At 42.4% G+C, this 288,358-nt stretch overlaps 1 protein-coding gene across 2 annotated transcripts; it reads right to left on the reverse strand.

The window, feature by feature from the left end:
* Positions 1 to 2,731: 2,731 nt before the first annotated feature.
* On the reverse strand, positions 2,732 to 130,080 carry LOC148096852 (retinoic acid receptor beta-like). Of its 2 annotated transcripts, none has more exons than XM_087834673.1 (8): positions 129,836 to 130,080; positions 86,866 to 87,014; positions 48,775 to 48,916; positions 31,338 to 31,498; positions 19,796 to 19,972; positions 13,575 to 13,779; positions 10,965 to 11,123; positions 2,732 to 4,024 (listed from the first exon to the last, which is right to left on the reverse strand). In XM_087834673.1, the coding sequence occupies exons 1-8, from the start codon at positions 130,023 to 130,025 to the stop codon at positions 3,786 to 3,788; spliced, it is 1,422 nt and encodes a 473-aa protein (XP_087690799.1). In that variant the 5' UTR covers positions 130,026 to 130,080; the 3' UTR covers positions 2,732 to 3,785. The 2 variants fall into 2 exon arrangements, with proteins under 2 accessions (XP_087690799.1, XP_087690800.1); XM_087834674.1 differs by lacking the exon at positions 129,836 to 130,080 and adding an exon at positions 102,456 to 102,759.
* Between the last annotated feature and the right edge of the window lie 158,278 nt (positions 130,081 to 288,358).

Here is a 288,358-nt window from a genome sequence, read left to right on the forward strand (position 1 = left end):
TGCATGGCAATCTGTCATTACACACACACACACACACACACACACACACACACACACACCATTTTAAGCATGTTTCCTGTGTTATGCATTTGAAATGTAATTTCACAGGATGGAGTGACATGAAAAAGGATTCATGCTTCAAACTGCATCTGGAATGAGTTGGCGTGCTGACAGCAGGGACACGAACTACCAACGTTTGCTCCTCCAAACACGAGAATGTTACAATCTAACAGTATTGATTATGAATACAAGATAAATGTTGCTCTGTGGACCAGCATAGCTATCACACACTTTCATACCTTTAACTCACTTTACCAAAGGAATCAAGAATTCAGTTGGTAATACAGAAAATGAAGAACTATTATTTTCATTTTTGTCTCAATGTGATAGAAAACAGATGACAGAGAGCTGTCCACGTATCGTCTGACTGCAGGTCTTCTTCACCGGACTGCAGAATCGTACGAGACTTGAACAGACTGAGTAACCTGTACTGAACACATTTACCATCATTTTCACAGTGTAATCATTTTAATGTCTTATTTGTTATGACTGTTATACTTTTTATAGAATTCTTACACTTGTTGCTCGAATAATGTTTCCAACTGAAACAGGCGGCACTCAGCTGTGTGAAAGGAGCCTGGCTATACTGAACTAACTGGTGTCTCTCAAGATTCAGTCTGTCTAAAGAAGGCAAATTTAATGTTACAATGAATGAGGTTTGTTGTAAGACACACTTCTGTCTTCATGGTAAACTCAGTTACTGTACTTAAGGCTCTAGTTTCATTAACGAAAAGACACAAGGATGGTATTGCTGCTCTCACTTTGCTATCAACAAGAAAGCAGAAACTGCTATTCCCCCAAACTGAAAAGTTAGCCCCAAAGGTTCCACGTTACCGAACCCATGTTAGATAAGATGCAGTGTGTGCAGCATGTGTGCAGCGTCTGTGCAGCGTCTGTGCAGCATCTGTGCAGCGTCTGTGCAGCGTCTGTGCAGCATCTGTGCAGCATCTGTGCAGCATGTGTGCAGCGTCTGTGCAGCGTCTGTGCAGCATCTGTGCAGCATGTGTGCGCTGATCAGGAAAAACTTCATGTCACGTGTCAAAGCAAGAACTGTGAAGCTCTGCATGCTTTTATTCAGAATGTGACAAATTAACTGCTCAGCTCAATGCAAACTTAAAGCTTTATTTAAACCTGTTTGACTTGAAATAATTTATTATTATTAATAATAATAATAATAATAATATTTAATTACAGTCTAGATGTAAAATCTCGTTTCAGAATGATCAATGCAGAGTGTTTAAATCAAACCTGAAACTTGATTTTCTGCATGAATTTTGCCTGCTAGCACAAATCTCTGCCTGTAAACTGTATTTACTGCTGAAACTAAAACAAAAATGTCTTTCCATCTTTACTGCATCCTCTTTGAAATGAAGAAATACATCTTTTTCTTTAAAAAATTGTTATATAATGTTTGTACTTAATTGTTTTAAAGTTGAACATTGTGCCATGTTTGTGTTTGTGGGGCGATCGTAGCTCAAGAGTTGGGAGTTCGCCTTGTAAGCGGAAGGTTGCTGGTTCGAGCCCCGGCTTGGACAGTCTTGGTCGTTGTGTCCTTGGGCGAGACACTTCACCTACCGCCTATTGGTGGTGGTCAGAGGGCCCGGTGGCGCCAGTGTCCGGCAGCCTCGCCTCTGTCAGTGTGGCTACAATGTAGCTGCCATCACCAGTGTGTGGATGACTAGATGTATAAAGGGCTTTGGGGTCCTTAGGGACTAGAAAAGCGCTATACAAATACAGACCATTTACATTTAATCGTCATTTTGTTTAGTTTTATAGTTACAGCTACTCATCAAAGCTTCACCATGTTTATGTTCACAGTCAGTGAGATTAATATTGGATCAATTGTCTTTACTCTGCTGACTTAAGAGGGATGAAAGTCTATCAATGTAAAGAGCTCGGTCAGTGTTTGGGGTCTTTCCACAATCACCCCACTGTGTACTTCTTACATTAGTGTACAGTTGTTGTGTGTGGAGCATTACCCCCGTGTGTCACTGACTCAAGCAAGGGACAGAAAAAGAGGTTATGGAGCTCTTCTCATAAGGCCATAATAGATGCACGTGCATGTACATGTTGCTAGCACTGGAGTCACTGGCTGACATTCAATCATTCATCGCTGCTAAGCTAACGTAGGCTGGAACCAAACAGGAGGGTTAAGCACAAATGTTAGCACAGCTGACGGGGAAAACAGGGACTGGCAAGAGACATTAGAAGTCTTATTAGCTTGTTTTGCACTGTGGTTCTTATTAGCTTATTTTATGACAATAAAGTAGGTATTCTATCCTATTTCAATCACCAAGTTACCTGCTAACACCTGACTTAGAATAAGTGGTCAGACGCAGGAATTACACACATTAAAATTAGAAGTAACATTATCATCCACAACTAAAGTCCAGTTAAGTAGTTTGTGGAGCTTTCCTATGCAATGAAAGGTCACTGCCAACATTTCGACTGTGCTAACTTTCAGCTTTAGCTCTAAATAAAGTAGCAACAAAGCTAGTTATTTAAAGCATAACTTAATGACAGTAATTCTTTGTATTCTCAGATTTCATCAGTGAGCACAAGTTAACACCAAAATAAAATAATCTGGGACAGATTCTGCCCGGACTGACTTTCTTCAAATGTTCCCGGTATCTTGTTGAAGTATCTGAGGTGGAACTGCAGCCATAGGAACTCCCTCTCTGTTCTACACAGAAGGCTAATCTGACACTGTGGGAGAACACGTGGAATCTTTTTCCACGTTTTCCAGTTATTCTCTCCCAGTTCCAAAGTGCAAACAATAAAAGAGACTTGGTAAACCTGAAGTATACTGTAACAGGGAAAAGGATCTTATGTGATCAGAAAAACCTCTGGTATCTGTCAACAGCTTAATTTCCCCAATCAGTTCTGACAAGAGCCACAAAATGAGTTGATTTCATAGACTGGTGCATTCTCAATCGAACCTTCTACATTAGGTCTCAGCAGTTTGCCTGGAAGGTTGAAGCAGAACAGACATGACCAATCTGATCAGCGTGGATCTCCAGGCTTCTGCTCTTGTGCTTTCCTCCTTCGAGGAAACAAAACTCGACGTCTGGATGTACACTTATTCACGGAGAAATGTGAACCCAACACGGTTATAAAAGATAAAACGTTTTAAATATAATAAGAAATATAAAATATTAGACTTCCATGATGTCTATATGCAGTAACCTTCTAGATAACCTTTTGAAGGACTTAAAATGAGCCCCGCTTTAATCCTCGACGCGTCACCTCAGAGACAATGAATAAAGCACCACAAAATTCATCTTAGAAACAGAGACCTAACCATTCAATGATATGTACAATGTGACAACGATACAAGAGAAGAAAACAGATGACAGAGAAAGACTGAGCGAGCCAGAGAAAACACTTATCAAACTCCCGTCATGCAGATACGAGTTTACACAGGAGACCTGAGGAGTATTATCTCTGCTGGTTTGTGAGAGCGATGCCCTTCCTGTCACAGTCCCAGAGGCATGTCAAATAAGAGCTCGATTCAGAAATGTACACAAAGCAGGGATCCTTTGAGACCTCTGTGTTATATTCTTTTCAATGAAAGAATTTTGGGGAAATTGGAGAGAAAAATAGGGACAAAATGGACGAAAAATGGAATATCAAGCTTAGGAGTCAGGTTAGGTAGATTTTAAGGGATGTACATCTTGCCCATGTTTTTGAGCAAAGTAATGCCAGAGAGTTTCCCGGGGTGCCTCCTAGGGCTCGATTCTGGGTGGTGTGGCAGCACCCTCCTCGTTGTCTGAGGAATTAGGGGATTCCACAGTAGCAGCATCCTTGCTGCGACTTCCCTTGCTGTTGAGTCTGGGCCCCACCTCAGCTGAAGTGCTGCTGCTGCTCTGGCTATCTTGGCCCTCTGAGTTCTCCAGCATCTCCTGGATTAGCGGTGGCATGGAACCTGGGATCTCCATTTTTAGAGAGATGACTCGCTCTGCTCCTGCAAGACCACGGTAGGAGAAAAACAGTTTTGAAACTGGAATATAAATCCTTAACATCTACAGTCCTTTTCTCAATATCAACCATATAATACCTAAAATACTAGCAGTAGGGATGTGCACAAGTAGTCGACTGATTGTTGCTGTTATGTACGAGTCGTTTAATCTGATGGTTTTACATTGTAACTGATGCCGATGCTGGTAGATTGTTGTTTCATAAGTGTTATGCAGCCATTTGCTACCAGATAGAGCATCTATGTTAGGAAACACCATAAATCTGTTAATCCAGGCCTGAACATCGTGTTAACACTGCTATCGTTCTCTAAAGGTGAAAGAATGAGATCGCTGACATAAGCAGCTGAAATTAGCTTTCTCCAATGGGTGGATGGGCTCTCCCTTATTAAGTGTGAGGAGTTCAGTCATGTGGGGGGGGGGGGGGGGGGGGGGGGGGGGTTCAGAGTATAGCTGCTGAGCCTCCACATAGAAAGGAGCCAGCTGAGGTGGTTGCCTCCTGGCCTCTACTAGCCAGGCATGTCCTACAGGAAGTAACCACCAGGCGAGACCCGCAGATCCCATCCGGGTCACGCTGCATAAAAGTTATAAATTGACTTGCATGTAATTGACTGATAAATAAGTAATCCCATTGAAACCAAGACTGATTGATGCCCCAATCAATCAATCAATCAATCAATCAATCAATCAATCAATCAATCAATCAATCAATCAATCAATCAACCATCCAACCAATCAATCAACCAACCAATCAACCATCCAATCAACCATCCAACCAATCAATCAATCAATCAATCAATCAATCAATCAATCAATCAATCAATCAATCAATCATTTAATCAATCAACCAATCAATCAATCAACCATCCAACCAATCAATCAACCAACCAACCATCCAACCAATCAATCAACCAACCAATCAACCAATCAACCATCCAACCAACCAATCAATCAATCAATCAATCAATCAACCAACCAACCAATCAATCAATCAATCAATTAACCAATCAACCAATCAATCAAGGACAAGGAAACCTGCACAAAGTTGGAATGGGCTACTAAACACTCACTAAGCTCAGTGAAAAGTGTTAACTGTAAATGCTTGTGCACTGAACCTTACTTAGCCATGGTCATGTGACACAGTGTTTCGAAATATCAGCACTTCAGAAGCTCAACACATTAAAAATGTCAGTATTAAGTGTCCCATTCCCACAATTCCTGATTAAAATAGAAATAGCAGAAATACAAAATGTTGTTGGTTTGGAGCTCCATGCAGGATTCCACTTCACGGGGCGAGATGATCATGAGGTGGTGGACTAGCCCAAAACTACACAGTTGGAGCTTGTTAATGATCTGAAGGCAGTTGGAAGCACAGTCACCAACAACACCTGGTGTATTTTGTAACGTATTCTGAATACTTTGGATTACTTAATATATTATCATGCTTTTTACAACTACATGAATGTCCTATTGCTGTGATTTATTACTGTTACTGAAGGTTACTCTCCACACCAACACCAACTAGATGTTTAAATCTTAATATAAATGAGTAACAGTAGGTGGACATTAGGTAAGGCTGCACTTTTTGCAGCGATCTCGTGTAGAAAACTATTCCACGTGTATATAAAACAGGTCCGCGGCTCCAAACCGTAGTAAAGGGACCTCTGGCTAATACGTCGGGTTCGTGTCGGCTCGTAGCTGAAAACTAGCTTTACTTTGTTGTCTGGGTCAACTTTGCTAGCGAGAGACAGAGAGAGGCGTTGAAAGGCTGCTCATACGGTAACATGACATACAGTAACTGTAACGGAATACAGTTACTCATATTTTGTATTTTAAATACGTAACGCCGGTACATGTACTCTGTTACTCCCCAACACTGGACACAGTGAACATCTAAATGATTCAGAGAAGGCTTCCGGTCAGATAAAACCAAAGTCAAGCTCTCTGCCATCAACTTGACCCGCTGTACAAATACACCAAGAACACCATCCCCACAGTCAAGCACAGCGGTGGAAACGTGCTGTAGGACTACTTCACCTCATTGAGGGGTCAATACTGGCCTTTTGTATTTTCCTTTTAAAGACCTAAACATATCTATTAAAAAGCTTGAAGATGCACTGGATGAATGGATAATTTGGTTGTTTGTGAACATTTTTCTTTTTTAGCACGAGTCAAAAATCCCCTGTGATGGGCAAAGAGAGGCTGAAACATTTAAATTATTTGTGCTGGAATTCATCGAAACCCATCTTAACAGTGACTGCTGACCAGTTTGGCTATCCCTGTCTTGACAATGCTGTTCTGTGAAAGAAAAACACTGACAAGCCTGCACAACTGCAAACAAAGCTGCTTATTATTTATGATTCATGAACACAGGTTTTCAGCTGTGGGCTCAGTCAATTATGTTTTTCCGTCAGCCGTGCACCCTGCCTCAAAGTTTGAATGTGTTTGGTGGACTGACAGGGGATTTCTAAGAATTGCCCCACAGTCCTTCAGCTGAGACACCTGAGAAAACACAAACACTGGGCAGTCCCAGAGCGCTCGTTCTCGCTGGAGGCACTCACGGACTCGCGCTCTGTCACTATCTGCGTTCTTTATTTATACAAGCTTGTGTGTGTACAAAGATAACAAAGTTATTCCAAGAACTCAGAGCTGAGGTTTCCCTTTTCTACATCTGTTCTCAGAAAAGAGGAAGCTGTTAGTTGCTAAATAAGTTTATCACACAAGAGTTTATGTGAAAAGTCACATAGACATGTGGATTGCTTAGTGATCACATTTCATGTAGCTGATCACACTATGTACAATTTTCTTTTGACATGAACTTTTCAGCTTTCTGGGAATCAAGTCAAGTCAAGTGGCTTTATTGTCATTTCAGGGATGTGCAGTAGTACAGCACAGAGTGAAAAGAGACAACGTTCCTCCGAGACCCTGGTGCTACATGACATATAACGGACAAACACAGGACTACGTGGAGTGTGAAGTGCAAAAAGTGCAAGAAAACAAGACAAGACAGTGCAACACTAAACAGAACAGAATGATACAGACACAAGCAATGGAAATGTGCAAAATACTGAGTATTGTGCATAAAGTAACTTGGTGTCTGAAGGTGTGTATGTGTGTATGAGATACTGCAGATAAGTGCTTGGTAGTGACGTGTATGAAGGTATGAGTGTGTCAGTCCAGTCACTGAGTGTTCAGGAGTCTGATGGCCTGGGGGAAGAAACTCTTCCACAGTCTGGCAGTGAGGGCCCGGATGCTCCGGTAGTTCTTTCCAGAAGGCAGCAGGTGTGTGTGAAGAGTGTGTGTGAGGGGTGTGTGCACAATGGTGGTGGCTTGTAGGGTATTGCAATCCAATACGGTGCAGTTACCATACCAGACAGTGATGCAGCTGCTCGGGATGCTCTCAATAGTCCCTCTGTAGAAGGTGGTAAGAATGGATGGTGGGAGATGGGCTTTTCTCAGCTTCCTCAGGAAGTAGAGATGCTGTTGGGCCTTCTTAGTTATGGGGCTGGTTTTGAGGGACCAGGAGAGGCTCTCTGCCAGGTGGACACCAAGGAATTTGGTACTCTTGACGACCTCCACAGAGGATCCATTGATGTTAAGTGGACAGCAATCTCTCTGTGCTCTCATGAAGTCAACAATCCCGTCTTTTGTTTTGTCCACGTTCAGAGACAGGTTGTTGACTCTACACCAGTCTGTTGTGTGTCCTCTCCGTATGCTGACTCGTCGTTCTTGCTGATGAGACACAACACATTTGTGTCATCGGCGAACTTGATGATGTGGATCCAGTTGCAGAGGGAGGTGTTCAGGCACAGCAGGCTCAGTTTTCCAATCAGGTGCTGAGGAATGATTGTGGTGAATGCTGAACTGAAGTCTATGAACGGCATTCATACATACGTGTCCTTATTGTCCAGGTGGGTGAGGGCAAGATGTAAGTTGTTGGCTATGGTGTCGTCAGTTGATCGGTTGGGGTGATAGGCGAACTGCAGTGGGTCCAGTGTGGATGGCAGCAGGGTCTTAATGTGCCTCATGATGAGCCTCTCGACTTCATTATGATGGGCGTGAGTGTAACGGGACGGTAGTCATTGAAGCAGGACACTGGGGACTTTGGCACGGGAACGATGGTGGTGGCCTTGAGGCACGTTGGGAGCGTCAAAGCATGCATAGAAGTTGTTCAACGCATCTGGTAGGGAGGCGTCACCATCACAGGCAGGTGTTGTCTTCCTGTAGTTGGTGATGGCCTGGATGCCCTGCCATATGCGCCACATGTTGCCGCTGTCCTGGAAGTGGCTGTGGATTCTTCTGCCATGCACGCACTCTGATAGCTCAAGACAGTTTGGCCCTTGCTGTTACAACTAAAATCCTCCAGGAGGCACAGCACCAGCTGCTCAATGAATGAGTGAAACAAACAAATTTTACCATCGATGTGCTAAAATCTAAAGAGGAGCAGATCCAACAGAGACTTGCTTCGCAGTGATTCTGTACGTCCGATCACTGTGTGTCCGTCGTGGTGAAGAGAGAGCTGAGTGTAAAAGCGAAGCTCTCAACGTTCCTACCCTCACCTATGGTCACGAGCTGTGGGTAGTGAGCGAAAGAACGAGATCGCAAATACAAGCGGTGGAAATGAGCTTCCTCCGAAGGGTGAGAAGTTCGGCCAATCGGGAGGGGCTCAGAGTAGAGCCGCTGCTGCTCCACATCGAAAGGAGCCAGCTGAGGTGGTTCGGGCATCTGACAAGGATGCCCCCTGGGCGCCTCCTGGGTGAGGTGTTCCAGGCATGTCCCACCGGGAGGAGGCCTCGGGGCAGACCCAGGACACGCTGGAGAGATTATAACTCTCGGCTGGCCTGGGAACGCCTTGGTGTTCCCCCGGATAAGCTGGAGGAGGTGGCTGGGGAGAGGGAGGTCTGGGCTTCTCGGTTTAGGCTGCTGCCCCCGCGACCCAGCCTCGGATAAAGTGGAAGAAGATGGGTGGATGGATGGATGGATGGATGGATGGATGGATGGATGGATGGGTGAATTTTTCAGCCTGTTTCAGTAATGCAAAGCCCCCAGCATCCAACAGGTGCGGGGGGCATCTGTTGGATGAACGAAGACACGGACATCACTTGGTAATAAGAACATCATCGTCCTTCTGGCAGACAAGGGTAGGTGCACAGTTCTGTGAAGCATGTGGAGGGTGGGAGTGCACAAGTGTTACTTCTTCCCACTGCTTTTTGAGCACCTGTTGTAGTAGAAGATCGTATTTCCTTCCTGTGTGTATGCTCTGTTTTGTATATATGCTTGAAAAAGCTTGAAGATAAAAAAATTGGACGGTTAGCTGTTTCAATTTAGTCCTGTTCAATTTTATTTTATTTATTCAGCGCCAAATGACCACAGCAGTTGCCTCAAGGCACTTTATATTGTACAATAAAGACACAACAACAGTAGAGAGAAACCCCCAATAAATGATTCCTTTGAGCAAACACTTGGCAACAGTGGGAAGGAAAAACTCCCCTTTGACCAAAATAAAACCTGAGCAGAACCAGAGCAGCTATCTGTCGTAACTATTTGGGAGTGAGGGGAGGGAGAAATAACAAAAAACACACAGTGAGTAAAAAGGGTGAGTGAAGAAGTACTCAGTGCATCATGGCAGGCCATAGCAGCATAAGCATACTGCAGCATAACTAAGGGAGGACTCGTGGTCACCTGATCAGCCCTAACTACATGCTTTAGCAAAAAAGAAAGTTTTAAATCTTATAGAGAGGGTGCCTGTCTCCTGAATCCAAACTGGGAGCTGTTCCACAGAAGAGGGCCTGACAGCTGAAGGATCAACTTCTCCTTTAAAGACCCTATAGTCTACAAGTAAGCCAGCAGAAGAGAATGAAGTGCTCTAATGGGACGCTATGGTACTACGAGCATTATAAGACGGGGCCAGATTGTTGAGGAGGATTTTAAATGAGATCCTGGATTTAACAGGAAGAAAAGCCAACATAGAAGAAATCTGTTATTTTTGTCGTGTATATGCAGAATAGAAAGATGTTCACAAACATCTTTCTATGTCAGCATGTTTACAATTTCCTAAAATATAATTATTTGCAGCATTTCATCATTATGTTTAATTCAGTTCAGATCTCAGTGCAGTTCATACTGAAAGATCAAGACGTCACAATATTAGACAATCCTCTGCTTCCTCTTCGATGTCCAACGAGATCCTGGAGACGATGCTCCACATGTGTGCACGTTCCTCCGCTCTTGCACAGTGGGAGAAATAATTATTTGGAGGTGTGGAGAGGCCTACCCCGTGTCCAGACCTCAGTCTTTTAGAAAAATCAGCATGGCATCAAATAATTATTTCCCCTACTGTAAGCTGTATATATCTTTATATCTTTCCACCAAGAGCTACTATCGAAGCTGTGTCGTGTAACAGCACCTCAACCCAGCTTTAATCATCATCGTCTTCAAAACAACAACAAAGTGAACAATCAGTTAATAACCTTCCTCTGGACCGTTAACCATGTCGGCTCAAGCCTTTTAATTAGCTGAATTTGTTTTATTATTATTATATTTTAATATACAAAGATGTAGGCTGGACATGAAACAGCATATGCATTATTCAGCAAATACTTCATATTCAGATAAATTTATATGAAAGCAGCTCAACCTTAAACATGTGCAGCAGTAATATGGGCAACACTTCTGCAGAATAATTGTTTTTACTTTTCAGAGTTTTGTGTGTCCTGAAGTGTTTTCATGATGTTTTAATGATGTTTAAAACCACTTTTATTTTCAGCTATTTTTCAGCTAATAATAAATGATCTTTGGGGATATAGCAGATATTTATTTAACTACAGTGGGACTAATAATGCCTTCGTGTAGCTGTCACCACACAGCACTTTAAAAACATCACTTTGCTGATTGTAAGCTCAATCATCACCACGTTAATGTCCACCCTACCTTTAGCACTGATACTGCGCAGGTCTGTGATCTTCATCAGGGTTTTGGGGAACATGTGTGGTTTACTTGGCCGACGCTTTCTCACATAGATCTTGAGAGCTTCAAGCAGCGGCTCCTGCAGCTGGTCCACTTTAGAGGGCTCCTCGAGATCCTGACGATCTGATACACAGACGCACAAAACACGTCAGACTTCAGGCTCAATTAGGACAAATTCATATACTGGTTTATATGATATAGACAAAACTGAGGCGATTATATGTGATGACGCTTGGTTTGATTTAGAAGAAAAACATTTAGACATTTACAGGATTTAGAGTTCACCGACTCCTGAGATGAGTGCAAACCTGGTGAACAACTACAAGAAACGCCTCACCAAGTACTAAATCATATTTCGTTTAGGGTTCAAATAGTTGTTTGACTCAACAATAATAATATTTTGTTGTTGTTGTTGTTTGTTTGGTTGATACAGTGTATCTGGAAAGTATTCAGAGAGCTTCACCTGTTCCACCTCTTGTCATGTTACAGCCTTATTTCAAAATAGGTTAAATTCATTTCCACCTCAAAATCCCATAATAACAGTGAAACTGTTTGTTTGTTCACTGTGTTGAAGCCTTCAGCTAATCCAAAATGCTGCAGCAAGAGTCCTGACAGGGACTAGAAAGAGAGAGCAGATTTCTCCTGTTTTGGCTTCCCTTCATTGGCTTCCTGTTAAATCCAGAATTCAAAATCCTGCTCCTCACATACAAGGTCTTAAATAATCAGGCGCCATCTTATCTTAATGACCTTGTAGCACCATATCACCCTATCAGAGCACTTCGCTCCCGCTCTGCAGGCCTACTTGTTGTTCCTAGAGTATTTAAAAGTAGAATGGGAGGGAGAGCCTTCAGTTTTCAGGCCCCTCTTCTGTGGAACCAGCTTCCAGTTTGGATTCGGGAGACAGTCACTATCTCTACTTTTAAGATTAGGCTTAAAACTTTCCTTTTTGCTAAAGCATATAGTTAGGGCTGGACCAGGTGACCCTGAATCCTCCCTTAGTTATGCTGCAATAGATGTAGGCTGCCGGGGGATTCCCATGATGCATTGAGTTTTTCCTTTCCAGTCACCTTTCTCACTCACTATGTATTAACAGACCTCTCTGCATTGAATCATATCTGTTATTAATCTCTGTCTCTCTTCCACAGCATGTCTTTTATCCTGTCTTCCTTCTCTCACCCCAACCAATCACAGCAGATGGCCCCGCCCCTCCCTGAGCCTGGTTCTGCTGGAGGTTTCTTCCTGTTAAAAGGGAGTTTTTCCTTCCCACTGTCGCCAAAGTGCTGCTCATAGGGGGTCATATGATTGTTGGGTTTTTCTCTGTATCTATGAAGCGCCTTGAGGCGACTTTTGTTGTGATTTGGCGCTATATAAATAAAATTGAATTGAATTGAAATTCTTGCAAATTCATTAAAGAGAAAAAACTAAAATATAACATGTGCAGTATTCTACTGACACTGTAAGTTAACGATACCGCTGTACCTCCAGTTAACCTTTAACCTTCTATAATAGGTTTGTTAGTTTGAACAAAAGTGATTTTAGTTGATATTTTGTTGCTGTTTGGTTCTGTGGGTTTGAGTAATGTGATGGAACTGAAACATTAGCAAACAAGATGAGATTACGTGGTCTGTAAATAAAAATGTTGATGACCTGATGGTGTAATGTGTACTTCACAAACCAGTCATAAGGTGGCAGTGTTTACACTCAGATCTAGACCTGGGGAAACTGTAGTCAAGATATGTGATTACAAATGCGATCAGAGGTGTCTTGTGCCTTTCATGGGTTATGCAAGAGCCTGTAATATGCAGCGAGACCTTGTGGGTTGAGTATATACATATAGAGCTCTGAATGAAAACCCAGCAGTGATGAAACCTGAGTGCTGATGGCGGGTGGGAGCGATGAAGACAACTGAAGCAGGGTTTTTGGTGGACATACAGTAAATGAAACATTATTACTCTCTCATTTCCTTCATCAGTCTGACAGTCTGATCGTTGCTGCTTTACTCAAAGTAACCTGTGGCTGACTTTCAGACTACATTCAGCTGGAGTCAAAATGGGCTAACTGTGCTGAACGAATAAGAGTCCAGCAGAGTTTAAATGTGGACTGAATCATTTTCTTTATGTACAACATTTCACCATAAACTGTTTAGTGTATGTCTTTAGACTATGATGCAATCAGGCTGCAAACAGCATGTTATGTGTGGTCCTCTGGCAGCCTGTAATGTTTCACTTAGCTTCATGTGCTCAGTTGTATTTAGCAAATAAAAATTTGAGTCCTGCATCACTCTCTGATCACCACGCGGTGATGATCTAAGTATAGGTGTGACTACAGCCAAGATCTGATTGCTTAGATAACATTTGTGGGTGATTCCTTCTTTTGAGCAAGCACAAGCAGGTGTAACCACACAATCCCTCTGAGGACAGAAATGTGATGAGGTCTGCTCAGAATTTGTGTCCTCGTGTCCTTATTTTTTTGAGGTACACGTTGTCAGTTTCTCGTCATTCTTTGGTACCAACACTAATCAACACCAACGGTTCCCATTCTCACTAAAGGCCTCATGCTCTGTCCTTCATTCACCTCCAGAGATGAGACAGATAGCGCTGAGGAGGCCTGTTTCTGTGTCATCCATCTCAATGGGCAGGAGCTGGTTGGCAAAAGTGAACACCAAGTCAGTGAGCGGGCCGAAGCCAGCATTGTGCATCTGCGTCCGGTTGAGGGTCAGCCCATCTGAAAAGGTCATGGTGTCCTGGTCAGGAGTGTATCTTGTACAGATGCGCAGGATCTGACAGAGAAGCAAACAAGGCAGAAACTGTGATTCACAGCTGGCAGTTTTTTTTAATGAAATACAAGTTTAAAGGAGAGCTATTCTGCTCACTTTCAGACTGTATCTTTATTCTGAGACGTGATTAGCTTTATATCACAGTTTGTGCAATAATATCAACTGTAGTGGAGTTTACTACCAGAGAGAAAGATGTTTCTCCTTGCAGTTAGTATTTATTTATTTATTTATTTATTGTTTCACACATGGTACAGCAGTAATTCATTTCCCAAACACAACCTTCCTTTCAATTAAAGCAACACTGTTTCCATGCATGAAAAGGAAGAAGAATAAATTCTTATTGCCTGTGATATCTGTGATAATACAAGTAGGCAACCAAAACTACACTCTGACAATATTCTGCACTTAAAACAAAGCAAACAGAACAATATACTCAACAATGAGCAACACCACTAAATATCAAACTAAAAGGATCATTTTTCTACAATTAAATGCTATTCTTTTTAACTTCTTCATATTGGTTTATCATTTTATTCTTATAGCAGATTTTAAATGGAGAAACATTTGTACAACACTTAAGATGATCACTGAGAGAATTCCAGTTTCTTATGCCTGTGACTGTTGGACACTTTTGCCTTTGTGTGGTTCGAGCAAACCGGTGCTTAAAATAAAACTTCCTTCTGAACACAATACAAATAAACTTTGTAACTTCAGAGGTAGTGTTTTATTTTTTGCCCTAAACATAATAGTTAAAGTCTGTAATTTCACTATGTCTTCTAGTTTTAATAATTTAGGTTTTATAAACAAACTATTAGTGTGTTCTCTATATTTAACATTATGCATCACTCAAAGCGCTCTCTTCTGTAATAAATATAATGGTTTCATATTAGTCACATATGTATTCCCCCATACTTCAACACAATAACTCAGAAAAATATAATATTCTCATTGTCTTGCAATCTAATATATATCTAACATTACCCAGGATATAAATACTTTTAGCCAACTTTTTTTAACATGCTCAATATGAGGTTTCCATGGTAACTTGTCCACTATTACAGCGGTCCCCACCCCCGGGCCTCGGACCGGTACCGGTCCGTGAGTCGTTTGGTACCGGGCCGCGAGAGTTGAGGCTCAGGTGTGAAATGTATAGTTTTCAGGGTTTTTATCGGTTTTCAGCGTTATTTTGTTATCGTTTTTATCGTTAACTCGGTTTTCCTGGGTCTTTTCACGTGTGTTATGAATAATTTTTCTTTTTTTTTTGGTACCAGTACTAGTTTTATTTTGTTGTATTTATCCGCGACACCTTAAAGGCCGGTCCATGAAAATATTGTCGGGCATAAACCGGTCTGTGGCGCAAAAAAGGTTGGAGACCGCTGCACTGTTACACCCAGAAAACTGAAGTCTGTCACTCTTTCAATTATCACTCCCTCTACAGATAATACTATCTCTTCCTCCTTTACATGGTTTCCAAATATCATAAACTTTGTTTTTTCCAAATTCAGCGATAACGCATTTACATCAAACCATTTTTTTTATTATTTTCATTTCAACAATCATAATTTTAACCAATTCTTTCAGGTTTTCTCCAGAACAATAAAAATTTGTATCATCTGCAAACAAAACAAAATGTAACATTTTTGACACATCACAGAGAGAACCTAAAGACACGTAAAATGTTATAGTTGTTCTGTGTGTTGTTGCTGCTGAACCCGTGATTTGCTGACATGTTCAACCTAAAAAAGGAGTTAAATGCACATTCATCTACCTAACACCTGGCTGCTGTTCTTATTTACAGACCATTATTTACCTTGACATGTATAATAGAAGTCAGCTGACTCTATGAGCTCTAACACATTTTACATACACCAGCAGACACAATACACCAGAAAAACTGTGACCTTCCAAAGACCCAAAGAGAGTAACCTTTGGATCCCCCTGTTGCACTGCATGTTTGTGTGTGTGTGTGTGTTCACCTAATGAAGCAACTGATGGTGGATGTGAAGCTTACAGTAGCCTTTGAAGCTACTTGAGTGGGTTGACTCTGACAGTGAGTGGCAGGCATGTCTGCAACATGAAAAAGAATAAAACATGGCTACTGGCGGTGACTCGCACCGGCTGGCCAGGCCTGCGCTTAGATACACACATACACACATCTACCCACAAAGTGTTTGATCTTTCTCCTGACACTCCCTCACCCAGCCCTTGTGCATAATATCTACGCCCTTCACCATAAAAACGTGCGGGTGAGCGGATGTTGATGGTTGAGTCAGAGCCAGAAACTCATCGTGGTCGGCCTTCAACTTCTCACCTCGCGTGTGTCCCTGTGAGTTCATTACACTGCTTTGTCACACCTGACAAGTACGACAGGCCAGCACAAAGTCTCAAACTCAGCTACAGCAAAGCCCCAAAACTAACCTGTTAACAAACACACATAAAGAATAATAAATAATGTGGGAGCGACCAAAAGCCCTGAAATCCTGTGTGATTTAGCTGCAACTACATCAATAGCCATCAATGTCCACTGGCCACCTGAGGCTAAAAGCAAATCCGTCACTGCAGACTCATGATGAAATTGCTAACTTTACATAATAAACAAGCATATTTATTTTACAAATAGAAATAAAAAAGACACATTGATTGTTTCTCCCTTCGTAAGTCTCAGCTGGGCGAATTTTCTGATAACTCATCCAAGTAGATCCTGGTGGAAGATGTCTGACCTCTTTGATTGACAGCTTCCAGCTGGAATTGATCATTGCTCCAAAAACACCTCCTATCTTTCCTAACCTCTTACCCAAATTCTGATGGGTAGGAAAATCGATAAGGGCTTAGGAAAGAGAGCGGAGCACTGAGAATTGGAACAACCTCACACTAGTCTCCTTAACAATGTGATGCTGGATATCTGCCTTGTTGAAATTACAATGTGCAGAAGATGGACCACAAAACTCACATCTGCCACATGTTTGAACCTTGTTGTTCTACAGAGGTCATATAAACACAGGCTGGCCTGTGAAAAAATAAGGTTGGAATTTTAAAGGAACATTTAGGTCAAGATTTACTTAATTGATTTAAGACTTAAGACTTACTTACTTAATTAATTAATTATTTAATTTATTAAATTTATTATTTATTATTTATTTATTTATAATTTATTATTATTTAATTTATTATTTAATTTAATTTATTACTTAAGACTAAGACTTAAGATTTATTTTACTGAGGCACCCAAAAACCTTTAAGCAGTAAAAAGGTACCTCGCTTTAAAGAGGCTCAGTGTCATAACTAGTATTTTTGGAGTATTTTTGCTGCTGGCCTCATGGTGTATTTGTAAGAGTTTCACTTTCAGGAGGAGAATATATAAATGAGTCAATGAGAAATGCAATGTCTGTGGCACACGATTTACTGTGCTGTTTACTTTTACATACATGCCGTATGCCTACTGTGGTTGTGAAAGTTGCTACTAGAAGAGTTTATGAATGCATAATCAGCACTGGATGGTTCAAACTGTTATCACAGAGCCAAAACTGTATGACTTAGAACCTGTGCCTAGATGTGAGCCACAACTATCATTTTTCAGTAACGCCGGTATTTTCATCAAACAGTAGCAACGAACTGAAACAAGCTGCCTTTTCCTCAGCAGTGCACACACCGTGAGTGACGTCCCTCTGCTGAATCTGTAACAAATAAAAGTGTTAAATGTTGCAATGTGCTATTTAAAAAGAGTGAAACGTGGATCTGCTCAGTAACACAGGAACAGGAACAGCTTGGGGTCTCTTATAGGAAATAAATAATGCATTTGTCCAGATCAGCTGTCCTACACAGATTTCAGGTTTATAGTCTCTGGTTAAATCCTGAATCCTAATCCTTCGAACCCTTCACATAAAGAAATTACAGCACATTGTTATTGTATTATTCTGCGATTGTGACATCACAATAATTTGTATTCAATTCAATTCAATTTTATTTATACTGTCGACCATAATATCCTATTAGAGCGATTAGAACATGCTGTAGGTATTACAGGTACTGTGCTGCAGTGGTTTGTATCATATCTATCTAATAGACTCCAATTTGTGCATGTAAATGGAGAGTCCTCTTCACACACTGAGGTTAATTATGGAGTTCCACAGGGTTCAGTGCTAGGACCAATTCTGTTTACATTATACATGCTTCCCTTAGGCAGCATCATTAGAAGACATAGCATACATTTACACTGCTATGCAGATGACACCCAGCTCTATCTGTCCATGAAGCCAGATAACACACACCAATTAGTTAAACTGCAGGAATGTCTTAAAGACATAAAGACCTGGATGGCCACTAACTTTCTGCTTCTATATTCAGATCAAACTGAGGTCATTGTACTCGGCGCTGAAAATCTTAGAAATATGGTATCTAACCAGATTCTTACTCTGGATGGCATTACCTTGGCCTCCAGTAACACTGTGAGGAACCTTGGAGTCATTTTTGACCAGGATATGTCCTTCAACGCACATATTAAACAAATATGTAAGACTGCGTTCTTCCATTTGTGCAACATCTCTAAAGTTAGAAATATCCTGTCTCAGAGTGACGCTGAAAAACTAGTTCATGCATTTATTACTTCCAGGCTGGACTACTGCAATTCATTATTATCAGGATGTCCAAAAAACTCACTGAAAAGCCTTCAGTTAATCCAAAATGCTGCAGCAAGAGTACTGACAGGGACTAGAAAGAGAGAGCAGATTTCTCCTGTTTTGGCTTCCTGTTAAATCCAGAATTCAAAATCCTGCTCCTCACATACAAGGTCTTAAATAATCAGGCCCCATCTTATCTTAATGACCTTGTAGTACCATATCACCCTATTAGAGCACTTCGCTCTCGCTCTGCAGGCCTACTTGTTGTTCCTAGAGTATTTAAAAGTAGAATGGGAGGCAGAGCCTTCAGTTTTCAGGCCCCTCTTCTGTGGAACCAGCTTCCAGTTTGGATTCAGGAGACAGACACTATCTCTACTTTCAAGATTAGGCTTCAAACTTTCCTTTTTGCTAAAGCATATAGTTAGGGCTGGACCAGGTGACCCTGAATCCTCCCTTAGTTATGCTGCAATAGGTGTAGGCTGCCGGGGGATTCCCATGTAAGAAAGAGTATTTCTTCTTCAGTCACCTTTTTCACATTGTGTTTATACAGCTCTCTGCATGTAATCATTACATATTATTAATGTCTGTCTCTCCTATATAGTTTTTTTCTTTTTCCTCCCTCTCCTTATTCCCAACCAGTCACAGCAGATGACTCCCCCATACCTAGGTCTGGTTCTGCCAAGGTTCCATTGAAAGGGAATTTTTCCTTCCCATTGTTGCCACGCGCTTGCTCAAAGGGGATGTTTGTTGGAGTTTCTTGTCTTTTATTGTAGGTTCTTTATCTTACAATATAAAGCACCTCGCTATGATTCAGGTTCACAAACCAGAACACAATTTGTCCTACATTAAAGGAAATGCCAGTGCTCTATGTTTACTGCTTGCTTCAGCTGCCTCAGCAAAAGTATTCAGAAGAATTTTCCACATTAGGAAATGAGAAGTATGTCCTGGACAGGGACACAGTGCCTAAATTCTGCATATGATTTAACACAGAAACTGCAGTATTGTGTATAGGGTATACTCATCCTAGCATGCATCATATTTTTATATATAGACTGCAATAATAATAGGGTTTAATAAAATCTTATATTTCTTTATCAATATTCACATTTTTGAATTTGTGTCCCATATTTTTATTCTCTTTTTTCCCCATTTATAATTCACGTATTTGTTTTGCACATTGTGAGACAGGAGATGATATGGTCGTGTTGACAATAAAGCTGATGTTGACTATACATTGTTGGCCTCGTATATTAAAAAATTGTGATTCAAGAAAATTATGATTGGCTGAGATGTATCCAAGTGTTTTCCACCTTGACAAAAGACGCATCACTGTTAGGCATCGTAAGAAAACATCGTCCAATCACCAAATAATAACGTTGCTTCTTCAAAATAAAAGCACCCACCAGAATGTCGAGACAGGCAGCTTTCAGTAGTGTGATCTGGTCTGCAATGGTCAGCCCCGTGAAGCCAGGCACTCGTTTGGCAAACTCCACAATCTTGATAATGCACTTAGTGGCCAGCTCGCTGAACTTGTCCCACAGTCCTAGGTCCAGCCTCACACGGTGGTCTGCACTCGAGTTCTGCATCACACATATATACGCATACACAGAGAGCAGTGTCAGGCCAAGAGACAGCTACTGTCGTCATTGCTGCTAATGATCTCTTCACTCTGCTCCACATGTCTCAGACGTGCATATAGAAAATATTCACCATAGCTCTCAAAAACACAAAGATTGTTGTTGTGAATATGCTGTACTGAGCCTGGTGGCTAGGCCCTGCGATAATGAGCCTAACAGTGTCAGAGGGATGCTTTGGCAATGACGGGATGCAGCAATGGAGCAGTGACAGATAGTGCAGAGCAGTTTGAAGCCAGGGTATCATTAATACAGCTATATGGTGCAGAATCTATCCACAGATGACAGGGAGGCAAGGATGGTTGGAATCCATAGAGCAATAAAAACAGGAAAGAGTAAAAGTGATTCAGGGGAGGAAAGTAATGGCAAATGAAGGGCCGGAGTCGGGAACTGTAAGAAAGGCAATCCTGAGATAATGTCTCATGGGACCAGTGTGTTAAAGTGAGAATCATTACAACAGATTGTTAACTTCAAATCATAACATAGTCTGTGACTTTCACCTCTGCTGTGAGTTGTTCTGATTATTTCTTGAGTTATTGGCCAAGATGAATCCTAGACTCATTGTGTTTCTATTTTGCTTTAATTATTTTATGATTTTATTTTTTCTTGTTCAGTAGCAGAACTCTGTTTAGGGCTTAAATGCAGTCAAGTCAGGTTTAATATTTGAGATGAAAATGTGAACAAGTGATTGTCTCTCAGAGATCATGTGTGTTTGTTAAATATCATGACAGAGAATGTTTATTCACATAACTATCAGATTTTGATCCACTGTGTAATATACAAACCCACGTAGAAAACAGGTCTGGCCTGGATCCGGCATCAAGCTGGCACTTCTGGCTGACTGGTGTCATGGCAGGGTGTCTGTCAACCAGATGTGGGCCAGGTCTGGCAATGATGCACTATTTATGTTCCTATTTTCCTATTTTAGTTAGAAGACCCAAATGCCATGTTGCAATACTATACTGCTATGGTAGCCAACGTTTCAAATGCAGGTTTGACAGGTTTGTGAGTGTACACTTTATCCAAAACCTAGTGACAGTTTACTCATATTTACCACTGGGTGGCTGAAGCTCAGGAGGTAGAGCAGATCACCTACTGATCAGTAGGTTAGTGGTTCGATCCCTGGCTCCTCCAGTCTGCATGTCGAGAGTGTGAATGTAGTTAGGAAGCACTCAGTTTAGAGAAAGTGTGTGAATGTGGTGTGCTGTATAGAGCACTTTTAGTAATCCGGGAGAGCAGAAAAACACTATATAAGAATCAGTCCATTCACTGTCCGAACAGAGTTTCGTCATGTTACTTTTGCACTATTATGTTGTTATTTCATGGCTTGATTAAGGTACACATTAGGCTGACACCTGGGGCCAGAGCTGCAACTATTCTGGGCCAGCACAGGGCCAGCAGTGTGTCTGCAACTGGCTTGTGCCGGCCCATGTGTGGGCCACCTCTGGCAAACCAGGTCTGGGCCACCAAAGGGCCATCGTTCTTTGCGGTATGTGGGGCATGTGTAAGCACATAGTGTGGGCCAGATCCGGACCATACCAATTTGCTATGTTGGAAAATGTTATTCGCCAGTATGACAATCAACCCAAATACACTGCCAGTGCAGTAAAAGCACACCTGGATAGAAAACACACACAATGAAACACTATGAGGAGTTTTGCTCCAGACCTTAACTTTACTGAAGCAGTGTGAGATTACTGTGACAGAGAAAGGAACAAAAGGCAGTGAGCATCGAGAGAAGAGCTCTGGAATGTCCTTTAAGAACGGTCCTTGAAGAACTATGCCTGAATAATAATAACTAAAGAAAGAGAGTTCAGTCTGTGTTAAAGAATGAGGGTGTTTTACAGACTGGTTACATAATTCCCATTTCAGCAAAATGGAAAAAGAAATGAAAGGCAACTAAAGACCTTTGCACAGATTGTACCTGAGCAGGTGGCATTGAATGGAAGATGTTTGAATGTAAATCATGAATGGCTGTTGATTGGTTTCAGAATTTTTTGATCACAACTTTTACATGGATAGGCAAACTGTGTGGCAAACCAATCAGGCGAGGAGCAGGCCAGAAAACAGAAGACATACAAATGGAAACGGCAGGATACCAGCAAAGTGTGAACTGGTTGGCAGACGGAAAGCAAAGTGATGCAACCTGGAGCAGTAATCGCAAATGATGGGCGCTGAAACAAAGAGCGAAAGCAAAAATAACAAGAAAAAACAACGTGCATGATTATAAAACAATCATGATGCCAGGCACTCGTTCGTCAAACTCCACAATCTTGATAATGCGCTTCGTGGCCACCTCGCTGAACTTGTCCCACAGACAGGTCCAGCCTCACAACAACATGCATATTAATAAAACAATCATACTATGAGGACTGGTGTAAATGGTACGGGATCGTGGCAATGTCACTGTTTGCCCGTGAAGGAACTAACATGGTGATCATAAATGGGCCACAAGCCAGGATTATACTTTCCACGTCCAGCAGCGTACCCACCATCAGACAGGCATGCAGGCATCCACATAGAGCCTCGTCTGTTGTCTTTGCATTCTGTTTGCTTGTTTTGTGTTGTAAATTCATCCATGGAGAATTTATGGGAGTTTGACAGTCAAGAAAGAATGAGTGGCTATCCATCTATCTGGATTTTTGCTTCACACAACAGCTCGCACAACTGTGTTAAAAACGACACATTAAAAATGTTTGTGTAGTTGCCCTGGCCTACAGAAACACTGTGATGTGGCAGGAGTGCACACAGTGTGACTCACAGACCTCAGGAGATATGGACACAAAGGCTTTGTGTTACTGTAATTGACTGTTGCTGTTCCAATCACAAATGCAACTGCTCAGAGATGCTGAGTGCTTTGTCTCACCAAGCAAACTCCTTGGACAATTAGCTTGTTTATTCTCCATAAATAACTATTATAAAGTCAAGAGCAGAAAGCATCTGAGTTCACATTAGATTTACAGACTGACCAGAGAGACTCATTATTGTGTATTTTTAAAATGTTTGTTTGAAAAATAAAACCTACTTTCAGGTTTTGTTGTGCTCGAAGAAGGAAAAATGAACATTATATTACGTCTGATAATATAGTTAACCCTTTAAAGCTGCATAACTATTTTTAAATCCTGGTAGCACTGCAACCACGTAAGCTAGCGCAATAATTTTTTTTGCATATGAAACCAGCTTGTCCTCGGTCACAGTTTCCTTCCACATATAACTTTGCAAAAACTGCATAAAAAGCACTTGCAGCAACAAAAACATAATATTCCAGAAACACGCTTTGCCGATCCGATCAGCTGTTTGTAACACTTCCTACATCCATCAGCACTGTCACTACCCGATCCGTACCGGAAACCCGATCGGTACCCCGCATGCGCAAATCTTACGTCACTTCCTCTCTTTGCCAACATTGCGACATTCAATATATTTGAATGATACGGTTAGCGCCCAGTTAGCTCCTAGCATTTCTCAACAGCTCTGCCTCCTTTTCGACTGCCCGGGACATTTAAACAATGGATAATCCGTTTACAAACAAATTCATGCTTTTCTCCTCAACAGAGAGTGTTCCCCGATTGAACAACAGCGCCGTAAAATAAGAAGAATGGCGCCTAATGACAGACTTAATAATATTGATTTAGCAATGTGTCACGTGAAGATTCATCAGCCAGATTAAGTGTTTACTGACAACTGACAGTGATAGCGGACATCATCATCACTATTCCAATCAATCCTCTCCACACAGACAAGCATAAACACACTGGACTATCACTAAATCAAATTTAACACACGTTTGTAATGACGCCAATTCATTTTACAATGGGGTTCATTCGCTCGGTCAGCAGGTGGCAGTATCCTCGTACACTGGGGAGTAAACTGCCATTAAACGAACAGAAGAAGAAGAAAACATCTGCACATGCGCAGTACGGATCGGGTAGACCCGATTTGTACGGTCCGACTTTGCACATGCGCAGTAAGGATCGGGGAGTCCTGATCCGTAACTATCTTTTTATTTTTCGTTTTTGTCTACATTGTACTGAAATGCTTCATTATTGCAAACATTTTAAGAGATACTCATTATTCTTAACATCTTAACCGATACTCTGACCCATAACTATCGTAAAACGCTACGACCGGAAGTAGACACCTTTCGCGCATGCGGGGTACCGATCGGGTTTCCGGTACGGATTGGGTAGTGACAAGCACGAACTTTTGCATGTCCTCCATGTCCTGCCCGAAACCGGAAGTGACGTCATTTTTCGCGGAAATGTAGTTTCTTACCTTCAGGGCCTCATGAGCCTATACTGGTGTTTTTAAAAGTTATGTTTGACTTCATGACTTTCTGTGTCGTTTCTGGGATGCTTAGGACTCATATTGCACTGCTGGAAATAGTTTATTTTGATGCACATGCTGCTTTTTTGCAAATTTGCACAGTAATATTTATTTTCATTTTTCCTGCAGTGTATAAAAATTGGTGTATTTCAAAAATAAAACTATGAAGACACTTAAAATAAATTTCCTGTGGTGGGAAACTATTTTGTGCAACTTTTTTGTATTTACAGTTTTGAGGGATAAGCCTCTTAAATTTCTCTAACTAGAAATATATGTTAAAAAAACAAAAACGATTTTCAATTTTTTTGTAGTTTATTGCACTTTTTTGCAATTTATGTAATTACTATGCACTTAATGCATGCATATTATTAAAATTTGGGCTATAATGGTTGTATTGATGTATAGCAACTTGAAATGCTCCCAAAAATGGCTCCACAGCATGTAAAAATATAATATAAGCTCTGGTGGACTTGGTTCTATGGTCGGTCTTAAAGGGTTAACAACAGCAACCTACAGACTAATAGACTACTATTGAACTAGACAGTCACCAGGTTAAACCATGCGATGAGCTGCTCGGGGTGCACACCATAACTTCATGAATTCTAGGTACCTTCTTTATTACCAGTCCAATGCACACATGCGCTATATACACGAAGCAACATTCAAATCAGGTCAGAGCTTTTATGTAATGTGCTGTTTCTGGGTTTTTGGTTGATACTGTCTCTCGCTGTTAAAATTAAACTACTGTAGAGACTGCTCATTTCTTTGTAAGTGAGCAAACAAATTTATCAGGGATGGAATAATTATTTCTCCTGCTGTATCTACCAAGAATAGCAGGAAATGAGCTAAACAGAGAAATGTGCAGTCACTTGCTTAACTTCCTCTTTTGGGGATGTCTATAAAGAGCCCATAGACATAGACGAGCTGGAGTGTTACTCGACTGGTCTTTCACCTAATGAAGACCCACTTCAGTGACAAAAGGTGAACAGTTGCTGCTTCGTGCGGTGACTACGGCAGATGTAGTGCTTCCCACGGTTACGTGCTCCCTGCTACATCTGTTCCAGCTGAAAGATTTTACTTCTGCTGCTGACTAAGGTGACTTATTTGAAATAAACTGAGATCTCGTCATTCATGTCAACATTTTGAGCTGAACAAAAATGTTACTTCAGCTGAGTGAGTACACTGATGTCGTTAGCTGATTGCTGATTTTTGTAAAAAACAAACAAACATAAATAACCCTCTTAATCTAAGCCTGATTGTTTTTAATAGGTTTTCTGTTGTTACTCATTTTGAGGGATGATGATTCATGGTTTTGTTGCTATGTTAGATTTAGTGCACGGTGACACTATTAGTCGCAGTTGATTTGTTTTTCAAGTTTTACGTGAACATCGTTTGTAGTACTGCATTTTCACAACTCACATGAAAGTCAGCTTATTTTATTTTTCTGCCTTGTGTTCGTTGTCTTTTTGTGTAATGTTCATAATGTGCGAATTGATGTGGCCCACAGTTAAGCAGCTTTTAAAGTGTGACATTTTATTAATGGTTTGAAATGCTGTTCAGGCTTTTTGGAGATGACAGTAATAAGTCTACCTACCTGTTTGCCAACACCCCACCTTCATCTTTATTGACAGTTAACTATGTCACACACTGTTCAGTCTTTTAATTCAGCTGATTTTTAAACTAATATTTTTATATAAATGAATAAAAAAATCTAGATGTAGGCCTGTGTTGTTACTTGGTCCTCGCTGTCACCGCACACACTCATGTAAGGAATATTTTGCTGAACATTAAACAGAAATGAAGAAAGTATTTAAAGTGAGCTCCTGCAGTAATATTAATTCATTTAACGCTGTTGGAGGACACTTTTGTACAGAATAATAATTTTTAGTTTTGATGTTCTATGCACATTTCAAATAGTAGACTTTTATGTGTACTGTGGTCTTTTCATGATGTTTTATTGCTTCTTTTCTTAAGGAAATATTTAAAAAAAATGACACCACCATGGGTCATACTCATCTAATAATAACAGATATGTATTTAACTACAGTGGCATTTATATTTTACAATCTTAAGCCAGCAAGCAATGCAGAAACATGTCTGCATGCTACATGTCCATGTATTGTGCAGACAAAGATCAGAATGTATAAATTAATCTGATGTTGTTTATCTTGTTAAATAGTGATAGTTTTTGTTTGTCTGTTTATGGCGGCCCACAGATTAACTGAAGAACAGTGGGTGGAAGAGTAAGGGTGGTTACAACCAAGCTCGATGCCATTTTTGGACAGGTCACAATAATTTACGCTGGCCTTGTAGTTGCAGAAGTTAATGGTTTTGATATTACCGCTTCTCTTATTCAAATGATTACTGTCATGATGAGAGAAAAACCGCCAAGAAGGTGTATCCTCTGGACAAGCAGAATTCATGGTTCCATCGACCACAGCAAGTCTTTCAGGTCCTGAAGCAGCAAAACAGCCCCAGACCACCAACATACTGTTGGTATGATGTTCCCTTTGCTGTGTTAGCTTAATGCTTAATTTAACTAACTCAAACCTTCCAAAGAGTTCAGCTTTTGTCTCTTCAGAATATTTTCCCAAATGTCTTCAGCATTGTCTCGATGTTTTGGGCAAATGTGAGACGAGCCTTTGTGTTCTTCACTTTTCCAGCAAGTGTTTTCTCGTTGAACAAAGATGCCATTTTTGCCCAGCCTCTTTCTTGTGGTTGAATTGTGAACTCCGACCTTAACTGAGACGTGAAGCCTGTGGTTCCTTAATGTTGTTCTCAGTTCTTTTTTGACCTCCTGGATGAGTCTCAGTCACTCTTGGAGTCATTTTGGTAGGCCAGCTTCTCCTGGAAAATATTCACCACTGTTCCAAGGTTTCCCCATTTGTGCATAATGGCTCTCACCATGATTCACTGGACTCCCAAAACCTTAGAAATGGCTTTGTAACCCTCTTCAGACTGATGATTGCCAGTGACTCAGGTGTTTCCTTCAATCGTAGCAATATTTGTTGCTTTTGAGATCTTTTAGCTTGCATCAGGGAGGTTCTATTTAGGTGATTTCTTGACTCAACAGGTCTGCCAGTAATCAGGCCTGAGTGTGTTTAGTGAAACTGGCAGGGTTGGATAACCTTTCTCCCTTTAATAATGAAATCATCATTTGAAAAATGCATCTATTTACTCTGGTTATCTTTGCCTAATATTACAGTTTGTTTGATGATCTGAAGCATGTAAGTTTGGGTGGGTTTTGATTATCGATTAAAATCAATTCTAGCTTGGATAATGTAAAATTGATTCATTAAAATCCTGAATCGATTTTTAAATCACCAGAGCCTCAGGTGAAACCTCACAACATTTCAACAACCACCAAACAGCTAAAACAGTAAATGAGAGCAGGAACACGGATTCTGCACAAAGACGTAAACACAAAGCGCGGAGCCGCTGACGCATCAGAATCAGTGAGCTGTGACTTTCTCACCCGACGGCACGGACACGAGCTGAAAGCCGACAGCTCGCTGATTCCGATGTTTCGGCGGGTCCGCGCTTTGTGTTCACGCCCTTTTTGCGCTGATTCTGACGCTGTTAGTTTTATTTCTCTTCAAACAATATTGACCGAACCAGCAGAACAAATTTAAACTTTTTAAAATGATGCAAAATTGCAAAAAGCTCAGCCGTGTCTCTAATAAAACCTCTGTAACGTTGCTCTGCATTACTCCAGCAGCATCAGGTCATGTTCATATGTTCATTAATGGTTTTCTTTCGTTTTTGATCTACTGCAGAATATTTTTATAAATCCCAGGCCAGGAAAGTCACCTTCATGTTTTTCTGTGTTTTATCCTCAGTTACTTTGACACAAAGGCTGTGATGCTCACACCTTTGATAAAAGCTCACAAGTGTCAGCTTTCTTTTTATAGATATAAAAATATGGAAATGTACTGATGCATGATCTGAATTATAATATTTCTGACTGAGGCAAAATTTCCCCCATTCAAATCGAATCAAATCGTGGATTGAATCGATTCGGGACCTTGTGAATTGGAATCAAATCGATTCTAGAAATCAGTGACGACACCCAGCCCTACTTGTGATATATAATTTATATATGTATAGTGAGTTGTATGTAAGGCAAGACATCAAGGAAGGAGCAAAGGACATGTAGGCAGAGAGATCAGGCTGGAAAGGATGTGCAGCAGGTTAGAGTGACTGAGGACAAATGAAAATGTGCTACCAATTAGAGAGAATCTACTGAGAAGATGATTCAATTCAATTTTATTCATTTATATTTATACAAATCACAACAACAGTCGCCTCAAGGCGCTTTATATTGTAAGGTAGACCCTACAATAATACATACAGAGAAAACCTGATGAAAGGCTGAAGATCTGATGAATGAGAGCAAGAGGAGGACAAATAGAAAACAGTTAGTGAATCAGGAACTGCAGAGGATTAGTGAGGAGGAAGTGAGAGCAGCTCTCATAAGGAAGAGTGGAGTTTGGTTTAAGACGGCAGAGACAACCAGAGGAATCTGGCTTCACAGCACATTCATTCGTCTGAGGTTGTATGAGAGGCAGTTAGCACAGATGCTGGACACCATCACAAGCAAGAAATCTATTCACAAGCCAATAAAGAGAGAGAGTCAGATAAATGAGAGAGAGAGACCATTAAATATGATCTGGGGTTAAGTGAGCAGCACATTAGGGCTGTGCTTAAATCACAGACAATGAGCTCTAGTGCACAGAACAGCATTACGGACACATAAAACTGACTGACATCCAGATTCATAGGGACGGAGGATGTGAAGGTGCAACACACACGTGTGTGCGTTTGCTCAGTGCACGCTGGGCTGATGGCCGATATTAAAACAACTTATCTTGCTCTTCCTTCTGGGTGTAAGAAAGGCTAGAATAAGGGGAACTTGAGAGGACGGGAGAATAACACACACACACACACAGTTAATTACACCAGTCCCATACTTCAATAGGACCAAACAAGACAGTTTCTGGGGAATTCTGATTTCATTTACCAACATTTATCCAAAGAAATCAGGCAAGTTGCAACATTACAAAATACATAGTAGTGTGAAAAACTGTACGTCAGAAAAAGTCATGTGCAGATGCAGAGATGGAAACGGCAGTAAAAGCAGCCACCACATGTGAAGGATTGTGATAGCACGCAAAACTCTAAGGTGGCAAATATCATCAAGCTGAGCACTGTATTGCAGTGGCATATACCACCATCATCAGTGCCTGCAGCCAGTGTGGCTTTATTTTGTCTTTGAAACGGCCAGGCTCATTTTTCATTACCATCACTGTCAATGAAGCATTATTCATTGTTGAGCTAAGCCCTCTCAATTGCACAGCTATCTCAGCTAACCCAGCAATGAACTCCTAAATAACTGCAGACCAGGATTTGAATATTTCACCACATAATTGGTGCTTTAACATAATCTAGGGGAGCGGGAGCTGGTCTACTTTTCCGACAAGCATGAATCAAAAGGCGCATCAGGATCCAATCGATTGTAATAATGAGGGATTTCTCGCAATCTATAAACAAGTATAATTAGCACGAACCGCACGAACCACATGAACCACTCCAACAAACAGCAAGCGCTGCGTACACTGAGACAACAGAATCAGTATACAACTGCATACATTGGAGCAAAATTGCTGTTCTATAAGCCGGTTCGTTCCCCTTTAAGATCTCATATCCAACTCTACTCAGAGGTTTATTATCACTTCCCCAAAAAGAGAGGCATTACTTCATATTATAACTGCCAGTGGATTTAAAACAATACTCACTTATGAAATCTGATGAGATGACTAAAACTACCACTAGATCATTAAACATACACCCCAATCTCCTGCCACCAAACGCTCTCCGTTAGGTTAAAAACAAACACAATCAGGTCAATATTGTCTCAACATACGATGAATGTATCAGCTGTAATGCAGCTCCTACTGTTTGCCTGTGAAAGCATCACAGAATTTAGATGGTACTTTGGAGAGTTTCTAAACATTTCTATCACCTCTTACTTTTTTGCCATGTCACACTGAGTGCAGAACCTTCCCTCAGTGGGAAAGCTCATCTGCTTTCAGACTGGACAAACCAGGTCCTGATGTTTCTGATTGACAAGGCCCTTTGTGGATTAGCAGTCTCCAACTATCTGGCATTTCATTGCTTTTTAGTTTAGCATTTAAATAACTTTAAATAACTCTTGGCCTTGATGTCTACTGGCAGATGACAGAAGGGGGAGAAAGGCCTTGCGAGCACCCAGCTTAACTAAATCTGTGGTTTAATTTACCCGAGGATAAAAGGACACAAGTTGGGTTTACGACATTTATTCCACTTTTCAGACATGTCAAAAGCTGGAGGTTGGAGTGAGCCCCAGGCAGACGGATGGGCAGCTGCTGGTCTGCAAGAATCTCCCTGATGAGGATTTGCTTTTGACAATGGCTAAGTCTTCTAGTATTTACAGCTTTTGTTTAGTTTCTCCAATCTGTTGCATTCTATAAAAACTGTCGTAAACAAACACTATTACCATCGAACTCTGAGGCTAAAATCATGATGTGGTTGCTGCACTTTTATTCTACTCGTCACAATTTATATCCAATATATGGCTGCTGAGAGAGGAACAACAATTGTCACTGAGGTTCTGTGAGGACTATCAGAGGCATACATCTGAGGTCTCAAGTTGCATTACAGGGAGATTTAGACTTCTCTTACCTCTTTTCAATCACCATGTATTATTGTAGGATATTTACAAAGTGCCCCGAGGCAACTGTTTTTTGTGATTTGGTGCTTTATATATAAAATGCACTTAAATTTGAATTGTACTGGTGCAGTAGCTGGATCAAACCACAGAAACACATGGCCATACAGGGGCATAAAGTCAAAGTAACAATGTAACATTTACTGCATAAAAAAATAATGCAACTAAATGCTCGTTGCAGAATGACGTTGTGCAGGCACCTTGTTAAATCATACTTACCGTCGTGTACTTGCCAAGCTGGCAGAGGGAGGGGAACGTTTCTTGATGAGCCCTACGGATCTTTTCAATGATTGTCTCCAGCTCAGTTGTCAGCTCGTAGCGCTCTGACAGATCGGGCTTTGGGCTCTCCTTCTTCTTCTTGTTCCGGTCATTTCTAACAGCTGGAGGAACACAAAAATTTGGATTATCCTCTAAACAAATGTAGCTCTTAGTGAAGCAAACAACATATAAGGCACCCCAACCAATCACAGCAGATGGCCCCGCCCCTCCCTGAGCCTGGTTCTGCCGGAGGTTTCTTCCTGTTAAAAGGAAGTTTTTCTTTCCCACTGTCGCCAAAGTGCTTGTTCATAGGGGGTCATATGATTGTTGGGTTTTTCTCTGTTGTATTATTGTACGATCTACTGTACAATATAAAGCGTCTTGAGGTGACTGCTGTTGTGATTTGGCGCTGTATAAATAAAATTGAATTGAACTTAATTGAAGGTAGAAATGTGTTGCTAGTAAGCATTTCTTTGATTACAGTTTAGAAATGTAGCCAGTCGTCAAATCAAACAAATCAGACCTTATATAAGGACAAAACCTTTCAGACTGTAGGTGACAGACCAGAAATGAGGTGAAAAATAAAGTAATTGTGGAAGTAACAGAAACTCCAAGGCCTCTAAGGCCACTTTAGGTTGGTTCCAAAAATGAGTCGGTCACCGCAAACCATGGTAAAATACACAACTCTAGCACATTAAAAACCACATTAACAGCCTCATACAAAAACAAGGTTTTAGATTCATAGTGTCCCGCTTTATGAAAACTCTCAGGAGGAATAAATGGGGAAATAACTATTTGATCACTTTGTGAATTTGTAAGTCAGAAATGAACAGTCTCTAATTTAATGATTGCTTAATTTTAAGGGTGAGAGACAAAAAAAAAAAAAAAAAAAAAAAAAAAAAGGGTGAGAGACAGAACAACAGAGCAATAAAAGAAAAACTAAAATCCAGAAAACCCACATTAAAAAAAGGTTATAAAAGATAAAACATCTTCAAAAAGGAGAGAGTTGGCAAAAACTATAGGAACAGGTTTGTCATGAGTTATATGTCAGGACAGAATCGAATAGTTAGAGAGATCAGGTTGGAAACAATGTGCAGCAAACAATGTTGGTCAAGTTACTTGAAAAAAGTAACTAATTACTGATTACTTCCCCCAAAAAGTAATCCCGTTACTTTACTGATTACTTATTTTCAAAAGTAATTAATTACTTAGTTACTTAGTTACTTTTTAAAAACACGATTTACAACCTGAATAGGTGATAAAGTGATAGATCTTTCAGCCCAATTCTACTTTTTCTGCATAATCATCATACAAAATGTAATCAAATGGAAAAGTCTCTTTTTAAAACTTGTTTTATTAGTTTTAATCTTTTAACTTTATGCATCAAGCAAAAATTTAATTATCTGCAACATTCTCTGACTGGAAGAAATTAGTTTAACATTTAAACCTATTTTCTGCACATTCCAGCACATAAAATAAAATATATTTTTTTTGTGTTTACACTCAGTCTTTCAAATAGATGCAAGTAAAACACAGCAGAAAATAAATAAAGTCAAAGACTAGCGGTCCTGTTGCTCTATTTTCACCTGTAAAGCAGGAGTGGGGTAGGCGGAGGTTTACCCTGGTGCAGGTGTGCAGCGGTCAGTGGAAGAATCCGCGAGTTTCTCTGTGAGTTTCCCATTACGTCGTAGCTACTCGGTGCTTGCTCGGAAGTTCAGGGGGTTTTTTTCGCTGTAAAAAGAAGTTTTCTTCCCACGCACAACGGACACTAATGTTTTTGTCACTTTTTATGGAATCATACTCAAAGTAAGGTCAGTACTTCCACGCTTTAAATGCTGCACGCTCATACTCTCTCTGCACTCGATATATGATCCATTGTTGATCTGCACACAGCTGTTGTCACGAACGTCGCACTCGCTTACGTCACTGTCATGAGACACTCACAAAAAAATCACGGTTTTAGTAACGCAGTAACGCAGCGTTCTTACGGGAAAGTAACGGTAATATAATTACCGTTTTTGCAATAGTAATACCTTACTTTACTCGTTACTTGAAAAAAGTAATCAGATTACAATAACGCGTTACTGCCCATCTCTGGCAGCAAGTTGATGAGATGGAAATGTGCTTACAAGTGAAGAAAGTGTGTTGAGAAGAGTCCTTTGAGGAAATGGTGAATGTAGAGAATGATGGATGGAGGACAGCTAGCGAAATCAGGAAGACGATGAGTAATGAGGAAGTGAAGGCAACTATGAAAATGATGAAGAGTCAAAGGCACTGATTTTTCAAGAAAAGAGGCAGAAGATACCTGAGGAATGGAAAAGTATACTGGTACTGATATTCAACAGGTATAATAACTATAAAACTGATGGCCCCGCCCCTCCCTGAGCCTGGTTCTGCCGGAGGTTTCTTCCTGTTTAACGGAAGTTTTTCCTTCCCACTGTCGCCAAATATGACAAACTGCTCAGAGGGGGTTGAGTTTTGATTGTTGGGTTTTTCTCTGTATCTATTATTGTACGATCTACTGTACAATATAAAGCACCTTGAGGTGACTGCTGTTGTAATTTGGCGCTGTATAAATAAAATTGAGTTGAATTGAATTGAGCCATACCATGAAGCTTTGGAGAAGAGTTGTTAAGAAAAGAGGTGACGATCAGTGAGTAGCAGATACAATGTTTGTTTTTAGAAGTACAGAGACGGAGCTGCTCTGTGTCTTTGTGGATCCAAACAAAGCATATGACAGAGTCCCAAAAGAGAAACTGTGCTACTGTATGAGGAAGGCAGGAGTGGCAGAGTAGTGAGGTTATATGAGTATGTGAGGCTGGTGCAGGACACGTGTGAGGAGAGTGAAACAGTGGTGAGGAGTGACCGATGGGTTCGGATTACATCAGGGACTGGCTCTGAGCCCCGTGTCATGTGCAGTGGTGATGAACAGGTTGACAGATAATGTCAGGAACAAATCTCCATGGACTGTTATGTTTGCAGACAACACTGTGATTTGTTTTGAGAGCCTGCAGAGGTGGAGGAACTCTATGGAGAGAAGAGGAATGAAAGTCAGTTGAAGCAAAATAGAATATATGTGTGTAAATGAGAGTGAGGAAGGTGAAAAGCTGAACATGCAAGAGTAGAGAGAGTGAATTCAAATACCTGGCACCAACCATGGCTTGGTGGAGTAGATGGAGTCCAGGCTGATTTGTATAAGAAGGATAGCAGCATGAGTTAATGTGAATGTTTACGAGATAGTAGTGAGACCTGAAATAATCAGTAGTGCAGAGACAGTGGAACTAGTTGAAAAGACACAAGGCTCAGTTAAGGTTGCTAATTTGGGGATGACAGGAAAATGAGCACATCAAGTCAAGTGGTTTGGAGACAAAGTTAGAGAAGTGAGGCTGAGATGGTTCGGGCATGTGCAGAGGCGGGATAGTGAACGTATTGGCCAAAGAGTTTGGAAGATGCCAAGGGGGACAGTTCATAGACGAAACACAAAAAGTGCAAAGCTTTCATCAAGGCATAAAAGTATAAAAATATTTTGCTCTGTAAATCATCATCATCAGTATTTATGTCCCAAGTCAGGATTGCTGTCCGATCTTTGGAAGTACTGTACATCCCTACAATATAGTAGCAGTGTGAGTAGGCGTTGATCTGGCTACCTTTAGAATAAGAAACGTCACATCTATACAGGCTTTCTGTTGATGCACGTCTTCCAATGTTTTCATATTCTGTCACACTGAACAAACAACTGGAACGACGAATGAGGACTGCTATCTCAGACCCACAGAGGCTCATATATATTCACTTTTACTTAAAATATTAATACAAAGAAGACCACCTCAAATATGAGCTGCAAATTTCAGTCAAGCTTGGACATGTTGATTTTGGAGCAGGAGCTTCTTTCTTGGTCACCAATGTACAATTGGTAAAGTCCAAAAACTACATTTGTCCGTAATAATGCGTGTGTTGCTTTCACACACCTGTCTGCAGATGATATTCAGCAGAAGGACCAGTTTCTTGAAAATACACCAAAATGACTCAGCATTTGGTTATTTACTATTGTTTTCTAATGAGGGCTCACACATGTTAGACAGCAGACTTCCACAATTCTACTTCTTGGTCTAGTTCAGTACATTCAACCACAATCCTGAGGAAGATGGCTGACTTGACAGTTGTCCTGATGACAATTATCAACATTGTCAACAAACGGGGTAAAAAACAAAAGGTCATTTGTGAGAATGTTGACTGTATATTAGTTAAAAGTGTAAGTGAAAGGTGCACAACTAACAGGGACGAGCACAGCCTCGAGTTATACCGCAGTAGGTTTGGGCTGTTGGGCGATTCCCATAATGCACTGTGTTTCTTCTTGACTCATCTTTTTCTCTTACTACATATTTAATATTTAAACACCACTCTGCATTTTATCATTGATTATTTTAGTAATCAAGTGATCTATCGATTAATCAATCGATTAACCAGATAAGAAATGCTTCTGTCTCTTGAGCAATAATAACTATTCAAAAGAAAAAAAACGCAGGTCTTAAAAAATGAACTGCTCACTGGTTTCCATTTTAGGAATTGCAATGTTTTTTTGCAAGCGTGCCACCGGGCCGCACGGTGGTTAGCACTGTTGCCGCACAGCAAGAAGGTCCTGAGTTCAATTCCAACATCAGGGTTGGAATGAGGGTGGAGTGGAGGGTGGAGTTTGCATGTTCTCCCTGTGTTTGCGTGGGTTCTCTCCGGGTACTCCGGCTTCCTCCCACCATCCAAAGACATGCAGCTTGTGGGGATAGGTTAATTGGAAAATTCAAATTGCCAATAGGTGTAAATGTGCGAATGAATGTGAGTGTGAATGGTTGTCTGTCCCTGTGTGTTGGCCCTGCGACAGACTGGCGACCTGTCCAGGGTGTACCCTGCCTCTCGCCCTATGACAACTGGGATAGGCTCCAGTGCGACCCTGAAAAGGATAAGCGAAAGCGAATGGATGGATGGATGCAATGTTTTTTTTGTTTCATCTATCATCTGTTTCATTTGTAAAACAACAACAACAAACAAACCCTGTGTATTTATGTGCCATATTAAATTTTATTATTTAAAGAAAATGTTCTCTTTAGTACAAAAATATCCAAACATTCTTAAGTAGAGTCAGAGTAAAAACAAAAATAAATATGCAATCTAAACTAAGGCATAAAAATGAATCTTTACTCTGTCTTGAAGGCTTTATGAGTTCTTGTACATGTTTCTGTGTTAAAGTGCGAGTTTGTGTCTGTAAGCCTCTAGAGGAGAATGTGGAGGCTGCAATGAAGAGAAGCGAGCCTATCAGCATTCTGAAGTTTGTCTCAGGACAAACTGTTATGATGGTGTAGATGGTAATTAATACTAACAATAATTCAGTGTCCAACCTAATAACCCTCAGAGTTTTACTGTGGCATGTATATTTTTATAGGCTTGTGAAAAAAGCTTTAATGTTATATTTTTAGGTATGAATGTAATTTAATCGAGACAGTATTTTATATTGTTTCACTTTCAAATCTGAAAAACTTGTGAAGACCTTGAAATAAATATGGTCTAGTCCACCCCATGCCCCCCTTTAGACTCACCCCTGTTGGCTCCATGTAAAATACGATGGCTGCTGTCAGCCTTCAGCTATCTGTATAATTTAAACATAGCATCAGACTAAGATAAGAGTTCATCTGCATATGTTATTATGACTTATGGAGATTTTCCTGCAGATTTTTCTCTGTAAAACAAATGTCAGTGGATGGAGCAGCTATCAGGTTTGCTTTTCTTCACGTTGAAGTTTATTGATCAGGCTTTTTCTGGCTTTTTAAAGTTTTAATGTTGATCACAGGAACAGCACTGCTGCTTTGGATGCTAGAAATATGTTTTCTTTCTCTTAACCTGAGCTGCACATCTCAATAACGACTCCGCCTCTTTGCTCTTCCCGGTGTGTAAACAGACTCCACTTCCACGCTAAACTGTGCCAGTGTCATTAAGGCAGCTGTGTGCCCGCACATCGGCTCATCTGACCATGCCACTGTGATGCTGCTGCCCACGTACACATCACTGCTGAAACGCACAAGACCAGCCAGAAAAACCAACAGAGTCTGGCCAAGTGGCGCTGTCTCAGGACCTAACCTCAGTGTCTTTGGGCTGTTCTGAGATGTAGTTGAGCTGACTTAGTCCTTTCCAACTAGATGCAATCAAAATAAGTTTCTCATAATATTTTTCTAGAGCATGCAATTATTAACAAACACAAAGAATCTATTATTATCTTGTTGTTTTAAAAGTTACCTTTAAAGCCTTCAGTTAATTACACTTCTGTTAGCAACAAGGTTATGGCATAAATAGTTTATATAATCTGCAGTTGTTTAGAAATGGTTCCAAGAGACCTCCGTAATGAGTATACTGGGATGTCGTACTTGGAGAAGACTCTCCTGAGTTTCTCTGATAAACCTGCTACATAAGGGATGATGATGCCCTCTGATCCTCCCTAGCTGGTGTTTGACCTTCTTTGCTGATTTGATGAAAGCCTAATTAGGATAACCACATGTTTTAAGGGCTTCCTTTACATGTGTGTGTTCCTTCTTTTTCCCTTCAGGCTTAGAGGGAACATGTCGCGGTTGGTTCCAGGTCGCTGCTCATGTGGTCGACCGGCCTGTCAGCTGAACAGTTTGGCGTTCTTTTTCTAACTTTAATGCTCTTTCGTTGTTGTATTTCGCCGTCTACTCGATATATTTGTATTCTTTTCCTTTTCCTTGTTTTTGTGATTTTTTGGACTTGTTTCCAACACTTCGACCAACCTTACCTCCCCACAGCTTTTCATCATCCTGGGAAAGCCACAGAGTACTTCAACAACACTCTGTACAAACTGGAACAATTATCACCGGACTCATCCTGGGTGATTTCAACCACTGTTCCCCTGACAAGTAGCTTAAAGGATCTGTTGGTATCCTTTAGGCGACTTGTTACATGCAGCACACGTCAGGGGAAGACTATGGCTCTGTACAGATAAAAAGTTGCTATGGCTCTAAGTTGCTATGGCTCTAAGTTGCTATGGCTCTAAGTTGTGAGGCACTGTTCAGGGCACCTAGGAAGTGTGTTCTGGACTCTATTTCAACACTCAATCGACAGTCACACCAGCCCCCAGCTGTGGAAACACTCCACAGTCATCCCCATCCCCAAAAGAAACAACCCAAAGTCTCTGAATGATCTTCGTCCTGTGGCCCTCACCTCCCTGGTGATGAAGGCCATGGAGAAGATCATAAAACAGCACATGGTAAGAACAACTGACCCCCTGATGGACCCACTTCAGTTTGCTTACCATGCACGCAGAGGCATCGATGATGCAAAAATCTTCATCTTGGACTCCATCCACAAACATCTGGAGCTCCCTGACTGCTCTGCCAGACTTCTGTTTGCTGATTTCTCATCAGCGTTCAACACTCTGCAGCCTCACATCCTGGCCACTAAACTTTCCTCCCGATTTCACCTGATGATCAGCTAATCCTGTGGATATTGGACTTTTTGACCAACACGACTCAGAACGTCCGGGTGAACAACTCTCTTTCTTCTCTCCATAGTGTCTGCGCCTTCCTCTGCTCGTTGTCGCGATCTCTCTCATCCATGGCTGTGTGTTTCCCTGTGTACCTCATTGCGTCTTAGCTATAATTTCCCAGTCTAGTTTTGTATTGTTTTGCCATTCATCAAATGAAGCTGTGTTTCTTTGAGTTTGAGTCTGCGTTTGGGTCCTTTCCTGCCTACACACAGTCGAAATCATGACAGAAGATCGCGACCAGACAGTGGACCCAGCAGCTTATAATCCCTCCTCTGAGCTCTGCGAGGAATTGTTTTCACAATGCAGTTTCTGTGTCAGGAGTGGTTAGTGCTGCCCATTAAGGAATACCAAGAGGAGTTAGCTCTCTGGTTACAGAGGATGATTTCTGGAGTCCCTTGGCTATTCAGATCGCTGCACCCTCTTATCTAGGACTTCCTTATCTCCATCGTGCATGTCCACCCAGAGCAGCAGCTTCAGCCCAGCCCGCCGGAGGTTATTCAACACGGCTCACTGGAGGTTATTCAGGCCGGCCCTCTGGAGGATTCGCTGGAGGATTCGTGGCCCAGCTTGGTTTCAGAGCTACCTAAAAAAGAGCTTTCAGGGTTAGCTGCCTGTTCCCGCTGGACGCCCAGGAGAACCAGTCCAGCAACCTTCCTTGTCAGCTGGGGGTTTGGAAGAGCCCGGCCAGCACTTCCTCGTCTCCTCTGGGGATTCAGGAAAGCCTGTCCAGCACTCCGTGGCTCCGACACTGCCACCTGCTCCCGCTGGCGGCTCTGGTGAGCTTGTCGAGCACCTTCTCGTGTCTGCTGGCGGCTCTGGTGAGTCCGTTCAGCCACCTCCTGCTCCACGGTCTGCTTCTGGTCCTATCCTCGTCTGGTCCAGCCTTGTCTGGTCCTGCACCCATCAAGCTGCGTCCAGCACTCCAGGCGCCCCAAGGTCGTCGCCTACGACCACATCTGCTTTGCCTGTGCTTTCCATGCAGTCAGCCTCTAGACCTGCTCTGTCGCAGCAGTCTTCCACGCGGTTGGCCCCCTGAAATGGCCTGTTATGGACTGTTGTGCCGTCGGCATCTGGGTCGGCCCCTTGTTCAGTGTCAGACTGTTTTTTCTGGGCACATGGCCAGTCCCTGGACTGTTTTTGGTTTGTCCTACGACTCCTGCTCCTAAGATTTTGGGTTTTGAACTGTGTTCCTGGACTCCAGCAACTTTTGTTTTGAACTCTGTTTTGTTTCTGGACTCCTTATTAAAAAAGAAGATTAATGCAGTATATTACTTAATTACTTGCTTGAGAAAGTAATTGGGTATATTATTTATTACATTACTTTTTTATTAAAAAAGTATTATTCTGTCCCTCAGATTATTTCTGAAATATATTTTGTGATAAGTTTGTTATATGACACTTCATAGTCATGTTACTGAATCTATGTGTCAACAAATATGTTTACTCTTGGTCTGCTCATGTCTGCTCACATCCACGACTGACTGGTTGAATAACCAGCCAGGCATTTGCCAATCAAGGTCTGAATCTGTCGCTCTTTTTACAACAATGAAAGTATTACAAATGTTGCACCAATAAAAGAAAAAAATACAACACAAATAACTGTTTGCTGAAGTCATTTATGTTTACCTCTCTGCATGGGCTGAACAGTAGCATTCAGCTCAGGGCAGAAGAGTAAAAAGATTGGTTACACATCAAGCATTGCCTGAGACACTCCACTCTATCGACAGCAGTCCAGTCGCAGAGACACCTCAGTTTTTCCAACTGGAAGTCAGGTCAGAGTGCAGATCATCCGCATTGCGTTAGTCAAACAGCTCAGCAGTGAGCTTAGCTGCAGCACAAGCAAAGTAAACAGAGAAGCTGAGCAGAAAATGCAGAGCAGAAATCCACAAAAAGGCATCCGCACATAGCTCCCATGCTCCTCCAGGTGTGTTATGGCAGCATGGAGTGCTGTGGCTACGGCATCTTCCGTGGATCTGTTTGCTCTGTAGGCAAACTGGTGTGGATCCAGGCTGCAAGGCAGGGCTGCTGTTCTGCACAACCCCTCACAATACACGATCTGGCACGCCATCAGGACCAGCCACCTTCCTTGGGTTAACAGCCTGCAGAGTGTGCCTCACCTTGTGTTCCTCCAGGGTGGGGGTAGTGCTGCTGTGGGCCACGTGTTGTTGCTCTGGCTCCAATGCTTCTAGCAACACGGCCTCAAAGCGCGATGAAAATATTCAGCTCCAGCAGCTCCGAGGTTGATCTTATAGTCAGTTAGATGCTGGATGCCCTGCCACACTTGCCGGCTGTTGTTACTCTCCAAATAGTCCTCAATCTTCCTCCTATAGTCCCCCTTCGCCTCTCTGATGCATCTCTTCAGGTTGGATCGGGCTGCGGTGTAGTGGTCCCTTTTGCAGGACCTGAACGCGATGTTTCTCTCCTTCAGCAGCTGCCTGACCTCCCGGGTCATCCAGAGCTTTTGGTTGGGATAAGCCCGGATACATTTGTCTGCTGTAATGGTGTCTATGCAGTGTTTTATGTAGCAGAGAACACTGTCTGTGAACAGTTCCAGGTCCTGATATTCAAAGATATCCCAAGTTGGTCCTGTCAAAACAGTCCTGCAGCTGCTGAGAGGCGCCCTCTGGCCATATGGTAATAGTCTTTGTGATGGTGGGAGCAGTTTTCTTGGGGGAGCATATGCACGAATTAGAAATAGGGACAAATGGTCAGACTTGCCCAGATGTGGTGGCGGTCTGGCCATGTAGCCCATTTTGATGTTGGAATAAACTTTGTCCAGTATATTGTCACTCCTAATGGCTCACTTGACGTGCTGGTGGGATTTAGGGACTGCTGTTTTTAAGTCTGCATGATTAAAGCCCCCTGCTATCATACCTACAGTGACAGGGTATATGCTCTGTTTATTATTGATGTCTGTGTGCAGAAGTTCAATCACAGAGTTAGCGTTTGCATCTGGTGGTATGTAAACGGCTGTTATTATGACAAGAAGGTAGATGGGCCTCCATTTGACAGTCAGATATTCTATGTCCAATGAACAGTGACAGTCTGTGATCCCTGTGTTGGTACACCAGCTGTTGTTCACATACATACAGAGCCCACCTCCTTTGCTCTTACTGGAGTCCACTGTTCGGTCATGGGCCTGTGTGGTGTAGCCTGCTAGCTCAATAGCAGAGTCCAGAATGGATTGATGAAGCCAGGACTCGGTGATAAGAAGGATGCATGAATCTCTGATGGAGTTATTGGCTGCCTCAATTCATCCAACTTGTTTGCGACATAACACAGTAGAGAACAAAATCGTGACCTGAACAACACCCACAATGATGGGTGGAACATGTCAACAGGAGCTGCATATTCACACGAGCAACCTCTGTGTAGCAGCCCAAACGTCCTCATCAGTACAACCACACTAGAGCACACTACTACAACAAGCTGATGTATCAGACCTTGCTGCCCGCCTGTCATGCTGTGACCTACTGACTGCAGGGCTGACAGTGTTTGACAATAGGCTGGAGACTTGTATAGCATGGAGATCTGTTTTTCACAATGACAATGAAGACTTAAACCTAAAAAGCAGTGAACAGTTTGACTTACTCACTAACTGGCTTACAGAGTCTCTTCAACATGCTCTGAGAATCACAACTGTTCAAGTTAATAATCCAGAAGCAAATCTTTAGCTTTCAGACAGCCACCACCTCTGGGAGCTCGCTGATTGCTCCCCTAGAACCCAAAGCAGCAAAAATAGAATTTTATTAGCCAAACGGAATTTTTCTCAACACTCCAACAGGAATAAACCCGATTGTTGAAAAACATGAATTGCAGAAGTCATGGATCAAACAGGGCAAGTACAACGAAGAACACGCTAAAGCACCATCCACCTGTCTCCTACTTTATCCAATTTGTGAAACGCAGAAATGAAAACTGATCCCAGCTTCATTCTGCAAAACTGCAGCACTGGGAACAGGGCCACTCGGCAGACAATCACATTTGAGAGCCCCTGTAGTAGCAAACAAACTTAGTTTTGGGTGCACTGACCTGTGTTTTCACACTCGCTCTCTTTATCAGTGCATATGAAGCCGCATTCACTTGGAAAATTTTGAGGTTTTGGAATGAAGACACTGGATTAGAAAAAACGTCTGCCCAAAGGGCTCTTGATCTGTTACAAGTGTCTCAATATGCCCTCCCTCAGTCACAAGTTCTCAATAGCCTACAAAAGTCCTATAAAACCACTTAGCAGAGTGGTTTTATAAGAGACTTACAGGATAACAAATTATTAATATTAAAATATCACCTTGGAGCAAATTTTCAATTCAATTTAATTTGATTCATTTCAGTTTTATTTATATTGCACCAAATCACAACATGAGTTGCTTCAAGGCACTTTATATTGTCATGTAATAATCCTACAATAATACAGAGAAACCAAATCACCTCAGCAGTCAGATACAACAACTTAAAAAATAAAAGATTGCTCTATGATGATCTCACTATTGGTTAACAGGCTTTGCTACTGATAAGACCAAGATCCATTTGACTCCAGCTGGTGAACCCAACCCCTGCCTGCCCATCAGATAACTTCTGCTGCCCATCTCCCACATTAATGTCATAATTAATTATACCTTAATTATAATTACAACTTAACACACTGCTAATGTGGTTGTCAGATAAAAGTACCTCTCTGTGACCTTATTTCAGTTCAATTCAAAGCCGGCTAACATCCTCAAAAAAGTGTTTTTTAGGGCTTTACATGTCAACTACTTCAGCTGCTGAAGGGAAGATCTGTGTGCTTATGAATAAAATGTTCTAGTGGCTTCTAAGGGCTGGCTGTAGCTCAGGAGGTAGAGCAGGTCACCTACTGATCGGAAGGTTGGTGGTTCGATCCCTGGCTCCTCCAGTTTGCGTGTCAAGTATCCTTGGGCAAGATACTAACCCCAAGTTGCTCTCTGATGCATCCATCGGAGTATGAATGTGTGTGAATGTAGTTAGATAGCACTAAGTATAGATAAAGTGCTTGTGAGAATGGGTGTGATTGGGTGAATGTGGCGTGTTGTATAGAGCGCTTTGAGTACTCCAGGAGAGTAGAAAAGCGCTGTATAAGAATCAGTCCATTTACCATTTAAGAAGCCAAAATGCTTCAATTGCCCCCTGGTGCCTAGCTGCATCCCATCCAGTGGGGGTCAAACTATCCATCCTATTCTGCTTATTAATTCAGGGTCGCTGAAGGGCTCGAGCCTATTGCAGCTGCCATAGGGCGAGAGGCAAGTGCACTCTGGGGAGGTCGCTAGTCTGTCGCAGGACTAACACTGTCTGTGCATGTCTTTGGACTGTGGGAGGAAGCTGGAGTACCCAAAAAAGAACCTATGCAAAGTTTAAGTAGTTCTTCACATACTGTTCTGGGTCCACTATGGGATGTGGTTCCCTGCATATTCCTCATAATCATGTATCTCATTCTGCCAGTTCTGATTGGCTGGTGATTGCAATGAACAGGGGGGCCAAGCCACCCACTCTTAAATATAAATATTGCATAGTCTTTATTCAAGATAAGCCCCTCTTCTTGCTTCATCAATGCAAGAAGGGCCGTCTGGTGAGACGTCTCACTCATGCTACTCTGAGAACCGGGGTTACAAAGTAACCTAAAGTTCTCATTCCTAGCATTTCTCACTATGGAAAAATGGAGGCTCCCGTATTGTTAGACAAGCTTATCTTAAGCAGTCATAGAAATAGCCAGTATCTCACCTATCCAAGTGAGGACCCAGAGCCCAGCACTGCTTGGGCAATGCTTGAAGCTGAGACATCCAGCCTGTAAAACCGGACAAAGGTGAGAGGTGAAGACCAGCTTGCTGCTGTACAGATACCTGGATTCACATTCCTCTGAAAACGGCCCAGGACACTGCCAGACCATGAGTGGAGTAAGCCTGCAGGCATTCTGGTCCCTGCTGCTGCAAGCTAGTATATCAAAGAGCAATCACCTCCACAATCAGAAGTGAGAGCCATTGCTTATGGCTCTTACGAGGACCGGCCTTGTAAGGCCTAAAAAGCTGGTAATTACTCTGAAAGTCCTTAGCGCTGTCCAAATAAAGTCTTGCAGATAAGATCGCCTTACTGGAGGGTAACTGGTATGACAGCTGATCTATGGTTAAAATTTGGGTTCAGGAGAGATGAGCAAACCAAAGCTAGTGCCTAGTGACGGGAATTAGCTAACACTCCTGTCTGTGGACAATTAAGCTAGCTAGCACATCCAGCAGATGCCAGTCGTAACTTTTTGTAAGAATTCCCTGTAACAAGATCAACACCGGGAGTAATTGTATATATATTACTGTGATGATTCACACATACATAAGTAGTTGAAACCATCAACCAAGAAAGAACTCTCTTCCAGAGAGTGCAAACTTCTGTAAAGGCAGCTCTCACTCTGGGCAGTATTTAACTAAGAAAATCGTGTTGTGTACGTAGTCATTTTTTTCCCTTTCTTAAAAAAAAACATACTTTAAGAAGTTTGTAAAGCAGTAAAACTGAGACAAAACTCAGACAGAAGGTTACTTTGATTACACAAACATTATGCAGCAGTAGGTAATGCATAATAGGTACTGACTTGTAAATAATGACATTAGAACCTTATTATAAAATATTATACTAACTAGGCAGCTCATTATCCTTGATAATACCTTCTTTGAAGATATTATGCATTTTGGGGTCACCTTGAAGGAAAGGCAGATGCAACATCAGAGCTCAAATGTGACATGATATTTGGATGCATCTGTTATTTAGAATCCCCATATACCAGTATCATTTCCTAGCAGTTGGCAATACAAACCAAAGAACGTAGTTTTTGGTTTGTATTGGCAAACCAAGCTGAAAAAGACAGCTTTATTTGACAAACAGACAGTTAGGGTTAGGGTAGTTAGGGTAGTTAGGGTAAGAGGCTGAGGATCACAACAGGAATACAGGAAATAGAGTAAGTTCTTTTTAATCAGGGGCCCTGTGGGGGCGCTTAGCCTAAGGAAATCACAATATCATATTTTCCACTTTTCTTCTACTAGAGTGCATAACAGAAGGGAAGGGACCCCCTCCCCACTGAGACTAATGGAACATAAAGTGGACCTAAACCATAAATTCTGATTCAGTCAAGGGACACCAGTAACCTATGAAATGCAAACTGTTCCTATGAATGTCTGTGATGCAGAGGATCTTGAGGGTCTTAACAACAGCAAGTGATAAAGCACAGATAGTTTGATTAAAGAAATTTCTTGCATTTGCACAACGTCTCTAAAATTAGAAACAAGTGATGCTGAAAAACTAGTTCATGCATTTATTACTTCCAGGCTGGACGACTGTGATTCATTATTATCAGGATGCCCTAAAAACTCCCTGAAAAGCCTTCAGCTAATCCAAAATGCTGCAGCAAGAGTCCCGACAGGGACTAGAAAGAGAGAGCAGATCTCTCCTGTTTTGGCTTCCCTTCATTGGCTTCCTGTTAAATCCAGAATTGAAAATCCTGCTCCGAGGCTGCTGGGGACTTCCCATAATGTGTTTCTTCTTCACTCACCTTTTCTTTCACTCATTATGTGTTTATACACCTCTCCGTATTTAATCATTATTCATCATTAACTTCTGGCTCTCCTCCACAGTGTGCCTATTTGTCGTGTAGCAGATGTAGCAGATGGCCCCGCCCCTCCCTGAGCCTGGTTCTGGCCGAGGTTTCTTCCTGGTAAAAGGGAGTTTTTCCTTCCCACTGTCACCAAGTGTGGTCTCTTGATTGTTGGGGTGTTCTCTGTATTATTGTAGGGTCTTTATCTTACAATAAAAAGTGCCTGCTGTTCTGATGCTATATAAATAAAATTGAAATGAATTAATTTTAATTGAACTGAATTGAATTGGCTAGAATACAGGTCACTATGGAATTACTCTGTAAAGCCAGAGTAGCAATACTTGCCCTGCAGCAGCATCCCTGCACTGTCTGTGGTGGTGAATCTTTTTTATAACAATACTTCTTATACATTACAATACAACCTTATGCCATTGGAAAGCCTGTTAATATCCCTTTAAATGAAGCTGCATTTGTAAGGACAAAGCATTTGTGTGTTAATGAGCAGTATTGAGTATGTGGGCCGTGCCCATAAAAAGCTTTCCAACTCTTCTCTGTCAACACCAATCAGCTCATTCTGCTGTTGACCCTTGTTTGGTCTTGTTCAGTCGATTGGAGGATTGAAGAAAGAAGATTATAAATCGCATTTCATTCAAAAAACTGACAAAATATCACATTTGACCTCTGACCTCTCCTTCAATATCAGTAGACTGCTCTGATGAAAATGATAAAAATGCTATTTAAAACAATATTTCTTACTGCATTGTTTGTACTAACACTGATTTTATATAAACTTAGAGAAAATAAGTTCCAGACAGTAACATGACAAAACCTCTTCTTTTGTGGAAACGGTCACACGTTCTGATGATAAATTAGCAGGACTTAGTTCTTACTTCTCGAAGCAGTAAGTATGTACTGGTTTTCACAGACATGTGAAAAACACAATTTTCACATGTCTGTAATTAAATCGTATTAGTTTATCTTAGAAATCAAATAATAAATTATAGCTTTGTAGAATAAGTCTAATCGGGAGGTTGGTGGTTTGAGCCCCAGATGCTCTGATCTGTATGCCTAAGTATCCTTGGGCAATAATGTGTTCACTGGAGTTTGAATGTGTGTGAATGTTAGATAGAGAGTGCTTAGGTGTTGAAAAAAGTGCTAGTGTGAATGGTTATGTTATATAAAAGAGTCTGAGTGCTCAGGGAGAGTAAAAAAGCACTAAGAACCAAGATGTGACATACGATAATTTTTAATCCTAAAACTGTTTATAACTTGCATAGTTCACATTTCTGTATAACTGTATATCTCAGATTTCTGTATAGTTTTTTATTTCATATTTATATCCTGTTCATAGCCCGTACATACTTATAGTTATAGAATATTCATAACATACTTCATACCGTGTACATTATAACATACCATAATAGACCCATTTCTGTAATATACTTACATATCTATATTAATGCTAATATATATTCTAATATATCTATATCATGGCTAAAGCACTTCTGGATGGATGCAAACTGCATTTCGTTGCCCTGTACCTGTGCATGTGCAATGACAATAAAGTTGAATTCTATTCTATTCTATTCTATTCTATTCTATTCTATTCTATTCTATATTTGGTAACCAGAGTGAAACATAAGAGTGAACCTTCTGGTTGAGGGCTAATATCAAATTAATGAACAATTTATTTTCACGAGGACCACCATCACACTCAGCAGAAGGAGTCAGATTAGCTCATTTCAACATAATATTTTGAGGTTTGTGAAAGAAATCGGAATGGGTGACTATTGGATCAAGATGTTTTATGAAGGTATGAAAAACTACTATATAGCCGGCTCCCAGTGATATTGCACTTCAGTGCTGGCTTCAGTTCTCAGATCCAGTGCTTACAGCCATCTTTTACAAACAATGCTTGATTACTCAGCACTAAATCTGTTAAGTTCAACCAACAAAACTACAACGACACTAAATGTCCTTTTGTTGTGTCTGATAGAATGTTTCCAATTCCATCTTTTCACTGTATTAAAAAAATCACATTTTCTCTTGTTTTGGACATTTTATATATTAATACGAATGCAGATAGTTACTCCTCTACATAAGTTAATCAAATTAAATTCTTATTTTTTGAAAAAATAAATACTTAATATCCCTGATTTTACTATTGCTTGGAATACATAGACCACAACAAATCCTTTATTTCAAACCAACAGCTGTGTTTCATTTGCTTACATCAGTACTTTGTGTAAATTGTGTCAGAAACTCACACTCTTTGGACATCCCAACTGCAAAGCACTTCTGTAGGCGGCAATACTGACAACGGTTCCGCGTCACCTTGTTGATGATGCAGTTCTTGTCCCGGTGACACGTGTACACCATGTTTTTCTGGATGCTTCGGCGGAAAAAACCCTGCAGAGACAGACACATATAGGAAGGCAGGGGAGGGTGGGGATGCATTATAAAAGCAGCGTCTTACATAGTTATCCTCACTTCACTTCTAATCTTCTGCAACTGCATTTTTGCTTAAACATCCACACAGCTCCACTGAAATCCTCTTGTCACTGGATATCATAACGTCACAACAGTGTGTATAACAATGTGCTGGATGTTTTGTTTTGTTATTGCCATTAATACTGAGCGAAAAGAGCGTGTGTCCCAGCTGGGAGCTTCAAATGCTGCTTTGAGCTGGGAAATTGAGCACAAGCAGGAACAGACACTAAAGAATTTAATGGTATCAAAAAGTGAGGCTGCTCGTACAGTATGAAAGACTTAACCAACAATTTGCCATATCTGAACTTAAAGTAACATTAAATTTCTGCAGAAGACCAAATGAGTGTTCTAATAATTAATTACTAGAAGATTTCAAATGAACTCAATCTGTGAGTCTGTCCAAAAAGTTTTAGGCAACAAAGTGCCTAAAAACCTTGGGTTAGTGGAAAGATGTGTGTTGATGGAGAAGATCATTTCTATTTCAGAGACTCTGCTTTGGGATCTACAGGAGCTGGATTAAAAGGAAGATGATTTACTTTGCATAAATGGCACTAACAATTCCAAGTGAGTTCCTTCATAAAAGCTGCTCTTAGAGCATCTTAAGTGAATAACAAAGAGAATGGACACTACTGCTCAAATGCTCAGTGAAATTACTGGAGTTGTGCTGTGTTTGAAATATAAGTTAACGAGCTAAAAGCCAAATTTGTTAATTTTTGGATTAAATTAAAAATCACTTCCCACAGAGTGGCTAACCACCATCTTCAGTGCTTTTGGACTGTTCTGACTTGCAGCTGAACAGACAGAGTCCTTCCCAGCTGGGTGCCATCAAAATAAGTTTGTGATAATATTATTCTACAGCATGCAGTTATTAACAAACATAAAACAATGAAACATTATGATCTTGCTGTTCTAAAAGTTCGTTGTAAAGCCTTTAGTTATTTACACTTCTGATAGCCATCAATAAGCTTTGGGCATAATTTTGGTTGATATTTGAAAACAGTGCTTGGTATTGGTGTTGTTCCTAGAGTATTTAAAAGTAGAATGGGAGGGAGAGCCTTCAGTTTTCAGGCCCCTCTTCTGTGGAACCAGCTTCCAGTTTGGATTCAGGAGACAGACACTATCTCTACTTTTAAGATTAGGCTTCAAACTTTCCTTTTTGCTAAAGCATATAGTTAGGGCTGGACCAGGTGACCCTGAATCCTCCCTTAGTTATGCTGCAATAGACGTAGGCTGCCGGGGATTCCCATGATGCATTGAGTTTTTCCTTTCCAGTCACCTTTCTCACTCACTATGTGTTAACAGACCTCTCTGTATTGAATCATATCTGTTATTAACCTCTGTCTCTCTTCCACAGCATGTCTTTATCCTGTCTTCCTTCTCTCACCCCAACCGGTCGCAGCAGATGGCCCCGCCCCTCCCTGAGCCTGGTTCTGCTGGAGGTTTCTTCCTGTTAAAAGGGAGTTTTTCCTTCCCACTGTCGCCAAAGTGCTGCTCATAGGGGGTCATATGATTGTTGGGTTTTTCTCTGTATCTATGAAGCGCCTTGAGGCGACTTTTGTTGTGATTTGGTGCTATATAAATAAAATTGAATTGAATTGAATTGGTAGAGTTTATATAAATTGGTTGGTTTCTTGGCACCGACCTGGCTGTTAAGCATAGTTCACAAATATTCAATAGGATTGAGGTCATGGCTTTTAGAAGGCAGTTCCAGAAGCTTCATGTTGAGCCTGCTTTCTTCATCCCAAACCAGTTTGATATGCGTTTGACATCACTGTCCTGTTGGCACACCCAGTTGTGTCCCAATCGTATAGATATTGATATGAGGTGAATTTAAAGAATCTGGAAGTACTCGTCCTTCTTCACTATTCCCTCAACTTTTTCCATTGTGCTTATACCACGAGCAGCAAAACAACCCCAAAGCACGATGCTTGACAGTGTTCATGGATTTCAAAGCCTCACCTTTGAAATCCATGAACACTTGCTGTAGCTCAGGTGGTAGAGCGGGTCATCTGCTGATCGGAAGGTTGGTGGTTCGATTCCTGACTTCCCCTAGTCTGCATGCCAAATATCCTTGGGCAAGATACTAACCAAGTTGCTCTCAGATGCATCCATTGGAGTATGAATGTGTGTGTGAATGTTACTTAGAAAGCACTTAGAAAAATGTGCTTGTGTGATTGGGTGAATGTACAAGTTGTGTAAAGCGTTTTGAGTGCTCAGAAGAATAGAAAATCGCTTTATAAGAACCAGTCCATTTACCTTTATACCTCCAAATATATCTCTTGTTAATATAATCAAATAGCTCAAGTCTTTGTCTTGGTTGACCATAAAACTCCATTCATTTGGCTTGTCCATGTGGTAGGGCTGTGCAATATGACCAAAATCTCATATCCTGATATATGACATCTACCGTCCTGATATAAATCACAAAAAACAATACAATTTTAGACATAAGTTGTAATGGCCGCCGTTTTCTTTGTGAGTATTTATTACACGGCGTGCTGCGGGGAAAAGCCTGTTCTAACGTTTGAGTCTAAGGTTTATTTATTTATTTTTTTTTAGGTTTTTTAGCACCTGGCGGCTCTTTTTTTTACTTCTCATCCGTAAATAATCTGCTCTTTCACGTGATTCCGTTTATTTTGAAAAGTCTCAACAGGATCTTGAGCTTTATTGTGAAAGGTTTATGTGGAAAATAAACAAGCGGACATGCGATGGTTTTACCGTCATTGTTGCTAACGACAACGTCCATAGTATGGTTATATTAAATATAAGAGAAAGAGAGAACTTTAATAAATTTATATATATAGCCACTACAGTGACCATCAAAACGATGAAAAATATTGCCGTAAAGTTTATTTTGCGACACCACGAAACAAACGATAGCGTAAAATGAAACGATAGACGTTTTTATATCGTCATCCGATATATATCGTTACATCGAACAGCCCTACTAAAAACGATTGGCTTTGGTCAAAGAAACCAGTCTGCTTATTCCAATGAATTGAGCGTTAAATACTAGGGGTGCAACGATACTCGTATCAATATTGAACCGTTCGATACAGTGCTTTCGGTTCGGTATGCATATGTATTTTATATCGTCATCCGATATATATCGTTATATCGAACAGCCCTACCATGTGGGCAGCTGTAAATCTCAGTAAAACTTGAAGCTTCTTTCTTGGTCAGCACCCTCTCAGTCTATGTCAAGGTAAATTGCACTTCACTGTGGAAAGTGACCCTGGTGTTTCAGCAGCTCTCAGTTCATTGCAGGCTTGAGCCTTGGTGATTCCTGGATTATTCCTGAACATCCTAACCAATTTCTACTCATCTGATAGTGGAAACTGAGTCTTCTGACAGGTTATGGCAAAGTGTTGACATATATGAATAGTACTTACGTACAACTGTTTGAACTGATGAAATGAATTATGAAATGGCTCCAAGAGGCCCCAGAGAGTAGATTCTGTTCATGTGGACATTTTCAGTGGGAGAAACTTCTCATCACTCATCCAAGTCTCTTTCTCAGTCTCCCTAACCTTATAAACAGTAGGTTTACATGACTGCAACTGGTACAACTGGCTAACAATGGGTCGTGAGGTCAATTTCACCATCATTAATATGCAAACTCTTGTGACCATTGACCAGAGTACCATGGTGGTACATTATAAATTGATTTCCCCAATATATAAATTATGGTAATCCACCTGGCACTGAACCGGATACACTACATGACCCTTTTGTGCAAGGGGACCTAGTCCTTCCTGTGGACCAGAGAGGGGGGGCGGGGCGTTGAAAGCCACTGAAATGTTACGGCTTGAGAAAATGCGCCTCAGCTGTTCCTGGGATAACCACATTTACTCTGGGCCGTCTTGAAATGATGCTCTTCTGCTTTCCTGGCCACTGTGTCTGTGGGGATGTTTGTACTGTGTTGCAGCGTCCTGATGAAACCCAGTTTCTGCTCCAGTGGGTAATAAGACTCAGACCTTAAATACTGCTCTGTATTGATTTACAGTGCACACTGACTTTTAAATTTCCCCAATAATGATGGAAATCTTGTCTGCAATGGTGGAGAGGTTGACAGATGAGATGAGGTCAGGCAGGAGTCTCCGTGGCCTATAATGTTTGCAGATGACATTGTGATCTGTGGTGAGATTGGGGAGCAGGTGGAAGACCTGGAGAGGTGGAGGCATGCCCTAGAGAGAAGAGGAATGAAAGTCAGAAGAAGCAAGACTGAATATGTGTGTGAATGACAAGGAGGCAGGTGGAAAAGTGAACAACTAATAAACAGAGATGAGTTTAAACAGACGACAGAGGAGAGAAAATGCAGGGGAGAGAAGAGTGCCAAGGGTGATTTGAGACAGGACAGCTGTAAGAGCGAGGGTTTACAAGATGGTAGTGAGACCTGCTCTGATGTATGGTTTGGAGATGTTGAGAGTGAAAAACGTCAGATGTTAATATTTTTTTTCATTGAGAATGACCGAGATAGACAAGACAAATAAAACAATTTGTCCTGTTTGTCTTATAATGTTATTATAATGTTATAATGTTATAAATATTATTATGGGTCGACTTTGCTAGCGAGAGACAGAGAGAGGCGTTGAAAGCGTTGTAAGCTTACTTACAACTGGGCTCGTCAGGCTCTCTTCTTGGCTGCAGTGGTTATTATTATATTTACATGCTTCCAGCTCCCGTTTCTGGTTGGTGAATACTCGTACTTTTCTACTCTCCTTTTTCTCCCTCCCTCGCTCACAGACACATAACGGGTATGGCGGTCCATTCTCCCTGCAGCACGGACTACAATGCCCATGATGCTACATGCTTTAGGGTGAAGCCTGTAACACTCTGCTATTGCCTTCATATTAAATCATTTTTGTGAATAATAATTTTTAAAAATATTTCTTCACGTCATTATGTGGGCCGCAAGTAGAGGTGAGACACAGGCATTAGAACCTCTTAATGTGTGTTTGTTTGGGTTTCCACCAGCGTGGAATTACCAAAAATAGAGAGGGCCTAGCTGAACATATGAAACAGGAAAAGACTGCTGTGTAATCCATTTATTTCAACAAAGTAACTGTATTCTGAATACCACCTTTTCAAACGGTAACTGTAACTGAATGCAGTCACTCATATTTTGTTTTTTAAATACATTATGCCGGTACATGTACTCTGTTACTCCCCAACACTGACTACAAATTAGTGACCTGTCAAAATCTAAACTGTTTTACAGTCTACATGATCCATTGCAAGGAACTCAAATTTTAAAAACATGTAGGATTTAGAAATTTTGAAAAACTTTGGTTTCTGAAGTTGGGTGTTTGAGAGCGTCTTCTACCTTGCATGGAGAAAAATAAATAAATACAATCTGTGGGTAGTTTGAAAGTGGACCAACATCTGTGTCTTCATCAGTCAGAACACTTCAGTGCCAAATTTAACCAAGTGACCCATCCAAGCACAAAGAGAACATGCAACCTCCATACAGAAAAGTTTAAAAGTGAGCGTTTGAACCCAATTGGAAGGCAACCAATTGGGTGTGAGGGGAAAAGAAAAGAAAAGGCAGGAAGATGAGAGCAAAGGGAGATGGGACAAAACACAAACTAAAGGAGAGAGCACGATTTTTAATCATGTTGAATGATGCTGCATGCACACTGGACTGCCCCCTTAAAGGAAAGCAATAAGGAAGATGATTCCTATCCTCAGAAAGATCTGGGACACAACAGTAGGTTTAGGAACATGTTTGTTTTGATGCAGAGTGGCAAAAAGCAGGGATGCAACTAAAGAAAGTAAGAGTCTTCAATATCCTAGTCTGCAGGTATTAATTTAACTCTTAAAATGATTTTTATACATCATCCAAATCCTTTTGCACATGGTTGAAGGCATTTCTGCCTCAGGAACTTCCTTCACTATGGAGAGGTTCCATTTGCAATATCTCCCTGTGACAGATGGGACCTTGCATTTCCTTTCATTAGGGAAGTGGGATGATGATGGGTTAGAAATTAGATCACAGGATTGAAACTGCGGCCTCTGCTGCCCATCTTGCTTCAGACTCAAGCATCTGTCAAGTACCAAGCAGCACACTTGGTAGCACGGATACAAGCTGAGCTCAGCCAATTGTGTCTGAGCCATGATAGCACGTGAGCAGACCGAGGTCACCTTTGCTCGTTTGATATTATTCATTTCTTTAATAGAAGCCTTTATATTGGATGATGTAAGCTGAGTGAGCTGGTAAAAATTACTTGTGAGGTCTGATGGATAACAATGGGAGCAACACGCATACAGCTGATGCATAAGTTGTTCAGGTTGGATTCTGAATCCAAGGCTACCCAGGTACTTAAGTCATTCAAAGTTAAGCGCATCCAGATCACTTAGCCTTGGAAGTCTATGCGTATGTGAGATAGTATGTGATAGTATATTGGAAGTTGGACCTGCAGAAGGTGATGTGTTGTGTACTGTCTATAAAATGTTTCTCAAGATTTTGGGGATCCTCTACTTGGAAGAGGCTTGTTGACAGTTCAAGGCCTGACTGCAATGTTCCTCACTTAACTTTTGTCATTTACATTATGGTTTTGAGCCACAACTCATTTTTTAATATTCTGCTTCCAAGGAACCAATTTATTAAAGTGGTAATAGTTATCAGGACTTTCTAAAAGTATTTCAATCATTTTCTTTGGACTTTTTCACTCATTTACAGTCCAGTTCTTCAGTCCTTGGACTTCTCAGAGTCCTTTTTGTTTTTCTTTCTTCTTTTTTTTCTGTTAAGCAGCTTGAATCTTTGCTAGGAATGAATCTGACAACCTAGCAAAGAACTATATCTTCAGTTACTTTGTTACTAGCAGGATGTATCAAAAACACATAATTTGTTCTAATTTCTTTAGCTGAATCTGCAAAAAATGCCAAAGATAAATATGTCATTATAACAGGCATAAAATTGTCTTTGCAACAAGGAGTACTCGCAAAGAGCCATTGGAGCTGGCATATGTCAGCATGGTATGTAGTGTATCCTTAAGAAGCATGGGGGGAAAAAATGCAGCAAAGAACTGAGAAATGCATCTAGCCCTTCAGTTGATCCATACAGTATTTACCAGAACCTCATTAGAAGTACATTTACTGGAATGGTGAGTATCAAGAAGCCATTCTTAAAGAAAAAAACTAGGAGAAAAGGCTGCCGAGGTACATAAGAACTGAAAATCAGGGGTAGCACAGCTGATGGAGTGATGACTCACATTTGACCTTTTTGGCTCATTGTGTACAGAGGAGGTGAGGAGACAGGTTCCGTCCTGAGTGTTTAAAACAGGATGAAGGCTCTGTGATAGTTTGGGGATATGGGGAAACTTTATAAATAAAGTTTATAAGTTTATTATGTTTCCACCAGCGGTATTGGACATCAGGTCAAAGCTGATGGAATTATGAACAAAGAAAAGTCCTGTCAGTTTTTGATACACAATGCAATAATATCTGGAAATGCGTCTGATTGGAAAAATCTTAATTTGTCAGCATGGCAATAATCCCAAACATGCTATCATATGCCTCCCCAGAGCCCAGACCTCAGTTTTACTGAAACAGCGTGGTATCATCAACAGAGAACAAACAACATCCAAAGAAGAGCTTTGAGCCCTGAAGGCTATTTAAATAAATGACCAAAAAGATTTTAGATTAGATTAGATGAAACTTTATTAATCCCTCGGGTGGGTTGCTCCAGGAAATTTAGTTTCCAGTAGCACAGCACTGACAGAAGTTGCATGTTAAAGATAAAATAAGGGGAATGAGAGCAAGGATATGAGCATAAATATACGATATATACACATATATAAATACAAAATATATAATAGGGATAAATGGGAATACCAGTGGATTGCACATTTGAGTGAGTCTATTGCACAGTGATTATTGCACAGTCAAATATAAGAAAAAATATTGCAAATATTGCACAGTGAAAAAAATCACTACAGCTCAGTTGTTGCTGCCCTCCCTTGTCCTCCTGTTTCCCCTCCCTCTCTCCTGCAACGAGGAGATAAACAGTCTGATGGCGTGTGGGACAAAGGAGTTTTTAAGTCTGTTGGTTCTGGACTTTGGGAGAAGCAACCTGTCGCTGAATAGGCTCCTCAAATTGTTTACGACCGTGTGCAGAGGATGCCCAGCATTGTCCATAAAGTCCAGCAGTTTCTTTAGTGTCCTTTTCTCTGCCACTGTCACCAGAGTGTCCAGCTTCATGCCGACCACAGAGCCAGCCTTCCTGATTAGTTTTTCCAGCCTGAGTCCTTCTGAGTACTCCTGGAACCACCAACTGGTAAAACATCCTCAGGAGCTTCCTGCAGATGTTAAAAGACCTCAGCCTCCTGAGGAAGTACAGTCGGCTTTGGGCTTTTTTGTACAGGTGCTGCGTGTTGCATGACCAGTCCAGTTTGTTGTCCACCCACAGCCAGAGGTACTTGTACATGTTGACCACCTCCACCTCCTCTCCCACTATCTGAACTGACAGTGGCCCTGCTCTAAACTTCCCGAAGTCCACAACCAGTTCCTTGGTCTTTGACGTGTTGAGTTGCAGGTGGTTTGTGTGACTCCTTGTGACAAAGTTCCTCACCAGACTCCTGTACTCTTCCTGATCATCCCAGATACACCCGATGATGGCCGTGTCGTCTGCAAACTACCACAGTGTCAAACGTGATGTCCTTCAGCCTGACGTACTGTGGTCCGTCAGTGAGGTAGTCGGAGATCCAAGCGACGAGCCAGGAGTCCACCTGCATCCTGTTTAGTTTTTCCTGAAGCAGACGGGGCCGGATTGTATTGAAGGCACTGGGTAAGTCAAGAAACAGGATCCTGACCGTGCCTTTTCCTTTGTCCAGGTGTGAGTGGGCTCTATGTAGGGGGTACAGGATGGCATCTTCCACTCCAACATCTGCCTTGTAGGCGAACTGTAGTGGGTCCTGGGCATGTTGTACCTGTGGTCAGAGGAGGTTGAGGAAGAGCCGCTCTAGAGTCTTCATAAGATGTGACGTCAGTCCCACCAGTTGGAAGTGTTTCAGCTCATTGGTCCGGTTATTTTTGGGGACCGGGACGATGCAGGATGCCTTCCAGATGGTGGGCACTCTCCCCAGTCGCAGCCTGATGTTGAAGTCTCATTGTAGACTCTCCCCAAGTTCAGCAGCACACGCCTTTAGCCTCCTAGGACAGAGCCTGCTGCCTTCCTGGGGCGAAGCTTCCTCAGTTGTCTCCTGACCTGGTCCACTGTGACACGGGGGGGGGGGGGCGGTCATGCTGTTGAGAGAGCGGTTGGAGGAAGGGGTGGCTTTTGGTCATTTATTGATTGGAAGGTTGGTGGTTCGATCCCTGGCTCATCCAGTCTGCATGTCAAGTATACTTGGGCAAGATACTAACCACAAGTTGCAGTCTTGCTGTAAGTGTGTGTATTTCCTCACAGGCAGCTGTTGCGTCAGCCCTTGGAGGGATGTAAACACACACACAGATCACATGATTGAACTCCCGAGATAGATAATATAGCCGCAAGCTAACAGCTAGCAGCTCCAGGTCCAGACGGCATACCGATACTTTAACGGAGACGTGTCCAGGGTTACAATATCTGTTGTTAATGTAGACCATGAGTCCCCCACCTCTGATTTTTCCTGCTGTGCGTCCCTATCGGCTCTCACGGATGTAAATCCACATAGGTCTACGTTAGTCTGGGGTGTTAGCTCGGTTAGCCACGTCTCCGTGAAGATAAACAAACTGCACTCACGGCAGAGTCGGTGGTTGTTCAAAGGAGACAGTTCATCAATCTTATTCTGTAGCAAGTTCACGTTGCCCATTGTCACTATCGCTTTCCTTGCACCAGCCTTGCAGCCTCTGTAGCTCCTTTTTAGCTCGGCCGGGATGTTGTGTCTCATGCCGGTCTGTGTCTTTGTGTTTAGTGCCAGCAGCTTCGCTCTCGAATAGAGGAAGGAGCTGGTTCCAGAAGTTTTAAAAAGTGCGTTATCCATGCTATATCTAAGAGGTAGAAAGTAAAGTAACTAGAGGAAGATGAAAAAAAGTTTGGAAGTAGTATAAAAATAGTTAAAAGTTAAGAAACAAGTACAGTGTTGCAGAGCTACTTGGAAAGGCTGCCGTCACTCCAGCGCAAACGTGGATTTTCTGAGGAAGCTTCAGGCTGTGCCAAAGAATAAACGTGGACCTACTGTAAATGTTGACTTTCAAGCTTGTTAGAATTATACAAACTCTCAAAATATACAAATTATACGTATTTACCATTTTCCTAGTAAAATGTTTAGAAAAGGATGGCTTAAGACTTTTGCACAATACTGTAGTTTCATACGTAAGTTAGGACAGATTGGGTATTAGGGTGAAGACACTAGCAACAGCAATGCAGTTTGTTCCTAATATTGTACAACCCCAATTATATAAAAACTGAGAAAGTGTAAAAAATGTAAAAAAAAACCAAAAATGTTTCAAAAAGTCATAAACTCACATTCACAATAGAATACAGAAAACTGCAGCAGCACATGTCCAGAAACACGTCTTATAATGATAGTCCATACATTCAATGTTTAACTGAGGAGATCAGTTGCTGAACGTTTGGGAGAAGATTGCTGTCCCACTCTGGTCTGATACACGACTCTAGCTGCTCAACAATCAGTTGTTTAATTTTTCATTTCATGATGTGCCAAATCTTTTCTGTTAGTGAGAGGCCTGGACTGCACAGAGGTCATTTCAGCCCCCACACTCTTCTGCTACAAAGCCATGCTGCTGTAATACATGCAGTATGAGGCTGAACATCGCCTTGCTGAAATATACGACGCCTGAAAAGACATAATCTGGATGGGAGCATACGTTGCTCTAAAATGTGGTATAGCAGTCAGTGTTGATGGCACCTTTCCAGATGTGCAAGCTGCCAATTCAAGCTGTGTTTTTTGAAATGTGTGCTAATAACAACCTGGATAGTCTGCTCTCTTTAGATGTGGCGTCCATATTGTCAATATTCGAAACAGAATTTTAGAATTGTCTCTTGAAATTTTCAGATTTGCCTATTGATATTATAGATGCTAAAGTCTTCATGACTATCATGAAAGAATGTTATTCTGAAATACATCTGAATAAAATATTAGTTTATAAGTTTGCAAATCATTGTATTATGTTTTGATTTACATTTTACAGTGCCCCAATTTCTTGGAATTAGGGTTTCAAGTATTTCTTATTTTTATTACTTCCATAAAATAAAGATCCCTGCAAATACATTTTGATTACCAGTTCCTAATATAATGTTTAAATGGTGACACTGTGCTTTTAAAAATGGAGGGAGGAGTTTTTACATCAGATAAACTCCAAGAAGTCACAGATGATGTTGTTATTGAGTTCTGTAAGAGTTTGTCTGTTGTACAAAGGAGGAAAATGTTGTTCTGCATTTGCATTGGTACCCCTTCTCAGTGAATCTGTTTTTCAGTTCTGCGCTATGTTGACACTTCATGTCTCGTTGCTTGTGTGGTTTTCCACCCACACACAGAACATGTTGGCAGAGGTACAAAAGCAGTAGAATTTGTGTTGAAGTTGTTTAGCATCTTTGATGGCTGGTAATAAGTAAAAAATAGATATTCTATGTTCATACACATTCTGAATAACAAATAAAATACAGTGAAATTAAACAATGTGGTGTCACATTCAGTCCTAACAAAGTCAGACTACTTTCAAGCTTGACTGTTTTTATCAAAGATTTGGTATTTGATTAACAAGATATTATAAATAAGAAATACAGTAAGTTTATACACTCCGCATTTCAGTGAAATGTTTAAATACAAGACCAGAAAACACAGATGAATGTGGCGTTCTTTGTCTACAGGTAGCCACCAAGGTTGTGCCAAGAAATAAAAGTCCTAAGAATGCCAATTTGAATTACAATCCCATATCTAAGCAGCATGAAACAAAAATAAGAAATTACTGCTGCATTTATAAATGCAGAGGATTTTTTAAACTCACTGAGTATAAATATATAGTATATAATAGCTTGCTGTCTGTTACTAATATCCAGTTTTAATTCCTCTGTTATCTTCTGTCACTCTCCTTGTTCAACTCCTTTTTTTCTCTGAGAAAGCAGTTCATTTCCTTTTAAATGGCTGAGTTTCCACATATTCACGCATCTTTCCCATGTCCCTGAACCCTCTGAATCCCAAGGTTGAATGTGAAGGTTGATTACATTACAGTGAGGTGATGAAGGCTGTCTAAATTTAAAGGCACCTTCAGTTGCGGCCCACAAATGCCTGTGCATTCAGATTCATTTTTCTGGAAATCTATTTTAGCTGAGCAGCTGAAAAAGAAAGCAAATTTTATTTTGGAAAATGAATCCTTTTATTTTTCTAACAGAGCAGTGACTTCCTGGTGCTACTATACATACAAAGCCCTCCTGTCCATGTCTCTGTGCCTGCTGAGAAGCTCCAAGAGACTGTCAAGACCTCTCTGCTCAACCTGAATCACTAAGGTTTATCCTGCAGGACAGGATGTTTAGAGAAAGATGGAATAATAAAGGGAACTGTGGACAGCTTCAATGAGGGTTTAATTTCTATTATAGTAATAGTAATTTTAGTTCATATTACAATATTTTATTATCAAAGTGGGACTGTAGTGGTTTCAGTAGAATAGGTACTGAGGTCTTTCAAGGACAGCAAAACGTTGGAAATTCAAAAACTTAAACTGTGTGGGTATTAGCACCAAAATGTACTTAAAATATAAATGTCAGGGAAAATAGTGTTGTCTTTCTCCAGTTAAGTGAAACATGGTGATTTTTGGATGTGGGTGTTGCATATTACTGCTGTAGATTGGTATATGCTTGATATATTTCTGGGTTAATATACAACATTACATCATATTTTGTAAGAATGTCATGTGTCATGTATAACCTCTCTCCTGTTAGACCCGCCACATCGGTTTACCCTTCATTTTATCTGAAACATGATCCAATATTTGAGACAGCCGAGTTAAATTCAACCACTGACCTTTCTTATAAATAAATATAAAATATAGATATCATATTATCATATATATTATAATTTAAAATTAACCTTTGTAGCTGCTGCTGTCACAGTTGCTAGGCTAGACCATCGAATTTAACAGCCTCTCAATGCAGCCGCTGAATTTAGACACAGCTTCTGTGAGAAAAATAACAAACGTTCTCTGTTTCCACGTTGGCATACCTCCTCTTTGTTCCAAATAAATTCTGATTAAACCAAAGACAGTATAAAAGATGGACATGAATTTCTGAAGTCAGCTTTTCATGCCTTCCTTGATGAGTGTGTGGTTTTTATACCACAATATCTCTATTTTGAAAGTTGCTATAACAAAATTACAAAAGTAATTTGAGGCATAATGCTTAAATATACTCTTTGTTACCCAAAATTACAAAATTTTGGGCAACCAAAAATACTTTTTCGTAGTTTTATGTGATGTATGTTGTCTTTGTTGTTAAATATAATTGAAAAATAGTTAAAATAGATAAATGTGGACTGATTTCAATAAAGATTTTATCATTTTTAAGTTAGCAACTATGTACTTGGCCTTCATAAAGTAGCAACAGAATCAGACACTTTCTGTGGAGAAAACTAATTTAGAACTAAAAAGAAAAAGAATAATTTTAACAAATAATACGTTGAATATGTTTGACTTAAGAAGCTTAAGTAAATCAAAAAGGATAAACGTTTTTAAAAAGAGATGTATTTATTTTATTATTTTCTTTGAATTGGACAAATTATCCTAAAATGTCCAACTATAAGTTTCATTTACGTTTAAATAGACTTTACAGCATTGCTGTTGGGCAACAGAAAGTTTATTTAAATGTAGAGGGCGATCGTGGCTCAAGAGTTGGGAGTTCGCCTTGTAATCGGAAGGTTCAAGCCCCGGCTTGGACAGTCTTGGTCGTTGTGCAAGACACTTCACCGTTGCTTACTGGTGGTGGTCAGAGGGCCCGATGGCGCCAGTGTCCGGCAGCCTCGCCTCTGTCAGTGCGCCCCAGGGTGGCTGTGGCTACAGTGTAGCTGCCATCACCAGTGTGTGAATGTGTGGATGACTGGATATGTAAAGCGCTTTGGAGTCCTTAGTGACTAGTAAAGCGTTATATAAATGCAGGCCATTTACCAGGCCATTTATTTAAGCCTCATGCCTGTTACATGTCTATATTACATGTGAATGTATGATGCCAACCAATCAGTGTTTGAAAAAGTCCAATAGAAAAAATGTGGGAGTCACTATCAAGCATGATTTGAAGATGGGACACCTTTTTCTGACACATGGTTGGAGGAACACATGGTGTGAGACTGAAGTAAGAATATTTGCCCTAGTAATGATATTTAAAATGACATAACCTGTAAATAAAAAACAAGTGTGAGCATATGAAGCTGTAGAGATGTTGTCATCATTTTTTTTTTTTTCGCAGTTTCTCTCTTCATTGCCTCAGGGCCCTGCTGTGCAATATTGAAGGAGACGTTGATTTGTGCACATTTCGCATGCTGATACTGATGTGATACTTCTTGCACAGTGAGAGGGCATTAAAAATTTCTCCATTTCAGCAACAACAGTTGCCTAATCTCAATATGGGTGACTATGATGAGACTATTTCTCCTTCTATGCAAGAGAAATTGTGGATGAGCAAATTGTGCCATTTATGGACAAGAATACCTACCCAGTACACCAAGAAAATGGGGTTTCAAGATATTAGTCCTTGCTGGACCAATTCAGCTTTATTTATTTTGTGCCAAATCACAACAGGATCAAATTTTGAAGTTTACATTGGGAAAGCTGTCCAACCACCTGAGCTTCTAGGTGTAGGGGCAATTGGAAATGTGGGCCCAAATCCCAAATGGCCAACAATATGTGACAACCCCATCACCCCCATCAGATGTGGCTCTCTGAGTCTGGTTCTGGCAGAGGTTTCTTCGTGCTAAAAGGGAGTTTTTCCATTCTTACTGTTGGCATGTGCTTGCTCATAGGCCATTGTCTGATTTTGATGTTTTCTCTGTATTACTGTAGAAACAATATGAGATGACACTGGAAAATAAGATCCTAAGCCTGTTTTAAGTGATATACGTAAATATGTTTCAAGTGTTTTTCTACTCTTTATTTAATTTTTGAAATTTCTTGAGAGATTTTCTGATGTGTTATTGAATGGTAAATGGTAAATGGCCTGTATTTGTATAGCGCTTTACTAGTCCCTAAGGACCCCAAAGCGCTTTACACATCCAGTCACCCACACATTCACACACTGGTGATGGCAAGCTACATGTAGCCACAGCCACCCTGGGGCGCACTGACAGAGGCAAGTCTGCTGGACACTGGCGCCACCGGGCCCTCTGACCACCACCAGTAGGCAACGGGTGAAGTGTCTTGCCCAAGGACACAACGAACGAGACTGTCCAAGCCGGGGCTCGAACCGGCAACCTTCCGATTACAAGGCGAACTCCCAACTCTTGAGCCATGATCGCCCACACACGATGTGTTATTGCTCTCTATCTTTTGATAAATGAGATAATAATTTTTTCTGTTGTTTTTTACCATTAAATATCCTCGCCCCTGTGGGCGGTCGATCCTTCAAGCTCGGGTCCTCTACCAGAGACCTGGGAGCTTGAGGGTCCTGCACAGTATCTTAGCTGTTCCTAGAAATGTGCCAAGCACTTCGATTACCACTGGGACCCCTGTTACCTTCACACTCCACATTTTCTTGAGCTCTTCTCTGAGCCCTTGGTACTTCTCTGGCATTTTGACCTCGGGACTTCCAGGTCATATTCGGCACAGATGTTCCTGTATACTATGTTGGCCACTCGGTTATGGTGGTCCATGCCTGCCTGCCTGCTAGCGTCTTGCACCCTGCTGTTATGTGCTGGATTGTCTCAGGGGCTTCTTTACACAGCCTGCACCTGGGGTCTTGCCTGGTGTGATAGACCCCAGCCTCTATGGATCTTGTCCTCAGAGCTCATTCCTGTGATGCCATGATTAGTGCCTCTGTGTTGTCTTTCCATCCAGCTTTGTCCAGCCACTGCTAGGACTTCTGGATGTCAGCCACCTCCGCTATCTGCCGGTGGTACATACTGTGCAGAGGCCTGTCCTTCCATGATGGTTCCCCCTCTTGCTCCTCTTTCTTGGGTTTCTGCTGCCTGAGGTATTCACTGAGCGCGCGGTCAGTTGTGGCCATCTTCCTGATGTATTTGTGGATGTTCGTTGTCTAATCCTAGACCGTGGTACTGACACTCACTAGTCCCCCGGCCTCCTTCTTTCCACTTAGTGTACAGCCTCAGGGTGCTGGACTAAAGGTGAAACCCCCAATGCATGCTCACCTTTCTCATTCTTTGGCCAGCTTTTTATCCCAGCAGGGTACCTGATCACGGGCAGGAGTAGATGTTGATAGCCAGATCTTGTTCTTACCATTCAGCTGACTCTTCAGCACTTTCCTGACCCTCTGCAGGTACTTGGTGGTTGCAGCTTTGCTAGCAGCCTCTTCATGGTTTCCGTTTGCCTGCAGGATCCCCAGGTACTTGTAACTGTCCTCAATGTCTGCAATGTTGCCTTCTAGTAGTTAGATTCCCTCTGTCCTTCCCTCTCCCTCTCCAATCCAAACAACATTCCGATGTTGTTGCTGTATATACTGGTGGTGTGGATCAGTGAATCAATCTTTCATGCACCCTTGGCATACATCTTGATGTCGTCCATGTACAGGAGGTGGCTGACAAATGCTCCATTCCGTAGGCAGTCTTCTCAATGATCTCACCGAGGGGGTTCAGGCTTATGCAGAACAGCAGTGGGGAAAGAGCATCTCCTTGGTAGATCCCACACTTGATGGTGACGTGTGCTATGGGCTTGAAGTTGGCCTCTAGTGTTGACTGCCACATCCAACATCCCCGTTGAGTTCCTGATGAAGGCTCTCAGGGTCCCGTTGATCTTGTACAGTTCTAGGCATTCCAGGATCCTGGTGTGGGGCATTGAGTCATAAGCCTTCTTGTAGTACAATACAATACAATACAATTTATATAGCACATTTAAAAACCAGAGGTATGCCAAAGTGTTTCAAGGAACCAATTAAGAGCAATAGCAGATACAAATACTGATATGCTGACAGGTGTGAGACATAACTAACCAATAATACACCAGGCATAGTAGGCACAATCCAAAAGGCTGAAGGTTAAATCATTCTAAATATTAATCAGAGCAAAAAGATAAATTATAGTACACTTACTTTAGGAAGTCGGGAAGGCTAGGCTAAATAAATAAACTATTGATCAAATACTGAAAAATACTGTTGTTTAGACTAGAATAGGGTGCCCGGTAATAAAACTGTCAGGTGCCCGTCACCATTTTGAGATCCGTGGCAGTGTGTCTTACAGGATACATCTCCCTTCTAGAAGTATTGTGAAAGTGAAATAAAGTGTTAAATGATCTACTGAGCAGTGTTTTGTCTTTCATTGGATGCCTCTGAGGAATCAAAAGAACTCGGTGAAGTGTTGACATTAATAATTGGGGGCTCGTCCGGGATTCCAATAGGAGGCTAAGGAAGATGGATTGGGCGGTCTGGGGATTCGACCAGCAAAGTGAACAGCGACCCGGGCCATCTTAAATAAAGGTAGTCACCACCTGTAATTGTGCATATTGCAGTTTATTTAAATTGTCTGTTCGCTAAGTTGATCAAATTCTCAGTGTCAATTTGCTGCAGTAGACAAAGAGGGGGTGTGTGAGCATCATCCGTCTCAGTGCGTTTACAGCAACTAAATTGGGGTGTAATAAGCTGAGTAAATGAACTGGTTGTTGTGGATGATGGCTGAAAGTGATAGAGTAAGAGTAATTGCTCTGGGCTTGACTGCCCCACTCGCTCGTGGATGCGAGGGCGAGACCCGTGGGACGGGAGGACTAGGGTGGTAACCTGGACTTGAGGGCATGTATGAGAATAGCCCCCCCACACGTACTCTGCTATGGACGTATGGGCCACGGAGGGGAGTGAGGCAAATTCTGTGTAGCAGCGCTTCTAAGCTGTGTGTGTGTGTGGGAAGCGCAAGAGGTTGCGTCTCGTGTCTCGATTGAAATCGAGTGGGTAAATTCAGTTTACAGCCTGTATGAATGTGGGCGCAAGTTCTTTAGCCGGTTAGATTCTGAGTCAGAGATTGTGGAATCCTGCTACAGTGTCTTTAGATTGTGAGTGTGTATAAAAAGTTAAAACAATTCGTTGCAGTTGACAGTCTGCCTGACAGTGGGGCTGAGTTCTTTCGCTGGTTAGATTCCGCAGCTGGGTTCGTTGGCCGCTGTAGCGCCTATAGACTGTTTGGGTTAAAGTTGGGGTTATAAATTAGGCTTAAAGTGAATTTGCATCTAAAACTTTGTGTTTGGGTTTTGCACAGCGCGACACACGCTCTGTATGGTGTGTGAGAAGGAAGTGTCTCCCAGAGCGGGGTGAAGCAGACTGACAGAAGAAGGAGGAGGAGCGAGCAGCCCAACTCAGACGGGTGGAGTTGAGCGTGAGGGCGTAACAGAGGAGGAGCATTGAGGAGGACAGATGAGAACAAGGGTGACATCTGGTGGACGGGGGTATGTATTACATTTGTGAAATAAAAATGGCAGAATTAAAAGAAATGATTAGAGGAGAGCCTAGGGTTAAAACAGGAGATGGAAATGTAACCCAACCAGTGCAGGGGCCTCCCTACACCCCGGACTCTGTGTTGTGTAAGTTTGTGTTGGATTGGGGTGCACAGTAGAGAGACCAGTCGGACACAGGCGTTCAATTTGTGGCTCGGACCGCGCTGTTTATTCAGATGCTGGGGGAAACACCACTCTAACTCTGCTGCTGGCCCTTTGCAAATCACAGTAAAAACTGCGTGATTATCAACACATATTGAAAGCCAACAACACATATATAAAAAAAAACATTAAACAAAAATAATCATGTCGAAATTCCTCGGTCTCAGGAATGTGCATGACACAAAACTAACATAGCAGGACTACCAGCAAACTGTAGGTGAAAAGCTAATGCTTCATCTTGCATTACTTTGCCCGAATGAGTGCTCTGCTAACAAGCGGGAATGTAGCCCGAAATTGCGGCAGATATTACAAAATGGAACATGCACACAAACTGCTCATACTTTCATCAGACAGTACATGAACCGCTCAATAAACAAAATATATGCCTGGCTTAAATGACAAACCGCTATTTTACACAGTGGAACACTTCATTTTCAACAAAACCAATGCAGTACTCCACTGACAGTGCTTACCTTCGCAAATCACAGTAAACACTGAACCAAGATGGCGCCCGCGCGAACGAGAAATCTGAACTACGGTGTCCTGCAGAGGACAAATGGTAAAAATTGCTTAGATCTACCATACATATGCAGCTCAACAGCGACACCTTGTGACTTATTCCAGTCACTGCCTTACAGAAACATATGGAAAACCATTGGAAAACAGAGAGAAGAATTGGGAAAAATTCTGAGGAACATGATTTCTGGAAATAATACAGGTAAGGATGGGGAAATGTTGGAAATACGAAGAGAAATTAAAGAAATATGTGATGATACGCGCCGCCCACTGGGCAAGGTTCCAGCCCACTCCGCTCCCTGTGGAGTGTGCTCTGCCACAGTGTCCAGGAAATTTCCCAACTTTTGTGGTTATTGACAGAAGTATGGAGAAAGAGGATGGCATAGTGGTGAGGCTCAACTCGGGGACCATCAACTGTGATTATGAGCCGACTAAGCGACCTAGGCCTTTGAACCAAACTTTATTTAAAATTTCACCCACGACTTTTCGCCCAGACAACACCACAGTGGGAATGGCCACAGGCGGGGGCCCGGAGGAGGCCTCACAGGGAGAGGTAAGTGAAGAGGGAGAAGAGCCAGTTCCGTTTCGAGAACTACCCACTCCAGCTCAGACACAGAAGGAAGACAAAGGGCGCAGTGCAGCACAGGAGGAAGAAGAGAGCTTGGACATATTTAAGAGCCGGCTGCAGAATTTGAAAGGGAAAGGGAGTACCCCAGCTGCGCTCCTGGCCCCTAAGAAACTGGTAAAGAACTTAGAGGGAGGTCCGGAGCAGGGGAGTCGGGAGAAATGTCAGAAGTTTACTTCAGTGATGGAGTGAGAAATGAGAGTTGGATGACGATTCGTGGGGTGGTTGGGTAAAAGCTGCAATGAAAGAGAATGAGAATCATGAGAATCCTACAAAACGACTGAATTTCAGTGAGACTGAAGAACCTGAAGAGTATGAAGGATTTTATAGGCGAGGACAGAGAGAACAACATGAGGAGGAAGAGCAAGGTTGCTATATTTGTCTGTGCAGCCAATCCAAAGGGGGAAAGGTCCATTGGGTTAGAGTAAGATTCCTGGACAGTACCCCATTGTGGCTACGGGTGGCGTGGATAGAAGCTACAAGCCTTTTAATGTGGGGAATGTCACTGAAGGAGGAGCAGCGTGGCTGAGACAACTGGATAAAGTGACTTCAGGCACCTAACTGGGAGACTGGGAGACTTCAGGGCCATAGCTGGAAGATGCATCACTATAACATCGTTGGAAGAGGTGCAGGTGATAGCAAGGGTGGTGGATCTTCCTGATGCCACACCTTACTGCTGTGTGCAGGAGAGAGTCGGGAATGCCGTTAGACAGATGTACCCAAACCCAAATGCTACTGCAATTATTAAATTGGAGTGGAAACCTGATCAGAACTCCAGAGACTATATAGAGAAGAGCAAGGAGAAGTGGCTGCAGCAAACTGGCCACAACCCAACTACAAGGGGTCTCCATCAAGATTGATTCAGGAAAGCAGTGTTGGGAAGAGTTCCAGAGGAGGTGAGAGAGAAAATTTTAGATGACCTACAAAGGTCCACATATGGACGCCAGGTCCTAGGAGGTTAAAGAGCGGGAGAAGGCCCTGCTGGAAGAGAAATCAGTGTGGAGAGAAAGGGGGGCCAGAAAAGTGGAGGAAATATGGAGAGGACCCAACGGGAGACCGGTCCTAACTGTGGGTCTGGCAGAGAGGAAGATCAGAGAGGCTCATGGCCCAGGACATGTGGAGGTGACCCAGATGGAGAGGAATCTCTGTCATTGGTGGCACCCATATTTGAAGGAAATGGTGCGGGGGCATGTGAGGACTTGCCTGATCTGTGGACAGTACAACTCCAAAGTAACAGTGAAGCCAGAGATGGGTAAGTTTCCTCTGCTCCAAAGACCCAGGCAGGAGATTGTAATCGATTACACGGACATGGCTATGTCCGCAAAGGGGTTCAGATCACTGTGTAGATAGTCTGACGGGGTGGCCAGAAGCATGGCTGGCAAGGAGAGAAGACAGTAAGACGGTGATTAAGTGTTTGGTGAACCATTATATTCCTTGGAATGGTTTCCTCAAAAGAATCAGATCACATACTGGGACTCATTTTAAAAATAAACACCTTCAGGAGGTGGAATCTATGTTGGGACCCCAATATAAATTTGGGACGGTTTATCATCCACAATCTCAGGGCAGGGTGGAAAGAATGAACCTAAATTTGAAGAGCAAATTGGCAAAAATCTGTGCACAGACAAAAATGGATTGGGTTGATGCACTATCCATAGCCCTGATGAGCATTAGATGCTCTGTCAATCAATCTACCAGGTTCATTCCTTATGAGTTGTTCAGAGGAAGACAATTTCCAGGGCCCACCGCAGGGGGTCCCAGCTTTGAGGGAGGAGGGACCTGGGTTAGAATATGTTAAGCAATTTAAAGCACACAAGGCTCTTGTCTCAAGTTTTGCATCACAGGTGACCGCAGATCAAGGACAGGAGCAGACAGTGGCCGAGGCGAAGTGGGCGTGGCTGAAGGTGCACAAGCAGAAGTGGAATGAGCCGAGGTGGACAGGTCCGTTCAAAGTGGTGACTCGGACCTCACATGCAGTTCAACTGAGAGGGAAAGGTGAAACCTGGTATCACTGGAGTCCATGCGCTGTGGCAGAGGAGCCTAGGAGGTCCGAAAGGCTCTGTAAGAAGGGGGACTCGGCTTAGACCCCCAAAACATAGATCTTTTGACATAGGGGCAGAATAATCCCCTGATCTATGCAACGGACTGAAGGGTAGTCTAACCCCTGATGTTGAAGAAAGAAGAGGAGCAGAGAATCACCCAACCAGGAAGATAAAGGTCACTTCTAAAATATAATATAGGTTGAAAACTCCTTAGACAGAAGTTCTAGCCTAAGCATACTGTAAGGGGTCGGAGAAGTGACCAGAAATGAGGTTGTGGGAAAATTGGAGAGTAATGGGAGTTTTAGGGGTTGTTATTATTGTTACTGTAACTGTAATTTTTCTTGCATGTGAGTTGCCCGGAGACAGACCTCAGACCACGCCAGTGACTCCAGCATTCCAGGCCATGGTGAGACGAACCAAACGCAGCGCATCAGGTATAATCAACACTTGTTGAAATTATTACGGTGGCGTAGAGTTGGACTACGTTACAGGGTCCACGACTTCGTTCACATTCGATCTCTGTGCAGTCATAAATTGTGGGGGCCAAAATTATAGGATTTATGATATTTGGGTGTGTTATCAACTCTCATTCAACCGTTATTGTCAGCAGGGGTGGACACGGTTAAGCGGGAGATGTGCCTGGTCAGAGGTTGTGGGGTATACTGAAAACTGGAAACCACAGAGCCAGAATCAAGAGGGTTGGGGAGACAGGTTTTATTCACAGCGAGATTTTAGGATCCCACAGAATCTAGTGACTCTGTCATTGGGGAAATGGATGGCTCCACCCACGGGGATTGCAAATAGGGTGGTTTATTTTACCTTAGGAGTGGATGTGGTCGGCGAGGACCCGTATGGAGTGGTCGGTCAAGGTGAACTTTAGAAATTCATTACAAGGTTTGTTCCCAACACCGGCACCACTTTTTGAAATTTTTACAGGGATTATGAAAGTGGATTACACTAAATTGAAGCCCAGACAGTTGATCTCTATGGCAACTGGCTATAGGGATAGTCATGTGTGGTTAGATTGGTTAATTCAAAACTCCTGAGAGCAAAATGTGTCTGATTGTGTGGCCTGTGCGGCGGCCAGACCACATTTGTTCACTGAACCGGCACCCCTGTATCCAGAGGACCACTGGGGTTTAAGTGCATGCTTAGACTCACTAGGGAGGCGGTTTCGGAGGGCAACTGCACGTTGTTAGCCAGTCTGTTTCCCCCAATTGATAATAAAACTGTAGTGGGACTGTTCACACCGAGTAAAGCATATTACACCTGTATTAACTTCCAGCCACAAGCATGACACCGGCGAGATTCCAGCTGACTGGTGTGTAGAAATCTTTCCAGCCAGCCAGGGGGAACGCCTCAAGGGAGAAGGACACATGGGAATTATCCCAATTACTCCAAATAAGAATGTGGATTGTATTAACTACGTCCATTATAATATCCTTAGATTGGCTAATTTAACCCATGATGCTGTAGGAGGGTTTGCATTTTTCTCATGTTTGTCTAGAGAGTGCATTGCCACCTTTTTGTAGCTGTTTTCTTTTAGAGCAGGGGTGTCAAACTCAAATACACAGTGGGCCAAAATTCAAAACTGGAACAAAGTCGTGGGCTAACGTTAATATTTATTGAAATATATTTATTCCTCCAGATATAAGAATGAATCTTTTCTTATGGACTCAAACAAGTTTTGCTGAAAAACTGAATATGGAACAAGCAAAGCTTAATACTAAACAATATATATATTAGCTGTATAATACCAGTAGGCCAGCTCTAATAGTAATTTGGTATGGCCTCGCGGGCCAAATGTAATTAGGCTGCGGGCCAAATTTGGCCGCGGGCCAGAGTTTGACACCTATGTTTTAGACACTTTTAGTTCTTTCTGTGGTTGTTTTTAACCTGGGGTCAATGTTTGGTCAAAAATGAAGAGCTTCAACTAAAATTGAGTCTGCAATTTGTTTTTATTCATGTCTTTAAAGCTATTATGCAAAACGTTGTTGCCTATCTAAGGCTTACGATCGCATAAGGTCCATATTGAGACTCTACTGAACACACACCATCTGGGTTCACCAACCACTGGGTCCTTGAACTGTTGCAGCTTTGAGAATGTGTAGTTTAATTAATTCCCTTCCACACTAATTGCCTAAAGTTATGGGCATATTATAATCATATTATAATCATATAATCATAACTCTGTAGAGCCGGTCCCAGCTACCACTGGGCAAAAGTCAAGGTAAACCTTGACTGGATTTCAAATCAGTTACATACAACCATTCACGATCACATCAACACCTACCGCCACTGTAAAATTAACCTGACATTACAAGTACAGTGCATCAAAGTCATTGTCTTTGTGCACTTTGGGGTTTGTAGAAGCTAAAAGCTTTTTTGTAAACACAAAAAGGGGCTGAAATGTTGATGGTTCGTCAGCCATATCAACTGAAAATACAAAACAAGAGTACAGAAAAGGTGCACAAGCACAAAGACCTGCATTGTTAGTGTGGAAAACACGAAACTTAAAGAGATAAGGCACAGACAAATCACCAGTCACCAGCTAACACAGAAAAAGGGCACAGCCTCTGCTCTTCTATTTATCTCCACACCACACCTGCCAACCCAATCAGAGCATATTTATCCACCTGAGCATCCAAGAACTGTAATTAGACCAGGAGACACAGTAGAGACAGGAAACCGAATAAGGGTCAAATCAAAGAAAGAGCAAGAAATACAACGGGAACAGGAGCAGGAAGGAAAAAGGAGAGAAAGTTAATTGGAGTCCTCGGCAGAGGACCCGTGTGACTCACCCAGCCTGCTTTGAATAGCTGCAACAGAGAACCAGAGACTAAGCGTGAGCCATCAAAAGACAACAGAGAGAATAAAGAGGTTTCAGATCACCCGGTCCCACAGACATCCCACTGTGGCCCTACTGTTCTGGCCATTCTGGGCTTGTCTTTCGGCCTGGACCTGCCGAGGGCCCTAATAGTGATCAGAAGCCATCTTTAGGCTAACTCACTCTCAGCTGTGCTCAGTTACACATAAACACACTCTGCATAGACTCAAACTAGATTAGATTATTTGTGTTCAAAGCTATTGCCGACCTGTCTTCTTTACAATAGCAGGCCGAATCTTTTTGGTACTTTTGTTGTGGTGACAGATTTAAATTTTTCTTACTAGGTAATTCTAACTGATAATAATTTAGATTATGCCTTTACACACCTACCACTTTGATAAAACATATTATAGACTTCCAGATTCATCTACCCAACTAATCTATGTATTTCCAAAAAATATGTTTTTTTATTTTATTTCTTAGCTTTGTCTGCCATTCGCTTCTACTTAGGTAAAGAACAGGATAGTTTTTAATTTATTTTGTTCTTTTAGTTATTAATTTATATTAAAAAAAATCTCTCTCCTAATGAGAATCTACCCACAAAGTGTACACTAACCAAAGCAACCAGAGCTCAATAGACTTATTTGAGACATTTTAGTATTTTAGTATGAAAATGACTGACAATTGTAGCTTTAACATTCTGCCACATTAGTATTTATATGAACGCAAAATAATGACCAAACTCAATTATGTGACACCAGGACATATGCAACTTTAGCAAATATAGACATTATGGTAACACTTTCTGTTACTGCTCAGTAATAAAGGGGTAATAGTACAGTAACAGGGGGAAAACAGGAGTGTAATAATGTGGTAAAGTTATCACTATGCAATTACCAAAGTAATAACCACTTAATATCCAAGTAATATCAAAGATGCTGTGAAAGAGGATCCTCTACACTCCTATACATGTGAATCTAATATATTCATATGTATTACTGTAGGTCTGTGGGTTTAATCACCGTTAAAACCTTTACTTGGACAAAGTTAGCAGGAATCATCCAGCCAACGGCCTCATCAACAAACTCTGATGTGAAGCATCATGAGGAACTTTGTAGCAGCTCCAGTATTGTTTGTTTTACACAGAGAAACACAAAGAAACGAGGTGTACTAGCAGTGTTGGGGAGTAAGGGAATACATGTACCGCCGTTACATATTTAAAATACAAAATATGAGTAACTGTATTCCGTTACAGTTACCGTTTAAAAAGGTGGTATTTAGAATACAGTTACTTTGTTGAAATAAATGGATTACACGGCGGTACTTCCCTGTTTCATATTGTGGCGGGTCAGGACTGTTTGGGTTTTGTTTGACAGCTACGATCTGTTGTTCCAGGCGGCAGCGATACGGTTGCCGTGGTTACAGGACGACGCATGCTCTCTCTGCGATGTTTCCTGGGTGAGAGAGGCCTTTTTGTTGTTGTTGTGCTAAGCTAATAGGCAGAATGCTACAGGTATAGCTCTAAAGAATGTAGCATCATGGGCAGTGTAGTCCGTGCTGCAGGGAGAATGGACTGCCATACCCGTTATGTGTCTGTGAGCGAGGGAGGGAGAAAAAGGAAAAGTACGAGCTGTCATCGAGCAGAAACGGGAGCTGGAAGCATGTAAATATAATAATAACCACTGCAGCCAAGAAGAGAGCCTGACGAGCCCAGCTGTAAGTAAGCTATTAAGACTCGACTGTACACCGTGTTCGTGTTTTCCTCCAAAAACAATAAGTTCCGTTGGAGCAGCCTTTCAACGCCTCTCTCTGTCTCAAACTTGACCCAGACAACAAAGTAAAGCTATTTTTCGGCTACGAGCCCGACAAGGAACCCGACGTGTTAGCCAGAGGTCCCTTTACTACGGTTCCAGAGATCGAGCAGACAAGAAGTGAGCTGCACTAAGGAGAGGAGAGATAAATCACGCGGTCTTGTAAAAATGTGCCCTCTTCCTCATGTCCTATTTTTTTGCATGTTTATTACACTTAAATGTTTGAGGTCAGGTTTGGGTTTTTCCCCCCTTAACAATAAACACCTTCTTTTATAAACTGCATTTTGTGTTTACTTGTCTAATATTTACATTTGTTTGATGATCTAAAATATTTAAGTGTGACGAAAAAAGGGACAAACATTTTTTCACACCACTGTATCTATTTCCTGTCACAGCTCTGACATTTTGACCTTCTCCATTTTATTTCTTCCTCTTTATTACTGCCTGGGCTTATTGTATGTTATACAACGTTGACAAATCACATTATGGAGTGTGTGTTAGCGCAGAGTGAGAGAGATTATGGTGACAGGCAGAGAAAGGCCCGAGCAGATTCATGTCCTCTTTTGGCTCTGCAGTAAACTATTGACACACCTGACCTCTTCATGTCCATTCTGCGACAGAAGCTGACTGCAGGGAGTAAATAATGATATAAAGAGGAAACTGGAAGAAGAGGCTGCACTGCAGAGCAGTCATAATAAGAAAGGAGCACTTCAGTGTCTGATGAATTCAAAGACACCTCACCAATCAAAGTGAAAAAGTGATGCAGCAGGCTAGTCTGTTTTGCAATATCAGGACGTGATCCTGATGAGATGACAGATGTTGTCGTGGGACTCACACACATCTGGCCCAGGATATCACTGAGCTCCTGGCAGCGTCAGTTGGACTAAAACATGATGTCCCAGAGATGTTCTATTGGATTTAGGTCAGGCAAGTGTGGGTCAAATATCCTTCATCCTCCGGGAAGTGCCTGCATACTCTAGCCACATAAGGAACCCGCTGGTGTAAGGTCTGACAGTGGGTCAAAGATTATAATAATAATGTATATTTTATTGATCCCTGTGGGGAAATTACTCTCTCTGCATTTGACCCATTCACTCAGTGAAGCAGTGGGCAGTCAGGGTCCTGTTGCCTAGCCTGTAGAGGTCTTTGTTTCCATCCATGGATGTGCCTCCCCAGACCATCACTAACCCGCCACCAAACCAATCACTGCGAACGATGTTACAGGTAACATAACCCTTTCACGTCTGCCATGTGTACTCAGCCAGTGTTGGACCTGGTGCTTTATTGGGCGCTACGGTGCCAGATAATAAGCACAGGACCCACTAGAGGATGTCAGGCCCTCAGCCACGCTCATGGAGTATATTTCTGATTGCCTGGTCAGAGACATTTACACAAGTGGCTTACTGGTGGTTATTTTTATCACCTCAAGCTACTAGTAGTGACCCTGACCTTGACCAAATGCAAAGCTAGTGAAAAAAACAGACAGAAAAGGAAAGTGTGTCAGTGGCCATTCCTGTTTGTCTCATTGTTGTTCCCCTAGTGCACCTGTTATTTTCATTAACCCCAAAGCAAACACAACTGATTAGCAGTGTACAGTTAACTAATAAGCAGATTTAAGAGTGTTGATTTGAAATACACGGATGCAGTATTGTTACCACATTTATATACATGTATCCATCCATCACTCCTGTTTATGTGTTTGTTAGTCAGCAGCACATCTAAAACCACAAATATGGATTCTAAAGCATTTTTCTCCTCAGAGCACTTACACAACATGCTTCATTCGCCCATTGACACAAACACTTTTTTGCACCTAGGTGTTGCCTATCTGACATTTAAACTCCAATGAACAAATCGGAGAGCAGCTTGGGATTCAGTATCTTGGCCAAGGACACTCTGGGCACGGAGCAGCCAGGGTTCACAGCACCAGTCTTAGATAAACTGCTGCACTTCCTGAGCTACAGCCACCCCAATATGCAAAACACCCTCTGAAAAGAGTAGGGTTTGTGTCACTCACAGTACCTCAGATATACATTTACAACACAAATAAATGTTTCATAGTACTGTGCAACAGTGGCAATAATTCTACATTTTTCTTTGAACTTGGACTTCTTTTTCATTTATTTTCAGTCCAGTGTTTACCTGACCATTCGTTGAACCACTGAACACTGACATGAATTATTTAAGAATAACAGAACACACCTGACTTCATGGCAGAAAAAAACAATTTGTTGTTGCAAAAACATTTTGTTCCCATATCTTTAGTTGAATGTATGAAAATCCCAAAGATAAGACAGTTTAATGGGAATACAATTGTATTTTTGCAATAACAAGATATGCCCCAAAGAGATAATAGCCAAAACCTTGCCATATATTAGCATGGCATGAAGTGTGTCTTAAAGAAAATTGAGGAAACTGGAAAAGGGGAAGACAACAGAATGCCTAGAAAGAACTCTAACGCAGATAAGTAGCATTTGAAAATCATGTCTTCAAGAAGTAGGAAAAAATGCAGCATCAACCCATCACAAGACCTGGGAAATGCATCTCCCATTGTTCGCCATGGCATCAGCAGCAGTGTTTTCAGTGGAAAGCTGGCTGTCAAGAAGCCATTTGAAGGAAAATAGGAGAAAAAGGCCAAAATAGATCCAAACTGTAGCATCCAAAGACGACCTCTGGAGTGTCCTCCATAAAGACTGAAGAAATATTCTTGAAGACCACGTAAAGAAATTAAAAGACAGATTGGTTTTGATCATCCCAGCTCATACCTGACGCCCTGATAAGGATAAGTGGAAGAGTACGGATGGATGGATGAATGTGAACACCTGTTATACTTACGAAAGGATACGATTTTAGGTGCCAGCCTGGAGGATTTCCTGGTTTTTGCCACGCTGGCATGTCAGTCAGCATACATCCAGTAAAACTATAGTAAGCTGATTCCTAACTTTGAACCTAAAAATCTAAAACATCTGTGGGTGAGGTTCTTCCCTTCTGTGGATTTGAAGGTGAAACAGAGCAGAGAGAGTTCACAAAGAGACGAGGTTAAGGTCTCTCGCTTGTCAAACCAGTTCCATCAAACATCCTATTGTGTCGACGCTCCAGAACCCAACAAACAGACGGGAGGGGGTGAGCAGTGCAACCACTCAAAGTTCTGTCTTCATCCCCAAACACCTGTCAGCGCTCATGACGCATTAAGTTCAACCCATCTTTCTTTACGGCGAACTGAGAATACATCCGGTCTGATTTAACTGTTGTGTTCGCTGGTCATATTTGTGTCTTAGGATTTATTTATCTTTGATTCTTACAATTAATACAATGAAAGTCAAGATAACATTTCATGAAAAATACATATTTGACATTTTAACTCATATTAATAACTATATATTATTAATATTAATACAATTTGAACTAATATCCACAATGAAGACTGTGTTAAATCATGAGACTCTCCATAAATTCATGTGCCACCAGGACACCCAGGTCCACAACTGTGTAATTGTTTCATCTGATCTGCAGCCGTATGTTCTGGACACTCAGGTGAAGAGACGAGCTGAGCTATCACCTGATCACCACCTGGTGATAAGTTGGATCAGGTGGCAGCGGAGGATGCCGGACAGGCCTGGCAAACCTTCAGTAAATGTATTGTGAAGGTGTGCTGAGAGCGCCTGACAGAGGCCCCGGTCCGTGAGATCTTTAACTCCCACCTCAGGTGGAACTTCAAAAGCATTCCAAGGAACGTTAGGGAAAACTGAGGAGGAAAAGGGTGGAAGAACTGCTTCACTACACTGAGTGTACAAAGAACAACATTTTTCTAACTCAACACTATAAAAATATAAAAAAGTTAAACATATTAAATAGAGACAGAATAAAAGCACCCACCACTAAGGGATGGTTCAGGGTCACCTGAAGGTTTAATGCCTTGAAAGTAGAGAGGGTGTCTTTCTCCCAAATCTAAACTAGGAGAGGGGCCTGATAGCTTAAAGCTCTGCCTCTCATTCTACTTTTGAAAACTCTAAATATTCTCTTTATATATAAATAGTTCTTTAACTACTTCAACAGAATCTGTTGTTTTCCTATGTGACACGGTAATACAACATGTGTTGCACCTATTTCCTTTTTTGTGACCATCCCTTAAAGATTCTTGTTCCATGAAAAGGATGTGGTACTCGATTACAAATAAAAGGGCTCACATTTCTAAACATAAGGGTTTGCATGTGAAGAAAAACTGACAGTTGGCAGTTTAACACTCTTGGAAAGTTGGAGACGTTTCACCTTCAGTTTCAGAAGGACATGTCCCTTCTCAGCGGGGAGTGTAAGGAGTGACTGAATGTGACTTTGGGTCAATACAGAAGACATTGTCATCTGTTGCATATGCATGTGCTTCTGGAAGCCCATATGCCTGCACCCGATTTTAACAATTCAAATCAGCTCTGCTAACACAGTAGCCCTGCCAAGACAGAGCAACACACTGACTCAGTTATAACACAATCACACACTGCAAGAAGGACAACCACCATCTATTAATGTTGTTTTCCCACACATGTTCATTGGTCTGGTGTTAAAATGTGGTGTAAAAGTTTTAACAATGAATTAAATATCCTCAAACTATAACTTGCAGTTACATAACCTACGAAATAATCAGTATGATTAAAAATCTAGACATCAGAAGTTCTAACATATAACATGAAGATCGTTCCTGCCCTGTTCTTCCTGTTCTCCTTGTGTAGTTGCCTCCTACTGTTTCTACCACACTGTGCTTAGAGACGCAGCAAACCTTGCAACTGTAGCTGGACTTCCTGATTGAACTGGACTACATGCATGACTTTAATGGACTGCTTGTACCATCTCATGCTACCAATATCACCAAGGACATTTGCAACCATTTGTTTTAATAAACAGTGCATTCCCCTCTGACCTCTGGCATGCACAAGTCATTTCCGCCCAGAAAACTGCTACTCACTGCATATTTTTCTTTTTTCTGACCAATCTCTATGAACCTTAGAGATGAGTGTGCAGCCTATCCTGCACCAACAACCTTTTCTCTCCATTCTACAAAAATATGACATCATACAGAGTTTCTATCAAAAAAAACAAATACATATCATGTAAAAGAATACATCAATACACAACTTTGTGCTGAAGAAGCGTGATCCTGATGAAAGCAGTGAAAGCTGATAACCATAATGCTACCTATTACAATATATTGGGCTTTTAGTCTTTGTTGAACCAGCTAATGGAAGCTTGGGTGACAAACGTCTTTTGTAGTGCACCCCTCAGCCGTGTGTTTCTCTGAACATTAGTCTGAGAGTAACACTGAAACATGTGCACATACATGACATCAACAGTGAACAGGTGTGAAATGAAGATATTGTCTTACCCGAGGACCTAAGCTCAGGTTTTAATACTGGATTTTTTCCTGCATGGCTGAGATGGTTTGGACATGTGTGGAGAAGGGACGGTGGATGTGTTAGAAAATGATGTTGAATATGGAGCTGCCAGGTAAGAGGAAAAGAGGAAGATCACAGACAACATTACGAAATGTGGTGTCTGATCTGGTGGGACAAGCACCCCAATGCAGCAAGTCTGGATCGGCTTTGAACTAACCCTAATCTGACCCTATGAGTATTACCCAGCAGGTAATGCAGAGTTAATAGAGCCAATGGATGGGTGAGGGGACTCGCCCAGTTCTAATTATCTCTCTCTCCCAGGTGTCTACCCAGCCTGCTCTAATAAAAGCCGGGAACCTGAGTAGCCTTGCAAGCCCAGTATCCATCACCCACACCTGTTTCCGTAGCTCCCCCCTAGATCAGGGCACCTGGTAATAACTGGGTTAAAGTTAGGGGCCTGGCCAATAGGCCCCAGGGCTCTGTTCATTTTAATGGGCTAGAGTAACCTGGACCAGCTATTCACAGTAAAATGGATTAATACTCTGTTGTTACCTTTAGTGTTTCACAAAGGGTTAAAAAGGAAATGTCCACAATTTAGACTTTAACTGTGAGAAATTTAGTAGGAGCAAAGCAAAAACAGAATGTAATAACAATACTACTACTACTAATAATAATAATTCTAACAAAAATCAATTCACCTAAAATACACTTTGTAATCTTTGGAAGGAGAAAGGAGAAGGAGAGCATGCACAGGGCTGTTGTGACAATTTCAACACAATTCAACTTTACATAGCACCAAAACAAAAGGAAAGTTGCCTCAACGGGTTTTATATTGTAAAGTAAAGACCCTACAGCAATAGAGAGAAACCCCAAGAGTCAAAAGACTTCCGTTGTGTAAGCACCTGGTGACAATGGGAAGGAAAAACTCTCTTTTCACAGGAAAATATTTCCAGGAGAACCAGCCTCAGGGATGGGTGGCCATCTGGCCCAACCAATTTTCGAGTGAGGGTAGGAAGACAAGGCCAAACACACACTGTGTAAGAGGGTCAGCGATTAATAAGATCAAGTAAATAAATTCAGAATGGCGTATACTTGTGGTGCAACGGATCAAAAATCTCACGGTTTGGATCGGATCAATTTTCAGATCATTAAAAATAGAAAAAAAAAGACAAAAATTCGACTCGCCGTTTATTTATTTAAGTATTTTTTGCCTATTAAAAAACATTCAACTGAAGACTCATTCCACACACTTATATAAAAAAAATTAAGGTGCAATATGGACACTATGGACCATGCTGGGCATCTGCATCCTCTGCACACGGCCATAAACAACCAGAGGAGTCTGTTCAGTGACAGGTTGCTTCTCCCAAAGTCAAGGACCAGCAGACTTAAAAAGTCCCAAACGCCATCAAACTGTTTAACTGGAGGGGAGAAGGAGGGGAAACAGGGACAGAGGAGGGGGGAACAAGTAAGCTGAGGTGCCTTTTCACTGTGCAATAGTTTTTGTTAATATCCAACGGTGTAAGAGACTCACAATACTTGAAATGTGCCGTTCCCTTGTATTCCTATTCCTGTTTATTCTATTTATCCCTTTTGTATTCTCTGTATTTATAAATGTGTATGTTTGGTATATTTCTGCTCACATTCTGCAACTTCTGTCGGTGCTGTGCTACTGGAAACTGAATTTCCCGGAGGAATCCACCCGAGGGATGAATAAAGTTTCATCTAATCTAATGTAATCTATAGGGCAGTGCAGGGCTTTGTATCAACCGCTCCGCTGTGATATAACGAGCGGTCACGGTCACGTGGCTTTCCGTTGCCCTGGAGGTCGTAGTTAGGGCAACAGAAGATGCGTGGAACAGTTCAGCCATAACTTTAAACTTCTCCTGCTCATACAAGCTTGGAACGATCTTGTCACTGAAGTGGACGCGCAACAGGATATCATAGCGTGGCTCAAGCACGTCCATCACAGTTTAAACCCCTTGTTTTGCACACAGAATACGTCTGCAGCTAACACCCCAGCAGCTTCTGTAACAGCTTTAGCCCGGTCGGGCTGGGCAGCAAAGGGCTGCTTAAACTCCTCTGCTCCTCCACTTGGACCTCTAGCGCTGACCATAGCTACCGCTTCACAGACCCACCACGCGCACCATACACATACTTTTTTTTTCTTTTTCGAATCTTCGGATCACGTGCGTGCTGAACCGTGGAGTGGGATCGGTTCGGATATCGGATCAACTGTGATCCGTTGCACCACTAGTGTATACACAATACATGGTGAATGAAAAAGGTGTGCGAAGAAATACTCAGTGGATTATGGGAAGTGCCCAGCAGCCTAAGTCTATTGCAGCATAGCTAAGGGAAGATTCAGGGTCACCTGGTTAAGCACTAACTATGTGCTTTATCAAAAAGGAAAGTTTGAAGCCCAATCTTAAAAGTAGAGATAGCATCTGTTTCCCAGATTTCATGGAAGACTTTTAAAAGTTTACTCAAACATTTCTCCACCGGGCCGACACACAGAATCTCCCACTGTCTGCTTTTGACTGTATCTGTGGCTCTAACTGGCTCATTCACTGAGCAGTTAAACGTCTTCTTTGTTGGCCTGAAGCCTGCAGCTGTACTGCATGCTTGGTTGCACCAGCCTATAAGAGGGGGCTTGCCCCATGCACTGCAGGGAAAAAAGCTTTTGTCAATGAGACAGAAAGATTTATTGTAACCAATAGAATACAAAAAACCACCAAAACATGCGGCCATGAGTTTAACTACTTTAACATCAGAGTTAGTAACACTGTGAACACTGCTCCATTCCTGATTTCATTTTCTTTTGTTTCTTCTTGTTTTCCATACTTCTTGTGTGATGCCGCACTTAATGTGAGCTTTCCTTAAATCAAGGTCACAGCAAGAAGGTCAGAGGTCATGACAGATCTTTATGATGAGACATAGATGTAATAGGAGCCTACACAGCACTTAGTTTGACCCAGAGCATTATCATTCCCAGCGCGTAACCGACAATTTCTCACAGTCGTCGGTATGTTACACATTGGGGTGAGGACATGTTGGATCACCGCCTCTCTAACTCCAAAAATCCTTCTCATACCACTGCTTCAGTTACAAAGAGAGGAGGGGGAGAGGTCATCACGTAGTTGGACTGCATGGAAAGGAAAACTGCAGAACTTGACAAGAAATAGTACAGCCCACCTTCAACAAATACATGTGGATTCCTCAGAAAATATTATATGATATTACTGTTACTGCACCTACTAACAGTACTGTACATCAATCATTAGAAACATTAAAGAAGCACACCACACTCCACACAGGCCTGCTGAATATTGTTTGTACATGTGTCTATCTGCATGCAGGTGTGAGCAGTTGCCTAGCAACAGATATGAAAGTGTCAGAAGACAGACAACTGCTGCCAGAGCCGATGTTGGGAGGAGTTTCTAAAAGTAGAACACCTCAACAGTGGCAGACAGAGACGGGGCACGAATACACTTGTGTGACGAAGGAGTGGTAGACTCAAATTAGGAAAACAATCAGATTTTCTCACTTAACATTTTTTTATTCCTGCAGATATATAAAAAAATTACTTCATGGCGTTTAAGGTTTTGAAAACCAACATAAACAAAACTAAAAATCTATACACTACAGAAATTATTATTTTCATACATTTGTTAAATCACAAATTAACTTTGATTAACCACATTGGTCGTGTCCAAATTCATGGGCTGCATCCTCCTGAGGACCCGGCCTTCGCGGTCTACGTGGGCCGGGTCCTCAGAAGGTTGGGTAGGAAGTAAACAGCCGTGGAATTGGACGGTCCAGCCTTCAGATCTGCGTCACCGCTGTCTCGGTGGAGTTTAATAAACTCCATGCTATCTAAAATATAACAGGACACCGGAGTAAATTCTCGACCATCTCATACTTCTGATTAATCAGTTTTCTGTTTGACGTTTATTCAGCTGTGTGAAAACCACCCAGGGGATTAATAAAGTTTTATTTCGTCGTATAACGTCGAAGCACTTTTGCAAATATGCGATATCTTGATAAACCGAGCAGATATTTGATGTTTACACAGCTACTTTCTCGCCTGAAAATATGTTAAAAGTTTATTTTGTGACCCAGAAAGATCAGTAAGAGTAATTTTAAAACTTAGTAGCGGCCGCCATTGTTGGAAACTGGAGTTTGGCTGGGCCGCGCTATGAATTCTGGGATATGGTGGGCCACGAAGGACACACCGACCCATCCTTCAAATTCGGGGAAAAGGAGGACGCATTTGTCGGCTGCATTCGGAGGAGTCTACGAATTTGGACAGCCTTCGGTGCGTCGCTGTGACGTAATCGGTCTACAAATGCGTCCTCAGGAGGATGCAGCCCATGAATTTGGACACGACCATAATTTGGAAACACCCAGGCCTGACCTGTTGAATCAGGGAATACATTCTGACAAAGTCAGGTGGTTCTCTCAAAAAGCACAAAAAGCAAAACACATCCCGCTATGATCTAAAGCAGGGGTGTCAAACTCAAATACACAGTGGGCCAAAATTCAAAACTGGAACAAAGTTGCGGGCTAACATTAATATTTATTGAAAAAAAAAACTTCCTCCAGATATAAGAATGAATCTTTTCTTATGGACTCAAATAAGTTTTGCTGGAAAACTGAATATGGAACAATATATATATTAGCTGTATAATACCAGTAGGCCAGCTCTAATAGTAATTTGGTATGGCTTCGCGGGCCAAATGTAATTAGGCTGCGGGCCAAATTTGGCCTGCGGGCCAGAGTTTGACACCTATGATCTAAAGAAACGAAAGAACAGAGGAGAAACCAAGTCACTGACATCTGGAATGCCATTTAGAAGGTTTGGGGATTCGAGCGAACCATCGCGATAGTTATTATCTGACAATGGAGAAAATGTGGAATAGTGTTGAATCTTCCCCGGAGTCGTTGTCCTAAGAACAAAGAGCTCAAATAGCAAATCAACAGCTCCTCCAGGAGCTCACAAAAGAACCAACACAACATCCAAGGGCCTCAGGCTCAGTTAAGCAGTCAGAAAAAAAAATCTTGATAATCTCTAAGACGTTTGGGAAAATTGTCTGTGGACTGAAAAGACAACAGTAACTTTTTGGAAGTTTGAATCCCATTCTATCAGGAATAAAATGACCATAGCACATCATAAAAGAGCATTACACTAAGAGTCAAACATGGTGGTGGTAGCATGATGATTTAAACAACTAGCCATAAGTGATGGAACCATGAATTCTGCTCTCTACCAGAAACTCCTCAAAGACTTACGCGTGCTTGGGTTATACAGCAGGAGCATGAACACATCACACCAGTGAATCCACCTCTTAAAGGCTTTGGAGTTGCCTAGACATGACCTTAAACAACCCTCAAATGTGGCAGAATTAAAACAATGTCCAGTTACTGCAAATGCTTGATTGCAGTTCGTGCTGCCAAGAGTGGCACAACCACTTAAGGGACCATTGCTTTTTCACATAGGGCCAGGTAGTCCTGGGTAGATTTTTTCTCTTAACAAACAAATCATTGCATTTTTTATTTACTCAGGTTATCTTTGTCTATCATGAAACTTTGTTTGATGATCTGAAACATGTGACAAATGTGCAAAAAGAAAAGAGAAAATAAATATTTGAATTAAAAAAATAGGAAGGGGGCAAATACTTTTTTTCATAGCACTGTATCTTTGTCTCTCAGTCTTGCTGTTACTTACGAGGCAACATGGCACCCACAATGGAAAAAATAGGTTTAAAAATTAACAATTAAGAAACAAAAAATCCATCACAAGGTTCTCAAAAGGCAAAAACAAAGGCAATTGTGTGTAACCCTCTTCAGCAAACATATCCCTGGTATCAGCATCGCAGAGAAACAAAGCTCATTACTTTGTGTGACAACGTACAAGAGTCCTACCTTGCAGCCCTCACAGGCACTGACACCATAGTGGTATCCAGAGGATTTGTCCTGGCAGACGAAGCAGGGCTTGTACACCCTGGGAGGGGGTGGTGGGGATGGTGGGCTGGGGACAAGTTCCTCAGAACTGGTGCTCTGTGTTTCAATGGCTGCAGGGATTGCAAACAAAAGAAGGAGATGAAGAAGGTTGTTCTACTAAAATAACTAAAATAACTAAAATAATTGAACAATTTGGAACTAGAAAATAACTTTAAATTTTAACGTACAGGAAACTAAACTGTCTCACTACAATTAGGCTCTTTGCCTACAGAGAGAAAACATTAGCCACAAATTCCACATATAAACCTTTATACATCATATTCTGCTTTCGAGTATTTCTCATGATTAGTTTGTGTGTGTTGCTTGGTCAAAATGCTTAATGCATTTCCAGGGATGGTTCATTTTCATTTAAATTACCTTGTCAGCCAAGTGATCTAGAAAATATAACCATTTATCAAATTGCTTGTTGAAGTATAACCAAACGAAGATATTTGAAATGATTTTGGTGATACAACTGAGTAAAAGTCACTATTGTTTTAGAATAAAAAACTAATTGTCTACTACAATAAGAAATAGGCACTGCTCGTATTTGTACTTAATTTCTTATAAGTTACTGAAGCTCATATTCATGAATATCTTTCCAACCAACGTGCGTATGTGAACAGAAACTTACTGATACGTGATGTTCACTGTGTACTGAAAACCAGGACTAAAACAGGTTACACGGATTTACAACCAGAATAGTGAAAAAATAGTTATTTTGGTTCAATCCAAGTTAAACTTCCCATTTTATTTTAGTCAAACTTGAATCCACCAAACAGACACTTGTTAACAAATTCCTCTTATTACAAATAACAAACAGCACAGGCCTTTCTTGGAAGCATCCATCTAATTTACTCCAAAATATTATTTCATTTTCAGATAATTATGAAGGAGGGTCCAGTAAATTAGCTGAGCACACACAGAAAAGAGATGGCTATAAAAGAAATGTTACGCATTAATCATTAAACAGCAGTGTTTTTGGGGGATGTGCATGTAACATGCAGATAAAATACCACTAACAATGCTACAAGAGAGAATTTAGCACCATCAATAAAAATGCACCAAAACCATGATAATTGTAGAGACCAAGCAGCTGTCCACACACATACACAATCAGAAAATGGGAAGCATTCCATCCAGCAGATTGGATTACATTCTTCCGTAGTTCATCAGGGTAAACCCAATTACCAATCTTGAGAGACAAGCTCTTATAATTACTGGACCCTTGTCCCTGTATGGAATTCCCTGGTGATTTAATCTGATCTTCCATCACACTCACCGTTACAAATTACAAGGTTATTCCAAATTATACAATTTGGGGTATTTATATTTAGCTGTACTCTTGACTATTTATATTTGGGCATTCTACTATTACTTTGTTCAATTCAATTGCATTTTTATAGTGCCAATGTACAATGCACTTCCAACTTGGTAAGGACAGAGAGACAAGCATTGATTTTCATTTCATTGCTTCTAATGCTCCAGATGGTTTCCCTGTGAAGCTGGCAGAGAGCAGGTTAAAACATTTGCACATAAAGCAGATGTTCGTTGAGACAATCTGCTGGAGATGAGCCAGTGGTCTGACACACAAAGCCACTTGATAAAGGAGGATCAAGAAAACAGGCACTTGTGCATGCTCTTATATATTTACAGTATGAGTTAAAGACCAGCCTGGGTTGGAAATTATTTAAGGAAGAATTTTGAACTTTCTTTCTCCATTTTTTGCAAAATTCGCTCATAATGTTGTAAATTCATAAATTGTAATAATGTTGTCTGTTCAGCACAATGTGTGTGTGTGTGTTGTGTAACAAATCACCAGCCCATAACAGGTGCTATTGACATTATTACCAGATTTCGGTAACAAAAAGTCCAGATCACACATGCACAGAAATCTAACCATAGATGTCCATAAGTTTTGTGTATTAATAAGAAATAAAACAGGGGAAAACTATTGAACACATGAAGAAGGCGAGGTGCAAAAATGCATGGACAGTCATGACACCAGAAGAAATCTATCAGTAATTAGAAAGCTGTCATGCAAATTAATATCAGCTGGTTCAGCCCCAACTGATGGCCAATAAAAACGTGTCATTACCAACATGTCACACAAGAAATATCTCATGATGGGTAAAAACAATGAGCTCTCTCAAGACCTTCATAACCTTATTGTTGCAAAAACTACTGATGCCACTGGCTCCTGCGAGCACTGTTGGGGCCATAATCTGGAAGTGGAAAGATCATAAACCACAATTAGATGCCCCCCGCAAGATTTTAGACAGAGGAGTAAAAAGAATTATCAGAACAGTTGAAAATTGGGCCACAACCACACCTTATGCATGCAACATTTCTTCACGTATCTTGAAGCTGTCCCCACCAACACAAAGTATTACATATATTTCAGTAAGCATGTTAAAGACTATTTCCCCATGTCATTTCTCATAACTTAACCCATGGACATCCATGTTTTGATTTCTTTGCATCTGTGGATTGGATGGATTGTTACCAACAGCTGAGACTTTCATTTCAACTGTAACTTATAAGACTAATATGTTCAATTCAATTGCATTTTTATAGTGCAATTGAATTGAGTTGCACCCGTGGGGTTGCAGAGGGTGTCTGCCGTTTGAGACCTTGGATGAGTAGCGATAGCTGAGGCGATGAAATGGTCAAGCAAGGCAAACCTGTGAGTGTTTGGGCAAAAAAATTGATGCCGCCCAGAAATCGGAATGCAAAAGATACAAACCTAGACATGGTTGCAATGTCAAATGACGGGAAGGGAAGATTGAAGTGATTGTGGAAGAAACAGAACATGTTCCAAGTTGCTTGCGGCAAGACTATTGATTATAGCTTCTTGGGAGAGGCTGATGAGCTCTGCGATGCTAGGGTTTAGATCGCGCATTTTGTGGCTGAAAATGGAGAACTGGTGTCAGAGCTGCCTCTGCATAAGAGCCCAAGGCTGGTGGGTGACTGACAGCCATGCATGAGCCGATGCATGAGGGGCATGATGGAAGGGGAATTGCTTTGGCCTTTGTTGATTATGTGAGCTACAGTGAGGTTGTCTGAGTGAATGAGGATGGATCTTTTTGACCATTTGTGGCACCACAGTAAGGCCGAGATCACCACTGGGTAGATTTTGAAAACAGCTGAGGAAGGCAGGAACCATTCCTGGATATAGTGGCAGAACTCAGGAGGCCATGCTGAAGTGAACCATCTTCTGTCATAATAACCCCCAAAGCTGGCAGAAGGGGCAGCATCTGTGTAAAGCTGAATGTCATAAAAGAAAGAAATGCCATTCCAGTTAGCAAGGAGAAGTTGCCAGAGTCGCAGTTTGGCTTTGGAAGAGTTTTCTAGCGTGATAGTGCTGAGGAGTGATGGTTTAGATGCTGCAAGTGAAAGCACGTGAGAGATAAAGGAGCGGTCTTGAGGAATTATCCATAGTGCAAAGTTTAAGTAAGGGAGGCTAGCTGTCGTTTGGAACATGTGGCAACGAGGATAAAGTTTTGAAGGACAAACGTGATGTGATTGAGTTTTTCAATAGGCCCTCTTTTTTTCTGAAATTGGAACGGCAAGTTCAGAGAAGACTGACCTCAGGGTGGATAACTCATGAGCTGGCGGTGACGTGGAAGGGGATATGACCAGGAAATTGTCAAGAAGATGAACTAAAAATGGCAGCTTATGGTTGTAGGAAAGGATCTAACATAAAGCTTCAGAGAGTGAGTCAAACAGCTTGGGGCTGCTTTTGCAACCAAAGGTTAGCCTGACGGCGAAATAATATCCCTCCACTTGACTCCGAACAAGCACCTGAAGTCAGGGTGAATTGGCAGGCATTTGTGATGTTGGCTTTTAAAAGCCATGCACCTCCGCCAGCGATCTTAACAAGGGAAATGACATGGTTCACTGTAGAGTATTTAGGAGAATAATCATCGCTGGGAACAAGGCTATTTATGCACGCAATATGACTACCGTGAGGCACAGACAACTCTATGATGAAGCGCTTTTTGCCTGAATAATTTCTGTTGAGATGTCAAGTGGGCTGATGCAAAAGAGGGGAAAAGGCGGTTTAGAAAAGGGTCCAATCATGAAACCTTCCCTAACTTCTTTGGCTGTCAACTGGAGGTTTTTACAGGTACAAGAAACTGACGGCTGGGTGACAATGCCTGGGTGGAAACCTTCTGAAAAACCTTTGAGTAAAAAGTTGACGAAGTCTGGGTTAGGGTGATTTTTTTAGGCTTCTTTTGATCTTGGATTCTGAATGCGTGTCGAAACGGGTAAAGCTAGTCATTGCTTGGGGGGCATGCTGGGCGGGAATTGCCGCCGTCGTAAAAGGAGCAGGAGTGGAGATACATGATGGGTCTGCCCTTCCTATCTGTACCTTGTGGCAAAGGCATGCTGGCAATGGATTCTGGTGTACATGTTGGGGCCAAGCGGTTAAGAGCGGATGTGCGGCTTATGGGCTGTGAATTATTTTGGGCTCGAACGATACAGGATGATACAGGAGCACCGCATATCTTGCAGGAAAGAGAAAAACAGGCAGCAAAGATGCCACCAGAGTTCCTGGTTGAGACTGCCCCTGAATGTGTCCTGATCAAACTGTTGTAAGCAAGCTGCTGCATGAGAAGCGAACTGGATGTGGTACTAGTAAAAGCCGGTGCTGCCGAATCATAGGCTGAGATCAAGTATTATAGTCAAGTACGTATCGAGCTCTTGTCTTTGGGAGGGGAAAGCGGTGCAGAGAACACCTCTGTATAGTGAAAAGGCGAAAGCAAACTCAAGCGCAGTGAGCTCCTTTGCCCGAGATGGGGCCGCACATGATGATGGGACCGTCGTGGCTGTCGATCAACCTGGGTGGAGTGGGCTGGTGGAGTGGTAGAAGAATGAGCTCAGCTAGATCTATATATTTACCAGCAACGATTTGTTGGCGAAGGTGAGCAGATACTGGGGAAGGTTTTGGAGCCGGTGGGCTGGGAAGAGGAATTGCAGAGGGAGGTGAAGAGGCCAGCGAAAACTGAGTAATATTAGTTTGAAAAGAGGGGCCCTGGGCTGAAAAACTTGGCTATGTGCTGCTTGGAGCTGCTCCGACGGAAGGAGGGAAAAGAACTGGGTTAGAAGGAGATATAGTTGGATACCTGGTAGTAATGTAGGCTGAAATATTGTAAAGAGAAGCCGAGGTGAGAGGAACTTGCAACCCAGTGCCAGGAGGGTTTGCTGCAGTGATTAATAATAATGATAATGATAATGATAATAACAACAATAACAATAACAATAATAATAATAATACATTTTATTTAAGAAAGCGCCTTTCAAAACACTCAAGGACACTGTACAGAATGGGGGGGGGGGGGGGGGGGGAGAGGAGGAGGATCTGAGACACAGAGAAGGAATGGTGATCAGAATCAGGTCAGAGAGGTATGAAGGAGAGAGATGATGGATAGCCTTGAATGTGTACAAAAGTATCTTGAAATTGATGCAGTATTTAACCGGAAGCCAGTGAAGCTGCTGCAAAGCAGGGGTGATGTGGTGCATAGAAGGGGTCCTGGTGATGATACGAGCAGCAGAGTTCTGGACACGTGGAAGCTGATGGATAGATTTTTCACTAAGACCAAATGCAAATTAGGCGTCATTTAGCGACTTCTAGCAACTTTTAAGACAGCCAATAGCGATTTTTCTTACTGAGGAGTTGGCAACACTGACTCCGTCCACCTCAGGTCCCAAAGCCAAACGAACACTGCGGCATCACTGAGAGTGAAAAACCATCTAAATTATTTCATCTTCAATAAAATTATCAGCGTTGCTGCTTTACCAGGTGTAACAATTAAGTTTAACATCCAGGCATCCATCCATCCATCCATCCATTCGCTTCCGCTTATCCTTTTCAGGGTCGCGGGGGGCGCTGGAGCCTATCCCAGCTGTCATAGGGCGAGAGGCGGGGTACACCCTGGACAGGTCGCCAGTCTGTCGCAGGGCTAACACACAGGGACAGACAACCATTCGCACTCACATTCATTTACACATTCCCACCTAGTGACAATTTGGATTAATCAATTAACCTATCCCCACAAGCTGCATGTCTTTGGATGGTGGGAGGAAGCCGGAGTACCCGGAGGGAACCCACGCAAACACGGGGAGAACATGCAAACTCCACACAGAAAGACCCCGGCCTGATGTTGGAATTGAACTCAGGACCTTCTTGCTGTGCGGCAACAGTGCTAACCACCGTGCCACCGTGCTGTCCAGGCATCCATGAAAACAGAATTTATTAAATTTAACAGAGTTAGAAGTTAGCAGGAAGTTAGCTCGCTAGTTTCCACCTAAACATGATACAGCATGTTCTGACTGAGAGATTTTTGAAACATTCAAACGTACAGCTCTGCTATCACTTCCAACATAAATGAAGACAGAAAACTAAACAGCAGTGACGTTTGTAGGGTTACTGAAGTTGGGCTAGCTGCTATATAATGACGTGCCACGTGATTGCTAGCGACACAGCTAAGTTAGCATAACATAAGGCGGTCGTGGCTCAAAGAGTTGGCAGTTCGTCTTGTAACCCAGAAGGTTGCCGGTTCGGACAGTCTTGGTCGTTGTGTCCTTGGGCAAGACACTTCACCTACCACCTACTGGTGTTGGCCAGAGGGGCCGATGGCGTGATATGGCAGCCTCGCTTCTGTCAGTCTGCCCCAGGGCAGCTGTGGCTACAACTGTAGCTGCCTCCACCAGTGTGTGAATGTGAGAGTGAATGAATAGTGGCATTGTAAAGCGCTTTGAGGGCCCCAAAAAGCACTATATAAATGCAATCCATTATTATTATTATAAACACAGTGAAGCTGGAGGATGAACGCTAACTTTTTTCCACTCGATAAAAGTTAACATGAGGGTTCCTGATGGTTAGAGACAAATGCAATCACATGGCAGGATGTTGTAAACGGACCAAACTTCAGCAGGAGAACAACTGAGATAATCCATCCACAATAGAAGGTTAGTCATTCATATACTGCAACAAGATGGGAATAGAGCAGCTGCAAGAGAATTCATCTTTACTGAATCAATGGTAGGAAAGTGGAGGAAGCGCAGTTTTTGGCTTTCCTCATATTCCAAAACGTGCTTCGTCTCTTCGCTGTCACTGTCGCCCGGCATAATTTGCAGATGATATTGCTTGCAGCCACTACGATGCTTTCAACCAAAACAGGCACAGCTTGATGGCACCATCAACATGCGCTATCGTGGTAGAGCGGTATAGCCAAAATCTCGACCGTTGGCCAAATTCATTTCGTTTCTACCATATACCGTTTATACCGCCCACCCCTAATAGATAGATAGATAGATAGATAGATAGATAGATAGATAGATATCTACACAAGAACAGTTGCCTATATAATAACCACAGTGTAATATTCTGTATCAAACACTTAATAACTGAAACAAGGTGTTCGCATCAGGTGAGGACTACTGAAGCACAGAATTAATGTGCCTTAGCCTCCACCAGGCGGTACAGCACACTTCAACATACATCTAGAGGAAAAATACTTTGGTGCATTTGTGATGGCTGGCCGATTACACACTGAGGAGAGGCAGCCACAACAATTTAGCCCTGCTACCTATTTGAAACTCATGGCTGCTTCTAAGAGGCAGTGTGACCACCTGCAGACAGATGGGACGTATAAACATAGATGCATTACACCCCTCATTACAGTATGTGTGGAGGTGTGGTCATCAGTTAGCTACATAGGCATCAGTTGCGGGGGAGCCTTTTTCCATTTTCTGCATGATTAAACTTTGAGTCGGCTTCTCTGCATGTTAACATACACAGAAAGCTCAGAGAAATAAAGGCCATTGACAGACAAGTGGGCACAGCTAGTGTGGCTTACGAACAGGGAGAGAAAAATGAGCGACTCCTCAACCCTTACCCTCTGGCTGAACCTGCCGGTTGGGTAAAAAAAGCACAGGCTCCCTGCTGGAGTCTGCGAGATGAACCAGGGGAGGGACTGTGATTGGCTATCTATGAGAACTGTGGTTAGTGACACCAGAGAAGGCTGATATGAACACACACTGCCTTTTACAACCAGCCAGTAAGAGAACATGCTGACTGAGAAGTTCTTCTCCCTTAAAGAAATTCAAATAATTCAGAATAGGGCTGCAACCATTCACCAAGTAATTTGAAAATTATAAAAAATCTTCAAATTTTTTTGCTTCAATGCTTATTTTATCGCACAGTGCCATAGTGCACCGTGTAAGCAGGAGCGTTTAACCCACATTCGTGACTAAAAATAGACCTACACCACAATAGCGTGTGAATAATAAGTTTGACAACATTAAACCCAGCAACCCCCAGTTTTTCAACAAAAAGACTGATAACACAATAGCTCCACTGGAGCTGACGCTGCCACAGTTTAAGGCAGGGTTGTCAAACTCATTTTACACGGCGGGCCACATGCAGCCCACTTTGATATTAGCGGGCCGGAGCAGTGACACTCCCCTTTGTGTCACGGTAAAGGATATTTACATACATTTATACATAATATATAATTATATAATATTAATATATTAAACTATTTTTCTACATGATGAAGAAAAAGCTGCTGTGACAAAGAAAGAAAAACTGAAAAGAAAAAACTAAAATGTCTATAGCAGAAGGTGAAAAAAGAAACTTTTCTGTCACATATTTATTGTTTACACTGATCACCACGTGCACTCATGTATATATCTATCTACTTAGCACTTTTAATTCTTATTCTTATTCTTATTTTTATTTTCATGTCTATATAAGCGTTATATGACAGTATGTTTGCACTAAGTACCGCAGCAATTTCCTAATGTTGTAAACCTGCTCAACATTTGGCAATAAAACCCTTTCTGATTCTGATTTAATGAACGGCCATAAGGGAGGTTTTTATCAGTAGGAAAAGCTGTAAAGTTTATGAAAATACAGTTAAAAGTCTACAAATTCTGCTTGTGTTTGTTTGTTGTGAGCAACAGATCAAACAAGTTAAGTATTATAATTAAATATAATAAAATATATTTGTTGTGAGCAGCAGAATTATAAATGGCTTCACTGTGAAATGTTGAGCCATGGCTCTGTGCTACATCTCTGACATTCAAAGAATCTTTGCACATCCTTTATTTTATGAAAGATTTCACCCTTAATGCTACATTTTCTTTTCTTAGGAAACCATTTGTTTCTTCAGTGTTTTCATTTTCACAGCACACTACAGCCAGTTTAGAATGACCACACCTAACCATGATTATCTTTGGACTGTGGACGGAAACCTATTTACAGGGAGAGCATGTCATTTCCATACACAAAGGTTTTTAGGTTTTAATCTGCAGATTTGTTCTGTGCCCTCTGCATCCTTATATCCAATCCTCTAGGATGGAAAACAAGTAGCCTGTGAAACTCTGTCCACACGGTCCACAAAACGGACACATGGCAAAGAATATGGAGCAAAGCCTGTCGCTGCAAACAGCAATGAAGCTTTGGAGGACAAAGCTGCTTTTATGCTGCAGAAGGGAAGCTGCGCTAGAAATGTAAGTAAAAATCAATTGAGTGGTTCTATCATAAATCACAGGATTTAATTAAACCTGACAAATTACAAGAGATGTTTCTGTATTTGGTTTGTGTTAAGCTGTGGTGATTTTGATGTGGAGACATAGACATAACCTGAGTGGCTGTGGAAAGGAAGCTCACTCTTAATACTGACACTCCTCTATATGGGAGTGTTTTTTTGTTCAGGCTTTCACAAAGTGTGCACCACATTGGAAGCAGCTTTGCATGGCCGTCCAATGTGTGCCAGAGGGAGCTTAAAATACTCAAAGCATTTAAGCTAATTTAAGGGGCCAGTGTCACTACTGGTTGACCTGTCCAGGGTGGACCCTGCCTCTCGCCCTATGATAGCTGGGATAGGCTCCAGCCCTCTTTCAACCCTGACAACGTTAAGTGGAAGAGGATGGATGTCAGTACTGGTCAGTACTGGTAGCATGAGGCAATATATTACATATTTTACAAACACATATATGTGTGTGTGTGTGTGTGTGTGTGTGTGTGTGTGTGTGTGTGGGGGGGGGGGTGGGGGGGGGGGTGGGGGTTAAAACATCATGCTGGATGTCTGTACTAATATGAGCATGGTATTGATACCATTACATAGTAATGTGTTAGGAACAAACGAATGACACATCTTTTGATGGAAGTAAAAATCAACCTCGAGAGCTGAATTAAAAAAAGGCAAAAGCTGATGTGAGAGACGAGTCCATTCTTACTCTTCTGTTCTCTTACTTAGTAGTTTGTATGGCCTCCACATGTTTGTATGTCTGCCCAACAACATCAGGGCATGCTCCTAATGAGATGACGGATGATGGGGATCTCTTCCCAGATCTGGACCAGGGCATTACTGAGCTCCTGGACAATCCGAGGTGTAACCTGGCAGCATCAAATGGACGGAAAAATAATGTTCCGATCTGTTCTATCGGATTTAGGTCAGGTGAGTGTGGGGGCAGGTCAGTGGTATCAGTTCCTTCATCCTCCAGGAACTGCCTGCATACTCTCCCCACATGAGGCATCGTCTTGAATCAGGAAGACTCCAGGACCCATTTTGGAAGCGTAGGGATTTCACCCCAATACCTAAAGGCCATTGTCTAGCCCAGGGGTGCCCAATCCCAGTCCTCAAGAGTCCTGCAGCTTTTAGATGCATCCCTACTCCAACACAGCTGAATCAAATGATTGGATTACCTCTTCAGCATGCCATCAAGTTTGGCAAAGGCCTGATAACAAACATTCATTTGATTCAGGTGACGGAACAAGGATGCATCTAAAAGCTGCAGGATGGTAGCTCTCGAGGACTGGGATTGGGCATCCCTGGGCTAGCCTGTACAGGTCTGTGTCTCCTACCTCCCAATTTTGGTATCCTATGGCAAATTCCAATTGGGCTATGGTGCCAGGCAGTGAGCACAAAGCCCACCACAGGAGTTAGGGCCACCAGACCACCCTCATAGAGTCACAGGTGGGCTTAATGTGCCATCCTGGACACGTTGCACTACCTGTGGAACCTCTGCAGGGTTCATTTAATGCCTCGTGCTGCTCGTAGGGTCACTGACCCCAGCCAAATGCAAAATAATGAAAAAACAGAAAAGATGCAGAGTGAAAATGTTTCTTCTGTTAATTTCATTCAAGCTACAACTGATTTATATCCCCTACTGTATCTCAGAAGTGTGTGTGTGTGTGTGTGTGAATAATTGTTTTACTTTACAACCAAACATTTCACTTTTTGACGTCAGCTTCAGAAAACTGTCTGATTATATCAGAAAATCAATGTTTATTTTTCTGGAAATCAAAAATCATGAAAGATCACATAAACACACAACCTTGAAAAATTATGAAACTATCACTGGGACCCTAATAAGAAGGTCTGTGACGGTGTGTTAAGACGGAAAAATGTTCAGTATATTTTCAATAATGTATTTTAATGTATTTTAATGTATTTTTCAGGTTTATACATTCAAATTCAAATTCTGTCGTACACAGTACAATATGTAGTGAAATGTTATTGCTGCACAATATCCGACCATTAAACTACAGTAAAGAAATTTACAAAATTTACATTTTAAACAGTAAAAAAAAAGATCTAACAGATTTAAAGAATAAATTAGGAATTGAACCTAAGAATTAAGCTAAATTATAAGATAAAAAGTAGAATATGCAAATAAAATATTTAAGAAAGAAATTATAAGTAGTGTGCAAATAAACAGTGTGTGTGCAGTGACATGATGCATGACGGTTCAGAGTATCCCTGCGTCAAGACCCGAATAGCCTGAGGGAAGAAGCTCCTCCTCATTCTCTCTGTTTTGGCCTTAAGAGAGTGGAAGCATTTCCCAGACCTCAACAGTGAGAAGAGGCCATTGTTGGGATGGGAGAGGTCCATGTACAGTGTGTTTTGTAGTAGCCTAAAACATGTATATTTTCCACTCCGCAAATATACTTTCTGAAGGAGAAATTCTAATGTATAGTCAAGTAATTAATGACAAATCAGGGAAAACTCCTCTAAAACTCTAATAAGGCTGCAAAAGACACAACATAAAATTCCTCATATTTTTTAACATAGTCGATAAAATTATTATCTATTGGTTTGTATTGAGGTTTTCCGTTGTTCACTCTGTTGTTTTATCCTATTTCTTTATTTTTTATTGCAGTTTTAAACAAAACTGTCCATTTTATACATTTAAAGATGACATGACGCTCAGGGCAGGCTATTTAAAAAAACTTTCTGTGAAAGAAATCTAATTTTCAGCATCACAAACATTTTTTAAAAAGTAATAACATCTAGTATTTTTAATTACCACTACAACATCAGCTATAGAAAGTGTTAAAATGAGTCATTCTTTATAATATGAAATATGAAAGTTGCATGTATCAGCAGCTATGATGATTTATGAGCTCGCTAATATATGATATTTATTTAAAGGCAGGTATCTTCATCAGTGTCAGCAGAGCCCAGGGCAGCCTTAATGCCACCCTAATCATTTCACTGTTGTACACAGCGTTTTATTCCCCCGTTCACCTGTCATCTCACACAGTCATTAAATTAGTTTGGTGGCAAGTCGTGGCCTTTCTTGTCCGTATCAGAGATGCTAAGGCTTAAAGACAAAAGACTCATTATTCTATAGCATGTGTCAGATCTACAATCCACACCAGGCTGTCTCTTTGTCTTTTCATGCTAACATTTCAGCTGCTTGTTTCCAGATTATTGACATCATGTGTAGCCATTCGATAGCCCATTTCATCAGTGTAAGAGGTTCTTTCACTCTTAATTAACATCTGAACTGAACGAGGAAATGCATTAATGGTTGCTTTGTTGTCATTGCAGCTAATTAATACTCAGGAGGTTTGCATATTCCTGGAAAAACAAATTATAAAACCGATGTTTCAGTGAACACAAGACAGGCTTCTTCAAATCAAGGTCTTATTTAAACAGTAGCTTACTGGGACGTGTTAGTTAGAAGGCCTCCTGTCACCTGCACACTGGGCTTCACAGGCCAAAGTGTTACTCATGAGTTCCTCATTTTTAGCATTGCGGCTATTTCAAGTTCACTGAGATCTGACATTGAGAGAAAAATAATGCACAAAAATAATGGCATATTTAAAAAATGGGGGCAGGGGAGGCTTTCCCAGTCATTTCCTTATTTCTACCTTACTTTAAAAATGAATCTGCAAACTTTTATCAAGAATAGAATTATTGATAAAAGAAACATCGGCCCAGTCACCAACAGCAGCTTTACATGTTCTACAAATATTAAAATATTCACAAGCTACACTGTTTTCATCAATCGATTCTTAATTTAATTTACTTAATTAACTTATTAATTAAAGTACTGAGTTCATTTTGAGGGTTCATATAACAGATTAAGGACATTTTGCATCGTCAGTGAGGAACAGAAGAGTGAATTCACTCAATCGCAGAACCATGAAAAATTATGAAATGCAAAATATAACAAACAAAAAACATTCACCTTTCTATTTGAAGTAAATCAAGTGCAAAAACAGTTGTTTCAAACAAAAAGGGAACAACTGAATAGGAGATAGTAGATACATGAAATAAAGAAATAAATATGCACTGGAACAGGCCTCTGCTCTGACCACAGAGAAAATCCTCCCTGCAAGCCGGTGAGACAAAGTACATTTACGCAATCTGTTGATTAGTAGGCTCACTGCGAATTAAGAGATCATGTAAAACTGCAACAACTGCATCAATATAGACCAATGCTTAAAAAGTCATTTGGACTTAGTGGAAGAAAAACACTTGAACACGACAGAAGTCTGAATAAAATCCAGTCCATGTTGGCCTTTTGTTCAAAGCTGACAGGACGAGTTTACATGGACATATCCATATAATGCTCCTTGCTACACACACTAAGATTTACCTTTTAAAAAATATATTATTCTAAGTAATGAAATGTCTTTACATTTACATTCTTAATGCGGACACTTTACCCGCTGGAGTAAACCTTTCACAGCACCATGCTGGTTTTGCTTGTGTCTTAAATAAATAAATGGATAAAAATAAAAAAGCATATAATTGAAAACCTATACAGAATACCTGTAAATAAAAAACAATAATTCATTTAATCTTAAATACATATTTAAAATGTTTACATAGTTCTGACTGAGCACATAATGTAATAGAAAACATTTTTAAATGGGAAAATATTTAACAGGTTTAACGGCCTGATCGCTGTTTTTTTTATTATTGTTATTTTATTTAGAGCAATAATTTGTAGATAACCACAAATTTATGTCAACTGGATATAAATTTGAGGAGAAAAAGCATAGCTCGAGTTTTCTTTGGCATGCTGATCATTTAAAGAGCCCTGACCACCAGGAACAGGTTTCTGACAGGTTAGCAGAAAATACAGTCATCACGAAAATAAGAACTAGATGTAAATTTGAGGTAAAAGACACGCAGCTCAGCGCTGTGGGAGTCGGCTGCAGGTTACAGGCTTCAGCCGAAACTTTGCTGCTCACTGGGTTTTGCCTTTGAGCGGTGACACACGAGGAGGTCGTTAACAAATTAAGATAAATCAGAGAGCAGCAACAAACACTGACAACTGCCTCATGACAACAGGCTCAGTTGTGAGTGTGATATTATATCGGCTGTTTCGAATATCGTGCGGTAACATGCAGGCTAGTTTTGTAACAAACTCTAAACAGATCCACAAATAAAAAATTTCCCACGTGTGGGACCAATAAAGGTTATCTTATCTTAAATAACGAGTCATAATTCATAAAACGGGATATAATAATAATAATTAGGACACAGTGGACTGTTAAATCTTACATTTATTCTTTATGTCAACAGTACACGCAGCACTCTTAAAGCGTCCACTTGGTCTCCTGGATAAAAACTATCACACAATCCTTCATCAGCTTTGGTCAGCTCGTGTTCCAGCAGCGAGCTGCCGCTGAAGTCAATGAAGTCGCTCGTTTATCTACATTAGTGTCAGAGGACGTAAGTCGCGGTTTGCCAGGCCGCCCCCTCCTGTCATGTGCAGCCCGGGGAGGGAGGTGTGGAAACACCGCCCGTGTTTACGGTCTACATTCCTCCAGCTAGGGCGCTGCTCTCTGAACTGAACTGCTGGAAGCCATCAGCATTCATTCAGTAGATCGGCTCTGCTGGGAAGCACGTGAGGCGCTCGGAGACTTTTTCTTTGTTTTTAATCATCTAAACATTTGATTTTGCTCCAAAGATGCTCCACAAATGGTCTCCCTTTGAATCTTTAATACTTTTTTATTTTTCGGAAGATTTAATTATGCGGCAGCGTAAAACTCTCAAATAATTACCCAGCAGTTTCCATCGTGTTTACCACTGTCACTCTTGCCACCTGCAGGCCCTTTCATTAGAACTTGTTGTGAACAGATGCCGGACTCTGCCTGTATGATTATTCCGAGCTCACCTCTGCGACTCAAAGCGAAACAATAAGCACAAGAACGACAGCATGAATACGACAGAATGTGGAGAAGTTGGACCTACAGTGTGCGCTCCGGCGGTGCTGCCACTCTCTATGCGCCAGTCCGCTGATGCATGCTTTCAGAGCCTTCTCTTGCAACATGCAGGAGGACGGGCTGGAGGTGTAGAAATCCAGCATCTGTCCGGGACTTACGGTGAGCATGTCCATGCAGTCAAACATGATAAGAGGCTCTTCGTTCAACTACTCTTGTGTGTGATGGATAAAAATCGCCGACATAAGCGCAAGCAACTCCGTCGAACTCCTCTCCCCCTCCCTCCCCCTCTCCTTGGCACGGCGGATTTCGTTCCTCTTCTCCTTCGTCCCGCACTGGAATCACTAATTATTTCAGTCCGAAACGCTCCGCCGCTTTTTCTAAATCCTCATTTCTTGCACCGAGTCTACTCTCCGCCCTGCCGCGAACCTCTGAAGACTCCATAATAATAACAATAATCCGACCTGTTTTTTGGAAATCGCCCCGTCTCGCATTGGGAGCGGTGGTAAAACACGCGCGAACAGGAGAATTTGTCTCTTGTAATAATAATAATAATAAAAAAGAACCACGGACGGCGTTTAAAAGCTCACGTTTCCTCTGCGATGACGAATGGGTTATCCACCCCCCCGCGCAACTCATTTCCAACTAGTTTTGCCACAGAGAGTGAAAGATTGAAATGCTTAATATATGCCGGTGAACTCTGTATGAACCCTTCCGAGGCGGCTGACCTTCAAATCACCCAGGCAGGCTGACATCACTGCAGCTCCGCAGCGCGGAACAAGGCGAAGTGAAGAAACGCAGGGAAAATAATACTTTCTTCAGTTGGGAAAGAAGACCCACGCAGCTGTCCCTAACATTTGAAACGAGGTTTTTTATTGTCGTTATTATTATCAATTGTATTATTATTATTATTGTTATTATTGTTATTAGTCATTATACAGTATCAGCACTCACATCTCTCTGGCTGTGATGGGCATATTGCTTTTTACGCACGACGCTCACTGTTGATGAAGGTTGGACCATGGGATCAGTCGTGAGGTCATGTTATTTATTTGATTAGTGATAAGAACTTTATCGTCATTTTATTTATCTTTTATTTTTGAATTAAAAAAACAATACTTGTTCTTGTTTTACATGAAAACCATGTGTTTCACTGACAACAATAAGCATATTCACAGTTGTGCGCATTAGTAAAAAAATATAAAGGGCTTATAAACTAAACTGTGACCTGTGATTTGCAACATTTTAGAAAACTGCTGACTTTGTTGTTATATCGATATACTAAACATATTGACAATGTTGGTAGCATTTAATATCTGAATAATTAAAACATGAGTTTCAGTGAGACCCAGAATACAGATTTAAGTTGCTTTGACTTAATTTTAAAATAGCAGATTAAAGCAAAAAATAAAATAAAAAATTAAACTTTAGAATAATATTTTGAACCACTTTACTGAGGGTTCTTCTAAATACTCTTATTTATTTTGGCTACAGCGCAGCTGCCGTTCCAAGAAATGAATCATTCCCAACAAAACACGTTTAAGCCGACAGGCTTACATGCTGAGGGAACAAATGTATTATTTCGAGAATCTTCCTTATTTAAAGGGTTCTTAGTATAGCATCTTCACACAGCATCAGTTTCTTATGATCTGTTATTGACAACATGATTCATCTGACTGTTGATCTTCCAGGCTGATGAATCTTTATCTGTTTTCAAACATGAAATCATACGAATGGGAGAATCAATCAACATAAATTATTTGCCCTCTCGCACATTTAGGAATATGCATGAGGGGGAATCTTATACACAAATCCTCAAAACAACATTAAGGGAACAGCTGCTGATCACAAACACAAAGAGAGATAAACTTCAGTTAGGAAACAAAAACCATCGTGACCACTGGAGAGGTAACAGTGAATCGTTTTTCACATGATTGGCACACACCTTTGCTCTAATTCTTCCTTTTTCTCCATTTGTGCATTTTGTTATTGTCTGCTGTTCCTGCTGGTAGCTGAGATGGTACCTGAAGGTCGTTCAGGTTTGCAGGTAAGTCTTCTAAAAAGGAACAGAAGTACTTCTGTGGGCTTCATGAGGGGAATTTCAAAGGGTTTTTTTGAGTTGGCTGCCTTTTGTTCCAATCTTTGTTAAGATGATCCTGCACTACGTCAATAATGTTTAGGTACAGGCTTTCACGAGGCCAATCCATGACTGATCGTGTTCCCATGTGTATGTTTTCTATGCAGGTATGCTTTTACTGCACTTGCAGTGTTTGGGATCACTGTAATTTGGAAAAATGAAGCTGTTCCAATACCTTTAACTTTATAAGGTCCCCAAAAAACCATGACGACACCTAAGGTGTGTTTTACAGATGGATAAAACCGCTCACTGATGTACTTCTTCCCTAACCTAGACCGTACATATAAACAATAATTTGAACCCAAAATGTCCACTTTGGATTAATGAATGATTAAAACAAGTTGCAGTCCAGTACGTGTGTGAAATAGCTCATTTCAATTCTCTCTTCCATTGAGACTCTTTGCTGGGATTTTACCCCCATTTCCTAAGGACGTGACTTTTAGATACTGTTTATAGACATATATATGCTACAGACACATCCACAGTTTTCTTACATTTCTTTAAGGACAAATCCCACACCACATCGAGGTTTGACAAATGTTTCGGCTGATAGCTCTGTGGGAATCACCTCGTTGGTTCAGAGATACAATTGCATGTCTCTCAAACCTTGATATTTTTGGAAATTTGGAAATTCAACTAAAGAAATGAGAACAAATTTTGTGATTTTGCGACCAGACTGAAGGTAGACTTGGTTTTGTGTAGGTGTGTAGGTGTAGGTACAACACTAGTTTATTCACCTAGTTCGGTGCCTTTTGATGTTTTAATGATTTATAGATCAAAGTTAAGTGGCTCAAGACTGTAAATATTTTATTTTAAATAGCATCAAGTGCTAATTAGACAAGAAGTGCTGCTTTCTAAACTGAGCTCAATATATTCTGTCTAATAATTACTCTCCCTGTGCCTGTGTTTGGTTCCAAATGAAGACTAAATTACTGTGATATTCTTTGCTGGCCACCAGGCTCTACCTGACAGACAAACACCGAAACAAACACCTAAAACCAGAATTGTATTTTCTTGTAAACGTCTCTGATTCTCATCATCTCTGTTTTGTGGTTTGATCTCCTGGTTTACATTAGTGAATGTCAGTTTCCTCCTGTTTCTACAGTTGCTCTAGTAAAAAAAAAGTTCTTTGATTTTTTTGTGTATAAGTTTGGTCGATATCATTCTTGTTATTGATTCCTGTGATTGTATTATTCCTGCCTGTTCCACACCAGCACATTGTGATATATTTGCTTGGGTTGTGTCAGAGGAGATCTTTCATGCTGCTGCTGTGGTTGGTTCTACTGCATCATGGTAATGTCTCATGTTTAAATCTCCTGCTTTGGTTAGTTCTGGTTCTGTGTGAAAGTTTGAATGTTCTCTCAATGCCTGCTTGGGTTTCATCCAAGTTCTCTGGCTTCCTCCAAAGACACATGTAAGGTGATTGGTGATTTGAAATTTTCATGGATGTAAAGTAGATAAAAGTGCTGTGTTTGAAAATGTGCCTTGTAGTCTGAAGCACTTTGGGTGTCAGGGCCCCCAGTGCTAAATATTCCTGTCTTCTGAGGCCTCTTTGCTCCCTGTTTCAGATTCTCTCCCAGTGGGCCTGAGCAATCTCTGTCTTTGTATTCCCTCATCTGTTTTGTTGAGCTGGTTCTCCATTAGAAATCGCCCCTGGAAAACCCTGCGCTCCACCACCTGCTTGCCCTCCTGCCTACGATCTCCTGTGAGTGAACCAGTCCACCCCTCCTGGACCACTATTCACAAGTACACCTGAACATTAATCTTAACAACACTTGGAACTGTTATTTTACCCATGTACATTTTCGGGATTTAACACCCATCACCTCTCTCCCAGTGGACCGCCATCCCAGGCTCAGGTTCTGCCTTCTGAAGCTCATGCCCGTGTTCTCTGGCACATAGTTTCCCAGTGCAAACCATTAAGTGTTGCAAGTTCTCTACTTCTTGTGCAAAGTAAATACATTTGCACTACTATCTAGTCTCAACTTGGTCATGCTTTAGAGTCCACTTACCTTTGGTGCTTGCACCTTAACATAAAGGTCCAAACAGCAAGAAATTCTTTTTTGGGTTGCTGGTTTCCACTGGTTTAAATAAACCAGCCAAACTGGTTTATTCCAGAATTGTCCCATTTCTAAATCTTTGTCTAGCAGAAATATTACATACATATTTGGATGCTTAAGCCTTATTAAAATCAAGTGTCAAAAGAAGATACTCATTCATCTAAACTAACACCATTAATTTGCTACCCGACACCATGAGAAAACCACGAAGAGCAGAAAACGAGTCTCAAGTTTTCAACTAGATCTGACACAAGGACACTCTATCTATTCATATCACATATCTTCATCATTACAGTCGTTATGAAAGGCACCGTGCAGCCTGTGAAGCCTGTATAAACAAGCAAAGTTATCTGTGGCTCTGCAGGGCATGGCCATATCTGTAACAAACAGTCACCAGTGGGGCTTATAAAGAAATACTTTAGAGTCATATTATGGGAAATGTTCTAGTGTTTTTGGAACCACATTGGTTTTATCTACAGCAAATCTCCAAACTTTATAAGTTTATAAGTCAAGATTGTTGAAAAAAAGATTAAGGCGTTTGTTCTAAATGCTGATAAAATTGATTTTTCCACTTCTCTGGTATAGTTTTACTTGATTTACAAGGAAAACAGAGATAGATAGATAGATAGACAGATAGATAGATAGATCACAGAGTAAGTGAGGCAGTTTCAGAGGCAGAACCAGTTTGAGTGGTACGCAGCACACAGCACACTGATCCCCACATAACTCATGAATATTGCACAGAGCCTACAGCAAAGCTGAAACAAAACCCCCTGGAACCCAGTCCCACCCCAAGCCCCTCCCCAACACACACGAGTTGACCCCTTGGAGTTCAGCAGGTGTAACACTAACTCCTGGACACACATTCACACAACCCCGGTCAGCACAAGTAATGAATACATTTGACAATCCACCTGTAATTAGAAGGTGATAATGAACCCATCCATCAAGATAAGCCACTTTTTGGCATCACTGCTCCGCAGTTCATGGCTGTTGCCAAAACTCACTCTACTGTGACTATAAGCAGTGTAGCTGATCATTTAATAAGGAAGAATAAAGTCTGACAGCCTCAAGGGAACATGCATACAGCAGCTGATGTTTTCAGCTTCTGCACAACCAACAAGGAGGAAACTGGAGAACTTACCTGCTTCAGTGTCAGAATGACGTATAGGCGCTACTTTCTCCACAAGAAATCCTTATTTTATAAACTACTTATGAGAACTAGTCAGTTTGGTAGTCACAATTCATCCATGGGTCAAAACCCGTTCACACAGCTATATTTAGTTACATTTGCACTTAATCTATTGTTAATTTAATTGAACCTGCATGAAGCAGGAAAGTAATTTTCCACTCATGAATCGTGCCTAAGCACGATTTCAGTACATGAAATTATACCGTTGAGCTTCAAACTGATACGGAGTGAAACTAAACCAATTTGGGATTCAGCATCTTGCCCCAGGATACTTTTGCCTGTGGACTGGAGACTCGGGTCTCAATGTAATGACCTTCCAATCGATAGACAATGCACTTTATCACCTGAGCCACAGCAGCTGTTGGTATGCCTGTCTGTGTGCAGATTCTGTCAAGCCTGCAGTGTGGTGACGAAGTAAGACAGAGTCAGGATGGTCTTTGCAGGTCTGCAGTTGGGATCAAAATAAACATTTGAAGATGGTTGTGGTTGGATCCACAGATGGGGAAAGGGCTGGAAATTCAATTTTTAGAATTGTTTTGATGAAATCTCACACAGTATAGTGTTATCTGGTGCATATAGATTTTATATAATTTGTCCACGCTGGAGAAGTTATATCTCTCGGCTGGCCTGGGAACCCCTTGGTGTTCAAGCTGGAAGAGGTGGCCGGGGAGGGGGAGGTCAGGGCTTCTCTGTTCAGGCTGCTGCCCCCGTGTCCTGGGCCCAGTCCCAGATAAGTGGAATAAGACGGATGGATGGATGATTTGTGCGGTCCAAGAAGAGCGGTGTTGTGGCAAATGTGCCAACAAAATGACTTCTAGTTACATGACTACTAGAAGTAATGAAGAGTTGGAATACTTTATATTTCCTTTTACATGGTTTGTGTTTACTTCACGTTTCATGTGCTATGAAGTTCAGGACGTCTGTGCTCTGATGACTCATTGTGTTTATTTTGTTCATCTGATAAAAACAGAGAAGCTCGGCTCCAGACCCGAAACATTTCTTGACGCACACATCAGAAACTTTTTTATGAAAGAGAGCAAAAATGAACTAATGTCAAACTGCCACAGATCAATGCAGCCTCACAGAGGTTACAACAGAAACTTGGCCAATAACAGGAACTATACGCTGCTCCAAAAATTTAAGCAACACCTCGAAAACACAGCAGATGCCAAAGCTGTGTGGCTGACAGAGTGGGAACCAAATGCAAGACTTGGAAACAGAAGAGATAAACTAGAAGATGGCTTTATTAAACTAAAGTACAAAATTATGAGTCAAAAACAAGGAAACCAAATTTTTCCTCCTCCTCTGGCAGCACTGTCCTACGTATGCAATAATTCTAACATGACTGTTTATTATGGGTTTAAAAATCTTATTCGGTTTTCATATGAACCTATTTTCAGTGATATCAACTTTAATAGCAGGAAATTAACTAGACAATTTTTTTCCTTCTCTCTTTTTTGCCACATTTTTCAAGTAACCCTTTATTTGACAACAGCATAATAAAACTGGAGATTCTTTTTTGTGCCACCCAAAATTTTAGTGGCCACTGTATGAAAACGTTCTGGACGGGCCACTGAAGACCCCCGAAAAAAGTGATGCAGCATTTTGCTGAAATATGTTTCGAGCACAATGGTAGTTTGTGTGGCTCCCACATGCTTGTATGCATGCCTGACGATGTCGGGGCATGCTCATAATGAGACAATCGAGTCTCAGTTTCTTCCATGTGTCACGGTGGGGTGCGCCGGTGTGTTTTTTGAAACAGGACCCAAAAGCAGATGTGGACGAGTAGTTGCAGGTTTAAACAGAAAGGTTTATTTGGATGATAGCAGGAGTTAAACATGGAACCCTAAGCAAACTAAAAAACACTGAGAAACAAACACTATGAAGTTCTATGACTAAGACTATAACAATGACAATGGTGGGATAACAGACGATCTGACAATGACATTCAGAAAACAGAGGACTTAAACACACACGAGGCGATCAGGGGAAGTGGAGACACATGAGGAAACAGTTGACTTGGATATACATAATGATGCACAGAAAAGAGTAAAGTAAATGCAGTGAACAAAGAACAGACTCTTTCAAAATAAAACAGGAAACACGGAGACGAACTAGACAACAAGAGCCACACAGACATGACACATAACGGATGCACGAACCAGGGAGCCCGAGTACAGGGGAAGATGACAGAAACGACAACATGAACTTGACAACATAAGACACACAGACATAAACACATGAAGGCCAAGGGAGACTCAACACAAGGGTAATATAATAACAAATGAGCTAGAATAACTTAATGTCCATGACACCATGTTCATTTTTACAGGTTCTTGTGTCTAGTCCTAGTTCACCCAGTTTAGGTTGTAGTTTAGTTTTCACCTTTCCCATTTCCTTTTGTATTTTTGCTCGATCCAGGTTTTTCTTTCCCTCCCTCTACTTCTTTCTCCCTTTCCTTTCCCCCAGTCATGTCTGTCCCGTATGTAAGAACTGAAAATGAAATAAATAAACAATAAAAACAAAGGTCAATCAAATGGACCAATACGGCCGGGATGGTGCACTCGGTAAAGTAAATCGGTTGGGCATCTTTCTCGGCCTTCAGACAATAATTCTGACGGCAAAAGAACCAAACGGGACAAGCGGCAAAAAAAAAAGGGATCTAAGAAACTCCCCCCCAACTCTGTTATCCAACATAAGTGTACATAATGTTTTTCATGTCTCCCGCTTTGAGGTGTTTCTAATTTTGTAATTTTAAGACTTTTAGGAATGTTTTTCTTCACAATTGCACAGTATTTATTGATTATGTGCACTGTCCTTGTCAAGAATGGCTCCAAGATTACATTTTTACTGTAATGCCTTCCAGAGTAGTTATCTGGTTAAACACTACGTTTCTAAGACTTTTAGGCCAGGAGATTAGAGCCTATCCAGGTCCTAATGTCTTTCAGAGATTCCTGCAGTTTAACTAAGTAGTATGTGTCACCTGGCTTCATAGACAGTGTCACGGCCTTTTATGTTCCAAACACCAAAAAAGTCCAAGAAAAGGCCGTGGGTGGCAACGGGAGGTTTGTTTTAGAACGCACTTCTGACTCCATTGTTTAAAAATCATATGGTGTTTATTTCGTGGAAAATTAAAAAGAAAAATCAACCAAATAACTTCTTAAAACTTAAAATTAAACGAAAGTTAACTCAATTTGCTTTAACAACTTCAAAAGTGGTCAGAAAATCATTTTCTAACCCTCCCGTCTTCCCATCAGACATTTGGAAAACAAAAAACCATCTTTACCACACCCCTCCATGGTGCTCTTAATCCCCTGATAAATGGGAGGGTCCATAAGCCAATAAATCAATCACTTTCCAAAAACTTTTCCAATAAAATGAATTACAAATTTACATAACAAAACTAGGTCAGCATATTCTTACAACTTTAAAGAAAAAACAAAAATGAATACAAATTGCGTTTTATAAACATTCAACAAAAATGGCCACAACAGACAGATACAGCCTGGAATCACTGACATAGCAAGGAAAACGTATACTATCCCATCTAATAATACTGTCTTGGAGAAGGCTGTATAATATCAATAGAAATGATCCCAGCATGGAACTCTGTGATTAACCTTAGTGTGTGAAGACGATTCCCCCAAAACATGAACCAACCGGAGTCTATTAGACAAATATAATTCAAACCACTGTAGCACAGTACCTATAATTAAAAAACCTTCACTAATGTTGCTTCAGTACTAAATTCTGAATCCCGACTGAAACTCCTCTGCAGATGATCAGTTGGATGTTTTAAAATTTCACCTTAAAGGCCCACGGTATTCAGCCCACTAATAGAAACAGATGGATCACATTTAATATTGAAACATTAATTAATGGCAGGACTTTTTTTGAGTAGTCTTCCAGGGATGGGGTTTAATAGAGATGGTGATGATTTAGAGGAAGTTATTGAACTTAACTCAAAAAGATCGACTGGAGACTGAAAGATTGAGTACTTTGTAGATGGTACGTCATTACTTTGATGATCAAATGTCGTCTAAAAAATGCTTCAATGTTTTCCTGAACAATTTCTTAACCTGTTGGCAGCACTAAGAGACTCAGGAAATAGCACTACCATGGGCTCTATCCTCTGGGAAAAATTACTTCTTGCAATATTTTATGGCATTCTCCACCATATTTGTCAACCAAACACAGTTCAACCTCCACACTGGACTTAAAGTAAGCACAAAGCTCCCCTGCCAGCGTATTTCAAGTTAAATGCACATTACTGTTTGCTCTGTACAAGACAATAGGTTATAAACAATGACTGTGAGGGCTGATTGTGAGTGGTTAAAGATGTGTACCGCTGGCCAGAGGTGCAGAAGAGAGACCCATTAGAAACGAGAATGCAATAAAGAGAGCTCATTTACTCCTAACAACCTAAGTACATTCAGCAATGGGTCCCCTGCTGGAAATCTGGGTCGATGGAGGAGCAGTAATTACACTTCTAAGTGTCTTAATGTGACTGCCTAAATTGTTTACTTTTCTGTCTCCCAAACACTGGCTGATGGATCATTTTCATTTCCAATTTGTGAGGGCGTGTGTGTATCTGCTTGTCACCATATGCATGTGTATGAGCGTATTTTCTGTGTCACAATGCAATCGAATCCATCTAAGACAATTTTCTCATTTAGCCCTACAGCAAAGGCTTTCTTACAAAATTGTTAATGTTTTAATCTGTTTTTAGTTTACTTTTGTGTATTTTAATGGTGAGCAAAACACTATTAATTTTTCATTTGCTACATCCACTGTCCTATAAGAGAAGGTTTTAGGTGTTGTTTTGACAGGTCCATATTTACTTGGCTCATGTCTCATGATAGCTGTGGTTTTAGCTATCATGACAGCAACATTTCAAACTGTGATAGAACCAAACCTTTTTGTGGAAATTGATCTATTATGGTCAACAATTGGTTCTTTAACAGTTTTATAAAGTTATTTTTATAAAATAAAGGGATATAGTGCTATAGTATGGAAATAAACTCTATTTATTCTCTTGGCATTGATCACCTTTGCATGTGATTTAAAAACATTTAAAAGATGTTCAAAAAGAAGAAGCTATCATTTCAGAAAAAAATCAATAAATGTACTAATTTGTCCATAAAACCCTGATGTTGTGTTTTCAGCTCTGCCAAGGGGATTCCAAGATATTCACAGAAAAAAGTTCTGTGTCCAGTATATGTATTATATATTATGTTACTGCACTTTACTTAAAGTTGTAAAAAAAATTATTTGCTGTGTGCATACACATGGAAATGTCGATAGAGCACTCGGTGCAGTGACTCCCAAACTAGGCGAGTGGCTCCAGCAGATCCCGGGAACAACATCGGAGATCTCTGTCCAGAAGAGTGCAGTCCTGGGAACAGCTAAGATACTGCAGGACCCTCGAGCTCCCAGGCCTCTGGTAGAGGACCCGAGCTTGGACAATGTAGCTTGTGAATAGCTAATCGAATAACAATAAATAAAGTGAACATGTGGCATTGCTAACACAATATTCCTGTTTGTACTTTTAAAAATACAGCTTTGCAGAATTGTTTGTGTTGCATCTTAATGTTAAGTTATAAATTATCTGAGGTCACGGCCTGGCTGTATGCTAACCCAAGTTAAATTAAGCTAACCAAATCTAGCTTAAATACTTGTAGCTAAAAAATAAAAAGGTAATAACATGCCAAGGTTGTCATTTTATTATAGTATGTTTAAAAAATTATTATTATTCTTTTTTGACATTTTGTTCTTACAAAATAGAACATGAAAATACTTTTAGTGGCTAAAGTTGTCAAACAACAAGTTGAATTTCAAATTGCAGCTTGCTACCTTTCATGAATACCCTGGCATTGGAGAATTTAACAAATGACCAGTTTTTGATGTGAATGAAATTTATTCCAACAGTTACCTCAACATCCAAGACCAGGCTTCCTGTTTCAGGCCTTCTCTGACTGCTGTTGGCAGGTCCTCACCACTGCTGACCAGGAAGACTCCAGCTCACCCGGAGATTTTCTAACCAAGAAGTCTAATAATGATTTCATCAACACTGGTTTTAAATTCGCCCTTTTAGACCCACAGACATGCAGACTACAATCAACATTATTTGCCTCATGTATGCATGGTCACAATATCTCCAAACCGTTGTACGAAACCATGAAAACCATATTTTTGATATCCCTGGTTATTTCACAGCCAAATCAAATTTCTCCTTAATGCGTCACCTCAGCCCTCACCTCCCTAACTCCGCTGTAGTCTTCACAGTCCCGGCTGTAATGAACAGTTTTACAGGCAGAAGTCTGGTTTTGCAGACAGGGAAGCTGCCTATCATTCAAGCAGTCTTCTCTGTGGCTTGGGGAGAGATTACTGAGGATACAGACAGCTTCACACAGTGAGCCACAGCCTCTCTGATCAGTGGAGCACTCTCCTATCTCCCCACCTTATACCCCTGGGGCAATGATTTCACAGGGATTAGCACACAAAGTCGCCTAATCTCTCCCTCCTTTTTCTCTTTCTACTGATAGCTGTCTCAGATATGAATGCATACATATACTGGCAATCACATTCCTTTATGTACAAACACATTAAATGGGACAAAAACGAGAACGTAGTAACCAACAAATTGCAAAAACTCCAGAAAACAACTTACCAGCAAATATCTTTAAATAAAACAGATCTCAAGTCTTAAAGGAATAGTATACACAAATCTGGAAAGTACTATTCATAAAAAATCAGATTCATAAAAATCTGTTGTACATTTGTTTTTGACGGACATTTGGTGTAAATGATATGATGAAAGTTTTCCATGCACCTTCCTTTGTTTGGCGGTCTAGTTATTGTGCATACAAATTACCATAACTTAACATAAAGACATCTCAATGGAAAAGAACCATCATCAATGCTACCGTGGGTTTTTTCTGCAGGGATATGCTGTGGATAACCATGTCATTTGATTGGTTAGCTTTGGCTCAGTTGACTTTTAAACTGTATCCAACTACTGGGCAGTGAAAACACTGGTTACTGCATCTCAATGAGTACTATAAATTAGTACATTTTGGTTCAAGGGGTGCCTCTCCCATCTCAGTGTTGGGGATTCTTCAGACTAGTACCAAATGGCAGAACACAGACAGCTAATTCAATCAGAAACCCTGAGGGCCACCCAGCATTGCTAACTACATCATGGTTAAGCATCTTGAGCTTGTCAGAATTATCGAAAATGACAAGTGAACTTGACATGAACCAGAGAGTCAGAGTGGAATACTTGTATTGGCATTTCTTAATCTACGTACGGCACAGGGCAGTGCTGGAAAAATCAATACTTTTCAGTCACTGTTGGGTTTTTTCTATGTGCCTGAATAAAAGAACTCACAAGCATCAGGTACAGTAAGAAAATAGCACAGGCTCATTCAAGTCATGAGACACAAAGGAAAGATATTCAATGTTGTACAAATAATTTATTATATTTTAAACCTGAATCCTATTATTTATCCCACATTTTAGGAGCCCATGAAGTTGTTCAGACAAAGAAAGGAAGTTGTGTTTATAAAACTCTTCAGAATCATATGAGTTTGGGTTTTTTTTCCACATATATTTCACGCGTTGTGATTTGGGACCCCCAAAACAAAAGTCAAAACTAAATCCACTAAACACAGGGGCAGGAATAGACAGGGGATGATAAGAGATACTCAGACAAAGAACAAAGACAAAGGCAAGGTAGAGGTGAATCCAATCAATGACACGGAAGGAGGAAGTAAAACTAAACACAACAGACAAGAGAGAAACGACTAAGTAAAAGCAAACTTCAACAAAATAACTGAAACAAGAAGACAATAGAAGACAGGATAGAATGCTGACAGGTCCTAAACAAGAAAGAAGTAAACTAATTGATAAAGAAACAAATGGTAATTTCTATGACTAATAAAGCAAGAACTTAATAATACGACGCAGGGGAGGAATAATAACAAATGGAGCTAAATAATAAAAGACTTAAAAATAACAAGAACCAAACTTAAACAAGAACAATACAAAAGAAAAGGCAGTAGAAACTCTACAAAACTCAAAAACCACAGCAGAGAAGAGGGGCCTGAAAACTGAAGGCTCCGCCTCCCATTCTACTTTTAAATACTCTAGGAACAACAAGTAGGCCTGCAGAGCGAGAGCGAAGTGCTCTAATAGGGTGATATGGTACTACAAGGTCATTAAGATAAGATGGGGCCTGATTATTTAAGACCTTGTATGTGAGGAGCAGGATTTTGAATTCTGGATTTAACAGGAAGCCAAAACAGGAGAAATCTGCTCTCTCTTTCTAGTCCCTGTCAGGACTCTTGCTGCAGCATTTTGGATTAGCTGAAGGCTTTTCAGGGAGTTTTTAGGACTTCCTGATAATAATGAATTACAGTCGTCCGGCCTGGAAGTAATAAATGCATGAACTAGTTTTTCAGCGTCATTTTGAGACAGGATATTTCTAACTTTAGAGATGTTGCACAAATGGAAGAACGCAGTCTTACAGATTTGTTTAATATGTGCTTTGAAGGACATGTCCTGGTCAAAAATGACTCCAAGGTTCCTCACAGCGTTACTGGAGGCCAAGGTAATGCCATCCAGAGTAAGAATCTGCTTAGATACCATATTTATTATATATATGTATATGTGTGTGTATATATATGTGAGCGTGTATGTGGAAATATGTGTGTGTACATATGTATGCATGCATATATGTATATATACATATATGCATGCATGGGTGTATGTACTTGTACATATCTTTCTTGTGTAAATGTAACTTTGTCTGTATTATTGTGTAAATACTTATGCTATTGTGTACTTCACAAACATGGAGAGATGCCAAACTGAATTTCATTGTTTTTGTAACAATGAAAATAAAGAGCTATTCTATTCTATTTCTAAGATTTTCAGGGCCGAGTACAATGACCTCAGTTTGATCTGAATTAGGAAGCAGAAAGTTAGTGGCCATCCAAGTCTTTATGTCTTGAAGACATTCCTGCAGTTTAACTCATTGGTGTGTGTTATCTGGCTTCATGGACAGATAGAGCTGGGTGTCATCTGCATAGCAGTGTAAATGTATGCTATGTCTTCTAATGATGCTGCCTAAGGGAAGGATGTATAATGTAAACAGAATTGGTCCTAGCACTGAACCCTGTGGAACTCCATAATTAACCTCAGTGTGTGAAGAGGACTCTCCATTTACATGCACAAACTGGAGTCTATTAGATAGACTATAGAGATGCCAAAATCAAAAATGATCTCACCTTCTTGAAATGGCATCAGCTACATGTGTTACATCTTCCAAACACACACTCTTCGTATACACCCTTTTACACAGTTTTATACATCTAAAAACTGTTACTCAGATGGACTCCTTTAAATACAAGCAAACTTCCATCTCATCAGCTGCTATCACACATCTCATTCGCATTTATTGGAGTCCATACATCATAATGAAGGTGCTGTGAGGGGCAGATTACGCCAATAAGTCTTGCACAGCAGGGATCGCCCCAAGGACAATAATTAAAAAGGGCCTTCCTGGTCAATGGACTAGAAGCCTGCCGAAATGGTGCCTGACATCCAGTCACCGCCGCTTTAACATTGAAACTTTCCTCTGCTGTGCTCATTTTTTTCTCACTAGTTTGCTGCTTTGTAAAAATTCTTCTTCCTTACAGTTTTTTCACCTGTCTTTAATTTGGCTCACCATGACATTGTGATTTTAATTGTTTAAAAGTTTATATGCATTTAAATGCACAGTACAGATAAAAATGTAAAGATTTTTAATAAGAACAGGAAATTAAAATGGCTTAAAACAATAAAATATCTGAATATCAGAGTGAAGTTTTGATCTTGTAAAAAAAAAAAAAGGAGATATGAAAAGGAAAGTCCACGACCTGATTTTAAAAGTTCTACATGTGAACTCTTAAAAAAGATGAGAAGAAAGAAAAGGAAAAACGCTACCACAGTAAGCTTATTTTTAAGAGTCAGTAAGTGTAACAGTTTGGAAACAGCTGTTATGTTATGTTACTATTTAACACACAGCACAGAGCAGCGCTCTTTCAACCTATGCATTTGGACACTGCGTTGATTGTATCATATGTATCAAATGACAGGATCTTTGCAACACAGCAGGTGGCTTAACTTGTGCCAAAAAGCAGTGTACATTCTCTGCTAGGGATTTCACAGTCATGAGTATACAAAGAGCACTGGGTAAGAGCTGTCATCTAACTTAATTGATGGGAAAAATACATAACCAAAGGGACTTAATACCTCTGCTATAGAAAATTGCTTGATGACAAAAACTATTTCTGCACAATTGTCTGACATTCTTTATAAAAGTTGTATTAGTAAAAATCAATCAATATTCTTTCTTTGCATTCATTTCCTTAACTTCATTTGGTATAATCTCATCATTATAATCAGTCTATAACTTTGTCTTGTTACCTCAACGCCAAATATCCAGCGTTTGCTAATCGATTGTTAGAGCTCTGCAGTTTTGCCACTGTTCTGCAGAAGCCAGGGGGGTGTGGCTTAGCGGCTTTCAAAGCCTGCACAACAAACAGAAACAGAGAAGCCATCTTACTCTATTAATGAACCACCCCCACCCTGTCTGTCTATGGGTTGCATTTGCTGGTGGAGGCCAGGACCAGCAGCCAAGTAGAAAATGAAAAGAATAAAGTAGCTTATATGTCACGGTTCTGGGTAATTTTGACCCAGCATTTTGAGTGTCTTATGTTTTGGTTTATTTTTGTATTATGGATTATTTTCTGATTATTATTTTGTCGATTATTATTATAAATCTATGTTTCAGTTATTCTTGGTGAGAGCTTAGTTCTTAGGTTTTGCGTCTCATGTTTAATGTACGCTTAGTTCAGTGTCTAGTCTGTCTCTTGTTTCCTGTTTTACTTTGAAGGGTCACGTCTGATGTCAGTGGTCGTGTCCAAATTCATGGGCTGCATCCTCCTGAGGACCCGGCCTTTGCGGTCTACGTGGGTCGGGTCCTCAGAAGGTCGGGTAGGCCGGAAGTAAACGGCTGTGAAATTGGACGGTCTCGCCTTCTGATCTGCGTCACCGCTGTCTCGGTGGAGTTTAATAAACTCGGCCGTCTGCTCCTTGCTATCTAAAATATAACAGGACACCGGAGTAAATTCTCGACCGTCTCACACTTCTGTTTAATCAGTTTTCTGTTTGACGTTTATTCAGCTGTGTGAAAATCCCGGAGGAACCCACCCGGGGGATTAATAAAGTTTTATTTTATCTAATATAATAACTTTAATCTCAGCCAAACCGATTTACTCACGAACAAACAAAACACTGAAAAAAGCCCAACAATAACATTTTAGGTTGTCTAAGTGACTTATATATTACGTTTAACCCGAGCAGCGAAACTCCGCGGTGATCTGAAAATGATGTGCCGGGAGTTGTGCCGTTCTCGGCCGCATCAGTGACCCTCGAGCTCCCGGCGAGCTATCGAGCTGGTGGGTAGCAGACGTCTCCAAAAACGTCAAAGCACTTTTGCAAATATGCGATATCTTGATAAACGAGCAGATATTTGATGTTTACACAGCTACTTTCTCGCCTGAAAATATGTTAAAAGTTTATTTTGTGACTCAGAAAGATTAGTAAGAGTAATTTTAAAACTTAGTAGCGGCCGCCATTGTTGGAAACTGGAGTTTGGCTGGGCCGCGCTATGAATTCTGGGATATGGTGGGCCACGAAGGACACACCCGACCCATCCTTCAAATTCGGGGAAAAGGAGGACGCATTTGTCGGCTGCATTCGAAGGAGTCTACGAATTTGTACAGCCTTCGGCGCATCGCTGTGACGTAATCGGTCTACAAATGCGTCCTCAGGAGGAAGCAGCCCATGAATTTGGACACGACCAGTGTATTCTGTTTTGCTTCCCCTGTCTCGTCTTGTCTATTACTCCCAGCTGTGTTCCCCACCTGTTTGTAATCTCCCTGTGTTCTCCTGTGTCTATTTAAGTCGTGTCTAACTGTGCACTAGTTGCTGGTCTGTCTGTAAATCTACTGTGTTTCATTCCATGTGTTCTCCCTGCTGTGTACCGTCATATGCCTCAGCTCACCCTCCTTCGTGTTCATGTTCTTGTTCATGTTTAGTAGTTTAGTTGTTCCCAGTTTAGATTATCTTCAGTTCCGTTTGCCGTTTTTACAGTAAACCTTCGCACCTCCACGAGTGCCTGCAGTTGGATCCTCCTTTATTTTCTCCACATGGCTCATCCCACTCGCCGTGACAATATGTGATATTATATTATTTATTTATTTATTATTTATTTATATTATATTATTTACCAAATTTCTGATAATGCTGTGTGTTAAGCCAAACCACTGCACTAACAACAACAACTGATCCAGTAGTTGCATGTTTCAAGAATTCACACTCTAATGCAGGGGTCATTTTACAACTCATCACTTTGATCTTAAAGGGGCCGGACCAGTGCAACTCTTTTCTGTCAGTGTGAAGAAGTCACATTTAACTGTTTTTGAACACGGTGAAGAAAAAGCTGCTGTGACAAATAAAGAAATGTGTCAGCACGACTCTTTGGACTTAAATTTGAAGAAATAAATGTGTAAAATTACAGAAAACGTTCTGGCAGCTCATTGCCCAGACTGTCCTTTTCTTTTAAACTGTAGAAAAAACTGACATTTCTAAAGTAGAAAGTGAAAAACAGAAACTTTTCTGTCATTTTTTTGTTTTGTTTAATGACTTTGTGCAGTATGAATGGCCATAAGGGAGGTTTTTTATCAGCAGGGAAAGCTGTAAAACTTATGAAAATACAGTTAAAAGTCCACAATTTCTGCTCGTGCTTGTTTGTTTTGAGCAGCAGATCAAACGAGTCAAGAATTTTAAATGACTTCAATATTTTATAATTTATATTTATATAATTTATGTTTATAATATATTCATATTCAGGCCTGTGAGACTCATTTAGACACTCAGACGCTGAGCCATGGCTCTGTGCTACATCTCTGCCTTTGTATATACTTTACTTTATGAAATATTTCATACTTAATGGTACATTTTCTTTTTCAAGGAAGCAGTTTTTTATTCAGCGTTTTCATAAAAGCCTTATTTTTATGCATTTACTACTACATGGGGAGAACACACATGAGGTTTCACGCCTGGACAAGTTTGAAACCTTTTGTCCTCAACAATGGAAAATGACTGAAAATAAAAATGGTATCACTTTAGTCAGCTCCTAATTTTGTTCTGCACTCAGCTTTTCGGTCTTCAGTATCGTTGAAATGCAGTCAGATGCTGCTCATGTTACGTTTTCACTCATTTCTTCACTTTTCCCCAACGCACTAGCATTTAAATCCAGCTCCCCCTCTTCCTTTGTCACTGGCCTGTATCACTATGCTTGCTGTCTACAGAACATCTGAGCCAGAGTATGATCCCAGTCTGTCTTTGCATGTGATTGGCCGCTCGGTTTGTCCATCAAAATAAAGTTCCCACCCTGCATGGATTCTCAGCAGGGCTGAAGATTCAGTTCCTACATACCGACACAAGAAATTGTCTCACGGATAAATTTGACACCCCTGTTCTGATGTAACTGAGGAGTTTGGCTCTCGGTTGTGACCAGAGGCTACAGAAAGGGTCCAACAGAGGCGGGTACACTGTAAAGACAGCGACTGAGTGTTTAGGCCACAGCATGTCAGATAACTGTAGAGACAGCAGGGTTCAGAACATTTGAGTGAATTTGTCATTGAGGAGCTTTGTATGGTAACATTCACAAAGTTTATATTCTCAAACAGATTCTCAAACTCTGATGATCTCATGGGAATAGTGAACAAAACTCTCACAATTATACACATGTTGTTAGTTTTCTTAATTGCTTTTCCAGCTTGGGCTTGCAGTGTGGCTGGAGCCCGTCCTACGTAAAATAGAGGGCTGAGATAGGCAACATATCTATTACTGTGAAAACTCAGAGATACATTCCACCACCAGTAAACCATAATATCTGGAATTAGTATGTATCTCTGTGGATAACCTACGCCTGCCATCCAAACTCTGCACAAAAAGGCCTCAGCTGATCAGAAAACTCTAGCCCAGAACTCTCTTGCTATGTGTGGCAACTGTACACAAATGTGACACTCTACGCGTGTTACACAGCAACGCTATCCAGATCTTACCTGCAAATTAAAAATAGTTTTCCATCATCTCTGTGTGTATTTCAGAGTCAAGCCTCATCTTGTGGCGTATCCCTAGCCCATTTAGCAGAGTAAAGCACATTGGCTCTCTGTGAATGACAGTGTACATTCGTCCAACTTATCTCTGAGTGCAGACCTGGGCTCTGTGCCTCATGTTTTTGTAGGTTCATACAGACAACTCATGGATGCATGCTAAATGGCTTCACACATTAATTTCCCAAACCCCTTTTACCCCTTCTAGATGAACTGAAATGAAACAAAGTGCTTGCTTTTCTGGAGGGATTACGGTAAAACTAAGTGTAGTAAAGCTCCGTAAAGAAGTGAGTAAAATTTAGCACATGAAAGTTCACAGTGGCCAGTATTTGACTCCAGGCAGGATGGCTGCTGTGTTTGCTTCGGATTACTCCTCACCCCCTACCCGACCCTGTGGCTTGTCACGTGCTCCATAATGTTGTGCTGTGGAGTTTTTGTGCAGAGGAGTTTTTTTGTTTCCTGTTCTCATGCTGTCCTCCCAGGAGCCCAGCATGAGTAGAGGTCTCTTTTTTTCCTCTTATACTTTCCCATTGTAGTGTATATTTCAGTGTTTTTCTATAACGCTACCGATCTCCGACCATGTGATGTCTGTGTTGTGTGTGTAAGGTCGGGGGAGGGGGGGGGGGTCCTATTTCACTGCAGGGCAATCTGCACGTCGCAAATAAAGCCTTGATTGATTGATTGAGAATCTCCAGCCCCACCTCACAATTCCTGCAGCCTCCCTTTCTTTGTTCTGATGAAATCTGCTCCTAGTGATAGATTCAGAGCCCCTCCTCCACTCCCTTAACACCCACCACCCAAAAAGAAGCAAGCCTGATTTCTGCTGGCCTTGTCAAACAATGAGATGCTCTCTAGCTGCTTTGTGCTGCAGTTCTCTACATTCAAATAGATCTCTGAGAACTGCGTTTTCATTGTTTCATCTTCAATGGGTAGAAAATAAGCGCTCAGACAGCTAGACAAGCTGCTACAGGCCGAGAATAACAATGCCATTGTTAAATAAGGCCAGCTTTCAGTCAAAGTCCATTCAAAGAATAGTTGAGGATCTGTAAGAGTGCATGTTGTGCCTGTTAATGAACATGCAAAAAGGAGCCATTTGCTTGATTTATCAACATGAAGACTATGCAGGCAGACAACGCTTATAATGTGCATTTGGATATTTATGTCTGACACCAGAGTCACTGAGAAAGCAGAATTGGGCTAGAAGTTTTTGTTTGTGTTTTGGTGTAATTTTCAAAACTAAATTTGGGTTCAGTCTCACGTCTTTCGAGTTATGAAGCAGATTCGCTCGGCCCTGAGATGCAAACAGGAAATATGAAAAACCTTTGGTCCGCCAACAGGAAGTACAAAGCACACAGGCGATGTTCAGTACAACAAAGCTCACTGGTTGCTTTTTACTGTTATTAACTTACTTACTGTTTTTATTTATTTGTTTGTTTGTTTGCTCATTTTTGGTGGTGGTGGTGGTGGTGGTGGTGTGTGTGTGTGTGTGTGTGTGTGTGTGTGTGTGTGTGTGTGTGTGTGTGTGTGTGTGTGCTACCTATTAGAGAAGTTGCTTGTAGATGTGAGCAAAGTTCTACTCAACATCTCCACTTACTGTTTCTCTGAAATCAATGAGCTCAGATGTGCCACAAACAGCACTCCTGGAAACATTTGGGGAGAAAGATCAAGAATGATTACAGACTTAACTGAGGCTGTAGAAATTGCAAAAGAAGGCCTCTCAGCTCTGATTACTAAGCTGAAGAGATACACCAGTGAAGCTGAGCCCAAGAGAATAAACGGCCTGTTCTCCAAAGATCCCTCCAGGGTGTTCCCCTAAGCTACAAGGGGACAATAATACGAGGGCAGACCCACTCAGAGCTAAGACTCAACAATACTGGAAGAACACCTGGAAGAAGAAGTGTCCTATGACCACATGCACAGTCAACATCACGAGCTGGAGAGAAACGTGAAACCATGATTCATCCTGAAGAAGTTAACAACACTCCATAGATAGTTGACAGCACAAAAAACTGGGCTGGAAATAGGTACTCATCTCGACTGGCTAAAACAGGACAGAACAAGGCTGACCACCGGCCAATGACCTGCCCCTAAACAAATTTAAAGCTCCTCTCAGGGATCATGGCAACAAAGATGAGTAGGGACATTAATTTTGCCAGAGGTAATCCACACATGGGCCAGCACAGGACCACCAGTGTGTCTGCAACTGGCCTTGTGCTGGCCCATGTCTGGGCCACCTTTGGCAAACCAGATCTGGGCCACCAAATGGCCGTCATTCTTTGCGGTATGTGGGCCATGTGTAAGCACATTGTGTGGGCCAGGTCCGGGCCATACCAATTTTGCTATGTGGGATATTGATAATATCTGATAATATAAAGATACCTTCGGATCTTTAATGATGTAATGTTTTTTTTCCCTTTATTATATTGGTTACCATACATATTAACTATTTCTAACATCTGGAATATTCTAATGCTTCACAAAAACCAACATTCACTACATAGTCATCTGCCATAGTCATCTGCCAAAATGACACTATCAAGTCTGAAAATGAGGCAGTACTTCTTTTTCTATGTACCACAGTCTATGGTACCAAAACTACATTGGACAAACCAGATAACAAAAGACAGAATGCAGGTGTTTTCTCAAGGTGCATTAAATCTTATGGAACACAACAACTGACTAAAAACGTAGCCTATGAATTGGCAATTTAGGGGGCATCCCTTCAAAAGAACCACAGAAAACCAGGTTAAAATGTTACTGTGTATTTCTGTAATAAGATATTAACACAGGTGTCAGCGCTGGCCTTCAGACAATCCAATCTGTATAACTCTTTTGATTTAGCTAAATATCTGTGTGACTATAAACTTCAGTTAATTGCATTATTTTTCTTTTGTTGTTATTTCTTCTTTTTGTCTCTCTAATGGATAAACATGGACACACACACACACACATACATACAACTCAGGTGTTTACTTGGCCACTGGAATTCCCAGAAGGTGTATGATTTATGCAGTAGCACTAAATTTCCTTTGTGAATCCTATGGTGGAAGTGCAAGCAGACAGGGCCAACCAGATGGCTGACTCACAACAGTTTGTGTTTGAGTGTGCCCTCTGGGGATGCTGTGACAGCAATCAATTGTGTGGATCTACAAATGACACTCAACAGCAGTGGCCATTATCTTAATCTGAATTCCTTCTGTTTTGATTTTTTAAAACAGAAGGAATTCAGATGTGTTCAGACACAAAGTATCAGTATAAGATAGGCTTACATGTAGTCTTTTTTTCTTTGTCGTGAGTCTTCAGTCTCACATTCACACACACTGGTGGAGGCAAACCACAGTTGTAGCCACAGCTGCCCTGGGGCACACTGACAGAAGCAAGGCTGCCATATTACGTCATCGCCCCCTCTGACCAACACCAGTAGGTGGTAGGGTAAAGTGTCTTGCCCAAGGACACAATGACTAGGACAGAGAGAGCTGGGGGATCAAACTGGCAACCTTCCGGTTACAGATGAGCTTCCCAACCCCCTGAACCACGGTCGCCCAAGTGTGTGAATGTGAGAGTGAATGAATAGCGGAATTGTAAAGCGCTTTGGGTGCCTAGAAAAGTGCTATATAAATGCAATCCATTATTATTATTATTGGTCTGTTTCACAAACTAAAGGCAGATCAATGAAGAGACACAATTTGTTCTCTTTTTAATAACATTTTTTTTTTAAAAAAATGGACACTTACATATTTCACGAGAAAGCCTTTTTTCAATGCTTTTAATTGTTTTAATATTGTCTGTAGTTAGGTAGGTATGACTGTGCAAATTGCTGTGAGTTTTTGAAATACTCTGATATAGTCATAATGGCTGATTTTTCTAACTATACCTTTATGCTATATTTTGGACAAAGGGAAAACAAATCTACAATTCTTTGGATGGGGAAAATGTAAATAGAATTTAATGTATGTCAGTTAGAGTGATTATTTTCGTTATTATATATAATATTTATTTTATATATAATTGTTTATTAAATGTAATTATTTAAAAACGGCATTCTCTGATAGCCTAGAATTCGAATTAGGGCTAAGTTTAGACTGGATAACAATTTAAACCTCAGAGGATAGGTAATACATTGTAGTTTACATTCAATGAATTAAAAAGAAAGGAACATAAAGGTATCCTGCTAACCCCTGGTATCCCCTCAGCTTGCTGCCTGTATGTTGGGGTTTCTCCCAGTGGACAAGAGGGTTTATACCCTCTTGGGTTGGGGAACGGTTTCTGACCGTGGTCTGCGCTTATGCGCCGAGTGGAGGTTTAGAGTACCCAGCCTTCTTGGAGTCATTGGGTGAGGCACTGGATGGTGCACTACCTGGGGACTCTGTTGTCCTACTGGGAGACGACATCGAGACCTGGAGGGGTGTGATTGGGAGGAACGGCCTCCTGGAGTTCTGTGCAAACCACAGTTTGGCCATAGCGAACGCCATGTTCGAACATAAGACTGTCCATAAGTGCATGTGGCACCAGGACACTCTAGGCCGCAGGTCAATGATCCATTTTGTATCACCAGACATAAGGCCATATGTTCTGGACACTCGGGTAAAGAGAGGGGCTGAGCTGGTGGTGAGTTGGATCAGGTGGCGGAAGAGGATGCTGGACAGACCTGGCGCACCTAAACGTACGGTGAGGGTGTGCTGGGAACGCCTAGCAGAGGCCCCAGTCCGCCGAGATCTTCAATGCACACCCCCGGCAGAGCTTCAACAGCAGGGACACTGAGGGCATTGAATCCAAATGGACCATGTTCAGCACCTCCATTGCCATTGCTTTACTGAGCTGCGGCCACAAGGTGGTTGGTGACTGTCGTGGTGGTAACCACCAAACTGATTGGTACCGACAGGACAAGTGGAACGCGGCACGGGCAGTGACTGAAGAAACTCGGGTGTGGGAGGAGTTCAGAGAGGCCATGAAAAAACTTTCGGACTGCAACGAAGATATTCTGGCAAACCGTCAGGAGACTTAGGTGGGGCATAGCGGTGTTCTACCTGCACTGTGTATAGCGAGGGTGGAGCACTGCTGACTGAGAAAATTGTCAGGTGGAAGAAATCCTTAATCCCACTGGTGGATGAAGCAGAGTCTGGGGACGGGGATGACCTGCCAATCTCTGGGGGCGAGGACACTGAGGCACTGGTTGTAGAGTCCCTCTGGTGAATGAGGTCCGCCTTGAGTTCCTGAAGGCTCTGGATGTTGTAGGGCTGTCTTGGTTGACACACCTCTTCAATGTTGCGTGGAGATCAGGGGCAGTACCCCTGGATTGGCAGACCGGGATGGTCATTCCCATCTTTAAGAAAGGGGACCGGAGGGTGTGTTCCAACTACAGGGGAATCACACTCCTCAGCCTCCCTGGGAAGGTCTATGCTAGGGGGCTGGCGAGGAGAGTCCATCCGTTAGTTGAACCTTGGATACAGGATGAACAATGTGGTTTTTGTCCTGGTCATGGAACACTGGATCAACTCTTCATCCTCTCAAGGATATTTGAGGGTGCATGGGAGTTTGCCCAACCAGTCTACATGTGTTTTGTGGGCTTGGAGAAGGCATTCGACCGTGTCTCTCGGGGTGTCCTGTGGAGGGTGCTCCAGGAGTATGGGGTGTCTGACCCATTGCTACAGGCCATTCATTCCTTATACAACCGTTGCAAGAGCTTGGACCACATAGCTGGCAATAAGTTGGACTCGTTCCTGGTGGGTGATGGGCTTTCACCTGAGTGAAAGCCTTCCACCTCATGATGGGGGTCTGTTGGCTTCACTGGGTGATGACCTCCAGTTTGCCCTGAAACGGTTCGCATCTCCAAATCTGAGGCCATGGTCCTCAGCCGGAAAAGGGTGGAGTGCCCACTTCAGGTCAGGGATGGGTTCTTGCCCCAAGTGGAAGAGTTTAAGTATCTCCTCGTCTTGTTCACGAGTGACGGGAGAAGGGAGCGGGAGATCGCCAGACGGATTGGTGCTGCGGTTGCAGTGATGCCAATGCTGTACCTGTCCATTGTGGTGAAGAGAGAGCTGAGCGTAAAAGCGAAGCTATCAATTTACCGGACGATCTACGTCCCTACCCTCACCTAACAAGCTGTGGGTAGGGACCAAAAGATACAAGCTTGTGGATACTTGCAGATAAAGGAAGGGGAAATGGGCTACCTCCAAAGGGTGGCTGGCCTCTCCCTTAGAGATAGGGTGAGAAGTTCAGCCATCTCAGAGGGGCCCAGAGTAGAGCTACTGCTCCTTCACATCGAAAGGAGCCAGTTGAGGTGGTAGAGGCATCTGACAAGGATGCCTCCTGGGCGCATCCTGGGTGAGGTATTCCGGGCATGTCCCACCGGGAGGAGGCCTTGGTGTTCCCTTGGACAAGCTGGAGGAGATGGCTGGGTAGAGGGAGGTCTGGGCTTCTCTGTTTGGGCTGCTGCCCCCACTACATGGATGGATCAATGGATGGAGACAAATATATCAGAGAATACGTCAAAACACAAAACAAAAAAAAAAGAACTGACTGCAGAACTTGCAGTCAGCCTTTTACCAATGGGCCAGAGAGGTTGACCTATGACAATCTGGGAAATGGCAGCATTGAGCCTGGGGAACTGATTGGCAACTGCATCGAGGATAAGAGGCTGGACAGCAAGGTATACTTCTGTGTCCAAGATCTAATAGGGTGGATGAACGCTAAGGTGATGCATGTCTCAGGCATATTATTCTAGCGTCCACCACTGAGGCCCACACCTACTCAAACAGAAAGCAGGTTGCTGTGATGGCAAAGAGACAGGGAGTCACTGGCAAACAGGGCTTGAGTGCAGGGGAACAGAGGTTGAATATTGACTGGAGAGGGGCTTCCGGATGAACGGCAGGAGACAACAGGCAAAGTGAGATGCAAAATCCAAGGCAGTATCTGTCAGAGGACTGAGGGTGGAAATGACTTTTAGGCAGATTGGAAAAAAGCCTACAAGCCTGGGGTTTTCAAAGACTACCCATCTGATCCTCCATCTGCTGTTCGATGCGCTCCAACTGCTCCTCCAAGAAGTCTGGGAAGTCTGTGTGTGGTCGTGTCATTCTGTCATATTTCAGGAAGAGCTAGGACCCCAATGCAGGCTCATAGGCAGACTTCAAACCTAAAACAGCCTTTTATTGAATAATAATCCAAGAAAGAAAGCAATAATTCTAGGAAAGACGTGTAACTAAGCAATACTAAACAAGGACCACCAAACAGAAACTATAATAACAGCGACCATAGAAACAGGATGACGTGACAAAGGCTATGGGAGACACAGCAGGTAATTAGGGAGAATAGACACTTCTGGAACACAGCTGTATGAGACCGGGGAGAGTAAAACTAAACACACACGGGGCAAGCATTACCAATAAATCCACTGCTTTATCATTCAGCAACAGTGTGGATTTCACAACTCTTTTGCACCTAGACCTCTCAATCTAAATGTGTCTTAAGTGTATCAATCCACAGCCAAAAGCTGTTTTAAAAATTGAAGCATATTTTATTAAGTAACAAAATTCTCCATATTAGGTCACCATGATCCATCAATCATAGAATTTTATATACTAATGATTCTACCAGCCAAGTGACACAAGTTAAGGTAGGTACTTGTAGCTTATCTATGTAGTTTGAAAATTGTGCTATATGGTTCAAGGCAGGAATGACAGGAAGAACCAAACAAGCTGTGTAATCTTATTTCATACTAGCTGGTTACTCGTTTCACATAGAAAACGTTTAAATCCTTATAACATGTATAAGTGGCGAATCAGGAGAACTCACCAACAGGCGATGGTGTGCTGCCACTGCTGGATAGGTGCTGAATCTGAAGTCTCTGAGTTAATTGCGGTGGCACCTGAGGCAGGGGGCTGATGACTGATGGGATAAGAAAAGAGTAGATCCCAGGTGTGTAGTGCTTCATCTGGGCCAGTGGGGAACTGCTGCGAGCCGGGGCGCGGCTGGCCGTCTTCATCACAGTGATGGTCAAATGACGTGCTGAGCACTGAATGGTCAGAGGTTTGGAGAAAATGGGAGACCATCGTACGAGCCCCTGGTTGCAGTTAATGTAACTGGAGCAGGTGTGGTACCACCTCTGCACTCCGGAGATGCATGGTGGTGGAGTTTAGTGTCATCCAGGTTGACTCAGAGACTAACCCTGTAACACAGACACATATGAACAAGGTGTGGAGCTGTCCAGTCTGCATTTCTCTGTTAATCATTTCCTGTGTCCTTGTTTCCTACAGGTATAAATGAATCAAGATCTTACTGCTTACATAGTTATCTTGAGGGGTTTCAGTCTTTAATTCTGGTTAGTTTTCTATTCTTTGTTTTTGTTATCTTGAGAATTGCTTTTGGTTTGAGTTTACTTCTCTGTGTTTCAGTTTAGCATAGCTTTCCCAGTGTTTCTTGTTAAGTCTTCGTCTCTGTCCCATGTTTGTTACTTCCTGTTTTATTTTGATACCCCATTTGTCACTTGTACTTCGTTTTAAATTCTATTGTCTTCTTGTCTTGTTTCCTAAATTCTACTCACCTGAGTCTCATTTACCCCAGCTGTGTTTACATCCCCTAATTGCCTTCTTGTGTGTGTTTAGTGGTGTCTTTCCCTCAGTCCTTGTCACAATATTTGTTTTCACTTCTTGTGCCTTCCCTGCCTGAATTTCTGCATTTTTATGGGCTATGTTATATGGATTATTAATTTTTCCTCAGTTTAAAAAAAGTGAGTTTTCAGTAGTGAGGGGCAAAGCGAGGTTTTGTGAAACACTGAAATATTCAAAGCACCTGTAACTGCAGCCGAGATTAGCTTAATGCTCGAGAAGCATAGAGCTGCATTGCTAGCGGACTTTAAGTCATCCTTTGAGGACTTGTCCTCTAAGTTAGACAATGTGCAGTCTGCAGTGCAGGACCACGGTCAACGCATTAACTCTTTGGAGTCAACATCGAATTGGTCCAACGTCTGGATCAATTAGAGTCTGAATGCTTTACGCTTCGCAAAGACAACAACTGGCTAAAATCCAAGGTGGCAGACTTGGAAGATCGCAGCAGAAGGCAGAATATACGACTTGTGGGATTACCTGAGGACATTGAAGGTCCACGCCGCTTCTAATAAAAGACCAAATAAAAGACCTGGTAATCCGTGAAGCTCGTAGCTGAGCTTGCAGGTCCCCACATGCAGGTCCCCACATGCTTCAAAAGATCCACCATCATCCCTGTGTCCAGGAACAGCAAACCCTCATCCCTGAATGATTACCGGCCAGTTGCACTGACCTCGGTAGTAATGAAGGTGTTTGAGAGGCTGCTGAAGAACATCATCTCCTCCTCCATCCCAGACACCACAGATCCACTCCAGTTCGCCTACCGACCCAACAGATCCACTGAGGACGCCATCGCCCACGTCCTGCATACCACCCTCAGCCACGTGGACAAGAAACAGGGTAACTATGTGAGAATGCTGTTCGTTGATTACAGTTCAGCGTTTAACACAATAGTGCCCTGCAGACTGTTCACTTAGCTCAGGGATCTCTGACTCAACAGCCGTCTGTGTGCATGGGTGTTGGACTTCCTCACTGGCAGAACTCAGGTGGTGAGGGTGGGAAGATGCGTCTCTAACAGCATCACCATCAACACAGGAGCACAACAGGGATGTGTCTTCTCGCCACTGCTCTACTCCCTCTACACTTCAGACTGTGTGGCCACCCACGGCTCCAACACCATTGTGAAGTTTGCTGATGACACAGTGGTGTTGGGTGCCATCTCCAAAAGCGATGAGGCGGCCTACATGGACGAAGTGAAGAATCTGGCATCATGGTGCCAGGACAACCACCTCCAGCTGAACGTCGGCAAGACCAAAGAGCTGGTGGTGGACTTCAGAAGGAGTCAGCACAGACTATTTATCATCAATGGAGCTCCAGTGGAGAGGGTGCAGTCCTTCAAGTATCTTGGTGTCCACATCTCCTCAGACCTGACATGGTCTGCCCACATTCAGGTCCAGACCAAATAGGCTAGGCAGCGCCTGTATCACCTACGACAACTGAGGAAGTTCAGGGTCTCTCCAAAGATCCTCAGGATTTTCTATACAGGCGCTGTGGAGAGCATCCTCACACAGAACATGACATCGTGGTTTGGGAACAGCTGTGTGAAGGACCAAAAAGCTCTCCAGAGAGTGATGCGTACAGCAGAACGCTGCTGCAGGATTGCTCTCCTCCCGCTTCAGGACACCTACACCAGGAGATGCCGGACTAGAGCAGATACTGAAGGACCCGTCCCATCCTGGCAACAAACTGTTCAAACTTCTGCAATCTGGTAGAAGGTTCCGCATCATCCGGGCAAGGACAGAGAGACTCGAGAGGAGCTTCTATCCCCAAGCCATCCGGGCCCTAAACACACACACCCGCCCTCTCACATCATCTATAATTGACTGAGACAGGACTCTCTTCCAAACACTCTAAACCCAGGCACAATGTACATTTCAAATTCCTTTAATTTTAAATATGTTTATATTGTCTATTCTGTAAAATAGTCAGATTGTCTATTCTTATTAATGTACAGAATTCACCTGCTTGCTGCTACTACTGCACATTCACCCAGTGTATATACTATATATATAATGTTCTTCCTCTACCCCCACATTTTTGCACAAGTCGAGGAGCGTGTCAGGTTACATTTCACTGTGTGTTATACTTGTATAACTATGCATGTGACAAATAAAGAACCTTAAATATATACTTTAATTATGGCATCGGGCAATTACTCAACCAAAAAAAATTGCTTCGAGTTGGGAACAGAAACTTAATAGTCTTAAGTTTGGGGAAGGTTACTGGGACAAAGTAATTGAAAAAATTCATACCTCAGCCTCATGCCTCATGTGTAAGACTCTCCCTTATTCAGTTTAAGACAGTATACGGATTACACTTCTCTTATCTAGGCTACCTAAAATATACCCAGGCATTCCTGACCTGTGCAACAGATGCAGTACCTCCCCCTGTGATTTAACTCATATGTTTCCTACGTGCCCGACACTTCAGTTATACTGCACTTTTTATTTTGAAGTGCTCTCTATGTTTTGAGCGTTACACTCAAATCATGCCCACTAGTTGCCATTTTTGGTGTTTCTGAAGATGCCACCCTCAACCTTAGTCATAAGCAGCTGGATGTTATTGCTTTCACTTCACTGCTGGCACGATGTGGAATTTTGCTGTCTTGGAAAGCTCCTCACCCTCCAGCCCGATCACGCTGGCTGGAAGATGTTATGTTCTTTTTAAAAATGGAGTTCATCAAATTCAGACTCAGAGGAAATGTTAATAAGATCTCACAGATGTGGCAGCCTTTTATTATTCTGTGTGGGGTTTTTTTTCCTTTTATTTTTATTTTATTTTTTATTGGTATCATCCAAATTTTAATGGCCTAATCTGTATTGAGATATGTCTTTGTATCAGTTGGTGCTTTATTGGGTCTGATGTGTCAAATTACATGTAAAAACTCTATAAATAAAGAGGGGGGGGGGGGGGGGGGAGTTTTTCCCTTCCCACTGTTGCCAAAGTGCTTGCTCATAGGGGGTCATATGATTGTTGGGTTTTTCTCTGTATGTATTATTGTAGGGTCTACCTTAAATAAATAAATATAATTGAATTGAATTGAAGAGTACAGGATCTACCAAGGAGATGCTCTGTCTGCTGTTCTGCATAGACCTGAACCCCCTCTGAGAGATTATTCACTAGATTACTAGGCTACAGATACTGAATACAGAATGGAGCAACTGTCAGCCACCTCGTGTACATGTATGACATCAAGATGTATGCCAGGAGTAAATGAAACATCAGTTCACTGATCCATGCCACCAGGATATACAGCAATGACACTCTAATGTCATTGGTGTATAGGAGAAGTGTAGTCGGATGGTAACTGTAGAACATCTGACTAATATTGTTCATTAATGCTGCTTTAATATACCTGTTTCGTGTAGTATGCTGCGCATGCACGCAGTGAGACAGCGCGAAAGTGAGACCCGCCCCCCTGGGAGTGAGGTGGCTTACGTGTAATGTCTGCTCAGTTACACAGTAAACAAAGCTTGCTAGTAATCACGAATCCAGAGTCTTTACTGAACATCAAACAGTAACCAAAGAGAAGGTAGTCAGAACTGAGGGGATCGAGCTACCGGAAGGCAACATTGCAGACATAGAGGACAGCTAAGTACCTGCGCATCCCGCAGGTGAATGGGAACCATGAAGAGGCTGCTAGGAAAGCTGCAACCACCAAGTACCTGCAGATGGTCAGGCAAGTCCTGAGGAGTCAGCTGGATGGTAAAAACAAGATCTGGGCTATCAACACCTACGCCCATGATCAAGCCGTCAGACTCCAACACTCAGCGACTGGACTGACACACACACACACACACACACACACACACACACACACACACACATACACACCTTCATACACGTCACCACCTCAAGCACTTATCTGCACAGTCTGTTAAGTTATGTTGTGTGCTCACAATCAGCTGTCTTAGGGTGTGATGAGTTCATTGAACCACTTCTGCACATAGAGAACGTGCCGCTCTTGCTTGTCTGCTTCTTTGCCTTTGCAATCAAAAACAGATATTTTTGCACTTTTATAACTGTGGCTATTGTTCTCTTAGTGTACTGTGTGTGTATAATTATAAGTATGCATTGCATGTTTTTTTGTTTGTTTGTTTGAAATGGCAAAGTAACCTGAGCTGAATGCCTTCCTATCAAAATGTCTGCCTGTCCAGTTCATCTGCATAGACACAGCATGAGTCAAACAATCCAAAGACCTCACATGGTCATGTGATGTGGGTGAATCATACTGTGCATTGAAAGCTAGCTACGTTGTTGAAATGTAAGTATTGAATCTCCATCTCTAGTTTTCACTTTATTCTGTTGCCTTAACAGTCTTCATTTGTGTCTTCTTCCTGCAACCAACTGTAACCAAAACATAGACACAGCAGGCTTAAACCTCTCTGAAGAGGAGGAAGAGTATTTTTATATTCTATATTCTACATGTGGGAGAGATTGCTTGAGCAAAAGGAGGCAGTTAACACAGGCCTCTGTATCCTTGGGAAGAGCTCACTTTGTTTAAATGAGAAAGAATGGTCTGTCATCCGTCTCTCCATAAATGTACTCTGTCCATTTGAGGAAGCAACCAGAGAGATGTCTCCTGGAAAACATGTTTCTGTGTCCAAGGTGATTCCCCTGGTCTCACTGCTTCTCAGAACCACTAAAGCTTCAGAGTCTCAAGGTAGCAAGCTAGCTGCTTAGCTGTCAGGGCATTGTCACCGTCGTTTCAACTCTACTGAAACATTTTATGATTTTGCTGTCTGCACCTTCCTGGACAACAGATTTAAAAACCTGGGATTCTGTGACAAACGTTGACTGTGTAAAACCTCAACTTCTAACTGAAATGCAGTCCGTGAGTCAGATGTCAGGACATTCATCATCCGCCACCAGCTCTTTCCCAACTCTAGAAACTACCTCAAGCTCTTCTGGAGGGGCTGCTTCATCCCCACCTGCAGCAAAAGGTTTCCATTTCCATCATATGTGGAGCCTGTTTATGTTTTGCGGTGGCTGACCAGCATTCTGATCCGTAGAGGGTGACTGGGCAGATAATGGCCTTGTAGATCTTTGCCTCGAGATGGCAGATGACAATCTGACATCCGTTACTTGATACCAATTCGTCCAAGCGGCTTTGGCCCTTGCCTGCATGTCAGGGAGGATATCCACATCACTACTGATCATCAGGTACTTACATTCATTGGTCTTCTTTAGGTCTTCTTAATCTTCATCAACATCTTGTTGGGTGTCCATGTAATCGGTCTTCCTGGTGTTGAGTCTCCTGCCATAGTCAGCCAGGCATGTCTTCCATTGCTGCATATGGTGTCGCAGGTCTGTTCTGGATGGATTTGCCAGGAAGACGTTGTCGGCATAGAGGAGTGACCATGGGTGAGGTGTTTGGAGATCGGTAATCTTAGTGTCCATGCAAAAGATGAACAGGAGGGGCGAAAGGGCCGAACCCGGGGATACACCCACGTTGATGGTGAGACTCCCAGGATGGGCGTCCAGGATCCGTACAAATATCTTCATGGTATGGCATAGAAAAGGGATTGGGCGGTAGTTGGCCCAGTTGATGGCATCGCCACTGGCTTTCCAAATTGTTACCGTGATGCTGTTGGTCCAGGCTTCTGGCACTTTGCCATCCATGATAATACAATTGTGATACTTTGCTGGCCAAGGAGTTTCCAGGCTCCTGCTGGGATATCTTTGGGGCCAGGTACTTTTCCATTTTTCACCTTCTTCATGGCGTCTTTGACCTCTACTGTCATAATTGGCAGGACTGGGCCATGAATAGGGGTGGCGCTGTGGATTGGCGGGTGGGGGAATAAGCAAAAATAAGATTGCCAAAAATATTGCACCTACATACTTCTTCGAGAAACAAAAAAGTCACAAAATATCATCACTGTATATAGAAGAATCTGCAGCACATGTAAATTATGTCACCGCTGGTGCTTTTCAGATGGGAGCACCTCATTAGCTGTATCTGTATGTGTATAAATATTCTTTTGTTTTCAGCACTTTTTATTTTCAGCACTTTTCTAAGCTTACTGCAGTAAGCTTAGAAAAGTGCTGAAAATAATTCCAAATGTAAATGGTAAATGGCCTGTATTTGTATAGCGCTTTACTTGGTCCTAAGGACCCCAAAGTGCTTTACACTATACACAGTCATCCACCCATTCACACACACATTCACACACTGGTGATGGCAGCTACATTGTAGCCACAGCCACCCTGGGGCGCACTGACAGAGGCGAGGCTGCCGGACACTGGCGCCACCGGGCCCTCTGACCACCACCAGTAGGCAGCGGGTGAAGTGTCTTGCCCAAGGACACAACGACCGAGACTGTCGGAGCCGGGGCTCGAACCGGCAACCTTCCGATTACAACGCCCAACTCTTGAGCCACGATCGCCCAAATGTCATTCTTATATTTAAGGATAAATCAACATAAAATGACTTAGCAAAGAGTTAAACTACCACATGCCACTGCAGCTTTAGTCTACCTTGGAAGTGATCAAAGTCAAAAGATACATACATTCGTCTTTCAGATGATGATGGTGGAGAGCACTGTCAAATACATCTATCCAAAATTTACCATAGCTGTTCACTTGAGTTAACATTTCATGATTGTGAAGGCCATATGATTGACATCACATTTAAAACTTTAATAGGGTCATTTCATCTCTAATCAACATGGACAACATGGTTCTGGGACATTTTGACCCAGCATTTTGAGTTTGTGGTGTTTCTGTGATTTCTTTGTGTTTTAGTTTTCTGTTATTTAGCAATGAATTTAATTCTGGTCTTGCTTCTATGTATAGTTATAATCAATGTTCCCTCTAATTTTTCATGTGCCTGAGCGAACGCACAAACTCCCTGAGCTGCCCTTGGACCACAGTGAACAACAGCAGACGTGTGCACTGTGGTCACGCCGGCATCCAAGTTACATGGTTTATTAAAATAATCAAATTACAGCATTTACATTTATGTTAGACGACTTTTAATTAACTGCTTTACATTTTTTGATTGGTCGACACGGAAAAAAGTACCACAGGCTTTTTAGCGTTTTCCTTATAAAATGCAGTTTTTACTGTTTCTTCCCGCAGTAAATATAAACAACGGCAGTATTCAGGAAGAAAACCAAACATTGCAGATATTTTATCATAACTCTGGTTTTACGTGGCCGATCAACACAATTTAAAAACTGGTATAAAGTCCACACTTTTTCCGTCAGTTGTTCCGTCTGTCCTGCTCACATCTCCAATGGTCGTACACGTTGTCATTAACGTGGCTTCACTCCACATCAGCCGCTTTGTTAAAACACTGATGTCTGCATATAAGGACACTGTCATAGCCTGTCAACCACGTTGATTAGCTGCGTATATACGAATGTGAATCGCATCATTGGCTGGACAGGATAAGGTGGCATCGTTCTAATCCCATACGGGAGCAGCCAGTCACTGACTAACACTGCAAAACAGAATTGTTAAAGTTTTAATTTTAATGTAAAATTCAAGTTAGATTTTTTGTGTGCGCAACACAGATTTTCTGTGTGCAGAGACTGTGCCAGCAGTGCAGGCCCCATCTAAAGATAAGATGGGGCCTGATTATTTAAGACCTTGTATGTGAGGAGCAGGATTTTGAATTCTGGATTTAACAGGAAGCCACAACAGGAGAAATCTGCTCTCTCTTTCTAGTCCCTGTCAGGACTCTTGCTGCAGCATTTTGGATTAGCTGAAGGCTTTTCAGGGAGTTTTTAGGACATCCTGATAATAATGAATTACAGTCGTCCAGCCTGGAAGTATTAAATGCATGAACTAGTTTTTCAGCGTAACTCTGAGACAGGATATTTCTAACTTTAGAGATGTTGCACAAATGGAAGAACGCAGTCTTACATATTTGTCCTACATCTGAAGGATAAGGTCAAAAATGGCTCCATGATTTCACAGTGTTACTAAAGGCCATCTTGTCATGGCCCGCTGTCGTCACTGGGTGCCCTGCCATGGTGTTGTGTCATCATGTTCCCCATTTACTCGTGTGTGTGTGTGTGTGTGTGAGTGTGTGAGAGAGAGAGAGAGAGATCTGGTATTCCTCCAAGTCCGGGCCCAGAGAGTGTTGTCCCCGTCATGGGACTCGCCACACCGGAACGCAATCACACCTGCAGCTGATCAGTCTCATCTCGAGAGCAGTCTTAGCAGAGCGGCTGAGCATCCATCAGCGCTGGATCGTTGTCTGAGAAACTGTCAGTTTCCCAGTTGATTTAGATATCAGGAAGTGTGTGATTCTCGGCTAACATGCAGTTTTCTAACAACAGATTTTGTGGTGTTTCCTGCAGGACCTCGGAAACAGGTGGGTCGAGCTGACGCACGGGTTTTGGGAACAGAGGAAACACAGACACGGGCCATCGTCAGTAGAAGAAAATATTCTGCACTTTGTCACTCACGTCACCTCACTGTAAGCAAACAGTCTTCATTCAAAGAGTCCTGCGTGTGGGTTCTGCATATCTGACAGATCTAGAGTAAGCATCTGGTTACCACTGAAGTATATTACATTTATATGGCATGCTTTAATCTCTGTAATAAAATATTGTGGTGCACAGTATCGAACGCTGCACTGAGGTCTAGCAGGACAAGCACAGAGATGAGTCCACTGTCACTAACACTGTGATGAGTTCTGAAACCTGACTGAAACTCTTCAGAGCACAACTACTCTTTCAAGAATTTCAGCTAGAAAATGAAGGTTGGTCTATAATTAGCTAAAATAGCTCAAGTGATATCTTTTCAAGTAATGGTTTAATTACTGCCAGCTTGAAGGCCTGTGGTATGCAGCCATTAATAGAACTACACTGATCATATTTAAGATTGGAGCCTTAATTAATGGTAAGACGTGTCTGAGCAGGCTTGAAGAAATGGGATCTTATAGACACATTGATGATTTGGAGGAAATGATTATTATCTGATTATATCTCTGATGTGGTTATGAGTATTTATTTTTAATGTTAAATTTTTATTCAAAGAAATTCATGAAGGCGACTGTTTTGATTTAGCACTATGTAAATAAAATTGAACTAAATGCAGTTATTACTAGATCAGATTAAAGGAAGGCTCTAACAGAGCTCGTCAGGCTTTTTATTTTTTTTTTTTACCTGATCTTTGTTTCTAAGAAAAATGAGAGCCACATATATTCATTTAAAATTTCAGTAGAACAATAGCAGCATAATGTTCTTGTAAGTGGATATCAGGCCCTTGTAGAGCAAAATCAAGTATTTCTTTCTAAATAACCCAAAATGTGATGTCCACATGTGTAGACGCCAGGTCCTAGGCGGTTAATATTTTCTGCACCTGATACTGACTTGTGCCATTGCCTTCAAGTTGGCCTCCTTTGTTGCCTTCCATGGACCCATTTAGTTGCTGCCATTAGTATCTTTAGCCAGAAGCCTTGAATGACGTTTGTTTCTGACACTGTCCTCCTCTCTGTGCCAGATTGGATGTCTGATCAGACTCTAACCCTTCAGGGTTTTTTTCCTGTGGTCTGCTCTTATGTCCACCAGTTACTTTGTGTTGTCATGGAGCTCCTTTCTCCCAGATGGTTTTCATGAACAATACATGTATTTCATGTATTGTTCAATCTCTATTTTTCCTGTGCACCCTGTATGGATACTTGGAGAGCAGGCCATTAGTTCTCCTTGCCTCTGCTTGTCTGGTGTGTCTCTTCAGCCTAGTAACCAGTTCTGTGACCATTTGTTTTTAAATAATGATTTCATTCTTTTTTTTTGATACTCGATACTTAAAACGTTTGAGTATCGAGTTTTTTGTTCATTTGTTAAGTGATTCTGTTCATTGTTTCCTTCTTAAAATGTATTATAACTGTCTTCGTTTTGCTTATTATTGTTTATCAAGAGATCTCCATTTTAAATTTTACAGTCCTACAAAATGTAGGTCATATTTTAGGACTGAGTGTCTGTGTACCTCTGTCTGTCTGTCAGTGTTTTGTTTGGATGTACTGAGTTGTTCTTCTGTTCTTAGCTTTGTTACTCTCTTTAGTTAATTCCCTTTGTGGGTCCATTCTGTTTCTCCTTCTGTACCACCTTTTTCTCTATGTCCGCCTGTTTTCTCCTTGTGTCAACTTCATCATATCCCCCTGTTCTGTTCTGTGCCACTTCCTTATTTTCTCAATTTTTCCAAGTGTACAGCTCATCTGCTAGAATCCCAGTTTAGCCAAATCACCAGTTTAGAATCACTAGATCATGGCATTTCCTTGCAGCTCTTAATAGGAAAACACGCCATAGGTAAACATTGTGGTGAAAATGTTTCTAAGGACTATATGCAGTGTTTTTTTTTTTAGAAAAGGTAAGCTGAGTCATCTGTTCTTTGGGGTTTTATCAGTTTTTCTTGTATGAATTAGTTTATATTATTAGTATTATTTACCTAATTATCCAAATAACATTCACTCATCACTATGTTAAAGTCTTGTTGATGCTTTTGAGAAGTCGTCAGGATACTTGGTTTTTCATTTAGACTCAAAAGCTCAAACCAGGACATGAGGCAGGGTAAATTGGATTACACATGTTCACAGACAGTCTCCTGTACTTTGAGGGAAGGATTCTAACATTGTTGGCAATGTTACTCTTTGTAGGTTGGTGTTATTCACACAGCAGTCACTGGCTATTGCAGAGGCATCCTGCAACTTCTTAACAGTCTCCTTCAAGACAATGTTCTTCCTTCATTGTGGGAAAAAAGAAGGGGTAAAACACTGCAAGAATAATTCATGAGGTTTAATTTTAGAAGTATAACTCATACTGTGTATGCTGTGGATAGAAACCACAGAGCCACCGAGCACAAGCTGAATAAAAATAGCATTAAAAACAGCGAGATGGTGCATAGAGAATTGACAGTTTGATAGAGCCGCTCTGCACCCTGCAGTACATTCAGTGAGAAGTGCTCATTCTTTTGTTTACTTTCCTATAAAAACTAACAGTGTTAGTCTACACATATAAGGAGAATAGTAAGAATTTATTTCATTTTGATTATGCAGAAAATGCATGAAGATATGCACAAGTCTGAACATTTAATTTAGTATATTCAGAAAAACCGGAGCTTCTAGTTTATTGCAGATACCACTGCACCCTATTAAATGTTGTATCCTTGTTAGTGAGATGCACACCATGCAGTACAGATCATTTTAATTTAAGTGAGATTAGTTTTAGTTTTAATTAATAGGTTTTTTTTGTATTACCAGATTTGTTTTTCTGCTCTTGCTCTTGACGAAGGCGGTCGCACTTATCTCCTCTCCTCCTCCTCTCCCTTAGCTTCCCTGCTTAGCCTCTTGTGTCCTTGTCTAGTCTCGTGTTTTTTTTGTATTTTCCCTGGAACACTCTCTCACAGTTTGTTCTCTAAAACCTAAAAGAGGAATTATGGATTGGATCAACTGGTCCCTAAATGCAATTGACACCCCTTTCTCGACGAGAAGTCTGGGCTTGGGTGAGCCTGAGTGCTGAAGATATCTACCTATTCGGAAGCATGGTAACAGGGTTCTTGCTGATCGGAGCTGGCTTGGCCCTGACTTATCGAAGAATTAAGAAAGTGGAACCGGCTGTTCAAACCCCCACAAGGCTGCCCGCTGGGATTGAAATGATGGTAGAGGCGTGAGTTTCTCAAAATGGGCTCATTGAGTCAGCACGGATAAGATCTTGGAGAGGCTACGGCTGCTGTGAATACTCAGAATAAGATCTCTGAGTGCAGCCTGGATTAAATGGACTGATTCTTATATAGCGCTTTTCTACTCTCCCGGAGTACTCAAAGCGCTCTATACAACATGCCACATTCACCCAATCACACCCATTCTCACAAGCACTTTATCTACACTTAGTGCTTTCTAACTACATTCACACACATTCATACTCCGATGGACGCATCGGAGAGCAAGTTGGGGTTAGTATCTTGCCCAAGGATACTTGGCATGCAGACTGGAGGAGCCAGGGATCGAACCACCAACCTTCCGATCAGTAGGTGACCTGCTCTACCTCCTGAGCTACAGCCACCTTGGAGAGGCTCGCTCGGAATAACATCTCTGAGCGCAGACTGGATACATCTTGGGGAGGCACACTGTGGTCGTGAGTTCTCAGAATTGGCTCTTTGAGCACAAGAATGACAACATCACAGAGCGCAAGTTTGATAACATCATGGAAAAGCTCGCGGCTCTCCAACGGGAGATTGAGTGACCAGTGTTGGACTGTTAGAACTGCTTTGAAATTCATATGAGCTGTTCGCACTAAAGTAAAAAGCATCATCACTTCATGCGGAGACCCTCTCGGCACCAGCTGCGGTCGCAAGGCTGGAGCCGAACAAAAACACCCTGATAACGACTGTGTTTAGACTGTTCCTTCCCATTCCATGCAAGGCCACTTGGGTTGGCTGGAAGACTGTTTACTTAGCCTGGCAGGGCGAAGGACACTGTCTCAGCTGAACTCTGGACACGCACACACATACACTGATATGCACACACTCATCCCCCCTCCCTTTCGATGCTTGTTCCCTCCTGGGAACACGGCGGGTCTGAGCCCGTGCTGGAATGGTAGCGCAGGGCAGGATGGCTGCTGTGTTTGCTTCGGATTACTCCTCACCCCCCACCCGACCCTGTGGCTTGTCACGTGCTCCATAATGTTGTGCTGTGGACATTTATGTGCTTTTTTGTGCAGAGGAGTTTTTTTGTTTCCTGTTCTCATGTTGTCCTCCCAAGAGCCCAGCATGAGTAGAGGTCTCTTTTTTTCCTCTTGTACTTCCCCATTGTAGTGTACATTTCAGTGTTTTTCTGTAACGCTACCAATCTCCGACCTGTATCCCCATGTGATGTCTGTGTTGTGTGTGTAAGGTTGGGGGGGGGGGGGGGGGGGGGGTGGTGGTCCTATTTCTCTGCAGGGCACGTGGCAAATAAAGCCTTCATTGATTGATTGATTGATTGATTGATTATCTTCTCTATTTGAATGTAAATTTACAAAATGTACTTACTTGTGATGTCTCCTACAGGGACAGCTCCATTCATGAATTTCCTCTGTGGTCTTCCTCACTCCTGCCTGGAAGCTCCATATTCAGCATCCTGTGTCATCAGAAAAGAGGCAAATACTTGTTCACAGCACTGTAACTCTACATTTTTGTTTCTTTATCTGACAACCACAAAATGTAAAGGGCAGAAATCTTGATAACCTTACATAGCAACACACTCCAGCTGTGGCCAAGTGTTTGCTCAAAAGGGATTGTTTAATTGTTTTCTCCGTATTTACCATCAATACAGTTCATTCTGTGAGTAATTACTAATAGGTTATAGTCTACAGAAATCTTTTTTTCTTTCTTTGCCTCTGACACATTCATTCACCCACCAAAATCCCTGAATTTAGGTGTTGCAGTCACTTCCAGGCCACAGGAATCATAATTCATGCAGACTGCTTCTATAAACATTTGCTGTCAGAGCTCAGTGAATTCCAGTGGTACAGTGAGAGGAATAGTGACAGTCCTGTGAATATGCCTTGCTACTAAATACTTCATAGTTAACTGTCAGTGGTATCAAAAGAAAGTAGTGATTGGGAACAAAACCAACTCAGCCACAAAGTGTTAGGCCACTTGAAATCACAGAGCAGGGTCAGCTGGTGCGTAGGGCACAGTTTGCCAACTGGAACTACTGCGGGTGTCTGTAAGTTGTGGTTACGGTAATTCAGGATCTAGCTGGTGTTACTGAAGAGGCGCGAGCATTAAGGAAGTGACATTTTTTTAAATGGCAGCTAATTTTAAATGGAGCACAAAATGTTTGTGTGCAGTTTGTCTCACAGTGTGTTGCAGCTAAAGGTTCAGCTGCTGTATTTTACAGGGAGAGAAGAAAGAGAGCCAACTTCACTCAGAGATGGAGAAAGATAAGAACGACAGGAGAGGAAGAAGAGAGCTTAGATTTGGTGCACAGAGGCTGTGGTTTCATGGACAGTTAGGTCACATCTAGTGTGGCAGAGATTCATATGATTTTTAGCTGATGATGCTGAGATCCACTGATTGAATTCCACATTCATACCAACTTTATACCATTTAGAAAACAGACAGTATAAACAGTGTACTGTCAGTATAGAGCAGTGGTTCCCAAACTTTTTTTGCTGGGCCCCCTTTGTTTCCTCCAACCACACACACCCATATTTTGCTCCATTGCGGTTTATTTCACACCTCAAACATTTAGTAAACAATTAAGCAAATACAAGTAAACTGCAATAAATTACAGGTAGTAATAAAATAAACTACTAACTCTTTTACGCTGCGTCCACACCTACACGGGTATTTTTGAAAATGCAGCTGTTTCGTTTTGAGTCACCGAGAACGGAGATTTTTTAAAACTCCTTTTTTGTGTTTACGTGTGGATGAGGAATACAGAGTTGGTCACGCAACGTCAAAGGTATGTGCCTTTTTTCACATCACGCTGTACGCCACGTTATTGTTTACATGAGATGAACTGCAGAATGGCAGATAGAGACAAAATACTGTTAATCTGACTGTCTGCAGGTTTTACACGCAGTTACTGTCCCTCCATTTACAAAGGCAGAGGCGTCACGGTGTGATTATTTTACTGTATGTGTAATAATATTCAACATTGCTGTCAATACATTTTTCAAAAAATGCCTCTCTGTGCAAAATGGGTTTAAAAACATAAACAGCTGTGGGATCCTGTTTGTCCGTGATTTGAACCGGGGGAACAAATCGTGGCAGGATCAGCCTGATGTTATTTGTATCCCACTGTAACTTTACTGTATAAAGAGCTAACATCTCCAAAATGTCAGGAGTAGTTAGTAATTACAAGAAGTGTTTGTGAACTAAAAATCAAGGATGTGGGATACTGTTTGTCCGTGATTTAAACAGCCCATCGCTGCTCCCGATGCAGGGAAAACCAATCCTGCAGGGAGACCTACCTCGGCACTTGTGCAGGTGAAGCCAAAGGGAAGATTTGCTTCACCATATTTTCTAGTCTTTGGCTTAGAATGAAGTTGGTTTGGAAACATATTCAGCGATGCTTCATCTCCTGCTTTGTGTTTGTGTAGCACGTGCCCCGTGCTAGCAGTAGGGATGGGTATTGATAAGATTTTCACGATTCCGATTCCATTTTCGATTCTGTTTATTGATTCTTTTTAAAAAGGAGAACACTAAGGTCGATTAGCTTAGAACTTTGTTTTATATCTTCTCTTTGAACAAGATAGAAATTTAGGAGTAACATGGCCTTACAAACCCAACAGTGAGATCTTAAGAGATCCACAGCATCCGGCTCTTCAATGGGGTGTCACTGGGTCCCCAGGAAAAAAAATTGTAAATGTAAAATAATAAAATAAATATTCTTCTTTGCAATAACAAAGTATAACATAAATTATTCTGTAGCAATTACACAAGAATATCCAGTAATGTCCCTGCCTACAATTAAGCACATTCACTTACTGAAAATCATCTGCTGTGGCAAATGGGTGCAAGCCTTTGACCACAAACTGAGTCACAGGTTTGTAATAAGGCAGATCGCACTAACATAATATGCACTGTTAGTTGATTATTTACCTGCCGCATTAACGGGAGAGGACGTGCAAACGTTACCGCTGCTGCTGGGTTGAGATTCACGAGTCCGGAGCAAATTAAAAACACGACATTCATTTAAGGTCATCGCGTGTTTTGTGAGCAAATGCTTTTGCATATTCGTAGTGTTTCCTCCCTTAAATGAAATATCTACTTTGCAAGTATTGCAAGTTGCCCAGTTGTCATCCGTTCTCGTAAAGTACTATGCCAGCAAATCAAATGAAAGTAGTTATATGTAGTGTGTGAATGGTAGAGTGAATGAATAGTGGAATTGTAAAGCACTTTGGGTGCCCAGAAAAGCGCTATATAAATGCAATCCATTATTATTATTATTATTATTATTATTATTATTATTATTATTTTTATTATTATTATATTAATATAGCACAAGATTCTGTTAGCTTTTTAACGGTACATTTCAGAACCTCAATATTTTTTTCTTTTTACTTCAGTAAAGAAGTTGAAACAGTACTTCAACTTTTACTGGGGTATTTTTAACAGTAGTATTTATACTTGTACTTAAGTACAGAATGTCTGCACTTTTGCCAACTCTGGTCAGAGACATAACTAAAGCCATACTGAGTCGGACGTCACACAGACTAATAATTTCTGGATCGGGTGGTGAGGAACCACGGCATCCTGATAACAGGTGGGCTACTGAAACAAGGAATACATGGCCAAGCAGTGATACTATGGACTTGATGCAGTGCTACTATGCCAGCAAATCCAGTGAAAGTAGTTATATGTAATGTTTCTGGTTGGATGAGTAGCCAATATCCACACTAAAAAAGAAGCATTTACTTGGTTAGTGCAGTAACAGCAATAAAATAAATCTACCATCAAAGCTGGAGATCCAGAGGCTACAGCACATTGGGAATAACGGTGAACAGTATAGATATGATGAGCAAACCCTGGAAGAAGGGAGGAGTGCTATTGAAGTTTTTTTTTTTTTTTTTTTTTGCCTGTCCCATTTGGTTCTTTAGCCGTCAGAATTGTTGTCTGAAGACCAACAAGGATACCCAATGGATTTACTTTGTTACAGACGGGACAGACATGACTGAGGGATAGGAAAGAAAGAAAGATGAAGGAAAAGAAAAACAGAAGGGAAGAGGGACAGTGAGAAAGGGCACAAATGTCCTGGATCACCTGTTTAGAGAAAAAGAAGAGAAAACAAGCAAAAAAACCCAGCAATATACTAAACACAACACCATCACGTTAATCTAGCTAAGTGTAAACAGCAGTAAATACTGAATGTTGTTGTGCAGCAAGCAGGACAGACAGCGCACAATGTGCTTGGAAATAGCAGCCAATAAAGGTGTAGTTTATGTCTATGAACAGTGAACACCCGTGTGCACACCTGTGTGGATCAGCACGCTTGTATTCAAAAGGTTTCCCCATGTAACGTCTGCTAGAGGATGTAGAAAGCCATAGCCCCGTCCCCCAGGGCATGAAGCAGGCATGGAGGAGATCCAGGCTCCAGACATCCAGAGGCCCCAGAGTGCGAGAGCCCAAGGAGGACCACTGGAGGGGCATCCGTGCCACCCTCATGGGAAGAGCTGAGGACCCCAAATGAGGGGTCACCCAGTAGCCACGGAGCAGAAGCCAGAGGGGGCTGGACAGGCGTGTCCGCCGGCTCTGCTGGCATCCAGCTGTGCCAGAGTGAACCGAGCCGCAGGCCCAGAGGCCGGAGGGTCCCCTTTGCCCCGGAAGAGGCCTGACCGAGCAGCAGGCACCAGGCCCCGCCAAGTAGCCACCGGGAGTGAGCTGGTACATACCTTAGCGCCCAGCCCCAGACACCAAGAACCCACAACGCACCGACCCCTGAGGGCATCAGTCACCGGCAGGGAGTGTGGTGAGGGAGATAGGCCTCCACACTTTGGAGGGCGGGAGAGTTCCCAGAGAGGTGGAGTGCTATTGAACTTAATAATTCTCAAGCCCTGCAATTCTGCATCACCATGCATCTGCTGAGCTGATAATGAAGACTGTGGTCAAACTCATGCAGACCAGCTAAGACAGGACAGAACAACCTCAAGTATGCCACAAGGGTACAACACCAGTAAACTATCAGCCGACTACCCTGCCTCTCTACAACATGTAGGGTCCTTTAGGGCATCACAGCAACCAACACAAGCATCCACACAAGGACAGGTCAGAAAGGCTTTGAAAACAACACCAGAGGGTCAAAGCACCAGGTCCTGGTTGATAGAACAGGACACCAGCACTCTAAGACCAGACAGACCAACCTCAGCACCACCTGGATTGGCTATGAGAAAGCCGATGACTCACACATGGATACTGGAGTGCTTGGCACTGTACAAGACTAACAGTATCCTGATAACAATAAACAGGAACCCTGTAGGACTGTGGAAGACAACAATGGAGACAACTGGAAGACAATGGCAGAAGTCACTATCAGCTGCTTATTATACCAAAGCAATGCATTGTGCCCACTGGTGTTCTGCATAGCCTCAATCCCCTAAGCCAGCTCATAAAAACAGCTATGAATGTAGCTTCAGGAGCAGAGTGATCATGAGCCACCTGCTGTAGATGGATGAGGTCAAGCTGTATATCAGGAGTGAGCGAGACACACTCTCACTGATCTAACTCCACAGGATCTATAGCACAAGCTGAATGTCGTCTAAACTGGATGAGTGTGGCTGAATGGTTGCAAAAAGAAGGAAGGTGATGTTGTCTGAAGGAAGCAGGCAACGACTTGTAGCTTTCCACAAGTACTTATTTAATTTGAAAGATCAAAAATAAAAGCGCCAGCTTTAGCACACATTATTAGAGAGGACACTAGTCCACGTACACACCGCGTTTGGAGGTGGGAACATCATGGTGTTTTGCTGTTTTTACAGCACTGGCATGCTTCATATAATTGAAGGAAGGATGAATGGAAGAATATACAGCGACAATCTTGATAAAAATCTGCTGCTATTCACCAGTATGATGCTAGAATGGCCCAGCCAATCATCTGACCTGACTCCAACTGACAATCTATAGGAAGAACTAAAGACCAGAGTTCATAGAAGTGGCCCACAGAACCTTCAGGGTTTGAAGACTGTGTGGAAGAATGAGCAATGCATGCAACTAGTTTCTCCACTTGAAGCTCTCATCACCAACAAAGGCTTTTGAATGAAGTATTAAATGAATTTACTGTCTGCTCAACACTTCAATAGTGTTCAATACTCAGCTGTAGAACAGCCTGTTTCGGTTGTTTTCAATAAATTGCATTCTCAAAAAAATATTTTGTCTCACTCCCATTTCTTCTGGTTTCATGCTGAAGCTCTACTTGGAACCTTGTTAAGATCCAACCATGCAAAATATGATTTTGTTGACATTTTTTAAATGGTCTTAAACCTTTGATCAGGACTGTGAAAATAAAGCTGAAGTGGCACAGGATGAACTCAGCGGTGCAATGGATCATAATTCTCAATTTTGTCCAAGCAGTGAGCGCATGCAGTTCTGCTGCTTGAACCCAGTTAGTCATAATCCATGCAGTCTTTCATTTAGCGGGACGAGTGGTTGGCGTATTGTGATATGGAAATAAGAGGAGCTGATCAAAGCTCCCCTTCCCTGGATGAGCTCCTCATTTGTCTCTCCAAGGACTTCCAGCCTGCCAGCCAGTACAGCTCCTAATACAGATGTCTCAGTGCTCATGGCCAACCACCCACCATCATTAAAATTTCATACTGACACACAGATTCCTGCGAGCACTACAGACTCCACTGTATCCACCTGCGTGAGTCCTTCTCACCTGCCCTGCTGTAACTGTCTTAATGGACTTGTGTGAGGAGAGATCCATGTGTGTTCAATGTTTTCAATGTGATCATTAAAGATCAGCACGTTATATTACAATCCTTTCCTCTAGCTCTTCAGCCATCCATATTTGCCAGGAAAATGGGAAATAAGTTTAGCATTTCTTTTAGAAAAATAGTTTTTTATCCAAACGAGCTTGAAAGTCACCTTTATTCTTCAACGAATCCTGAACTCTCTAAGGCAAACGATTTTGTAATTTATTCTAGTAGTCTTCAGGAATAGTTCTCCAGGCTTTTCAGAGGACAATCCAAAGCTTTTCTTATCCATTGAGTTTGATGCATTTTGTTCTGTTCTCTGTCAAATTGACCCCTGTTTCAATGACCTTCAGGTGTGGCGTATGGTGAGGCCAATCCATGACTGATTGTTCCATTGTGTGGATATGCTTTTATCATCTTGTTGGTACAAAAATGTAATTTTAAGCATTTTTATATATTTAACTAAAGAAATGCAAACAAATGATCGGTTGTACAAGAGGCTTTTGCTAAGAAAGTGCATATGGACATAATCTATACAATGTATTCTTTGCCACATTTTCTGTTATGTGGAGACATGATAGCTGAACCAGTTAGATGCAATGTTTGAGTGATTTGTAGGTCAGTGTCAAATGGCTTAACAAGCAAACAAAAAACGTTTGTCTGAAAATGGTCAGATACAAGGAAAGGATTGAAAATGAATGGAAGTGCAGCCAATATTCAAAGAAACCCTTTGAAAGGCCTTTAGAGAACCCATGAAACTATTACTCAACATAACAAAACATAAACAAGAACATCTGGATCCTTATAAGCAAAACACTGAGGAAAACCTTTGCAGGAGACCAGACACTTTTCATTCCATGCTCCTTAGAGTACGATGACCTGGATGACTGAGGACCTACATGGACATGTTCCTGTATCTCCTGTACTTCCCAACCTCTTTCAGCAGTACTTTACTGCACTTCCTCGTTTCATCTCGATACACACACACACACACACACACACACACACACACACACACACACACACACACACACACACACAAAATACAAACTAGGGCAACGGTCAATCATTACATTACACAGGTTATTTTTCCTCATTTATTATATTGATTAGATTTATGCATAATTAGCTACTAGCAGAATCACACATAGATATATTCTATTATAGCACTCTATTACTTGAACCATAAAAGGGCTGATATGAAGTATTTTATTCCACTTCATCTCGTTCTCCTTGACAATAAGATAAGGTCTTCTTTATTTTATTAATTTAGAATGTTTGTGAATTCTTTATAAACATGCTACACACTTCAGCTTTAAATCAACTGTCAAATAATGAAAATCATTCATTCACACCTGAACAATGCATGCAACTAGGTACTCTATACGGGATGTATCATGAAGCTGTCATCATCAACAAAGGTGGTGTGTTAAATAAATTTCAGTAAGCCTGTTCAATACCTGTACCAGCTGAACTATGGAACATTCAGTTTGACTGCATTTAGCTGGATGTGAGCAGACAGGCTGTCTCTGAACACCTCAGAGTTCATGCTGCTGCCTCTGTCACATCATTAATAGACACCAGTGTCCCAGTGCCACTGGCAGCCATGCACACCCGAGCCATCACACTGTGTTTTACAGATGATGTGGTCACGAGCTGTTCCTCACCTTCGTCATACTGTTTTCTTGCCATCGTTCTGGTCGATCTTGGTTTCATCTGTCCAAAGGATGTTTTTCCACAACTGTGCTGCTTTTTCACTTCTTTTTGTTTAATCAAAGTCCAGTCTGGCCTTTCTATTCTTGAGGCTTATGGTCGGCCTTGCAGTGAACCCTCTGTATTTATGTTCATGCAGTCTTCTCTTTATGGTAGACTTGGACATCAATACAGCTACCTCTCCTGGAGAGTGTTGTTCACCTGGTTGTGATGGGGTTTGATTCTGTGATCATCCACCACTGCTGTCTTCTGTGGACGTCCAGGTCTTTTTGTGTTGCTGAGTTCACCAGTGCTTTCTTTCTTTCTCAGGATGCACCAAACTGTAGATTTTGCCACTCCTAATATTGTAGCCATTTCTCAGATGAGTTTTTCTGTTTCCACAGTTTAAGTACGGCCTGTTTCACCTGCATGGAGAGCTCCTTTGACCACATGTTGTCTGTTCACAGCAAAATCTTCCAAATGTAAGCACCACACCTCAAATCAACTGCAGGCCTTTTATCTGCTTAGTTATAACACAGATTGAAATGAAGGAATTGTCCTAAAAATGCATTAGTTCCTCACATTTTTATGCAATCCTTTTGTTCAACCTTCACTTCAGCTACATCTGAGTTGTTTCACACGTTGCTCTCCAGTGTGTGCCTGTCTACTGTTTTGTATTTGTCCCACAAGATTGTATCTATATATCTCTTCTGTTTGCTATTTATTCCTGTTAAATAGCAGTACTGGCGTGGAGCACCTACAAAGGGCTATTCTATTCTGTTCATTTAACATTTATTGTCATAAAGCAAAGAACCAAAATTAGAAAAACGTTTTCCAAATATTTATGGACCTAACTCAATATCCCGCCCACTAACAGGCGTCATGATGAAGAGATAATTAATGTTATTCACTTCACCTGTCAGTGTTCAAAATGCCTCACTGGTGGAACCTAACAGAAGCTGTTAAAATGTTGCTGATAATACTGTAAACCAGTGGGAAACTGTGAGAAGTTACAGAATTAAGGTTCCAGTCAGAGTATAGTGTCAGAAATACTACTTCCTACTACTTTCCTAACAAAGGTAATAATGCATGGTTAGGCACAGAGAATGTTGTGCTGATAGACGCTGCAAAGCACTCAACTGAAATCAAAGGAAGATCCAGCACTTGAGAACAAGATAATCAGCCTCCGATCCCTCTCCTCTTTGATTGCAACCCCAGGGCCTTGAGTCGGTACAGGAGCACTCATTAAAAGCCTAACAGAGAGTCCAGAAGGATCCTGGCATATTGCATCCTTTCTAACCTCATCCACAGTACATATACAGACGTCTGTATGGTGGCTGGGACGTGCAAATCACATTTACAACATCAACAACAAACATGTTGTTAATTTATTATTATTTTTTTTAATGTAAGTTTTCAGAAATGTTATTTTGTTGTTGATGTTGTAAATGTGATTTGCACTTCCCAGCCACCGTAGGTCTGAGAGGTAGACTAGCAGGGATTAAAACTCATGAATAAGCTTAAGGTTAAAGAGAACAGCTAACAGTGCCCTGCTGTTTATATTTTGAACTTCCATATAAGTTTTCCAAACAGCATTAAAACACGTTAAAATTTCAGTATTCTGGGAACCTAAGTGAGTTATATTTGTATCTTCTAATAATCAGAATCAGAATACTTTATGAATCCCAAAGGAAATTTTCTATTATTATTTATTATTATAAATATTTTCAGTATTTTGTGCTTTGTCTGTTTTTTCCCGCTGAGAAGACTTGTTTGAGTTATAAGGTCTTCCTGACATTTCAAAGTATTTTTTCATGCTTTGTATGACTAATAACTGCCTGCTCAGTTATTGTGTAAATGTCCTGTTTGTAAGATTGAAACCTGCAGTCAGCTGAGACTGAAGAAGTCACCTGATGATGATGAAACGTTTCTCCCACTGAAAACGTCCAGATGAACAGCATCAACCTTTTTGGGTGTTGCTGATTTACCCATGAAACAATATGAATGTAGCCTCTATTGATAAAACTTCTATTAACACACCAGCAAACAAACAGCTAATTTGATCATCTGCATATGTTTAGCAAGTAGTTTGACTGCTTGTAAGTATCATTTTTAGTTTGTCTTTAACAATCCAACGTGTTGCACGTCTATTTCATCCCATGTCTTCTTGAAATGTGAATAACCAAAGTATATAATGACTGTGAAACTGTATTATTCTTCAGCACTATTGGAAAGCAATACAGTCCTGATAGATGTTTGAGTCTTATCACAGAATTATCATTATTTTTATGGTCAAATTAGAACAAATGTAATTAAATTGGCCTGCTATATAAAAAAGCTTTAACTGTTTCAGTACTTGTAAATTGTAACTACCTGTGGGAAATTCACAACAAACCAAAGTGATGGGCACATATAAAGTGGAAGTCTGCACGCTTTCATTGACAGCAGTGGAGCTTCTTCAGGTCTATCGATGGCTGTTTCCAAGCTCCCTTTAGTGCAGCAGCTGCAGAGCTTAGATCCCACTAGAATATTATGAAACTGACCTAATTTTCAAGGCTTGCTGCAGGCAGTGAAATTGTGCCTTTTGTAGTTTTCATTTTAGCCTAAATAATTGATTCAACCCTCCTTTGCCTGTAATCTTTCATTTAGAATACCAGCCAGTGACAGACTCATGGTTTGTGCCATTATAAATTAAAATGGATAAATGTGTAATAACTGCTGTTTCAATCAAATTTTAAACTCATGTGACATGATTTAAACTTCCTGGCAAAACATTTAAAAGCCACATCTTAGTCATATGTATGCACTCATTATTTCTAGAAATGTGGGGGTTTAAAGTTAACCTTTAAATGCAACAAAGATAATAAAGACTACTAACCTTTAGCCAAATGTGTCAGTGGATATCTGACACATATTTGGTTCGCTGTAAATCATGTACAACATGTACAGCCAGGCCTCCTGGCTCTCTTCCCCATATGGTTGATATACACAACACCCAAAGTTTGTTTAGTAACTCCAGTCATGTGCTCACCCAGTGACCAGGGTCTGATGAAAGATTCAGAGTAAGATTTTGGAAACTACCATTGCTGCTCATGCTTCTACTGCTCGTCTGATATCGCTTTCTGTAAATACAGCTCATGCTTCAGCTGTCTGCAGTGAGAAACCCACAGACACAGCTAACAGGTGGATGTGAGTGTTCTGCTGACAGCCCCTCAGCTTCCATCTCATTGAAACAACTTATCAGCGGAGAGAGGCCGGAGTGCCTCAGATGGATTTGACCAGTTGGAATTTAAACAACCATTTTAATATTACTCTGTGGGAGCTTCTAACTGTGAAGTAGACTTTCTGTTTTCCTCACTGTCTTCCTGTGAGACATTTTCAAGTTTTACTCTTCCCTCCATAGCTGATATATCAAATCTTATTTGTCTGTGAAGGTTCTCAGTCATCCAGGTCATCATAGTCAAAGGAGCTTGCAAAGAAAAGTGTCTGGACAATAGAAAAACAGGCAGCTGGACAGACCACTGACCTCTATCATTTAGCAGTTAAATTGTCATTCTTAAGTTAATTGCTTTATTATTGCAAACAGATGGCAAATAACTGCCAACCTGATCGCACTCGATCGCAGACTGAGAGCACACTGATTCCATCGTCTTCACACAGGTCTGTGAGCGGTCTTCAAAGCAAACAATTCAAAAGCAGCACGACTTCAAATTCAGTGATATTGGCTGTCCCCGAATCACCAACCAGTTTCCTCAGGCAGCTTTACTGTTGCAGTGCAGATTGTTGTTTTTTCTAAGTAGACATTCCCAGTAAAGCCCAAAACATGGGTGAGTTACGCCCAGATGTAGCATTACTAAACATTGATTTCATACATTTATTATAAAGATGAAACATTTGAATATTGAATAACACATTTAGTAAAGTTCAGAATATTTCACTTTTCCACATACGGGCCAATTGACATATAAAAGTCGTTCAAAACAGACTTACAAAAAACAACAAAAAAACCCAAATAAATACAGCAACATACAACAACTGGGCTGACCATTGCTGCCAAGTAGAGCAGGGCGATATGACCAAAAATATTTATCACGATATACATTTGAAAGTTTGCGATAACGATATAACTGACGATATAATTGACACTAGACAAAATACTTTACAACTCCACAACTTTATTAGTGCAAAAAAACCATCAATGTATTTTCACTTAAACAAGCAGCTGTTTTTTATGTGCATTAAAGTTATATAAACATGTAACAGTGCAAATGCAAATTCCTCGCTGACAGTTTAACCAAAAGGCATTTCCAGTGGAAACTGGCCGACATATCCTCAGCATAACCATGTATAATATCCACAAAACTTAAAAAGAGGTTATACACACACAATACGGTAATATTATGTTGAAGCACAGTACGTATCACTCCGCCATAATGCTCCGACAATCCATCAAGCGGTGCGGCTTCGTAGCTTAGCAAAGTCGTACTGAAACATTTGACAGATTTTCGAGCGCCGTGTACATAAAATCGTTTTGAGGTCAGTAAACACAACCAGAGTTCATACATAAGGCACACGGGATTATAAGGGGCTCTGTCGACTTTCAGAAAAATCAAAGGATTGATTTTAAGTGCGCCGTATTTTCCAAACAACACGGTAATAACGGCCCGCTAGCATGCTCTACCAAAAATAGTGCTTTGTTGTGTATCTGACGGACGAAAGCTAAACCAGTTCCACCACTGAGGTTGCAGCATTTTTACAAACCAGTTCAGGTTTATCCGTTTTATTTTACGATTTGCTTTCACTGCCAGGCTTTTTCCGACGTGTGCGTATGAAAACAAAGGCACTGCGCATGCGCGTTTTACCCATATTCTATCGCGATATTTCATTTTTCTATCGTTGCCCAAAATTATACCGGTATTACCGTGAACGGAATGATATGGCCCAGCCCTACTGCCAAGTAAGGTACAACATCATAAACACACACAGTAAGTTCACAGTTTACATATCAATGTCTGGTAACCCAGTGTTCGTGTTCTTTGTTTAAGTTATACTCTTTGAATTATGTTTTTCTGTTTGTATTGTATTTATGGTTCCTGGTTTCTGTTCTTGGTGAAGGTTTAATTCTTCCAGAACTCTCCGTGTTTTGGATTTTAGCCAGTCCTACATGGATTTACTCTGGGTCATTGTCATGTTCAGCTTGTCTCGCATGTTTCTCAAGCATCCTCTGATATAAGGTAGAATATTTTCTGAACCACAGAATAACTGATTTCAAATGACTTTCAGACCTTTTTAAATCTCTTATCAGGCTCATAAGTTGCTACAGCTGTCTGAAGCTATTTGATCTCACCGTTGTGTTTGTGTTTGTCCAACTCAGACCAAATATCTGCGGTTTAAGGCAATCCTCCCCCAAAATGCGTGACAATGAGTAACAATGTTCTAATCTTTTGCACCGGATGTGAAACGCCTCTGTGTGAATTTAGGTATTTTAAGTGGGAATGTCCTAATTTACTGTTTACCAGAAAATACACGTTTTAAAGAATTACATTTTACGGAAAAGTCTTTTCTTCACTTTTGATTTATGTAAGTACTGGAGTCCCCTAATATTGTGACAATTATATTAAAGATATATATCTATATGTCAAAATATGCTAAACAACATGTTTTCATAGGTTGTGCTTATTTTGTCACATGACTGTACGTGGTTAAGAGCCATGCTTACAGTTAAAGCTTTGTGCATCAAGCACCTTTGAAATCATGGGGCCTTTAAAAAGCAGTGAGCATCAGTCAGCGTTAAAAAAAAAAAAGAGCTGTTAAGCACAATTACAGACGACAGAGACTCACAATGAGCGAATGGTGAGACTCCGACAGTCTGAAATGAGTTTTCATTTGATCAAACTAGACAAATGAACTGTGAAAGTTATTGACACACAATGAACAACTCTTCATTTCATGAGGGAGAGAGAGCGATGGACCCATTTTTCACAACTGTGCCTTTCTCAGAGTAACCATGCCATTAATAATACATTAGCTTTTATGAAATGAGAACAGCACCGGGGCAGCTAAGTTTCCCCACGATGCATGTTGATACACATAATGTACAACTCAGCCCATTTATAAAATTGTGGCCTAATCTACACTTCTGATGACTGAAGTCATCAATGGAGTTGCTGATGACAGCATTAGTCATTAGTGTGAGAGTCGAGGTGGCAACCAGTCAAAGCATTAGCAGTGTGATGTAGGTGAGGAAGTCATCCTCTCAACATACCTTACTGGCTTGCAAATCTAATCCAATGTAACTTTGCTTAGAGAGCACTCTAAAAACAACATAGTTGAAAGACAGCAATAAAATACAAAAACACATAGTTAAGCATCAATGAAATATGAAAAGTAAACATAAAAACTGAAAATGATATTTACAATAAATAATACTAAAAAAACACGGCCCCTAACCCTGGCAGCACGGTGGCACAGTGGTTAGCACTGTTGCCGCACAGCAAGAAGGTCTGTTTGTGTCTGTCTGTGTTTGTGCGGGTTCCCTCCGGGTACTCCGGCTTCCTCCCACCGTCCAAAGACATGCAGCTTGTGGGGATAGGTTAATTGGAAAATCCAAATTGCCACTAGGTGTGAATGTGCGAGTGAATGTGAGTGCGAATGGTTGTCTGTCCCTGTGTGTTGGCCCTGTGACAGACTGGCGACCTGTCCAGGGTGTACCACGCCTCTCGCCCTATGACAGCTGGGATAGGCTCCAGCGCCCCCCGCGACCCTGAAAAGGATAAGCGGAAGCGAATGGATGGATGAATACTAAAAAACCCAAAAAGATTAAAGAGTGATTAAAACCGACTAGATGCTAACTCTGGTACCAGTCTTGAAATGCAGAGAAGAAAAGGTGCATTTTTAAATCTGGACCATTTATAAGTGTGACTGTGAGGCCTTAACAGTAACAACATAAAGTCCATTGCAGTACTGAATTAATTCCAAGTGGTCACAAATGCTTGGAACGGTCTCTCTAAAAGAAACAAACGAAACAGCTAAAAAAGCTTTGGCAGTTTGTATTTATGTGTTTCTTTATTTTTGTTTTAAAATGTTCACCCCAAAGTTGATGACAACTGATCTGACATGCAAGAGAACCAAGTGGGGAGGTGGGACACCTGGACCAATAGAGATACGAGATAACTCCTTATTGTCATTGCAGTCATACCTAGTACAACGAAATTAGAAACCGCCCCACGTCGGCACTACGCACGAAACTACACAACACAAAACAGTAACTTAACTTATTAAATAAAAACAAATAAAAATGAGTGTATGTTTTTATTGCACAATAGTATCATTATTATTGTTATTAGACCCCCAAAAACTCCAGGGAGGTCGCCAATCAGGTCAGCTGTTAGCATTGATTAGGGCTATTGCCCTGTTGTAAAAGCTGTCCAAGGCCTAAATATAATAACCTCGGTGCTATTCTGTTTACAATGTAACAAAGTTAAAGCCAGCCACTCTGATGTCTTTCAGGGATTCTAACACAGGCCTGAGAGGGACAGGGTCACTGTGTAAACCTTACTGTCATTCGCATAAAAATGAAATGAGACATTGTGTTTTTTAAATAAGTGATCCCAATGGCGATCGTGGCTCAAGAGTTGGGAGTTCGCCTTGTAATCTGAAGGTTGCCGGTTCGAGCCCCGGCTCGGACAGTCTCAGTCATTGTGTCCTTGGGCAAGACACTTCACCTACCACCTACTGGTGTTGGCCAGAAGGGCCGATGGCGCGATATGGCAGCCTCGCTTCTGTCAGTGCGCCCCAGGGCAGCTGTAGCTGCCTCCACCAGTGTGTGAATGTGTGTATGAATGGGTGGATGACTGGGTGTCTTAAGCGCTTGGTAAATGGTCTGTATTTGTATAGCGCTTTTTTAGTCCCTAAGGACCCCAAAGCGCTTTACACAACCAGTCATCCACACATTCACACACTGGTGATGGCAGCTACATTGTAGCCACAGCCACCCTGGGGCGCACTGACAGAGGCAAGGCTGCCGGACACTGGCGCCACCGGGCCCTCTGACCACCACCAGTAGGCAACGGGTGAAGTGTCTTGCCCAAGGACACAACGACTGAGACTGTCGGAGCCGGGGCTCGAACCGGCAACCTTCCAATTACAAGACAAACTCCCAACTCTTGAGCCACGATCGCCACTTTGGGGTCCCTAGGTGGGACTAGTAAAAGCGCTATACAAATACAGGCCATTTACCATTTACCATTACCAATGGGAAGAAGTGTCCCAAGGATGGAACCTTGAACCACTCAACTTAGGTGAACAAAAATGACCAAGCGAGACAGAAACCCCTTTGTCAGTCATGTACCAATTGAACATGGCAGTGCCTGTAATGCCAGCTTGGTTGAAACTTTCAAACTTTCAAAAGTGCAGACTGTGCTGTGGAAAGCTTTAAAAATTAACCGAAACACCCAAAAATGCTGTGAGTGTTTAAAAATACAGCACCTGAGAGGCCACTACTAGTCTAAGACTGAAGAGCCAACAAAGGCATTTCAGCAGAGCTATACCCCTGCATGTTTACAACTTCCAGGTACCCTGCCTGAGGTCAGGTTGATGTTTGTGAGCTTTTGTTTATAACTGAGCAGAGAGGAGAGCCAGGTTAGAGTAACAATTTTCCCCAGAGATAGAGGCACAAGTTCAAACCTGTGATTCAAAACTGCAGAAGGAATGGTAATAATAGAAATGTCTTAAGAAGGTCTAATAGTTCAAATCTTGTCGATAAGGACTTTTTTTTAAATCCACATGTTCCCACAGCAGCTTGTATACAGATGGATTTGGGAGAGTTTAGTTTCAAATACTAAATGAGACATTTAATTTACACCCAGACTTGCGATGCAATTATTTCCAGACTACTACTTGTTATTAGTCATCTGGTCAACCATGTGTCCTTTTTGTTTTCAGTTGTTTGTTTTACTCTCACACATATCTCCTGAGTAATCCTAGCCTGTTCTCCGGCAAATCTCTCCAGCTCCTCCAGATTTGATGGTCTTCTCACGAAAACCTTTGTCTTCAGTTTGTCCCAAAGATTTTCAGCAGGATTCAAATCAGGGCTTTGTGCAAGCCAGTCAGTAATGTTCACTTTGGCCTTCAGGAGGTAGCTCTTCACCAGGAGCTCTTTGGGTCACTGACATGTTTGAAGACAAAGTGATGACCCAGTGCCAGTTTTGCAGCTGACTGCTTGAGGTTTTCTTACTTCTTTCTTCATGACTCTTCACACCTTTATGAGAATCCCAGCCCGGGACACACTGAGGCATCCCCACAGCATAATACATACACTATTGTGTTTCAGTGTGGGGACGGTATGCCTCTCCTTTCTTTCACCAAACATAAGCAGCATCTCTCCAAAGAGCTCTATTTTCATCTCATCTGACCAAATGACAAACTTCCAGTATTTATAATCTTTCTGCAGGTCGTCCTTCAGTCTAGTTTAAATGTGTATCTTCTGCATTAGTGGAGTTTGCCCTTTATTGTGCAGAGTTGTAGTTAGGGCTGCCACGATTAGTCGACTAGTCACGATTACGTCGACTATCAAAATCGTCGACGACTGATTTAATAGTCGACGCGTCGTTTGAAGCTTTGTAAGATCCCGAAAGATGCAGGAATAAGTAGTAGGATTTAAGAGTGTAATAACGGACTGAAACAGAAGATGGCAGCACTGCATGTACAAGGATGCCAGCTGCCGTTAAACCCCGAAGAAGAAGAAGAAGAAGCTCTGTCCCAGAATTCATAGCGCAGCCCAGCTCAGTTTCCAACAATGGCGGCAGCTAGTTAGTTTTAATATTACTCTTATTATTCTTTCTGGGTCACAAAATAAACGTTTAACATATTTTCAGGCGAGAATGTAGCTGTGTAAACCTCAAATATCTGCTCAGTTTATCAAGACACCACATATTTTCAAAAGCGCTCCGACGTTTTCGGAGACGTCTGTTACCCACTAGCTCGATAGCTAGCCGGGGGCTAGGTCACTAGAGCCGTGAGAACACCGGACTCCCGGCAAATCGTTTTCAAACCCACCGCCGTCTTTCGCTACTCAGGTTGAACATGATATATAAGTCACTTAGATAACTTAAAAATGTTATTGTTTGGCTTTTTTAGTATTTTATTTGTTCCTGAGTAAATCGGTTTGGCTGAGATTAAAGTTATAGTTTTTACACAGCTGAATAAACGTCAAGCAGACAGCTGATTATCAGAAGTGTGAGATGCTCGAGAATTTACTCCGGTGTCCTGTTATATTTTAGATAGCAAGGAGTTTATTAAACTTCACTGAAACAATCTGCAAATTTCATTAAAATTTAATAAACTATCATCTTGTCTTTATTTTTAGTTAGCACATACCTTAAACACTTAAAGCTGTAAGCTAATGATAGTTATATAAGATGGTGCAATAAGCTGTACGTTTTACGTCCAATGGATGATGATCTGATTAGTCGACTAATCGCAAAAATAATCGGTGACTAGTTGACTATCAAAATAATCGTTTGTGGCAGCGCTAGTTGTAGTGATTGTCTTCTTTGAAACTACAAATCCCAACTTGACTAAGTCATTCACTTGACAATTGTTTGTTTTTTTCTGGAATAATTCTGTTATTGTGTGCAAAAAGAAATAATTTATGCTTTCTCAAGAAAACTAGTATATTTAGAAATTTTCTGTTGAAAAAATTTTGTTCTGTTCAAAAAGCACTTTGAAAACTTCATCCAAAAAGTGCATTTTAAGCTAATGTTAAAAGTAGAAAGGGTTACTGTCTCCCAAATTTAAAGTGGGAGCTGGTTCTATAAGAGAGGGGCCTGAAAACTGAAGGCTCTACTTTTAAAACAATACAGTGACGATACAGTGAGATGCTTAAGATAAACTATGTTGCCAAAAGTACCCACCACATCACTTTCATAAGCACACGTCTACAAAATCAAGCATACAGACTCCTTCAGCAAACATTTCCCGATGTTTATGCCTTTTGTCACTTGCATTTCAAGTCTCCACCATCTGTAGGACAATTAAGCGGCATGACCAAAGTGAATTTTTTCTCAGAGCGTTGTGAGATTTGACAATCACACAGTTGCATCAACCCTTCGGTCTGGATTTGACTCTTTTTAAACCATTTTGTCCTCGATGTGTCAAGTGAGAAAATGTTCCCAGGCACAGATGCTCATTAATACAAAGAGTGAATATCTAAGGACACCTCAGAGGATCGCAGAAAAGAAATCCTTGCTGTGGAACAGCAGAATATTTATGTGAACTGTACTTTACCTCATATTGAACTTCATTTCACTCATTCACTCTCATATTCTGTTTCATATTTCTAATACAAGCAGCCATTCATCTCTTTGTAAGACCAGAATGACATTCTTTCATTTTTTTCAGCTAAGCACAGCGTTTTCATTTACATTTTGGCATGGTGGGTTTTATTTAGCCATAAATAGTGCAGAGCTTTATCTCTGTAACACACATTTACACAATTTGTTCTCACTTTTTCCTCCATCTCCCAGTAATCTTTTTCCCTGTATCTCTTTCTGTTTCTATGTACACGTTTATTAAACTGCAGTAGAGCTGAAATGTCTGACATTGCATCCGTGTTTTGGAAAAAGAGAAGTTGGTTTCTCTCACCTGCCAAAAAATGCTTTATAGCATTGTAAAATATTTGTGATGTGTGGTTTAGTCTAGGGATTTAGTAGGTTATATTCATTTAGCTTAACAAACAGAAAGCAATACAGAAATGCAGTATTTTTTATCATACTGCCCACTGCTATTTAATGTTAAGGACTGCACAAATTTGCACACAGTCGCACTAAACTATATCAAGATTTATGTTTGACAAGCAGCTCCAGTTGAACATTTATCCACAATAATCGACGTGTATTTCAGCAGATATATGTTCAACCTCCAAAGACCTGTTAGCAAATCTTAGGCTCTCTTTCTACATGACTTACATCCATATTCCCCTGAACATAATAATAATAATAAATAATATTAATACGTTTTATTTATAGGCATCTGTCAAAATAGACGCAAATAAATAACAAAATCACAGTATGGATAAAATCACATCATAAAATTAAAATCAAACAGAATAGGCAAGCTTTACAAAATGTGTTTTAAGGCTGGCTTTAAAGATGAGTGAGCATCTAGTGTTTTTCCACCATTTTCCTATTTTCTCCGGTACCTGCCCAGTAGGCGGAGCCTCGATACTGCTCAGAAAATACTGCACAGAACAAGGAAAGAACGAAGTATTGCAGTGGCAATAGCAGCAACAGTGTGATTGTATGAGAAAGGTCTGCTCACACTCTTAGTTTGCATTAAAAGTTCTGACAGACCACGGGAAGAAGCTGTTTTTCAGTCTGTTGGTTTTGCACCTGACAGATCTGAATCTTTTTCCAGAGGGCAGAATGTTGAAGAGGTGGTGGTTATGATGGAGGTGGTCTTTTATAATAGCCCTGGCTCTGGAGAGACATCTCGAACTAGCAATGGAGTCCAGGGAGGAGCGTGTACAGCCGATCACCTTCTCTGCAATTCTGATGACTCCCTGGAGTCTCTTCTTATTGGCTGTTGTGTAACCAGCGTACCACACGGAGATGGTGTGCACCACCACACTCTCAGTTGTGGCTCAATAGAAGGACACTGGTAGGTCAGTCTGCAGCCTGTTCCATCCCAGAACCCTCAAGAAATGGAGGCGGTGCTGGGATTTATTCATTAGGGCTGATGTGTTTGTGGTACAAGATCGGTCCTCGGATACGTGGGTACCGAGGAACTTAAAGGAGGACACCCTTCCCACATAGTCACCTTTTATGGAGAGGGGAGGGGGATCAGTTCTTGTTTTGCGGAAGCCCATGACAACTTCCTTGGTTTTCCTGGTGTTGAGGGTGAGGTTATTGTAGTCACACCATTCTGTCCGACGCTGGAACTCATCTCTGTAGGCGGTGTCATCATCATTGGTGATGAGCCCCATCAGAGAGGTGTCGTCTGCAAATTTGATGATGATATTGCAGGGTGCGTGGGGATGCAGTCACTGGTGTAGATGGTGTATAGGAGAGGACTAAGCACACATCCCTGTGGTGAGCCAGTGCTGAGTGACAGGGTGGATGATCTCCTTGACTGATTGTGTTCGGTCAGTAAGAACATTTCTGATCCATGCACATGTAGGGTCCAGTTTTACCAGGTGGGATGATGGTATTAAAAGCCGAGCTGAAATCAACGAAGAGCATCCTTACTGAAGTTCCAGGATTCTCCAGGTGATGCAGAGCAGAGTGAAGGGCAGTGGAAATTGCATCCTCGGTGGACCTGTTTACCTTATAGGCAAACTGGTGGGGGTCGAAGCTAGGTGGGAGGCAGTCCTTTATGTGCTTTAGGACCAGCTTCTCAAAGCACTTTACAACTACTGGAGCAGGGGTGGCAAACTCCAGGCCTCGAATGTCCTGCAGGTTTTAGATGTGTCCTTGATCCATCACAGCTGATTTAAATTGATAAATTAGCTCCTCAACATGTCCTGAAGTTCTCCAGAAGCCTGGTAATGAACTAATCATTTGATTCAGGTGTGTTGACCCAGGGTGTTATCTAAAACCTGCAGGACATTGGCTCTCGAGGCCTGGAGTTGTCCCGTTGCTTTTGTAATTGGTAATTTGTTTCAGACCCTCCCATACCTATCTGGAGTTGCTATCTGAGAGGTGATCTGATAGCTTATTTGAAAAGTCAGTTTTGCTGCTCTGATGCCTTTTTCTGCTCTTGCTCTGCTGTACATATCCTGGTCCCCAGATTTGTATGCAGAGTTGCGTGCCTTTAACAGTGCCTGAACCTTGCTTGTCATCCAGGGTTTACGGTTGGGGTGAACCGGACCCGCTTTCCCGTGGTGACAGTGTCCATGCAGTGCGTGATGTAACCCAGCACTGCAACTGTGTGAGTCTCCAGGTCATCATGTTCAAAGACACTCCACTCTGTAAGGGCGAAACACTCCTGCAACTGAGCCAGAGCTTCCTCAGAAAAGGTGTTAATGATTCTGATGGTGGGCTTTGTCCTTTTCCTGAGTGGTGTGTATGCCGGGACAACGAGCAGAGAGAGGTGGTAGGACAGCCTCAGGTGGGTGAGGGGAACAGATCTGTAGGCTTGCCTGATATTTAAGTAAACATGGTCCAAGGTGTTTTTCCTTCTCATACAGCATTTCACATGTTGAACAAATTTAGGTAGCACAGTTCACAAGCATGCTTTGTTGAAATCCCCTGCAATGTACGCCCTCTGGATATGGCCGTTGCTGTTCAGATATTGAGTCGTGAAGGTAGGCTAGGCAGTTCTCTAGGCAAGTAGAAAGGTCTGCATGTGACAGACATTGCCTCTATGTCCGGGGAGCAGACTGTGGTGATGATCTTAGTGTTTGTGCACCAGTTGTTATGTGTGTTAATGCACAAACCTCCTCCTCTGCTTTTTCCCGCTGTAGTCTTTCTCTCGTTGCGGTGCATTGTGCGGCCTGCTAGCTGCATTGAGGTGTCAGGAATTTCCTCTTGTAGCCATGTCTCCGTGACACAACAGTCGCGAAGAAGTGGCGGTGCGGCGAGAAGTAGGTTCAGTTCATCTATTTTGTTAACGACCGACTGTGCGTTGGTCAGGAAGATGCTGGGGAGCAGTGGTTTAAAAGGCCGCCAACAACTGCTCATCCGCCAACAACTGCTCACACTGTCAAGGCAATACACCAGACAATTACATCCACGCTCTTTGGTTCTGTCCACCAGTGCAGAAGTTTTGGCACGAGATATGTGAAGACTTATCAAAGTGTCTGAAATGTAAAATTCCAACCTCCCCTTTAGTATGCTTGTTGGGAAATTTGGATGATGTCACTACAGAAACTAATACAGTCCACATGGTTTTTACTGCCCTATGCATCGCCAAGAAAACGGTCCTCATGAACTGGAAAAATAAAAATAATCCTAATTCTAGCCAATATAGAAACTATCTAATAGATCACATTAGTCTCGATATAGCCTCTGCCACCACATTAGATCAATCCCTTTGGGCTCCTTTGATCGGCTCCATCACCTAGCGGGGGTAGGGGGTCGTGGTTTGGTCCCGCCTTAGCTATTGTGGTTGATGTGGAGGTTGGGACGGGCTTAGGGAACCTGGAGGACCCCTAGAGACGTTATCCCTGGAGGGCTTAACCCGGGAGTTGTGTTCATAACCTGGTTAGTGGCTCTGGTCGCTCTTAGAGGTTGTTCTCCTCGTGGCTGCGTGCAGCGGGGCTGGAGGATGGTCTGTGTTGGCAGACGTAGGTTACTGGCCTGGTGGCCTGGCTGCCCCTGAGTGGATCCGGGGCAGGCGTGGGGGTTTGGGGTTCGGGAGTGCTTCGCCTCCGTGCTGGGGCTCTGGCTGGGCCTTGGGGGTTTCGGTCCTCGTCGGTGTGTCGCCGAGGTTGTGGGCGGGTGGGTGCACGGGGGCTCAGCCCTGGCGCAGGGGGCCTCTTGTGCATCGGCCTAACTGGGGGGCTCTTCAACTGGCAGGGAGGTTGTTCCATCCTTGCAGGAGTCCACTCTGCAGGTGGGGGAGAGAAATAGGAGAGGTGGAGAATAAACTTAACCTGGGTGTCTGTTGTCTTGTGTAGTCTGGGAGATGATTGAATGTTGGGGTGGGTACAGTTTCCTCTGCGGTGGGGTAGGGTGGGCTGCCCCGGGTCCTGTGGGGCTTGGCGGTGCTGCTGCCGTAGGCCCCGGTCTGGATGGGCCTGGGCTCCCTTGCCTTGGTGGATACCAGAGGACGGGGGTGCCTACTGGGGTCAGCGGGGGAGCTGGCCCTAGGGAGGGGCATCCTCCCGTCCCTTCTTTTCCTCCCCATCCCTGGCTACCTCCCTCTTCCCGCTCCACCACACCCACCCACACAGGTAGGGCCTTGGGGTGCGGGTGTGTCACCAGGGTGCAGGGGAGACATTCCCCCCCCCGTCCTCTTCTGGCCACCTGTGCCTCAATTTTATCTCACAACTTAGACATCCACATTACTCACACTCTCATAACACACACATATATATATAGGGCCTTGAGGGTGGGCACGTTAACGGCGTCCAGTAGACGGTCTGTGTATTCAAACCTACCTCTGGCGCCGGTGCCCACCTCTCAATTTTAAATTAAAGGGGCCGTGCTAACACCTGCTGCTCTCTGGCAGCAGCACCATGCTCTCCCTTGTTTTAAATGCACTTTAGAGCAACACGCAGCAACACTACACTTGAGCGGGAGGAGGGAGGTATGGGGTCTTAACACACCCCCGTTCTCTACTAGCCATCGGGGCGGGGGGGCTGGGAGGAGATGCTGGCTGTCCGATTGGCCTCCCTGCTGCTGCGGAGCCTGGGACGGTCTGCTTGCCTCCACCCCGGAGGGAAGGGTAACATCTCTTGGGTCTGGGTGCCGTTTCCCCCTCTGGGGGCGAGGGTACCTGGACCCGGGGTATAGAGTATGTTTGGGGAGTGTGATTGTGTGTACATGTCCATTTACGTTTATCCCTACGTTGGGTGAGTGCTGAGTGTTTGTATATGTGTGCATGAGGGTGGGAATGCATGTCTGCGTCTGTGTGTGCCTGTTTGTCTGTGTCTATATGTCAGGTCGGGTCTTAGACTCCACCTCTCTGGGAACTCCCAGGCCCTCCAAAGTGTGGAGGCCTATCTAACCTCACCACACTCCCTGCCGGTGACTGATGCCCTCAGGGGTCGGTGCATTGGTGGTTCTTGGTGTCTGGGGCTGGGCGCTCAGGTATGTACCAGCTCACTCCCGGTGGCTACTTGGCGGGGCCTGGCGCCTGATGCTCGGTCAGGCCTCTTCCGGGGCGCGGGGGGCTCTCGGGCCTCCGTGCCTGCGGCTCGGTTCAGTCTGGCACAGCTGGCTGCCGGCGGAGCTGGCGGGCACGCCGGTGCAGCCCCCTCTAGCTTCTGCTCGGTGGCTACTGGGTGACCCCTCGTATGGGGATCCTCAGCCCTTCCCATGAAGGTGGCACGGATGCCCCTCTGGTGGTCCTCCTTGGGCTCTTGCACTCTGGGGCCTCTGGATGTCTGGGGCCTGGATCTCCTCCATGCCTGCTTCATGCCCTGGGGGACAGGGCTATGGCTCTCTACATCCTCTTGCAGACCATTACATGGGAAACCTTTTGAATACAAGCGCGCCAATCCACACAGGTGTGCACACTGTGTGTTCACTGTTCGTAGACTTAAATCACACCTTTCTTGGCTGCTACTTCAAAGCACATTGTGCGCTGTCTTTCCTGCGTGCTGCACAACAACATTCAATATTTAGTATTTACTGCTGTTTACACTTAGCTAGATTAATGCGATGGTGTTGTGTTTAGTATGTTGCTTTGTTTTTTTTTGCTTGTTTTCTCGTCTTTTTCTCTCAACAGGTGATCCCGGAGATATTTTTTATTCCCCCCTTTCTCACTGTCCCTCTCCCCTTCTGTTTTTCTTTTCCTTCCTCTTTCTTTCTCCCTTTCCTATCCCTCACTCATGTCTGTCCCGTCTGTAACAACTGAAAATAAAATAAAATAAATAATAAAAACAAAGGTCGATCAAATGGACCAATACGGCAATGCCATGATGATCCATTTGGCAAAATAAATCCATTGGGTACCCTTGTTGGTCTTCAGACAACAATTCTGACGGCTAAAGAACCAAATGGGACAGGCAAAAAAATAAAATAAATAAATAAAAAATAAAAAGGCTGCTTCTTTAGCCTGGCTAGCAGGCCTGACCGGCAGCCCCGCTTTTGTTTGCGTTCCTTCCGCCGCCTCCGTTGCTTGGCAGAGCCGATAACAATCCACGGAGCACCTGATGTTCTCACTATCTCCGAGGGGATGTTGTTGATCTGGCTGTTATATCTGATGTTGATGTCTTTCACACCTTGGCTCAGGCAATTAGAGGATCATCAGGGGATCCTTTTGTCCCTCTTTGGGGGGAAACTCCCACTAGGTTTAAATCTGGGACTCCCCACCATTTGACCTTAGAGCTGAAGAAGCTTCTCGGATGAGAGGTGAAATGTCTTCAAGCAACTTAAAGAAGTGCAGACGCTTTTCTTTGCAAGCTCCTTTTACTACGATGACCTGGATGAATGAGAACCTTCACAGACGTACTGTTTACTTGTTTTCCATGTGGAGGCAGCGTTTACACTGCAATCTGCCTTTGGTGGCTTTTTTACAGCAACTGTGACGTTCACTAGTAGAACTGACACACAAAACAAAACAACGACTACACACGAACTACACAAGACAACACACTAACTTGACTCCAAACACAAATCTATCATGTATCAGAGTAAGCAGAGTGTTTGCTCGCGCTGTCCGTAGAAAACGCAGTTTTTACTGTTTTATTTCAACCCAAGTTGAAACTGACACTCTGGGTCCGTTAACCCCAGAGGGTTCATCAGAAAGCCTGAAGTTGGCGAGTTATGTAACTGGCTAATGTTTAAAGCTTTCACTTGAGTAACTCATATTACTGCTGCTGCTGAGTAATGTTAGCTAAGTTCACAGCATATTCCATAAATCTCAGGCCATAACTAACTGTATAACAGCGCTGCCGCATTACATCACACTCAGTGCATTTCAATCATTTCTCCAGCGAGTTTGACAGCAAAATAATCATCATGATTTTAAAATTAGCATGTGTAACGTACACGCACTGGAAAATTATTTACTAGGACTCACCTATCATGTGACTGGAAAGCGCAAACTCCGCCATTGTCAATTTCCATCAAACACTCCTTAAAACAGCGACTGCAGGTATGTTAGCGCACTCATCCCGACAGTTAGGGGGAGGGGCGGGGTCACATATTGAAACAGAGCCACAGAGGTGCAAGGCAGCCCAGGCAGAGACATTTTGCTTTTACATTTTACTCATTTTATTTTTCTGTCTGATTAAAAAAACTATTCAGTGAGATAGTTATTTGTGGTGAATGAAAGGCAGTTACACTTTCAAGCACTTTTAAGCACCACATCTGAAATTTAAGCACTTTTCAAACCTTAAAAAGACAATATTAAAATTCAAGCATTTTCAAGGATTTCAAGCACCCGTACGAACCCTGTAAACAGATGCACAGAGAGCAGCATCCTCAGCTGTAATGGCTGCCGCTGCACTCACACCAGGAGACTCTCCAACTACTACAATAATTGGACGACACCCCCTAGCAGTGCTATACCATGATAAGGGTTGTTAGATACCGTCTCCTCTGTATCGCTCACCATTCAGGATGCTCATCTGGCAATGTCCCCTCCAGAGTCTCATGCTCTCTACCTGCAAAGTAAGCCACACCAGTCCCAGCTTCCCTGGCTCAGTTCATAACCTCACTCTCCCTTTGTTTACAGTATCGTCAGAGAGTATTCCCTTCGTGTCATTGCCTACCTTTGTGTTTGACAATAAAGCTTGTGAAAGACCTTATCACGTTTGAATCTGCATTTGAGTCCACTCCCACATACCAGCCTTCTGGCCCCCATGACACAAATAGATCATTGTTAGTAAGGGAAAAGACTAGATCTGAACAGGCAGAGATTAGGGAAGAATAATTAATGTCAGTAAAGTGAGAGAGAGGATTTAGCCACCTGAGCAGGAAGTGGGTCGAGGCGACAGGTAGAAGGTTTAGATTTCCTAATAAATCCAGATATTTCCTCAAAAGTCAGGAGAGTGAAAGTAGAGACGAAAGAGGAAGGGGGGTCATACAGTGTGCTATATGTGGAATTATCTAGAGCCAACTGCTGATCTATATATTACTAATCTTGGTATTGAAAAAGGCCATAGAAATATTACACTGCTAAGTGCAGTAAAACTGAGATGGAAAATTGTCAGGTGGCTGAAGAAGAAGAGATATGACGCCTATTATTCACTTCACCCGACTTGATTAATGTTCATTAATTCTCCCACTGAAAACGTCCAGATCAACAGAATCAACGTTTTGGGATTTATGTCACAGCGAGTGAGAAGAGCCGTGTGGAAAAGGAAAAAGAGGATCCAAACGCCGGCAGTCGTGAAGGTGTGAAGGTGATTTATTGAACACGAAATATAGAGAGGCAAACGGCAAAACGGAAAACTAAACTATACTGGGACAACTAAACTACAGAGCATGAACAAGAACACGAACCTGAACATAAAGGAAGGAAGACGATGGTACATGATGGTGACGGCAGGGAACACACGGATGAAACATGGTGGGAACACAGACGGACCAGCAACTACAATGACAGAGGACACGACTTAAATACACACAGAGAAACACGGGAATTACACACAGGTGGTGGACACAGCTGGGAATAATCAACAAGACGAGACAGAGGGAAAACTGAACACACTCACATGAGACGCAAACCTTCACAATAAAACAGGAAACGAGAACACTACACTAAGACGCAGACCTGACACTGAGAGACAGACAGACAGAGAATGACACATGGAACCTGAACTAAACTAAACGTGAGATACAACCGAGAACAAATCCTTAACATGAATAAACAGAAACATAGAATTCTAATAATCATCATTATAATAATAATACTCATAGCGCCCAAAACCACGACAATTATTCAAAAATAAACTAACAATCAAAACTCAAAATACTGGGTCGAAACTGACCCAGAACCGTGACAATTTATTTCTAAAGGTGCTATTGACATTGAGGCATGACATGAATTCTCACCAGATGTTGGTAACACCGCCTCCAATCCACACATGCAAAGACATCCAACCATACATGCTTATAAATTATGTATAATAATGAGAAATGACACCATTAAAATTTATTTAGTACTTCATGTAACCTTTATTGGTGATGCCTCGCTCAAGGTGCCTCCTGTAAAGAGAAACTAGTTGCACTGGATTTAGGTCAGGCGATTGGCTGGGCCAGTCTAACAGTTTTCTTGGTTGTATGGTTTGGAATCATCGCCTTGCTTAAACATCCATCCTCATTTCATCCTCATCATACTGGCGGATAACAGCAAATTTGTATCAAGAATTTCTCAGTACATTTTTACATGTCTCAGTACAGTACAGTCTACAGTATGTGTAGAAATGCTGTTGAAGTTGCATCCTGTTCTAACTGCAAACAATTTAATTATGCAGTATATGTTGTAACATATTTGTACCATCATGTGAATCTTTGGAAAACATTTTTTTAAATGTGAAATACAGTATACCTGACTTGCCAGTGTGCTCACTGATCTCTTCAAACCTGCTCTAAATGTGTTGAATCAAAGTGTATAGAGCAAAGCATGCTGGGTAAAGAGCCCCAAGCAAATACCAGCTATGACAAATGTGGCTTTGATGGATACAAATTGAATTATTCAGACTCTGAGGCTTTGGGATGGATGGGGGAAAATCATTGGTTTGCTTTCTCATGCGCATCCTTCATGCTATGGAACAATGACAATAGCAGAGGCAAAACAGAGGTCATCATATATCATCTACTGCATCACACAATTAATCAATACTTTTGTTTGCTTGTTGGTGTATGTGTGTGAGTATGGGAGAAAGCGATGGGGATACACTGGTGGGAAGGAGAGTTCTGTTTCAGTCCTGACGTGATCAATTCACCACACTAAATTTGTTCAAGTCAGTGTGAGCAATGGCAATCTAAGAGTCAAAAGAGCTTATTCACAAGTAGATACTGCTATATACAGTGAAACACACACACTTTACTGAGGTGTAGCTTTAAAAATGCATTATACCATTAAATACACAGAATATGTCAGAATGTTGGTCAATGTGTTTGTTGGACTTCCTTTCAGATACTAAATAATCCAGCTGTTAGGTAGCTACTCATTTGGTAAATTAGGCTGTCGATCTCCCTCCCATCAGCCCAACCAGCTGCAGCAGCTGTGTCCCTCTTCCTGAGCCTGGTTCTGCTGATGGTTTCTTCCTGTTAATGGGGAGTTTTTCCTTCCTAATATTGACAAGTGCTGGCTCAAAGGAGGTCATTTGTATTATTGTAAGGTCTTTACCTTATGATATAAAGCATCTTGACGAGACTGATATTGTGATTTGGTGCTATATAAATAGAATTTAATGGAATTGTCCAATTAGTCACTAACGTGTTTAGTTTGCAAATTAGTAACAGTTGAGTTTTGTCTGTTTTTGTGAGATACAGTAAAGTCACTATAGTTTGTTGTTTTTTAGAGTCTATCCAAAGAGGCGGTGCATATCCTGGATGCCAAATGCATGTCTTTGGACTGTGGGAGGAAGCTGGAGCAATGGGCGAGAACCAAAGCAAACATGGGGAGAACATTCACACTGCACACAGAAAGGCCATGGCCAGATGGGGGATTCAAATCCAGGACCTTCTTGCGAAAAGGCAATAGTGCTAACCATTGTACTAGCCAGCCTCCCAGGATGTGGTTACCAACCCCAGGTTGCAGTATCAAATGATACTGCAAATGTTAGAAAAACAACCAAGGAAACCATCGGAAAAGATTCAGTGCTAAACCACCACTATCAAGGTACGTCACTTTTTGATCATACCATCCATCGCATTTTGAACAGTAATGGGCTTCATGAAGAAGACCCAGGAGAGCTCAGCTATTAACAGAAAAGCACAAAAAAGCCAAACTGGAATGAACCAAAATGCATGTTAATAATAATGTCTACTTTATTGATCCCTGTGGGCAAATTCCTCTCTGCATTCACTTAGTGAAGCAGTGGGCAGCCATTGGGCACCCGGGGAGCAGTGTAGGGATGGTACCTTGTTCAGAATTACCTCGGGGTAGCTGTTCAGGGGAATCGAACCCTCGACCTTCCGATGATGAGGCCTACTCTCACTACTGAGCTATCCCTGCTTGTTGACATGTTCAAAACTTTCTGGGAGAACGTCCAGAGTTTCCCAGCCACTTACATCAGCTGTAGGTTTGCAAAAGGAAAAATTAAGCTTTAAAAGAACAAAACACCAAACCTACTGTGAAACATGGAGGGGCTAGGGACTGCAAAGCTGCATCTGGCACGGGAACCTTGAATCTGTGAACAGTACAATGAAGTCTCAAGACTATTAAGGCATCTTGGAGCAAAACATACTCCTCAGTGTCAGAAAGCTCAGCCTCAACAAGGTAATTACCTAAAGCACACGGCCAAACGCAGTCAACAATGGCTGAGAAACAAGCCACTGTACTCTTCTTAAATGGCCGTGAGCCCGGATTTTGATCCCGTTGGAAATCTATGGAAATATCTGAATATTGGAAATTCCACCTGTTAGTACTGACTGCTGCAAAACGTCGTAGGACCAAATATTAAAGTAAGGCAGCATATTTTTTGTTTGCACCATTTACATATATTATACAAAATATTCAACCAAATCAGTAATCAAAGTCAGAGTTTATTGTGAAATAAAAAAAGAGGCATGTTAATTAAAATGATTTAAGAGATTATTTTTTGTTTGTTTGCTATTATTGTATAAGGGTACCAACAAATGTATACGTCTGTATCTGTGAAATACTATTTAGATCTGTATGTTTTTATTATAAATATTTAGTTTCTTTTTAATAACTTAGGTGGTCAGTTTACTTACATCAGTAGTATGTCACAGAGATTGCTTCACTATACCTGTTTATTAATCTGTTCCCCAGGACACAAAATAAATCCTGCTGGATAAAAATTAAAATGTAAACCTCGTCTCTGAAGCCAGAACCGCCTCTCTGCAGTGCAGTGCACATCACTGTGCCTTTGGTGTACAAGTAGCATACTGGGTGAAATATAAAAGTGGTCATTAGTATTCTGTTAGCTGCACAGTCAGCAATATTATTTGTTCTGTTTTGTTTTTTTCTTTCCTTCTTGCTTTTTTGGATGTCTCCTTGGAGTCCGTCTCAATAGGTGGAAATCAATTTATTATTTAGGAAAAACCCATATCCCAGTATCATTTGCTCGATGGCTTTGGCACTATAGAGTCCGAAAGCTTTAGTATGGATTGTGCCTCTGAGAAGTCAGTGCTGTCTTTGTGAGATCAAAGCAACTGAGAGTAAAATGATCTGTGCGGTGTTTAAGACAGCTCTGAGGGCCTGCAGACGTGAGTGGACTGCCTGGACTAGGTCAGAGCGCTCAGAAGAGGTGATCAGTCCATCAGGCCCAAGGTGAGATGGATAAAATGTCAAGAACAGAAGCCTGCTGAAGTGTACATCCAAGAAAAAGTGTTGCACGTATGTGGCAGTGTAAGGTAATGTCTACAGTTTTTGCATGCTCGGCCACAATTTTTAATTTAATGTTCAGCATCGATGTACAGCTCATACATTCAGCAAGCGTGTAAGTAAAACATAGAAAGATGAAGAGAACTGGACAGCACTTAAGGATTTCTACATATACTGTAAAAAAAATTATGGAGACACTGTAATGTTTGGATTAAGTGATTACTAAAGTTAACATAGAGAGATCAATGGGTGAGAAAAATGTTTAAATAAATATGAATAGTATTAAAAGTATTGGTAGTAATGATACATAATTTTTTTCTCTGTAAGTTTTTGATGCATAAGAAATTAATGAAATCATTACTAGTTAAGGTTAATGAAACCTGACTCAGAGAAACTTGGATTTGTTCTTATTTTCTTCGAACAGTGATGAATAGTAAGAAGCCCTAGCTTCAGTGGAGCTCAGTGAAGCTAGGCCATACCTTTGTAAATGGTAAATGGCCTTTATTTGTATAGCACTTTTTTCTAGTCCCTAAGGACCCCAAAGCACTTTACACATCCTGTCATCCACCCATTCACACACTGGTGATGGCAGCTACATTGTAGCCACAGCCACCCTGGGGCGCACTGACAGAGGCGAGGCTGCCGGACACTGGCGCCACCGGGCCCTCTGACCAGCACCAGTAGGTCAAGTGTCTTGCCCAAGGACACAACGACATAGACTGTCCAAGCCGGGGCTCGAACCGGCAACCTTCCGATTACAAGGCGAACTCCCAACTCTTGAGCCACAATCGCCCTATGCATACCTTGCAAAGGATATGCTAAGCATCACTGGGCGTATCCATTAGACGACCACTTGTAGTGGCTGAAAGCATGGAAAGCCTGGCTAGCACACTATGGTCAGCAGTCCGTCCCCTGGATATCCCAGCAGAGCAATGTTGCTGTTGTAGCTCCGCCTGGCTCCACAGTGGATACTTTGGACATGAACACCAAGTGCATAAGTAAAGCCGGTGTAGGAAAGCCAGATTGAATAATTCTAAGGGAGTGTACCGTATAGTAGATAAGACAGAAACGAGTATGGAAAGCTGAATAAATAGAGCAGGTAGAGCCCGGGCAAACAGGACCTGAATCCACATGATGTTGTTTGTCAGAAAACAACCTGCAGCTGATGCTGACAGATGACAGCAAGTATGGCCCAGAACACACCAGCCAAACAGGTAGGGCAACAGGACACAACAGGCAGCAAAGGCAAGCTTGTCTGACTATATTATACTATACTACACCTTTATCCACTAAACTGAGAAAAGATCAAGTCTTTGTGAGATCAGTCAATATCAAGAGAGCGGCAGCAGCAGCCAAATGTGCCAGCTTCAAGTCCGCAGTCGTGTTGAGGGACAAGAGGCAAGCATACGAAGGAAGTGGAGAGGTATTCCTACTAGGATGTTAATTCCTTCACTTCCATTGCATCGCTTCACTCATCATGTTGAAAGACAGCACATGCTCTGAGCCATATGAGCACTTTTGTTAATGAAGTGACACTGAAAGAAGACCAAGTTCTCCAAAGAATATTTAGTTACCGAGTCTCAAATTACTGTTGAACTCTTGCCATTTGGAACTATTCTTTGCAAATGTACTTAAAACCAAGACTTGACACTCTGTTTACTGCAAACTCTTTGTTGTTGTTGTTGTTGTTTTTTAATCCACTCACAGAGCCTTAAAAATATGGCTGTCATATGGACCTGCATGAATAAACTTTCTGAATCCTTTATCATCTGCAAGTGAAAATAGTTGTGGATGATTACTTTACCTTTCTAATGTGACGTTGTTGTCCCTGGCTCTCTCTCTCTCTCCCTCCCACTCTGTTCCTGTGCTACCGAGTGTAACTACCACCCCTCCCCCCTCCGCTCAGCGCAAAGCACAAGGCTCGCGTGCGGAGTGAAGCAGAAAAAAGTGCAAGAGAGAGGGTGAGAGAAAGAAAAAAAACCCCACGGCTCGCGATAAGGAGCCGGCTCGCGTCGTTCACGTCAAAGATACGGCTCTAAGAGCAGTTTCGTTTGCGACCGACACATCACTAGCGGACACCGGTGTTTTAGCGAGAAAAGCGGCTGATGTGGAGTGAAGCCACGTTAATAACAACGTGTACAACCATTGGAGATGTGAGCAGGACAGACGGAACAACTGACAGAGAAAGTGTGGACTTTATACCAGTTTTTGAATTGTGTTGATCGGCCACGTAAAACCAGAGTTATGATAAAATATCTGCAATGTTTGTTCGTTGTTTATATTTACTGCGGGAAGAAACAGTAAAAACGGAGTTTTATAAGGAAAACGCTCGAAAGCCTGTGAGCAAACCCCCCCTCCCTCAGCCTTTCCTATTGGTGGAAAAATGTACCATGTGGACCAATCAAAGAATGATATGGCAACATGGCATTTAGTTGTTTAGGACGGGGGAAGTTTTAGGAGTGACGGCGTGTTTGAGATGTGAGAGATTTGCAACGTTTAGCACAAATCTTGTGTAGTTAGTGTGTAGTTAGTGTGCAGTTAGTGTGTAGTTAGTGTGTAGTTAGTGTGTAGTTAGTGTGTAGTGTAGTCAATAGTTTTGTTGTGTGTCAGAACAATGAGGCGACTGCTGAATGTTACAGGTGTTACAGCAGTGATACATCTGCTGCTGTCAGGCCTGCAGGTATCAGGCTGTTGTTCTCCTTCATCTCATAGTGGACAGAAATTATTTTTTGGAGTGGCACAAATAATTTGTGTGGCATCAGATTTGATGCAGAACAGCTGATTGTTCTGGAAATAGTTTGAAATGTTTATTTAAAAAAACGCCTTGGCTGCATTTTTAGGTAAACAGCTGCAAAAAACTTTGTTGTTTGCAAAACTCAGTTACTTTTTTGAAGAAGTAACTATATAATTAGTTAGAGTTACAGACTCTCTCCCAGACCACAGACTCATAATACAGGTCAGAGCTTTATAAAAAAAAAGAAAGAAAGAAAGAAAGTTTTGTTTTCAAAATTGGAGTTCAAGTTATTTTTACTTCCAATAGTGTTAACATGCTGCAGGTCATGAACAAGATTGTTTTTAATTTTCATTGTAAGTGGGCTAAAGCAGTTAATTAAAAGTAGTCTAACATAAATACTGTAATTTGATTATTTTAATAAACATGTAACTTGGATGATTCGATGCCGGCGTGACCACAGTGCACACGTCTGCTGTTGCTCACAGTGGTCCAAGGGACGCTCAGGGAGTTTGTGTGTTCGCTCAGACACATGAAATATTAGATGGAACATTGCACTGCGGTATGATTTGTAGGGTCTACCCCACCTCGTGCTTGATGACGTGATGACAGGAGAACATGGATGGCCTCTCATTTTTGTGTAGTGGACATTTTAAACTGTTTGTCATGAACACTCATACATTACACATTTTACAATGTTATGTGTTGTCATCTGGCTATAGAATATGCTGTGAAAGAGCATCCAACAGTCCCATGTAACTCTAATGTATTCATATCTATTATTTTTAAGATTGTCAAAAACCATTTTAAATGGACTAATTTGTTATATGCGATCAAAAATAATTTAGCATGCATTATTTTCCAGCTAGCATTTATTAATGTTTTATACATGTTTATTACATCTTTAGTGTTTACTTTTAAATATTTATTAATTATTGTTTTTGAAGCAGGCAGTTTAGCATTTTTGCATAATTATTTCCAGTTCATCATCAGAATTATTGAACACTGTTTTTTAATCACTCATTAATATTAAAAAGGAATCAAGGCAGTTTTGCATTTTGCTGCCCTAATTCCTTTTCAGGTAATCATCACACTTCTTGAAGCTTTAACTTTAAGCTTTAACAGGTTATTAATTTTGCATTAAATATAAACGGGCAGTTTTGCATTTTGCACCCTTGATTCTGGCTTCTTTCACAGGAACTACCACAGATATTTCTAATGTAATCATCATGCATCTTAAAGTTTGCTTTTATCAGTTATTAACATGATACTAAATAGAAACATCCGAATTAATTAACTAACTAATTAACATTATATCTCCCTATTAGTGATCACACATTCCTCTACTAATATGCATAATAATTAGTAAACTTAAGTCAGATAAGATGCTAATGTCAGAGCTGAAGCTAGTAACCTGTGAGTTAAAGGACAAATTAAAAATTCCCATTTGTTTGATTAGCAACATGACTGGATATTCACTCTAGGTATTAAGAAGCTCCCTTTGAGAGAAAATACAGCATAGGAAGAACGATGTTAGTGCACAGGGGGTCGTCTGATTGTCGGGGTTTCATTCTGATAATGTGGGTCTTTAGACTACAATGAAAAGCACTTTGTTGTGAATTGGTGCTATATAAATAAAGATTAATTTAATGATAAAATTATAAACATCCTAAATATTTTGGTAATCAACTAAGTTTGTAAAGTCTTATGGAGGAGATTATGTTTTAGAACGATTTCTTGGCAAACCGTCACACATATGGACAGCTTCATGGATCCTTGTTTTCAAGGTGAGGTTGCCAAGTTTGATGGGAATGTGGTGCAAGGAGGGTATGCATTACTGAAATAGACACTAATTCATGATTCCACCCCCTGGTTTTGACCATGCTAACAAAACCAGACTGCTTCCACTGGTCCTGTTGCTTGCTTTGTGCACAAAGCTCAAATATGTGAGGATACATTGCAAGTACAACAAAACTCTGATGTCTTCTTTTTACAAGACGTGAAGCAGTGTCAGATGAACTGGAACTGCTTCTGAGGGAGGGCATTATTGAATGCACAGATGTCTCTCCCTGGACTTCACCTATTTTAGTCACAACAAGAAGAGACAGCAGACCAAGACTGTGTTGATTTAAGTGAACCTAATAAAGCTTTTGTTGCCCACAGCCACCCCTCGACCCACAGGGATGAGCTTTTGAGTGAGCTCAGGGCTGCTTCTGTGTTTTCCACCTGTTTTCCATCTGTCCCCTGCGTACCACCAGCTTGTACTGCATGAGGACAGTCATGACCTCACTGCTTTTATCACAAACAAACGACTTTTCCACTACTGCCGTGTTCCTTACAGTTTGGCCTCTGCTTCATCGGCGCTCCAAAAAGTTATTGAAACTGTGCTTAAAGTTCTACCCAATTATTCAGATGATGTAACTGTTGCAGGATCTTCTGTGCAGGACACCATGAATGCCTGCGTGATGTTCTCAACATGCAAAAATGTTCATTTAGACAGTCCAGCCTTAGATTTCTAGCTCTCCAAGGATGATATTCTTCCTGACACAGATCATAGCACAACCATCCGTGATGCCCCACCACCAGTGTTGGAGAGTAACGGAATACATGTCCCAGTGTTACGTATTTAAAATACAAAATATAAGTAACTGCTACAGTTACCGTTTAAATAGGTAACAATCAGAATACAGTTACTTTGTTGAAATAAATAGAATACACGGGGGTCACTTCCTGTTTCTTATGTTAGGCTATCCCTTCTTCATCGCTTCTCCAATTTTTGTGATTAAATCCAATTAGGCGCAGGTTTAGCTCAGTTGGATGAGCATGCAATTACATGGCTCATAGCTGAGTGTGACCGGCAGCCCTTTTTTAAAGAAATTTTTAAAAAAAATCATTTTTACTCATTTTCCATCTGGGATCAATACAGTTTCTCTGATTCTGATTACCGGAAATCCAAACAAAACACGCAATAACAGGCTCTAAATTACGTGTTAATGTTGGTGGTGTCAGTTACACAATGGGCAGAGCCAGCACAACAGAGCAGCAGTGCACGGGCAGGAATGCATTTGTTACCTGGAAATTCTGACACCACTTCATAAGAAGAACCGGACGGTGAAACTTCAGTATCTTCAGTGTACTATTGCTGATATTTGATATGTGATATTTATTAGTATAAATGAAGGCTAGTCGCCACTGAGCTAACATTGTTAGCTTGGGTTAGCTCATAGACTGCACACTGTTAGGCCGTTTCTAAATACTCAAGTACACGAGTCCGTACTCGCATTCTCGCCAGCCTGGACTTCATAAGTTCACACAGGAGTCCAGACTTCCCGAGAGGGTTATTCTACAATTGGAACGGCAGTGTATTTGATGACATCACAGCTCCATCCCCTCTGAATTTAACTGTGAATAATATTTGCAATGAAAATTACACATGATTTAAGAAAAAAAAAGATAATTTAAAAAAGTATCTTAAGCACTTTGGCAAAATTAGCTTTTACTTATCATCTGTTTCATAATGTCTAATAAGCTTCATCTCTCTTAGTAAACATAGTACACATGCATGCCTGAATAAAAACAAACAAGTGAGATGTTAGAACACTTTTATTTGTATTGTAGTAATTACTCAAAACTTACAATAGACAGCTGCTGGAGTTTGGAAGACAACTGAACAAATATTTAAAATATAATCTGATCATTTTTGGAGCAGCCTTCAGGATCTCCACGTATTAACATGCTGTTATAGACTTGATGGATAGCATGAACAACCTGCTAGCTGCAAATAATCATGTGCAGTTCCACATGATTATTAACAGACAAAAGAAAACATACGAGATCGCTGCAAAAAGTGCAGCCTTACCTAATGTCCACCTACTGTTACTCATTTCATATTAAGATTTAAACATCTAGCTGGTGTTGGTGTGGAGAGTAACCTTCAGTAATAGTAATAAATCACACAGCAATAGTACATTAATGTAGCTGTAAAAAGCATGATAATATATTAAGTAATCCAAAGTATTCAGAATACGTTACAAAATACATTTTGGGGCATGTAATCTGTAATCTGTAGTGGAATACATTTTAAAAGTAACCTTCCCAACACTGTCCACCACCATGTGATCTTGCATCATTCCTTTCTGGGGTTAATCTCTTCGACTCACTTTGCTACAGCAGTGGAACCAATGCGAGCTGTACTGAGATGCTGCTGACTCTGGGTCCACACAGACTGAAGGGGCTGTTCGCAGCTCTTAAGGGTGAAGGTTTGTGTGGAAACAACTGGTTTTGTACTTTGCAATGTCACTGACATGTGATAATTTTGTTATACAGTAAATTCAACTGTGAGAGTTATGAAATACCCATTTACTTTGTTGGTTTTGAGTACTTAAATAACTACTTAACTTGAAGTGATAACAGTTAAGGTTAAGCTTATGACATCATATACATCAGTTAACTAAGGTTTATGTTCATCGATGTGTTTTAATGGATACATGCAGTTTTTCAAGTAAGGGTGTGTGTGTTGTGTTCACCATTAGATGGCCTTTTAGGATGAGGCTGAGCTCTGAGGGACCGGAGCGTCAGAGCAAATGTGGGAAAACGCATCCCTTATGCTGCTGTACTGGAACCAATCAAGTGGCTATTAAAGCTGTTCAGAGGAATTCTTGTCTGATTGCTGTTTCTCCTTCACACTGACTTCCAAACCTAACACTATGGATAAAGAATTTCACATCTATTTAGTTCTCCTGTGATTGGACTGTTCTGCCAGCTATGTGACAGGATGCTGAAACTTTGAAGCCCTGACTAAGTAACTGCAGCATGATCCAAACCAGTACGACCAGCAGAAATACAGAGAAAAGTCGATGAGTAGGGCTGTAAGACATGTCCTTATTCTGAACAGGCATCCTCTCTGCTAACTGCCCTAAAATGACGACTGGAATTTCAGGCATGTGAGGCATCAATCACTGGAGTGGCAGCAACATGCAAGGGCCATTCTGATTTGGTTTCAGAACAGACAACAGAAAATCACAATAAAAACAGGAACAAGTTAAAAAGACTGTAGTGCATCTGTCTATTAAGCAGAAACCAATAAAAAAAAGGAAGATGGTATTGCACGTGTGTAGAACATCAATTAAATGCTTGTTGAAACTCGTCGTTATAGGGCATGATTTTCAGGAACAAAGTAAATGGCTCTCGCTCCGCAAGAGAGTATGAAGAGGATTTTTACAACACACACCCCTCCACCCCCAAAACTAGCCCTCTTATCACTGTCAAAGGGGAGACTGGGGGTGGCTACATGCCAGGGACAGCTCCCTTGCCAGACACAGTGGATGGGTACAAACGCTTGGCACAGTGTGGAAACAGATTTGCCAACAGCTACTCTGGCAACCATCGACTCTGAAGGTTCAGTGAGAGGTGAATCATCTATCACCAGAAGCAAACACAGAAATGCAATGACATACCATACAATGCACACTGCCACCAGCTGCAGCTGCAAATATCAGCAGCCGGAAGCTGCAAACCAAAAAAAGGACAATTATATTAAGAACAAGCCAATGACAAGTCACCGATGTGTTCCTGTCCACAGACTGCTAAGTGGATACAAATATGTAAATATGAAACGCTTTGTTTTGTTTTAAATTAATGTCATTAGATGCAACAAATTAAAAGGTCCACGTTAAATCTCCTTACACATACTAAATGAGTGACTCACCAACATTACCAGTACGACAGCTGCAGCAGTTAATTCTCTTAAACACGTCACTAATGCAGCAGTATTGAAGCTAATTTCTAATTTCACAAAAACACCAATTTTGTGTCAGTTTCAGAGATTCATTTTATAAAGCCAGTTACTAATTTATGATATATAATATAATCATATTTGACATGTCAACTTTACATGGTGAAATATTAACATTGAAATTAAAATCAGTAAGCATGATAATGATGGTTTTTTTCACAAGCACAGATCGCTGAAGTGGTTTAAACCTCCGTTTTTTGGAGTCATGACCCTCAGGAGTGTTTCAAATCAAACCAAATCAATTTATTTATATTGCACATTTCACAGGATAAAAACCACAAAGTGCTTCACAGTAATATAAAACAGAAATACATAGCACAAATCTAATTAAAAGCCAATCTAAATAAATGAGTCTTAAGTTGCTTTTTAAAAGAATAAATACAATCAAGGCAACGTAATGATGGAGGGAGAGCATTCTACAACCTGGGGGCCACCGCTCTAAAAGATCTATCACCTCTGGTTTCAAAATATGTTCGTGGGACTACCAACAGCCTTTGATTAGAAGATCTCAGGCTGCGAGAGGGAGCGTGGGGTTCTAAAAGATCAGAAATGTAGGCAGGGGCATCACAATTCAAAGCTTTAAAAGTCAGTACCAAGATTTTAAAATGAATTCTAAAATGTACTGGAAGCCAGTGTAATGAACTTAACACTGGTGTAATGTGCTCTCTTTTTCGTGTCTTAGTTAAAAGCCTTGCAGCAGCATTCTGGACTAACTGGAGACGGTCAAGATTCCTTTTGCTCAAACAAAGAAAAAGGCTGTTACAATAATCTAAGCGAGATGAAATAAAAGCATGAATAACCATTTCTAACTCAGATTTAGAGAGCAAAGTTCGCAGTTTGGAGATGTTTCTTAGCTGAAAAAGCAGTTCCTAATTAACTGGCGAGAGCGTTGTTCTAGGGACATGGCAGAATCAAAGATCACACCAAGGTACCTGAGGCTCAGGTGAACAGATGAGCCAAGAGAACCAAGATGCTGTTTGATTAGAGATATCTGGTTGTCGGGGGCAATAATTAATGTTTCTGACTTCTCAGAGTTCAACTGTAAGTAGTTGTCACCAAGCCACTGTTCAATGGAAGCTAAACATTTATTTAAAGAGGACAGTTTATGGACTTCCATCGGCTTAAAAGAGCAATAGAGCTGAATATCATCAGCATAGAAGTGATAAGACACCTCGGGGAACTGGTTTAGAATGTGCCTAATTATAAGTCTTAGGACTTATAATTAGGCACATTCTAAAGTCTTATTCTAAGACCGATTCGCAAAAACACTAAAAGATCTGTTGGAGAGGTATGATTGAAACCACTTCTGCTATCTCTCTGCTTCAAATGTTATCTGCCAGTTTGTCCTCTTCACTTACACAAACTGTAGGTGCAGAGCATCTTACACTTTACAGTTCACTAACAAACTAAAACAGACATGCAGTCCTGTTGTTATAGCGTGGAACAGGCAGGATACTATGTCAGTATCAGATTATTGGGGTTAAAGAAATAAATCATTCGTTATTAATGATAAAGAATTAAAACAAAGTAAACTAAAACCAAAGTCCCACACACAATCTAATTTTTGAAAGGCACAAATGTTTGAGAGTTACATGCAGAGCTAAAATTAGACAAATGTTTTATTGTTTCAGCCTCACAGGAGAATAACTTTAGTGAGGCTTGGTTCAAAGATTGGAAAACCACCTACACCAATGAAAAATCAAATATGATAGAAATTGATGTCAAAGGATGATTTGAACCTCATTCAAGAAATGCAACAGTTCCTTAGCCCACGGTCCACCCAAGTATCGTCAAAGTCTACATACCAGTTCAACCAGATCATTACAATATTATATTTAGTATAAACTGAGAGAAGCCAACCAGACAAGCAGCTATTTCGGTGCTGTTTACTGCATGTATATGTGGTACTACTACTGCGTGTCTGCACATACAATTTATTCTGTATATATGCTGTTTATATGCTGCAATGACAATAAAGAGTTAAAATATAATAAGAGCAATTTCATTCTTATATCAGTCATAATTATTTAAACTACGTACAGAGAGAAATACAGATTCAAGATACAGATGCAAACTACATCTACTTTAAATCTCCGCACACACACTTTATTACTTTTAATCAGTGTCTGAATCATTTTTGTGAGCATGTAGGAGCTTGGTGCTTTCACAAAAGAGCTGAACACTAAACATCTAAATCCACAGCTTAGCCAGGCTTTTCTGCAGATGACTGGAATTTAATATTAAACTGAAAGATAACGGTCGCCTGAAGGAACAACATTAACACCTCAGACATTTAAGCACCTTCTGATATAACACTAAGGAGTTTCAAAAATAATGCTTGATTGCAAAGCCTAAGACAATGATAAGATCTTAAAAGGTAGTGCTGTTTTTTAGTAAATCAGATTTACGAGACATGCATCAAACTTATAAATGCTCCTCCCACCTCTCAGCAGGGAAAAGAAGAAACAGTGTGGGCGTAAGTCTGTTAACTTGACTTGTGTAGTTCATTATAGCTATAACTTTCTGCATCTTAAAATTCAGCTATGTTCTGCTATTTAGTAATATGTGTGGTTGCCTTAATTACCTTCAGAAAAGCCTCAAACAGAAATAAATTCCAGTAGGACGAACGTGATGCAGAGGCAGCAGGAAGTTCAATGAAGGTGAGAAGAGAGGGAAGCAGCAGAGGAACTACAGCACTGTAGCAATTATGTCAAATATAAATTCACATTTTTAGAAAGTTTGACAGATTTGCTGTGGAAGGAGAACCTCCACAGCTGAGCTGCAAAACTAACATCAACTTTGCGAGAGTCTGAAAAAGTTGAACTTTGCAACACTGACCATTCGCTCTTTGACTAAAAGAGTGGCAGCAATAACTGTAAGCAACACATTGTCAATTAGAATGTTTTGCCTTTATCATTAACCCTCTGGGCTCCAGGGTATAATTGACTACTTTTAATTTGACCTCTATATTTCACCTTTAAAAATTGGTCATCTCACTATTTTCAGCACAACCTCAAATATCTGAAATTGGAGTTATTGTTTCATTTTGACTATATTAGCACAATTGATCTAAATTTAGACAAAAAAATTAAAATCCGAGTAGAAAACATGTTTAACGAATCATTTTCATAACTTGAAATGCAAATAGAAATTGTACATTTCTAAAAATTATGCACAAGTTTTGCAAACAACAAAGTTATTTGGTACTATTTACCTAAAAATGCAGTCAAGGCCTCAGACTTTTTTTATATAATCATTTAAATCTATTTACAGAACAATCAGCTGGGTTGCATCAAATAAGAAGGCACACAAATTATTTGTGCCAGTCCAAAAAATAGTCTGTGTTCAGTATAAGACAGAGGAGAACAGCACAGGCCTAAACCTGCAGGTCTGACAGCAGGAGGTGCATCAGTCCAGTTTTCCATGTGGGAACAGCGTTTACACTGGAATCTGCCTTTGACGGCTTTTTTAGAGCAAGTGTGACATTCAGCAGTATAACTCACACACAATACAAAACAATAACTACACAACACACTAACTATAACTTTCAAACACGCTAAATGTCACTGATGTCTCACATGTGAAAACTCGCTCTCTCTCTTTCTCTCGCTGGTGTTGCTCCTAAAACTTCTCCGTCTCCCTAAACAACCAAGTGTCACATGTTGCCATATCATTTTTTGATTGGCTGACATGGTAAACTCTAACACCAATAGGGAAGGGGTGTTTTTTCTTTCTCTTTTTTCACTCGTAAGTGGAGAGTGTTTGCTAGCGCTGTCCGTAGAAAACGCCGTTTTTACACCACTGTTTTGTTCAGAAAAAAGCGGCGCGTGTATTTTTTTTATCATAACTCTGGTTTTACGTGGCCCATCGACACAATTCAAAAACTGGTATATAGTTTGAAGTCCGCACTTCAACCCAAGTTGAAATGGAGACTCTGGGTCGCTGCATCTTGTAGCTGTGTCGTCTTAAATTGGTCATGTGATTTTGACGTGCCCCAGAGGGTTAATTAAAGAGTGTTCACACAAAACAAATAAGTATTGCATAAGAAGTAATTCAAGTGACTTGTTTTTAAGACACCTATGTTTGAGATACAGATTAGAAGGACACAATAAGGGGAGAGGAAAAAGGTGGGAGACAAAGTGGGAACAAATTAGAGATAACAAGAAGAAGGAAGTAGAACTAAATGCAAAGTACCAGAGACAAGAGACTATCAAAATAAAACAAAAAACAATAACAGAAGAAAAATCAGAGCACTTCCTAGTCCAAACAAAACAGAAAAAAAGTCTGGGGGTTGGTCTGGCAAAGAGGCAAGACAGGGAGGGTGAAGCGGTGTAGGAGGTTGGCCCAGCCACTGGGCTAGGTTCAGAGGCAGAGGCTGGTGACAGGGAGGAAGAGATGTTGGGGACCAGCCAGGAGGCCCACAACAGAACCAGAACCATCAGGAGGCTGACGGCAGCAGAGGTGACAGGATACCTCAGGTGGTTCAACTGTAGGCTGGTATTAGGGGGGTGTCAACGTTTTGTGTTTCTTTGTTATATTCTTTGAGTTATTCATGGTTCAGTTTCCTAGCCAAATCATTTGCATTTCTTATTCTTAGTTATTTTATTAGTCTTTGGCTTCTTGTTGCTGTGCCTCTCCCGTGTTCTGCGTTTCACGTCTAGTCACTCTCGTCTTTGTGTTCGTTCTGTGTTTCCTTTCTGTCTCCTCTGTCACTTTTGTTTTCATGTCTGTCTCTTCCCGGTCCCAGTGTCAATTCTCTGTTTTGTGTCTCATGTTTCCTGTTTTATTTTGATAATCCTTTGTCTCATGTTCATTGTATTCGGTTTTGCTTCCTCCCTGTCTCATTAAATCTGATTAGTCCCAGCTGTGTTCTCCTGTTTCCCATCCCCTCGTTATACTCTGTGTATTTCGTCCTCATTCTTCCATCGTCTCTCATTGCTGTGTGTTTCTCCATGTTCCAGGTTTTCCGTGCTCTCAGTTTCCAGTCTTAGTTTCTCAGTTTTTCTAGGTTTAGTTCCTTGTTTCTAGTTTTTGGTTTAGTTTTTTTCTTGAACCAAATCTTTGAGTTTTTTAACAGCAATAGAGCTGCCTTCTTTTGTTCGTCCCTTTGAGTTAAGAGTCTTGCATTTGAGTCCTACCCCTGCCTGCCACACAGCACTATGTATGGGGATGATGGAGACTCCTGTGGCATGGCTGGGGTTTGGCAATGACAGCAAAGACCCTCGGGTTGCTGCTTATCAGTTTGTTACCCGTTGAAGTTCAGGGTCTGGGTGTTGGGCAGCTATCTGGCATTCACTCAGCTAACATCACTCGGGGTTCTTGGCTAGCTTAGCATTAGCAGGTGATTGCAAAGAGAGGCTGTTGTGTTAGCATGGAGCTGGCTCCAGAGAAAAAAGGTTAAAAGTGTTTATGTCATGGTCCTGGGTCGGTGACCCAGCGCTTTCAGTTGATGATTATCACTTTCTAGTTTATTTCTGATCTTGTATTGGTTGTTGGTGTTTGGTTGTGTTTATTTTCCCTACCTGCGTCTCCCTCGGTGCTCTGTTCATGTCCTCGTGTTGTTATGTAAAACAGTCTGTGTGTTTCCTGTTTTACTTTGTAGGGTTGTGTCTCGTTATGTCCATTAGTTCCAGCTGTGTCCCCTCCTGTGTGCCATTTCCTGATTACCTGGTGTGTGTATTTATAGTGGGTGTCGGTCTGTGTTCGTTGTCGGCTCGTCTGTGTTTCATGGTGTCTGTTCCTCGTCTGTGTCTCTCTGCCTCCCACCCCATTTGTATGATCCGGTTTGTTATTTAGCTCACCCAGTTTAGGTTTATGTTCTGTCCTGCCCTCAGTTCTGTTATTTGTACACTGTAAATTAAACCCTCACTCATATCATCATATCGGCTGTCTGCATTTTGGGTCCTCCATTTCCTCCACACCACACGGCTCACCCCGCCAGCCGTGACAGTTTAACCAACTTAAAAACCTATAGGCAGACGTTGTTTTATTACAAGAGACTCACAGGCCTGTCACAGGCTTGAATGAACTTAAAACACCTGAGTTTCCTAATGTGTTCTCAGCCTGTTATAATTCTAGACAAAGAGGAGTAGCAATTTTAATACATAAAAATATTAATTACACAATATTCGACACAGTTCAGTCCAGAGGGCAGATTCCTAATCGTTAAACTATCTATACTTAATCAAAAGCTATGTATTGTAAGTGTATATGGTCTAAATGTTGATGACCCCTCATTCTTCCACAGATTCTTTAGTGCACTCTCTGAACACCTTGATTGCACACTTATTCTTGGGGGCGACCTCAGCATGGGACTAAATGAAAAAATGCATAGGCTCAATACAGCAGGAACTCAGCGCAATTGGCAGTCCACAAATATAATCAAACAGTATATGAGCGACTTTGGTCTTTGCGATGCATGGCGCTCCCGTCACCCCAACAGTAAGGAATATTCTTTTTTCTCACATGTTCATCACTCCTACTCTCGTCTGGATTATTTTTTGGTCAGCAGCTCACTGCTGAGCGTCATTTCAGACACTGAGATTCACCCTATAGCTGTCAGCAATCATGCTCCTGTATCTTTAACACTAATGCACAAGAATAATACTACGCCAAGTAAAAACTGGAGATTTAATACATCACTACTCAAAGATGGAGAGTTTATCAAATACTTTAAAAAAGAGTGGACTCTATATTTAGGCTATAATGAAACTCCTGGAACATCAGCGTCTGTCCTCTGGGAAGCAGGGAAAGCTGTGATGAGAGGTAAAATAATTTCTTTCTCATCACATAAGAAGAAAGAAGAAAACAAAAATGTTCAGGAATTAGAAAAAAACATCAAATCCTTAGAAAATGACTATGTGTCCCACCAAGATCAGAAAACATTGAACAAAATACGCAAAACAAAACTAGAATTAAATGAAATCCAATGTAGAGGTCTGGGCATTCCTCGCTGCACTGTACAGCATACACCACATTGTCCAAAACACAGACTTAACAATGTGGTGTATGCTGTACAGTGCAGCGAGGAATGCCCAGACCTCTACATTGGAGAGACCAAACAGCCACTTCACAAGCGCATGGCACAACATAGAAGAGCCACCTCCACAGGACAAGACTCAGCTGTCCATCTGCATCTAAAGGATGCACCTTGGCTCAGGCGATTAGAGGATCATCAGGGGGTCCTTTTGTCCCTCTGCGGGGGGATACTCCCACTAGGTTTAAATCTGGGACTCTCCACCATTTGACCTTAGAACTGAAGAAGCTTCTCGGATGAGAGGTGAAACGTCTTCAAGAGGTGAAACGTCTTCAAGCAACTTAAAGAAGTCCAGACCAAACAGCCACTTCACAAGCGCATGGCACAACACAGAAGAGCCACCTCCACAGGACAAGATTCAGCTGTCCATCTGCATCTTAAGGATAAAGGACACTCTTTCGAGGATGCCAATGTTCACATTTTGGACAGAGAGGACAGATGGTTTGAAAGAGGAGTGAAAGAAGCCATCTATGTCCACTGTGAGCGACCATCTTTGAACAGAGGCGGTGGTTTACGACACCAACTCTCTGCCATCTATAATCCAGTTTTGAGATCCCTTCCCAGACGCCTTAACGCCCACTCACACCCTGGGCCATCTGACCTCAGGAATTCGCATGATAAGGTGGGGCCAGGTTTCACAATGAACTCACCTGAAACTCTGGCTGATTGGGACCCACACCCAGTTCCACACCTTGGCTCAGGCGATTAGAGGATCATCAGGGGGTCCTTTTGTCCCTCTGTGGGGGGACACTCCCACCAGGTTTATATCTGGGACTCTCCACCATTTGACCTTAGAACTGAAGAAGCCTCTCGGATGAGAGGTGAAACGTCTTCAAGAGGTGAAACGTCTTCAAGCAACTTAAAGAAGTCCAGACCAAACAGCCACTTCACAAGCGCATGGCACAACACAGAAGAGCCACCTCCACAGGACAAGATTCAGCTGTCCATCTGCATCTTAAGGATAAAGGACACTCTTTCGAGGATGCCAATGTTCACATTTTGGACAGAGAGGACAGATGGTTTGAAAGAGGAGTGAAAGAAGCCATCTATGTCCACTGTGAGCGACCATCTTTGAACAGAGGCGGTGGTTTACGACACCAACTCTCTGCCATCTATAATCCAGTTTTGAGATCCCTTCCCAGACGCCTTAACGCCCACTCACACCCTGGGCCATCTGACCTCAGGAATTCGCATGATAAGGTGGGGCCAGGTTTCACAATGAACTCACCTGAAACTCTGGCTGATTGGGACCCACACCCAGTTCCACACCTTGGCTCAGGCGATTAGAGGATCATCAGGGGGTCCTTTTGTCCCTCTGTGGGGGGACACTCCCACCAGGTTTATATCTGGGACTCTCCACCATTTGACCTTAGAACTGAAGAAGCCTCTCGGATGAGAGGTGAAACGTCTTCAAGTAACTTAAAGAAGTCCAGATGCTTTTCTTTGCAAGCTCCTTTGACCCTGACCAAACTGGTTTCATAAAAGGTAGGCACTCATCAACAAATACACATAGATTATGATGCAGAAAAGGCAGAGTTTGACAGAGTTAACTAGAAATTTCTATTTGCAACTTTACACAAATTTGGTTTTGGAAACTCTTTCATAAGCTGGTTAAAAATATTATATAACTCCCCAACAGCTTGTGTCAGAACAAATGACCAAACATCCTCCAGCTTCTGTCTCCTGAGGGCACCAGGCAGGGATGCCCACTCTCCCCTTAACTGTTTGCAATTTTTATTGAGCCACTAGCAGCAGCAGTTAGACAGAGTTCAGTAATTAAGGGCATAAAATGTAAGAACGTGGAACATAAAATCAGCTTTTATGTGGATGATGTGTTACTCTTTCTCCAAAACTCACAAACCAATCTCTCTGGGGTAATTGCATTGACTAACTCTTTCACAAGAGTCTCAGATTATTCAATTAACTGCTCAAAATCTACAGTTCTTCCGATTAATTGCTCCTTCCATAATTCTTCATCTACCTGACTGCAATCTGGAAATATTGAATAGTTAGGTATCAATATTTCTCCTAAGCTTGCAGAATTAACTAAATTAAACCACATCCCACTTTTAAAGACAGTAGAAGGCGATCTGGCTAGATGGAAATGTCTACCCATATCACTCATGGGAAGGACTGCCACTATAAAAATGATGGTCTTACCAAAAATAAACTATTTATTTTCAATGATCCCAAGTAAGCCATCACAAGACTGGTTCAGATCTCTAGACTCGTATATTTCTAAATTCCTTTGGAAAGACAAACTCCCGCGTATCAGCTTAAAAACATTGCAAAAGACCAAGGACAAAGGAGGACTAGATCTGCCTAACTTTAATCACTACTTTTTAGCCAACAGGCTTCAGTTCATCTCTAGATGGTAAATGGTAAATGGCCTGTATTTGTATAGCGCTTTACTAGTCCCTAAGGACCCCAAAGCGCTTTACACATCCAATCACCCACCCGTTCACACACACCTTCTGAGATGAACCTTGGCTAGATGTAGAACGCGCACTATGTAATAATCTAGAAATTTCAGACCTACCATTTATCAGCTCAAACATCCAACGACATGAATGCTTTAAAAGCATCAACGTCAGCTCTTCTCTGACAGCATGGTGGGAGTTTCTAAAAATGACAGAGTCTTCATTAATCCCATGCAAATGTACACCTGTGTGGAACAATCCGGACATATTACAAAACAATAATATGATAAATTTGCCAGATTGAAATTGCAAAGGAATTAAATAGTTGGAACATATATTGGAAGGAACAGACTTCAACTATCGTTTGACAGACTAGTTATACAATATGGGATCAACAAGAAAAGATTTTTAGAATATCAACAAATTAAATCTAAAATCTTAATTCTAACCAATGTAAAAACCATCTAATGGATCACATTAGTCTCAATACAGCCTCTGCCATCACATTTGATCAATCCCTTTGGGCTCCTTTGACCGGCTTCATCACCTAGTGGGGGTGGGGGGTCGTGGTGTGGTCCTGCCTTCACTATTGTGGTTGATATGGGGGTAGGGACGGCCTTAGGGCGTCTGGGGATTCCTTAGGGACGTCTTCCCTGGAGGGCCTAACCTGGGGGTTGTGGCCATGACCTGGTTAGGGGCTCTGGTGGCTCATATATGGTGTTTTCCTTGTGGCTGCATACAGCAGAGATGGGGGAGGGTCTGTGCTGGCGGACGTTGGTTACTGGCCTGGTAGCCTGGCTGCCCCTGGGTGGGTCCGGGACCGGCATGCAGGCTTGGGTGTCTGGGGGTGCTCCGCCCTCGGTCTGGGGTGCGGGCTGGGCCTTGGGGGCTTGGGTCCTGGTTGTTGTGTCGCTGGGGCTGTGGGTGGGTGGGTGCAGGGGGGCTCAGCCCCAGTGCAGGGGACCTCTGGTGCATCGGCCCAACTAGGGGGCTCTCTAACTGGTGGGGAGGTTGTTATATCTTTGCAGGTGGTCTCCTCTCTACAGGAGCTCACTCTGCAGATGGAGGAGAGATATAGGAGAGGTGGAGAATGAACTCAACCTGGGTGTCTATTGTCTTGTGTAGTTTGGGAGATGAGTGGATGATGGGGTGGGTGCAGTTTTCTCTGCGGTGGAGTTGGGTGGGCTACCCCGGACTCTGTGGGGCTGGGCAGTGCTGCTGCTGCGGGCCCCGGTCCAGATGGGCCTGGGCCCCCTTGCCCTGGTGGGTTCCAGAGTGTGGGGGTGCCTACTGGGGTCAGCGGGGGAGCTGGCCCCACGGAGGGGCTGCTTGCCCCTCCCTTCCTTCCCTCCCCATCTCCAGCTGCCTCCCTCTTCCCGCTCTACCACACCCACCCACACACGCAGGGCTTGGGGTGCAGGTATGTCACCAGGGTGCAGGGGAGGCACTCCCCCTCTGTCCCCTTCTGGTCGCCCATGCCTCAATTTTATTCTGCTACCTAGACATCCACATTACTCACACTCTCACATAACACATACATATAAGGCCTTGGGGGTGGGCACGTTTTACAGTATTCAGAGGACGGTCGGTGTATTCCAACCCACCTCTGGCGCTGGTGCCCTACTCTCAATTTTAAATGCATATAGACACTAAGGGTTTGCGGGAGGAGCCGTGCTGCTCTCTGATAGGAAGCAGGAACCATGCTCTCCTGTGTTTTAAATGCACTTTAGAACAACACGCAGCAACACTACATATGAGCGGGCGGAGGGAGGTTTGGGGTCTTCACTCACCCCGGTCCTGTTAGCCGTCAGGGCTGGGGGGCTGGGAGGAGGTGCTGGCCGTCAGATTGGGGTCTGGGATGCGGGGCCTCCCTGCTACTGCAGACAAGGAGGTGGTCCGCTTGCCTCCACCCCAGAGAGAAGGGTTACATCTCCTGGCTCTAGGTGCGGCTTGCCCCTCTGGGGGCGGGGGTACCTGGACCTGGGATATAGAGTATGTTTGGGGAGTGTGACTGTCTGTGCAGTGTCTATTTGTGTCTGTCTACACATTGGGTAGACTAGTTCATGCATTTATTACTTCCAGGCTGGACTACTGCAATTCATTATTATGAGGATGTCCAAAAAACTCACTGAAAAGCCTTCAGTTAATCCAAAATGCTGCAGCAAGAGTACTGACAGGGACTAGAAAGAGAGAGCATATTTCTCCTGTTTTGGCTTCCCTTCATTGGCTTCCTGTTAAATCCAGAATTGAATTCAAAATCCTGCTCCTGACATACAAGGTCTTAAATAATCAGGCCCCATCTTATCTTAATGACCTTGTAGTACCATATCACCCTAATAGAGCACTTCGCTCCCGCTCTGCAGGCCTACTTGTTGTTCCTAGAGTATTTAAAAGTAGAATGGGAGGCAGAGCCTTCAGTTTTCAGGCCCCTCTTCTGTGGAACCAGCTTCCAGTTTGGATTCGGGAGACAGACACTATCTCTACTTTTAAGATTAGGCTTAAAACTTTCCTTTTTGCTAAAGCATATAGTTAGGGCTGGACCAGGTGACCCTGAATCCTCCCTTAGTTATGCTGCAATAGATGTAGGCTGCCGGGGGATTCCCATGATGCATTGAGTTTTTCCTTTCCAGTCACCCTTCTCGCTCACTATGTATTAACAGACCTCTCTGTATTGAATCATATCTGTTATTAACCTCTGTCTCTCTTCCACAGCATGTCTTTTAGCCTGTCTTCCTTCTCTCACCCCAACCGGTCGCAGCAGATGGCCGCCCCTCCCTGAGCCTGGTTCTGCCGGAGGTTTCTTCCTGTTAAAAGGGAGTTTTTCCTTCCCACTGTTGCCAAAGTGCTTGCTCATAGGGGGTCATATGATTGTTGGGTTTTTCTCTGTATCTATGAAGCGCCTTGAGGCGACTTTTGTTGTGATTTGGCGCTATATAAATAAAATTGAATTGAAATTGAATTGAATTGGGTGAGTGCTGAGTATTTGGTTGTGTATATGGGGGTGGGAATGCACGTTTGTGTCTGCGTGCGCCTGTTCGTCTGTGTCTATATGTCAGCTTGGGTCTTAGACTCAACCTCTCTGGGTACATCTCAGGCTCTCCGAGGTATGGAGGCCCATCTCCCCTCACCACACTCCCTGCCGGTGGCTGATGCCCTCAGACGTTGGTGTGTTGGTGGTTCTTGGTGTCGGGGGCTGGGCACTCATGTATGTACCGGCTCACTCTTGGTGGGGATTGGCGGGGCCTGGTGCCTGTGGCCCGGCTGGGCCCCTTCCAGGGGGTGGGGTGCCCTCAGGCCTCTAGCCTCTGGGCCTGAGGCCCAGTCCTCTCTGGCACAGCTGGTTACCGGCAGAGTCCACAGGCACGTCACTGCAACCCTCTCTGGCCTCTGCTCGGTGGCTGCTGGGTGACCTCTCGTTTGGGGCTCTCCAGCTCTTCCCAGGAGGGTGGCACGGTTGCCCCTTTGGTGGTCCTCCTTGGGTCCTCGTACTCTGGGGCCTCTGGATGTCTGGGGCCTTCTTCTCCTCCATACCTGCTTCATGCCCTGGGGGACGGGGCTATGGCTCCCCACACTCCCTAGCAGATCGTTGGAGGAGAAACCTTTGGAATACAAGCATGCTGATGTACACAGGTGTACACACGGGTGTTTACAGACACAAACTACACCTTTCTTGGCTGCTGCCTCAAAGCACATTGTGCGCTGTCTATCTTGCGTGCTGCACAATAACACGTAATATTTAGTATCTACGGTTATCTACTGTTAGCTAGTTTATTGTGATGGTGCTGTTTTTATTATTTTGCTCTTTCTTGTTTGTTTTCTCTTCTGTTTTTTTTATCTGCATACAGGTGATCAAGATGTTTTGTTTGTTTTTCTTTTTTCTTTCTTCCCCCCTTTCTCATCGTCTCTTCTCCCCTCCTCTATTTTTCTTTCTCTCCCTCTCTTTCTTTCATTCTTTCTCCCTGTTCTATCCCCCAGTCATGTCTGTCCCATCTGTAACAACCGAAAGTCAAATCAAATAAATACATAATTATAATAAAGGTCAATCAAATGGACCAATATGGCAAGGCCATGATTCAGACAACAATTCTGATGGCTGGGCTCTCTGTCCTGGTCATTGTGTCCTTGGGCAAGACACTTTACCCTACCGCCTACTGGTGTTGGCCAGAGGGGCCGATGGCGCGATATGGCAGCCTCGCTTCTGTCAGTCTGCCCCAGGGCAGCTGTGGCTACAACCGTAGCTGCCTCCACCAGTGTGTGAATGTGAGAGTGAATGAATAGTGGAATTGTAAAGCGCTTTGGGTGCCTTGAAAAGCGCTATATAAATCCAATCCATTATTATTATCATTATTATTATTAAAGATCCAAACGGGACAGGCAAAAAAAAAAAACGAAGAAGAAGAAGGAAAGAAAACAAGGCAAACAACTGCGCCAGTGTAAAGCAGCAGAGCTCCACCTCTCATGAAGAAGATGAACAGCATCTCCATTCCCCAGTAGTGCGGCTCGTACCCTGGGGTAAGCCAGGACATTTATTTGAGAGTCCTTTCTAAAACAGTAAGCCAACTGCTGCCACACATCCAAATCCATGCTTGCTGAGTCCAATCTAGTTACATTTGTTTGTCGTATGTCGCTGTGTGGCACAATTTGAACCCAAATGCAGGACAGAAACTTCAAAACAAATTTGCTACGTGTGACTCTTCTGATCCTCTACAACTCGGACAATAAATACTCACCAGATAATGAGGGGAGTAAAAACAGCTAGGAGACATAGTGGGAACAAATCGGGGATAACAAGACAAGAAGAGTAAAAGCACAAGAGAAGACTGGTTAGATAAATTAAAAGCCAAGTGGTAAAAAGTGGTCTCTCCTCCTGCTTTCTATGATTGGCCACATCAACCTTATAAAAATGGTTGTGCTGTCATGTTTTAGATCTCTCTGAGAACGTGTGCATTTATCTACCAGTGTCTTTTCTTAAAAAATGTGATTCTCTTATTCTTTCCTTTGTGTGGAGGAATAAACCTCGTATCTCCAAAGCTAAAGCCTGAATCCTCATTAGTTATGGATTATTCCCCGCCAGTGCTGCTGTTTTTGGAAAACTGCCTTCCTATGCCGCCTTTGGTGATAACGTCATTCTTAGAAACTCTGATGATTTTGAACCATCTGCATTTCCCTTTTTACTCTTCTATGACCAACAGCCATCGGCCAGCGCTGATGAATACAGTCTTCCTCGATTGAAAAAGAGGGGGATTGTGCTGTTTCAGTCACCAAGACAAAACTCGACAAAACTTTTGGTACTGTCTCCCTCTTATGTGATAAATGTGGTGTCACAGAAGAGTCACTCTCACAACTGTTTTGGTGTGGTCCTAGACAATTTCTGGAGGGCCATTTTTGAAGTTTTCTAAGCAGTTTGTTAGGGACATCCAACTAGACTGGAACCTGGCCATCACTAGCTGCTCTGATAGGACTTGGCCACGTCCATCTCACCAAAGGAAACTCCTCAGGGAAGGCATGATAAAGAGAATAATCTTACTAGAATGAAAATCCTATCATCACCTCCCAGTTTTAAAAGGTTGCTCAATGAAATACTACTTCTCACTAGACTTGAGCAGATTCATTGCTGTAAAGGCAAGTCTCCCACCAGTTTCCAGGCCATCTGGAAACCATCCCTGGACTTTCCTGGACCAATTCTGGAATTGCTTCATGCTGCTGTATGCTTGATGTCCACTTATCACTATATTTTTAATCCTGTGACTTTGTATAACATCTCTCCACCCATTGTTTTTGTTTCATTGCGCTTTTTGTTTGTTTCTCTTTTGTATAAAATGTTCTTAAAAGTTCCATTTAAAAAAAGACCCAAAACCATGATACCCATAGTATGCCAGCAAAATAACTCCCACACAATTAAACCATCACCACCAGCCAGAAAACTTGACACAAGGCAGGATGGATCCATTCATTCAGGTTGTTTATGCCAAACTCTAATCCTACCATCCAAATATCACAGAAGAAATCAAGATTCACCAGACCAGGCAACGTTTTCAGTTGTCTATTGTCCAATTTTGTTGAACATTGCAAATTGTGGCTTTAGTTTCCTGTTCTTAGCTAACTGGACTTTATTAATTATATATTTGCATTAAAAATCCTTTGAATGTGTCTACAAAATGAAGTGGCTGGTGAGTATATATATAAAGCACACTGTCTGCTGCTGTGTGTTGCATGTAAGAACGAACAACTTCAGACAATGTCCTAGCCTGATTCCCCCACCAGTTTCCAGAGATCATGCATGAAAAGAGAAGAACAGTTCGATTACCAGCTAATAATCACTATTCTTCACAATGTTCAGGCTAAATAGTGCACATTATAGACTGTATGGCTTCAGTCACAAAAAAAAACATGCCCTAAAATGAGAAACCCCACTAATCCAGAGGTTAAAAACAAACAACCACTGTTATTATTTAAGAGCTTTTGGTTTAGGTAGCAGGGAGTGACAAAGAATACAAGTGGATTATCAAAGCAGCAAGCCTACAACGCACATGATAGAGTATTAGGTAACAAACACGATTATTCAAATAAGAATCAAGTTATTAGCATTGCAAATTAAAACAGTATTTAAAGCACAGCAACATGCCCTTCAAATTTCTCCTGCTGCAGAGAAGTCCCAGCTCTCCCCAGTGTTAAAAAAGTTATAAGGCAGGAAGAGTTAGCACTGCCATGCGAAACTTTACCGCCACACTGAATTATCATTGGATCCTCCATTTCTCATAGAAACTCCAGACTGTCATAATCTCTTCATTTCTATAATGCAATTGTGTCGTGTGCCACAAATTTATTAAACCACCACTGAATGTAATGTAATGTATTGTAATGGTTATCAAAATCATTTTAATCCACCAGCATGCATAAGCTCTTTAATCAAAATCACATATTTTAATGCAAAATGATTATTATTAACCACATGAATATTTTTTGATTACGATACCAAGTTACAGTTTGTTACTTGCATTCCTGAAAAGAAAAAATAGTTTTAGTAGTTAAACATTATACTTGATTATTTCTGACTTCTCAGAGAAGTCAAGGTAAAGTTTAGTTATATAGCACAGAGTTGACCTAAGTGCTGAACATTAAAATTATATAGTTACACGTAATATTACACTAAAAATCCAGAAAATTTTAACACAATACTCAACATTTAAATAAATTAAAATGAAATAAATAAAACCAATTAATAAAATCAAAATGGACAATACAATCAACTAAGGTCCATAGCCTCAAATTTGAGAGTAGTGTAATTTTATACCTGATAGCTTCACTGTGATTCCACATTTTCTGGGTGCAGTTTCTTCTTATTTCTACAAATAATTATTAGAATGTAGATAATTTTTTTAAAAAAAGTAAAATATCATAGCATCCTATTCACAATTTGGTATAATGTCTGAATTATTTATAATGCCTCAGAAATCATATATATACATACATATATATCTATAGATAGATAGATAGATAGATAGATAGATAGATAGATAGATAGATAGATATCAAACGACACAATTCCATTATAGAAATGAAGAGATTATGACAGTATTACCAAGACTACGTGAAGTACCCTCAGAAGGTCTGCTAGATGATGTTAATGCAGCACTACGAACGATACCTACAAACACCATTACTGCACCTGCTCGCCTGACTACAGTGGGACTCAGAGCCTTTAGTTGTTCTGCCCCGAGACTTTGGATGCACTTCCTCTTGGTCTACGGACCACACACTGTCTCACCACTTTTAAATCACTACTCAAAACTCATCTGTTTAGAACTGCATACACCTGATCTGTCTTAGACCATTTTTACCTTGCTCAGTTTTTATATTTGCTTTTATACTTTTATGACTGTTTATGTCTAAATTTTATCCACCATGTTTGTTATATATACATTTTTCTTATGTTTTTTATGGTATTGTTTACGTGTTACTGTAAGGTGACCTTGAGGGTCTGAAAGGCGCCTATAAATAAAATGTATTATCATCATTATTATTATTATTATTATTATTATTATTACTGAGACTAATAAGCTGATCTATACTATGGCAGCAGTGATCAGTGAGATGCTTGGATACATGTTGAACAGCCACAAGGAGCAGTACCCTCCATAGAGAAGGAGGCTAGAGGCTAAGATCAAGGTAGCACAGGGGGAGGTTAGCCAACTATTGGAGCTGCAGAAAAGTGCGATGAAGAAGGTGCCTACGAAGAAGCAAGCTGTCCATAACCGGTTTCCCAGCCTTGGAAACTGCCAAGCAACGACTCACAGCCTTGGCCAGCCGCTTGAAGAGGTACACGAGACGGATCGAAGGTAGGAGAATAAATATGCACCATATATGCAGTTGTGAGTTAGTAATAACTTAACAGCATTTAAGAATAGTATTAACTTAGTAAGAGTAAATTAATACTATTCTTAAATAAATAACCGATGTGCACATGCTTTACTTTTTCTAATATAAACAGTATACCATCCAGTTACACAGCAGCCTGTGGAATAGTATAAATAGCTGGTACAATAGTACACTTCCCCATATGGACACCACCATTATTATGTATTATACAAATGAGGTGAACACCTCAACAGTTAAGAAACCAGTCAAAACAATGGAGTGATGCAGAAAGTCGTCTTTTTTCTTGATTCCTGTTTCAGCATCCCATCTGCATTCACAGTCATCAGTGACAGCTTCTCATCTAGCTAATGAAGCATAACAAACACACTGATGCAATTTTTACATAAGGTTCATAGTAGCAAATCAGTATGCCAGTTAAGTTCAGTCTTCCACTGAACAAGATATCTTTCATTCATTATTGATGTTGTGTGAGAGGCTCTTTCCCGGAAGGCACCCTAAGATTCCCATAGCCAGACACAGCATCAAAGCTTCCATATAATCTGGTCTACTTTTTTTCTGACCTATCCACATCCCGACTCTCTACATGGTTTGTAATTACTGCTTTCCCTTGCCATGCATGTTTAATTACGTCATAACTTACAACCTAACAGTGAGAGTGATATTTGTGATATCTTTATTAAGAATGATTTTTACAGTTAAAGGTAAATATTTTGCATAAAAACAGTCTTACTAGGACTGGGCGATATGACCCAAAATTCATATCTCGAGATTCTTTAGCTGGATGGCGATATACAATATATATCTCGATATTTTTTTAAAGCCATAAAGTAAGAACAAAAAGAGTTCTTAGTCAAAGCTGTGTCCCAGATGTCACACAGGCACTTTTATTAACATACAGCGCAGATGTACAAGAAAAAACAATGTTGTTTTTGTGCATAACAAAAAGCTCACAACTATGCAGTCAAAATGTAAACTAACAGATGCTGAGCATAATAACAAGCAGCTGCTCTGTTCCCAAGTTCACCTGCGTGACTGACAGCCTGCAGTTTGAAATCCTCCTTGTAACCATGTCTCTGAACAGGTGCCATTTGTGGCCCTTATACACACACAATACGGTAATATTACGTTGAAGCACAGTACGTATCACTCCGCGAGGCTCCCGACTACGGTAGCTGTAATGCTCCGACAATCAAGCAGTGCGGCTTCATAGTTTACCAAAGTTGTACTAAAATATTTTTTGACAGATTGCCACATAAAATCGTAAACATAACCAGAATTCATACATAACGTGCACTGTTGATTTTTGAGAAAATGAAAGGATTTTAGGCCCGGCGTCAACGGGTTAGCGCAGTGAGTGCGGTCAGCTCGTTAATGCAGCCCCACGCATGGGGCGATCCGTGGTAACTCGTTAAGGGAGATTTGCTGTGTTAATGCCGTTATGCCGTTAACCTCATGTTAACGAGATTAATGCTGACAGCACTAAAATAATAATCTCCAAATGTTTTCTTTTTACCGAGCAGCTCCTCTGCTCCTGACGTCTATTCCAACCTAGGAAGCGTTACGAACAGCTGATCGGATTGGCAAAGCGTGTTTCTGGAATATTATGTTTTTGTTGCTGCAAGTGCTTTTTATGCAGTTTTTGCAAAGCTATATGTGGAAGGAAACCGTGACCGAGGACAAGCTGATGGCATAACATGTAAGTACAACTCCTCCGGTTTCATATGCAAAAAAATTAATGCGCTACCTTACATGGTTCCAGTTCTGCTCTGACCGGTTTTAAAGGGTTAAAAACTCAATATGTCGCCCAGACTTAAGTCTTACTATACTGTAGATTAGCACATTGGGCATCTTAAATAGTTACGTGGACTGATGCTGGTAAAGCAGCAACGCTGATGATTTTATTACAGATGAAAGAATTTAGACAGTTTTTCACTCTCAGTGATGCCGCAGTGTTCGTTTGACTTTGGGACCTGAAGCTGACGGAGTTTAGGACCCAGATTACTCAGAGAGGCTCCTGACTACGGTAGCCATAATGCTCCGACAATCCATCAAGCGGTGCAGCTTCATAGCTCACCAAAGTCGCACTAAAATATTTTTGACAGATTTTTGAGCGCCGAGTAGAACATAAAATCAGTTCGAGGTCAGTAAGCACAACCAGAATTCATACATAAAGCGCGCTGTTGATTTTTGAGAAAATTAAAGGATTTTTAGTGCACCTTATTGTGTGGAAAGTACGGTATATAAATGTAGCTTATGCATAAGTTCAGTAAGGAAAATCTGTAATCACTGCTGCTTTCCTCGGTGTTCAGCTGCTCGTCTGTTGGTTACACCATTACCACTTTCCCACCATGTCCAACACAATACTGACATCATTACTCTAGTCCAGTCACCTTCTTGCCCACCTTATTTCAGCCAGTCAGCGTCCGCTCAGATTGGTTTACAAATGTTTCGTCTTTCTCCCCATCAGACTTTCCCTTAGAGCTCCATCCAAGCCTCATCGTCACCACCACCATCAAGACCCCAGGAGGTCCTGTCCTAAATCCTATCACTGCTATGATTCTGTTCTGCTAATATGGTTATTGGCGTTTAATGTGTTCATTTTCTATCTCAATAAAACATGTTAAATTCTTCTTATTTAAATGAATCTATGATATATATTTTTTAAATATCTTTCTTTTAGGACTCTTTGTTTGGTTTGGGGTCTCAGTGTAGTTTGGTTTCCTCTGTGTGTCATTTTTTTTTCTCAAGTCTTCTTAGTTTTGTTATCTAGATTTTAGTTTCCTTACATTTCATGTTTCTGTTATCATGCCTCCCCTGTGTTCCTCACACCTTCTAAGTCAGTCTTGTCTCTGTGATTGTTTGCCTTTCTGTCTTTGTGTGAAGTCGAGCCTTAGACCTCTAAATTTCATCATAGAATCACTTAAGATAAAAATAGCAGCTTCAGTGGTATTTTCTGACATTGTCTTTTACAGTAATGTTAATATTTCCCTATATTGTCAATTGAAGACCGTATAGGTTAGAATGAAAAACTGTGCAGTGTTGCGTTACTGCAGTTAAAAGGAGATAAAGAGTTAATTTCATGATAAAACACATTTTACCTTTACCTGTGTCTGCTTTTCATCTGTACTCTGAATCACATTAAAAACTTTTGCTAATGTAAACTAGATCACTATAGATTTTGAGCTTATTGTAGCTTTAAGACTGACTAGTCTGCTTCTATATCATTTGTTGCCAGCCAGGGAGTAGGGATGGGTACCAGTATCTGACATAAACGGTAGTAACCAGACCGAAAAGCAGCGCACATTTCGGTGCTTTATTTTTTCCTGAGATGTCACACACTTTGAATTCTAGCCAATCATTTTACGTTTCCGAGGATAGTAGGCGGGCCCAGGTACGTACGTTCTTTTAGAGCAGAGCTACAGATTAAAATGCCCAAGGCGAAGCGGTCAAAGTCTGGCTGTACTTCACAGCAAAAGATGCAAACTCAGCAGCCTGCAACAAGTGCTTTAAGCTGATACTGTGATACTGTCAAAGGAGGTAACTCCTCAAATTTGATGAAACACCTGGCGATGCATAGTATTTTGTTAAAGCCGAGAAATGCGCCGTATTTGATAGCTTGCTGCGAGACCTCACACCGAGCACATCTACTGCGGGTGTGGTGCCTGTTATTGGACCCGGAGTTAGCAACATCCCCCAAAAACCCGAAGCGGAGAGTCCTGGCCCCTAGCCCTGCCAGTGTAGCAGAAATGATGAGGATGATGATGCAGCAGCAGCCGTTCTTCTCTGCGTGAGTAGCTTAATGTTGTTCGTGTGTAATTTACGTTGAGTAGGCTAACCACGTTATTACATTAATGCATGTAAGGTGAACTAGCAAACACCATCATAGCTACATGCAGCTGTCTTCTTGTTTGATGGCAGATACTCCCTTCACCCTTGACAAAAAGGCTAAAATGACCAAAGAAAAAGTGGAAAACAGTTAAACATGAGAGGTTTTTGGACAAAGTTTGTGTTTTTTCCATTGATTAAGCTGCTTCCAGCCAAGAGTGATACCATAAATCCCCTATAGCTGCAGAAAAGACTAACATTGTTATATTTTTACAAAAAAACAGCTGAACATGAGAGGTTTTTGGACCAATTTTGTGTTCTCCATTCTTTAAGCACCGGCACCGTTTCAAAAGTACCGGTTTGGTACTGGTATCGGATAAAACCTAAACGATAATAGCTCCAGATCCAGCTGAAAGTAATTTAAAAGGATACCTCACCTTACTCAACAGCACTGCGTCTGCTGTGGAAACCTTCTACAGTCATCTGATGTTTTCAACCAAGATAGAGACAATAACCAAAAAGGCCCAGCAGAGCTCACACTTCCTGTGTCAGGGCAGGAAGTTCAGTGTTAGTGTTTCTTCACTAGGAGTCTGTCACAGCAGCGGAGCCACTGTACAGATTGGAAGTTGCTGTTCCACGATTCATGCCATGGACACGAGCCCTGTGCGGGATCTGGGAGAAAACGGCACAGAGTGCTGGGATTTGCACATTGTTGTTCACTGTTTGCTGCTGTAAAGTCCTGCGTTTGGGTCCTCTCATTACCTCAGACCTGACATAGACTGAGTAAAATTATATTCTTCTAAGCTAGGAAAGCTGCTTACTTCAAGCCTGACATTATCCTACAGGTGAAAGAATGATTCCAAGTCACTGCCCCACAGCAAGGATAACAGCTTATCAATTTAAAACTGATATTGATCAGGTATCAGCAGAAACCAGTACTGGATCAGAGCAGAAACTGAACTGGTTCAGTGTAAACATGCTGTAACACACCTGCCCATCTTAACCCAACAATAGAAACAAGAACATTTCTACAAATGTCTCTTTAAAAAAAAAACAAAAAAAAAACACACAATTTAGTAGGAAAAACTGTGTAAATGTTGAATAACAGGGAATTCTATATTGTAATAAATTATGACCAACAGGCAAACAAATACCATGACCACATGTCGTGGTTGCGTGTTTGGAGTTTATTTTTTCTAGAGCAGGACTCCAGCATTGTACACCATAACATTTCAGTTTTAACTTGACATCATTGCCTTTAAACACCAAACCAATGTGAGCCTAAACGGAGGAACCTTAACAAAGTAAAGACATTCACAGCTTATCTCATACAAAGAGCTGAAAGAGGCTAAATCAAAAAAACTGATGCAACATTTATAAAGCTGTACTGAGGCTGCAGGGAACCAAAACAGCATGTTTGGTGCACATATGAAACTTAATCCTGTGTACCCGTGTCTGAGTCATTCTGTACTTAGATCTGTTTTAAAAGTAAAGTTCTGACATTTTCTTTAAACTAGTTTCTCCTGTTTTGTGGCTGGACAGGGAGTTTAGACATTGTACTTTTGTGTTTTTAGATAAGAATTGTTTTTATTTTTTAGCCAGGATGGAGAATTTTGGTTTTGGCCTTGGAGACCCTGAAGTCTACAGCTTCCTTTCTGTTTAAGTCAAGTGTGAAGCTCTGAACTTGTGAAAGTAAACCATTTAAATGCTGATCTGGCAGCACGGTGGTTAGCGCTGTTTCCTCACAGCAAGATGGGCCTGAGTTTAATTCTTTTTGTGTGGAGTTTTCATGTTCTCTGCATGTCTCTGTGGGGTTTTTCCAGGTTCTCCGGCTTCCTCCCACAGTCCAAAGACATGCGGTGGGGATATGTTAATTAGTAACACTAAATTGGCCATAGGTGGCCATGGTTGTGACAGACTGGCAACCTGTCCAGAGTGTACCCTGCCTATTGCCCTAAGACAGCTTGGATAGGCTCCAGCCCCCCCACCTACCCTGGTGACCCTGACCGGGATAAATAGAAGAGAAGCTGGGTTTTATTCAGTAGTTTTAAGTAGTGGATTGCTACATTTCTGTGATACATTTTATGTATCACATAAAATGTATCACATTGTGTGTCACAATAGTGTGTCTGCTAGCTAAAGGCATAGCTGGAATATTTTCCAGCAAAAGAAAAGATTGTGAGATAACTTCATTCAGAGACTGAACATAAGAAAGGAAGAAGAGTGGTTATATTTAAAAAGATAGGACTGCCATGTGAATATTTAAAGCTTCATTTAATGTCCTCATTTTTTCAATCACACGCTGGATTTGTTTATGATGTGAAGCCATGTTTTGCATTTACGAAACTTCCCATAAAAATGAGGTATACAAAGTTTCTGTTATTCAAATGTTGCATGACGTGGGAGTTTAGTGCAGGACAAACGAGTTAGCGTGACTTCCTTTGATGACTTTACAGTAAAGGTCTATGATGGACTGGTACACAGTGGCTGTGGTGTTCATGGTCAGTTTGGTTGCATCGAGTGTAACAGAGAGTCATTTGAATTTAAGCAGCTTAGATTCAACCATTATAGTAATTGTAATATCAGCCAAGATAGCTTAGCTGGGAAACATCTGTTTACATCTGGTTTAAGTCATTGTGTAAATCCACGAGGAGCAGTAAACCTCAGAGCAGCAGCACAGGTCAGGTGATCAAAGCCTGCACACAAAGAAAACCTGCTGGATCGCTGGATAGAAATTATTGCAAGCTGTGATTATGTTTCACACACAGAGCTACTACAGCCAATTTCAGGGTTCCCCTACCTGCCAAGTCCCACTTGTATGTTAAATTAATATAGCAAAGAGAATTACTTCTTACATTTTTCCTTTTCTTTGAATAATCATCGGTAGTTTTATTTTTATCAGAGTATTACTTAACACAAGTATCATTACTTGTAATTATTAAGAACAGAATTTTGCAACCTCTGAATTCTTCAGAGTTTAACTACTGAACTAACCAAGAACCTCTCATGTAATGAGGCTGAATGCATTTCACTGAAGACTCCTGAGTTTAGTGTTACAACTGAACTAAGAAAGAGAAGCGAGGCGAAGCAGCAGCTACTTCTCTGACACTCGGCCAGCATCTGTGGAGTGGAGCAAGTCACACAGCAGCCTAACAGACCATCTCTTATCCCTGAGAGCCTTTTGCCATCTGCTGACTGTTACTGGTAATCACATGACCAATCACATTTTATATGCAGCTTTAACATCATTTCCTTAGGGATCATTAAAGTATTCGGATTCATATTTAGTTCAGGCACACGGTGCGAAAAAATATGACTCGTGACGTCCATGAAGAAAAAGTCACATTTGAAAAATGATCCATGTGATGGAGCTATAGAAGGAGAAGTTCAACGAGGAATAGGAGACGCACATTAGAGTCAAATTAAAATGTATGGAATAATTAAAGATCTTTCATTTTGGCACAAGAAACATTGCTGATGGAATTAAGCACATTATTAATGCAGGCTTACTCCAGGCTATTGCGCCACTGATGTTATCCTTTGATATCTTCCAAAGTCATTAATATTGCATCGTGTAGCTGAAGTCTTAATCACCAGCTTCACTGCTGTACTGTATAAAGGAGTATTTTTTTCTGGTGCTAATAAGTCGGAGGCACTATCAAACCAACCATCATTTAAAGATAAAATTGCCATTGACTTTGAAATTCCCACTGACAGCATGCCATTCTGTCATGGCTCCCCACCCCCTCGATGGCATTTCACAGAGGACAATGCTGCTGTGCGCATACAAGTGGGTTAATTAAAAGATTCGTAAGTCAGTCTGAGAACATTGACATACTGGAGAGCGATTCCAGCATTAGAAAACATCAAAGGGTTTAAACTCCAGGCATGAAAAGCATGGGAAATGAGCTTTCACATTGAGAAGCGCCTCCAAACCCTGCAGGAAGAGAGGAGCCTCTCTTTGACTCTCAGGTAGCGAGAGCTACCCCCACCTGCTCCCACGAGGAGGGGATGAGAGCAGAAACACTCAGTGTTAAGAAATGAAGTTGTGATATTGTTGTGACTGTTTTCAAGACAAATGTATGAATAAATACATTTATCCAGGGCTTTCCTTTGTCTTTTTGTTGAAATCAGAATTCAATTCTTGGCTTGAAAGCACGCTGAATGAATGAAGGGGCATGCTGGGTGGGAGTGATGCTGCACATCATATCACGAGGTGATGCAAACCTGCACTTCCCCTGATGGACCGTTTCACAGTCAGGAGTGGGCTGCAACAGGTAAATGCATCAACATCATCATTACTGTACAAACCATCTCCTCTCCAGTGCACCACGTTCATCGCTGATGACCACCAGACCACCTCAATTATTACATTATTTTTAAAAAATCTAAAACTAAAATTTCAGAGATGCCGCGACGCACAATGTGACCAAGTGTCCGGATCCATCACTTCCCGGCGGCGCCAAAACAAACGGGTCAGGTGCCCGGACACAAGAAATCACGGTCCCTCTGTGACCCACTTAACAGAATAATTAACAGCAGCACATTGCTCACAACTTTTCAATAGCTCTTTGCACCAATGTTTAGAATTTCTCATGGAGAAACTTACCCCCGTCGCGCAGCTGCTCTCGGTATGTTTAGTACAAATGGGCATCCTATTTTTTTCTTTTCCCCCCGCCCTCAGCCACGCCACCTTTGCCTGAACGCAGCCGAGCAGGGAAGAGTGGAGGAAGTGAAGTCCTTATGCCAAAGGCTGCTGCACCCGACCTGATGGCGCGCAGCTGCGCCGCGCTGCCGCAACATGGCAGTACCGGGTCTAACCCCGCGTGACGGAGTGACTGACACCGTTCACCACATGACGAGAGCCTTTAGGTGGTGCTTTAACCCAAACAGCAGAGTTCATCTTTAACTTTCAAATCTGAAGAACACGTTTATTTAGAAATTCTGAATTTAAGAAATCATGTTGTACGAAGGAAAGGCGGATGGTGTTAGTCTGGGCTGTCACGCTGGGTTGTGGAGTGGTTACCATAGATTCTTTATAGCACCTAGTATGTACCACTTGTTTGTATAAATGAGGACTTCCACACAGGCATTCAGCACTGACGTTTTTCTGTTACTGCTGTCCTTCAGCTAAAATTACAAATAAATAAAAGGGAAACGTTTTCCCCTTCTTAATTTTCTCCCAAACCTTATGCGAGCTACAGGTGGGCAGATCGATCGATAGTATTGATACATGGGGCCGGAGGAGTCGAGCTCAGAGCGAGAGGCGGGGTACAGCCTGGACTGGTCACCAGTCTCTGGCAGGGTTAGCAGATAGAGACATTCACATTCACACCTAAGGGCAGTTTAGAATCACCAGTTAATAACATGTATTTAACACAGTTCAGTGGGATACGTGGGGTGAGGTTATCTTTTTTTAATGAAAAAATATCCTCACGTCAACTCTTTATAGCCTAGAGCACATTTAAACAACAGAAGCTGACCCAAAGTATCTAAAGACAGGAACATTTACATTCCAGGTCTCTAAAAACACACAGGATGAATATATAAGAAGATGGTGTTAACTAATTATTTTGGGTGGTTAAATTTACAACACTGTTGTGTTGGTGTTCATTAAAATATGTTCAGAATTGAGCTGTTGCCCATAACTGTTATTGCATAATTGTTATCGGCTCCTCCTAGCGATCTTGTGAATTTGATCTTGTGGATTGGACTCACTGGATTGTGAGTTGTTTGACATGTATACCAGTTGCTTTTTTTTTTTCTTCTCTCTGCTGTTCTTAATAAGTGCTGGCCGTGTACCTTGTTGTGGGGTTTGTTGCTGTTTTTGTTGTTGTTGTTGTTTGTTTGTTTGTTCCTGTGTTTTGTTTTTGATTTTTTGTTGTTGTTATTGTCTGTGTTCCTCTGTCCCGCTGTTTGTGAATGTGTAAAAATTTTGAAACTTGCATAAATAAATACATTAAAAAAATATATATATGTGTTCAGAATTTGGCCAGTTCACAATGATTCACAATGATTCAGCTCACAGTACACTGCTCCCCCCGACATAAGCTCCCTTTATAGGTTACAAGTACCCATACTGGTATCAGTGTCAGCAACACTGCTCTTAATTTACTTGGTATTGGATCGATATCAAAGTTTGCAGTATCACACCCACAAACACTAACTAGAGATTCTGCATATAGCAGGGGTGTCAAACCTCTTTGTGTATTTGTACAGGTTTATAAGGACTTTAATATATTCCTTTTGGGTTTTTTAGTTTTCTTTTCTTTCTTTTTTGTCTGCTTTGTTATGTTTTATGCTTTTCTTGATCATGAATAAAAACTGTTTAAATAAATGTCCTACAAACCACAAGTAAAAATAAATAAATAAATAATTCATGTTATTATAAGAAGTAGGGAATCATCTCATGTTACTGCATTCACTGTGATACGAAGGTCACCTTATACATGCTTGAGGACAACCTCCAGTTTGTTGGCTTTGGACCATCTCACAGTTGGTTTTCATGAATTATTATTCACAGAATAAAGAAGTAAGCACATGGTCCACGATATCCGGCCCATTTGAAACTTTCATATGTCAGTTAATAAAGGCCTGTGTGGGAACTGAAGCTTCAGCCCTGCTGAGAATCCATGCAGGCAGGTGTGGCAGACCATGCAGCCAATCACAAGCAGAGACTGGGATCAAACCATTATGTGAAAGAAAGAAGGAGGGCAGATGTTCCAAAGACAGCAAGTGTAGTGGTAAAGCCCAGGTACACCGGATTTAAATGCAAGCATGTCAGGAAAAGGTGAAAAAACGAGTCAAAATGTAAGATGAGCAGCATCTGGCTGCACTTCAGTTATTTTGGGTGTCTGAGTGCAAAAATGAGTCTCACAGGCCTGAATGTGGCTTGAAGCTTGTTTGATCTGCTGCTCACAAACAAGCACAAGCAGAAATTGTGGACTTTTAACTGAATTTTCGTAAGTTTACAGTTTTTCCTCCTGATAAAAAACCTCCCTTATGGCCGTTCATACTAAAAAAAATGAGCCAGTTGAACCCCGACGCCCCCGGCACCAGGGGCGAGAGGAAGAACGTGGTTTGACAGGATGTACAGCCAGATCTGTTAACTATAACTATAACTAACTATAACAACTATAGACACGTTTGGGCGTTGTCTCATTGTTACCTGGTGAACCTGTTTTTATTAACGATTTATTATCAGTTTTATTAACACCAAAATAGCTAAAACTGTTTAACAACCCTCGTAACTACCTAACTTCTGGTTTAACTGACTTGTTATCCCAGACGTGGGGGATTCCAAACTTTGTGATTCATTTTGCAATTAATGGAGTTTTCAATTATTAGCCACATGAGTTCAGGCAGAGTAGATTTGTTTGTTTTCACTTTTATTTTAAGTAAACATAAACCCAAAACTCGTGTAGAAACTCCAGAGAGCCCAGAATCTGCAGAGAAACTGGAAGATGATAACCTATGACAAAAGCCTGAAAAGCTAAAAGCTCTTCCTCTGTACTAACAAGCATTGTTAAGAAGAATGTGCTGCCTTGCACATCAATCTTTAGACTGATGAGTCACAAACACTGTCTCGTGCATCCTCCAGGTCTTCACTTGAAAAGCTGCCATGGTCGTCCAGTCCTGCTGTGGGCCTCTGCCTTTTCTCTTTGCCTGTCTTTTCTTTCTCTCGCTGTCCTTCTCTGTTTGTATGCCGGTTGATCTCTGTGTGGGTGTGTCTACTTACAGATCTGAAACTCAGGGCTCACTGATGGACTTGTGGATTTTGTAAATAAATTCTGAATCGAGACCTGCTCGAGGACTTTGTAAATGGCTCAACTTTCACTTGCACTGTAAATAAAATCACTGAACCTGCACTCTGAGTCTTGCGTTTGAGTCCCTCCAGACTGATCGGTCAAAGCAGCCAGCATCAGTTCACCTGCCTCTGCACCCCTTTCTTATATGATGTTGAGTTAAAGCTGAGCACAATGATGTGTATAAGAAAACTGGAAAAGGTCTAAATGTAATGAGAGACATGAAAATGGAAATTCTAGACAAGCTGGCACAAGAGATATTTTCCTAAAAGGCTAAACTGACAGACATGAAATAGAAACAGTCTGCCTTTGAACTTGTCACTAAACATCCTGCCTTAGGGAGCCTACAGGATATGATACCTGGACAACCAGCATGAAATACAAACTGGGAAACTACCAAACAAAGCTGCACCAAGCTGGCGATAATGAGGTCTGTGTAAAACAGAAAAAGGCTGAGGGATGAAGATGCAGATAAAGGAAAATCGTCAACCTGAAATAAATGATCGTGAAGTATTGAAAGGCCAACGATGCATCTTGATTGGTGCAATGAAAGAAAAAGGAAAAGGCATGTCATCAGATAAAAGATGGCTCCACGTTCCCCCTCAGGAGGAAGGAGATTGTCGAGATGGAGAGAGCAGTCTCTGAAATCCAGGAGACATGTCCTGCTCTGTCCCCTGAAGAGCAGGCGAGACAGATTTTTGCATTTCATACTCATCATTTCATTATTGTTGATTAAGTTGTTTATTATCATTGGAGAGGATATTCCAATTAGTCATTAAATATTTTTGTGCTTTTTGTTTTACGGATTTGTGTCAGGACCTGCTGGGACATGTGTAACGTCTCTCCACTACCAACTCGACTCTGCTCAGTTTCCTTCATTTTCCACCATAACTGAGTACCACCACGATGGGCGTGGTGTCATTATAGCAGCTAAAAGCCCCACGACACAAACATAACACAACAATGGAGGGCGTAGAGTCGATGGCACAGCTGCTGCTCCGTCTGTGGTTTTTTTGTCAGTCACAGGGACGTTGTTGTTGGTTTATGTGTAGTTATTTGACTATGTGGTGGTTTTCACTTTTGTGAAGGAGTCATGACTCATGACTATTTTCCTCCACTGCTGAAACGGTGATGTGCCAGACAGAGAGCCTGTGGTCAACACATGAAGGACCTCTTGGACAGTCTCGATTAAGACCAAGTGACGTTGGTAAACGATCTGTCCACTACAAAGACCTCAGCAGGTCTGAGCTCATGTATAAACTCATATTTAGTTAATCGTGCTATAGTTAGCGTTAGCTCTGTTGTACTTTGAGCATAAAGCAACGATGTCATTCATTTGAAACTGTGTCTCTGTCTTCTGTTCCCCGATTTAAACCAACTCTCTTTAAATCCTAAAAGCTTCACTGTGTTAAACAGTTAAACAGTTTAGTGGCGGTTTGAGTATTTAACTGTTGTTAGACAATTAACTGAAAAAGACAAACAATAGCAAAAAATGAATTCAGTCTTCTACTTGTCCAGGATTATTTGAGTAAAGATTACATTAATAATACACTGCAGTGATTAACACTCAGCTACAGTTACAGTAAGGTGCTTTAGCGTAACAACTGGAGGAAAATAATCAAGCATTAAAACATCTGTGTAAACGTAAATATATATATAGATACGGTTGATCTCTTCAGGTACTGCAGGTGCACAGGGCGCCTCACATATTGCACTGCTTGCCACTGACTTCCTAATGTACCCCCCTCCCCCCCATCCCACTGCCCATTCAGTGGCAGAAGATGATGCTATTATCAACATTAAGGGCTGAGAGTGCATTCCTCTTCCCAGGAACATTATCGGAGCCTCTACTGCAGACAGCCAGAGAAAGGAAAAACTGATCGCAGCAAAGAGGGAGAAAACTCCTCTTTTTGATGCCATATCAACTTGGCTCTACTTATCACTCCCATTTGCTGCTGAGCCAGACTATTACCAGAGTGGCTTTATTCACATAGTTCCGACACTCAATTAGTCCCCCACACCCACTTGCTCTGTAGAGCTCAGCACCAGAGACCCACAACAACAGACACAGAGCAGGAAAATGCCGACGAGTGTGCCCACATCCACAGATCAAAGCTCCGTGTTTTGAGGAAAATTCACACCTCGCTCGTGTCTGAGGCAGCGATTGTTTGTGTGGTACGTCAGATTCATGTTTGTATTTCTGTCACAGTGTGAATACTGAACTGACACAGACCTGACTCCTCATTTATTTTGTACAAAGCAATGACCAGCTGTATAACTGCTTCAGCACACAGGTATGCAGTCATTCAGTGATATGACAGCAGTCCTGAAACAACAGATCCAGATGTAGCCCAGAAACATTAACGCACTGCTGAGCACAGGATTACAAACCAGGTAACATCTTTTTTACATGACTATATTTGTATATTTGATCTATTTCAGTGGGTTTGTTAGCACCCTTCTCCTTCCATACAGCTGGGTGAGGCTCCAACACCTCCACTGCCCAGAACTGGAGTGAATGAATGAATTATTAGGATTTTATTGAATTGTTGTGATCTTGTCGATTATCTATTAACCCTTTCACCGTGGTCACTACAGTTACAGCTGTTCAAACGCTGTTTCCTTGTGTTTGTGTCAGTGTTGATGGTGTACTTGCACATTAACCACTACATTGAACACCGATGTGTCGCTCCACACGCTGCCACCCGCTGCTCGTTTAATGTGACTATAGATGTGCGACGTGTTTCATTGTAATTGTTGTTATTTAACCCTGTCATGCATGAATTATGACAACCTCAGTCAGGATTTTTTTCTTAAGTACTTTATTCCTCTTTATTCATCTTTTAATGCCTAAAGATGAATAAAAATACTTAAGAAAAAATCCTGATGTCATAATTCATGCATGAAAGGGTTAAGCTACACTGCTCAGAAAAGAAAGTAACGCTTCATAAGGATCTCAGTGGGGAAAAGTCATTCTGGATGCATTTACTGGGTAATGTATGCCACAGTATTTGATGGAAAATGATCAACCTGCAGAGGGCTGAATTCACAGACCAAAAATCAACATGTAGGCCAGAATGTCATCACAGCAACTCAAAATGGTCTCAGCAGTTTATGATGGTATGCAAAGTCAAAGTCTTCATGCTTTAGAAACTGCCCATTGTTATGATCTAATGTTGGCAGTGTTGGTTTTATGTGTGACTCCTCCCACCAGAGGATGGCTGTGGGTTTCTTCCCCTTTTCTCTCTTAGGAGGTGGACACCTGGCGTGCCTGCTGAGTAGTTGGGTGGAGTCTCTTCCTGTCCTTGGATTGGATAATTGGCTAATCACCTCCAGTACTTAACTACCAGATGACAGCCACCTGGCCCCCTCTCTCCTAACTTCCACCATCCAACAAAGAACCTGTGTTTTGATTTGTTGCTGTGTAGAGTTTCTTTGACAAAATGATTTGCAAGTATAACCTCGTGTGTGTGTGTGTGTGTGTGTGTGTGTGTGTGTGTGTGTGTGTGTGTGTGTGTGTGTGTGTGTGTGTGTGTGTGTGTGTGTGTGGCATTAGTACCTCAATTTTGTAAATAGATTTGTCAAGTAGCAATTGTGTATGTTGTTCACCTTGTATATATCCTTCACTGCAGCAGCCTAGTAGGCGTGAGAAGCCATTTTTGTTGATTACGTTTTCTCCTGTTTTTCATTTAGGAAGTTAGGTAAGTGAATTATCTTTTGTTTAGTTTTCATTTTGTGTAGGAAAGCGTAGGGACCATTAGGGAGTTTTGTTTGCTATTTTTGGCACTGCTGAAGAAAATAAATGGCTGCGTAGCACTTTAAAAGATAGAGATTGTTGTTTGTGTTCTTGCTTGGGTGGTGTGTGAGTGGGCCAACTTATTGTTGCGTTCAATACTCGCCTAGACTAAGAACGTAACACCACATACTCCACATAAGGCCACACATTATTGTGCACCAGGAGGAACCAGCGTAGGTCTGTGCATCCCTCCATGGATGTGCCTCACTGACCCATCACCAAACTGGTCATGCTAAATGATGTTACAGGCAGCATAATGTTATCCACGGGGTCTTCAGTCCCCTTCACGTCTGTGGCCTGTGCTCAGAGTGAACCTGCTGTCATCTATGAAACACAGGGCACCAGTGGAGGACCGAACAATTCAAATGCAATCAGGTTCCACAGTACAGGCTCTCTAGAAGATGTTGGGCCCTCCGGTCACCTTCATTGTTTGATCAGAGATATTCACACCAGTGGCCTGCTGGAGGTTGTTTTGTAGAGCACTGTTCCTCCTCGCCCAGAGGAGCAGATACCAGTCCTGCTGATGGAGCTTCTGCTGGCCTGTCCAGCTCTCCTAGAGTATCTGCATATTTCCTGGAATTTCCTCCATGCTCTTGACTTCTGCTGGGAGACACAGCAACCTTTCTGGCAATGGCACATATTGATGCGCCATCCTGGAGGAGTTAAACTACTGTGTGCAGCCTCTGTAGGGTCCAAGTACTGTCTCACAGTACCTGTAGTGACACTGACCCCATCCAAATACAAAAAACAAAAAGATGTCAGTGGCCTCCACCTGTGACACATCTGTAAAACCCATTCCTGATTTGGGGGTTGTCTCACTGAGTCCCCTCTAGTGGACCTGTTATTAATGTAATTGTCATGAATTGATTGTTCTTGTGTACATTATTTTAATGCCATCAAACCTTTGCTTTACAGCTCTCCCAAGTCTTGGCAGTTAGCAGACAAAAAAATAATCATTTCTACTGACACGCACCAAAACCTTTCTACATTTCTTGTGTGTTCTGGGGTCGGCGTTGTCACCGAGAATGGCTCAGACCTCACAGAAGTGCTTATATGGCTTTTAGTTACAGAATGTGTGTGAACTCTTCTTTTTTTGTTTCTTTGCATTTTGTAAAAATACTTTAAGCTTAACTCTGTGGGGCATGATTACAAAGGCTTCACATCAGTTAAAACAGGAAATCATGTGAAATCTGTGGTTATGATGGACTTGGTTTTATCAAACTCTGATGTGATTGGGTCCTCCTTTGGCTCTGGGTTGTGGTGGACAGGTGAGTCTCGATACAGCCTTTCACGACTCAGAGACTGGACCATGAATGCATCGTCACAGAAACAGAAGAATTCATCACCATCAGATGAAAACACTGACAGTGGAGGCTCATCAAACCCCCAGCATACATGAGTTTCTCACTTCATCTCTAATTCAGAAACCACATGTGTATCCATCTCCTTCCTTCAACCTTTTCACTGTGTCGCAGCAGTTAAATGACATCGTTCCAGGCTTTTTGTCGAGAACAACACCCCTCATTTCAGATGGATGATGGTCCATATTCATCCTGTGGCGTATGATTTCTTATCTTTGTCGGCAGGCAGTGGTATAAACTCACCAGGCACCAGAGGACCATCTATTTGCACTACAGCTCAGGGGAAGAGGTCAGTGTGAGGGCATCCCGGGAAACAATAACACAGAGCAAATAATGACACAATACAATAGAGTCCTCTGAAAATGGCTGAATTGTCATCAGGGCTATCATATGTTGGGAAATATTGTGACAGAGATACAGAAAACAAGTACTCCCCCTAGTGTTGAGACACAAACACTACAAACCTCATGTTCCACCTTCAGCAGCATGATGATGGACTGATACCTCACAGGGTTCTGAGTGTCCAACCAGCTTTCTGTGTGGAGTTTGCATTTTTATGCTGTTTCATTAAACTAGATTCTTCAGAGAGTTTGAAGAATCTAGTTTAGGATAACCGCTGATCATTTTATTCACCACACACTAACAGAACAGCTTCACTGAACCATTGACTCTTCCGGGAACCAAGTCTCTGGAAGTCTACTACAAAATGTATTCCTTTGTTTGCTGTTGTGATGATGAAGCTAAGTGTTGTCTAATATGTCGGTGCAAAATCTCACATATGCATATTTACACTACCAGTCTAAGGTTTGGACAAAGCTTCTGATTGAATGGTTTTTCTTTATTTTCATGACTGTTTACATTGTAGATTCTCACTGAAACCATCAAACATTTGACTGAACACAGATGGAATTATGTAGAAAAAAGTGTGAAATAACTCCAAACATGTTTTATTTTTTAGATTCTTTGCTTTGATTGCTGCTTTGCTCACTCTCTGCATTCTCTCCATGAGCTTCATGAGGTCGTCACCTGAAATGGTTTCCAACAGTCTTGAAGGAGTTCACAGAGATGCTGAGCACCTGTTGGTCCTCCATCTCATCCCAAACCATCTCCACTGGGTTTAGGTCAGGTGACTGTGGAGGCCGGACCATCAGGTGCAGCCCTCCATCTCTCCTTCTTGGTCACAGAGCCCTCACAGCCTGGAGGTGTGTTTGGGGTCCTGTTGAAGAATAAATGATGGGATGTAGCTGCAGGATGCTGTGGTGGCCATGCTGCTTCAGTCTGCCTTCAGTTTAGAATAAATCCCCAACAGTGTCAGCAGCAAAGCCCCCCCACACCATCACACCTCCTCCAGGCTTCACAGTGGAAACCATGCATGTAGAGACCATCATTCACCATCGCACAAACACACAACAGCTGGAACCAAAGATCTCAGCTGTGGACTCATCATCAGATGAATGTATCCTCAGCAGCAGAGGGACTCCTGGTCTTCCTTTCCTGGAGCGTCCTCGTGTCAGACAGTTTCATCGTAGTCTTGATGGTTTTTGCGACTGCACTTGGGGACAAAGCTTTAGCAATGTTGCAGACTGACTGACCTTCAGTCCTTACAGTAATAATGGGCTGTTGTTTCTCTTTACTTAGCTGATTGGTTCTTGCCATAATATGATTTCTATCAGTTGTCAAACAGAGCTGTCAGCTGTGCACCAACCTGACTGCTGCACAACACAACTGATGGTCCCAACCCAATTAAGAAGGCAAGAAACTCCACAAATGAACCCTGACATGTTCACCTGTGAGATTTCAGGTGACTATATCATGAAGCTCAATGAGAGAAGGCCGAGGGTTTGCAGCGCTGTCAACAAAGCAAAGGGCGGCTACTGTCGGGAATCTAAACTATAAAACATATTTAGAGTTATTTATCAATTTTCTCTTTGCTACATAATTCCAAATATTTGATGTCTTCAGTTTGTATCTATAACGTGGAATAAAAACAGAAGCACCGAACATTACAACCGTCAGCCCAAGATGAGAGACTTGTAGAAAATCGTCCATAACTGGAATATAACCCAGACATGAGGGTTAAAGTGATGCTAGCACTTTCAATTTGTAGTTGCAACGTTTTATGTACCCTGCCTGTCTGTTAGATCAATGTGAATTAACAGTAAGGGCTTAATTGCAAGTTTACCAGACCTGGAGAGGCGTGGCTACAGTAAACGCATGCGGTTGGTGACTTTGGAGAGTCACCACTTTCAGATTTTATGTTCTTCGGGGTACCAACTGCTTTAGCTCAGCTTATTAAGTAAAAGCCTGGTGTTAGAGCCGTTGTTGCTTTTGACCTGACTGAGTCTGAGAGGTCTGTTTTGTTTTGCTGGAATTTCCTTGTATTCTTTTTTTAAATTGCCATTACAGTCATAAAATACGATGTGTTCCTTTGTTGTTTGCTGTTGTTAACTGAAATATAAAATTTTAGGTTTCTGCAAATAAATACAGACACACTATTTATTCCGATATGAGCTTAGAAATATGAGGTTTTATTCAAGTAATTTTGTGCCAAATAAAGAAATATTTCACAACCCTTTAATTCCACATTTTTCAGTATCTGAGTGGAGAACAGTTCCTGTGTATGAACACTTGATGGCAGCAGCTGACTGTGGATTTCATGTTATGCAGTTTGACACGGTATCACCAGATAAAACCATTGACCATAAAGCTGCCACACAAGCAAATAACATATATGACTCACACTGTTTGGCCCAGTATTTTGAGTTGTTATGGTTTGGTTTTGAATGATGGATTGTTCTTTATGTTTCTCTCGTGCTTTGTTGGGTTTTATGATGCATCTGTGTTTCAGTTATTTTGGTGTGTTTTTGTGTTTTCTTATTCTCTTGTAGTGCTTGTGGTGGTGATGATGATGATGATGGTGATGATGATGATAGATTATTATTAGTTTCTTGTTTCTGTTTATCCGTGTTTAAGGATTTGTTGTTTCATGTATTGTTTGAGTTGCTTGTGTTATAGTCTGTCTGCGTCTTTGTTTAGTGAGTTCTTGTTTCCTGTTTTATTGTGAAGGTCTGTGTCTCATGTGAGTGTGTTCGGTTCGACTGCTCCCCTGTCTCGTTAGTCCAATTTCTCCCAGCTGTGTCTCCCTCCAGTTTCTCATTCCCCGATTACCTCCCTGTGTATATAAGCCCTGTGTGTTCTTGTGCTCCCTGTTGCGTTGTATCTTCGGATTATGCCTGTGTGTTTTTGTGTTCAGTACCATTGCTCAGTTTGTTTTGTTTTCTGCCAGCAAATAAAGCTGAGGTTTTTCGGAGTTACAATTCAGTGTTCGAGTCCTGCGTTTGGATCCTCCTCTCCGCCTGCCCGCACACAGAGCCCTGACGAACTCCTGTTTTATATGTGCTTATACCCTTCAGTGAGGAAAGACACTGTCATAGAGGAGCTGAAGTGTGTGTGTGTGTGTGTGTGTGTGTATGACAATAAACAGCAAGATTCATGATATCTCAATAAGTCCTACTTGAGTCTTTAATAGATTTGTGGCCTTAATCAAACCCAGCAGATAATAAGACCAATCAATAACCACGTGCTTTGAACGCCGTTCCAGAACATAGTTGGGACATGTGCCATGTTTCCAAGACCTTGCATAACAGGGCATTGTGTGTCCTCATGTCCACACTTGACATGTTTATTACCTGAGTCAAATACTTTGAAAGATGAAACCATGTCTTATTCTCTCTTTTCCTTTTGTTAATATTGAAGATTTTAAAAAGACCTTAATCAAATTACAGCATGGTCTTCATGCAGTCAAACATGAAGATTTTCTGTAAGTTTGTAAGTTTTTTGACTTGGTCAATTTATTCATCTAAATGTGTAAATATGAGAGCAAACCTGAGTTTAACACAAGCATGATGTCTGTTACACAAGAACGTCAGGACTGAAGTCAGCAGAAAACCATTCAGCCAACATTAGATTCTTCTTCCTTTAGACATGTGTGCTTGCATTTTTCTCATAATTCTAAAGTTTTCAACCTTATTCAACACAAATGTATAACGTGAGGAGACTTCAAATTCTCTTACAACTCTGCTTCCACATACGTGCATCTACAGATACCATTCAGAGACCCCATTCAAACTTTAAAATGAAGACAACACAGTGAACTGTTTGACTTGTATTTATCTTTTTAGTGTCTTTTAATCATTCTTCTTCAGTTCTAGTTTAAGTGTCATGCTTTTTTTCACCAGTTTCACCCAAATATTCTGGTTTGTCATTTAAGATTGTTGAGTTTAGACATTTAAAATACACAATTCTACTATTCCAGTGATTTAAAGAATACGAGCTTTTAATATTCATTCAAATGTTTTCTGCCTATAGAAAAACTGACTAATGACAAAAGAACATTTTATGTACATTTTAAAGAAAGTACATAAAATGAAAGAGGTTGTTCAACTGGTGGAAGTTTGCACCGGTGCTGATTTCTTTCAGGATTTTCTGGACCATGTCATCTCTGATGGAGCAGATGAAGATGGCCTGGCTTTCCATAGCTGTAACATTTTTGGAGGCTCTATCCAAAGTGGCGCAAAAACGAAGTGAAAACAAAGCGCGGACCCGCCGACAGATCAGAGTCAGCGAGCTGTTGGCTTTCAGCCCCGACTGTGTCCGTGCCGTCGGGTGAGAAAGGCGACATCTCACTGATTCTGATCCGGGTCCGCACCGAGTGTTTACTCTTTGTGCAGAATCTGTGTTCCTGCTCTCATTTACTGTCTTAGCTGTTTGGTGGTTGTTGAAATTTTGTGAGGTTTCACCAGAGATTCTGGCATTTCAGGCAAAATAAATTTATATTAAAAAATTGATTCAGGAATTTAATGAATCGATTTCACGTTATCCAAGCCAGAATCAATTTTAATTGATAAATCGATTATAAAAACCCACCCCTAACTAGGAGGCTGCTGATTAGACATCTGTGTAGTGGTTTCTTTGAAATCTACCACTTTTTCCTTCAGTTTCCTTGTCAACTTCCTGTTCAACTGAAATGCCTTCCTGTTCAACTGAAATGCCTTCCTGTTCAACTGAAATGCCTTGGTTTTTCAGTAGCATGTGTGAGAGCTAAAATTTCAGTAGTGTGTGTGAGAGCGTTTCTATGGAAGAAATATAGTATCATCAGAATTCAAGTATTTTTAGACAAATTTATAACACTGAATTTTTATCCTCCAAATTTCCCTGCAAAAAATTTCACCTGCAAAAATTCACCTGCAAAAATTCACCTGCAAAAAATTCACCTGCAAAAGTTCACCTGCAAAAGTGATGAACTTTTGACCCAAGCCAGAGCAATCAGCACTAGATCGAGTCGAGCGGCTCTCAGCCAATTAAATTACGCTGCTTGATCACATGACACCGTTAGCCAGCAGTGTGTCTCCTAAAAGAGAGCTGTTTAAAGGTGAGTGATCAAGTTTTTCTCCTAAATAGAGATCATTACAGAACGCCTAGTCCTACTTAAAGTCCCATTCATTTTTATTTTATTTTATCATCTACTCGAACTAAGGAAAACGTTTGACTAACTCAAAGACAATTTCCACGCCTCCCCTGCCTGTCTGCAGAGCAGCAAGATGGCAGCAGCAAACCCTGGCAGTTCTCCGGTAAGTATATTGTTTTTTATCTTCAAGTTTGTCTTTTGAAACGTTAATTTTATTTAAATCCGTTGCTCATGTATAAAGTACACAGACGGGGTCTTTGCTCAACTCGTCTGAGGCGTGTCTCACTAAGCGCTACATGCTAGCTTCCTGCTAACCGAGCTACCCTTTACATGCTGTGCTTTAGAAAATAGGATACTCGGTACAAAACCATACTCCGCAGATATTGATAGATAGACGAACACTGCAAATATAATGTTGGAAACGAGAACGGCCTTTGGTGAAGGGGTAAAATACAGCATGAATAAAGCCATAGAGTGAATGGCTGTCATGGTTGCAGAACGGCCTGATTTAATGACAAGAATGGGGAAGAGTGAGATGAAGTGAACCAAAGCCACAAAACACGGTCAGACAAGGCGGCAAAAGGGCAGTGATCTGTCCGTCAGTATGAAGTTGGTGTGTGCTTTGGTGAACAAAAACTCGAGACCGGTAGCAGGAAGATGGGAGACGCGTGTTTCACTGGAATAGTGGTGAATTAAAACATCCTTTGTTGGGGACATTTAGGTGTAAATGCATCCATACAGGCAAGACAGAGGCAGACCAGACAGTGAAGAAAACAAGGCAAACATTAGAAATATTAAAATGGAAATATAGGATTAATATAACATACAATTAGGGATAAATGTAAGGAACACAATGTAAATGATATTGTAAAGTCATTAAAACAGTATACTCTGATTAAAAGAAACATAATTGGGTAGGATGATAATAATAATAATAATAATAATAATAATAATAATAATATTAAAAAACATGTACAAGATGGGTATGTATACTTGTACCCAGAATTTAACAACGATAAAGTTGTAGCATGCCAGTACCTTACCCCATCCATTATATCCACACTTTCAGAAAAGGATATGGTCAATATCTTTACAAATGCTATCTAAACTTAAACGGGATATTCCCTCTGCTTCTTCTGCTTCTCGTATACACCCTCACGGTTTGTGATCAGCCAGCGGCTGATATGATAATTGATCCTGTAAAATAATATTCTTTCGGTTTATGAATCTGTTTGCATGGATTTCTTAATCCGTTTCCACTCTTAGCAGAAGTTGTGCATGCAGTTTTGGTGTGCTGTTCTCCGAGACTACAAGCTGCGTTAAAGTTGGAAGTAACTGGCTGATGTTCCACTGTTGAAGATCAGCTGTGCCCATTTGTTGCACATTGTGAGAATGGAGAAGTTGAGGGCCTTGCAGGCTACCCACAATTTCCCCAAACTGAGCGATTATACATCTTGCTTCCATATTTGTATCTTGTGTCACTAAAAATACATTTTATTTTAATTTTATACATTGATTAATGACCTGCAGAATCTCCTTATCATATTAAGTGATTCATAATTGTCACTTTATGCTTTCTCCATCTCTAAAGTGATGACATCCTTGCATTACATCCTTTAGGTTCATTTTCTGCAGGCAGGTTTCTGACAGAGAACAGGCAGATTTACACTATAACCTGCAGCGTTCTATAGATGGACACATAAAGAAATGAAAAATTACATGTATGCGCTAACTTTCTAAACACTTTGTTACATTTATGATTAAGTAGATTAAACACATTTATGTCGGCCTTGGCTCATAGTTCTTGTCTTTAAATTAACTGTGTGTGTGTTTCAGGTCCTGCACTCTCAAAGACTGAATGAACTGGCATTGCAGCCATGGGTCACTGTGAGCATCACAGGGAAGGTTGAAGCCGCCCACTGCACCTGTAAGGCCGGAGTCGTGGAGACCTGCACCCACGTCACTGCTCTTCTGTTTAATGTAGAAGCAAGAGTGTTGATCCGTGGCACAAGGACTGTTACAGATGAACCTGCATACTGGGTTTTGCTGGGTAATGTGACCAAGATACAGTCAGTGGTTGGCCGTAAGATAGACTTCTCCTCTTCAGCTGCTCAAAAAAAAGTCTCTTGATTAAAACATAAACAGACCATCTGTAGTGACAGGTAAAAGGAGCCGTCCTCAAAAAAGAAAAATCCCACCTGCTACTGTGGAGGAGTTGTCACTGCTATAATGCCATAATGTTTTATCTAGGGGCCTAGATTTATGCCTGTAATGCACTGCCGTGTAAATAATTTGCATTTAATGAATATGTACTGACTGAGTCTCACTGTTCAAAAATTGAATAAAGAAACAAACTAATTTTTGCCTTTTTTTATTAAAACCACAGAACATCACATCAGTTACAATGTAGAATCCATGTCACTGGAGCATTTTGATTCAATAAACAGTAAAAAGGTGAGCTGTGAAGACCAAGGACAAGTGCAGTTCACAGGTTTTCTATCTAAGGAATCCCAGAAGATTGCATGGTGTCATTGCCCAGCAGTTGTTCGCAGGACATATGGACTCAACCTCAACAATCCCTCACACTGAGCAGCATGAAGTGACAGTGCAGAGGAAAAACTCCCCTTTAACAAGAAGAAACCTCCAGCAGAACCAGAACCTGGTTCAGTACCAGCAGCCATCTGGGTTTGGAGGAGAGAGACAGAGACACAGAACGACCAAAAGTATATTTTTTTATGTGATTGACTGTTGTTGTAATTCAAGCCCTGAGTGTAGAGCAGGTAAGATATAAAGTCCTAAATTCCATGCTCATGCAGAGTGTTTAGTTTATGACTTTTTCACCTGATCATTTCTTGATGAACGAATGATCTTTCAGGGTTGACCAAGCTGGTACCCTGGCCACCTTGACTCTGTTCTCTGCAAGATGTTGCAACAAAATCATATGGAGACAATATTGGACACAAAAAATATATAACAATTTAGTTAAATGTAGCATTAACTCATAAGTCTTGCTAAAGTAAACCTTGTATTATGATTCATCACAGCAGCAGTTCGGTTGGATGATGTCAGCAACTGCAGCAAGTGTCTTGCTGACTGAATAATTTCATCTTGCATAATCTGAAACACATAAAGACAGAAACAATTTATAAATTAACGTTCAATAAAATCTAAGAATTAATCATTTATTAGATACCAATATAAATATGTCTACCATAAAACTTGTGTGGAGCGAAGTTACATTCAATCAAGATGGTCTGGCATGCTACAACTTTATAGTTGTTAAATTCTAGGTACAAGTATACATACCCATCTTGTACATGTTTTTTAATATTATTATTGCTATTATTATTATTATCATCTTACCCAATTACATGTTTCTTTTAATCAGAGTATACTGTTTTAATGACTTTACAATATCATTTACATTGTGTTCCTTACATTTATCCCTAATTGTATGTTATATTAATCCTATATTTCCGTTTTAATATTTCTAATGTTTGCCTTGTTTTCTTCACTGTCTGGTCTGCCTCTGTCTCGCCTGTATGGATGCATTTACACCTAAATGTCCCCAACAAAGGATGTTTTAATTCACCACTATTCCAGTGAAACACGCGTCTCCCATCTTCCTGCTACCGGTCTCGAGTTTTTGTTCACCAAAGCACACACCAACTTCATACTGACGGACAGATCACTGCCCTTTTGCCGCCTTGTCTGACCGTGTTTTGTGGCTTTGGTTCACTTCATCTCACTCTTCCCCATTCTTGTCATTAAATCAGGCCGTTCTGCAACCATGACAGCCATTCACTCTATGGCTTTATTCATGCTGTATTTTACCCCTTCACCAAAGGCCGTTCTCGTTTCCAACATTATATTTGCAGTGTTCGTCTATCTATCAATATCTGCGGAGTATTTTTTTTAATGAGTATCCTATTTTCTAAAGCATAGCATGTAAAGGGTAGCTCGGTTAGCAGGAAGCTAGCATGTAGCGCTTAGTGAGACACGCCTCAGACGAGTTGAGCAAAGACCCCGTCTGTGTACTTTATACATGAGCAATGGATTTAAATAAAATTAACGTTTCAAAAGACAAACTTGAAGATAAAAAACAATATACTTACCGGAGGACCGCCAGGGTTTGCTGCTGCCATCTTGCTGCTCTGCAGACAGGCAGGGGAGGCGTGGGAATTGTCTTTGAGTTAGTCAAACGTTTTCCTTAGTTCGAGTAGATGATAAAATAAAATAAAAATAAATGGGCTTTTAAGTAGGACTAGGCGTTCTGTAATGATCTCTATTTAGGAGAAAAACTTGATCACTCACCTTTAAACAGCTCTCTTTTAGGAGACACACTGCTGGCTAACGGTGTCATGTGATCAAACAGCGTAATTTAATTGGCTGAGAGCCGCTCGACTTGATCTAGTGCTGATTGCTCTGGCTTGGGTCAAAAGTTCATCACTTTTGCAGGTGAATTTTTGCAGGTGAATATTTTTGCAGGGAAATTTGGAGGATAAAAATTCAGTGTTATAAATTCAATGTCTAAAAATACTTGAATTCTGATGATACTATATTTCTTCCATACGTTTCAGTAGTGTGTGTGAGAGCTAAAATTTCAGTAGTGTGTGTGAGAGCGTTTCAGTAGTGTGTGTGAGAGCGTTTCAGTAATAATTTCCCTTATGGCACCTCATAGAAATAGACCCCTTGGAGGAAGCACAGTGCACTTAACAAACCCGAAATAATTTTCAACTCTGTCAAAATTATTGTATATGATCTGCTGGTGACCTATTGGATAATTTTTCGTGCACTGAACAGTGGGGTAAAGACTTGTAAAATCATAGTATCTGATCTTTTCATCTCCACCATCATCAACCTTGTGGTACAGTTTCATCGCATTAGTCCTCCCCCCAAACAACCCGTCTCTAGGGTCCAGAGGCTCAGGCTTTTTGTATTTGCGCATAAAGTCCTTGACTGACTGATCAGTCGACTTTAATGATGACCAATCACACCCCCACATGACCACAACATTAAGACCATAATGCATTCTTAGAGCATTCACCTTCTCACAACTTGCATGATACAACTCGCCATATGACAGCTTGGCAGCAGGGTTAACATCACTCTCCGGGTAGCAGCGGAGACATACGTGATAGAAACACCCAAAGAATTCATATGCAGTTCTGCTGGAAGCATCAAATCCATCCACAAAATAAGGTCCTACTTTTTGTTCGCCGCCTCTGAGAGCATGCTTGATAACAATGTTTTGTTTCGTATTGAAGCCATTCAAGAGACACGTCTGAAAATGTCTTATTCTGATCAACATACGCACCGTGATGAGTCAATGCCAGGGTGTCTTTTGGAAGAAACAAGGTTTTGAAAATCCCCATGCAGTATGATGCCAGGGTGGCGTGTGAAAATGGATCAATCTGCGTGCACTCCATCAAGGTCTCGCGGTATATTTTGCAAGCCATTCTCAACACTTCGACATCATTAATGCAGTACTTACGCATTTCAGCCTGTAAATCAAATGGTTTCTCGCAGGCAGGCTTGTACCACGCCATAAATTTCTCCTTTTCAAATTCAGACATTTTTTCATACCCGTAAAAAGACGGGGCAGGATAAGGACCTACATAGAATTCGTCAGCCCTTGTGTTAAATGTGCGTGAAAAGAAGCCTTTTTCAAGGTCCTCGAATCCCGAGGCAGAAGGTGTTTTGGCCAAACGCATGGGCAGAAAGCTAAATGAGTCTACCCATCTCTGATCATAGGATTTGTCATACATTAGAACGACACGACTCCCTCTCATTGTTAAACCCGGAGCATTGTTAGCCTGTTATGAGCAACTGTGGCGATAAATTCAAGTTCGTCTGATGATATAGACTCGTCATTACTTTGAAGCACTTGCATGATTTCCTCAAGGAATAAATCTGTATTATAATCATCATCTGATTGTAACACACACTGCACATCACTGGCTAGGGATGGTCCTCGTAACACAACATTCAACATGCTCCCTGATGGGGCATCTTCTAAGGCTTGGTCAATTAAATTAGCTAAACTCTCTCGCACCCTGCAGGGAACCTGTTGCAGATTATCTAGACCGATCTCTCTAAAATCAAGATGCTGACGCAGTTCTCTGGAATTAAAATGAGGCATGTCCCTACTCCTAACCCCACCGCTACCATCACCACTGCTGCCGCCAATCTGCACAGTGTCACTTTCATTCGTATTATCTAATACATCAACAGCTGCATCAAAATCATTGCTAGGAGAAGGCGGATGGTCATGAATGTCAAAATGGTCAGCAGAGGACACAACATCAAGACTACCAATTGCATCAGAATGTGCAGACCGAACGCAACTGATGTCTCCTGTCTCTGCTTTTCTGTTAAAAAACAGACCCCATCGAAGGCCTGTAACATAATTTTGGTGGCCCGTACGGGGATCAACATGCTACGAGGGCGACTGCTGATCCTTTAATCAACGAACCCGAGACAGCCATCACAGGGCAGGCGTGTTGGAACAGCAGACGTGCAACTGAGGCAGCAGCGGGACCTGTGTCGAGGAGGGGAACTCCTGCTGGAGAGGTGACAGGCTGCGTGTTTGAGCTGACTGCACTGTGAGGAGTTGCTAGCCAAAGAACACACAATGGAGGACAGTGAACGAAAAGAACTGGCTTGGCAGATCAGAAAGATTCTTTATGCACTGACAGCAGAGGAACTCTTCCAGATTGCTACAAACATCACACCAGTACCTGATGTGGACCCTGCAAGTGTAAGACATGGTGATGAGGAAAGTTGTTTTGATTATGTTTGTGCTTATCTGCGCTGTAAGACATTGCTTGACTTAGAGGATCAGGGGTTTTCACACCTACTGTTGTTGAAAAATGCTATTATTCATCTCATTGATAGTCGTACCGCTGAAGTATCTCACCCTGTAGTCTCAGAGGAAAATGTTGTTACTCTCAAAACACTTAAACACCCTGAACAGAGTGATGTACTTACCTCAGCTATATTGCCTCATGAGTCTGTTAATCCACAAGTAACAGAGTATGAAATGCTAAAGGCTAACTACGAGGCACTTGGTAAAAAGTTAGCAGATTTACAAGTGACATCCGCAACACAAGACACACCCACCCATCTACAGTCACCCCAGCCTCGAGCTAAGAGCGTGACAAACAGCCGCTCCACCACAGACATGCGACAATCTAAGCCTGATCACATGGTTTCCCTAAGAGACCTGCCATTTTTGCAACGCAGAGAGTTTAAAGTACATGGGGGTCAGGTTGGGGACATTGCATCTGACATTAGCTTCCACGGACTGTGTAAGCAGATTGAGGAGGGGCTCAAGGTTAAGCACACAGAGGGAGAGATCATTCAAGGTGTGCTCCGTATTATCAAGCCTGGACAGTTTAAGGACATGTTGATCAGTAAAGATGACTTGACCCTCATTGAACTCAAAAGCTTACTACGTTCACCCCTGAGTGAGAAGAGTGGGAGTGAGTTATTTCAGGAATTGTTGAGCACTAAGCAACATGACCATGAAACTCCACAACAGTTCCTCTACAGGATGATTGGACTGAAGCAGAAAGTCATGTTTGTATCCAGGCAGGACAACATGGACGTTGTGTATGAGACACGTACGATCCAAAATGTGTTTCTACGCACCATTCATCAAGGTCTTCTACCAAAATATAGTGACATTCGTAATGAACTCAAGCCACTACTATCAGACTATAGTGTGACAGATGAAGCCTTGATAAGGCAAGTGAACAAAGTGTCAAGTGAAGAGAGTGAGCGACAGCGAAGACTGGGATATTCCACTCGACAAAAGGTAACACACACTCATACTGCTCAACTTGAACCTGCTAAAGACACTGAAATGACTGACTGTAAATCTAAGAATAAGAATAAAGTCATAGAAGAGCTGGCTGCAAAGGTGGAAACCCTGACCAAAGTGGTGGAGTCTCTCACAGCCAGTCAGGCTCGTGAACCTACTTGTCAGTGTGCACACCCAAAGCAGAAGCCCAGACAAACTGCAAAACAGTTTGTTCAAACGAAGCCAACACAGAAGCTCTAGTTGGCCTCCTGCTGATATACACACTCCCAGAACCAGTGGACAGCCAGACCCAAAATCACCAGGTATGTGCTCAGAAGAGTTTGCTCATGTCAGAAGTAGTTGGGCGACCCTTCCAACGAAAAATGCAGACACAGGGGCAAGTGAGAGAGTGGAAGAGCTTGTTGGAAAAAAATGTAAAATCAAGTGTTACATTCATAGCTTTGCAGTGGACTGTTTATTGGACACGGGTGCACAAGTGAGTCTCATTGATCGCCAGTGGGCAAAAACCTACCTCTCTGACCACAAACTCCGGCCACTGACAGAACTTATTGGCGATAAGGCTCTTAGTGTGCTTGGTGTTAATGGCCAGCCATTACCCTACGACGGCTGGGTGGGCATGATGGTGAGTCTCCCAGAGAATAGTGACCCAAACTTGACTGTACAAGTCCCCTTTTTAGTAAGCAGTGTGCCCATGGACTGCCCCCTGATTGGTTTCAATGTAATTGAACAGCTGATACTGGGGCCAAATGCTAGTACAAACCTCATACCCACCATTGTGAGCCTCCTGCGCAGCGCAATGAACCTCCAGGATGACACAGCGACGGCACTGGTCAACTTCATCCAGACCAAGCTTACCAGTGATAACGGGGTCAGCCAGAGTGTCCTAAAAGTGGGCCTACAAGATGTAGTAATCCCAGCTGGTCAAGTTAAGTATGTTAAGTGTAGTCTCTTCTACAGTTGACATGTCCACCCCCCTCGTGCTCTTTGAACCAACTGAGAGCAACCCACAACTGCAACAGCTTGATGTTGGCAACAGCCTCCTCACAGTTTGTGATGCCAGAGTCCCATATGTCAAAGTACCTATTGGCAACCACACTAAGCACGATGTGACCCTCACTGGCAGAGCAGCCCTTGGAACTATTGAACCAATAGCAGGAGTCGTACAAACTGACTTACCAAACCTCGGTAAGCCCAAAGTGACTCAAGATGTCGACCAGCAGTGCGGTGAAGATCAAGCAACACAAGAATGGGATCCACCTGTTGATGTTAGCCACCTGACCGAAGACCAACAAACTGTTGCCAAGAAAATGTTATGGGAAGAGTCAGGGGCTTTTGCACGTGATGAGAACGACATGGGGTGCATTCCCAGCTTGGAAATGACAATAACACTCAAAGACACAACCCCAATCCAGAAATCGTCCACCTCAATTCCAAAACCCCTCTATAAGGAGGTTAAAGAGTATATTGAGGACCTCCTAGCAAGAGGATGGATTGTAAAGTCTAGATCTCCTTACTCTGCGCCAATAGTCTGCGTGCGGAAAAAGGATGGCTGCCTAAGGCTCTGTATCGACTACCGTCTCCTGAACCAGCGCACAGTACCTGTTCGCCACCCATTACCAAGAATCCAGGACCTCATTGACACCTTGGGAGGTTACAACTGGTTCTCCATTTTGGACCAGGGAAAAGCCTTTCACCAGGGCTTTATAGCAGAAGGATCACGTCATCTGACTGCATTCATCACCCCCTGGGGCCTTTATGAATGGGTGCGAATTCCCTTCGGCCTTACCAACGCATCTGCTGCATTCCAACGCAGTATGGAAGAAATGCTGGCTCCCCTTCGGGATGAGTGCTGCATCCCATACTTGGATGACATCTTGTGCTACGCCAAGACTTTTGAGGAACATGTGGAAGGGCTGAGGAAAGTCTTGAGAGCTCTACAGAAATACGGAGTCAAACTCCGGCCGACAAAATGTGACCTATTTAAAAGAGAAGTGAGGTATGTTGGGCGTTTAGTGTCAGCTGAAGGAGTACGCATTGATCCAAAAGATCTCGAGGCAGTGTACGCCCTGAAAAAGGAGACACCTGCCACAGTGGGAGATGTGAGGAGGATCGCTGGGTTCCTGAGTTACTATCGCTCATATATCCAGGTTTTCTCGAGAATAGCAAAACCCATCTATGAGCTTTTGCAACCCAAGAAAACCAAAGAGGACACTCTTCTGGGGAAGGTTACAGGACAGAAGGGGAAAGGTGCACAGTTACCATCCAAAACACCAGTTGAGTGGGCCGAGAAGCACCAGGGTGCCCTGTGTAAGTTGATTGATATGTTGGTAAACCCTCCTGTACTTGCCTACCCGGATTTTGAGCTTCCCTTTGTCCTTCATACAGACGCATCTGATAAAGGACTTGGAGCCATTCTCTACCAACATCAGAATGGGAAGCTCAGAGTGATTGGATACGGCTCCCGAACACTGACACCGGCTGAGCTTGAGTTTCTCGCCCTCAAATGGGCTGTCTGCGAGAAGTTCAGGGATTACTTGTTCTATGCCCCGTATTTTACCATCTACACAGACAACAATCCCTTAACTTATGTCATGAGTACCGCCAAGTTGAATGCGGTTGGCTTCAGATGGGTGGGAGAGCTATCAGATTTCAGGTTTGATATAAGGTACAGACCTGGCAAAGTAAATGTTGACGCAGACACCCTGTCGAGGAGTCCCCTTGACATTGACAGATACGTCACTGAATGTACAAAAGAGCTCTCCAAAGAAGCTGTTGCCACTACTTGGGAGGGATGTGGAGCAGGCAAGCATGGAGATGTTGCATGGATCGCTGCTCTGGCTCTAGCACAAGGTTACCAGCTTGAACCAGTAATCCAAGAAATGGTCACGCCCATCAATTTGGATGAACGACAAAGGGCTCAAAGAGCAGACCCTGCGATAGGTGAGATCATGAAAATGAAAGACTCAGATCAAAAGCTGACAGATGACATGAGACGGAATGTGAGAGGTCCTGCAAGGAAAATGATGCATGAGTGGACAAAGCTGAGCTTAGAAGACTGAGTTCTGTATCGTAAGACTGCAGAAAAGCGCCAACTAGTCTTACCAGCTAGCTTCAAATCCCTGGTCCTGAAACATCTGCATGATGACATGGGGCATGTCGGGGTAGAAAGAGTTCTCAGCCTGGCGAGGCAACGGTTCTACTGGCCATACATGAGGCGAGACATCGAAGCCTATGTCACCCGGCAGTGCCGTGCATCAAACAGAAGAAACCGGTGACACATGTCCGAGCTCCCATGTCCAGCATTTCCACAAGCTCACCAATGGAATTGGTTTCAGTCGATTACCTCCACTTAGAGCCTAGACCACTTTACTAGGTATGCCCAGGCCTATCCAACCCACAACAAGAGTGGCAAAACTGCAGCTGAAAGGATTTTCAGTGATTATATCCCCAGATTTGGCTACCCTTTAAGGCTGCACAATGATCAGGGGCGGGAGTTCGAGAACGAGCTTTTCCGGACTCTACAACAGTTGAGCAATGTGGGGCACTCTCGAACAACCCCGTACCACCCTCAGGGCAACCCAGCTGAACGCTTTAATTGTACCATCTTGCAGATGCTGAGGACCCTGAGTGGAGAAAAAAAAGAAAGATGGAGAGAGTATCTCCCACAGATGGTTCATGCATACAATTGCACGCGCCATGAAGCAACGGGTTACTCACCATTCTTTCTGCTTTTTGGTCGACATCCACGAATGCCAGTAGACTTCCTGTTCAAGTTGGTTACTGATGGAGAGCCACAAACTGCAAGAGGTTATGCTGAGAAATGGAAAGAACGAATGACTGAAGCTTACAGGATTGCGTCTGGAAACAGCCAAAAGTCAAGTGATCGTGGGAAAAAACACTATGACTGGCACTTGAAAGGAGTGGTACTCCAACCTGGAGACAGAGTGCTAGTGCGGAACCTGACTGAGAGGGGTGGTCCTGGCAAGTTAAGGTCCTACTGGGAGAACACCATTTATGTGGTGAAGGAACAGATCAATGACAGCCCAGTGTACAGAGTGACCTCAGAGGCAAAGGGGAAGAAAGTGCGTGTTCTGCATCGCAATCTATTGCATCTTGTCAATGAGCTTCCTGTGGACTTGCCTGCTGTAAATAAGGGGGACAGGCCATCCGCCGTCAAGAAAAAGAAACCAAAACCAACTCAAAGAGAGACAGAGTTTCAACCCCACTCTGACACAAGCTCCGATGAGGATGAGAGTTCAATGTATTATGAGTTGAGGTATGATTTGAGGAGTGGAAACAAAGAGGATGCTCTACATACCTGTAACCATACTGTTGGACCCTCAAGGGGAACAGCTGAGTTCAGCAGAGTGGTCAACTGTGGAGCACCCCAGCCAACAGAAGCAACAGTATTGGGGAACCAGAAGCAACAGATAAATTGAGGGAAACAGGAACGGAACAAAATGGTGGACACCAAAGCACTGAACTTGACAACGACATGGGAGAGGAGGAACATGACAGGGTACGGGAATCAGGAGTCACTGAAGTGCCTTTCTCAGTCGACGAAGGAGAAGTTGGACTGCCGCTTTCAGAAAGGGCACAGTATACACCTAACGGGACCCCGCCGACTAATGAATCAGTTCTAAGAAGGTCTACTAGAGAACGACGGCCTGTTACACATTTCACATATGAGACCCTTGGCCAGCCCTCTCTCCGGGTGCATCCATCAGTCAGTTGTGCTGAAGTGCACGAGTCACCAAACACAACACACTACACCATGCCACCATATCCCCTGTTACCTTACTTCCCCCTAGTGCCATATCGCATTCCAACATCTCACTGTGCACACCCAGGCACCTTCCCTGTGTATTATAACTGCCCAATCTATACATGTTAGTACACAAGAAATGTGGGTATGTGGGAAGGGGATGTGATTTGAGTTGTTTGAGTAATGAGTATAATGAGTTTTAAAGGGTAAGAGGTTAAATGTCAGAAGCCATTTTCTTTTTTGTTGGAGAGTGTGTGACGCCCACAAGTGTATGGTCACAATTGTAATTTTTTTGTGAATTGTTTTGATGTAAAAGACCTGATTTTATGGTGGTATTGCACTTTTCATTTAGAGTTATGGACAATGTAATTGCGTGGCATTGCCACAAGGGGGAGATAGTAGTGAGTGCGATAGGCCGTTGCAACGCTTCTCTGCCTCAGACGAGGAAGAGCCTGCAGACCGAACGCAACTGATGTCTCCTGTCTCTGCTTTTCTGTTAAAAAAACAGGTCAGTAGTTCAAGTTTGCTCGCTGTAATGTACATATAAAGGCAAGAAACCTTTTTCTGTCTTAGTTTAAAGACCGCGAATGTTGTGTGAGAGTGTGTTTTCACCTATTGAGAGAAAGCTAACTTTACCGCCATTTGTAATGGAAGCCGCCATTTCACTCGTAGTCTAAATAGGTAGCTGGTCTTATTACCTGTTTTATTTTGTGACAAATCCAGCTCTTAGACAATTCTTGTATCCTGACATTATTGGAAGTTACAGTTGATTAGGACCTACCCAGTTCTTATGTGTGAAATGTAAATAGTCTGATGTATGCTGTTTGTGGATGATTGTAAACTGTTTGTGAGCAATGGAAGAATATTTTTGTTTATTGGTTAAAAATGTAATATATTGTTGAATCTGTTAAAGTATAAAGACAGTATAACTGCGACATAAGCAGGTTAATTGCAGTGTTAATGGTGCTGCACAGAAATATTTTTGATGCTAAAATGCAGTAGGATTGGTTACAGATTTACTGTAAAGGACACTCATACAATGATTATTTTGTAAGTTTATTCTTGCAAAAGTGCAAGGTAACCAAAAAGGGGTTGAGCTATGGACCTAATTGAATGTGTTTGTGTTGTTAAAAGAGAAAGGTGTGTGTCTAAATGAAAAGAAAAGGACGTTGTTAAATTCTGTTAATAAATCAGACGAGGAAGAGCCTGCAGACCGAACACAACTGATGTCTCCTGTTTCTGCTTTTCTGTTAAAAAAACAGTTCAAAAACAGACCCCATCGAAGGCCTGTAACACTAACTACACAGAGTCACTGACTCCAAAACTGCCTCTCTACCTGTAAAGTATTTCATTATTTTCAGTTGCATTTGCATATGAAAGGAATAGTGAGCGCAGAACCCAAATCCAGGATAAAGAGGTTCAGTGAATGTGGTGTTGAAGGTGTGGAGGTGGATCAGAGAGTCAGAGGAGACTCTGTAGAAGGACAGAGTGCCAGCAGGACAGTCCACATATACTGCTGCTCTGTTAGAGACAGAGGAGGAGGAGGAGGATGTATTTTGTTTATTGTGCCACACAGAGGAATAATGATCAGAGCAGAAAAGACTCCAGGACTGATCATTTCCACCAAACACACACTCATCACTCCTTCCTTTCCTTTTGATTCCTCTGTAACTCACTGATATCCAAGCCCTCCTCGTCCACTCGACCTCCCAGTAACAGCGACCAGTCAGACCATCTCTACACAGCAGCTGTTCACAAACATCAAATCTGTCTGGATGATCAGGATATGACTGAACCTCCTCCACATGTGTCACCTTCCTGTTGTTGTCGACAGTTGGAGGTTTGTGTTCACTGTGTTTGTGTCGATTGTGAGTTGACAGGAATCTCATGGAGAGAACAAACACAATCCAGCTGCAGTTATTGATCCATCATCTGTTCATTGATTGACACTTTGATGATGACTCCTGACATCAGAATGATGAAGATGGTTGAATGTGTGCTGCTTTGTTTTCATGAATCCCATTAAAAACACACTTACACTTCCTCAGACCTGGTCTCAACCATCGGACTCCAGCAGGCTCCACCCTGAAAGGAGGAGGGGGGTCAGAGCAGCACAGTCAGCATGCACACATGGACATTACATGGCTCTCATACACACACTGTTACACACTGATAAAGGAACAGTCCAACATTTTGACACATAAATGTTTAAACTTCAAAAGAGCAAAACTCATAATCACATCACATTTAATCTCCTTTATTAAGCACGATGTCCAGGGAGCATTGACATGTGCCACAGTCAAGGTTCAACACACTGTGACATTCATGCTGTCAGGGAGTGGGTGCATATTAAATGTAAAGACTGGGACTGGCTACAAAAACTGAGTCAGTACAGGTAGAGTGCAGCAGCCAGTGCATCACATATTTTGAGCTAATGCAGCGGTCATCACACCACATACTGCTTTCTATGTAAAGGAGCCTACATTCTCAGATTAGGGCTGTTTGTGACCATAAAGTCTGTCTCACAAGGGCAGCCACTGGTCCAGGCGAGGAGGCCTCCACAGTGGGATGTCTGAGGGTGCAGACATGGGTGAAGTTAGGACCAGGGGCCAGTGGACCTGTGTAACTCTGGAGATAGGAGTTATTGTTTCACTCCACCAAAAGCTGGAGAGAAAGATGTTTATTAATAATCCTTCTAATTAATAAATGCTCTGTAGAGCAAATTTGTTGAAGGTAAACAAACATAAATGATGGAAACAGCATCAAACAATCACAACGCTGCACTCTTGCAGGAGGAGGTTGTGATTTGATGCATGTGATGAGTATATTTATTTCTTATTCTCCTAACAGGAAAATTATCTTTTATTTTTGTATTGTCGCTCTCTATACACAGTTCACGCGATTGCAAAGTGAAAGCAAAAAACAAGCGCAAATTCAAACACGATTTCAATATGTCACATATTGACAGTGGCTCACCGATGCCAATGACATAATTACCCAGCTACATTTCTGAAAGAATGCAAAAGCATTGACATATATTTTTCCTTCCTACGATAGCCCGACGGGCAGGGCAGAGACAGATTTTGGTAGCCCAACTGGAAAAATCGCTAGCCGGGCTAGCGATTTTGCGAGCCCTGTATCTGATTGAGGAATCCCTCATCTTTGGAAAAGAGAGTTTATTACAGAGAAATGTCTCTTTCCAAAATAAAAGCTATACTATACGCTTCTTCTGGGCTATATTCTCAGCAGCATATTAAACATATCAGGTCCCCATAAGGACACTCATGTGTTAACGGCTGTCTAAATGACTCGGGTAAAGTTTGTAGCATGCCTGCTTGTTGTTTTTGTCTGCTTCCACTTGTCTTTGCACTAGGATGATGTCGGAGTAAATGTGCAGTCATATTCGTTGTGTTTCCACTAGTGCTGTCAGCGTTAATCTGAAATGAGGTTAACGCCACAACACGGCAAATCTCCGTTAACGAGCTACCGCGGATCGCCCCGTGCGTGGGGCTGGACGGCCAACACGTTAACGAGCTAACTGCGCTAACGCACTAGTTCCCACCCTTGCAATTGAGCACTGCGTGGCACATCCAACATACTGTTTTACTTTAGTCCATGACGCGCTTACCTTCAGGGTCATACATCACATGAAAACCAAAATAGTTCCAAACGCCAGATCTGAATGAGGGTGGGGGAGGTTCAATTTGCCATGTTGCAACGAGAGCTTAGCTTCTGTCTTGCTAGCTTGCCCTGCGCTCAGTGAATCTGTGTTCGACTACTCCGCCTAGGCTGCACTGTCGAGCGCAGATCCACTGAGCGTTGAACACAAACAGCACCGTCAGAAGGAAAGTTGATAAAATAAATAAAAAATTTTGTATTGTTCGATACATATGCGTATCGAACCGAAAGCACTGTATGGAACGATTCAATATCGATACGAGTATCGTTGCACCCCTATTCTGTACATACACTAAAATCAATTTTAAATGAAACAACTCAGATGTGTTTGAAGTGCAGACTTTCAGCTTTAATTCAGGGGGTTGAACAAAGAAAATGCAGAAAAATGTGAGGAACTAAAGCATGTTTAACACAATCCCTTCATTTCAGGGGAAATGTAGAGGAAAAATTAGAAAAATTAAATAACTTAATTAAATTAATTAAATAATAAGATTGTCAGCTGATAACCAGCTTCATGCGACCGCTTTAAGAAGTCCTGCCATTGATTAATTCTTCGATCTTATATATGATCAACCTATCTCTAATAATCGGCTATGTACCACAGGCCTTCATGGTGGCTGCAGTTAAACCTTTATTCAAAAAGCCATCTCTAGACCCAGCAGTCTTAGCTAATTATAGGCCAATCTCCAACCTTCCTTTCATATCAAAAATCCTTGAAAGAGTAGTTGTCAAACAGCTAACAGATCATCTGCAGAGGAATGGTTTATTTGAAGAGTTTCAGTCAGGTTTCAGAGTTCATCACAGCACAGAAACAGCTTTAGTGAAGGTTACAAATGATCTTCTTATGGCCTCTGACAGTGGACTCATCTCTGTGCTTGTCCTTCTTGACCTCAGTGCAGCATTTGATACTGTTGACCATAATATCCTATTAGAGCGATTAGAACATGCTGTAGGTATTACAGGTATTGCACTGCAGTGGTTTGTATCATATCTATCTAATAGACTCCAATTTGTGCATGTAAATGGAGAGTCCTCTTCACACACTGAGGTTAATTATGGAGTTCCACAGGGTTCAGTGCTAGGACCAATTCTGTTTACATTATACATGCTTCCCCTAGGCAGCATCATTAGAAGACATAGCATACATTTTCACTGCTATGCAGATGACACCTAGCTCTATCTGTCCATGAAGCCAGATAACACACACCAATTAGTTAAACTGCAGGAATGTCTTAAAGACATAAAGACTTGGATGGCCACTAACTTTCTGCTTCTTAACTCAGATAAAACTGAGGTCATTGTACTCGGCGCTGAAAAGCTTAGAAATATGGTATCTAAGCAGATTCTTACTCTGGATGGCATTACCTTGGCCTCCAGTAACACTGTGAGGAACCTTGGAGTCATTTTTGACCAGGATATGTCCTTCAACGCACATATTAAACAAATATGTAAGACTGCGTTCTTCCATTTGCGCAACATCTCTAAAATTAGAAATATCCTGTCTCAGAGTGACGCTGAAAAACTAGTTCATGCATTTATTACTTCCAGGCTGGACTACTGCAATTCATTGTTATCAGGATGTCCAAAAAACTCACTGAAAAGCCTTCAGCTAATCCAAAGTGCTGCAGCAAGAGTACTGACAGGGACTAGAAAGAGAGAGCATATTTCTCCTGTTTTGGCTTCCCTTCATTGGCTTCCTGTTAAATCCAGAATTGAATTCAAAATCCTGCTCCTCACATACAAGGTCTTAAATAATCCCCATCTTATCTTAATGACCTTGTAGTACCATATCACCCTATTACAGCACTTCGCTCCCGCTCTGCAGGCCTACTTGTTGTTCCTAGAGTATTTAAAAGTAGAATGGGAGGGAGAGCCTTCAGTTTTCAGGCCCCTCTTCTGTGGAACCAGCTTCCAGTTTGGATTCAGGAGACAGACACTATCTCTACTTTTAAGATTAGGCTTAAAACTTTCCTTTTTGCTAAAGCATATAGTTAGGGCTGGACCAGGTGACCCTGAATCCTCCCTTAGTTATGTCTGTGAAGGTTCTCAGTCATCCAGGTCATCGTAGTCAAAGGAGCTTGCAAAGAAAAGCGTCTGGACTTCTTTAAGTTACTTGAAGACGTTTCACCTCTCATCCGAGAGGCTTCTTCAGTTCTAAGGTCAAATGGTGGGGAGTCCCAGATATAACCCTAGTGGGAGTGTCCCCCCACAGAGGGACAAAAGGACCCCCTGATGATCCTCTAATCGCCTGAGCCAAGGTGTGGAACTGGGTGTGGGTCCCAATCAGCCAGAGTTTCGGGTGAGTTCATTGTGAAACCTGGCCCCACCTTATCATGCGAATTCCTGAGGTCAGATGGCCCAGGGTGTGAGTGGGCGTTAAGGCGTCTGGGAAGGGATCTCAAAACTGGATTATAGATGGCAGAGAGTTGGTGTCGTAAACCACCGCCTCTGTTCAAAGATGGTCGCTCACAGTGGACATAGATGGCTTCTTTCACTCCTCTTTCAAACCATCTGTCCTCTCTGTCCAAAATGTGAACATTGGCATCCTCGAAAGAGTGTCCTTTATCCTTAAGATGCAGATGGACCGCTGAGTCTTGTCCTGTGGAGGTCGCTCTTCTGTGTTGTGCCATGCGCTTGTGAAGTGGCTGTTTGGTCTCTCCAATGTAGAGGTCTGGGCATTCCTCGCTGCACTGTACGGCATACACCACATTGTTAAGTCTGTGTTTTGGCGTTTTGTCTTTCGGGACCACACTCAGACAAAAACTGGTTCACCCGAAAGACAAAACGCCAAAACACAGACTTAACAATGTGGTGTATGCCGTACAGTGCAGCGAGGAATGCCCAGACCTCTACATTGGAGAGACCAAACAGCCACTTCACAAGCGCATGGCACAACACAGAAGAGCGACCTCCACAGGACAAGACTCAGCGGTCCATCTGCATCTTAAGGATAAAGGACACTCTTTCGAGGATGCCAATGTTCACATTTTGGACAGAGAGGACAGATGGTTTGAAAGAGGAGTGAAAGAAGCCATCTATGTCCACTGTGAGCGACCATCTTTGAACAGAGGCGGTGGTTTACGACACCAACTCTCTGCCATCTATAATCCAGTTTTGAGATCCCTTCCCAGACGCCTTAACGCCCACTCACACCCTGGGCCATCTGACCTCAGGAATTCGCATGATAAGGTGGGGCCAGGTTTCACAATGAACTCACCCGAAACTCTGGCTGATTGGGACCCACACCCAGTTCCACACCTTGGCTCAGGCGATTAGAGGATCATCAGGGGGTCCTTTTGTCCCTCTGTGGGGGGACACTCCCACTAGGGTTATATCTGGGACTCCCCACCATTTGACCTTAGAACTGAAGAAGCCTCTCGGATGAGAGGTGAAACGTCTTCAAGTAACTTAAAGAAGTCCAGACGCTTTTCTTTGCAAGCTCCTTTGACTCCCTTAGTTATGCTGCAATAGACGTAGGCTGCCGGGGGATTCCCATGATGCATTGAGTTTTTCCTTTCCAGTCACCTTTCTCACTCACTATGTGTTAATAGACCTCTCTGTATTGAATCATATCTGTTATTAACCTCTGTCTCTCTTCCACAGCATGTCTTTTATCCTGTCTTCCTTCTCTCACCCCAACCGGTCGCAGCAGATGGCCGCCCCTCCCTGAGCCTGATTCTTCTGGAGGTTTCTTCCTGTTAAAAGGGAGTTTTTCCTTCCCACTGTCGCCAAAGTGCTGCTCATAGGGGGTCATATGATTGTTGGGTTTTTCTCTGTATCTATGAAGCGCCTTGAGGCGACTTTTGTTGTGATTTGGCGCTATATAAATAAAATTGAATTGAATTGAATTGACACACAGGCAGCACGGTGGCACGGTGGTTAGCACTGTTGCCGCACAGCAAGAAGGTCCTGAGTTCAATTCCAACATCAGGCCGGGGTCTTTCTGTGTGGAGTTTGCATGTTCTCCCCGTGTTTGCGTGGGTTCCCTCCGGGTACTCCGGCTTCCTCCCACCGTCCAAAGACATGCAGCTTGTGGGGATAGGTTAATTGGAAAATCCAAATTGCCATTAGGTGTGAATGTGCGAGTGAATGTGAGTGTGAATGGTTGTCTGTCTCTGTGTGTTAGCCCTGCGACAGACTGGCGACCTGTCCAGGGTGTACCCCGCCTCTCGCCCTATGACAGCTGGGATAGGCTCCAGTGCCCCCCGCGACCCTGAAAAGGATAAGCGGAAGCGAATGGATGGATGGATGGATGGATGGATGAATTGAATTGAATTGAATTATCCTGGTCCCAGTGTTAGGGTCAGTGAATCCAGTTAACAGAAAGATATCCTGGATATACTTGACTGACTTTTTAGACTCAAGATTAATAATCATAACAAAAATTATAGTCTAACATCCAGAAATCTGCACGATGTGTTTCATTATGTCTAACAAGCCTTGTACAGTTAAAGCTAACAGTTACTACATGACTGAAACACCAACATTATCTTTTTTATTAAAACATGCGTATTAGGGCTGGGTATCGTCACTCATTTCTAGAATCGATTCGATCCACGATTCCATTCAATTTGATTCAATTTGAATCTGGGAAATTTTGCCTCAGACAGTCAGAATATTATCATTCAGATCATGCATCAGTACATTTCTATATTTTTATATCTATAAAAAGAAATCTGACACTTGCGAGACTTTATCAAAGGTGTGAGCATCACAGCCTTTGTGTCAAAGTAGCTGAGGATAAAACACAGAAAAACATGAAGGTTTTCCTGGCCTGGGATTTTATACAAATATTCTGCCGTATATCAAAAATGAAAGAAAACCATTAAGCAACATGCGAACATGACCTGATGCTGCTGACATGAAGCAGAGCAAAGTTACAGAGGTTTTATTACAGACACAGCTGAGCGTTTTGCAATTTTGCATCATTTTAAAAAGTTTACATTTGTTCAGTATTGAACGGCAGAAATGAGGCTTTGTTTTCGGAAGTAAGTAAAAGAAAAAAAAACAGCGGCCGACAGGCTGTAAGAACAGTAGACTTGTGCGTAACAAGTAAGCGAATAATGCAGAAAACAGATTTTTAGACGGGAAACTGTTCTTGAAGTACAGAGAGAGAGAGAGAGAGAGAGCTGTGCATGAAGTATGGTTTTATCGTGGTGGCAGCAAAACAATCAGAGTGAAGTCATGACGATGTTTATGTAAAGCGTAGTTTGGATCTTCTTTTGCTGCTGGTTCGGTCAATATTGTTTGGAGAGAGATCAAACCTGCAGCTTCAGAATCAGTGAAAAAAGGGCGTAAACACAAAGCGCCGACCCGCCGAAACATCAGAATCAGCGAGCTGTCGGCTTTCAGCTCGTGTCCGTGCAGTCAGGTGAGAAAGTCACATCGCACTGATTCTGATGCGTTGGCAGCTCCGCGCTTTGTGTTTACGTCTTTGTGCAGAATCCGTTTTCCTGCTCTCATTTACTGTTTTAGCTGTTTGGTGGTTGTTGAAATTTTGGGAGGTTTAACCTGAGATTCTGGCGTTTTGGCCAAAATAAATTTATATTAAAAAATCGATTCAGGATTTTAATGAATCGATATCACGTTATCCAAGCCAGAATCGATTTTAATCGATAAATCGATAATCAAAACCCACCCCTGATGCATATACACGGGTCACACTGCTTATTGAACCCCCCCCCCCAGAAGATCAGATCTGAATCAGACAGTTTAGAAAAAATATCCTCATATGTGGCTCTCATTATTCTCAGAAACAAAAATCTGGTAAAAAAAAAAAAAAAATCTGGTAATTCTTTGTTTTTACATTCATCAGGTCCCAATCAGCCCAAATATCAAAGAGAAATTAAAAATGAATGCCACGGAGGAGTTCGGGTCTTAGGAGGTTAAAGATGATGCCACTACATTCTTGTCTAGAAGATATTAAAGTGTATTTGGTGACACACAAGAAAGGGTAAAGTTTAAGTATAGTTTGGGTCCACACATGTCCAAACCCTGGTGTGTAGGCCTACTTAGCTTTGAGAAATTGTCATGGGACCGGGGTCTGGGTGACCCAGGGCCTGTAAGAAGTTATGGACATGTGTGTTTTTGGTGCTGTTGTCTCCTGTTTCCATGTTTGTGCATCTAGGTGTGTGTGTGGGGGTGTGTCAGCCAGGAGCCTGCCCACACCTGTGGAGGAGAATTACTCACACCTGCAGCTGATCAAGCCTCGTCAGAGGAGCTACTTAGGAGTGTGGTGGAGCTCTCTCCGATGCTGGATCATTGCGTAACTTCACGTTAGTCTCTTGGCAAGTTAGTTAAGGTTAGTCTGCCGCATTGTGGCGTTGCTGACGGCTGCCTCTTCTTTATTCCCCAGGAGGAGTGTGGAGACGAGAGGGCAGCGAGCACGGGGTGCTCAGACACTGAGGAGCGGAGACAATGAACACTAACACTGGCAAGAGGACATGTCAGAGTCGGGAACGCACTAGAGATTTATTGTTGTTTGGAATATTTTGCATCACTGTAAATAAATGGACTGACCTCATCAAAGAGTCCAGCATTTGGGTCCTCCTTACCCTCATCATAGTCTGCCACGCAGGCCGTGACAGAAAAGCCCACTAAAAGAACACCCACCAGACCAAAGCAATGGTTTTGACTTGATCAGCTTTAACCCCGCCCCCTGACTTTGATGGGTGAAGCTGACAAATAAAATGTGTTTATGAAAACCGATGCAGGGCCAGGAGTACCAATGTGAATTAAATAAATACATCATTAAAAAATTCATTAAATGTGTCAGTAAAATAATTAAAATAGAAAACAAACCAATAATTGATTAAATATGTAATTAACTACTTTGAATTGTATATAAACAAATAATGAAACATTTTAAATGTAATTAATGGATAATTCATTATTAATATATTTCTTTAATTAATTATGTACATTTTTTTAAATTAATTACTGAAATAGTTAATTCATTAGTGATGTCTTTATTTAATACAACCATAAAATTATTGTCTAGTTTACATAAAATCAATTTAGGACATCATTATTAAAGGTTAAATTATGATAATGAATACATGCAACTATAACTGATGACATTTACATAAAAAGGAGGATTTCTTAAGCTAAAGCCAAAGTGCTGACTCATTTGGCATGTTACTCTCAAATGTTTTCCCTAATAACATTAACATAATTACACTTTAGCCACAAGAGGGCAGCAGCATTAATATAAGTCGCATGTATATAAAGGTACAGTGATTATATTACAGTGATTTTGACAAAAACAAAACAGAAGATGATGGCAGTGTTTTTTTCCATGACACGATAATTACGCACACCCCACTTTGCAGTTATTTATTTGTAAAAAATGTCTGGAATCATGTATGATTTTCGTTCCACTTCTCACGTGTTCACCACTTTGTGTTGGTCTTTCACGTGGAATTCCAATAAAATTGATTCATGTTTGTGGCTGTAATGTGACAAAATGTGGGAAAGTTCAAGGGGGCCGAAAACTTTTGCAAGCCACTGTAAAGTTCACTATCAGTAGCATCATAGCACCCACCCAGCTGTATAGAAACTCCGTCATGCTAGCTAGCACGCAGTACGAGTTATTGTAACTGACTGTAAAAAGTCAGCACAAGGAAAATAAACTCCACCTAAACTTGGTTTATATCTGACCCAGATAGACTGCAGGTCATAACTTCTTACCTGAAGTTCAGTTCACCTGACACTCGGACCGGCGGCCGCCTCGGGTCTCTGCTCCTCCTACCTCCCCTTTCCCTCATCCACCTGCTGCCTCTGTGGAAGCTCCGTCATGGCCACCACCAAACAACTGACTTATTTTTACACATCGACCAGCATCCGGCCAATCCACCACCTTTCATTGTTTATACCGTTACAAAAAAATAAAAAAACATCATCGGCTCATAAAAATGAAAAATCACCATCGGTATGCCCGATGGCCAGTCCAGCTATGGGCGTGCCATCAGTTTATCCTTCACGTGGCAATTGTAACACGCGTGCCCAGGGTTGCCGACCCGTGCTCTAAAGCATCTCATTTGGATTCCTGAGATCAAATATATTTTCCTTTGGGTTTGTTTTCTTTCCATTTGTGGCTTTAATGTAGTGTTACATCCTGTTTGTTTGCTTCCATCTGTATACATGTCCAGGTTCACTGTTATGTTTCTATTCTTACATTGCTGTGTGATCACTGTTCCCTCTGCTAACTGATTTGACCTTTTGTATCGTACACTGAAACACAGATCCACCTCCTGCATTTCTCCCTCTGAACCACTAGATGTCTCTGTTATCTAAATGAAGACGTGCAGCACAGCAACCACAGCAGCGCTCAGATCACACGTGTCCTGTTATTATGTATAAAAGCATGAAACAGGTGAGACAGGTGGGATCAATATTAATGTTGTGGAAATATATGAAAAAGCAACAGAAGAGACAAAACATTTCGTGTTTCTAGAAAGATTTTTCAGCTCATAGCTGCTCACAGACTGTATTTACAAGTGACAAACTGAAACTCTACAGTACATTTACAGTATATATCAAATATATTCTGTATTCAAATCTATTGAGTGATGTTTGAAAGTCTTTCCAGGTGAGTTTGATCCAGGAGGGTCTGAAGCCAGAGTCAGACAGAGACTGTGCAGAGACTGTAGAAGGACAGAGCAGCAGCAGAGCAGTCCAGATACACTGATGATCCTCTGTCAGATCCAGAGGGACACACAGGGATGATGCTGGACTCTACATTGTGTCTGACAGTGGAGCTGTTCTCAGAGCAGTTCACTCTGCAGCACTGACAGTCATCTGCACTTCATTCCTCTGTCAGTCACTGCTGGATGAAGCTCTCCTCTCCACTTCCCAGTAACATGTCCCAGTCAGAGCATCTCTACACACAAGCTGCTGCTGCTTCAACCTCTCTGGATCATCAGGACACAGCTGCTCCTCTCTCAGCACACACACCGTCCTGTTTACCATCATCAGTCCTTCAACCTGCAGAGAGAAGAAGGAAGAGCAGAGGAGATAAACGAGTGTTTCCAGAGACTCTTCATCAGCTGTCAGTCAGTGATGCAGCACATCCAGTATAAAGAGCAGCAGGGACTTCAGTGCTGGGACTGTACTAGGACTCATTGTTGCTTCACTTTCTCTAATCTTTGGATTTTTATTGAAGTTGATGGAAATGTTTTTCCCTCCTAGTTCGAGTTTGGACTTTCATTCATTAGAAGAACCTTGGTGTGTCCACTCTGAGCTCTGTAGGAACCCCAACAACAAGCCCAACAATGCAGATGGATGGTTCCAGCTGTTAACTGGAGGAATTCCATCCAAACATCTGTTCTCACTAAATTCTTCCACACCTATAGACTGTGTTCTTCACTGCTTTTAACTTGGAAATGAATGCAGTCATTGATCTGCGTGCTGCTTTGTTCAGAGAGCTGATTGACTGTTGACAGTGTTTGATCAGAGCGTGTCAGCCGTTACTATGGTGACCATAAAGGTGACAAAAAGGCAGAAACAGGAAGTGTTTGTGTCCAATCCTGAAGCCTGTCACCATTCTCCTCTCACAGCTTCACTGAGAAGCTGCAGCTTTACAGGAAACACTGGATCTTTGTTTCATACTGACTGTGTTTAGTACAATACTGCTGACAACACCACCCACTCACTCCATCACTCTACTGACCTCAGAGTCTGCAGTCTGTAGTCTGGACTCTGCTGAAGATCAGACAGCTGCTTCACATCTGAACGCCACAGGTTGTTGTTTCTACTCAGGTCCAGCTCTCTCAGATGGGAGGGGTTGGACTTCAGTGCTGCTGCCAGATAATCACAGCTGATCGTTGACAAACCACAGCTCATCAATCTGTATAAAGAATGAAAGATGTAAGTTTATTAGACAAAGTGCTTAAAATCATTCAGTGTTTCATCATCTGTTCAGAGCTGAAGAAGGTTCAGAATGTAGAATTTTAGAAAATGGAAACTCCAAGGAGCTGAAGCCAACAGGAAGCAGCTTCAAACAAACACAACAAGAGAAAAAACTCTGAATGTTTCACATTAAAGTCGTACATTTCTCATAAAAACAGGACAAAGACTTCAAAAAGTCGTGTTTTTCCTTCCAGGAACCACAAGGCTTCACTTTTAAAGGTGAAGTGTGAAAGAATTCAATTCAATTTTATTTATATAGCGCCAAATCACAACAAAAGTCGCCTCAAGGCGCTTCATAGATACAGAGAAAAACCCAACAATCATATGACCCCCTATGAGCAATCACTTTGGCGACAGTGGGAAGGAAATCTCCCTTTTAACAGGAAGAAACCTCCGGCAGAACAAGGCTCAGGGAGGGGCGGGGCCATCTGCTGTGATTGGTTGGGGTGAGAGAAGGAAGGCAGGATAAAGACATGCTGTGGAAGAGAGACAGAGGTTAATAACAGATATGATTCAATGCAGAGAGGTCTGTTAACACATAGTAAGTGAGAAAGGTGACTGGAAAGGAAAAACTCAATGCATCATGGGAATCCCCCGGCAGCCTACATCTATTGCAGCATAACTAAGGGAGGATTCAGGGTCACCTGGTCCAGCCCTAACTATATGCTTTAGCAAAAAGGAAAGTTTTAAGCCTGATCTTAAAAGTAGAGATAGTGTCTGTCTCCCGAATCCAAACTGGAAGCTGGTTCCACAGAAGAGGGGCCTGAAAACTGAAGGCTCTCCCTCCCATTCTACTTTTAAATACTCTAGGAACAACAAGTAGGCCTGCAGAGCGAGAGCGAAGTGCTCTAATAGGGTGATATGGTACTACAAGGTCATTAAGATAAGATGGGGCCTGATTATTTAAGACCTTGTATGTGAGGAGCAGGATTTTGAATTCAATTCTGGATTTAACAGGAAGCCAATGAAGGGAAGCCAAAACAGGAGAAATATGCTCTCTCTTTCTAGTCCCTGTCAGTACTCTTGCTGCAGCATTTTGGATTAACTGAAGGCTTTTCAGTGAGTTTTTTGGACATCCTGATAATAATGAATTGCAGTAGTCCAGCCTGGAAGTAATAAATGCATGAACTAGTTTTTCAGCGTCACTCTGAGACAGGATATTTCTAATTTTAGAGATGTTGCGAAAATGGAAGAACGCAGTCTTACATATTTGTTTAATATGTGCGTTGAAGGACATATCCTGGTCAAAAATGACTCCAAGGTTCCTCACAGTGTTACTGGAGGCCAAGGTAATGCCATCCAGAGTAAGAATCTGGTTAGATACCATATTTCTAAGCTTTTCAGCGCCGAGTACAATGACCTCAGTTTTATCGGAGTTAAGAAGCAGAAAGTTAGTGGCCGGATCCTGGGCCGGATTATCTAGCACACACTCTGACCACAGGCCCAGGGGCCACGCACAGCTGGGCTCCATCCAAGAGACAAGAAACAAACCAACACAATAAGAAAAATCACCAGGTGATCTTCTTACATCTTCAAGACAATCATAGTAAAAACATGAGCATATTTGTTTCTTGATAAAATGATGTGACAGGTAGAACAGAGTAACGTGGTGGTGTTACAGCCTTTCTCCCCTCTGCTGCCAAGGCTGTTAGTCTCTCCCAAACTCAGCTACAGGACTTCCACATGAATGAAAGCAGCAGAAGTGGCTTTACAAATGAAAGAGGAAGAGGAGAAGAAGAGGAGAGGGAGGCCACCCTGACCATCACTCCAGCTGAAAACATCACACTTCCATTAAAGTTGGTGAGAAAATGTTGAGCAGGATGAGCTGCTGGCTAATCTGGAGGCTGTAGCAGCAGCTAACAGTCACCGTGGATTTGCACTCATGAAAACGCTCTGGCTGCTTCATTTCTCATCTCATATCAGAGACTTTAAAGCTTCACTGAAGCTGTACTGTGATGCTTCCATATTCCAGTGAGGCCTCCATAATGATTTCAGCTGTTCTGTACACACTGTGTGCCCTGTATGGCTCAAAGTCTCTGCAGCCTGTTTTTATCTGCTATCATCAGATCTTCATCATCCTCATTCACATCCCTCACACACTCTACAGCCTCATCAGCACTGACTTCATCTTCACTGACTGATGGAGCACAACATGAACCTGTGGAGGCTGAAACACTGTCCTGGTAAACATCTCCCCCTCACCACTCCACTTCTGTCAGCCTTTAAATGAACCCTGCTCAAGTCTGTCACTTCTGTTTGGAGCCAAAAGGAAAAACCGTTGTTCAGTCATTTGGAAAGACTCAACATTTCTGAAAGCACTCAAACTTCTTCACATTTGTCTTCAGACACATCCTGAATATTTAGGAACTAAAGAAAGTTTCAAACATCAATCAAAGACCTGAAATATAGAAAAACAACAACAGTCAGTGAACTCACCTCAGAGTCTCCAGTCGACAGTTTGGACTCTCCAGTCCAGCACACAGAAGCTTCACACCTGAATCCTGCAGGTTGTTGTAACTCATGTCCAGCTCTGTCAGATGGGAGGGGTTGGACTTCAGAGCTGAGGCCACAACTTCATAGTGAGTCTCTGAGAGTCCACACCAAGTCAGTCTGTGATGATAGAAAATATAAAATGTGTTATTATAAAAGCAGAAAATCAGCATTATAAACACAGACTGAATGTACATGAACACAAAACAGAGTGAGGACATAATCTGATGAATCTGCTCTTCACATCTGTGCTTCAGCTCCTCTTACTGTGTTTGACATGACACAACGATTGAGTCTCTCTCAGACCTGCAGACTTTTAATGAGAATCTTTGTTTGGCTTTAATCTGCAGATGAAGGAGGAAGATGGTGTCACATTTAGGCTTCCATAATGTCCACAGTCTGTCACTGAGATCTGATCCAGAGTCAGAGTGAAGACACACATTTGGACTGTTTCCTGTTTTGAATCCAGAACATTTTGAATGAGTTCAGCTCAGTGAAGAGTTCCAGCTGGAAAGATGATCTCTGTTTGCTACTGCTGTCAGGTACGACCGTTCACGTCCACACGCAGGAAAAATCTGCTGACTGTTACCAAACGGAGCAGAAATCTCATCACTGGACAATAATGATGAATGAACTCAGAGCTGCTGATATCAGATCTGATTTCAGGGGAACTAAACACAGAAATGATTGGCTCATTTTAGCTTTCTGAGCCATTATCTGCTGGTGTGTCGCTAGTTGGCAGAAAATGATTTGTATTCCTGTTCAGGGCTTCAGTGTTTATGAGTCCAGATCCAGGTGACAGCAAGTCAAAATGATGTTACCTGTCTGTGTCCAGCAGCAGCCTGTATTCACTTTGAATATTGTTATCACCTGACATGGATCAGTTTGTCTTTGATTGGTTTGTAAATGTCACTGTTTCCATTGGACCTGAGTGATGGTACAAAGACAGAGAGGGAGAGAAAGGAGAGAGAGAATGGAGACTCTCTCTTGGTGGCGCTGTCACTTGGTGTTCGCTCGCTCTGCGGTAGAGTATCACCTCCTGTTCCTGCTCAAACACAGTGGTGTTTCTGAGTAGCTTATTTGCTTAGCAATTTAATTAACAACTTTTAAATAGATTCTTTTTTCAGAGTATAATCTTCACGTGCTTCATCCGAAGCACACTTTCTGTGTACTCACTACCTAATTTATAGCCAAAGTATTTACTCACTGTCTCTGTAATGTTTTGCTAGCTTAGCTTAGCTCGTAGCCGACTCGTTAGCACCATGGCTACTTCACCTGTCCCTCCTGCACTTTCTTGCTCATTGTGTCAGATGTTTAGTTACTCCTCGGCCTCCTTTAGCAGTAATGATATCTGTAACAAATGTAGCATATTTGCAACTCTGGAGGCCATGATTACAGAATTGGAGACTCGGCTTCGCACCCTTCATTCACCCGTAGCTAGCCAGGCCCCTGTAACTGGTGCAGCCAAAGATAGCATAGGCCCCGCTAGCTGTTCCCCGGCAGACCCCAAGCAGCTGGGGAAAGAGGGCAGCTGGGTGACTGTGAGGAGGAAGCATAGTCCTAAACAGAAGCCCCAGGTACACCACCACCTTAGAAACAGGTTCATGTGTCTAACCGTTTTTCCCCACTCGGCGACACACCCGCCGGGGGTCAAACTCTGGTAATTGGTGATTCTGTTCCTAGACATGTGAAGCTAGAGACACCGGCAACCATAGTCAATTGTCTTCCAGGGGCCAGAGCAGGCGACATTGAAGGAAATTTAAAACTGCTGGCTAAGGGTAAACGTAAATTCAGTAAAATCATAATTCACGTCGGCAGTAATGACACCCGGTTACGCCAATCGGAGGTCACTAAAATCAATATTGAATCAACTTTGCCAAAACAATGTCGGACTCTGTAGTTTTCTCTGGTCCCCTCCCCAATCAGACCAGGAGTGACATGTTTAGCCGCATGTTCTCCTTAAATTGCTGGCTGTCTGAGTGGTGTCCCAGGAACGATGTGGGCTTCATAGATAATTGGCAAACCTTCTGGAGGAAACCTGGTCTTGTTAGGAGAGACGGCATCCATCCCACTTTGGATGGAGCAGCTCTCATTTCTAGAAATATGGACAAATTTATTAAACCCCCCAAAATATGACTATCCAGAGTTGGGACCAGGAAGCAGAGTTGCAGTCTTACACGCCTCTCTGCAGCTTCTCCCCTCCTGCTACCCGCCAAAAACCCATCTCCATAGAGACTGTGTCAGCTTCCAAAAAGACAAAAAACAAACTAAAAACCAGCAACAAACAACTTAAACATAAACAATTACAAAGAAAGAACAATACAGTATCCACATCTGAACCAAAGAGTAAAACAGTGAAATGTGGGTTATTAAATATTAGGACTCTCTCCTCCAAGTCTCTGTTAGTACATGACTTAATAATTGATCAACAAATTGATTTACTCTGCCTTACAGAAACCTGGTTGCAGCAGGATGATTATGTTAGTTTAAATGAATCAACACCCCTGAGTCATTCTAACTACCAGAAATCTCAAAGCACAGGCCGAGGGGGAGGTGTGGCAGCAATTTTTCACACCAGTCTATTAATTAATGAAAGACCAAGACAGACTTTTAATTCATTTGAAAGCCTGATGCTTAACATTGTCCACCCCAGCTGTAAAACTCAGAAACCAGTCTTACTTGTTATCATCTATCGTCCACCTGGGCCTTACACAGAGTTTCTGTCTGATTTCTCAGACTTTATATCTAATTTAGTTCTGAGTTCAGATAAAATAATTATTGTGGGTGATTTTAACATCCATGTAGATGCTAAAAATGACAGCCTCAACATGGCATTTAATCTGTTATTAGACTCAATTGGTTTCTCTCAAAATGTAAAAGAACCCACCCACAACTTTAATCACACTCTAGATCTTGTTTTAAAATATGGCATAGAAACTGAACATTTAACAGTGTTTCCTGAAAACCCTCTCCTGTCTGATCATTTCCTGATAACATTTACATTTACAATAATTGATTACACAGCAGTGGAGAGTAGACTTTATCAAAGTAGATGTCTTTCTGAAAGCGCTGTAACTAAGTTTAAGAATATAATCCACCCACTGTTATCATCGTCAATTCCCTGTACCAACATAGAGCAGAGCAGCTATCTGAACGCTACTCCAACAGAGCATCTTGTTAATAATTTCACCTCCTCACTACATACGACTCTGGATACTGTAGCTCCAGTGAAAACTAAGGTCTATTTGAATTGGGACAGCCTTCGGCGTGCCGCTGTGACGTAATCGGCCTTGAAATGCAGCCTTTAAGGCTGCAGACCCTGAATTGGGATACAGCCCATGTTTCTGATCTCCCAGTGAGTAGCAGCTGACTCAGACAACGTCTCACAAGTCATGGCTGCGTCCTCTTCTCCATCCTCCAACAACTGAAGGAGCTCCTGACGAAGCACCTCAGTTCCATACACTAACAAAAAAAAAATAAAGAAACTCTTCCACAAAGTGAAAAACACTCTAGGCAGTATGTTTCTTAGGACTGCACAAAAGCCCTGCCTAACTCAACTATAACAACAAATATAAAAGTAAACTATATCACAATATATAAAAGAAGGTAAAGTACCTTTTGTTGGGTTGACACTGGCAACATAACTAGGTTGCGGCTGCGGACACTGGGGGGAAAAAGGAGATTGAAGAATATTTACTTACTGAAATTCTGTGGTGAAAACAAGTTGTGAGATAAAATCAATGGTTGTGAGAACACTGACCCCATGGCATGCAACTAGTACTTCGACTGGATGATGGTCTTTGAGGAATAAAATCTCCCTGTCTGTCAAGTTTTTTCCAGCGCACTGGTCTTGGCTGAGGTTCACTCTGTGCATCATTCTACGCCAGGGGTGGGCAACTCCAGGCCTTGAGGGCCAGTGTCCTGCAGGTTTTAGATCTCACCTTGGGTCAACACACCTGAATCACATGATTAGTTTGTTACCAGGCCCCTGGAGAACTTCAGGACATGTTGAGGAGCTAATTTAGCCATTTAAATCAGCTGTGTTGGTTCAAGGACACATCTAAAACCTGCAGGGTCATCGGCCCTCGTGGACTGAGATTGCCCACCCCTGTTCTACGCAATTAACGAGGAAAAAATGCAACACCTAAAATACAGTCCATGATGTCACAACTTATATATACACATATATAAAATTAAAAAAAAAAAAAAATATATATATATATATATATATATAGCAGATTTTGCGCTAAGAGTTCTGCTAGCTCTTTACAAACTGATGATGCTAACGTTAATTGCTAATGTTAACCAGAGCGCAAAGACTGAAGATCATTTGAATTGCATTAGTTATGTGTTTATGTCACTGAGTTCTGCAAAAATCTCTTTCCTCTTTAGTTTGAAAATGAGTGATTCAGAGGATCCCAAGCTAGAGGAAGAGCTTCAAGCTGCTGACAAACTCCTTCAAGACATGCAGGTGCCACATTTTTTTTTAAATTTAATGTAGTGGAAACAATTGTTAAAGAGGGAACACACTTGTCTAATTTATTGTACGTAGTAAACGTTATATTATTTGATATATATATATATATATATATATATATATAACTCCCCCGAAGCCGGTTACCAAGATTACGTGAAGTACCCTCAGAAGGTCTGCTACAGGATGTTAATGCAGCACTACGGACAATACCTACAACCACGATTACCGACACTAACAAGCTGATCTACAATACGGCAGCAGTGATCAGTGAGTTGCTTGGCTACAAGTTGAACAGCCACACGGGGCAGTACCCTCCATGGAGAAGGAGGCTAGAGGGCACGATCAAAGTAGCACAGAGGGAGGTTAGCCAACTAACGGAGTTGCAGAAAGGTGCCTAAGAAGTACAGCAAGCTGTCCATACCTGAGGCCTTGGAAACTGCCAAGCAAAGACTCACAGCCTTGGCCAGCCGCTTGAGGAGGTACACCAGAGAGATAGAAGGCAGGAGAATAAACCAGCTGTTCTCCACAGAACCAGCAATGGTGTACTCTCAGTGGCAAGGGAACAATAATAAGAGAACAGCACCACCAAGGCTGGAGACGGAGCAATACTGGAAGAGCATATGGGAGAAGGACGCAACCCATAACGGCAATGCTCAGTGGCTAGTGGATCTGAGGGCAGACCATAGCGACCTCCCTGAACAGGGTCCAGTAACCATCACAGTGGCAGATATCCAAGAAAGGGTCTCCAGTATGAAGAGTTGGACAGCACCAGGGCCCGACATGGTTAGCTTCCATTGGTATTAGTCACACCCCCCTTGCCTGGTTTACCTCCTATCTCTCAGATCGCACTCAGTTTATCCAACTTAAATCCCATTCTTCAACTCTCTATCCTGTTTCTGCTGGTGTGCCCCAGGGTTCAGTATTGGGGCCTCTTTTATTCATTATTTATATGCTTCCTCTTGGTTATATATTCCGAAAATATAATATAAACTTTCACTGTTATGCCGATGACACCCAGCTCTACCTTTCTTCTAAACCCAATTCATCCCTCCCACCTACCTCCCTCTCAAAATGTCTTATTGAGATTAGATCCTGGTTCTCCTCCAATTTCCTCAAACTCAACAGTAATAAAACTGAAGTTTTATTTGTTGGCACACCATCTATCCTAACCAAATCCCACAGCTTTTCCATTAACATTGAAAATTCTCCCACCCTTCCCTCCCCTCAGGTTAAGAGTTTGGGTGTCATACTTGATAATACTCTCTCATTCCAGTCTCACATTAATTACATAACCCGGTCTGCTTACTTCCACTTACGTAATATTAACCGACTACGCCCCTTCCTTACTCCCCATGCTGCTGCCATCCTTGTCCATAGTCTTATTACATCCCGTATTGATTACTGTAATTCCCTCCTATTTGGTCTCCCTAAAAAGTCCCTTCATAAACTCCAACTTCTTCAAAATTCTGCAGCTCGGATCATAACCCGTACTCCGTTAAGTGCTCATATTACCCCAGTTCTTCAGCAGCTTCACTGGTTGCCCATAGAAGCCAGGATAAACTTTAAAATCTTACTTCTCACGTTCAAATGTATCCATAAATCTGCTCCTTCATATTTGTGTGACCTGCTCCATATCACCACTGTTTCCCGCCCTCTCAGATCATCATCTGCTACTCATCTTATCGTTCCGTCCTCACACCTTATCACTATGGGGAGCAGAGCTTTCAGTCGCTCTGCTCCCCGGCTCTGGAACTCTCTTCCTCCTGCACTAAGAAATATTGACACCCTTTCCGTATTTAAGACACAGCTCAAAACACACCTGTTTAGACTGGCTTATTTGCTTTAATGCTGATTTTATCTGTTGTCACGCTCTGTTTTGTAATTTTAACTTATTTTATGTATTTTATGACTATTGTTCCTTTTATTAATTGTGTTTTTTGTAAGGTGACCTTGGGTTTCTGAAAGGCGCCCTCAAATAAAATGTAAATAATAAAATAAATGTATTATGGTTCACGCCTACTGGCTAAAGAAGCTGACTGCACTCCATGAGCGTCTGGCAGCACAAATGAACCAGCTGCTAGTTAACGAGGGACACCCGGAATGGCTAACCGAAGGTCGGACGGTCCTGATCCCCAAGGACCCCAAGAAGGGACCAGTCCCCTCCAACTACCGACCAATAACCTGCCTCAGTACTACATGGAAGCTCCTGTCAGGCATCATATCGGCTAAGATGAACAGGCACATGGGTCAATACATGAGCAGGACACAGAAAGGAATTGGCAAGAATACCAGAGGTGCAAAACACCAGCTACTGGTAGACAGAACAGTCAGCCGAGACTGCAAGACCAGACTGACCAACCTGTGCACTGCCTGGATTGATTACAAGAAGGCCTATGACTCAATGCCCCACAGCTGGATACTGGAATGCCTAGAATTGTACAAGATCAATGGGACCCTAAGAGCCTTCATCAGGAACTCAATGGGGATGTGGCGTACAACACTAGAGGCCAACTCCAAGCCCATAGCACAAGTCACCATCAAGTGCGGGATCTACCAAGGAGATGCTCTGTCCCCACTGCTGTTCTGCATAGGCCTGAACCCCCTCATTAACAAGACTGGCTACGGATACCGACTATGGAACGGAGCAGTTGTCAGCCACCTCCTGTACATGGATGACATCAAGCTGTATGCCAAGAGTGAACGAGACATCGATTCACTGATCCACACTACCAGGCTATACAGCAATGACATTGGAATGTCGTTCGGGCTGGAGAAGTGTAGTCGGATGGTAACAAAGAGAGGGAAGGTAGTCAGAACTGAGGGGACTGAACTACCAGAAGGCAACATTGCAGACATAGAGGACAGTTACAAGTACCTGGGGATCCCGCAGGCGAATGGGAACCATGAAGAGGCCGCTAGGAAAGCTGCAACCACCAACTACCTGCAGAGGGTCAGGCAAGTCCTGAGGAGTCAGTTGAACGGTAAGAACAAGATCCGGGCCATCAACACATACGCCCTGCCCGTGATCAGGTACCCTGCTGGGGTAATAGGCTGGCCAAAGGAGGAGATAGAAGCCACTGACATAAAGACAAGAAAGCTCCTTACCATGCATGGAGGGTTTCACCCCAAGTCCAGCACCCTGAGGCTGTACGCTAAGCGGAAGGAAGGGGGCCGGGGACTGGTGAGTGTCAGCACCACAGTCCAGGATGAGACAACGAACATCCAAGAATACATCACGAAGATGGCCCCAACTGACAGCGTGCTCAGTGAATACCTCAGGCAGCAGAAACCCAAGAAAGAGGAGGGAGACGAGGAACCATCATGGAAGGACAGGCCCCTGCACGGTATGTACCACCGGCAGATAGAGGAGGTGGCTGATATCCAGAAATCCTACCAGTGGCTGGACAAAGCTGGACTGAAAGATAGCACAGAGGCACTAATCATGGCAGCACAAGAACAAGCTCTGAGTACAAGATCCATAGAGGCTGGGGTCTATCACACCAGGCAAGACCCCAGGTGCAGGCTGTGTAAAGATGCCCCAGAGACAATCCAGCACATAACAGCAGGTTGCAAGATGCTAGCAGGCAAGGCATACATGGAACACCATAACCAAGTGGTGTATATAACCATAGTGTACAGGAACATCTGTGCCGAGTATAACCTGGAAGTCCCGAGGTCAAAATGGGAAATGCCCCCAAGGGTGGTGGAGAATGACCGAGCTAAGATCCTGTGGGACTTCCAGATACAAACGGACAAAATGGTGGTGGCTAACCAACCGGACATAGTGGTGGTAGACAAACAGAAGAAGACTGCTGTAGTGATCGATGTAGCGGTTCCGAAGGAACACGAGAAGCTGGAGAAATACCAAAGGCTCAGAGAAGAGTTCGACAGGATGTGGAGGGTGAAGGTAACGGTGGTCCCCGTGGTAATCGGAGCACTAGGTGCGGTGACTCCCAAGCTAGGCGAGTGGCTCCAGCAGATCCCGGGACTAACATCGGAGATCTCTGTCCAGAAGAGCGCAGTCCTGGGAACAGCTAAGATACTGCGCAGGACCCTCAAGCTCCCAGGCCTCTGGTAGAGGACCCGAGCTTGAAGGATAAACCGCCCGCAGGGGCGTGCTGGGTGGTTTTTTTTTTTATATCAAATAATATAACGTTTACTACGTACAATAAATTAGACAAGTGTGTTCCCTCTTTAACAATTGTTTCCACTACATCACATTAAAAAAAAATGTCACCTGCATGTCTTGAAGGAGTTTGTCAGCAGCTTGAAGCTCTTCCTCTAGCTCGGGATCCTCTGAATCACTCATTTTCAAACTAAAGAGGAAAGAGATTTTTGCAGAACTCAGTGACATAAACACATAACTAACGCAATTCAAATGATTTTCAGTCTTGGCGCTCTGGTTAACGTTAGCAATTAACGTTAGCATCATCAGTTTGTAAAGAGCTAGCAGAACTCTTAGCACAAAAACTGCTTTACACACCATGTGAGGCCATTTTGCAACACACAAGTTCTTTAATGTTTGTAAGAGATTTAATCCATCGTTGGATTAAATGGCTAATGCTGCAGTAGCCACGTGTAGTCGTTACCGTACTCTACCCAGCAAGCATGATGACGGTAGCTGTAGCCATTTTTAAATTACTTAAATCGTTTCCGAGTTCAGTCACCTCTGTTTGTTTGAAGCTTTTATGAAAAACAAACTTTGAAACACACATCAAGCTATTATTCTAAATACATGACTACTTTGTAGTCATGTATTTTTTACATACCTGCATTAGAATTAATCAATTCCGCCTCCTTTTTCTTATTCTTATAAACGGGTCTCTCCGTTCTCCCATCATCCTTTGCTTACACATGTTGCGTCTGATTGGTTGGTACGGTGGCCCCTAGAGACAAAGCACGTACAAACTCCAAAACACTTGCAAATTCCAAAACACATGCAAACTCCAAAGCACATGCAAATCCCAAAACACAACGGAAGTGCTCCAGGACGCTAGGGGCAGTGTTGAGCTTTTGTTACCTAGTAACTACACAAGCCAGGAAGTACCAATGACCGGATTTGGGCTTTATCCCAATTCAGGGTCTGCAGCCTTAAAGGCCGCATTTTAAGGCTGATTACGTCACAGCGACACGACGAAGGATGTCCAAATTAAAAGGCTGCTCGAAATGTGGCCCTCAAATGCGTCCTTAATTTACCTGAATTTTAAGGATGGGTCGGTGTAGCCTTCATGGCCCAACATATCCCAGATTTCATAGCGCGGCGGTGGTCCTGCAGCTTATCACACATTTGATTTCCATGTGTGACAACTGCAAGTGTCCAGAGTGAGGACAGACTGAGGGACCCACTGCTGCACATCATCTGTGAGGCTTTGCACCCCTGATGATCCACCAGGAAAAACTCAGCAGTGTGTGAGGAAGAGGAGGAGGAAGAGCCAGCAGCAGCTGACAGATGGAGAGAATAGACAGACTGTTCCCTGTTTGTGAAGGACTGCTAGAAAAGTTTAAAATAACTAATTGTCTGTCCTGAATCAGTCTTATTAGGTAATGTTCAAATAATTGTATCATTCCAGTGTTTTCAGTGTGGGAGAAAGTACTCAGGGCCTTGAAGTTACACACTATGAAAGGCAGCAACAAGTTTAATGTTCAAAAACCTAAAGTATGTATCAGCAGCAGAATGGAGCTAAAAATAAATGTTTGTTTCAGTTCTATGAAGCTTTGAGTATTTTGGATTAGTAGCACTGCTGTCTTTGTTGCATCATATTGCTGTAATTGTTTATATGCTTTATATATTCTGAGCTAAGTTGATCTATAGTGTTACATCATATTCTATAAGGATGTTATGTGTTTGTATACTTTCTGCCCAGTTTGACCCATTTAGCAGAAGTCAGCCTGTTTAAGGCTCTGATATCTATTCTGTATGACTTAAAGCAGTTATGACATGGTCTGATTTTCTCACCCAATAAAGGAATATTTCACATATCAGTCTACTCTTCATTTTATCAGAAACAGTTATCACAGCTTGTACATTTTCTATTTATAAATATATGTCAGCAATGAGCCAAATTTAGTAATGCCAACATACTGAAGGAACAACATTTGTCTCTTATATATGATACACCTATATATGCACTGTCAAAGATACTTGTCTTTGAGTGAAGATTTAAGGTGATAAGACATATAAATAACTGCAACTTGAATCTTTACTGAAGCTCAGTATTTGACACAGAGTTCATGTTCACTGCTGTAATAGCTAATAATGATTAATATAATAACTATAATATTGGCCATATTATATTGTGGCATGCAGAGGAATCTTTACAAAGAAGCTCACAGAGCGAGATTGAGCTTGTTATTCGACCCCAAGCTGGTAGGGGGAGCTTGGGGTTGCTTGTGCTACAATGTGCCTCAAGGTTCAACAACAGCACAACAGAAGTCACTCATGGTACAGCACTCTCTCTACAAAACAACAACTGTCAGTGACTCTGCACCACAGCGTAAACACAACATTCAAGATAACAGTTAAAAGTAACGTAACCATAAACAATAAAACAAGAACATCTAAACAGCAGCACATATCCCAAGGCATGATGGGAGAGAACTAGCTGTTCCCCCAACATGCCACACAGCCCCCACCTGAGTGGTTAGCTGTCCCCAGCAACTGGCATGTCCATAGCAAAGTCTCTGAGGTGTTGGGGAAGGCGACGGCTTCGTTGAGGACGTTCCGTGGCCCCCCCCCCCCCCCCCCCCCCCGCCGCTTCTGAGGCCAGGTTGGGGGCCTGCAGTTGAAGCTGGGACCCTGACTCCTCCCTGGATGGACTCAAGGGCTGATAGGGTGCCAGGCGATCACGATGGAGTACAACCACCCTGTTCCGTTTGACCAGCTGCACTCTGTAGACCACGTCGGACAGCCTCTCGAGAACAGTGCAGGGTCCAACCCACTGGCTCATCAGTTTGGGAGAAAGCCCTTTCTTCCTCTCCGGGCTGTAGACCCACACATGCTGACCAGCCGAAAGTCCTTCCCCCTTGCAGCGGGTATCATAAGCTCGCTTCTGCCGGGAGCCTGCATCTCGGAGAGCCTGCCTGGTCAACTGATGCACCTCTCGGAGCCGGGCGAGGAGGTTGTGGAGGTAGTCCAACCCGGGGTCCCCACACACTTTCTGCTCGGGGGGGTGGGGGATCCAAACACCAAGTCCACTGGGGTACAAAGCTCATGACCGAACATCAAGGCCGCTGGAGTGCACTTAGTAGATTACTGGACTGCAGAACGGTAGGCCATTTGGACCAGGGGAAGGTGTTGATCCCAGTCACGCTGCTGGCGGGAGGTCAGGATAGCAAGCTGGGTGGCCAGGGTGCGGTTGAAGCATTCCACCAACCCATCGCTTTGGGGATGCAGTGGTGTCGTCCGGGTCTTCCTGATACCCAGCCGCTGGCAGACCTCCTTGAACACCGCAGCCTCAAAATTCCGGCCCTGGTCACTGTGCAGTTCCTCTGGTACCCCGAACCGGCAGAACATCTCGTTGACCAGACGCTCAGCAGTGGTAACAGCACTCTGGTCAGGGACTGCATAGGCCTCAGGCCACTTAGTGAAGTAGTTCATGGCAACCAGGACGTAGCGGTTGCCCTGGTCAGTGGTGGGGAAGGGTCCCAGGATGTCCACACCAACCCGCTCCATGGGAGCCCCCACCCACAGAGTCATTCTCAGGTCCGCCCTGTGGTGACACGATCACTGAAGTCATGCCCTCCCGGTCCTCCAAGCGTTGGCAGTACCTGCACTGCTTTTCCTCACAAGGGCGTCGGGAGAGGGCATCTGCATTGGTGTGGAGGCGTCCCGCCCAGTGACGAACCTCAAAGTGGTAATCATGCAATGTCTCCAACCACCGGGCTAGCTGTCCCTGCGGTTCTTTAAAGCTGAGAAGCCAAGTGAGGGACGCATGGTCTGTGCGCAGGAGGAACTTCTTCCCATAGAGGTAGGGTCTGAAATGGCGGAGACCCAAGATCATGGCCAGCAACTCTTGACGCGTGACACAATAGTTCCTCTCTGGTCTGCTGAGGGAATGGCTGTAGTAGGAGATGACCCGCTCCCCCTCAGGGCCTTCCTGCGACAGTACAGCCCCCACCCCTGTGTTGCTGGCATCGGTGTCCACAACAAAAGGGAGCTGCATGTCTGGGCAGGCTAGCACCGGTGCCTCAACCAGTGCAGATCAGAGCCGATCAAATGCCACGGCACTGTCCTCACTCCAGTGGAACTCCCGGCCCTTCTATGTGAGCCAGTACAGGGGGCTTGCAATGGTAGCAAAGTCCTTGACGAAACGCCAGTAGTATGATGCCAGGCCAAGGAAGCTCCGCAACTCAGCAGAGTTGCCCGGAATGGGCCAGTCTTTCACAGCGGCCACCTTCGCAGGGTCAGTGGAAACCCCTGCTCCGCTCACAACGTGACCCAAGAAGGTCGTCTCCTTTCGGAAGAGGTGGCACTTTTTGGGGTGGAGGCGAAGGCCAGCCTGGTGGATAGCATGGAAAACAGCAGTCAGGATAGCCAAGGCTTTCTCGAAGTCTGTCGAGTGGACGAGGAGGTCATCCAGGTAGACCACACAGCGGTCGCGGGGGATATCAACCAGAACCCTCTCCATTAGGCGCTCAAATGTGGCTGGGGCATTGCAGAGGCCGAAGGGCATCACCTTAAACTGCCACAGTCCCTGGCCAATGGAGAAAGCAGTCTTTGGGCGGGCCTCTGGCGTCAGCTCCACCTGCCAGTAGCCACTGCGCAAATCGAGGGAACTGAACCAGCAGGACCCAGCTATGTCGTCGAGGGCATCGTCAATGGTAGGAGTCCTTGCGTGTGATGCTGTTGAGTAGACGATAGTCGACACAAAACCGCCAGGTACCATCCTTTTTCCGAACCAGTACAGCCGGGGCTGCCCAGGGGCTGTTTGAGGGTTCGATGATGCTGCCTCTGCCATTTCCCTGATCTTCTGCTCTGCTGCGGCACGCTTGGCAAGGGGAAGGCGACGAGGGCGGAGGCGAATGGGCCGTGCATCCCCGGTGTCAATGTCATGTTGTACCAGGCTGGTTTGCGTGCAGTCCTCATCCTTGGCTGCAAAGAAGTCGAGTATCTCTCGCAGCTGCCGTCGCTGATCATCCTGGAGACCCTTGCAGCTCCTCTGGTATAGGTCCTCGACAGCTTGCTTGGTCTCTGTAGACAATTGCGGTACTGCTGGTGAAGGGGAGGCCCCTTCCCCCGCCAGTGGCGACAGGTCCTCAGGCTTCCTGACGCTGGCTGAAAAAGTAGAGGCAGGCAGCGGGACTTCCTTTGTGGTGTGGAGCTTCACAGCCTCCGTGCCCAGGTAAAGGATTGCTCGGGACACATCCACTGTGGCCTCCCATTTGGCTAGCAGGTCCAGGCCAATGATGCATTGGTCCTGGATGCTGGCTAGCCAGAGCTGGTGGTCCACAGTGCAGTTAGCAACAGTCACTGGGAGGGATCTTTCCCCCTTAACTTTGGCACACTCCCCCGTGACTGTGGTTATGTGGAGCTGAGTAGGCTGCCAACCCTGCGGTATTGGGCCATCAGTACCAGGGAGGACTCCGGCCTGTACCAAGGAAAGCGTGGATCCAGTGTCTATCAGGGCTTTACAGGTGGTGCCGGCAAGGTCACAGTCCAGATACAGTCCCCGTGTCTGGCCGAGCCGGCCAACCCGCAAGTGTGATTCGGAGGACAGAGTGGTGGCAGGGGGCAGTTCCTCCGTTGTGCCACCCCGCCTTAGTTTAACGGCAGCTGGGGTGCCAGGCTTTGTGGGCTTGGTGCTGGACAGTAGGGTGCGATGTGGCCTGGTTCTCCGCACCGATGGCAGTTAACCCTGGATTGGCCTCCTGCTCGCTTATTCCCTCGCCGAGATCGCCAGGGTGGTGTGTTGGTGGTTTGTCGGGCCTCCTCCTCCTGGTCGCTCCTTTCGTAGTCCGTTTGGCGCACTTGGTGACTTATGCCAGTGCTGCGTGCACCTGGGCTGAGCACATGCTCCACTCTTTCGGCCTCAGTTAGAGCTTCCGCCAGGGTTTCTGGTGCATGCAGACGGATGTGCTCTTGTAGTTGTTTTGGCTAGAGACCCTGGACAAAAGCCTGGAGAGCAAGTTCTTCTTGTGCTGCAGCATCAAAAGCAGGGTACCCTCTACGTGCATAAAGACGTAGGTCGGCAGCATAGGCACCCAGACTCTCCTCTTGTCTCCGTGGGCGGCTAGCAAGTTTATCTCGGGCATCATCTGCATGTGTACGGAGGCCAAACCTGCTCTGCATTGCTCTGGCAACAGCAGGCCAACTTAAACGCTCTTCTGGCTGAAGATCTGTGAGGATCTGCAGGGCCCTGCCTTCCAAGGCGAGGGCGACTTGGACAGCTGTCTCCTCTGTTGACCATCCGTTTAGCTGAGCAGCCAGCTGTACCTGGATAAGGTAGGTCTCTGGAGGTGCCTCCCCATTATAGCGTGGCAGCTTCATGCTCCCCCAGACAGGAGCCCCTAATGGCAGCGGCGGCTGCACTTGGTCCTGTAGACAGTTGGTGTTGTCCCCCTCGGCTGCCAGCAATGAGGGTGTGCTGCTCCCAGGCATCACCATGAGTGGAGGCTGGGTGGCTGCTCGTGGTCTTGGAGCCTGCAGCATGCCTTGGCGGCTCCGACAGCTCCCCAGTGGGCGGGGGTGTGAAGCTCCATCTGGTAAGCCCCACAGATCTTCCCCTGGCTGGCTTGCTGCTGCCCGGGGCTCTCCCCGCTTCTTCAATCGTGCTCCATTCACCGCTTCCAGGCGAGTGATAAGCTCCTCAATCTTCCTCAGCTCCTCTTCCAGAATAGTGGCCATGCTCTTGGAATCCCACCTCTGACACCAATGTAGCATGCAGAAGAATCTTTACAAAGAAGCTCACAGAGCGAGATTGAGCTTGTTATTCAACCCCAAGCTGGTAGGGGGAGCTCTTTAATAAAACACTTGCTTGTGCTACAATGTGCCTCAAGGTTCAACAACAGCACAACAGAAGTCACTCATGGTACAGCACTCTCTCTACAAAACAACAACTGTCAGTGACTCTGCACCACAGCGTAAACACAACATTCAAGATAACAGTTAAAAGTAACGTAACCATAAACAATAAAACAAGAACATCTAAACAGCAGCACATATCCCAAGGCATAATGGGAGAGAACTAGCTGTTCCCCCAACATGCCACACAGCCCCCACCTGAGTGGTTAGCTGTCCCCAGCAACTGGCATGTCCATAGCAAAGTCTCTGAGGTGTTGGGGAAGGCGACGGCTTCGTTGAGGACGTTCCGTGGACCCCCCCCCCCCGCCGCTTCTGAGGCCAGGTTGGGGGCCTGCAGTTGAAGCTGGGACCCTGACTCCTCCCTGGATGGACTCAAGGGCTGATAGGGTGCCAGGCGATCACGATGGAGTACGACCACCCTGTTCCGTTTGACCAGCCGCACTCTGTAGACCACGTCGGACAGCCTCTCGAGAACAGTGCAGGGTCCAACCCACTGGCTCATCAGTTTGGGAGAAAGCCCTTTCTTCCTCTCCGGGCTGTAGACCCACACATGCTGACCAGCCGAAAGTCCTTCCCCCTTGCAGCGGGTATCATAAGCTCGCTTCTGCCGGGAGCCTGCATCTCGGAGAGCCTGCCTGGTCAACTGATGCACCTCTCGGAGCCGGGCGAGGAGGTTGTGGAGGTAGTCCAACCCGGGGTCCCCGCACACTTTCTGCTCGGGGGGGTGGGGGATCCAAACACCAAGTCCACTGGGGTACAAAGCTCATGACCGAACATCAAGGCCGCTGGAGTGCACTTAGTAGATTACTGGACTGCAGAACGGTAGGCCATTTGGACCAGGGGAAGGTGTTGATCCCAGTCACGCTGCTGGCGGGAGGTCAGGATAGCAAGCTGGGTGGCCAGGGTGCGGTTGAAGCATTCCACCAACCCATCGCTTTGGGGATGCAGTGGTGTCGTCCGGGTCTTCCTGATACCCAGCCGCTGGCAGACCTCCTTGAACACCGCAGCCTCAAAATTCCGGCCCTGGTCACTGTGCAGTTCCTCTGGTACCCCGAACCGGCAGAACATCTCGTTGACCAGACGCTCAGCAGTGGTAACAGCACTCTGGTCAGGGACTGCATAGGCCTCAGGCCACTTAGTGAAGTAGTTCATGGCAACCAGGACGTAGCGGTTGCCCTGGTCAGTGGTGGGGAAGGGTCCCAGGATGTCCACACCAACCCGCTCCATGGGAGCCCCCACCCACAGAGTCATTCTCAGGTCCGCCCTGTGGTGACACGATCACTGAAGTCATGCCCTCCCGGTCCTCCAAGCGTTGGCAGTACCTGCACTGCTTTTCCTCACAAGGGCGTCGGGAGAGGGCATCTGCATTGGTGTGGAGGCGTCCCGCCCAGTGACGAACCTCAAAGTGGTAATCATGCAATGTCTCCAACCACCGGGCTAGCTGTCCCTGCGGTTCTTTAAAGCTGAGAAGCCAAGTGAGGGACGCATGGTCTGTGCGCAGGAGGAGTTTTGGAGTTTGCAAGTGTTTTGGAGTTTGCATGTGTTTTGGAGTTTGCAAGTGTTTTGGAGTTTGAAAGTGTTTTGGAGTTTGCAAGTGTTTTGGAGTTTGCAAGTGTTTTGGAGTTTGCAAGTGTTTTGGAGTTTGCATGTGTTTTGGAGTTTGCAAGTGTTTTGGAGTTTGCATGTGTTTTGGAGTTTGTACGTGCTTTGTCTCTAGGGGTCACCGTAGGTTGGAGACGAACGCATCCAAAACTAACAGGAATGGTGAATAAAACTATAAATGTGTTTTACGTGTGAAATAAAAATAATAACCCCAACCAAGGTTTATGTACGTTATTATACATGCTTCCCTTAGGCAGCATCATTAGAAGACATAGCATGCATTTTCACTGCTATGCAGATGACACCCAGCTCTATCTGTCTATGAAGCCAGATAACACACACCAATTAGTTGAACTGCAGGAATGTCTTAAAGACATAAAGACCTGGATGGCCGCTAACTTTCTGCTTCTTAATTCAGATAAAACTGAGGTTATTGTACTCGGCGCTGAAAAGCTTAGAAATATGGTATCTAACCAGATTCTTACTCTGGATGGCATTACCTTGGCCTCCAGTAACACTGTGAGGAACCTTGGAGTCATTTTTGACCAGGATATGTCCTTCAACGCACATATTAAACAAATATGTAAGACTGCGTTCTTCCATTTGCGCAACATCTCTAAAATTAGAAATATCCTGTCTCAGAGTGATGCTGAAAAACTAGTTCATGCATTTATTACTTCCAGGCTGGACGACTGCAATTCATTATTATCAGGATGTCCAAAAAACTCACTGAAAAGCCTTCAGCTAATCCAAAATGCTGCAGCAACAGTACTGACAGGGACTAGAAAGAGAGAGCATATTTCTCCTGTTTTGGCTTCCCTTCATTGGCTTCCTGTTAAATCCAGAATTAGATTCAAAATCCTGCTCCTCACATACAAGGTCTTAAATAATCAGGCCCCATCTTATCTTAATGATCTTGTAGTACCATATCACCCTATTAGAGCACTTCACTCTCGCTCTGCAGGCCTACTTGTTGTTCCTAGAGTATTTAAAAGTAGAATGGGAGGCAGAGCCTTCAGTTTTCAGGCCCCTCTTCTGTGGAACCAGCTTCCAGTTTGGATTCAGGAGACAGACACTATCTCTACTTTTAAGATTAGGCTTCAAACTTTCCTTTTTGCTAAAGCATATAGTTAGGGCTGGACCAGGTGACCCTGAATCCTCCCTTAGTTATGCTGCAATAGACGTAGGCTGCCGGGGGATTCCCATGATGCATTGAGTTTTTCCTTTCCAGTCACCTTTCTCACTCACTATGTATTAATAGACTTCTCTGCATTGAATCATATCTGTTATTAACCTCTGTCTCTCTTCCACAGCATCTCTTTTATCCTGTCTTCCTTCTCTCACCCCAACCGTTCACAGCAGATGGCCGCCCCTCCCTGAGCCTGGTTCTGCCGGAGGTTTCTTCCTGTTAAAAGGGAGTTTTTCCTTCCCACTGTCGCCAAAGTGCTTGTTCATAGGGGGTCATATGATTGTTGGGGTTTTCTCTGTATCTATGAAGCGCCTTGAGGCGACTTTTGTTGTGATTTGGCGCTATATAAATAAAATTGAATTGAATTGAATTGAATTAAATCTGCGCACTTTAAGATCGTGAATCAATTTGGAAAACACTGTGGGATGGCCAGAAGATGAAGCGATTTTATTGTTGAATTATCAGTGACACTTTCATGTGTTTTTGTTGAGAAACGTTAACGATGTCATTAAAAGAAAGCTTTGAATTAGGGAGAAAAACACGTCGGGGGAGAGGGTCCCCGGTTCTCCAGTTAGATTTTGCTTCATGTTTCGCCGTGACGGGGTTATTATTGGAGTAAATGGATGGCTGGAGCCTCTGCTCGAAGCGTGTCTTATTGCCGCGAGCGGGTTCATATTGGAATGAATTGACAACCCACAGCGTCTCATAAAAAGCATGAGTCTCAGCATGAGAAGTTAAGGGACGTGACAAATCATCAGTATTTTACGCGTCGGGAGTGAGAACGAGTTGTTTATACACTTTCCTCAGACAGGCACGAATATTTTCACACTTTTTTCTTTTGTTTAAACACTCTTAAAGTTCAAACTTTGGTAGAAACAGAAGTCCAGTATTATACAATGAAACTGTGCAAAACGTTTCGTCGGCATTGTTGTGTTTGTTGGGGAGAAAACTTACAAACATACAGTGCAGCACTTCAGAGTTACACTGCTAGCGATCGAAGATTTATATTAATTCGACAAACTAAACTCATTCTGTACTGTACAGCAGCGGTCTCCAACCTTTTTTGCACCACTGTCCAGTTTAATGTCAGACAATATTTTCACGGAGCGGCCTTTAAGGTGTCGCAGATAAATACAACAAAATAAAATGATACAGATGTAAGGCAGTGACTGGAATAGGTCACAAGGTGTCGCTGTTGAGCTGCATATACATTGTAAATTTTAGCAATTTTGACCATTTGTCCTCTGCAGGACACCGTAGTTCAGATTTCTCGTTCGCGCGGGCGACATCTTGGTTCAGTGTTTACTGTGATTTGCAAAGGTAAGCACTGTCAGTGGTGTACTGCATTGGTTTTTTGTTTAAAAATAAGTGTTCCACTGTGCAAAATGGCGGTTTGCTAAGCATATATTTTGTTTACTGAGAGGTTCATGTGCTGTCTGATGAGAGTATGAGCAGTTTGTGTGCATGTTCCATTTTGTAATATCTGCCGCAATTTCGGGCTACATTCCCGCTTGTTAGCAGAGCACTCATTCGGGCAAAGTAATGCAAGATGAAGCATTAGCTTTTCAGCTACAATTTGCTGGTAGTCCAGCTATGTTAGTTTTGTGTCATACACATTCCTGAGACCGAGGAATTTTGTAAAGACATGATTATTTTTTCTTAATGTGTGTTTTATATATTTGTTGTTGGCTTTTACTATGTTGATAATCACGCAGTGTTTACTGTGATTTGCAAAGAGCCAGCAGCAGAGTTGGAGTGGTGTTTGCCCCAGCATCTGAATAAACGGCGCGGTCCGAGCCACAAATTGAACGCCTGTGTCCGACTGGTCTCTCTACTGTGCACCCCAATCCAACACAAACTTACACAACGCAGAGTCCGGGGTGTAGGGAGGCCCCTGCACTGGTTGGGTTACACAGACAAAGACAAAAACTGTGGTATTTTGTAAATCACTGTGTGATTGTGTAACTTTATTAGCAGCGTCCTCCTGAAATGCACCAACAATACTGAGAGTAACATCCTCCTCTCTGCTTCTAAATGCTCTCTGGTCGCTATGGTAACGCGTAAATAGTTCTTTCACAATACGACACACGACCACAACACGGGAAAAGACCCAGGGAACCCGACTTAACGATTAAAAACCCTGAAAACCATACACTTCACACCCGAGCCTCAACTCTCGCGGCGCGGTACCAAACGGGCCCGGGTGTTGAAGACACGGCACTAGATTGATTGACAATGGTCTACAGCAAAAAGAACGCACAACACAATGTGCTGTTAAAGAAAAAAAAAATCAGCGAAACAGCGAGTCCACGAAAGGTGAACAGCGTTACAGTGAGGGACTACTGTACAATAATTTCCAGTAGCACTGCTGATATATGAAATGGTGAGTTTTGAGGTTGTCTTCAAACAAGTGCATTGTACTAGAAAATGGTGTTTGAAGGATTACAAATGTAAAAAGTAATGACTATTTTATATTTATGAAACAACTTTATGCAGAAAAAGTAGCAAAGAAACAAAAACAAAAACAACCAAAAACATAACACATGGACACTTTTGGCCACAAACAAGCTGAAGGGATGGTGATTTTTTTAATGAACCCAGATTGTTAAAAAAACAATTAGAATCAAATTTATTTATCAGCAGCATCAATAGTAACAAAAATACAATTTAATTTTCGCTGTCAAAGTCGATTTAACTGAAATTACGTGTTTCCGGTTACTGTGGAGGTCGCAATATGGCGCTTTCCGGTGGCTGCAGCCAGATGCTTTTTTTTAAATTTTTTTTTTTATTAGTAATATTAACATACAAAGAAAATGCACCATATATTACACATTCAGAGAATAAACATTCCTTACATATTAGCAACTTTCTTACATAGGAAAAAGAAAATATAAAGATGGGGTCACATAATTTAACAGATTATTAACTCACTAAATCAAAATCTTCCACAAAGGAAACAAAAAAAGCAGCTTTTTTCTTTTGAACTAAGGTCAAAGATTTAACCAACAGGTTTAAGTCGTTTTTCCAGTAAGCTAGTGTTGGTTTGGTCTTAAAAAAACGACATTTATGTATAAATTGCTTGCACAAGATTAATAACACATTAACACCATAATTAGCTTTCTTTTCTTTCAAAAACACTCCAAACATTATCATATTTAAGGTAAATGGGGTCATTTGAATCCCACTGGAATAAAGCCAGGTATGAAAATCCAACCAAAATATTTGTATAAAATTGCACAAAAAGAATAGATGGTCCAAATCCTCCTGTTCTGTTTCACAAAATACACAATTACCACTTTCTATTTTGAATCTATCACCAAGGAGTCTATTTGTCGGGTAAATTTTATTCAAAATTTTAAATTGGACTTCTTTCCCTTTAGGAGGGATAGGGAAGGTGATATAATCAGTTCTTATTTTTTCAATTTCTTCCCTTTGGAAATCTTTTAATATGTAATTACGTCTAAGTAAATTTGGAGAATAAAGACTCCTTAATGAAGATCTTAGAAACTTATTATTGCATTTAACATCACAAAATCAAATACCATCTATATATAATTGCCTTAACTTGGGGGAGATGTCAGAATATATTATATCATTTACAACTAGGTTTTTAAGTGACAATGGAATGGATTTTATAACCCGATTAAATTTACTTTTAGAACATTGGATATTAAACTTTTGGCAAAAATCTTGATGTCCTAGAACATGTCCTTCCTCATCTACAAAATGGGCAATTGCCCAAACACCTTTTGATAACCAATCTTGAATAAAAATAGATTTTCTGTTCATCAGTATATATCTATTGTTCCAAATTGGGCTATTATGTGGAGTGAAATTATGTTTAAATAACATTTTCCAATAAAGAAGGACCTGTTTATGGAATTCGGAGAGTTTAACAGGTAGCTGAGTAATTTCAAAGTCACACTTTAGGAGAAAATCAATACCCCCCAGTGTGTTAAAGACCTTACTTGGTATAAAAAACCAAATGGAGTGTGGATTATTTAGGAAGGATTTTAACCATTTAAGTTTCAAAACAACATTCATTATATCAAAGTCAATTGCGTTTCCACCACCTTCAATGTATGGTTTAACCAAATCATCTTTAGATATATAATGGCACTTATTCCTCCAAATAAAATTAAAATTCAAGCTATTAATTGTTTTAATAACTTTATTTGATATTGATAAAGAGTAAGCTGGATATATAAATCTAGATAAACTATCCATTTTGGTTAATAATATTGTAACGATGGTTAAATGTTATTTTACAGTGACATGTTGGTTATCTCTGCACACTGTTGTTATTTCTTTAAGATACATGTTTGGTTGTGCTGCAGGAAAAAGGGAGTTAATGTGTGCAGGAAGGGGAGGGGGGTCCTTGTTGTTGCGGGACTGTGCGGGGCTGAAGTGAGGTGCAGTACGTGGGCACTCTCCCCGGAGTTAACGGCCCGTTTGCCTGTGTTACAGAATAAACGGACAAACTGAGATCCAAACGTCTGGTTCTTGTGAACGTTACACTGGTGTCAGAAGTGAAGAAAGAAAAAAAAAAACCCGAAAACGCCCGACACCCTGTTGCTGGCAACACTGACCGTCACGAGACACGAGGATGTTGCCGGGCAAGATTAAGAAGGAGACGGAGGAGAGGGAGGAGAGGGAGGTTCGTCCGCACTCGCCTGCCCATAGAGTGAGGGAAACGGCGCTGCGGCTGTCTGCTGAAGCTGGATTTTCTCCAGGTTTGACTAGGCTCGGGAACTTTTCGCACAGCGGCCGCGATTCCGGCGGGAAGGAGTCGACCTCGCTTGGCGCACCGTCACGTGATGTAAACAAACATGGCGGCGCCCAGCAAGCTGCGGCGAATATAAAAACGCCTAAGTTCAGCGGCAAGACGCCATGGGAAGTGTTTATTGCACAGTTTGAGCTGTTAGCTGTTGCAGCTGGCTGGTCTGAGGAACATAAAGCTCTCCAATTGGCTTTGTGCCTGTGTGAGGATGCAGCTGCATGCCTGCTGCTGCTGACCGAGGAGCAAAGGGGAGATTATAATGCTCTGGTTGGGGCACTTCAGAGACGCTTCGGGCAGTATAACCAACCAGTGCTGCTGAGGTCGGAGTTCCACAACAGACGCAGATTGCCAGGAGAGCCCCTTCGCATTTTGGCCCATGAAGTCGAGTGTCTTTGCCGGAGGGCGTATGACAGCATGCCACCATCAGTGCAGGCGGAGTTAGCTCGGGACCAGTTCCTGCAGGCCCTGAGCCCTAAAGAGCTCCGTATGCAAACTCAGCTTGCTCGACCGGCCACACTCAGTGCAGCCCTGGAGCTAGCCTTGGAGAGGGAGATGCTTGCAGGATCCTCTGGGGGCGCTGATGACACACATGTGGTGAGGGCTATGTCAGCACCTGTGGAGCAGATGGAGATGCCAGCGGGCCTGTGCAGTTTGGTTCAGACGGCTTCTCTGCAGTCGCCTTTCCCTCGGGCTGGCCCACGCCGCCGACCACAGAGCTGCTGGGGATGTGGACAAGTCGGACACCTCATCAGGCAGTGCCCCAAGCTTGCAGCGGTTCAGGGAAACGCACACGGGCCCGTGTAGGTGGGAGTACACGGGCCAGGGAGAACAACATCCCCACACCACCGCCATTTCCGCCCGGTGCGGTCATCGCTGTGGGCTAGACCCAGGTTGGCGACTTTTGCCATGTTCCAGTGATGATTGCGGGGGTGTCCTGTACGGCCCTTCTGGACACGGGGTCCAATGCAACGCTGGTCCAACCCAATGTTGTCCCAGCCGGAGCTGCTGTGAAACCAACTAATGTGCGACTTAAGACTGTGACCGGTGATCTGGCCCCAATTAGAGGGAGGGGAGTGTTCCAGTTTAAGGTGGGGGACCTCGGTGTTCCTTACGCTGCCTGGGTGGCTGACGTGCAGGACGCCTGCATCCTTGGACTGGATTTTTTGCGAGCCATTGGTGGTGTACTGGACTTAGGCAAAGGCTTCCTCGTACTCCCTGATGGGAAGAAGGTGCAGCTTATTCCTCCCCCGGTCTGCCCAGCATCTGCCGCGGCGTCCACCTCCACCTCGGAGACCCCTGCAGACCCGCCAGCAGAACAGCAAGCGGGAGAGGAGGAGACGCTGTCAGCAGTGAGGAGCATCTGGTCAAAGAACTGTGAGGGGCTGACTCCACAGCAGCAAGAGAGTCTATGGCAGGTACTAAGAGAGTTTAGTGACATTTTTGCCCTGAAAGAAAGTGATGTTGGCTTGACACATTTGGTAGAGCACGTCATTGAGACCGGGGATGCCCAGCCTATTAAAGTGCGCCCCCGCCGCCTGCCCCTGGCTCATCAGGAGGCTGCTGACAGAGAGTTGTGTGAAATGATGAAGGCGGGCATCATAGAGCCATCTGATAGCCCGTGGGCCTCCGCTGTGGTGATGGTGCCTAAGAAAAAAAGCCCAAGGATGCGTTTCTGTGTGGACTACAGACCACTCAACAAAGTGACAAAAAAGGAGTCTTACCCCCTTCCCAGGATTGATGAGTCTCTCGATTTAGTAGCCGGATCCTCCTGGTTCTCCACCCTGGACCTGCGGAGTGGCTACTGGCAGGTGCCACTGTCCCCTGAATCCAGACCGAAGACAGCCTTCTGCACTAACAGGGGACTATGGCAGTTCAAAGTCCTGAGCTTTGGTCTTTGCAACGCTCCTGCTACCTTCGAGAGGCTTATGGACAGTGTGCTGGCTGGCGTCCCACGGCAACGGTGTCTGGTCTACCTGGATGATCTTCTAGTACACGGGAGCTCCTTTGATGCTGCCCTGGATGCCCTGAGACAAGTGTTGGGGAGGGTGGCGGCTGCAGGCCTGAAGCTGCACCCCGACAAGTGCCACTTCATGAGGAGAGGGGTAGAGTTTCTGGGCCACAAGCTGGGTCATGAGGGCATCAGCACTTTGGAGGAAAAAATTCACACCATTACTGAGTGGCCCACACCAGCAGACCAGAAACAGCTCAAAAGCTTCCTAGGACTGGCGTCTTATTACAGGAGGTTTGTGAAGGGCTTTTCCTCTATAGCCGCACCACTCTTCCGCCTGCTGCAGAAGGACCGTGACTTCATCTGGACCCAGGACTGTCAGCAGGCATTCAACACCCTCCGCAGATCGCTGACAGAGTCCCCAGTCCTCGCCCCCCCTGACCCCACCCTGCCTTTTGTCCTGGACACTGACGCAAGTAATGTGGGGCTGGGAGCTGTGTTGTCGCAGGTTGGGCCGGAAGGTGAGAAGGTGGTGGCGTACTTCAGCCGGGTCCTGAACAGGAGTGAGCGGCGCTACTGTGTCACACGACGAGAGCTGCTGGCCGTGGTGGCAGGGGTGAGACACTTTAAGTACTACCTGTGTGGCACATCATTTGTTATCAGAACCGATCATGCCGCCCTCCAGTGGCTGATGTCTTTCAGGGAGCCAGAAGGACAGGTGGCTCGCTGGCTGGAGGAGCTCCAAGCCTTCAATTTCACTGTGGAGCACAGAGCAGGGACGCACCATTCTAACGCAGACGCCCTCTCTCGCCGCCCATGTGCTGCAGCTGGCTGCCGTTACTGTGAGAAGCGAGAGGAGATAGAGCGGGAACTCGCAACAATAGACGGAGCAACACAGCTTGCCTGCAGGGCTCTTCTGGTGGTGGATGCAGCGGAGTGGAGGGCACGGCAGGAACAAGACACTGACCTGCTGCCAGTCCTGCAGTGGCTGGAGAGGGAGGAGCAACCCCTTTGGGATGAGGTCACTGGGTTTTCCGTCTGTACCAGGGGGCTGTGGGCCAAGTTTGCAGCTCTCAGGCTGAAGGAGGGGGTGTTGGAGCGGGCCTGGAAGGATCCTGCCACAGGGGAGGAGAGGTGGCAGGTTGTGGTGCCAAGGTCGCTGAGGTCAGCTGTGCTGGAAGCCTGCCATGGGAGCACTGGCTCCGGCCACTTTGGGATCTCCAAGACCCTCCGCCGCCTCCGCCAGGGCTACTACTGGGGTCAGCAGCGGAGGGATGTGGAGGACTTTTGCCGCAGCTGTGATGCATGTTCCTCGCACAAAGGGCCACAGGACCAGTCCCGGGCTCAGCTTCAGCAGCAACCAGCAGGAGCTCCAATGGAGCGAGTAGCTGTGGACGTCATGGGCCCATTTCCTCGTACAGACAGAGGAAACCGCTTTGTCCTTGTGGCCATGGACTATTTTACCAAGTGGCCGGAAGCATATGCCATCCCAGATCAGGAGGCTGAGACTGTCGCTGATGTATTAGTGGAGGGGATGTTCAGCCGCTTTGGAACAGCAGAGACCCTCCACAGTGACCAGGGGCGTAACTTTGAGTCCAAGGTATTTGCTGCCATGTGTGAACGCCTTGGGATTAAGAAGACCCGCACCACCCCACTTCACCCCCAAAGCGATGGACTGGTGGAAAGGTTTAACAGGACGCTGGCCCAGCAGCTAGCCATCCTTACCTCAGAACACCAACGGGACTGGGACTACCATCTTCCCCTTATCCTCATGGCCTACAGGTCGGCAGTGCAAGACTCCACCCGATGTACGCCTGCCCTGCTCATGTTAGGGAGAGAGCTGAGAACTCCTGCAGAGTTGGCTTTTGGGAAGCCCCCGGACGCGCCAGAGGCACCACCAGGCCGGGACTACGCAAGGAAGCTGCAGGACCGGCTGGATTCTGCACATTCCTACGCCCGGGAGCAGCTGGCGAAGGCAGGCCTGCGCCAAAAGAGGAATTATGACATCACCACTAAGGGGAGGCACTTCCGTGCTGGGGAGCTGGTGTGGAGAGAAAGAAAGGACGGTGTCCTAAACTGGATTGCAGCTGGGTGGGGCCCTGCAGCGTCCTGGAGCGAGTGGGGGAAGTTGTTTACAGGGTGCAGTTGCCTCCTAGAGGGAGGAAAGTGGCGCTGCACAGAGACCGGATGGCCCCCTATAGAGGGCAGTCCCTCCCCTCCTTCCCTGAGGGACGTGTACAGAGCTCCCATGACCCTGCACAGAGGGACCCCCGGCCAGAGCTGCGTTCCCCTCCCGTGGACCCTTCACCTCAAAGCCCCGAAGCTCCGTGTACACCCCAGGGGCTCAGGAGGTCAACGAGAGAACGCAGGTTACCACCCCGCCTCAGAGACTGTGTTGTTCCCTCGGGGACGAGGAACTTATTGCTGGGGGGGCAGTGTAACGATGGTTAAATGTTATTTTACAGTGACATGTTGGTTATCTCTGCACACTGTTGTTATTTCTTTAAGATACATGTTTGGTTGTGCTGCAGGAAAAAGGGAGTTAATGTGTGCAGGAAGGGGAGGGGGGTCCTTGTTGTTGCGGGACTGTGCGGGGCTGAAGTGAGGTGCAGTACGTGGGCACTCTCCCCGGAGTTAACGGCCCGTTTGCCTGTGTTACCGAATAAACGGACAAACTGAGATCCAAACGTCTGGTTCTTGTGAACGTTACAATATTCTTCCAAAAATTGTGATGTCTCTTTGTAACCACTTATTTAGGATTGTCTTACATTTGTCAACATTATCTGAAATATTTACTTTTTCTAAGACTTTGTGATCTTTTGAAATTGTGATGCCCAAATATTTTACCTCCTTCTTCACCTTTATACCGTACAGTAATTGTGAATGACACTCCTTTAATGCCAATAGTTCACATTTATTTAAATTGAACTTGAAGCCTGAAGCTTTTAAGAATGTAGTGATTATTTGTTTTACCAGGGGAATCTGATGTTCATTTTTTAAGAAAAGAGTAGTGTCATCCGCAAGTTGACTAATTATTAAAAAATTATCCATAATCTCAATTCCGGCAACGCTGCTGTTTTTAATTAGAATTGCAGCATCTCCACAACCATTATGAATAACAACGGAGAGCTTCCACACCCTTGCCTAATGGCTGCAGCCAGATGCTCTTGTGCCATCAATGTGGATTGTCAAGACTGAGAGACCTCTTCCCTCTGACCCCTCCCCAAACCCTCAAACCCGCCTACCCACCTCGACATACAAACTCTGTGTGGCTTCACGTGTTCTGTTGATGTTTACATGATCGAAATAACTTGAACACAAACACAAACAAACAAAGAGGAAGACCGCACCGGAAGGACAAAACTACAAGTCCCAGCATCCTCTGTGTTTAGGGAGCAGCAGTGAAAGTGAAAGTATTGAGCCTCCGTTCAGAGCAGCAGCAGCAGGAAGGTGGTGAGTGTTAACATGAATATGTTTCTTCTTATGACATAAAATAATTCCACGCTGTTCGTGTCTGTGGGTGAAATGTGAGGCCGGTCGGCTCCTCTGAGCGCTGGTTTCCTGTAAGTAGAGAGGAAGTGAGTTTAGCTGAGCCTCCGTTTAGCTGAGAGAGCAGGAGGAGAGTGAGAGCTGTGCTGAGGCAGGGTGAGTGTTAACACCGCTCTGACGTTACTGTCTCTGTGGCGGGAACAACAGGCTCCGTCAGTGGAGGCAAAAATAATCAGACTTTGGTTTTTCAAAGGAAACAACTTTATGTCGGAAGTTCCCGCATGCTCATTGGATAACGATGTGTCAATCTCAAGTTATTAGCCAATGAGCGTGCGAATTCACAGAAAGACCCGCCTTTATCACGGGACTTTAAAAACTACAATGGCGACAGAAACTCCGTGAGTGGAGTTCAGGGTGACGTTATGAAACTGTGACGTTTGAGCCACTTCCTGTTCTCAGTCCCAGCGTCCTGATCACCGAGGTTTCTGTTGCTCTGATATCTGATATTGATTATATTGGTAAACAGGCTGTAGCATAAACATCAGGTCTGTTCTGAAAACTGGCTTTATTTTTTCAAGGTAAGGGAATATCTGTGGTGTGATACCGCGGGCTCATGGGCTAAGGACTTGGATTGACAAGTCAAGCGCAGATGATTGTGTTGTTTCTTATAAAGGCTTGTGTGTGTGTGTCCTTGTGTCAGTGGAACTGAATCAGTGTGTTAGAGAAAGTGCTCCTCTGCTGTGCCGTCATCGTGTGGATGCTTCTTTTAAAGTTGGAACTCGTGTTTTTATGATCTGCTTCATTTCATTGAACCTTTATTTCTAACCATGAAGTCCCTTTGAGGTTACAGCCTCCTGGTTAGGTTTAGGCTGTTATTGTGCTTCAGGCTGAAATATGAGGAGTAAGGAGTGGGGCTGGTTCGCCCTCATGACCCTCACCATAACACATACGTCACAGGACAGTGTTTACCACAGAAACTCCATGAAATGATCAATGAGAACTTTAGAAACCCGTCAGTGTGATGCTTCCAGTACAACAGCACCTCTGAATGTGTGTGTTTGCCTCTCAGACTAACTCCACCCTGACATCAAGAAGATGGAGGAAAAGGATGGAGCAGGATCTGCAGCATCCAGCTGTGTGTTTGTGAGGAGTGACCGGTCCAAAGAAACACCTCCAGTGTTCAGTAATGAACCTGCAGCAACAAAGTAAGAGAGCTGCTGACTCATTTATTCAGTGTAAATAATGATTTTTGATGCAATGGGAGAAGAAAAATGACAAAAACAGTTTTAAAAATAAGGATTAAAATATTACAAACTATATTTTTGAGTTTCCTGATGTAGTACAAAAATATATGAACATAACTGTATATAGGACAGATATTTTACGCAGGAGGGGCAGCACCAAAAAACAAACAGACTATTTTTAAGCTGACTGAGGTAGTGAGTCAACATGTCACACTGGGTCAAAGGTCAGGGAGTAAAAGTGTGTTTTAAAGGAGGTTTAAAAGCAGCGAGTGAAGGAGCCTGTCGAGGTAAATCGTCCCATAACTGATCAAATTGAGTTGGTGGACCTCTGTGTGAAATCAAGCATCTGGTTCACAGAGAGGATAACCCTCAAATGGGCTGTACAACATTATATAGTGAGACAAAAACAGAGATTATCGTAGCCATCGCTCTCTCGCATGGACGTGGCAGTCTCGCTGTCTGCTGCGAATCCTCCCCGTACCTCCGTGACCTCGTCTGGTATCTGCTCCCTCCTCTGTAAGAGACAGTAAAGGAAAACACGTCTCTGCCTAGTCTTGAAAATCTAATCTTATCATCCATTGTTCTTCTAGGGCCTCTTCTTCTCGTGGCCTCAGCTAACTGCTAATATTTAAATGGCTAACATTAACATGTGTGCCAGCCAGGTTAACATTTATGATGAACTATGATTAATTAACTGATGTTGAAACTGGAGCTTTACTGACCTCTGAAATTCCTCCTAAAGTGTTGTTCAGTGTTGTGACAGTCAGCTGCTTCAGCTGCTGCTGGGATGGGCTGTGGCAAAGAGAACAGAGAAAATCTAAATCAGAGTTTTTCTCTGAATTAAAAGCAAGAAAACAACAATATATTCTACATGGTGAAACTGATGGTTTCTGGTGTTTGCGTCTGTTTTTCTGTATTTATGCAGATAAAGTGTAAACTCAGATGAATCATACCATCAAATGTTAAAGGAAAATATCAGGATGAGTGTCTGTGAGCTGAGAAGGACGTGAAGCGAGCAGTTTATCCCAGAGCTGAAGCTGCTCTGTGTGCAGAGATGAGCTCAGATTCCTGCTGTGATTGATCAACAGTCACAGAAATGTAGACTTGTAGTTATTACTGCAGTATGGTCACAGCAGATACTCATAAACATGTATTATGAGGATGGATGATTAAGTTTCTCACTCTCTCCTTTAAATCTCAGTTTTTTTCTTCTTCACAGTTTATCTGTTAATTTCTTAATGAACAACACTGAAAGAGTTTCTGTTCTATTTCCCCTTGAACATCACCTTATTAGGGCGGCATTAGGAAATAGCCCCCCTCCAAAGAATGAATAAATGAATGATGATAATAATAAAATGATTAAAAAGCAGAGCTCAGAGTGGTAGAATGGTCAAACATGGATCCACGGGTGGTTCAGCTGCATTTGGTGACGTGACTAAAGCAAATCTTTCAAATAATCCCACCATCAACGGGATGTTGTCTCCTTTACTACGGTTACTTTACTTGGTCACCGTGTGAATTTCTTTGAAATGAACCAAATTCTTTTATTTGTTGGTTGTTGCATATTTAACCTCTACAGTCAGGAAAGGAGGAGATGAGGCCTCAACAATGTTGGGTTGTAGCTGTGCTTCAGGTTAGAGTGAGTGTCCATGGAATAAATGTAAGTCAGTCAACTGGAAGGTCACTTGGTGTTCGCTCGCTCTGTGGTATAGTATCACTTCCTGTTCCTGCTCAAACACAGTGGTGTTCTGAGTAGCTTATTTGCTTAGCAGTTTAATTAACAACTTTTAAATACATTTTTTTTTTCACAGTATAATCTTCACGTGCTTCATCCGAAGCACACTTTCTGTGTACTCACTACCTAATTTATAGCCAAAGTATTCACTCACTGTCTCTGTACTGTTTCGCTAGCTTAGCTCGTAGCCGACCCGTTAGCACCATGGCTACTTCACCTGTCCCTTCTGCACTTTCTTGCTCATTGTGTCAGATGTTTAGTTACTCCTCGGCCTCCTTTAGCAGTAATGATATCTGTAACAAATGTAGCATATTTGCAGCTCTGGAGGCCAGGATTACTGAACTGGAGACTCGGCTTTGCACCCTTCTCTCACCCTTAGCTAGCCAGGCCCCTGTAGCTGGTGCAGCCGAAGATAGCGTAGGCCCCGCTAGCTGTTCCCCGGCAAATCCCAAGCAGCTGCGGAAAGAAGGCGGCTGGGTAACGGTGAGGAGGAAGCATAGTCCTAAACAGAAGCCCCAGGTACACCACCAACCCATTCATGTGTCTAACCGTTTTTCCCCACTCGGTGACACACCCGCTGGGGGTCAAACTCTGGTAATTGGTGATTCTGTTCTCAGACATGTGAAGCTAGAGACACCGGCAACCATAGTCAATTGTCTTCCAGGGGCCAGAGCAGGCGACATTGAAGGAAATTTAAAACTGCTGGCTAAGGGTAAACGTAAATTCAGTAAAATCATAATTCACGTCGGCAGTAATGACACCCGGTTACGCCAATTGGAGGTCACTAAAATCAATATTGAATCGGTGTGTAACTTTGCCAAAACAATGTCGGACTCTGTAGTTTTCTCTGGTCCCCTCCCCAATCAGACCAGGAGTGACATGTTTAGCCGCATGTTGTCCTTAAATTGCTGGCTGTCTGAGTGGTGTCCCAGAAATGATGTGGGCTTCATAGATAATTGGCAAACCTTCTGGAGGAAACCTGGTCTTGTTAGGAGAGATGGCATCCATCCCACTTTGGATGGAGCAGGTCTCATTTCTAGAAATATCGACAAATTTATTAAACCCCTCAAAACATGACTATCCAGAGTTGGGACCAGGAAGCAGAGTTGCAGTCTTACACGCCTCTCTGCAGCTTCTCTCCTCCTGCTACCCCCCCAAAAACCCATCTCCATAGAGACTGTGTCTGCTTCCAAAAAGACAAAAAACAAACTAAAAACCAGCAACAAACAACTTAAACATTTACAAAGAAAGAACAATACAGTATCCACATCTGAACCAAAGAGTAAAACAGTGAAATGTGGGTTATTAAATATTAGGTCTCTCTCTTCCAAGTCTCTGTTAGTACATGACTTAATAATTGATCAACAAATTGATTTACTCTGCCTTACAGAAACCTGGTTGCAGCAGGATGATTATGTTAGTTTAAATGAATCAACACCCCCGAGTCATTCTAACTACCAGAAATCTCGAAGCACAGGTCGAGGGGGCGGTTTGGCAGCAATTTTTCACACCAGTCTATTAATTAATGAAAGACCAAGACAGACTTTTAATTCATTTGAAAGCCTGATGCTTAACATTGTCCACCCCAGCTGTGAAACTCAGAAACCAGTCTTACTTGTTATCATCTATCGTCCACCTGGGCCTTACACAGAGTTTCTGTCTGATTTCTCAGACTTTATATCTAACTTAGTTCTGAGTTCAGATAAAATAATTATTGTGGGTGATTTTAACATCCATGTTGATGCTAAAAATGACAGCCTCAACATGGCATTTAATCTGTTGTTAGACTCAATTGGTTTCTCTCAAAATGTAAAAGCCACCACTTTAATCACACTCTAGATCTTGTTTTAACATATGGCATAGAAACTGAACATTTAACAGTGTTTCCTGAAAACCCTCTCCTGTCTGATCATTTCTTGATAACATTTACATTTACAATAATTGATTACGCAGCAGTGGAGAGTGGACTTTATCAAAGTAGATGTCTTTCTGAAAGCGCTGTAACTAAGTTTAAGAATATAATCCAGCCACTGTTATCATCGTCAATGCCCTGTACCAACACAGAGCAGAGCAGCTATCTGAACGCTACCCCAACAGAGGTCGATTATCTTGTTAATAATTTCACCTCCTCACTACGTACGACTCTGGATACTGTAGCTCCAGTGAAAACTAAGGTCTCTAATCAGAAGTACCTGACCCCGTGGTATATTTCTCAAACACGTACCCTAAAGCAGATGACTCGTAATCTGGAGAGGAAATGGCGTGTCACAAATTTAGAGGATCATCATTTAGCCTGGAGAAATAGTTTGTTGCTTTATAAGAAAGCCCTCCGCAAAGCCAGAACATCTTACTACTCATCACTGATTGAAGAAAATAAGAACAACCCCAGGTTTCTCTTCAGCACTGTAGCCAGGCTGACAAAAAGTCAGAGCTCTTTTGAGCCAACCATCCCTTTAACGTTAACCTCTGATGACTTCATGAACTTCTTCACAAATAAAATTTTTATCATTAGAGAAAAAATTACCAATAATCATCCCACAGATGTAATATTATCTACAGCTACTCTTAGTACCATTGATGTTAAGTTAGACTCTTTTTCTCCAATCGATCTTTCTGAGTTAACTTCAATAATTACTTCCTCCAAACCATCAACGTGTCTTTTAGACCCCATTCCTACAAAACTGCTCAAAGAAGTCCTGCCATTGATTAATTCTTCGATCTTATATATGATCAACCTATCTCTAATAATCGGCTATGTACCACAGGCCTTCAAGGTGGCTGCAGTTAAACCTTTACTCAAAAAGCCATCTCTAGACCCAGCAGTCTTAGCTAATTATAGGCCAATCTCCAACCTTCCTTTCATATCAAAAATCCTTGAAAGAGTAGTTGTCAAACAGCTAACAGATCATCTGCAGAGGAATGGTTTATTTGAAGAGTTTCAGTCAGGTTTCAGAGTTCATCACAGCACAGAAACAGCTTTAGTGAAGGTTACAAATGATCTTCTTATGGCCTCTGACAGTGGACTCATCTCTGTGCTTGTCCTTCTTGACCTTAGTGCAGCATTCGATACTGTTGACCATAATATCCTATTAGAGCGATTAGAACATGCTGTAGGTATTACAGGTACTGCACTGCAGTGGTTTGTATCATATCTATCTAATAGACTCCAATTTGTGCATGTAAATGGAGAGTCCTCTTCACACACTGAGGTTAATTATGGAGTTCCACAGGGTTCAGTGCTAGGACCAATTCTGTTTACATTATACATGCTTCCCCTAGGCAGCATCATTAGAAGACATAGCATACATTTTCACTGCTATGCAGATGACACCCAGCTCTATCTGTCTATGCAGCCAGATAACACACACCAATTAGTTAAACTGCAGGAATGTCTTAAAGACATAAAGACCTGGATGGCCACTAACTTTCTGCTTCTTAACTCAGATAAAACTGAGGTCATTGTACTCGGCGCTGAAAAGCTTAGAAATATGGTATCTAACCAGATTCTTACTCTGGATGGCATTACCTTGGCCTCCAGTAACACTGTGAGGAACCTTGGAGTCATTTTTGACCAGGATATGTCCTTCAACGCACATATTAAACAAATATGTAAGACTGCGTTCTTCCATTTGCGCAACATCTCTAAAATTAGAAATATCCTGTCTCAGAGTGATGCTGAAAAACTAGTTCATGCATTTATTACTTCCAGGCTGGACTTCTGCAATTCATTATTATCAGGATGTCCAACAAACTCACTGAAAAGCCTTCAGTTA

Source organism: Neolamprologus brichardi, chromosome 22, assembly GCF_056152115.1.
Source record: "Neolamprologus brichardi isolate AB-2024 chromosome 22, ASM5615211v1, whole genome shotgun sequence".
NCBI classification, from domain to species: Eukaryota; Metazoa; Chordata; class Actinopteri; order Cichliformes; family Cichlidae; genus Neolamprologus; species Neolamprologus brichardi.

Coding starts and splice junctions, on each gene's coding strand:
- LOC148096852 (XM_087834673.1), bottom strand. CDS start 130,025: ATGAAGACGGCCAGCCGCGCCCCGGCTCGCAGCAGTTCCCCACTGGCC. Junction 13,780..19,795: donor CTGCCTGTCTCGACATTCTG/GTGGGTGCTTTT, acceptor CTTCTCTGTCAG/ATCCTGCGCATCTGTACAAG. Junction 4,025..10,964: donor GCGCAGTATCAGTGCTAAAG/GTAGGGTGGACA, acceptor GTGGTCTTGCAG/GAGCAGAGCGAGTCATCTCT.